The sequence below is a fragment of the Cnephaeus nilssonii genome (genome assembly GCF_951640355.1).
Source record: "Cnephaeus nilssonii genome assembly, chromosome: 6".
Classification (NCBI taxonomy): domain Eukaryota; kingdom Metazoa; phylum Chordata; class Mammalia; order Chiroptera; family Vespertilionidae; genus Cnephaeus; species Cnephaeus nilssonii.
In genome coordinates, this window is record NC_137077.1 from 84302999 (window position 1) to 84591356 (window position 288358).

The window sequence follows — 288358 nt, forward strand, 5'->3', positions numbered from 1 at the left end:
TTTGGTCTCATTAGCAACCTTTCAAAGGCTTTGGGTAGGAGATCTCTCTGAGATGACAACAAAAGCCACCAATGCTCCTCATGGTGATTTATACTGTTGATTACAACCTTTTGCTCACTAAATGCCAAACCACAGCTCATATGACTTCCAATTTCATTTCATTTCAGAAATACCTCTAACTTTACCATAAAATTCTACTGTGATGCCTGCTCTATGTGATTATTTTATTTTATTTTATTTTTTAATCCTCACCTGAGGATATTTTTTCCATTGATTTTTAGGGAGAGTAGAAGAGAGAGGGAAAGACAGAGAGAAAGAAACAGTTGCCTCTTGCATGAGCCCCGACCAGGGCCCGGGCCAGGGAGGAGTTTGCAACCAAGGTACATGCCCTTGACCAGAATTGAACATAGGACCCTTTGGTCCGCAGGCTGACACTATGCACTGAGTCAAACCAACTAGAGCTATTTTTATTTTTTTTATATACAGAAAATTACCAAAAGGCTTTTACTGGAACCCTGACAAACTGTATACAGAATTATTGACCCAAGTTATAATTTAATATAGAGAAATCATTTCATATAGAAGGAAAAAGGGAAGTGAAATAAGATAATTCATGGGTAGTTTTGATTTGGATGTAAACTGAACAGTTTTAATGATGAGAATTATTGAGAATTAATGATAAATGTGATTTATAGAAAATGTTAAAATATTTGTATTAGGTAATTAAAATCCAACCATAATTAGCAGATCTCAATGAAGCAATTACTATATACCAGTAATGAGTATCTTTATCCCCAAGCTTGTCTAGAAAATTGGCAGTAAAATGGTAACAGAGGGGATGCACCAGCCAGGACAGAAGACATGGCTAAGGGGCCAACAGTAGTGGTGAGGGTGACTCCAGCTCTGTGTGCTGTGTAACTCCAAGAACACTTGCAGCCAAGCATAAGCCTCCCTTCATCCCCTCCTCAAGCAAGTATAGGTGAAGGAGTCCCTGGAGCAAACAAAAATGGAACAATCTAAGAGATAGGGGGCGGGGGAGGGGTTAAAAAAGAGAAAACAGTATTTTGGATTAGAAGGAAAATAAAAATAAAGAAAAGGAAGAGTGACAACTGTATTGTCAAATGCTATGGAGATTTAGTGGAACAAAACAGAGGAATGGGGGGTTAATTTACCAGTTAGAAAGTTATTATTAATTTAATTCGTTTTAATGTATTTTTTTTATTGATTTCAGAGAGGAAGGAAGAGGGAGAGAAAGAAACATCAATGATGAGAGAGAATCATCGATTGGCTGCCTCCTGCATGTCCCACACTGGGGATCGAGCCGGCAATGCAGCTGGGTATCGAATCATTACCTCCTGGTTAACACTCAACAACTGAGCCACTCCAGACAGGCCATCATTGATTTTAATAGGAACATTTTTTTCAGTAGAACCGTGTGGCTAGAAGCTGGTAGAGAACAAACAAGCAGAGCTGGAATGTAGTGTGATTCTCTTTTCAAGAAGTTTATGTTAAGAGGATGAGAGAGAAGAGAATTTGTGAGGATTTCAGCTCATTATGGTCTTTATCTTTTTCATATCATAGGGACAAGGTTTTCTGGTGAGAGTAAGGATCACGGAGGTGGGCACAGAAGTCAGAGGATGGTTGAAAACTGACGGAAAGATGTGGGCTGTGCTTTAAGAGGTAAGTAAAGTTTACATCAAGAAGACAGGAGAATTACTTATATCTTAAAAGCAGGATCTGTGGATTCAGAGTGCCTATGCTGCAGTGCATTTTGATGTACTATTTAGTACACTGTAACTAGAAGCAAAAGTTCTTTGTTCCATGCACCACAAAATTTCTGTTCCATTAAAGCTGAATCATCTCCAATATTAATGCAAAAAATCAGATGCACAACTCCCAGACCCTGAGAGCGCACTTGGACAGACACACATGTAATAGAGGGCGGCATTCACTCAATATTATAAAAAATAAATGTACACACCAGCCTCTCCAGAAGGTCACAACACCTTTCAAAGTAAATGCATGGGGTTATAGACACGCTTTTCTTAAATGATCCATTTAAAACAATTTTATTAGACTTGTTTGATCTCAGAACCCTCCTAGAGTAAACGCATTCATCCTTTTGTACCAAGTCCTAAGTTGAGTAACTGTGATGCAGTCCACAGCCCATGAATTGTCTTTAATCTGTCCTTGGAAATGCACCAAAGCACTACAAAGACTCAAACTGAAATTAAATTGTGCTCAAGATGCAGAGCAGACCAAAGCATGAGTAAGAAAATGCCATGTTAATGCAATCTATTCTTTAAATACTATCCTAGAATAGAATTGCGTATCATGGGTTTTTCTTACCATTTAGAATATGATCTCTAGCTATTTAATGTAACTTTAGTCCATGAATAAATACTTTTCTTCCCATATGAGTATATCATGCCATCATTTGGGCTACAAACCTCCGTCAATCAGAGCATTGTACCAGACTGTCTGCCCTTCCACTCTCCCTTGTAAAACTGCCACGGATTATGTCAAGTGCAATTCCCCTCTGCCCAACAGATAATGAGCTGGCACATGGAGGAAAGATCGATGTCAAACAGAAGGGGGAGATAGTTTTGAAGCTATCACTTTCAGTTGCCATTTGATTCTATTTGCAGAAATCAATCTCCTCCTCCTTGTCAACTCTGAATGCGTTATCTCTGCAGCTGTAGTTCACTGGGTAACCAAAAGCTCTCTTTCACTCAGGAGAGCATTTTCCATTGGAGTCAAATGGAAATTGAGTATTTTTGCAGTGGAGGGAAAAGAAGGTGGAACAAACAAGAAATATATTGTGTTGTGAAAATGGGGTATGCACAAGTGTGTATATATGTGACGACAGAGCGGCTATCCATTTGTATGAAAATAACCACAAAGCTGATGCCATCAACATGTACTTCTGATAATCTTCATGTACTTGGAGACTGATTAGCAACTGAAAGTGGGTCACAGCCTACTGTGTAAATGTTCACAGATATACCCATGTGGGTAATGGATGTTAGTCAACTTTTAATACCCTGTGCTAATCCAAGGCACAGAAAAAAAAAATCCAATACCTGTCACATCTGCTTGAATTTATGGTGACATTTTTATATTGTTAGAGGGAAAGTTGCCTGGTGATCTAAAAATGGATAAAGCTCCAAACAAAATAATGAGACCACATGCAAGCCTCTTAACTACTGAACTTGCAGGAGTTGACAACCAAAAAATAGACTTCAATCAAAACTTGAAGGATCGTAATTGTAGAAGCCAAGGCCAAGAGAAGATGGAAAGGATCTGCTTTTGTAGAAGCCCTTGCTTCTGTACACCCATCATAGCACAGGGTGAGACAGTCTGATGTGCCTACTGGAAAGACCCTCAGAAAGGAAAGTATAATTAGAAAAGGGACTAACTCATGCAAAACTGAGAACTTAGACACTGATACAGGTAGAGGATCAAACCCAGATGTGCAATGAAGGGTGATAAAAGCAAGGAGACAGGAAGAAAGCTTGTGCTGTGGATTTATAACATCAAGTTCCAAAAAACACTTAGGGAAGATTAGGATGGTAAAGAAGGCAAATCATTTCTTGTGGTTACATTGAAAATTAGTTGTCATCAACCCACACTTCTTGGAGTAAAGGGATACCCTTCCTGTTCTTAAAGTTCCCTGTTCATGTCCAGAGCAAAGAGCTGTGTGTATGCCAATACCAACTTGTTTTAATCACCTCATGTTTATCCCATTCATGAGGGAGAGATCCCTGCCACAGGGTTATGGCCAAACACACAACACCTGACAGTAGACAGGTGAGATTGGTTGCTTTTTATCAGTTACATTACTCACAGTCCAGGGGAGGAGAATAGCACATGCAATGTAGGAATACCTGGGGGTTGCACTCAGGATCAAAGTGAAAAATCAGGGCCAGTGGGAGGTTTGTAGTATCAAGAGGGTGGGATGACTCTCCAGTCTGTGGGACGATGTGATTGGCTGTTTGAATAGTACCATGGACTGGCAGGGAACTGAAACCCAATACTCAGGCATAAGCAGGAACTTCACTTGGGCCCCTTAAGGAGGGTTGCTTGGCTAGGAGATCATAAGCGTGGATGCAGAATGGGGAGGGGAACTTGTGATTAGGCCATTTGAGGTTCTCCTCATTTCAGCAGCTGTCAAGACAGCAAACAATGTTGGGCCTTAATTTTAGGTCTTAGACCATACACCTAAAGAGAACCAGAATACTGGCAAATGTACCTCTCCTGCTTCCTCCATTTAGAGTTTCCTTATTTCTTAACTCTGTTCTGGAAATATATAACCTGTCCCATGGAGAACATTTACCTACCCAATCACCCATCTTTCCTTCTATAGTCACAATTTGCTGGAGGGTGCAAGAAGCCATTAGACTTTTAGTTTCTAGGAGTTTTCCCACTGCTTTCAATGCTGTATGTGAAGCATAAACAAACAGAGGTAGTTGACAAGAGCACAACACAAAGTTCTTAATTAAGTAGAGTTAGTGCTAACATCAGCAAGCACTTGAAAATAAGATTGGATATACATGTGTTGCCATGAAACTGCCTGGAAGATGTGGGTACTTACTGCTATTTTTAAAAATATACCTTGAAAAATTATCACTTACCTACACAATATTAAATGAGATGGAAAGGAATTTGATGTTCATTGAATTATTCACTGGATAATATCAACCAAAAAAGGTGATAAAATGATTTGGACAAAATGCAACAAGTGTGAAATAGTCTACTTTCAGGGCATGTGGTACATTGATTCTTCTATTTGTCTCTATTTGTATTTGGGAGTAATTCCTCCTGGTGTCTCCCTGAAGATATTAAATTCAGCTTTCAAAGATCTCATGACCATTTACAATATTGTTTTCAGAATTTTTACTCGAGTAATTTGGCATCACATTTGTACTAAAAAGAAAATACTATGCACTTTAAAATTTTAGCAACTCCTTTACTAATTCTCTCAAGTAGAAATGATTGTTCCATCATCTGATATTTAAAGTCTCTGTTCATTCTTTATTAGAGTACTTACCATACTCTATGGTAATGATGTATTTATGTGTCTGTCTCCCCTTCTAGAAGGTGAACTTTTTAAAGTCAGGGATGACCCTACTTCTTACTTATATTAACTTCACTATCATTAGCACAGTTATCTAAAATATAATAATCTCTTAATAAGTTTTTGTGAATTGAGTTAATAAATGCCATCCCTCTAAACTCTGAATTTATATACACAAATGACTATTTGATATTTCCACTAGACTATTAATTATATACTTCAAACTTAAGATATCCAAAAGACATCTCAATTTTCATTCCCTCAAATCTTCTTTCTCAGGACTTCATATCTAAGGAAAAGAGCACCACACACAGTCCCTTAGACCCAAAAATGTGCAAGCCAACTAGAGAGAAATGTTCTCAACTTCTTAATCTAACGCAAAAGCATGTCCTGTCTACTCCCAAAGTGTAGCACATACCTATTCACATATCTCCATTTCTGTTACCACCACCCTAGTCCAAACTACCATCATTTTTTTCCCCCCAGATATCCTCATTTCCACTCTTGTCCCAGTCTGTTCTCCACATAGACAATGGGGTGATATTTTAAAAGTATTAATCCTATGTTACTTTTCTGCATGACACCCTCCATGAAATTCCCACATTTTCCACACTAAAGTGCCTTGGCCTTATGTAGACCTTTCTACTTCTTTTACTTTGTCTTCCACTACAGTTCCTCAGTCTGTTCCAGCCACTGACCTCAGAGATCCTCAGATGGGCCTAGCTCATCCTAGCATATTGTATTCATGAGTTGTTTTCCTTTCATAAATTATTTGTCCTCTAAATGTGTCCTTGACAAGTTCCTGTTTGTCACTGAGAAGTCAGCTTAAATTCTATCTCTTTATTAATACCTTTCTGATCTTTCCATCTAAAACAGCCCCTGAATCATTTTCTTTCACATCATCTGGCTTTATTTTTATCATAATATTCATCATGGTCATCTAAATTTTTTTTTACTTGTTTACTTATGCTGATCTTTTTCACAGCTAAATTTCCAGGGCTCAAATAGTACCTAGCCCATAGAAAACCTTAAGTAAATGGCATTTGGGAATGAATAAGCTCATGAATGCATTAAGAAACTGAATCAATAAATATGCAAATGATTTTATGAATAAATGCATGAATAAATGAATTTTATTCTTTGACATTTATATTATCTTGATTATATCATTGCCAATAAGAAATATTATGTATTACTAATCATGATTTATCCATCTCTATAAACTTTACATGACATATATAAAATAATAAAACCTGATAAGAATCAACCTTATAAATTCAGGTGTATTTAGGTTAAGAAACACCTTGAAAATATTTTTTTCCACACTGCCATAATTCATAAGTAAATTTTAAAAACTTCTTGTTGCAATTAGTTATTTTATTCTTCTTATCTTCTCTTACCTCTATCTTTTACAAATCTCTAATGCTGGAGAATTTTTGTTTTTTAAATTTTCTTCAAAAGCCAGACTATCTGGTGGGCAGTATTATAGAGTAATTGAAACCTTTTCAGATAATCTGAATAGACTATATTTATTGAACAAATTGAATCCAAGTTAAAATTTTACTAAAAAGACTACTCCAGACCATAGTAGCTTCACTGATTAAGTCTACTATACATGTAAGAAAGAAAAAATATAAATTCTATGTAAATTCTGCCAGAAAATTACAGAGGAGAAAAACTTTCCAACTCTTTCTTGAGGAAAGTATTATTCTAATCTCAAAATCAGGCAAAGATGTTATAAGAAAAGAAAACTATGGATTAATATCTCTAGTTACCAAAGATACAGAAATTCCTAATAAAATGTTAGCAAATTGAATTGAAAATATACTAGAAAGATACTACATCATGACAAAGAGGAGTTTATCTCAAAAGTGCAAGGTTAGTTTAATGCTTGAAAACAAATCAAGGTAATTTACTATACCAACAGACTAAAAAAGAAAAAAAATATATATATATGACTATCTCACCTGATATAGAAAAAATCATTTATGAAATTCGACATCTATTCTTTATTAAAACAAAAACAACACCAAAAGATTTCTCAGTCCAGCCAGTGTTGTTCAGTGGTTGGGCATCAACCCATGAACCGGACCACTGTTCGATTCATGGTCAAGGCATATGCCCAGATTGCGGGCTTGATCCCCAGTGTGGGGCATGCAGAAGGCAACCAAACAATGATTCTCTCTCATCATTGATATTTCTATCTCTCTCACCCTCTATGTTCCTTCCTTTCTGAAATCAATAAAAATATATTTTTAAAAAGCCATTAAAGAAAATTGGATTTTATTCTAAAAGATGGAAATATTTATTTAAATGCACACACACACCACAAACAACAAAACACAAAATTCCTCTCAGCAAACTTGAAATAGAAATGTTTTTAATTTAATAAAGGGTATCTATAATAAACTTAAACCTAACATCATTATTGATTGTGAAACATTGAACTTACTTCCCAATATCAGGAACAAGGCAAGGACATCCATTTCTATCAATCCTGTTCAACACTGCACTGGAGATTTTAGCCAGAGCAATAGGTAAGGAAAGAAAATAAAAAGACATAAGGAATAAGATGCTTTAAAGCAGCATGATATTGGCATGAGGTTAGACAAATAACTCAATATGAAAAAAATAGAGTCCAGAAATAGACCCTCACATACATGGTCATTTTAATTTTCAACAAAGGAGAGAAGAATATTCAGTGGGAAAAAATTACCTTTTCAACAGGTGATATTGGACCACTTAGAGCTCCATATGCAATAATAATAATATTTGATCCATACATTAAATAATACACAAAAATTAACTCTACATGGATCATAGACCTAAATGTGAAATCAAAAACTATAAAACCCTAGGAAAAATATTTAAAAATATTTATGACCTTGGGGTAAGTGATTAAGAGTAAAAACATCCCAGCAATTATGGTTCTTACTTTTTAGTGGAGAGTTTAAGATGGGGTCAATAAGTTCTTTTCTAATAAAATAAAGTAACAGATTTTAATAACTCATAAAAGTAAATCATTGAAAATAGTTGGGTTTAGTATTAATAAGGATTCTGCTCTAAAGTTGTTAAATAAGTACTTCCTAATTAAAAAAAAAATTCTGTTAGCATCATTTGACTAAAGTCAGTTATGCCTATATTAAATAAGGGAAAGAAAGATATAGATCCAATTTATTGAGCAAAATAATGTCTATTGTTTTCTAACTGATTTTGTTTACATCATTTTTTTTCATCTCTGCTGTTTACAATCATTGGAAATCCTGGCTATTTCTCTCCTATATCCATGAAAAGGTCCCTTCAGCCTACAGCTTTTCCCAATGGTAACCAGAACAGCTAGGAAACCTGCTGTCCAACAATGTTCCATGGGAAAACACAGAGACACTTGGTTTCCCAAAGCTCCAAGGAAGGCACTATTGAGAGGGACACCAACATCACTGAGAAGCTTGCCATCTGGTGGTAGAAGATGCTGTTACAGGATAGATATCAATGGGAAATAAGATCTCAACATAATAGAGACCAGCTGATGGTATTTAACTCTGAAAAGGCAGGTGGCTACAATTATAGAAATAAGCAACAAAGTTTGAATGGCAGCCAGAAAATTGGGGTGGTGCTGACCTAGAGAGATATGGAGATAGTTATATAGAACACAGTGCCCTAGAAGCAAGATGGATGGACAACCTACAAGGTTTTTGCTCCATCTATACAATCAAAATAATTCAAGGACAGATGGTCAGGAAGCTGAGGACATTCACTCCAATAAAATGTATGGCCCCTTGCTACTAGATTTTAGACCCAGACCCAGTGACTAAGGGAGAGGCCAGGTGCTCAGGAGGAGAACTCTGTAACACCCCATTATAAATATACTTTATAATTATTTAATTGGTCTTTCTCCAAAGAAAGCCATGGTCATTGACGCAGGTAACTACATTGGGAAAAGAAGAATTATTCAGACTACTCAGACATTTGAAAATATCAGACACAGAATCTGAGTTGATACTGGTATTGGGGAGCTTGGAAACATAATGATGCCTCTGTTAGAATGGGGACCAACTAACATAATTCTGGTCTAGGTTTACCTCACCAGTCAGACCATTGAGATCATGGATCCACCCAGTGGTTATTTCCCCAGCCATCTAATGAATAATTAGAATGGACATACTTGCTAGTTGGCAGAACTGACACATTAGTTCCATGGTCTATGAGGTAAGAGCTATCAGAATGGAGAAAGCTAAGAGGAAGACCCTGAAAATCCCCTCCTCAACCTGGCTAAAATACTAAATGCAAAATGATATTGTATCTTGGGCATTGGCAGAGATTGGTACCTTCCTTAAATAAGTAAATGATGCAGAGGTGATAGTGCTAATGTTATCTCCAAAATTAGTCTGGTCCTACAAAAGTACAGATAGATATTAGTGGATTAGAATAGATTACTTCAAAGTCTTCCAAGTAGTTGCTGCTGTTAAAGATGTGGTGAAGGTTACCAAAACAGATTAAAACTCTCTTAGTATATGGTATGTAGCCTTCTATTTGGCAAATGCATCTTTTTTTGTCCTTATTGGGAATCAGGATCAGAAGCAGAAGCAGATTGCCTTCCTATAGATTGCTAACTCTTCTACATTAAAAAATATATATTTTTTAATTTATTTCAGAGAGGAAGAGAAAGGCAGAGAGAGATAGAAGCATCAATGATGAGAGGGAATCATTGATTGGCTGCCTCCTGCATGCCCCCGACTGGGGATCAAGCCTGCAACCCAGGCATATGCCCCACCAGGAATTTGATGGAGTCTTTAGGGTTTTCTATGTGCAATATCGTCATCTGCAAATAATGACAATTTTACTTTCTCCTTTCCAATTTGGATGTCTTTTATTTTTTCTTCTTGTCTGATCACTGTGGCTAAGACTTCAAGTACTATCCTATCTAATAAAAGGGTAATATGCAAATTAACCATCACTCCATCACAAAGATTGTGTCACCCATAGCCACAAGATGGCAGCGCCCAGTCCTCTCAGCCCCACCAGAGTCCCCCAGTCCCGCGGGGGGGGGGGGGGGGGGGGCGTGGCTGCTGAGAGCGGGCGGCGTGAGCAGCCTGGCAGAATGCTTGCTTCATCATCACGGCGAAGAGGCAAGCATTTCGTGCCTGGCTGCGGATGAGCTTCTATCAGCACTCACTTAATTTACCTGAGTGAGTGCTGACAGGAGCATGTCCTCCTCACTTACTCGTTTTAATTGGAGAAAAAGAGGTGTGCAAGCTAGCAGTGCTGGATGCCCAAGGAGACGCACAGAACTCCACTTGGGGAAATCTGAAGACATGGCTCATGCAGGCACAGCCACACTGGGCACTTCACAAATGAATGGGGTGTTTTCTTACCGTTCCTGCTACACTGAGCATGCAAACGCCAGAACCAAGACTGTATAACACAGATGAAATGGATGGGCCTCTGGGCTGCGGATGGGCCTCTGGGCCACAGAGAGCTTCTGGGCAGGGGGCACGGAGCAGCCAGACCCCGCAGAGAGCTACAGGCACACAGATTGGTGCGCAGGGCTACTAGTGTTGTTCCTGTTCTTAGGGAAATGGTTTTAATTTTTGCCTGTTGAGTATGATGTTGGCTACAGGTTCGTCATGTATGGCCTTTATTATGTTGAAGTATGAACCCTCTATTCCCACTTTGTTGAGAGTTATAAAAAATGGATGTTGGATTTTGTCGAATGCCTTTTCTTTGTCTATTGATATGATCAAGTGATTTTGTCTTTCAATTTGTTTATGTGATGTATCACAATTATTGATTTGTAAATATTGTACCAGGCTTGCATCCTCAGAATAATCCCATTTGGTCATGGTGTATGATCTTCTTAATGTATTGCTGGATCTGATTTGCTAATATTTGTTGAGGATTTTAGCAGGGCTTTTGTGTGCTGGGAGTTTTTATTATTATTATTATTATTATTATTACTGCTTCAATTTCATCAGTAGTTCAGGTTTTTTTATTCTTCCTATTCAGGTTTGGAAGATTGTATTTTTCTAGGAATTTGTCCATTTTGTCCAGGTTGTCCCACTTGTTGGGACATAGTTGTTCAAAGTATTTTCTTACAACCTTTGTATTTCTGCATTGTCAGTTGTTACTATATCTGCTTCTTTTCTGATTTTATTTATTTGGGTCCGCTCTCTTTGTTTCTTGATGAGTCCTACTAAAGGTTCATCAATCTTACTTATCTTCTCAAAGAACCAGCTCTTGGTTTCATTGATCTTTTATTTACTTATTTTTTTTACTTATTTTTTATATTTACTTATATTTGTTTGTTTTTAGTGTCTATGTCATTTAGTTCTACTCTGATCTTTATTACTTCATTCTACTTACTCTAGGCCAGTGATGGAGAACCTATGACACGCATGTCAGCACTGACACGCGTAGCCATTTCTGATGACATGCGGCCGCATGCCGAGGATGAAACATTTGCTGCTCCAGAGAATGAAACATTTGTGACTAGAGTCTTGGAGTTAGTTTTTTCCTCAAAGTGACACACTACCCGAGTTATGCTCAGTTTTTTGGCGAAGTTTGACACACCAAGCTCAAAAGGTTGCCCATCACTGATCTAGGCTGTTCTTTTTGTTTTCTTTCAAATTATTTAAATTGTTGGGTTAGATAGTTTATTAGAAAATTTTATTATTTCTTCTGGAGGCCTGCAGTGCTATGAACTTCCCTTTCAGGACTGCTTTTGCTGTGTTCCATAGATTTGGAGTTGTTGTGTGTTAATTTTCAGTTTTTTTCCAGGAAGCATTTTATTTCTTCATTAGGGGCTCAGTGCATGAATTCGTGCATCTTGAAAGGAACTGTGGGCTGTGCGGCTGCAGTGGGCACAGGACCTGGCCTCGGCCCATCCTCTGCGCCCCCGCTCAGCCCCTCCCACCATGGCCCCCAGTCCCCTGTCTGCAGGCAGCCCCACCTTCTCTGCCGCCACTCCCAGATGCTGACAGCGCTGGCCCTGCTTACACCCGCTGACCGCACGGAGTGATTGGGCTGGCACCAGCAGCGGGTGTGAGTGAGGCCAGCACCATCAGCAGGTGCGAGCAGCAGCTGCTGCCCCGATCTTCCCTCAGGAGCAGGGGGAGGTGGAGAAGCCCTGAGGGGTGATCAGGGCTGGCAGCCACCACTTGCACCCGCTGATGGCGCTGAGCAATCGGGGCTGGTGCTGGGCGCTGAGAGTGAGTGCAAGCGGGGCTGGCGCCAGCAGCAGTTGCAAATGCCGGGAGGGACTGCAGCGTGTGGGAGCAAAGAATTTTCAGTAACCACCAGAGGCTCGTCCCAATGACAGTGACTGGTGTCCTGCCTTGGTCCGGCGCCCCCCGCTCACCTGCTCTACCATCCATCGCGGCCGACACCCGCCATGTTCTATGCACGTGCTCTGGTGGTCAGTGCATGACATAGCAACTGGTTGTTCGGTTGTTCCACTGTTCAGTCTATTTGCATATTAGCCTTTTATTATATAGAATGATCTAATTGGTAACTCATTCATTATTTAACAACACGCTATTCAACCTCCAAGTGACTGAATATTTTGGGGTGTTTTATTGAAATTTATCTCTAGTTTCATGCCATTTTGATCAGAAATGATGCTTGATATGATTTTAATCTTCTTGAATTTGTAGAGACTTAGTTTCTGTCCTAACATGTGGTCTATCTTTGAGAATTACCCAGGTGCACTTGAAAAGATGTATATTCTGTGGCTTTGTGGTGAAAAGTTCTGTAAAATATCAATTAAATCCATTTGGTAAAGAGTTTTGTTTAGGACCACTTTTCCTTGTTGATTTTTTTGTCTAAAAGATCTATCTAAGTGATGTCAGTGGGATGTCAAAGTCCCCTACTATGATTGTATTGCTGTCAATCTCTCCCTTTAGTCCTCCAGAAGTTTTTTTTTTTGTTTGTTTGTTTGTTTTTATATTTAGGTGTTCCTATATTGGGTGCATATATGTTTACCAGGGTTATATCCTTTTTCTTTAGTAATCCCTTTAGTATTATGAAGTGACCTACTTATCTCTTGTTATGGCCTTCATTTTGAAGTCTATTTAGTCAGATATTGCTGCCCCAGCTTTTCTTTCATTTTCATTTGCATGAAAAAATTTTCCCTATTCCTGCACCTTCATCCTGTGTGAGTCTTGTTCTGAGGTCAGTCTCCTGTAGACAGCATATAATTGGGTCATGTTTTTTGTTTTTAAATATATTTTATTGGTTTTTTACAGAGAGGAAGCGAGAGGGATAGAGAGTTAGAAACGTTGATGAGAGAGAAACATCGATCAGCTGCCTCCTGCACAATCCCTACTGGGTATGTACATGCCCTTGATCAGAATCGAACCTGGGACCCCTGAGTCCGCAGGCTGACGCTCTATCCACTGAGCCAAACCAGTTAGGGCTGGGTCATGTTTTTGTATCCATTCAGCTATCCTATGTATTTTCATTGGATCATTTAAGCCATTCACATTTAAGTTCATTATTGATAGGTACTTATTTGTTGCCATTTTTATTCTTTACTAGAGTCAGGTGCACGAATTTGTGCACCGTGGGGTAGTCTCAGCCTGGCCCATGGGATAGGGCTGGAACTGGCTCTCTGACATCCCCTGAGGGGTCCCAGATTGCAAGAGGGGGCAGACCACCAGAGGGACCCCACTGGTGCACAATCAGGGCTGGGGAGGGGTGCGGGAGGTTGGCCAGCCAGGGAGGGACCGTGGGAGGGCTTGAGGGTGTGTCTGGCCCATCTTGCTCAGTCCCAATCATCTGGACCTCAGCAGCAAGCTAACCTACCGGTTGGGGCGTCTGTCCCCTGGTGGTCAGTGCACATCATAGCGAGCAGTTGAGTGACCTTAGCATATCATTAGCATATTACGCTTTGATTGGTTGAACAGATGAGCGGACACTTAGCATATTAGGCTTTTATTATATAGGATACCTCTCTCTCTCTCTCTCTCTCTCTCTCTATATATATATATATATATATATATATATATATATATATATATATATTATATATATATAATCTTCTTACAACAGTCCTTTTAGCATTTCTTGCAGTTCTGGTTTGGTGATAATAAACTCCTTTAGTTTTGTATTGTTGTGTTTTTTTTGTCTGTGAAGCTCTTTTTTTCACCTTCAAATTTTAATGATAGCCTTGATAGATGTAGTAGTCTTGGATTCAGTCCCTTGCTTTTCATTACTTTGCATACTTCTTGCAACTCCCTTCTGGCCTGAAATGTTTCTGTTGAGAAATCAGCTGCCAATCTAATGGGAACTCCCTTGCAGGTAATTTTGTATCTCTTTTTTTGCAGCCTTTAAGATTCTTTGTCTTTAACATTCTCCATTTTAATAATGATGTGTCTTGGTGTGAATCTTTTTGGGTTCACCTTCAGTGGATCTCTCTGTATTTTATGCACTTGTGTGACATTTTCCTTTACAAAGTCAGGGAAGTTTTCTGTCATTATTTCTTCAAACATGGTCTCTATTCCTTACTCAAATGCTTCTCCTTCTGGTACCCCTACAATGTGGATGTTGGTATATTTCATGCTGTCCCAAAGCTCCCTTAAACTCTTCTCCTGTTTTTAACATTTTTCCAATTCCTGCTCCAAATGGATATTTTTTCTACCTTGTCTTCCAATTCACTGTTTTGGTCCTTTGGCTTCTTCTAGTCTACTGTTCATTCCCTACAGGGTATTCTCTCTCTCTTTTTTTCTTCTCTTTAATTTATCTTTATTGTTTAAAGTATCACTGATGTCCCACTTGTTATTTTTTTTTCTCCCATTGACCCCCTACACCCTTCACCTGCCCCTCACAGGCCTTCACCATGCTATTGTCTGTGTCCATGGGCTATGCATATATGCATATAAGTTCCCTCACTACTCTCTCCCCACCCAACTCCACCCACCCCTGCCTTTCCTCTGAAATTTGTCAGTCTGTTTCATGCTCTCCAGGCTATTTTTTTGTTCACCTATGTCATTCTTCATTTCCAATTGATTCTTATTAATGATTTCTACCTCTTTTTTATGCTGGTATATTGCCTGGGCAGACCAGCAGACTCTGAATGATGGATGAATGTATCACTCCAACACAACAGTTGCTGTGAAAGAGAGGGCCAAGGGACTGCCTGGATAAAGGAACCAGGCAGCCTCAATTGCCTGTCTCGTTATGCTTTTATTGTAGCAGCAGATTGAGATAAAGTTTAGATACAATCAGTAAAGTAAGTAATCTTGGGAGGACACATGTGTTTGTAGTGTCCTTTAACGCAAAAGATTAAGCATAAGGACTCCAGTAAACACCTGGGGGTCTGCTGGTGCACAGACTTGTTTGGAAAGGTCAAGGAATAATTAGGGGCACCACCTTTGGCACTCCCCTAAGTCTCCCCTAACTTGGAATTCCAATAAACAGGGTAGGTGGTCTTCCACACACTTCCCTTTTCTCAGAATGTTCTCCTTATAAACTTTCCAACCAAGTCTCATGCTTCCCCACAGTGTATTTCTCATTAAGTTCCTTATAGTTCTAATTAAATTGCTTGTGGTACCACAAAGTTGTTGGAGCCCCTTTATAACCATTACTTTGAATTCTTTATCTCACAAATTGCTTACCTACATTTCATTTAGTTCCTTTTCTAGTGATTCCTCCTTTTCTTTCATTTTGGGATGGTTTCTTTGTTTCCCCATTTTATCTGTCTGATATCTGTGGCACTGGGTGAGGCAGGTCGAGTCACAGGGGAAGGCCCATGCATCTGGGAGTGACTAATCTCACCAGGTTTCAACAGTGGGTCCAGTTTTCTAGTGGTGCCAGGTTAGGTGTTCCAGTTTGCAGTAGCAGGTCTGTGCATCTGGGGGCCGAGGGATTTGAGTCATAGTGGCAGGTGTGGGAACACCATATCAAGGCAGTGGGGGGCAGTTGTCCATGGGTGCTGGGTCCATGCCTGGACAGAGTGGCAGGTCTGTGTGTCCAGGCTGGCCACATATCAGCTTGTGGAGGAGGTGGGACTAGACAGGTACTCCACTTGTGAAGAAGGCAGGGCAGGCCAGGCCTTTTCTCTTGTTTTTTTCTCTTTTTTTAAGTGTATTATTCATTTAAAAGTTACAAATATGTTTATACTTTTAAAAATTGGACTTCATTAAAGACTCGTATTTCATATTGATATTTCATATCAATTTTAAAATGTATTCTTATTTATGTCTTTTTCATAGAAAATATAAGCACCTAGCAATGTGTCCTACTCATGCCTCATGTTTGTGCCATATAATTTTAGTTCTGGATCATCATATGTATACATTTTAGGGCATATTTTTTAAAGAAAATATAAAATTCCAATAAATTATTTACTCATCCTTACTTCCTTATATATTGTCACATCCTCCTAGAATACTTACTCTTGTTTTTAATTACATACTTCTGAGATTCCTTTTAAAATGTATCTTCCTTTTGTAAAGCTTCTGAGGTCTTATATGCCTGAGAATAAGCATATGTTACTCTCACATTTTAATGAAGTTAGACAAATAAAAAATCATATGTTACATTTTTTCTTTCAAAGTATTATTTCATTGTATCCTTACTTTAAAAAAAATGAGAAGTCTGATATCAATCTAAGTTTTGTATCTATGAAAGCAATCTATTTTCTTGTAAGCTTTTAGAGCCTCCCCTTCCCCCTTCAAAGAAATTATATTCTTAAAATTTACTTTAATCTTTTTAAGAGTTTTTGTTAGTATTACATTGTTCTATTTATTCATTTTTGTTTGACATTCTACTTCTCTCAAAATAATTTATTTCATTCCTTTAATCTGAAAAAAATTAGGTAAATTATTTCTTAAACTATTTCCTCCCATTTATTCATTGTTTATTTTTTTCACTCTCTTATGGAAAATCCATTATATATCTGCTGAGATTTTTTTCTAGCCTCCATTTGTCTTAACTCTCCATTTTTATTCTCCATCTCTTTATCCCTTATTGATCCCTTTCTCAGACTTCCTTAAGAGCTTCTAGATCTCATCTTTCAATTCATTAATTTCTTATTTGGTCGTGTTGTTTCTGCTGTTTAATCTATTTATTGAGTTATTTGTTCAAATTGTTATATATCTCATACCCAGTATTTTGAATTAGTTCTTTTTTATAACTCCTGTTATACAAATGTCTTTCTTTATATCTTTGAAGATATATTTTTTAAATTCTTTTTCCATCTGGTCAAGAAATTCTGCTTTTTCTCATGCAAGCTGTTGAATGTGTTATCTTTCTTCCAGAGAGATTGTCTTTCCTCAGATAAGTTGTTATGATTTTGGACATATTAGTCACTGGGCTGATGATGAGCATGGGAAGAAGGAGTAAAGCAGCTGAGACCCTACTTAGCAGCCTCCCATAAGTTTTGGAATTGGGAATAACTGTGCCTCAAAGTAAAGAGTCTTCCTCAAAGTAAAGAGTCTTTATAAACTTTCCCACACCAGGAAACTCCTTGAACCTCCACCAATATTATCTTACTGGGATATAATTTTCTCACCTTCAGTTTTAGAAAAAGAAGTGGAAAAAAAGTAATAAGTGGCAGTGGCCAGTCAGTCTACCTACACTTGTTGTTATCTGCAACTCACCTCAGCTAGATGCTATTAGCATACTATTCTGCCTTCTTGCATTAATTTTTAGCTGGGCAATGATCTTCTGAAGGAAATACTGGTGGCAGGCAGGGAGTGGGGTAACATTACAATTAAAAGCCTGTCTTTGTACTTCTCTGCCTCTCATTGCATCTGGTTCTCTTCCACTTTGGGGGACTATTTCTAACTTTATACTAGAATATAACCAGCTTCCATTTCCCCAGATTTATTAAAATAAATTAATACTCCAACCAAGAAATAAAAAGTATTTAGTATTTAATAAGTCTGTTATGCAAATATTCTACCTTAGGTTTGGGCTAGTGAGTTAGGCACAGCTCATGTTAGTTTTTTACCTGTTCATCATTATTTGAACTGTGTCATTTAGATATACTTCTATATCATATTTTTGAAAGCTCTTTCAGTTCCAAAAATACATAAAAACACCCATTTTTATATGTGAGTTTCCTATCTGACAATGACACACATTAATCTATCCACCTTACTTAGTAGAAATAGAAAACAAAACAAAAACTTCAGGTTATTTAAGTATAAAGTACCTCAAGCTTGAGTTTTGGCACTATTTCAATTTTCGCTTTTTGTTTATGATTCATATAATAATTTGCTTTAGACAAATTAATTAGTTGTATGTGTCAAGCTGGTTAAATGCATGCTAAATATTTTCCCAAGAGAACTAAGTTGAAAGTGGGTGCTATTAAAACCTTCAAATGAACAAAATCTGTTTTTAACAAGTCACACATTATTAATTGGAACTGGATAGTGAGGCATATTTTTGGATGCTTGCCAAGAATAATTATAGAATTTCTTTTTTTATTGGAACAAGATGAGTTAATCAAGAAAGCTAACTCAGCTCACTATGACCAAAGCTTGAAAGCATGACCATAAACTACTCACCTTATCAGTTTAGGTTAGGGTTGAAAAGCAAGTGCAGTCCAGGGATAATTCTTGTGCTATAATTGATATCTGAGAGAGATCTTCATCCATTTTTTTTTTCATTTTAAGTAGGTAAGAAATTGGATATCCAGAAAAATAATGTTATTGACCCAAAGTCACACAGCTGGTTGGCAGAGCCAGAATTGTGGAATAAATTTTTATTCCTATCATGGCTAAAAATGACTAAAAATCATGGCTTATTCAGTAAGTTTTATTATACATCATTCTACATTAAATCTAAATGATACTTTACTTTTGAAAAATTGTTATAAAATTTGTATAAAACTTTATATATAAATATGGTTCTAAATAATTGAATCATTGCCAGGAAGGACTCTTTGTCTTCCATGATGGAATTTCTTTCTCATTTGTGCTTGGCTAAGTACTACTTCCTCTCCTTTTTGTACTTTAAGGAATTAGTGTGCCTCCATGATGCAGCCATGGTGGGACTCTTATTCAATACTAGAGGCCCGGTGCACGAAATTCGTGCACGGGTGTGTGTGTCTCAGCCCAACCTGCACCCTCTCCAATCTGGGACCCCTTGGGGGATGTCCGACTGCCTGTTTAGGCCCGATCCTATGGATCGGGCCTAAACAGGCAGTCGGACATCCCCTTCACAATCTAGGACTGCTGGCTCTCAACTACTCACCTGCCTGCCTTCCTGATTGCCCCTAACCGCTATGCCTGACAGCCTGATCACCCCCTAACCACTTCCCTGCCAGCCCCTGATACCCCGATCACCCCCAAATGCCCTCCCTTGCATATACCCTCTTTATTAGATAGGGTTTTTTCTTTAGCATATTGGACAGTCCTAACTGTTTTGGCTCAGCGGATGGATGAAGCATTGGCCTGCAGAATCAAGGGTCCCAGGTTCGATTCTAGTCAAGGGCATGTACCTTGGTTGGGGGCACATACCCAGTGGGGAGTGTGCAGGAGGCAGCTGATCAATGTTTCTCTCTCATAGATGTTTCTAGCTCTCTATCCCTTTCCCTTCCTCTCTGTAAAAAATCAATAAAATATATATAATAAAAAAAAGAAACATTTAAGATTCCTCCATATCTGCCTGGCTGGTGTGACTCAATGGTTGGGACCCCAGGCTGCCACCGCTGGCAGGGGATGGGGCCCTGGCCAGGGTGAGACCCCTGCCCAGGCTGCCATCTCAGCCTGGCTGTGGATAGCCCCGTGGGGGTGTGCGTCTCCAGCCCAGGCTGCCTTCACTGGCCTGAAGATAGCTTGGTGGGGGTACACCACCCTGCAGTTGCTGCTGGCTGGGTGATCATGCAGTTGGGTGCCCGGCCCTGCAGGAATGAGACCCCAGCCCAGGCAGCCGCCTCGGCCAGGGATCATGCGGCTTGGGTGCCAGGCCCTGGCGGTCTGAGACCCCAGCCCAAGCAGCTAGGCTTGGGGGCGAGGCCTGGCTGCCTGAGACCCCAGCCCAGCCTGTGCGGCTTGCCAGGGATCACTCGCGGGGACAGGGGGCATGGCCTGGCGGCCTGAGACCCCAGCCCAAGCCAGTGTGGCTTGCCAGCCATCGCGCGGCTTGGGGACGTGGCCTGGCGGCCTGAGACCCCAGCCCAAACTGACGTGGCTTGAGAGTCATCGTGCTTGGGGGCGAGGCCCTGGCAGCCTGAGACACCCCCAGCCCAAGCTGGCTCGGCTTGCCAGGGATCACTCGCGAGTCTCCGCTCCCAGCTCCTCCTGCCAGCGCGATTGGCACCCCAAGTCCCGCCCCCGCGCCTCCTGCTGGCCCAATCATGGGTGTAGCGGAGTGATGGTTAATTTGCATACTTCCCTTTTATTATGTAGGATGTTCACTCCCTACCCCCTAACCCAACAAGTTCAATCAGATTCTCTCTTTGAAGACTTTAAATCTTGAGAAGCATGCTATAAGGGCAGAAAAAAATGTCAGTTGGAGTATGTTCATTATGAGTAGTTATTGTTATCTAGACCCACTGAAATTCCTCAAGGCTAATCTTTCTAGGAGTTTAATGCTAGCCTAGAATTCTCATCACCCTTCTAATTACCCTGCTTATTGCTCTTCTCATCATCTAGCTAACTGATATCCTTTTTTTCTTTGCATGCATTAGCTAGAATCAGTTTTTGTTGCTTGCAATTACTGGGATCCAACTGATCTAATTTCTATCTCTGTGCCTGAAGTAGGACACAGCCTCAGTCAGATTGTTTGTGTGGCCATGAGTGGCATTGTTCCCAATAAGAATTGATGTGCACTCTTCATTTGCCATATTGTTTCATTTGCTTTATCTTTTGTAAAAAAAAAAAAAATGTTAACAGCCTAAGAGGTGATGAAAACTTTTACTTATTAACAAAAACTACTTATGATTACTAGACATATCTAACCCTAATACATTAACTCAGTCTCCAAATGAAAACAAGCACAGTCCTTTGTTCATGAGGCTCAAGAGAAATACAAACGTCCTAAGGGAACTCTCTAAAGAAAACTCATAAGAATGAAAATCTTAGACGTAGAGAGATTTATTACATTCTGCTTTTACTACTGAATTTGTAAATGTTGGTTTCCATGATATGCATTTGAAGGAAATGGCAAACTGAATACATTTTTACAAGGAGATCCTTATATAAGGCTCAAAGGGTCATTCTGAGCCTACAAAGAGCACTCAGTAATTGTTTTTTAAGTGTTGGGAGTAGCTGGTACAGGAGATATGGGCAGCAACATGCCAGTATTGAGTGAACAAAACTTTTAGAAACTATGACACCCTACTCTTTTCATTCTAATTGAAGAAATTGGATAACAAAGAGAAAAGAAAGAGGGGGTGAAGAGAATAAGAAGAAAAGTAAGAAAGGGAAATTAACATTTATTACGGATATTAAGAACCTTCTATATGTCAGGTACATTCCAGATGATTATATTAATTATCTCACCTATTCTTATCTTGTGAGGTAGATTTTATTATGCTCATTTTATATAAAGAAGTTAGGACTGGAAGAAATTAATTTCCCTAAGATCCCAAAAATTGTGAGTGAAGGTTTTCATAATCAGATATGTCTGATTTAAATTCCATGCTTAGGTATTACTCAACTAGTACTACCACCATTACTATCATTACTCTTAGGGCTTAACTAGAAAGATTTTATGTAAATGAATGAGGACTTTGTTAAAAAAAAAACTTCACTGAAAGGAATTATCTTCCCTTGGTGTGTCTTAGGCACATATTAACTTTTATTCTTGTGCTAAAATATGATATACTCTGATGGAATTCTTGAATATTTTTCTTTCTCCTTTCTCTTCCCACTCTTGATCAATCTAAAAAAAAGTCTCTTTTTATTTAAAATTAGTTGATTATAGACAATTTCTGCAAGGTGATTTTTGCTAACAAACCATAATTTAACCCAGTTGTATGTCTATCTATACATGATCTCTCCTTCATTTTACTGAAACCAACACAGGCAGAACTGAGTCTTAAGAGCAGCACAGGAATGGTGTGGTGTAAAAGTGTCATAACAAATAAAAACTCATGACACTTAATTACATTTATCTCCAGAAAACGTAGTTAAAAGTGGACCCTGACTTACTTAAATTTCCTTCTTTGCAGTATAATGATTAAGAGAGATGGACCAATGTACTTGGTTCAATTCTATTTGATTTTAGACATTAAAAAAAAATCTGTCTATGCCTGTTTTCTCATTTGAAAAATAGGATGCAAAGGATAAAAGAGGTCAATACATGAAAACATATTTGGTGTTGTACTCTTAATAAGTATTAGTTATTATTGCCATTGTGTTAGCAGAGTGAACCATGCTTTTTGTAAGTGTCAGATATCCTGCCCTTTCCATTTTCCATTTTAATTAAAGAGTTAAATGACAAAGAGAAAAGGAGTTTGGGGGTGGAGGAAGAGGAGATTTCTTCTTCCTTTGGGGTACCCAGAGCTAATTCCTAGGAGAGATTAGGAACAACTGGCCTCCACTTTCCTACCTTTTCTGAGTCATTCTGTTTAACTGAGAGTGAAATCTAACTTTTTAGTGGAGCTACACGTTTACTGGGCACCAAAAGATGGTAAACAGAATTAAAATGTGAATGCATGGGACACATTAAAATGAGAGATAATGTTTGAACTAATCTAATAAAAAAAACACACATTTGAGTGAAAGTAATAAAAATAAATTCTGCATCTCCATGGATTAAATTTTAAGTCTTTAAAAATGGTTCCAAACTTTTATCCATTCTCCACATCAGAAGATCTTGAAAGATAAAAGGACACACTAGCAATTTATAAGTATGCTTGGACTGGAAAGCCTTGATGATTCTATTAGCACAGGCTTTGAAGTAGCTTAATATAAAGCACATATACTGTAGATACAGCTTATGGTTGGCAAATATTCTAATAAAATTGATTTTTTTCATACCAAGGGAAATGGCTTAGCGACTGATCAAAAGGCCTTTAAAAGTACAGTAAACCATTTTAGTATCTATATCTGCTTTCACAAACTTCAAAATATCATCCAAAAGAAGTCTGTCTTTGTATAATCAAATCTCTTTATCAAGTGTATCAGTAGAGCTATGATATTTTCAGATATCAAATCAAATAACTCAGACAGAAAAAAATCAATGCAATCCCAACTTCAATTTTCCAAAATTAAAAAAAATATATACTTTTCCTTTTAGTACAAAAAGTCAAATAACAGAAAAGTATCAGTACCAGGGATTGATTAAAATAACAACAATGACTTTTTCCAGGAAAAAAAATGTAGCAGTGTCTGGCAACTATTTGCACTATAATAAAAACCTAACAAATATAAAAAGGAATTGTGATATCCAAGATTACCTAGGGTGTGAGGAAAGAGCCAAAAAGCCATTCTAAGAAACTGTTGGTGAAAAGTAAATAGTAATACCCTTTTGGGAAGAAACTCAACATTTTCAATGTGTCTGCCCTTTAACTTAGCCATTGCATTTCTGGGAATATACTTCTACAGAAGGCACTGGTTCTAGTAATTCAGTGTAGGGTTCTCATGTGAGACTTCCTGAATTCAACCCTGACTCTGTAATTTACAAGTCAGGGGGACCTTCAGGGCCACTGCTGGCCCATAAAATGCTTTGCTGCATATTAGAACAAATTGTTCTCATAAAATGCCTTGGTACATATTAGAACAAATCGTTCCCTCTGGATGAAAGCAACCTAGGGACGTGAAGTTTGGTAACCAGAATGTTTCTTTAGGCATTTTAGAATAAATCTCCCTTCTTTCTCCTAAAATAACTTAGGCCAAGGTTTAGTGAAAGAAGTTCAAGTTGGATATTAGGCCCAAGTTGCCACTTCGACAAGTGCCCAGTGCAAGAAACAATCTGCATAATCTGGGGAGAGTGGGCAGGGAATATCAACTTTACAGGGTTAGTGTGGGATTCAACTCAGATTATCTACATAAAGTACTTAGCACATTGTCTGGCACATAGTAAGCACTCAAAAAGTGGAAGCTATTATTTTATTATCATGTTTTACAGAAAATGGGTGTTCGAAGAAATTTATTGTGATATTCATTGCAGTATTGTTCATTAAACTTAGATTTTGAAATAATCAAAATATTTTAATATAAGATAGTTTAAACAAAATATAGTATATCCTTAAAATTCTATAAACAATTTTTCCAATTCTTTATTATAGTAAAATACACATAGTAATTAACCATTGTTAAGTGTATGGTTCAGTGGTATTAAGTGAATTTATATTGTTGTGTAACCCATCACCTCTTTCCATACTTCATCTTGCAAAACTGAAAACTATAAACTTTAGAAAGAATGAGATGGATTTATAAGTAATAACATAGAAAAATGATCATAATATATTACTAAAGAAAAATTGAAAAGTTGTAGTATAATCTGAATCTGTTTTTCAATGACAAAGAGAATGAATTATTTATGAGATCATCTTTTTTACTGATTTTCTGGAAATTGCCTTTCCTTGCATTCAATGGTTAGTATAGGAATGTCCATGTTAGTACAATGTGACACTGTATAATAATAATAGTTGTTATCTCATTGTTATGTGGATTAAATGAATTAATACTTATATAACAGTAAGATCACTGCTGGACACTTAAGTGACACAGAAATGTTTCTATTCTTGATGCAATGAAAGTTTGAGAAAGATCTTCTCAAGATGTGTCCTCTAAGATAGAAGAGCAATAGCCATTGAGTTAGCTTTTAGTTACCTTGATTTTATAAAACTGCTGCTATTATTACAAAAAATAAAAACAATAACAGCAATAAAAGTAATAGCTAATATTTCTTGCACACACACCTGTGTCAGGCAATGCCCAATGCTTGACCAGCATTATCTTATGTAATCTTTAAAAGGTTCTGAGATAAATACTAAAATGCCCTGTTCCATATGTGAAGAAATGAAAATGCAGGGAGGATAAGTAACTTGTTATAATATCACACAGCTAATAAGTTTTAGAACCAGGTTATAGAGTCACAAATATTCTATTTCCAAAGGGTCTTTTTTAATTACCACAAGGAAGCATGGCGACATAATATACTGTATATCAGTGCACACACATATGTATGTTTACTGTACACATGTGTGTGTGTGTGTATGCATATGTACTTTAGAGTAACAAGAGAATCAGATCAAGGTATAAGCTATGTTTTAGCACGAAATTGTTGACGTTTTTTGAAGGTGTTCTGAAGACATAAAATGTACACTCAGTACTTCTTATTGTATTGCAATTATTTATTTATGTGCAGTCTGTCCTGGACAGGTACGATTCTTTTTTATCTGTATACTAGAGGCCTGTTGCATGAAGATTCATGCAAGAATAGGCCTTCCTTCCCCTGGCTTCACTCCCAGCTGGAGCACAGCTCCTGTAGCTCCTTCCGCTCCCCACCCTCCCCCTCATAGCAGGCATCCCACCCTGCCTGGCTACACCATGCCTGCATATGGAAATTAACCTGCCATCTTTGTTGGGTTAATTTGCATGCTCACTGCTGATTGGCTGATGGGTGTCATGGAGGTATGGTCAATTTGCATATTTCTCTTTTATTAGTGTAGATGTTTCTGACTTAACAAGTAGTGAGTATGTAATAAATTTCACCTAATGTTGAAATAGAATTTATAACTGCTTTAAAATAGCAAATCTTGTAGTCTCCATTTCTGCTTACATTATTAGAGACTTTGTCATTTGGGTTTGCCTCTCAGACTGAACCTGCTCTGTCTGCAAATTCCTCAGGATCACTTCCCTTGTGAATGTTCAGTACTAGTCACCTGTAGGGTTACCTATCTGCCCTGTCCAGTGACCAAACACTGTCTAGATAATTTCTAAGAAATTTCTACTTACTCAACTTACCAATTTGCTTTTCCCAAACTAAGATGTTAGAATTAATTCTTCACCACTAAATAGCTATTTTCAATTTGAGTTGTCCCCCCTTTTAAAATACCACCAACCAAAGCAGAATTTCTTCCAAATAACATTAGGCAGGCAGTCCTCCATTCATATTCCAAATTTGTGTCTTTAGTTTCAAAAGAAACCCTCCATATATTCAGATGTTCAGCTCCAAAGCTTCACTACAGTGTAAGGACACATCTTTGGGGACAACTTTTTTGTATCTTTGTCCTTTCTCTAGAATGACAGTTTCACAATCCTTTTCATGATCAGGAGAAATGCTTCATATTCTCTTGTAATTTCTCTGCTTCCTCTCTGCTGCTTTATCTGCTCTAATATATAGAAAAAATAAAGAAAACAATGATATACATAAATGTGTGATAAGCTTTATTTCTGTAATTCTTTGAATTGCTTTTCCTAATTGAGGAGGAATCTCAAACACCCTTTATAACTCTGTATACACTTTTTGCCTTCCCATTGGATGGCGCGGGAAGGGCTATTTATATTCTGTTGGTTCCCCAAAGAACATATAAATAAACTTTGTTCACACCTTACCATTTTTAAAGATAAAATTTTAAACTTATGATAAAAAAATGCATTCTCAAGTAAAGAGGAAAGTGATTTTATTCAGCAGCAGTAAAGGGAACACTGGCAGTAATCTTCTTCTTCTTCTTTGTCATCATCATCATCTTCATCCATCTCAACTAATTCCAACAACTTGATTAAGTAAATATTATTATCCCTGTTTTATTGCTGATGAAACTGAGGCTCAGAGAGATTAACTATCAAAAGGTCACACAGCTAACTACTTACCAATATATGAACCCAGGCCTCTTTGGCTCTAATGTTTACATTAGCTACTTCTTATGATCTAAGCTTTTAGGTTTAAAAAATATAATATGGTAGTTGTGCAGAAAAGATAAGTAAATTAATAATTTTCAAGATAAAGTTAATCATAAAGCTCATAGAGAATATGCACTTGCATAACATATCAATTGGTACTAAATAATAAATGCTAAAAAGAATTTTACCAGAAGAGGCAAGCTCTATACTTACTTGTAAGGCCAGCATTCACTGTTGTCTGCTCTACTTCCAAGATAAAACACTAATAAACTTACAAGATTTAAAGACCTTACTTGCCTTCCAACCTCATCTGGTTCCATTTTTACCTTCACTTACTTGTCTCTCACCTCTTCACCACAAATGTCTTAATCTTCCCTAATATACCTATCTCAGGAATTTTACTCACTTCACTTCTCCAGTCTTAGATCACTCTCCTACTTCCCTGAATATTTAAACAGTTGACTATTTTTTTAAACTTCCAAGTTTTAATTTAATTGTCACTTTCTCTGAAATGCTATTCCTGGTCAGTCTACCTAAGCAAGTGCCATCTCTTATTCTATCTTTTTTGTATCCCTCAGAAGTTGTAATTTGTTATTTTTTTCCAGTTTTTTATTTTTGTTTTGTTTTTGTTTTCTTTACTTGCTTATTGTCTGCCTGAAAAGCTTACTGGTAGACCTAGTGTCTGTTCCTTAACCATTGTGTATCCAAACTCTAAAGCCTCCTCACTAGTTGTTGGATGAATAAATTATATGTTAAACACAAGCTTATAATATGGAGTGATAACAATAACAACTAGCATTCACCATATACAGTATATGTGATGTCAAAGCAACACCTAAATTTATTATATCTCTGCTTGTGACTTCTCATTTTCCCAATATTTCTTATTATAAATGAGATTTCTTACAATAATGACCAAAACTCATAATCTCACCATGGCAGCAAAGTCCAATTGACATTGACATCACACTAAGCCTGTATGCACTGAGCCAAAGTAATCAGGGGTGATGAAAAAAATAAGAAAAAGTGATTCACACATTGAGAAACTTTTGATCGCATAAAAGCAGGATAAGACCTACTGAATCCATGCGAATCCAATATATAAAACATTTTACATATTGAAGAAAAGGACCAATGAAACATCAAGGAAACTATTTTCAGGACATATATGTTTTGTCTTATTAAGAAAGAGAATGGGTTGACATAATACTAGTAGAAGATTTTGACACAAGCTGCTAGCAACAAAAGAAGTGCCACCCTCACAAAGTTGGACTTGCATTCACTGTCTAGGAACCATTTATGTTGTAAGTTCCAGGCCTTCTTATTTGACTTAATGTTTTCAAATACTCAGAGGGCGTTGGAAATACAGGTTCTTAGTTCTGATGGAGAAATATATTATCATTAATTAATTGATCACATCAATGAGAACTGTATCTCTCCCTCTCCCAAATGTGCATGATGCTGTGTGATGTCCCACTTGCTCCAACACTGTTTTATTATCAGCAAAATTCAATGGCCCTGAGCTAAGGGCCCCAGGCCTTGAGACATAGTGAAAATTGGAACTGGATACAGCCAGCTGCCTTGTGTCTGAGTGTGTGTATGTTCATAAGACTCCATGAAATAAACATTCAAATTGATTAGATTGTGTCCAACATAAATTCTGCCATGCCTGACAGATCTTCTGCTCTTGCTTTCACTACATTTTCTTGGTGGGTACAGTGTCTGATAGGTACACCTAGCAGCTCTCTCCTTTCTGTATGGTTATATTTTCAATTGTTTTTATCTATAGTTTGTTTTTCCTCTGAACTTCAATCTCTTCCAATAATTGCCCATTTAACATTATTCTTTGGATATCTAACATAAAAATAAAGATGTCTAAAATGAACTCAGAATTTCAACATTCCACAAACTTTACCTTCCCCAAGTGTTTTCTACCTCAGTAAGCGCTACAAACCCTAGGTGGCATTTGTGATTTCTACCATCTCTTGCATTCCCGATTTAGTCTGCCATCAAATCACATAGTCTCGATCTTCATGTTGTGTCAAAATCCTCCCAGTTCTCCACCATACATGGTGCAAGCCACCATCCTGTCTCCCCTGCATCAGTGCAAAGTCATTCTGGGTAGAGGAGACAGTGAGCTCAAATGTCCCAAAGAAGGGTACTGGGGCTTCAAGGAGCAGAAAGGGGGAGTACAGCAAACTGGGATTTAAAAACACCAAGGAGGTCAGAGAGATGGGGGTGAGGAGCTGCAAATGATGAAAGTCATGTGTATTGTTGTTAAAACTTTGACTTTTATTTTAAATGGAATGGGAAATTATTGGAAAATTTTAAGCAAATAAAGGCCATTCTCTGACTTCCATTTTGAAAGACATGCTTAGGCAGCTGTGTTGAGAAGAGCTGTGTTGACAAGGGTAGAAGCAAGGACAGCAGGTAGGTAGGTTCCCATGTAATCTAGATACAAGGTGAGGATAATTTTGACGGCAGCACTGGAACTGAGAGCTGGTCAAATTATGAAAGTAGAGTCAAACAAATATGGTGATGGATCACTTTGCATTCGAAGGAAAGAAATGGGTCAAGGGTTACATGAAAGTTACTGGCCTGACAACTAAATAAATGCTGTTTTATTAATTTAAATGAGGGAAGATTGAAGGACAAGTAGAGTGAACAATAGTAATCTCATTAGGTCAGTTTAAGTCATGTTAAATTTGAAATGCCTTTTTGATATCCAAGTAGAGATGCCAAATCAACCATTAGATATATAAGTTTCAAGCTGAGGAATAAAGTCTGTGCTGGAGAAATAACTGTTCAAGATCTAAATGGAAAAGTCATCAGAGTGGATGAGATCACCAAGGTGGTAAACATAGACTGGGAAGAGAAGAGGTCCATGGCCTGATTCCAGGTACTTCTTGCTTTTAGAGAAAAGGGGGATGATAAGGAATCACTAAGAAAGATTTGAGAAGGAGTGTCTATAAAGATAGGGGTAGGTAGGCAGGGAGTCATCACTGTGTCAAAGCTCCGGATAGGTAAGGTAAAACCTACGACATAACCACTGAATCTAACAACATAGAGCTTGTCTTTTGCATAAAAAATGTTATTAATCTATATTACTCTATATCCTATATAATAAAAGGCTAATATGCAAGTAGACCTAACAGTGTAACAACTAAACAACTGGTCACTATGACGTGCGCTGACCACCAGGGCACGCGTGCAGAACATGGTGGGCATCGGCTGTCGCGGGATGGTGGAGGAGGTGAGCAGGGATGCCAGACCAAGGCAGGGCACTGGTCGCCGTCATTGGGGTGAACCTCTGGTGGTTATTGAAAATTCTTTGCTCCTGTGTGCCACGGTCCTGCCCAGTGCTCACACCCGCTGCTGGCACCAGGCACTGGTCCCAATCACTCGGCACCATCAGTGGGTCTGAGCCGTGGCTGCTGGCCCTGATCGCCCCTGAGGGCTTCTCCACCTCCCCTTACTCCTGAGGGGTGATCGGGGCAGTGGCCTCTGCTCACACCCGCTGAAGGTGCCAGCACTGCTTGCACCCGCTGCTGGCGCCAGCCAAAATCACCGTCAGCGTGCAAGCAAGGCCGGCACCATCATCATGTGGGAGCAGTGGTGGTGGGTGCAGGGCTTCCAGCAGACAGGGGACTGAGGGCCGTGGTGGGAGGGGCCAGATGGGGGCACAGAGGATGGGCCAAGACCTGCCCCTGTGCCCACTGCAGCCTTGTGACCCACAGTTCCTTTCAAGGTGCATGAATTCATGCACTGGGCCCCTAGTATTAGTATAAAAATGAATCTCAAAAAATACTTTAGCAAGAGGAATGTAATTATTCACTTGATTTTTATTATGTCTGCTGCTGCCTCAAATGCCTCTACATTAGACTCTGAACATAGAGGTTGGTAGGTTAATATTGGCTCTGACAATTTCATACAAATCACCATCCTTCAAACAAACTAATATTTCTACAACATTTAATGTTTACAGTGACTTAGAAGTACATTATTGAATGTGTAATATACACCATGTAGGGATAGTCAATATTATCTTTATTAATATCATTCTACAGATGTGGAACAAGAGCCTCTACAGGAGGGAGTGGCCAGTTTCACTTTGCGTGTACTGGAAATGCAACTTAAATCCTGTCATCTTACTTTAAGAGCCCATTTATTTTCCTCTTATACTGTACTGCTTTTGGCATAAGGATGAGTACACTGACTCAAAAAAAGTAGAATGTGTATGTGTATGTGTGAATATATGAGTGTAAATTTACATATATACAAATATATATATATATATATATAGTCATTATATATATATATATAATGACTATATATATATATTTTTTGATATATATATATTATATATATATAATGACTATATATATATTTGTATATATGTAAATTTACACTCATATATTCACACATACATATATATATATGTGTATGTGTGAATATATATATATATATATATATATATATATATATATATAGTCATTGTATCTCTGCTTTTTTATTGATCTACTAACATCTTCTTAATCATTTTCTCCATGACCATCAGCAAACACACATCTGAAGAAGAGAGAGATTGCACAATCTCTGTTGTAGCCAGTAGAGCACGTGCTTTGGAACCAGGAGTTAAAGATCCAGCTGTGTGACCTTAGTCTAGTCACATAATTTCTGGCTTCAATTGCTTTACCTGCATACTATAGATTGTCATGTCTACTTTAAAAGATTTTATGCAGTCAAGACGCATAATAAGTAAATTTGTCCACTCAACCTTTCTAAGGCTAGGCTGGTTACCATTAGTGTGTTCTTCCATATCACCCTTCTCAGCATTTAGCACACTCCATTTTAGCTGTGGCCTCTGCGTTAGCATTTTGAAGACAATGACTTTTCCATTTTTCCCATGTTCTTCTAAGAATATCGTAAAATGATAGTTATATAACCAAAGAATGAAGCCCATGGCATATGTTAAGTGTACAATAAATGATAATATTATTAATGCCATTATTATATTATCTAGATTCATGAAAAATCAAACCCATAATTTTAGTCCCAATGACAAGAATGAGGATTAACATTGCCATATCAAGCATTTTGTATCCAGTTTAGACGGTTTATCTATCATATGGCATTGGTAACAAATCACCTCTCAAAGTTAATTGAACAATGCTGCTAGAAAAAATCACTTTTAAACTAATCCCACAGAAGGCCAAACTCAAATTAAAGGTATCCAACTTTAGCTAGATATTCACTTATCCTTAATGTCTTCCAAGCTTCTGTGGCCACCTTTCCTTTTAACGTCTAATGAATTTACACGTCAGCTGATCTTAAAGTAGAACTGAGTACATATTGACTGCTAAACAAATGTTTCATAATAGGATTAAAAAATAAGTGAATGAATAAATACATGTGATAACCATTAGCAAAATCAAAATTTTAAAAATACAAATATTTTTCTAGGTTATCAAATTCTAGAAGAATGTCATTTATGCGTTTGTCTTTCTACAATGAACATAATATTTTTTTTAAACTGCACATGCATACTGTGAAATGTTTTTCTCTTATTAATTTCCTTTCTATACCCGGTTTCTAGACAGCTGAAAATTATGTGTTTACAGAACAAGATGTACTTTTCCATTCTTATTTTATGGCCAAGTACTATGGCATGCACTGTTATGAAAACAATTCTAAACTGTGCTTTATTATACTATATTGTGCAATTTATATTCTAAAGATACAATCAGCACCAGATACTATCTGAACATACAAATTTAATAAGAGACACAGTGTTCCTGTTGTCCTAATAGTTATTAAAATGAAACTCTTACCAGAAGACATTTACAGTGTCTTTTCAAAGATTTTCTGCATACTTTGATGGATCAGTTGGGGCCTCTAGATATAAATAGCAATATCATAGATCTTAGAAAAATACTATACTAAGCTGGAGGGAGCCTTTATAACCATCCAGACTGACTCCTTTATTTTACAAGCAAGACACCGAGGGTAAGAGAGAATAATTGATGCGACCTAAGTCATGTCTAAATTGTGGCTAGAACAGAGGATCGCTGACACCTAATTAAGGAGTCCTTTCACTTTTATTGTTATTAACAATAGTGGTAAGGTGAATAGGGTACATAAGCATTACCATCTAAATTCATGGTGTCCCTAAAACAGCTCCAAACTGCAGATAGAAAATACCTAATTTTCACCTTTTTTTAGAGCAGAAACCACAGTCATAGGGAAAAAGTAATTTATTTACTATCTAGGATTACCTTGGCTATTTTTTTGTTTACTAGAGGCCCGGTGCATGACATTCATGCAGTGGAGGGGGGGGGTCCCTCAGCCTGGCCTGCGCTCTCTCACAGTCTGGGACCCCTTGGGGGATGTCTGCTGAGGGGTCCTTAGCGCTGCTTCGGAGGTGAAAGAGGCTCCTGCCACCACCACTGGGCTCACCAGCTGTGAGCCCAGCTCCTGCATTGAGCGTCTGCCCCCTGGTGCTCAATGTGTATTTTAGCAACTGGTCGTTTCACCATTTGGTCGATTTGCATATTAGCCTTTTATTATATAGGATTATATAGGATGTATTTTTATCTGTCCCTTGATAGACTGTAAGTTTCATGAGAGAAGTAAGTATGCTCATTTGGGATACTGATGAATTCCTTAAGCTTAGAACATGTCTAATACATAGACTTTATTCAATACATATTTGTTAAATAAATGAATATAAATTTATTAGATATGATAGGCTTTACAAAATTTTGTTAAAACTTAGAGGACAAATCTGTAAAAAGTACAGTCAAGAACTACACACACACACACACACACACACACACACACACACACACCCACACACACCGCATAAAGCAGACTATACTAAATGTCACACTGATACCATAAATAACTTCTATGATAATTAAAATAGTCACTTTGACTCTTGCATCAGGGAGTGTGTGGATATTGCTATGTAGCTTTGAAGTTTACGTAAAGTCACAAAGTAAGAAATATGTGAAGGGTACCTCAGAATTTCACGGCAACCTGCAGTTATGCTGACCAACCCTGGTTGCTGGAGGTGAGAAGGATGAGCAGAGTTGATGTAGGGAAGCTGAGCCTGTCTGGAGCCTATAGGGTGAGTAGAAGTCATGATAAATGATGGAAGTATTTGGGAGGGCTAAACAGATGCAGCCCAAGAATGACTAAAGGTTTTAGATAAATAAACCAACTTTTTTTCAGAGACGTAGAGCAAAAGTGGTAGGTAAATATTAAATAAGAGACTACTGATAATAAGAGACTGGATGTGATTCCTGGTCAGGAGTTTGTGAAGGGAAGGTGGAAAGAAGGGAAGAGAGTATAGGAGGAAAGAAGGAAGGAAGGAAGGAAGGAAGGAAGGAAGGAAGGAAGGAAGGAAGGAAGGAAGGAAGGAAGGAAGGAAAGGAGGGAGGGAGGAAGGGAGGGAGGGAGGGAGGAAAGAAGGAAAGAAGGAAAGAAGGAAAGGAAGAAAATAGGAAAGGAAGGAAGACAGGGAAAGAGGGAGTGAGGGAGGGAGCCAGGTTGAGGAGAGGTGGAATAAGGGAAGAAATGAATTATTTAAGGAACATTTATTTTATACCCAACACTGTGTATACAATGTTGCCACACATTTTTACTTAGTCCTTACGATGACCCTCCACTTTTAGATAAGAAAATTAATGCTCAAAGGAATTAAGTAAACCTTCCAAATATCCAGAGGGAAATAGAGACAAGATTCAGTGGGAGTCTATCGGCTCCAAAACCGTTTCACCACACACATTTTCAATTTTCTTCGTACAGATGCTTTACAGTTTTGCTTTAAAAAAAAAACAATTTACACTTCAGTAATCACATTGCATCTTCATCTATTAACCTTATTCTATCTTTTGAATAACCCTTTAGAGGCATATTCTTACCCCTATTTTATTGTTGAAGAAACGAAAGATCAAAGAGGTGGTTTAATTTGTCAGGGGCTCATGCTTACCTATGGCAGACTGGGGATCAAACCCATGTTTCATAACTCTCAGTTGATGATCCTTTCTACCATGATATGTAATGATCCATTATACAATTTATAGCAAGTCCATACCCACAGAGTGCCAGGGATCCTACCAGGACCTTTCTACATTTGGTCTTCACAAAAAAAACTCAGATGATTGTATTTCAGAGATGAAAAAATTGACACAGATCTCTCTACTCATAACTCTTCTATAAAAACAGAAAACAATGTAGAATATATTTTGAAATTCCAAGAGAGAGAGAAAGAGATAGAGAGAAGAAGGAGGAGGAGAGAGATGTTTTCAGTACACAAAGGGCAAAGTTTCACTTATCTAAAAGTGCCACATCATCCTTCATTCTCAAGTTAACTAAGATATTACTTTAAACTTCTCCCCACAACTCATACCATCCTTTAGCTACATTTAATAAGTGATAAAATCTTGAGACATCCCTTTAGAAGGTACACACTCAGAGTCTGTCTGTGTCAGCCTAGGTCTTTCACCAGCTCATTAGATAATGCTGAGATAATTCCTTGGCTTCCTTCTCCCTCCTCATCCAAATGCTACTTGCCGAGTTGCCCAGGAAATACACGGAAGAAGCAGAAAGACTGTGAGACTCTTCATGTACAAGATGTTCTTAGAAGATCTGTATAAATTCCAACATTATGTCAAAATTCTTTCAACAATTTGTTTTTAAAAGTAAACAGCAGTTCATTGTGCAAATTTAGCAGATAAGACTTTTTTAAACACAAAATGAACGCTTTATTGGTACTATATTGGTATCATAAATTTCCATAAATTCACAGACAAATTCATGGTCACAGACATCTGTCTGGAAGTGCCCTTCCCTCCCCTGCCTTCAAACTTCTTTTCTTCCACAGATCCCCAGAGGTAAGCATTTCCCTCGTCAGCCTCCAGGAAACTTTAGATTCCCACCATCATAATATTTAAAGCATATTCTGTATCTATGTGTTGATGAATTTTCTATCTAGATCACAAATTTTTTCAATCAGGATTCAAGTCCTTTCACATGTAGAAAATGTTTAATAAAAGTCAGTTAAATAACTAGATTAACTCCATAATTATTTTATTTGGCAGAAAAGAGTAATGGATTCCATAAAGATCAGCAAGTAGAGGTAGTGAAATTGAATGTTAAACTGGCTATCTTAGTACAAAATGGGAGTGCTTTTAGTTAGCACTGAACGAAAATGTAAGAGCTTTGGTGACAATAATAATACCTAACATATTTAGTACTTGGCAAAGGTCCAAATAGTTGATAAGCAATAACATTTTTTAAAAAGAACTCTATGAGCCAAAACTGGTTTGGCTCAGTGGATAGAGCATCGGTCTGCGGACTGAAGGGTCCCAGGTTTGATTCCCGTCAAGGGCATGTACATTGGTTGTGGGCACATCCCCAGTAGGGGGTGTGCAGGAGGCAGCTGGTCGATGTTTCTCTCTCATCGATGTTTCTAGCTCTCTGTCCCTCTCCCTTCCTCTCTGTAAAAAATCAATAAAATATATTTTAAAAAAATAAAAAATAAAATAAAAAGAACTTTATGATATTATTATTATTAACATATTATTTTAAACTATTTTTATTTTAATAATGCATATATTAATTTATATAATACTATATAATATAATAATTTAAAATTTATATGTTAAATATACTACAAATATGTTCATAGCATTATTATTCTCATTTTATAGATGGGGAAACTGAAGTACAGAGACGTGAAATAGTTTTCCACAACACCCCCGCACAGCTAGAACATGGTTTGAACTGCCCTGGGAAAGTGGGCAAGTGGACAGGCTCTGAGGTTAACTCATGCAGACCTCACCCTGTTCCGTCAGAGACCGGCATGTGGGAAATGGCCTTCAAGTGCCTGAATAATACCCCTCTGAAAACAGAGAATAGTAATCCAGTGAATCAAAAATTTTCTCCGCATATGAACCAGCAGAGTTCTTTAGTAGTTGCTACTCTTTACTTGCAGGTTTAAAAACCATAACGCTGGCAATAGGCTATACTTTATGCAGGTATCTTGAGTACCAAGCCTCTGCGGTCCATCCAGGGGTGAGGTCTGGGAAATGCAGCGCTGAGGGAAAGGCAAACAATACCTGTGCTCACCCCAGCCTACTCATTACTTCAAACCTGGCTGCCCTTACTGCTGGCAAGCCTTGGACCTGAGCCTGTTTGTTCCCACCTTGATAGTGAGATGAAGGGTTGAAAGTGAATGTCTTTATACAATTGCATCTCAGGTATAGAACAGTATTCTATCATTCATTCATTTATTCATGCAGTGTTTTATGTCCATAAAATTGGGGAAGAATATTCATTCATTAATGATTAAGAACATTAATACACTTATGTTCTCTGCTCATTCAGTTGATTAAAATTGTCCATTCATTGTTGATTAAGAGCATTTATTCATTTTGGTAAAGAACATTTATCACTTAGCATTTTGCATCCATACAGTTGCTTAAAAGCACAGGCTCTACTATGAGACAGTTTCTAATTTTGTCTTCACTATTCTCTAGTTGTCTTACCTTGAACAAATTTCTTCCTGTCTCTAAAATTCAGTATCTCACTGTAAAACCAAGGAAAATAATACCTTTTCATAAGATGGTAAAGCAACTAAAAAGAGATGATGCAAGTAAATTCTTAATACTATCTGGAACCTGTTTAGTGCTCAGTACAGTATGCCTATGAATATTAATTATCACCTACTTTTGCAATAATGGTAACAACAGTAAAGCCACTCTATTAGACAAATTAAATGAAAGATAAATTGAGTCTCAGTCCCTAACCAAAAGGAACCTATAGCATAATGCTGTTAGAATCCTAGTGATTTTCAAATCTGGAAAAAATTGGATGGGAGATTACCTATTTAGAGTCCTTAAATGCTAACCCAGCTTGAAAGTATTTGACAACAAAATACAAGATTGCAGATAAATAGAAATAAAATATTTTGACATATGAAGAGATAAACATAGTCATACAACATTTAAAATGTTAATAAAAACTTTTAAAAATTTGTTGATAAAGGTAAAATGGAGTGGTAAAAACACAAAATATATTGTATATTAGATATCATAACTCACATGATTATGAAAAAACACATTCTTCATTAAAAATAAGTCATGTGCATTATCTGTCCACTGATGTGCAATGTCATTTAAGACATTCCATCATTCTCTGCTTGAGCACTCTTCTGTAATCTGATGAGGTGTCCAGGGAAGAGACAATGATAGCCAAAGCATTAAAATGTAATCAAGATATGCAAATTCATATCTGAATGTGATTTGCTGGGAAAAGAAATTAATCTAGGCATGGTCAAATAAACAATGTGTAATATGGATAATTAATCACCAAATTAGCAGCTGCAGTCCCTTGAGGAAATTATGCAAATCGAAAAGGCCCCATCCACTGACACAATTAGACCACTTAATGGCAAGCTCTCAGCAAAATAACCCTGGGGAACATCACAAAACAAATAGCCCAATCACCTCAGTGTCCCAAACTCCACTGGAATATTTAATATTATTTACTATTGTTTCTTCCCTCTTTTAACTTATTTGGAAGGACCCCATCATATTTTACCAGAAAATATTCTAAGATTCCACACATGGATGACTCATTATGTGGTTTCCTTAAAGTTTATTTTTCCTCTCTCAATCAAATACCTTATTAATGAAAACTGAAATCATGCAAATGATAACGTTTCATGAATAAGGAAAGGCCAATTATATATTTCCTCTCAGTAACAACAATATCAAAGTAATATTGATGTATCATGACAATGTGTGCTCTCTGTGGCCTGATGTCACCCATCCTATTTAATAAAGAGGGAATATGCTAATTGACCCTCATGCCATCACAAATATGATGGCTCCTACAGCCAATAAGGAGGGAATATGCTAATTGACTGTCACACCCTCAAAGATGGTGGTGCCCAGAGCCACAAGATGGTGGCACCCAGTCCCCGCAGCCCCACTGGGGCAGCAGATATGCGGCAAGGCCAGGCCCTCCCTCAGGTGGGCCTAGCCACTCTGGAGTCCCCCAGTCCCCTCAGCCGCCCGAGGCTCAGGTAACCAGGGCAGGCCGAGGCTTGAGCTGCTGGCAGTGGCAGCAGCAGAGGTGAGATGGGTCACTTCCCACTCCTGAGGGCTCCTGGACTGTGAGAGGGGGCAGGCTGGGCTGAGGGACCCCCCACCTCCAGTGCATGAATTTTCATGCACCAGGCCTCTAGTTTATTATATCAGAAGAAAAGAAAGGATCACAGTAAAAGTGTTTTGTTTCCAAGAATGTTAGAGAGTGTGGTCCCATGCCTGCCTCTAAAGTGTGTAGCAAGTATTCCTACCTTTGTTCCCTCTACTCCACCTACATAGAAGTAGGTGACAAAGTTACTCCTACAGAACCCTTTGAGATTGGGCCATGAGACTCTACTGCTATATCCCCCAAAAATATATCTTCACCCCCAGAAAAGGGTTTATTAGGCACCTTGTTATTATAATTGTGTTGTTGAAAAGACTTTTTTGCAGACAAGAAATTGTATTAGTACTATGGTTACTGATGACGTAGTTGTACCTATATTTATAGACTAGTCCATGTGCATGGATTCGTGCACATCAAAAGGAAATTAATTAGAAGAAATAGTTTAATATCGCTATTCGCCCTTTCTCTATAATAGAAGTATCAGAGATGAAAGAAAATTAGAAAAATGTAAATGAAAATAATATATAAATTGATTAACATATAAACAATAACAACATGATATAACAACAACAAAGACATGATATAAAAACAAAAAAACATGATATAAAAACAACATTGATAAAAACAATGACTAATAAATTGATTAAACTTATTATAATATCTCCCTGTATACCACATTAAGAGTAAAAACACTTTCAGAGTGCTTGACTAATTTCCCTTGTGATGAAGTATTTACAACTTTAACTTTAACGTCACACACTCGAAAGAAAGCAACATATAACTGACCATGTTCAAAAACGGGTTTAGGTAGGAATATTCCTCCTCTGTCTAGAGTTTCTCCTTTTGATTTATTAATAGTCATCACAAATGTTGCATCACAAGAAACTGTCTTTGAATTAATTTAAATGGGAAGCCAGTGTCTGACGGGGACAAATCAATTCTTAGAATCAGAACAACCTCTCCTTCTGCAGATCCTGTTAATACTTTAGCTTTGATTATGTTAAGTTGCAATCTTTTGATAATAAATCTAGTACCGTTACAAAGATCCCTCCTATATAATAAAAGGCTAATATGCAAATTGTCCCCTTTGACCAGGGGTGGGGCCAGCCAGCCAACCACCCGTGACCCCTCCCTGTAGCTGGCCCCGCCCATGATTGCCCCTCCCACCCCAATTGGAGGCAGGGCTGGCTGGACCCCACCTGTGCATGAATTCATACATTGGGCCTCTAGTTTACTATAAAGATTTCTCAGTAGCATGATGATTGCACCTACTTTCAATTTTAATTTATGACACGACATTCCTGAAGGAGTAATACTATTAATAAATTCAAAAGGAAAATTTTCCTTTTAGACATCATCCATTGAATCAATGGAATCATCACTCAAATAGGTGTGAAAATCTCCATCGAGTATATCCAAAATTTCTTCATTTAATTTATGAACGTGCTCATATTTTGGACAAAGAATCACACGTTTAGATATATTTTTAATATTATCTATAGATATACTATTTCCAAAGGTAGATTCAATAATAGATCTGTTACAAATCATTTCACAGGGGATTTCAATAATATCCATTCCTAAATGAAAACTGCTATCAAGTTTGTCATCTCCAAGTTTTACTAACTATTCGCTATAAGTAGAATCATCTCATCTCATATTTGTTTTAAGAGACAACTGTATGAAACATCTCCAAACACTACATCACTTTAAATTTGTTTGTATTATGGCTGACCGCATAGCATGTGGCACAACAGTGAGACATTTTCAAAAATCCCCTCCGAGAAGGAGAACTTTCCCACCAAATGCAACTTTCAAATTCATAATCTTTCTTAGTAATCTACCTATGTTGTTTATAGCATGACTGGATACCACGGTGCATTAATCAATAATGAGAAGTTGGGTCTTTCTAATGGTTTTAGCAACTTCACTTTTTATACTGAGTCTAGAAATTGAAGTTTAATTTAATGGAATTGGTAATTTATATTGGGAATGAAAGGTTCTTCCACCGAGAGAAACACATGCATGCAATTGGTGCCAGCGAGAGCTTTATATGTATCAGCATGTGCGAGTCAACGTTTATTTTTTAATTGCCAGTGCACATCATATGTACTGGCTGGTCAGTTGGTCAGATGGTTGGACAGATGGACAGATGGTCGGTCACTTAGCCTTTTATATATATAGATACCATTTATATCACTTGACTCCACTCTGATTAATACTGCCACTTATCTCATTTATTCCTCCAACCAACCTAACATGCCCAAGTTTGTCTAGGTCTCCTGACTCTTCATGTGGCATGCTAAATGACAAGCTAACTGCTATATGAAATGATATAGGTCTCCTGACTCTTCACGTGGCATGCTAAATGACAAGCTAACTGCTATATCAAATGATACAACTAAGATACCACAGTTGGGAAATAGCTACTCAGCTTCTCCACATACATACTCGCTGTGACTGCTGGTGCTGCTTTGCTGCTGATGTCCAATTCCTCGGGCTGTCTGGAGGACAGGATTGGGTCTCCTAGAAGACAAAGAATCTTCTGACCCAGAGAAGAGGGAATTATAGCATTGACATATATTTTTTGCCTGTCTCACCCTCATTTCATTTTCATATCCCCAAACTTAAGAGAAGCCCAGTAAAAGCCAGATGGGGATTGCAATCTTCTTCCCTTACAAGTGATCTATTAGAAACCATCAAAAAACTTCATACACTTGAGGAGTGACATACCCCCTTTACTCTCATTAGCAAATGTAAAAGCCTGAAATCTACAACCACAGTCCCTAGTATTTTTAACAGTGGAAGTATGATTAGAAATCATGTAAGCTAGTTGTTTTTAAACAATGCTCTGTAGAGCATGCACGATTCTGATTCTGAAATGTGCCTCAGGGGCCACTGTGGCAGGGAGTGGGAGAAGGCAGGAGTCTGGGCCCCCCACCAAGCTTCAACCGAATTAAGTCCACATACATATCTTTTACAAAATGGGTAACCTGATGTCATATTTTTTGAAAAATAAAAAAGGACTTTACACCTCAAAGTATTATATTTATGCCTTCCCTAGCCCAACGTTCTCTATTTAGCTAAGACTTTTCCCAATAAGTCAACTCCTCAAGGCCACACTTGAGTGACCAGTGATCCAGCACTCTGCCAATGCCTATTGGAATCTTGGCATTAAATTATGTATATGATCCAGTAGTGAATACGAATTCCTTCCCTGAATTACCATTATTACTCTTTTCCTAAGTTTTATGTTTTAGAGTTTTGGGAGTCAGTTCTAGGTCAGACATTGATTTGACAAGTAAATCTGATGACCAAGTTTTTCCTTTCATAGCCCAGAAATTATATAGAAAAACAATATTGTCTATTCTGACTCTGTTCCTTTATATCAACATGATCCATTACTTAACACACTCTCAATTCATAGCCTTCTAACATTTTTCCATGATTACCCAGGATTCTTCTGTTTATCTGAACCATTCTTGTTTTATTACTAGATCACTTTGTCCACTGGCTTCATTGGCCATATATGATCTTACTCTAGGCCTTTGGGTCTCATCTATGTATCTTATTTCTCCAATTTTTGAATCTCAGTTCTTATTCAAGAACTACCCATTACCACCCATATAACCTTGGACTAGCATTATTTAAAATATACTAGATTAGGTGATGTATAATCATAGATAATCTGCTAAAATACTAAGTATTTAAACTCTTTGGATCCTGATTTTATGATTGATAAAATTTGGATAACAACATCTGCACAACTTTTCTTTATTTAGAGTTATTGTAACTATAACATGAGCTGATAAATACATGTGAATGTTCTTTATAAACTGCATTTTATACCAAGGAAATGTATTGTGATTTCTGAACCTGGTCTCACTTACATCATCCCTATATGATAACATAAATCTGCAAGAAGCACCAGGCTATACAAAGTAGCATTACTCAGATGTTTCTTTTAATTTTTTCTAAACTTTATACCTTTGGATTTTCTGTACACTAAGATATAAAGTCCCTGTGCTTTGTGATATTTCTTTGATCATGGAGAAGAAAGTAACACAAGAAATCCTTTCTAAGGAAGGAGTAAAAAACATCAAAGCAGATAAATACAGTATAAGAAATGTTCATACCCAAGCATGTTGACTGAAATTTGTATTGTCACAAAATAGTGATATCAACCACATTCTTCCAGAACAAAGCCTGAAGGTAGGTCTACAAGTCAAGAAAAAACAAGCTGAGCAGAAAAACTAAAACAAAACAAAACAAAAAACGTAATTGGATAGTTTATTGTGCCTAATCTCAATTTTAAATCTTGTTTTGCTTCAGATTCCATACACACTGACATACTAGTGCACACACACACACACACACACACACACACACACATACCCTGAACATCCTCCTATATGCCAAATAAATCTTTATAATAAATATATAACCCTGGATTTGCTTATCTAAACATATAAAATGAATAAGAACCAGACAGCTTACTTAATAGAACAAGTTGTGATGGAGAGAACCTTATTATGCATGTTAATTAGGTCAAGCCTTGATTACAAGAAAGCTTAGCAGAAAAATGTTAAATCAGAGAATGTCTGCTATTTTAGTCACATGATGACAAATAAAATTAAATTTTTCATAAGTTGACTAAAGCTATTAATTTTTTAATATAATGTAAAGAGAGATGATCTGGTAGTTCACTGTTATAGTCAAAATACTGGGAATAGAAAAGTAAAGAAAGACCTAGGGAACCACATGAGTAATTAATAGTAAAATCTTCTCCTTAATTTTTGTTATTTTAGTAGCAGTTTGTTTGTCAGCATGCTTCCTGATGATTCTCCTTTCTTTCTTTCTTTCTTTCTTCTGTGGTTTCCACTCATTTCCTCTCAGCTGTGACTTTTTCATAAATATTATCATCATTATATTATTTCTATTGTTATTATTATTATAGAGGAAGATAAGCAAAAAATCTTTAAGTATACCCAGTGTTGGCCTAGTCTTGATAGAGCACAAGACTCATGGAAGGAAGAGTCTTTAAGGATAGAAATGCACCTGCTTCCTACAATTATTTCTGTATGATAGATATTTTAGATGGAAAGAAGACATAGCATTACCATACTCTGTCAGTAAACAATAGAATAAGTCCATATAGAATGTTTCTTTTTGTTTATTTAATTCCAAATGCTACTTTTACTAGAAGAGAAATAATTGGTAAAGAGGCTTGACTATACCTTAAAAATCTATACTAATGAAAGAGTAATATGCTAATTAGACCAGATGTCTTCCAGACATCCTTCTGGACAAAGCCATGGTGGTGGGGGCTGAGGCAGAGGTGGTTAGGGGCGATCAGGTGGCAGGGGAGGGCAGTTAGGGGCAATCAGGCCAGCAGGCAGGTGAGTGGTTGGGAGCCCGTGGTCCCGGATTATGAGAGGGATGTCCAAGGGGTGGATTGGAGAGGGTGCACGAATTGCATGCACCGCACCTCTAGTATATATATATAAAAGCCTAAGTGACCATCTGACCGTTTGACAATTTGACCGGTAACTATGATGCACACTGACCACCAGGGGGCAGATGCTCAATGCACAGGCATGGAAACATTGAACAGACTATAAATCTCAGAGGGAAGGGCAAAGGGGGGAGGGAAAAAAGAGATTAACCAAAGATCTTATATACATACTAGAGGCCCAGTGCATGGATTTGTGCACCAGTGGGGTCCCTTGGCCTGGCCTGCAGGGATTGGGCTGAAACTGGCCTGGTGCATAGATTCTTGCACTGGTGGGGTTCCTCTGCCTGGCCTGTGGGGACCAGGCAGAAAACAGCAGTTTGACATCTCCCAAGGGGTCCGAGATTGCGAGAGGGCACAGGCCAGGTCAAGGCACCCCACTAGTGTACATGTACCAGGCCTCTAGTGACTACACGATTGCTGGGTCTACTGTGGACATTTGGCTTGTTTAGTCAGTAGCCTGGATCACTTCATGGCTAACATAGACTACATTGTGAAAGTACTTGAGAATCCCTAAGAAAATAGCCAATGTGTACAGGTCATCAGTGTGGGAACAAAAATCAGTAGAAGAGTCAACTAGAACTAAGGCATAAAAAATATTTATTGTTGTTTTGTTTTATTTGTATTTAGGCAAATAACATAGGATTCATCTCCAAATAAAAATTGCTTCAGATGGCCCAAAAGTACAGTGTCTGCTTGGTTTTCTAGATTTGGTACAATTGATTTTCATATCTATTTTTCACTTATCAAAATTCAGCTACCATATTGGATCAACCAACTATTCTAAGTGTGCCTCCCTATTTTCTAGCATCCCCTGCCTCTCCTTCAGAAAGGAGGATTTGAATCACCATTTGATAAAGAAATATGACCAGTTGAGGTGCTTGTTGAAGCCAAAGGAAATGCAGAATGAGTAGTGGAACAAGGCAGTTATAAATACTAACTACAACTACACAACCAGTTACAAAAACAAGGACTGTGATTGTCATGAGTATTTTCTCCTTATTTTGTTTTAAATGTTTGCTATGTGTCTGTATAATTTTAAGAAAATATTTTTATTTTCTTCCCTCCCTTAGTTCCTCATTATGTAACATATGGCATTGATTGATTTTATAAAATATTATTAAGTACTAGAGGCCCAGTGCATGAATTTGTGCACCAGTGGAGTCCTGTGGCCTGGCCTGCGAGATGGGGCTGAAACTGGCTCTCCGACATCCCCCAAGGGGTCCCAGATTGCGAGAGGGCACAAGCCAGCCTGAGGGACCCCACTGGTGCACAATCAGGGCCAGGGAGGAATCCGGGAGTTTGGCCAGCCAGGGAGGGGCCACAGGAAGGCTCCAGGGTGTGTCTGGCCCATCTCGCTCAGTCCTGATTGGCCGAACCCCAGCAGCAAGCTAACCTACCAGTCGGAGCATCTGCCTCATGGTGGTCAGTGCACATCATAGCGACTGGTCGACCAGTTGACTGTCTGCCCCCTGGGGGTCAGTGCATGTCATAGCGAGCGGTTGAGCAGCCTTAGCATATCATTGGCATATTAAGCTTTGATTGGTTGAACGTCTAGACTGGACACTTACTCTATTAGGCTTTTATTATATAGGATTGTAAACTTTATATCATAACTATAAGTTACAGATACCAAGAAGACAAGTAAGCATCCCTCAAGGACTTGAACTCCTCCTCTGAGAAAGTAGTTAGTGCATTTCTATGCAGGATAGTTGTATCATGTTAGGTAGAATGATGACCTTGGTATTGTCTTTATTTGATGATTAAGTATGGGTTAAGGAGATATGTTTGGGTGCCCAAATGACAAGGGGTAAACTTGTGATGGGTCAACTGGATTGGGCCACAAGGTGCCCAGATATTTGGTCAAACATTATTCTAGGTATTTCTGGAAGGGTGTTTTAGATGAGATTAACATTTAAATTGGTAAGTAGACAGATTAAAGCAGATTGCTATCCTTGATGGGGGGGGGGGGGTATCCAATCAGTTGAAGGCTTAAATGGAACAAAAAGGGTGACCCTCCCCTGAGTAAGGAAGAATTTGTTCTGCCTGATTACCTTCAAAATGGGATATCTATTTTTTCCTACCTTTGGAATGGGATTAAACCATTGGCTCTCCTGGGCTCTGGCTTGCTGATTCAGTTTGCAGATTTGGGGACTTTTTCATGTCCATAATCACATGAGTCAATTCCTTATAATAAATCTCTTTAGACAGATAAATAGATCATAGATAAATGATAGATAGATAATAGGTAGATAATCTGTCTATGCATTGATCTATCTATATCTTATTGGTTTTGTTGATTCTGTTTCTCTGGAGAACCCTGACGAATACAGATTTGATAAAGAAGTGGTGTTCCTCCTCTATCCCCGCCTTCTGCTGCAATAAACAGGAAAGTCATGGCCTCCACATTGCATAATTTTGGAAATTTGTGTATAGTCACAACATTGTTGGTTTTCAGCATAGGTAGCGAGAATTGCCTTTTCCATTTTTTAATTTATTTTTAATTTTTGGCTATGTTTTGGCATGTAGGCACCAAAATGGAAGACACCGAACTTACATTAGACTTCACCTGAGTAAGAAACAAATCTTTTCATGGCGTGTCACTGAGACAACTAACACCAAGTATCCTAACACAGTATTTTGGCATCTAGGCTTTATTCTGACTAATATGTCCAGGGCCTTCATATTAACACTAAGAAAGGCTAAAATGTACAACTCCCAAATTCAGACCATATCATCTGTTGGCTACAAATAAAACTACAATGAAACAATAAACCAATACTCCTACAATTGTTCTCATTTATGCATGCAGAACCCCCAGGTTCTTTATGACATCTCACAAGGAATACTACAAGTGTGTTGTAACCCAAACTATCAACCACAATACACATGTGGCACCCATCATGTTCTGCCTCTGCTCTGGATCTCCCTTTGGAAGAACAATGCCCAACAAGTCACTTGAACAGCCTGTTCCTTGCTGCTACCCCTGATTACATTTGCACCAAGAGGGCTGCCTCTCAATGTTATCAAAGCCACAACATTGTTGTTTTCAGCATAGGTAGTGAGAATTGCCTTTTCCAGGTTTTGTTTGGGTTTTTTTGGACTATTTTTTGGAATTTAAGAACCAACACAAAATGTGCTACACAAATTTCCAAAGTTTCCCCTCAGAATAGCTTCTCTAACACTAAGTGATCAAAACAATAATAAAAGAAAAAACTTTGAAGGAAAAAAAAGCTATGTTATTCCCCTCCACTCATTTTCCTCTTTATTCCAACAAAATTGCTTCTATTTTCTTGATTTGCAAAATAAATGAACACATATACTAATGTATGGTACAGATAAATGTAAGAAAAAATAGCTATGAAAAATTATCTTTTACAATGTTAAAGAGTAATGGTATTTTTTAAATTCATATGAGTGGCACAACACATAACTTTTCCCCAATTTTACTAACAATTCTTCATTTGAGAGTATCATTATGATGAGCTTTACTTCTCATTCTTTCTATCAGTGTTCTACAACATATGAGAAGATGTACACTGTTACCTAGTCATATAAATAAAGTAAGCTACCTAAGCATTGAAATAAATGCAAATTTCAAAAACCATCAAGTAAACCAAGCAGCAATATGTAGTGCCCTTGAACATCAGATGACAACACAACTTTAATTATGTCCCTTAAAATTATTGAGAATGGTTCAGCACACAGTAATTTCAAAGGAAAGATAAAATTTACAACAAAGGGAATTGATTCTATATGCAACCTATAACAAATTTTTCCATGATGCAATTACAAGGATTAAATTTTTATCTAATTATTATTTAAAAGATACTATCACCCAGGACTCAGGAGCATTTAATTACTTAAAAGTATTTTTTCAGAAAAATTATTTTAATGAATATAAATTTGCTACATTTTTCTCAAATATTTAAATGATGCCATTATACACTAATACTGTTATATAGAGACCTATTTTTAAAACCAATATATTAAAAAATGATATTAATCCTTACTAGCAGCCATGAATATGAAGCATATTTATAATATTAATATTTTATTTTATGTATTTTAAATGGGTTCCTTGGCCCAATTTGAACTTGTGTATGGAGGCATCCCTACACCAACAAGCAATTCTCAGATACCACCCGAGAGTCCAAAAATTCAGCTCAGTGATGATATATCTACCTGGAGACAGCATCAGATTCCACAGGCAAAGGGCTAAGTTCCCAAGACCGCCCTTCACTTCAGATGCCAGTCACAAGCCCAGGCTGTTAACTGTGCTTCTGACCAACTGGGTACAAACTGAAGGTCCCAACAACCCCTCCAACTCAGGTTGCCAATCCCAAATCCAGATCATTACCTGTACTTCTGATTGAGGTTCCCAAATCCCTAACATCAGGTTAGGTTAACTTGATAGAGCAATTTACAGGAATCAGGAAACCTACTCATGCACTATATACGGGTTTATAAAAGGATATAACTCAGGAACAACCAGATGGAAGAGATTCATAAGGCAAGGTATAGGCAAAGGGCACTGAGCATCTATGCACTCTCCAGGTGCACCACCCCACCTGCATCTCCACACGTTCACCAATCTGGAATCTCACTGAACCCAGTCCTTTCGGGTTTTTATGGAGATTTGATTATATAGGCATGATTGATTAAATCTTTGGCCACTGGGAATTGATTCAACCTCCAACCCCTCTCTTCTCCCTGGGTAGAGGGGTGAGGGGGAGACTGAAAGTTCCAACCCTCTAATCATATGGTTGGTTCTCCTGGCAGCCAGCCCTTATCCCTAGGTGGGATCCAAAAACCATCTCATTAACATAACAAAATACACCTTTATTACTCTGAACATTTAGGGAATTTTAGGGGATTTGTGAACCATGAGCCAGGAACCTTGGAGTAAGACCAAATATATATGAGAAATGTATTTTGGTTATCTGAGTGACCAAATATATATTTGCCTTATAAATCACAATATCACAGTATTGCTTGGCAGTTAATACATAGCAGTGTACAAGAGGGCACAGCAATGTGGAAATAAACATTTCTCAAATGCTGTTCTTCTCAAAAGATTTATCGGATGACAATGTACAATGTCATTTTCTCCTGATTTTCTCTCATTTACTATCAAAAAAGCATCATGCACCAGCACCTGCAGAATAAGATTAGAAATGATAGAATATCTAGGAGATAATTTAACATGAAAGTGCATGGTGACAAGACAAGAATAATTTATTTTTAATGGTGATTGCTTAGTTAGTTATGATTTCTTTAGATGACCTGCCATGTGTAGGGGAACTCACTTATAGATGCAATATGTCTCCAGCAGCAAAGGTGTCTGGGAAATGTTGGGCTCTCTGTTTAATTCTCTGTGACTGTTTAACTCTTTGTGAACTCAGGCTTGGCTATCCAAAAAAAAGAATGCTGCCTGAAGATAAATGTCATGCCCCCAGGAAGGAGGTGAATGAATGTATAGTGTGTGATAACTGCCTGGTGTTATTTGTTGACTGAGGAATGCATTATTCTTTCGGTGGTCTACGTGATTACCCACCATATGGTTTTATTATTAACGCCATATAAAAAGAGACACTAGCTCGGGCAGTGTTGCTATGTGGTTAATTGTCAACCCATAAACCAGGAGGTCTCCGTTGGACTCCTGGTCAGGGCACATGCCCAGGTTCCAGGCTCTCTTCCCAGTAGGGGCTGTGCAGGAGGCAGCTGATCCATGATCCATGATTCTCACTCATTGATGTTTCTATCTCTCTCTTCCTCTCCCTTCCTCTCTAAAATCAATAAAAATAAAAAATATATTAAAAAATAAGAATAAAAAATACCCTGTCCTGGGAGGAATGTGGGTTCTTCCTGACTGGAAGCGGTGGCTTTGCCTGTGTATGTAAGTTTCTCCTATTTAAAGCTCTTATGAATTTGAATAAGGCTACTTGTTAATTCTTTGGAATCCATCCTGAATTTAGACTATTGGGTCTTTTCTCTAACATCATGCTACCATGTTGTCATCCTTCCAGCTCATATCCTTTGCTTTTTAGGAGAGCCGTAGGGCATGAGGGCTGATGCCTGCATTTAAATTCAACTGTGTATTGTGTGGGAATCTGATATTCTAGGAAAATCTGCTTTTTCTGACTGGCTACAGTCACCTACAAGATTCTGTAAGTCAGTAGTTGTTTCACTTAAGTAAATCTTGAGTATTCATTTTTTTTTTTAAATCCCTATACATGTTATTTTTGTGGAATTTCTTTCACTTTTAAAAATTATAAGGTCTCAGAGTAGGCTTTCAGATCACATAAAATATATAATACTTATAATTTCTCTTTACTTGATTTTGCTTTTTTTTCTTCTTATATTCACTGAAACTTAGAACAACCTATACTATATTACTATTTATGTTCTAAACTGATGGTATTAATTTTTATCCTGAACTGTACTAAATGGAATAATTATCTCCATTGGGAAAACTGTTTTTGGGCAAGGTATTCTATGATTTCTCTTAAAATAATTGCTGTGTGATTTTCTTAAGATGTGTTAAAACTTTCATGACAGCAGAGTGTAGTATCTTTAAAATTAAGTGGCAGCGGTTTAAGCACTGGTTTAAGTGGCTATAGAAAAATTGTGGACCACTTTTCAGATGTAGAAAGTGAAATTAGAAATTAACAAAGTGGGCAAATATCTGGAACCCATAAAGTTTTTTTTTTTTTAATCAGTCCTAAGAAAGGAGAATGGACACACATTAATTTCCTTTTCTCAATACACCTTAAGAGAAAATGACACAAAGAGACTTGTTTTTGTTTCCCTTATCAAATGAAAAAATGGTGGTCATAGGTAGTTATTCAAAGAGTTAATGGGAGAACTGAAATCATAAAAATGCTAACTACTTTTTACTTAATCAAGGTTTGCGTACTTATATAAAAGTCAACTCAAAGTAGATAAGCTTTCCAATAACACTAGATTCTGAGCACAATACTGAAAGATTTATGAACTTTAAGAGTAGAAAGCATGATATGAAAATTAATTCTGAAATAATATTAGAAATTTGATTTTATATGCCTACACATCATATCTAATATAGAGGGAATATGCAAATTGACCATCACGCCATCACAAAAGATGGCGGCACCAATAGCCACAAGATGGCGGCACCCAGTCCCCTCAAGCCCGCCGGAGTCCCCCAGTCTTTTCACACCCCCAGGGGGGGTGTCAGGTGCGAGGTGCAGCTGGACCTGCCCTCAGCCCCCCAGCTTCCCAGGGCAGGCCTGAGGCACAGGCAAGCCTTGGATGTCGGCTGCCCAGTCACCCAGGACCGCCCCGAGGCTCAGGTAAGCAGAGCCAGCCGAGGCTTGTGCTGCAGGCAGTGGCAGCAGCAGAGGTGTGATGAGAATGTCACCTTCCCCTGATCACTGGGTCGCCTCCTGCCCCTGAGGGCTCCCGGATTGTGAGAGGGGGCAGGCCAGGCTGAGAGACCCCCCCACCAGTGCATGAATTTTCATGCACCAGGCATCTAGTACATATATAATCATCCTAGATAATAAAGAGGCAATATTCAAATTGACCATCATGCCCTCACACAAGATGGCAGTCCCCATGTGGTCAATGATGGCCACCACAAGATGGCCGGCAGGGGAGGGCAGTTGGGGGTGACCAGGCTGGTAGGGGAGGGCAGTTGAGGGTGACCAGGCCACAGACAAGGGCAGTTGAGCAACCAGGCCAGCAGGGGAGGGCAGTTGGGGCTGACCAGGCTGGCAAGGGAGAGCAGTTGGGGGCAATCAGGCTGGCAGGGGAGCAGTTAGGTATCAATCAGGCTGGCAGGGGAGTGGTTAGGGGGTGATCAGGCTGGCAGGCCGGCAAGTGATTGGGAGCCAGCAGTCCCAGATTGTGAGAGAAATGTCCCAGATTGGAGAGGGTGCAGGCTGGACTGAGGGACACCCCCCCACCAGTGCACTAATTTTGTGCACCGGGCCTCTAGTATATATATAATACACACACACACACACACACACACACACACACACACACGGTGGGGCAAAAGTAAGTTTATAGTTGTGAGTACATGAAACCCAGCTAATTCCTGTATTATTATTTTTTAATTATTGTATTATTTTCCATATGAACAAGTGCAAAACTACTTTTGCCATACCCTGTATGTATGCATATGCCATATACATATGTATGTATATGGTAGAGAGTAGAGTAAATGCACTAATCTGTGATTACCCAATTGTAATTGCTTAAATCTTGCTCCATTTTATCTTTTTTTCCGAGACCTTCCCTTTACAGTTAACTGATCAATATTTATACTAAATATTTTATTTAGAAGTTTTATTTTATGGAAAAGTAAGTATCCTTGATTATGAAAACATTAATTTGCATCTTGTTTCCTAATCTGTGACTAGGCAGATGAATAATAAAATTACAACACTATCCTAAATCCCATATCAAAACATATGAGATGTGGGTTCTCTTTGTGCAGAAAACCATGTGTAACTTGTATTTCAGGCAGAGTTCCAAGAGATCATGATTTGTTTGAAAGATTTCATATATAGATATATAACATAAATTACCCCCTAAATCAAAGACTTATAAAATGTATGTTTGACTAGCTTACAGATGCAGTGAAATAAATACAGCTCCAGCAGCACATCAATGGGATGGCCAATGCAAGGAAAGGTGTGGTAAAAGGAAAGATCCTCAAGAGAAACAACCAATGAATGAGTGGTCAGAAGTTAAGAAGGAGGCAAAAAAAGTTAATATCCTGGGCCAAAGTAAAACTAAATTTTTCATATTGGAAAGACAAAATGAACTAAGAATGAGGCAGTATATATATAAAGTTACAATGTACTTAAGTATTATAGGAAGTTTTGTGCCTGATTAAGCAATAGTGTTTCTCCTTTAATAATGATTAATACAGAGCAATTATAATTACAAAAACTATGCCATTGATAATTTGTTATCTACTGATACAGATGAATCTTTTTTAGGGAAATGTGATTTAGGGGCTTATGAAGTCATGTAAGTTCCATTCTGAGTTTTTGTCCTCTCCAAAAGAGCATTTCACACATTTTGAGAGAACCTCTGTTGGCACAGGAGAAACCCAAGGTTCTTTAGCACACTATCTCGAGACACTGGCCCTATGTGAACTATGTGTCTGCCTATTATGTTTTCACCTGAGGTTTCTTTCAAGACCAGCACCCCACTGCCTCAAGTCCTGTTGCTCTAGAATCAGAGAGAGACAAACAGGGTCAATTTTATGTTCTGATTCTAACCCATACTCCACGCATCAAATGATTTTCCAAAACTATGATGCATTTTCATCGTATTTCAGGAGAGTCTTTATCAAACATATGAGGTTAGATGTGGGTTCTCTCTGTGCAGAAAATCATGTGTAACCTGTATCTCATATGCATGCCAGCCTCTGAAATGAGAATAGGACAAAATATCAGCTATGAAAGATACATGCCCATCAATCGAGAAAACTCTAGCCTCCCTTTAAGTTTTCCCAAGTAGCTCTGGTAAATCCATCTGGACTTATTTTTATTGTAGCACTTATTATAATGAATTATAACTGCCTTTTCTGTTACCCATCCCAGTATACTGTAAGCTCTTTGATGAAGTGGTGTCATACATGAATTCTTTTTTCATTCATAAGAAAGTTCCATCATCTCTGTGTTTAAAAGATATCTGTTCCAACTTATTTTCACCACCTTCACCACTGCAACCCTGCTCCAAGTTCTCATCACCTATTGTTTGAATTTATATAGGAGCTGCCTAAATGATTTCCCTGATTTTGTTTTATCCCTGTACAGAATGGAGCTAGAAAAAAATGTTTCTGAGACTCATATTTAAATCATTGTCTTTAATAAACCACTTAAGTAACTTTTCCCTTACCCACTTACTTCTCTAACATGTTTCTTTTTATTTTTCTCTTAGTTCATACCTTTTAGAGAAAATGACTTTTATTCTCTTTCCTAAACATTCTACACATATTATCAATCAGGGTGTGTGCCCTTCTGCTTAGATTCTCTGCTCCAGGATCTTTGCATGACTGCCTCCTAGTCACTCCAGTCTCAACTCACATGTCATCCTCCAGGGATAGCTGGCCTGACTATTTAGATGAAGTTGTTCACCCTGTCCCAGTCACTCTTTCTCACATTCCCCTACTTTATTTTTATAGCATATTTTTGGTGTTAGAAATGATCATATTTGTTAAGTGTTTATTGTCTATTTCATTATACTTAAAGATAAATTCCTTGAGAACTTTATTCTGCTCATTACTGGATTCTTAGTTCTTGGACCTGTGCCTGGAAAGTAGTGGATGGGTGTGGTTTCTGTATCTGAGAAGGAACGCTGAGGGGAAAGGAAAAAATTGAAGAAGCCAGTTTATATGCACAACATGGAAGGTGACTCTTCCCATCTTGCTTTTTTCTTTATTATGATTATTTTTATTTGAAAATTTAAGAAATCTAGTTCTTTATTTAACTTCAAAGCTAACATCATGTGTTTATTTAACAGAAAAATGGCACCTGCTTTGAATGGGGTGCAGATCTACACCCCCCTTCTTAATAAATATTTTGACGGACTGATAAAATGTTTGTCTTGCTAACCACTCTACCTCCAGTGGCTAGCACAATGCCAGACACATTTAGGTATATAAGAAATATGCATTAATAGAATTATAATTTACCCTGAGAATTAATCTTCTTGAAAATTATGTGGTGATATGGGTTGAAATGCATTCTTCATCAGGATATGTTGAATTCCTAATGCTTTTACTTCTGAAGGTAACCTTATTTGGAAATAAGGTCTTTGCAGACATAATCAAGTTAAAATGAGGTCATTCTCTATTAAGATTGCCCTTAATCCTGACTAGTGTCCTTGTAAGAAAAGCCATAGAAAATACGCAGAGGGAAAACATTGTATGACAACAAAAGGGGAGATTTGAATAATGTGTTTACAAGCCAAAGATTGCTGGCAACACCAGAAGTTAAGCCAAAGGCATGGAAAAGACTCTCCCTCAGAACTCTCCAGAAGAACCAACCTTACTAACATCTTGAGTTTAGATTTCTGTACTCCAGAATAGTGAGAGAATAAATTTCTGTTGTTCAAGCCACCCAGTTTGTGATACTTTGTTAGGGCTGCCCTAGGAAACTAATACATATGGCAAAAAGGAAAAGAAAAGGTTAGGAAGATGAGTAAGGATAAAAATGTGAGGTGCCAATTTATTTTACTATCATTTCCATTATGAGATGCAAGAGACTGTTCCAGTTTATTTATTTTTTATTTACTGGTCATGTGATTTTAGGTAAACATGTTAACCTCTCTGGGCCTGTTTTCTCATTTATGAATCGTGTTTTATAATGTGATTATAAAGTCCATTCTTTAGAGTTCTTGTGATATTAAAATAGTTAACTTAAAGCAATGTGCTTTGAACAGTGTCCAGTATGTAGTGAATATACAATAAATATTAGTCATGATTCTTAGAGGCTGAGAACTGTGACTGTGAGTAAAGACTGGTGCTGTGGCCATTACTTACATACATTTTGTATTTCACTCAACAATTTGTTCCTCCAGAAAACACTTATAATTTCCAAGTATTGCATGTCTCACTTTGTTCCAATGCCAGGTTGAGCTCTTTACGCAGTTTCCTCTGAATCTCCTCTTTGTGAAGATTGAGGAATTTTGAGCCAGATATCAACTTAATACAAGGTTCAACATAGTATAACAAGTTATTTCTATCTAAATGTAGACAGATATTCATTGGGTAATGACTTTCCTGATTCTACACAATCATTCATCAGGAGGAGGTAGATGAGATTCATAAACAGATTTGATAAAGTAGGTCTATCACTATCTGTAGTGAATATTGTAATGTGCTGTCCAAGGCCCCTTTAAGGACCGAGGAACATAATTTTCCAGTGGCTGCAAGTGCTCCTGGATGTCAGTTCATTCTGAAACTTGTTCTTGAAAAGCCAACTCACCTAAAGCCATGTCCTCTTCCAGGGGCCGCCTATATCCAATATTGGCTGTTGTAGGGTTACAGAGACTCAGTTCCTGCTTCCTGACTTGAAGCAACTCTGAAGGATGATCCCACTTTATAGTTCCCCACAGGATCAGCTGAGATTTTTCCTGAGATGGATTAACACCAGTTTTTTCCTCTGCTCAATTCTATTTCTTTGTCTTTCCTCACAGGTGTTAAACCCAAGAGTACTCCCAAATACACTTCTTATATTCAAATCACTGTCTCCAAGTCTTCTTCATTCTTCCTCTTTCTGAAATGAGAAAACTGAACTTCTGAGATATTTCCCTCAAAGTCCAGTAGAAGAGCTATGAATCTACTCTGAGCTTCTACCCAAGAATCTGTTTGTTGCTCATTGACTCTCCCCACATAAAACAATTGAAACTGTAGAGACTACATATTCATTCATGGAATAAATGGAAACAACTAAAAGGTTTTGACTGCATGGACAGATACACATTAGGTGGCACCAACTGAATTCATCAGCACTGAAGGAAGGTAAGGGGAATATTGGAAGGGGATTAATAAAAAGGTTACCTAAGAAGACTTCGTTGTTGCTTCTGATTTACCCAGGAGCTAAAGCTAGCATGTATTTTCAGGTATTTGTGCTACATGTTTTGCCTGCATTATATAAACTTAGTCCAGGAACAATGCTGTTAAGTAGCTGCTAATTAGAAATTTGGAGCCCAGTGCTATAATGAAGGTCAAGCATTATGAAGGGATTGCTTCCAAATTGTGCATCCATGCTTATGAGATCTAGGCAATATGTGAACTCTCTAAACACCAGTTTTCTCTTCTCTGAGAAATGAGTGGATATGTAATTATACCTACTTCATAATGTTATTGTAAAGATCAGGAGAGGTAAACTATGAAAAGTATGTAGCACAAAATGCAACCTCAATAAATGATAATTTTATCCATTTTATAGATGGAAAAATATAAGCACAGAAAGATTGATAACTTGCTCTAGATCATACAGCTTACTAGTGACAATAGATTTTCCAGGCCATCAGATTATCTTTCCCTAATATTGCTTCAGTGACAGAATTTACCATTAGGCCATTTTTCTGACACCTTTCAATAAGACATTGTTGGAACATATAGATGGTGGTCCCTGTGGTCACATTATAATTGGGACTTAGCTCAATGGGAAGTAGCAGATGGCCCCCTCTGCTGTGAATTTCTCCTCCAATTCAGTGAAGAGCCAATATTCTCCAGGGCCACTCTCTCCAAAGATGCCCCAGGATGCTGGTTGGCTGGCAGCCACTGTCTTAAACTATTGATGTCGCAGGTGTATGCTGAGGCCGGGAAAGGCTGGAAGAGAGAAAAGGGAATGTTTCTTTGCAGATTGACAGATGGATTCAAACTCAGGAAATACAGAAATCCAGTTTAGGAGATATTTTATTTCCAATATATTCACTTTCCGAGCACTTTAGCTTTTCATAATAGAAAGGTGGTACTTAGATTAAACAATTTTTAATTATCCAAAATACCACTATTACACTGATTTTAATACATTTTCTATTAACTAGAATGATCTGAACTTCTGAATCCATCATGTAAGACATGAATAGAATTGGACTGCACACTAAAAATGCGCATGCTTCAATGCTGTAGATTTGCCTAGATCACCTTTAAAACAATTAAATGGTGAATGTGTGACTAAATTAATACACTATGTTCTCTGCTTAATTTTAAGGTTGAAGTGCATTTCTATCACAAATGTGGTTAAAACTCTAGAATGCTGGGGGACAGACTAGGAAAGATTGGCTTTCAGTTGTTTTAGTTTTCATATATTTGATAACTTCGTGTCATTTGAATAACTGTAAGCTTTCAGCATGCTAGTAAGATTTACCTACACTATGATTTGCATGAAGTGCTGATTAATTAAAACTTCTCTAAACAAACAAACAAACAACAATAAAACAACAACAATTATTCCATCCTGCATCAACAAAGCTTAAGTTACTACTAGCTGTCTCTATCCCTTTTACTAAGAAATCTCATCAGTAAATTCCTATCAGTCTTTTCCTTTCTATTCTTTTTATACTGACCTAGTCTGCGTTTCTCTCCTTGGTCTATTTTTGCTCACTTCACTTCCAGTCTGATTACTGCACTTTTAACATTTATTTCAGGAAGGGATGTAATAATATGACCATTATTGGGAGGGCATTGTTGATTTTATGGTCACTGATTTACTGGCAGCACTAAGAGTACATATCTCCAAATTCACTTGTGATGAAATACAGAACTAGTTCTAAAAATGGGGTACTTCGTTTTTTTTCTTCTGTCGTGTCTTATAATAAAACTGTGATGGTTAATTTTATGTGTCAACTCATCTGGGTCATGGTGTTCAGATGTGTAGTCAAATGTTATTCTGAATATTTCTGTGATGATGTTTTGAATGAGATTAACATTTAAACCAGTGCACTTTGAATAAAGCAGATTGCCCTCCCTTATGTGGGTGGACCTCATTCAATCAGCTGAAGGCCTGAATAGAAGAAAACACTGACCTCCCCAGAACAAGAGGGAATTCTGTAAAGATGGCCTTTGTACTTGAGTTGAAACATTGGCTACTCTGTGGTTCTCCAGCCTATATCTTTTAGACTATAAGCCTCCATAATAGTCTGAGCCAAGTCTTTAAAATCTCTCTCTCTCTCTCTCTCTCTCTCTCTCTCTCTCTCTCTCTCTCTCTCTCTCGGTTTTCTAGAGAACCCTAATATAAAAGGTAAGCAACAGAGATTGACTGCATCTATTTTACAACTGTCAAGAGAAAAACTAAGGTAGCTTAAATGTCTAGAATGATTTCTTGTAGTAGGTAACAGACATTTCATGTAAAAGGTTTATAGTCAAGTAAGTTTGAGACATTTGGAACTAAACAAAATTAATTATGTTTCTTGACAGTAGGAGTGGCCAGATTATTATGCATTCAGAGATCATAATAATCTGGCCACTCAGTGTATATTACTCAGTGGTCTGAAATCATTGATTAATTTATTTATAAACATTTTACCAACACCATATCAATAAGAGGAATTATTATTGAAGGCTATTCATAAGGTGCTCACATTCAGTAGGTGACAAGGGAAGGGAGCTTGTTAGAACCACTAAAGGCAAAGAGCTCCAAATTCCCTGAGTAAAATTCAGCCAGAAGTAAGGAGAAGCTCAGCAGCAAAATGGAGAGAGGGACAAGTGGGGTACTAAAGAGAGAGGGTAAGTCTGCTGAACAATCCAATCCAGTAAATGGGATGGTTTTAGATTATGCAGACAGGTCCTAGACAATGGTGTTCAGGGTTGCAGTTGAAAGAGGCAACCTGGAGCAGAAGATAAAGTTGTTTACAGCACATATCCAAAGTTCAGTATGTGTAGTGCCATTGGCAGGACAATTTTAAGTAGCATACAGATAGATTTCTTTAAAAATATTAGTTGAGTATTTGCTAATGTGTGCCAGAATGCCTTAACATATAAAGATAATAGTTTTATGATATAATAAATTATAACCATTATAAACTTAAAAGACGTGTCAATTTAACAAAAATAGTTTAGTGTATAATTACAGTTAACATGCAACTGTGTACAAGAATTATTCATGAAGGAAGCAAATAAAAGATGATTTCAAAACATGAGCTTTTTAAAAAATGGAACATATTTTGCCTCCACACACCATTTTCCTCAAAGTTGTCCTTATCTCAACATAAAACAAATTCAAATTCTGGATTCCAAGCAGTGTTGCCTTTTACCTGCAATCTGTGATCCAAATCCTAGCACTTTCCTCTTTTGACTTAAGCTTGGAACAAAGAAAGGAGCCTTGGTCTTAGAAGTATAAACCATGGCTCTGCCACTTAATGGATGCATAGCTTATAGAAAGAGACTTAACTCCTCTGTTTCACAGCCCCCTTACCTGTGGGTGCTGTCTATTGAATCTGATCTCAGCCCGCTGTCTCCCAGCCACCTTCTCTGGCTTGTCACTACTATTTCATTCCTCTACTAATACTTTCCACTGCCTCCTCCCCAGTTGTTCTCAAACTCTGTCTGTCAGAACACCAGGGATCTTGGGAAATGCAGTTTCCTTGGACCATATCCAGAAACTTTGATTTCTGTAGGTCTGTGGTGAGCTTGGATAATCTGCATTCTAACACCCTTGTGTTTCTGAAGCAGAGCTGATATGTTAGGAAATACTCCTCAGCTCACAGTAGCCTATATAATAAAAGCCCAATATGCTAAGTGTCTGGTCGTCCGGTCAGCCATTCAACCAATCAAAGCATAACATGCTAATGATATACTAAGGCTGCTCAACCGCTCGCTATGACGTGCACTGACCACCAGGGAGCAGTCACCAGTAGACCAGTCGTTATGATGTGCACTGACCACCAGGGGGCAAATGCTCCAACTGGTAGGTTAGCTTGCTGCTGGGCTCTGGCTGATCGGGATTGAGAGAGAAAGGCCGGACACACCCTGGAGCCCTCCCTCGGTCCCTCCCCGGCTGGCCAACCTCCCGCATCCCTCCCTGGCCCCTATTGTGCACTGGTGGGATCCCTCAGCCTGGCCTGTGACCTCTCACAATCTGGGCTGAGGGACCCTCCCCCATGCCCCGAGTGCATGAATTTTTGTGCAACAGGCCTCTAGTCAGCTATAAGAAGAAGCACATAATTACACCTTCAACCCTGTGGCTGTCTTTGCCATTCCCTCCAGATTGACAGACCCACAAGAGAAAGGTCATTAATATTTTAAAAGACACATATTTTAAAAGACACACTAGCTACACAGTCCACATCTAACCTCAGGTGAAGAAATAGCAGACATCCCTGAAGCCAAGAGCTCCAGTCTGCAGACTCCTATGTTCCCAGGGTCTGGAGCAAATCTGGTAAGCCCCAGATAATTGTTCAGCTGCCCCTCACAGCTGCTCTCAAAGGCTGTGTGGAGATAATCAGTGATACACTGCCCGAAAAGCTAATAAGGTTAATGTCTACTTTTGGGGGGAAATATAAGGAGAGGAAAGCAGAGAGAAGCCATAATTAGGGGGTTGGGAGGGTCCTCTTTTCTCTCCCCATGACATAATCTAAAACCAATTAGGGACTCCATGACAAGTGTAGGCTGGGATGCTGGATTTTGAACAGTTGTTATAACACAGAACATAAAAATGGACAGAGACAGCTTTCTGTTCCACCTCCCCTTTGTTGAAGCATGTTCTCCTTCCCTAAGTCCTCCCAGAACATCTGAGCACAAGCTCTTTTATGCATGCCTAGCCTGCTGAGGGCTGCAGAGTCACAAAACAACCCAGAAAAACAACACCCAGCACACAATATGCACATTGTTTTGATTGAGACATTGCTGTTTGAAATGCATTTATTTCTGCCTCTCGTAAATACTCCTCCGCAGTAAAAGAAAAAATAACAAATGTGTTGTAAATAGAGGCCCAGACAGCTTACACTTAAATTACAGTCACGTCATCCCAGTCCTATCCGATCTCTTTCAATTATAGTCATTAATTGAGGATGTAACCCAGAAACAATTACATCCATGAAATTCTAATGAGTCTCCCGTAGTTAATATAAAAAGAAAACAATGGGAAATGCATGCTGATGCTGGAGTCTAATCCAATTCTGCCGATTAAAATAAAGAACAGCATTTTTGTAACATGTAAATCTGATTCTTTTTCTTCTACCAAGTTTCATTTCTTAGGGAGTGACAGACTGCCTGCATAGATTTGCTTATCTAACAAGTTTATTGAGCTGCCCTCTCTCAATTAGCTCTTTTCAAGAGCACATCTTGAAAACTCACTAGTGGGAAATATATTTGGTCAGGGATCCATTTTAGAGAGGCTCATATTTCCACATGAAAAGTCCATTCTTTACTTACCTGGCTTAAGTGAGAACGTCTTTCATATTTTCCCTATGACAAAAATAATTATATTAATTATAATTTTGGAAGAACATGGTGGCAGATTAATTCTGAATCATTCTGCTTCTTCTAGAAATAGAGCAGCAAGATAATGAAAAGAACAAAAATCACAAACCCCATTTGCATTTAAAATAGGAAACAAAGAAAAACCCACACACTTCACATTATTATGTGCATCTGCTGACAAAAATAACGAAGACCAGCAGACCAGGCAAGAAGGGCCAGAGTGGCCACGAGGCCACGGCAGAGAAGACTGGGGAGCGCTGACACTACTGAGGCCCACCCAACACCAACAGCCAAATAAGTACCCGCCCTCCAATAGGGCTAACTGCTTTGAACAGCATTGAAAGACAGTTTGGGCACGAGAACTAAAGACAGAAGACTTCAATATTGCTTAGACAAGAGCAGAGGAGAATATATTTTTAAAGTGTCAGTAAACATCCACTTTCTAAAAGTAAGTGGATTACTTTGGAAAGCAGAGGAGATACAGGTCTGGAAGAAAAAGCTCTGCAGGGCCAATTTAGGTTTCGAGAGGCAAAGGAAGAATGCCTACATAGAAGCGCCACAAGATAAGGGAAGGTGTTTGGACCTAGGGCTCATTGGCAACAGAAACTCATTTCTGAATATTTGTGTGTGTTTTTGTCTCTAGATCTTTAATGGTTGTCTGAAATATCTGTTCTCAATTGATCAGCTCCGATACCAGTACCCAAACCATTTGAGCTTGAATTGTGAATCAGGGAAGCTCCTCCTGCCCATTCTATTCCACCTCATACTCACTTCCAGGAACATTTGCTCTCATTTATATATGGGAATCAAGAAAGGAAAAGGTAAAGATAAAGCAAATAAAAATAGTGTTAAAAATGTGAAAAACTATAGAGGAAATTTTCAACAGAAAGGAGCACTCACTAAAATTATCTTACTATATAGCACATAATAATTATAATTCAATATTCCAATAGTTTTTTAAATAACAGTGGATCATTTGCAGCTATAAAGGAAGATCACATTGCATACATGTACCACAGCTTTTTTTAACTTTAATCTACTTGTCTACTGATGGGCACTTGGGTTGCTTCCATATCTTGACTATCTATAATAATAATAGCATAATATGGAAATTAGACTGAACATTCTTCCAGATGACCTTCTGGACAAAGCCCGGGCTGCGAGGGAAGACGGGGTCCCAGGTACCTGCTGGCGGCTGGAGGCAAGCCCAGGTGTCTGGTGCTGGAAGGAAGCCCGAGTCCCGGGTGCCAGAGGGAAGCCGGTGCCGGCAGCCTGGAGAAGGAAGGCCTACTCTTGCACGAATTTTGTGCATCGGACCTCTAGTTGTAAATAATGCTGTAATGAATATAGGGGTACATATATTCTTTTAAAGTAATGTTTTGGGTTTATATCTCTAGGCCATAAAAAAAAATAACATCATTTGTGACAATGTAGATGGACCTAGAGGGTTAGAGAAAGACAAATTCCCTATAATTTCACTTATATGTGGAATCTAAAGAACAAAATAAACAAAATTGACACAGACTCATAAACACATATATATGTGTATATATATGTGTGTGTGTGTGTACTTAGAGGCCCAGTACATGAATTCATGCATGGGTGCGGTCCAGCCAGCCTGGCCAGGGGGAGGGGACATGGGTGGTTGGCCAGCCTGCCTGCTACTCGAACTCCTGGTTGAGGGGACAATTTGCATATTAACTTTTTATTATATAGGATATACACTGAGTGGCCAGATTATTATGCATTCAGAGATCATAATAATCTGGCCACTCAGGGTATATACGTGTGTATATATATTAAAAAATTGAGATTAATGATGATTTCATAGTGTTTGCCAGATCACATTTCAAATTACAGGTTTTAAATTAATTTATTTTCTTATATACTTTTCTTATGTACAAAAATTTTGATTTCTGCAAAACTACCAATGTGTTCAAATTAATGGTAGAACTAACTAAAGAGAAGTCTACTAAATTTGGTCAAATATTTTAAAAATAGGTGTTTATTTTCAGAATAATTTTATTAGGGTTATACAGTAAAAATACTGTAATTAAAATCACATGAAGTAATCATTTTATTTTCTGTACGGTCATTCTACACACTATATAAAATTAAAATAATTCATCTAATTTGTATTCATTTTTAATGATTTTTAAATTTTATTTTTTAAATTTTATAAAACATTAAATGATTTAAAAATAAAAACATAATACACTGCATAGAGAAGTCTTGCTTCCATCCTGTTTCCTGCACCCTTTTTTTTCTCTCCCTGCTTATAAGGAGGCAAGGGAGGGATGAATTTTCTTATTCTTTTTATTTTTTATTTTTTATAACTTAGCTAACTCCTCCAGAGTCACCTTATGTGAGTATACAGAGATCTTCCTTGTTACATTTTTCAGGGGTTTGATACTGTATTGTGTAAACATATTATAATTTATTGAACGCATTCACTGCAGATGAACATATAGGCTGTTTCTAGGCTTTTGTTATCTTAAATATTGTCAGAATCAATATCCTTTTACATACATCATTTGTATTTTTGCAAAGGGGTCTCAGGTAGATTTCTAGAAAAAATTGCTAGATAAAAGAATAGAGATGTATTTTACTAGATATTTTCATATTCCCTCAGCACCACATTTTTCATTTTCACCACCAATAAATTTAAGTGCCTCACTCCCTAGATCCTTGCCCAAACATTTATGGCCAAAGTACTTGATATTATCTTACTGTGGTTTTGACTTGCAAATCTGTCATTGTGAGGGAATTTCAGCATCCTGCTCATATATTTGGAGCTACTTGCATTATTTTTGTTGAGTTGTTGGGTATTAGTATTTTTTCTCCTCATTTTTATAAAACTATATATTTGAGATTTTTACTTTTGTGTTATAAATTGAAGAGTTTTCCAGTTTGTCATTAATAATTGTATTTTGCTTATTGAATTTTTATGCAAAATAGTTTTTTAAACTATTTTTATGGTACATTTTCAAATTCTCAGTACAGTGATGACTTGCAATTGTGAATCTCCCATCTAGGCTTCTATTCTGAACTTCAGATATGTAGATCCAGTTGCCTTACTCAGTGTTCCCACTACTCTAAAAGAGTCCTCCTTCAGCCTTTCTAAATGGTAATGGCAACTCTGTCTTTCCAGGAGCTCCAGATTAAAAAAAAAAAAAAAATTATTGATTTCAGAGAGGAAGGTGGAGGGGGAGGAAGAGAGAGAGGGAGAGAGAGAGAGATACATCACTATGAGAGAAAATCATTGATGGGCTTCCTCCTGAATGCTCACACACACCCACACACCCCACCTCCCGCAGGGGATGGAGCCTGCAACCAGGCATGTGCCCTGACCAGGAATCAAACAGCAATCTCCTGATAGTGCCCGGCTGTCTGTGCTGGAGCTCCAGATTTTTTAAAAAGTGGCTCTCTGTATTTTCCTTCCTCAATCTAATTTGTCAATAAATTTTCTTGACTTTAGTTTCAAAATAGCTTCCGGATTTGGCCACTTTTGACAATCTTCACTGTAACACACCTTGGTCCAAGAATAGATCATCTCTTAATTGAATTTCTGCAAAAGTTTCCTGACTTTAATTCTACCTTTGCCCTCCCTATTGTATATTCTCAAAACAGTAACTAAAATAATCCTGTTAAAACATTGATCACATTATTTCATCCCCTGTTTAAAACCTTCAGTTTACAAATGAAAGCAAAATCATTCCATTGACCAATAGGGCCCTACACAATCCAGTCTACTCTTTCTTATCTACCTCTCTGACTTCTGCTATACTACTCTCCCCCTGGGGAGTTTGCTTGCAAACAAACTGTCCTCCTTGATGCTATTGTAATGCACTAACTAGCTAGTGCTCCTCATCAAGGTTACTCCAATTACTTCTCAGCTCTGTCTGGCTGTCCTTTCCAGAGATACCAGCATAATTCTCTCCCTCATCGTTGTTAGATCTTTATTCTAAATCCACTATATCATTGAAGATCCCCCTGTCTACTCTGGGAAAATTGTAGCACCAAACTTGAAGTTCTCTCTGAGCTATTTCCTCCTTACCATATATTACCAAATGAATTTAATCAACTGTTTATATACTTATTTTGCTTATCATTGTTTTCTATACACACACAAATAATATACAAAGCATACATGGTTCTGAGCACTGTTGAAGTATGACCTTCATTTATTTGCTAACTGCTATCTATAATTGCTGCACCTTGAGCAGTGCCTGTCATAAAGCCAGAGCTCAGTGCATATTGCTGAATAAATGAATGAATGAATGAAGTAGATGAATGGATGAATAGAGGAAATAACCTTTTTCTGTAAAGTCCTATTACATGGAAGGGTTATTTTTCCATCACCACTCCTAGCCCTGAAGTCCTTTTATTTCTCACTAGAGGTCCGGTGCATAAATTCGTACAGCAGTGGGGTCCCTTGGCCTGGCCTGTGGGATCAGACCAAAACCAGCTCTCTGACATCCCCTGAGGGGTCCTGGATTACAAGGGCACAGGCCAGGCCGAAGGACCCCACTGGTGATTGGGGCTGGGGAGGGACATGGGAGGTTGGCCAGCCAGGGAGGCCACGGGAGGGCTCCAGGGCATGTCCAACCCATCTCACTCAATCCCGATCAGCCTGACCCCAGAAGCATGCTAACCTACCAGTCGGAGAGTCAGTGACTGGTCAACCAGTCGACTGTCTGCCCCCCGGTGGTCAGTGCATGTCATAGCAAGCGGTTGAGCGGCCTTAGCATATCATTAGCATATTATGCTTTGATTGGTTGAACAGATGATCGGACAACTGGACACTTAGCATATTAGGCTTTTATTATATAGGATTTGCAACTTAGTTAATGAAATCATATTTTACAGCTCTTAAATGACAATTACTGATTTTTTAAAAACCAATTAAAACAAAAACAAGCAAACATCATTTGGTTCAAGAAAGAAAAAATTGTGTTATACAATGAAAATAACGAGCATTTGTTTTAAGCACTAGATTTTAAAGACCTTCCACTTGTTTTAAAGCTGATAACTATAATCAGAGCTAAAGCCACACTTTTACCCATAAAGTGTGCAACTTTCACTATGTGATTCTTTAAGAAAGCTGAACATTGGGATATGCTTCAGCACTAGATAAATCCATCCATCTAGATATTCATCCAGAGTCTTCATAGATTTACTGACATCTATTATGGCAACAGATTATATGCTTGTCAATGGGAATACAAAAGTGGACAGGACAGACATAATCGTTGCCTTCAGGGAGTTTATCATCCAGGAAGATAATGTTTGGAAGTACTTAGGAAGCTACTAACAGGAAAGTTATTGCATGCATCATCAGAAGATATATATCATGATAGCATATTTTGGTGCTGAAAGTCTTACTCCAATTTATAACTTCCATACAAATTTTAAATTTTTTACATGAATAACTACACTAAAAACATGTTTTGTGCAATATTAATTGCCTTTTTAATACTTACAGATCAAGGACTAACTTTCACAGAGAACCAAACAGTAATTAGGAAACACAACATATTATTTTATTTCTGGTTAAAAAAATTCTCACTGGAAACAACAACAGACTTCTGAGGAATTGCTTTTTCAAGCACTGAGTACATCTATTTTCAGAGCATTTTCACTCATGGAAAATTAGCTGCCTTTCTTGGTAACCTCTGAGAATGGACCTTATAAATATAGTAGACTGACACTTATGATTCCTATGAAAAGAAAAACAAATAAATAATTCCCCTTCAGCTAAGGGACCAGTAAGTAAACAGTTCACATAAATCCATGTGCAATTATAGCTCTTCTGGTATTTTGGAACTCTTCTAAATGTTTATGTTCTTGCCTGGGTCAAGAGTTGAACAGGAATTACATATGCTGTCCTCCTACGTACTCATATAGAGGCGATGTTATTTCTAATACTGCCCTACAGTTTGGTGAAATGTGCAGGCTAACCATCTGTCATCAATAATGATGTCAAGAAGATTTGGAAAGTGTTTGATCGGGTTTTGGCAGCATTTATCTGTTAAAACACTGTTGGAGGCAAGCTTGGGAACTTCTGATGCTTTTAAGGAGACACAAATGTCTCAGCACATGGGCGGCCTAAAACTGGGATGGCGAATGTTTTATTTAATAGAGGCACAGATTTCAGTGCAAGTCAATAAAGAAAAGAGGCATTGCTGTGTTTGTATATTCAAGCATGTACGCTAGGCTCCACAATAGAGCATTTTTCGCGACTCTGAAAAGCTGGCATTGCGAAAGAGCATCTGTTGAACACATGAAGAGAAACTCCTTTTGCTGAAGGAGAAATTGGAGCTTAAGAGAGATTAGGGGAAGGGCCTGGTTGAAAAGTGGACATTAAGGCACAAAATAGGATTCTGCTTATCAGTCAAAGGGAAATGGGTTTGATAAAAGTATGCCATTTCAGACCCCGGCATTAGGTCAGAAGAAAAGACAGAAAAGTTGGGGTAGACTCAGGGTAAAGATAAAAGGCAGGGACATAAAGGATGAAGAATTCAATTAAAGGTAAGACATAGGTCATTTATAAAAGGGCTTGATGAGACAATCAGGGAATGTTTCTCATTGCAGGCTCTGAGAGCACCAGACTAAGCTGACCCTGGATATCAGACTGCTACCTCAGGATCTAGTGGTCTCACTGTCAAAGGCTTTGTGGGTCTGTTTTTTCAAGTCTTCTGGAAGCTGTGAAAATTCACCAGTTAAATATACAGTAGTTAGCAATCTTAATAAATACCCAAGAGCCGAGATTTCAAACCAACCCGATTTTTGCATACAGAAATGCTGACAATGAAGGCCTAAATTAATCTGTAACGGCTATTAAGTTGCATTGGTGGGTTATAACCAGTTTTGTTTTGTTTTTAACCCTCATTAGAGGATATGTTTTACTGATTTTATTTTTGTTGTTGTTTGTTAATCCTCACCTGAGGATATTTTTCCATTGATTTTTAGAGAGAGTGGAAGGGAGGGAGGGAAAGATATAGAGATAGATGATGATGATAGATAGATAGATAGATAGATAGATAGATAGATAGATAGATAGATGATAGAGAAAGGAAAGAGAGAGAGAGAGAGAGAGAGAGAGAGAGAGAGAGAGAGAGAGAGAGATTAGTTGCCTCCTGCATGTGATGGGACTGGGTATGGAACCCACAACCTGGGTTTGTGACCTGACCTGGAATTGAATCCTCTGCCCTTAGAACAATGCTCCAACAAACTGAGCCACACTGGCCAGGGCACCAGTTCTTAAAACAAATAATAAAAAATAAAAGAAGTTTTTTGGTGGAAAAGATAAGGTGTAAGAAAAAAATTATGCCATGTGAGGTTTTTCCTTTGTTCATAATAGTTTTGTAAGAAATAATTTATACTTAAAAAATAACTTGAAATGACAGAAGAACCCTGACATTAAATAAAACGAAAAGTAAAAGCCTTTTTGTCGTTGTTTGGTTGTTAAATCTCTATGGGATATAGGCAAGTCTGTGCCTCATTTTTCTTTTTCTACAAAATGTGGATAACAATTCTGATTTCACAGGACTATAGTGAGGTAGTGAGGTTGTGCTATGAGAAGTCAAAAAGAAGCAAATATTTAATACAAGGTCACATCAACTTAGAACTTAATTTGAATTTTCTTAAATAGCATGTGAGCATATATGTGCATATATAGGTAATGGTTACCCCTTAAATGAGGCATCTTTCTTCCTGAAAATTTGCAAGAAAGAGATAAACACTCATCAATCTGTAGTGATTTAATGAAGCCTGATTGGAAGACAGGAGATGACTTAAATGACTTCAGGAATTTGGCCCCTTCTAGTTTATATTGCTTTATATTTATTTTATTATTTATACTTATATGTCATTTATATAGTTACTAATATATTTAAATCAAGTGTGTTTATGTTTCTTGATCTGCTTGTAATTCAGAAATTATTTTGCCAATGATAAAAAGAATGAAGACTGTTTCATCTACATCTTTCAAGTGCATTTGATTGCCAAATTATTAGTAATGATCTACAGAGGGAACTGTGTGAGAGAAGATGGAAAGTATCTCCATCATCAATCTTTCACATACTCAAAATGGGGGAAAAATGTTTTCTTTCAATACTAGTGAATGCCTTAGGGAAATGATACGATATCAAGAAAGAGCAAGAGGAATTCAATACCATCCGTGAAAAACAGGAAGTAATGATGCAAAAGCAATGTCTTATGGGATTCCTGTTTGAAACACACACACACACACACACACACACACACACACACACTTCTTTTTTCCTCATTGACAACATTATCTTATTTTTTTAAATATTTTTCTATTGATTTTAGAAAGGAAGGGAGAGAGAAAGAGAGATAGAAACATCAATGATAGAGACTCATTGGCTGCCTCCTGCATACCCCCTATTGGGGATTGAGCCCGCAACCTGGGCATGTGCCCTGACCTGGAATCGAACTGTGACTTTCTGCTTCATAGTTTGACACTCAACCACTGAGCCACACCAGCTGGGCATATTCTGCCATTTTTTGACTGCCTACTATGGGTCAAGCATTTTTTTTTTTAATTATGTCTTCAGAAGCTTTCACTCTTTTAAAAAATATATATTTTATTGATTTTTTACAGAGAGGAAGGGAGAGGATAGAGAGTTAGAAACATCCATGAGAGAGAAACATCAATCAGCTGCCTCCTGCACACCTCCTACTGGGGATGTGCTCCCAACCAAGGTACATGCCCTTGACTGGAATCGAACCTGGGACCTTTCAGTCCGCAGGCTGATGCTCTATCCACTGAGCCAAACCAGTTAGGGCTGGGTCAAGCATTTTGCCAGACACTTTATATACATTATCACAATTCCACATGTTAATGCTGTTAAGAATATTATCAATAGCTCTAACACTAGTTGACTCCTCTTATCTACTATCTAAAACATAATTTCATCTTATTAACACAATTCTGAACTTTCTTAAGTAATAAGCAGGAATGTGCTGAAAAATAAAGATTAAATTTAGTCTTGTTTTTTTGTTTGTTTGTTTGTTTTTTTATATGAAGGGTTAAAGCATACTAGTACATGCATACAAATAAATCCACTAATTCTACCCTAAAATATGTGGTACAATTCCAGACCAAAAAAATATATATATTTGAGATTTATTTTCTTGAATTACTGTTTTCTTTCCTAAGTAAGAAAACCGAGATTTGGCTCTAATTGTGTATGCATTTGCATGTGTTATACCTCAACACAGAATTTTAACAACCCCTTGGCAGGGATGAATACTTAGCATACTCAAAAATATTTTTATTCCCTTAAGTAATAACTTAATTAATGCATCTGTCTTGATTATAGTTTTAGTAAATGAAAATATCTTTTACTTTTACCAGTATATTTGAACTTTCCATATTTCTTTCATCCTAAAATCAAAGCAGACAGTTTTGTTTAAACAATAAGCAACCAAAAAAAAATCACCCTGGCAATACATGTATCATATCACTACATCAAGCAACATAAGCCATCCAAGAAAAGTAAAAGTTGCATTTGATAGTAGTGAATACATTATTGTGTGTCAATTTTTAGGCTGCAAGAGCTGAAGACAAACATAATCCTTATTTTTTTCTCAGTAGTAAATTATCAAGAGGAAGTGAGTGAACTGAAGAAATTAGGCAAACAGAAGAGGCTTCATAACCATGACATCCTTTCAGCACTTACTATGTGCCAGGCTCTGTTTTAAGCACATTACACGTTTTTATTAATGTCTTTCTCAAAATAGTAATCATATAAGGTCTATAGGTTAACTTCATTCTAAAACAAAATCACAGAAAGCCAAGAGGCTCAGTAGCTTGACCATAGTCACCCAGCTGCTAGAGCCAGAATTTAAACTCAGACTCAGGGTGACTCCAGGGCTGCTGGGACACACATATGCCTTCATAAATATTTCAAAATCTAAGCTCCTGAATTTTATTTATAACTTTTTTGTGTGTGGTATTCTGTTTTAGAAACTTTTGTGTGGAGAGAACCAAAGAAATGTTTCAGGTGAGAAGTATATATTGACTATTCTATTAGTCAGGGTTCTCCAGAGAAATAGAACCAATAGGAATTGCATACATAAAGAAATATTTATTTTAAGGAATTGGCTCATAAAATTGTGGAGCTGGCAAGTCCAAAATCTTCAGAGTACGCCAGCAGATTAGGGGTTCAGGGAAGAGTTGCAGTGTGTGTCCAAAGGCTGTATCCTGGTAGAATTTCCTCTTCCTCAGGGACAATCTTTTTCTGCTAAGACTTTCACTGAGTGAATGAGGCTCACCCACATTATAAAGAAATAGAGGCCCGGTGCATGAAATTTGTGCACGGTTAGGGTCCCTACGCCTGGCTGGTGATCAGGGCAGATCAGGGCCTTCCTTTCCCTGGCTACCAGCTGCCGACTGCTGTCCAGAGCCTTCCTTTGTTCAGCACAGCCCCCTGGTGGTCAGCACACATCATAGTGAGCGGTCGAACTCTCGGTAGGTCAAACTCCCGAGGGGACAATTTGCATATTAGCCTTTTATGATATAGGGTAACCTGCTTTACTGAAAGTTCACTGATTTAAATATTAATCTCATTTTAAAATATCTTCACCAAGACATCTAGAATAATTTTGAACAGATATCTGAGTATCGTGGTCTTGCCAAGGTGACACATAAATTTAACCATCACAAGTAAACTGTATATAGTTTTGTATATTTATATGTATGGCTGAAAAGTAATTATAAAATTCTTTAATATGAAAATAATAGTTTATTAACTGTGAAGCAACACTACTGAGAAACTTGTTCCTTATGAGACATAATGCTAGACATCAGGGCTATGAATAAAGTCCCAAAGTTCAAGGAAGCAATGCTTGAGCACCAATGAGGAAAAGGAGGACTCCACTGGGAGCAGTAAATTGAAGGACAAATATATGAAAATACAAACATAGATAAGGGTTTAAGGATTTATAGGAAATCCAGAGAAATCAGGGCACTACATTTATGATGGAGAGAGATTGGAAGAACTTTATAAGTCCTAGTAAAATGTTTGGGCTTTATCTTGAAGCTAATAGGAAATTGTTGAAGTTTCCAACTGAGAAAATTACATGATCACTGATGCATTTCCGAAAGATTTTATTAATGGAAAAAAGGAGAAATATAGGGCATTGGAGGCAGGAAACCCATTCATGAGAGGTGGTTTAACTCCTGAACCAGAAAAAGCAAGATTGTGGAGCAAATTGGGAAGAAAAACTAAAAAAAAAAAAAAAAGATTTTTCTAAATTAAAATTAATATATACTTAATTATGTGTAATTTATAAGAGAGAATAAATTTTTTCATTTAACAAACATATGTTAAGTACTTACTATATGTATTTGGCCATCTGCCAAAGAAAAGACTCTAAAGATGAATAAGAAATATAAACAGATAGTTACAGTGTATGGTAATTATAATCTTACCTAATAATAGACAAACATGTAAATTGACCGTACCTTCGTTATACCCATAGCCAATCAGAGTGACTATGCAAATTAACCCCAAAATATAGCGGTTAACTTGCATACATAGGTGCCCAGCGCCTATATCCCAGGAACATCCTGGCACCCAGGTCACTGTGAGGTAAGGCCTGGTGCTGGAGTGGACCCCCTGCAATCGATCGCAGGGAGCTGGGGTTCCGCTCCTGCACAAGGCCGAAAGTGGACCCCCTGTGATTGATGGCAGAGAGCTGGGGCTCTGCTCCTGCCCTAGAGGCTTTAGGCCTGGGCAGGCCTGGGCAGGGGCGAAGCCGGTGATCAGAGGGAGCTGGAGGGCCCCTGCCCAGGCCTAAAGCTTTGGCCAGAGGTTTTAGGCCTGGGCAAGGCCCAGCCCTCCATTGGTGTGAACTACAGAGGAAACACCTTTTCTGACTGCACATTGGCTAAGCTTTCTGTATGCCACTGGTTATATTCTTAGTAACTTGGGTAATAAGAATCGAAAAAGGTGATCTAGGGTTTTTCCACCCCATTTCTGGAGAAAAAAATGAAGGTCCACTGCTGGAGGGCTAAGAAATGTCATATCCTGCCCTAGCCAGTTTGATAATGCCTCGACCTGCCGATAAAAGGGTCTGGGTTCAATTCTGATCAAGGGCATGTACCTAGGTTGCAGGATCCTCCCTGGCCAGGGCCCAGATCAGGGTTCATGCAGGAGGCAACCAATCAAAGTGTTCCTCTCACTTTGATGTTGCTCTCTGTCTTTCCCTTTCTCTTCCACATTCTCTAAAAGTCAATGGAAACATATCCTCAGGTGAGGATAAAATAAAATAAAGAAATGCATATCCTATGAAAGACACATCTTGAAAATGCCTAAAGAAAGTTGTCATTTTTTCTTGGTGAAGGGACTGGAGTCCGTGTTGATAAAAACACCTTGGTGGCTTTGGTGACTGGCAGTGGCTGCAGCAGCAGGGTGATGGGGCTGGTGCCTTCCCCTGATCAGCTTGGTTGCCTCCCACAAAGGGAGGCCAGACTGTGGCTTAGGCCCGCTCCCCATGGGGCACGGGCCTAAGCCGTCAGTAGGACATCCCCTGAGGGCTCCCAGTATGTGAGAGGGGACAGGTTGGGCTGAGGGACCCCCCACCCCCAGTGCACAAATTTTGTGCACCGGGCCCCTAGTAACACAATAAAATGCAAGATATGACCTTGACAGAGGAGAGTCAAGAAGGGCCGCACAGAGGAGATGATGCCTGGACTAGGCCATGATAGATGACTAACAGCATGAGGAAGAAAGGCTGGTAAGGAAATTCCAAGCAGAGAGGAAGAATTCAGAAAGGCACGTAGATGTGAACAGAGCTGGTGCTCAGGGATTACAGGTGGTCAAGAGCACAAGTAGAGGAAGAGAAACCAGGTTGGGAAGAGTCTTATTTGTATTTTATTGAAAGACATTAATCAGAAACATAGTATGGCCTGATAGTTCTGGCAGAAGCAGAGAGAAAACTACTTGGGTGAGTTCTATTAATTTCTTAGAACTGCCCTAACAAATTACCATAAACTTTATGGCTTAAGAAAATTAATCAAGGTGTCAACAGGGCCACACTCCCTCTAAAGGCTCTAGGTCAGGGTCCTTTCTTGCTTCTTCCAGCTTCTGGTGGCCCCTGGCATTTCTTGTAGCAGCATTGCTCCTATCTCTGCCTCCATTTTCACATGTACTTCTTCCCTGTTTATATCTCTGTGTGTCTTTTTCTCTCTCTTATTGGAAATTTCACCCTAATCCAGTATTATCACCTCATTTCAATTCATTTGCAAAGACACATTTCTTGATAAAGGCAAATCCTGAGGTTTAAGGTGGACATGCATTTTTGTAAAACAATATTCAATCTACTACCAGAGACCATTGCAATAACACAGGCAGGCTAGTGAGGACCTGAGAGAAAGCAGGGCAGATGAGATAAAGAGGTAGGCAGGAAGGAGGTCACAGTGACAGGAAGTCATGGTTGGCCAAAGAAGTGACGTTAAGAATCAGGGCAACTCCAATATTTCTGGATGGGGAAGCCAGGGGGATTTCTGTATCAGTGGTTGAGATAGGAAGCATCTGAGTAAGAACAGATTTGAGATGTGCATTCTGAAGTGTGGATGATATAGATAAATTTTACCCAAAGTGAACTATTTGAGTGAGGCTACCCTCAAGGGAAATGAAAGAGTTTAAAATGACTTAGATGGCTGGTTAGGTGGTCATGCCATTAACTTTGATTGGATGAATAATGGGATTTTTTTAAAGAAAATAAGATCAGTTTTGAAAATCTTAAGTTTGTAGGGCATGTGATGTATGTAAGGCAAGAAATAGAGCATGAAGTAGGAAATAAGCCTTTGATGCCTGGAGAAGAACCAACAGTGTTTAGCAGTTTCACAGCAGAAGGCACACATCTCATAGGAGACTAAGACATGTGGAAATGAACAATAAGAGAATAGTGTCAGTGGAGTTAAGAAAGGAGTGTCAATAAGGGAATGTCTGCAGTATTAAAAACTTCAGCAAGGATAAGAACTGGGGATAAACTCATAGCATCATTAGAGATCATTGTCTGCCTTTGACCAAGTGTCTGAATTTACATCTGTGCCCACACCATGCTGCAATAAATGAAGAGTAAGTAAAGACTGAAAGAGCAGAGACACACAATACTGTTAAGTGAGAAAACAAGTTATTAATCAATTAGTATAGCAAGATCCCAAGTAAAAATCTAGTTAAGTATATGTGCCAAGAAAAGACTAAAAATATACACATCAACTATAAAAGCACTAACATTTATTGCTTTATTTACTAGTTCAACTTATTATTAAGTGTCTTATATGTACTTGCATTAATTTTCACAGCAATTATCTGAAGGGATGTTGTTATATATATTGCACAAAATGTAATGAAGGCACAGAGAGGTGAAGTCACTTGGCCAATGACATATATCTGAACCTTGAGTCTAACTCTGGAGGCTACTGATATAGGCCAATAGTATATTGCCTTAGTATTGTTTTTTGGATGGTGGAATTATGAGTGGTGTTTATCTCTCTTCTTATAACTCAAGCATTTTCCAAAAATTTCTATATTCATTTTATGATAAAATATTTAAGTAATATGCTTTTAAAGAAAGTGGAGCTAAGGGTCCCACATTTCAAAGATATGGATGGGAGAGGAAATCATAGTAATTTGATGAGTGAGTAACATTATTAAAGAAAAGCATTGATTTTTTCCCCAATTTTTTTTTTCATGGGGATGAATTTCACCAATTTGAAGGCTAAGACTCAGTGGAGAAAGAGAAACCAAAGATACAAGAAAGAAAATATAAGAGATAACAGGGTGTAGAAGGAAGCAGAATATGGGTTGTATGATTTGATTAATAGTATTCCTTCGGGTCAAATGTGAAAGAATGTTCTAGGCTAGGTGGGAGAGTTCAGAGAGGCACTGGGGTATGAAACAGCCATCTGTGCCCATGGATTCCAAGTAGTCTGGAGCATACACATGAGGGAGAAAATTTGAAAAATGAATAATAATCTTACAAGGAATAAGGATAGCATCAAAGGAAAGGGACTGAAGAAAGTTAGTCTAAAATATAAATTTTGAGGTAGATTAGACAAAAGTTGAGGAAATCCATGATTTTGCATGTATATATATATTTTTAGTGGATAAAATAAGTTATAAGAACTATTGATAAAATTGAGGAAGTAATGGTTTGGTTGAAGGTAAATAAATATGAAATTGGAAAAGCTTTAGATGGAATGGAAAGTGAGGTGCCCAGTGATGGTTGAATATGAATAGCTGAGTGGAAAGAGGGTCAATTTCTACTACTGTAACAGTGATCTGTTCACTTGCAGGTGTGCTCCCCCAAGGTAGGAAGCCTATCTCTTTCACTCGTGTGGCCCAATGATTAACACACAATCTAGAGCCAGGTAATTGTCATTAATTATAAAATCTTAGTGGGTGGAATATCTCCAACCAGTATCAAATTATGGATTAAAGGGGGCATAGAAATGGCGGGGACTCTGACTTCACTGATTCTTGCTCCCACTTGCTAAACAAAACTTTCCAGCCACTCAATGTTCAAGTTGTGGGAGTCATGAAGCAACCCAAGAAACGAGCATGATGCCCACAAAAATATCCAATTATATATGTGTGAAATAGAATGAACCCTGCCCCAACTGTCAGGGCAGAAGCCTGAGTTAGCATTTCTTGGTCCTTTGACAAGCAAATATGTCTGTAAGCCTATCAAACAGGCTGACTGACCTAATTTGATTTTCAACTTCTTTTCCACTATGTGCAATATAATCAGCTTCAAGGAAACTTGTCCACCTCTATCTGATTCCACTGCCACCAACATGTCTCAAAATTGTTAAGAGGGCCAAAATAACATTTTGATGGCAAGGCTGGTTTGACAGGAAGTCAAAACAGATGACAAAATATTTCTATTTGTTTTTCCACACAATGTCAAAGAATTAGTTCAACTGACTATAGCGGGAATTATGTGTGTGTGTGTGTGGTGTGTGTGTGTGGGGGGATGATGGTGCTATCAACCTAACAATTTCATTGTCCTTTTCTTTAATTAAATTGGTGACATTGATGATTAAATCACTGTTGGGTGTTTTAGAAAGCAAGGCTAAGTGGGGGAATGGAAGTCTGTGACTCCTGAACCACGTAGCTTCATTTCTTTAGAAGGCAATTGTGAATATAATAACTAGCTAAACTTTGTAGGACAGTTTTCTGAACAATGTGGAATGCTACATGTAGATTAAGGTTCCTTTTTTTTTTTATTAGCAGATGGCCATAAAAAACTTATTTAACAAAGATTTACTAAATTTAACTTATTTGAATCTGTAGCCAGGGCCTCAATCCCAAACTGTTAGTCTTCAAGGAAAATACTGAAAAATACATTCCAATTAAACATGCCACTTCAAGGAGTCATCAGACTACGCCTCCGGGAGCATATGCTGCTTCTGGTGCTCACGAGGTCCTCGAGATAGTGAGGGCTTCTTCAGCATGCCGTCTCTCCATATCAGTCACACAGGACTTAGTCTCCAAAAAACAATTAACTTTAAAAAGTTACAATTTCCTTTAGGAAAAAAGATAAACATTTTCCATAACAAGGTGCAGAGACCTTGGGCATTGATTTATGCCCTTTTCCTCTCAAAAAGCTGGAGGTGGATGGGGCTCAGAATGGAGGGTTTTACTTGGGAAATATACCCAATTCCCATGTGTCACCTTTGTTTCCTTTTCCATCTGAATTTCTGTGACCGGTCATAAAAGGTGAGGTCAACCTTTCCTAAATAACTAATGCTAGGGACATTTATTATACCTTGCTCCTTAAATTAAGAAAATGGCAAGTACATAAAATTGTCTACGCAAGTGCTTCTGTGATTTACTTAACAAGCATCCTGAGCTAAGTAGGAGCTGAATGAGTTCTACTGCTGGGTTGTACACATCAAAATTTAATTAAGTTTCTGACCTAATGTCCCCCTTGTTTCATCAGTTAGGGAAGTCATGGATAGATCACGTCATTCTCAGAAGGACTGTGCAATTGTGAAATCTGAGCAGTCTATATATAATTTTTTTGCCCGAGTGTTCTTTTCAAGTCTCATTAGATTATCATGAGTGTTACAGCTGTGCTAATCTTTTTGTAAGAAATGAACTTTTAAAATTGCACAATTTTAAAGTGACTTTTAGAGTTACCATGGCAGCTTCATTATAATGCACAGAGACGTACATTATCACAGCTATGCCTGATCTATCCAGGGTTATCAGGAAATGAGAATTCCACATAAAATGCATTCTCCAAGAAGGCTCACAAAATTTGCCAGATCAAGTGCCTAGACTTTCAGTTTAACAATTTTTAATGGAAAGCTTTCTCATATGCCACACACATCTCTGGTTCCTTAAATGTATTCTATTCAGGTTCTCTGTTATCAATAGCTTATTGTACTTAGAGCTGCACACTGTGGTTTGATTTTTTAGTCTCCCTTTTCATCTCAGTTTGTCAGCTGCTTATGATGACTAGGGGCATTAAGATTCATTTCAGCCCTAACCAGTTTGGCTCAGTGGATAGAGCATTGGCCTGCGGACTGAAGGGTCCCAGGTTCAATTCCAGTCAAGGGCATGTATCTTGGTTGAGGGCACATTCCCAATAGGGGGTGTGCAGAAGGCAGTTGATAGATGTTTCTCTCTCATAGATATTTCTAACTCTCTATCCCTCTCCCTTCCTCTCTATAAAAATTCAATAAAATATATATATTTTTAAAAATATTCATTTTAGACCCTGAGAGAGGAAGTTTTTGCTCCCACCTCCCAGCAATAATGGATTTATATAGATACTAGAGGCCCAGTGCACAAAATTTGTGCATGGGGGGAGGGTCCCATAGCTAGGCTTGCACCCTCTCCAATCTAAGACCTGGGACCCCTTGGGGGATGTCCGACTGCTGGGATCAGTCCTAGACTGGCAGTCAGATATCCCTCTCACAATCCGGGATGGCTGGCTCCTAACCACTCACCTGCCTGCCTGCCTGATCACTCCTAACCACCTCTGCCTACCAGCCTGATGCCCCTAACTACTCCCCTGCTGGCCTGATCGCCCTTAACTGCCTCTGCCTCAGCCCCAACCACCGTGGCTTTGTCTGGAAGGACATCCAGAAGATGTCCAGAAGATGTCCCAATTAATTAGCGTATTACCCTTTTATTAGTATAGATGCCACCTAGACAGTTCAGCTTCTTTGATGGGGCTTGGCAGGCAGAAATGGCAGATCTGTATTAATATGCAATGTGGTTGTTTTCTGAAATCTCTTTCTAGAATCAGTATTGCTATTATCCTGGCTTCTCAGCTCTCATGGTCCAAGATAGTCACTTCTAACCCACCCCTTCAATTTACCATGTTCTGATGGGCTACTACTTCTTAACTTCCTGCACTGAGTACCTTAAATATTTCCTTAAAAAGGTTAGACATTCCTCAGAAAAATTTCCTTAAAAGTTTCTAGGGCTCTGAACAAGCGGCTAAGACACACCATTCTTTGTGGAACTTAAGGACACAGATCATACTTAACCCTTCCAGGCCTCAGTTTTCATCTCTAAGATGGAGATGAAATGCAATTATATATTTGGAATACAGCGTACTGTATCTAACTCATAGGAAGAATTAAATCAATGAAAACAATTATATCTATAGAATATGATAATGGTTACACATAAAAAGACTGATAAAATTTATTGTAAATACAATTATTTTAGTACCTTAAAGTTTTATTTTGGTTTAAGTATTGAATTGTCTTAAAATGGTAATTTAGCTGTCTGTGTGGTATCTTTCTGTGTTTCTTGATACTATATGAAGTCTGTAGTAAGAAATTTGTGCAGTCCATTCTATAAGTAAAGTTGCATTAAAATCAGAGGTTACAGGTGTCTAATACAATGCATTAAGCACAAATTGAGGGGGTGGTTTAGTAAAAACTTGTGACTTTGGCTTTAATTCTTGCCTGATTCATGAGCACAGCTCTCTGACCTCAAGGTTGACTCATTACACTCTGCGTTTTTTTATCTCCTTCCTAGATTAGAAAAGCTTTACATATTATAAACACATAATGAAGTCATTGTCATGTTTTTAATTTCTAGATGTAATTACATTTAAAATAAGAATCTCACTTTTGTGCATTAGATTCAACTGTAAAATAAAATCTGAGTTTACTCCTGGCTGAATAAATGGTTCACCAGAAAGAAGCTACACTAATAAAAGAGGAATATGCAAATTGACCATGCTTTTGTGACACCCACCAGCCAATCAGGAGTGAGTATGCAAATTAACCCAACAAAGATAGCTGGTTAATTTGCATACACAGGCACCGAGTGGCAGGGGGCCGGATGCTTGTGTCATTAACATGGCAACAACGCAGGCGTACCAGCTGCTCCGGGCCTCTGGGCAGTGTGGGAAGGCTGAAAGGCAGCTCCAGGCCGGAGCAAAGGTAGTGCCAGCAGCCAGGGGAAGGAAGGCCCATTCTTGCACGAATCTTCATGCATCAGGCCTCTAGTGATAGATAAAATTATAGAGTGAAGTTCTCTACCATTGCTATCACAGAGGATCATGGATCATATTACAAGTGAGGAAAAGAAAACTTTCCTCTCCTGCTCTATCTTAAGTGTAGAAAAATAGTAAATACATGGAAGCAGTTGACATTTATCATCCACTGGCCAAAAGAATTGGGCCTTTCTTTACTTTCTCCTACTTTTCTCACTTCCTTCAAGTGTTACTCAAATGCTACCTTCACAATTGATAGTCCTATTTAAAATTGCAACTCTCTACTCGCTCCCAACCCTGCTTTTTATGACATTTACCACTTCCAACCTATTATACAATTTACCTTTTTAATATATTTATTGCTTATGTTTGCATGCAAGAACATAAGCTCCACAAAATAGACTATTTTTCCGCTAATTATATCTCAAATACCTAAAACAGTTAATTGACACTGAATGATATTTATTGAATATGTGAATAAAGTTTTAATATTTGTTTTCAGATCATCTATTTAGAAAGAAAGACAGCAATAAAATTAGTATTATTATTTTGGGACTAAATTTATAAAAGTTATTAAATATTAATTTTAATTAAAAGGAAATTAAATTAGTAATATAAATGTATAAAGTGAAAATAAAGTGAACCCATTTTTTTATTATTATTTTGAGCCCTTAATTTTTTAATTTATTTTTAATGAAAACTTCTGGTTTTAGTTGAATCATACTCTTGTCCTTATTTGGTCATTATGCATCAATGTCTACTGCACCCATATCTTAGCACAACTTGAATAACTTGGTTGTTCAAAGAGCTTGTATGCATATATGCAAAACCCATGGGCTCAGGCAGGGGGTGGGGATGGGCTAGAAGGAGTCAATGGGGAAAAAAGGGAAAATATGTAATACTTTGAACAATAAAGATTTTTAAAATATGTTAAAAAATAAAATAAATAAAAGAACTTGGTTGTATATTTGACAGTTTGATTAGATTTCCTCAAGGATATTTCTTCTATACCTGTCCTGTTCAGAGAATTAAGGTGGATTGTTGTAATCTTGAGGACCATTAATACGCATGGTAGCTGGCATTAGTCACAAAATGGTGCATTTTTAAGGGATGATTCATTTTGCATCTCGAGGTAGCTTCACAATGGCAGCCTAGATCTGTGTTTCTTCAACTTTAATTATCTGCACATTACCTGGGATTATTCTAAAAACGTCTATCAAGAATGGGTAGATCTCAGATACGGCTCAAGATTCTGCAGTTATAATCAGCTCCCACATGATGTTGACACTATTTTTGCAAAAGACATTTTTTACATAACAAGGGCCCAGTTTAAAAACTTTATTGGTATTGACCTGTTTCCTCCTGACTTGAATTTCAATTTGATTTCTTAAAGGACAGTAGAGAGAGAACTTACGTTTTCTTTTTAGCATAAAATACAAATCTGGTAACATTTTTACTTGATAATATTAATTATTGATTTCAAGTTTGTATACAATAACATTTACTATAAAATAGGACAGTATTAGCTTTTAGGAACAATCTAAGGACAGGTGTAGGTTTTATTCTCTAATAAGGTTCAAATTTAGGATTGTAATGATCCTCACTGAAAGACTAGCAGTAAATGGCAGATTTGTTTTGATAGAGACCAAGAATTTTAAATGTGTTGGCTTCACACTGTCTTTGCAACTCTGTGCTATGAAAACACAGGAGCCAGGAATAAGCCCAGCCAAGAGACTCCACTCTGTAAAGATGTCAAAGTCTGCTCTCTGCAATATCCAAATGTTCCTCTTTCAGAAGCAAATGAGAAAAGGCTTCTGTCATTCATAACTGAGTAAACCAAGAGCACTTTTTTTTTTAATGTTACAGTCACAGTCCTTTAATGAAAAGCATCTTTCCTCCTGAAGGCAGCTGAAACATACATCTCTTATTCTAACTCAGGCTTGTTTTATCTGGAATGAGGAAAGGACTAATTAAACTAATTTTTCTTTGTTCCTTTAAGAAAAATGACCTAACTTAGAGAACAGAAGAATTGGGGTGTGTATGTGGAAAGAGTAACTGATGATGGTATCCGGCACCTGACAAGTTCTTGTTTTGACTCAGAATTATAAAACAGTAATTGCTTTGAGCCAATTGCCCTTGGTGGGCTGGTCTGCGTCCCCCCGTTGGTCACTGGGAGATCAGGTTCTGTGGGCCTATTGACCAACAGTTCTCCTAGCTATTAGTAACTGAATTCACTTGGAATTCTCGTTTATGATTCAGTGCAACATTCATGTTTGCGCTGGGCAAAATTAAAGTTCTTACTTAATCCAATCTGATGCAATCTAACTGGAAACAGACTATGTCTTCCTTTTCTTTAAAAAAACTGATAATATCACTAGAGCAGTTAGGGGAATTTAAGGACGGAAATAAGAAAATTATGGCTTAACTTGGGATTTTAATGTGACTTAGTGTGGGAGTTCTTGTGGCCATACTACAGCATTGGCACCAAACTATTTCTCTTTGACATTGGGTAAACTGAGCTTAAAGTTTCCATGACACAAATTACATGTAATTCTCCTTTCAAGACCATCTGTGTTCTGAAGGAAAGCTGGCAGATCATGTTGCAACTGAAAGTCTAGCTTATTTATGACAAAAATCAACCTCAGTATTTAATGTAACACTTGAAAGCAGGGGTTGTTAATATAGGAGTTATGCCTAGACACCTCTGAAATAATTAGGACATTTATCTAATTTACTGGGAGTGGGTGCATTGACTTTAATTAGATAGTTAATCAGTTCTGTGATTTCTCCTCAAAAGGTGAAGAACCATTTCACTTGTGTCTATCAAAATTTTAAACATTAATGACTATGAGCTAAACATTCCATTTCCAGGAATCTGTCCTACATAAATATTTACCCTAGTGAACAAATTTGATGTATAATAATGTTTATTTCTCAATTATTTGTAATAGAAAGAATTTAAGTATCCATCAATAGAAAATATTTTGAACTACAATAGCACATTTGTATTATGGAATACTCTACTGCCATTAAAACTAGCAAAGCTCATATGGAGAACTATCTAAGATATATTGTTAACTTTAGAGTCTTTTGATCATCTGGTGATCATCTGGTGATCAATTTAACATCTATGTTGTTCTAGATACGTTTTTGGTATTAGGGAGAAAAGTGAAGAAATACTAACCCTCTTCTATTTTTCATTTTACTTGATGTGATCAATATGTAATTATAATATGTGGATAAAAATATAAGTGCTAGTGCTTGCTTGTAAGTGTATATTTGCATAAGTATATTGAAAGGTTGGAAGGATATAAATGAAGAAACAAGATTTTAATATCTGAGACTTGGAAAACAGGAAGTGAGAAGAGATTTTCAATTTCCCCTTTATTTTGTTTGCATTTTAAGACCATATGTTGCTTTTGTAATATTTAAATGTTTTTAATCTTTAAAATTTTCAAAAATCATACTGCATTTAATTTGAGTGTGTTGCTAGTTATTATACTAATATAATAACAAAAAAATGAGGGTTTTAGGTATTCTTTTGTTTAATTTCAATTTTTTAAATTTTTTATTGAATTTATTGGGGTGACATTGATTAATAAAATTATATGTTTCAGGTGTACAATTCGACAATGCATCATCTGTATATTGTATTGCATGTTCGCTACCCCCAATTACATTTCCTTCCATCACCATTTAATCCCCCTTTACCTCTTAAGCTTCTCCTCAGCCTCCTTTCCCTATTGTAATCACCATACTATTGTCTATGTCTATGAGTGTTTTTGTTGTTGTTGTTATTGTTTTTTTTGCTTAATCCCTTCTCCCTTTTCACCCCCCCCCCCCAACTCCTGACATCTGTCAGTCTGTTCTCTGTATCTGTGGGTCTACTTCTGTGGTTTTTTTTAGTTTATTTTGTTCATTAGATGCCACATATAAATGAAATACTATGTGGTATTTGTATTTCTCTGCCTGGCTTATTTCACTTAGCATAATACTCTCCAAGTCCATCCATGCTGTCCCAAAATACAAGATTTTCTTCTTTTTTTGGATGAGTAGTAGTCCATTGTGTAAATGTACCACTGCTTTTTATCTACTCACTTACCGATGAGCACTTGGGCTGCTTCAAAATCTTGGCTATTGTAAATAACACTGCATATATAGGGATGCATATATTCTTTCAAATTAGTGTTTTGAGTTTCATTGGACGTATTTCCAGTTATAAGGCAGTTCCATTTTTATTTTTTGAGGAAACTTCATACTGTTTTCTACAGTGGCTACACCAATCTGCATTCCCGACAACAGTATAGAAGGGTTACCTTTTCTCCACAGCCTTGTTACTATGTTGGGTGCATGAATGCTTACAAGGCTTGTATCTGCTTAGTGGATTGTTCTCTTTATAATTATGTAGTCTCCTTCTTTGTCTCTTACTATAACCTGTGTGGGGATGTGTGTGTGTATATATATATATATATATATATATATATATATATATATATATACACACACACACACATATATATCCTATCTAATAATAGAGTAACATGTAAATTACCATCACTCCGCTACGCCCACGATTGGGCGGCGGGAAGCTGGGGGGCGGGACTCAGGATGGCCCATCCGGCCATTGAGAGGCACGTATCCGCTGCCACTGAGGGGGGCTACCCTGCGGTTGAGAGGCACAGAGGGCGGGACTCCCGCCCCCTGTGCCTCTCAACGGCCAGATCCGTGGCCGCTGAGGGGGCCTGCCGCGAACACCCAGCTGCGCCTCTCAACGTCAGGGTAGCCAGGTGTCCACAGCAGCCCCCCTCAGTGGCCATTGAGAGGCGCAGGGTAGCCCCCCTCAGCGGCCGCGGACCATCAAAAGTGGGGGAGCTGGGTGCCTGTCTGCTCCGGCACCAGGCTCCACCGCAAAAAGCGAAAGCGTGTAGGGGACCCTACACGTGCATGATTCAATCATGCACTGGGCTTCTAGTACATATATATTGATTTCAGAGAGGAAGAGAAAGGGAGAGAGAGAAACAACAATGACATCAATGATGAGAAAGAATCATTGATTGGCTGCCTCCTGCATGCCCCCTACTGGGGATCGAGCCTGCAACTCAGGCATGTGCCCTAAATAGGAATTGAACCGTGACCTCCTGGTTCATATGTTGTTGCTCAATCACTGAGACACACTGGCTGGGCTATAACCTTTGTTTTTAAGTTTATTTTGTCAGATATAAGAATTGCTACCCCAGCTTTTTTCTCTTTCCATTTACATAAAATATCTTTTTTTCTTCCCTTTATTTTTTAGTCTCTGTGTATCTTTTGCTCTGAAGTGTATTATAAATAGCATATACATAGGGGCCTTGTTTTCTTAGCCATTCTGCTACCCTGTCTTTTGATTGGAGCTTAAATTTAAGTAATTTATATTTAAAATTATTATTGACAGGTATGTATTTATTACAATTTTATTCTTTTAACTATGGGCTTCTGTTTTTGTTTTTTCTTATTATTATTCTTAAAGCAGACCCTTTAGCATTTCTTGTAATATTGGTTTGGTTGGTAACAAATTTCTTTAGCTTTTTTCTTTCTGGGAAGCTCTTTTTTTCCTTCCATTGTAAATGCTAGCCTTTCTGGATAAAATAGTCTTTGTTATAGGTCCTTGGTTTTCATTACTGAATATTCCATGCCAATCCCTTCTAGCCTGACATGTTTCTGTTGAGAAATCAGCTGACAATCTTATGAGAGCTCCTTTCTACCTAACTGTCTTTCTTTTGCTGCTTTTAAGAGTCTCTCTTTCCCTTTAACCCTTGCCATTTTAATTATGATGTGTCTTGGTGTAGGCTTCTTTAGGTCCATCTTGTTTGGGACTCTGCACTTCCTGGACTTGTGTGTCTTTCCTTCACCAGGTTAGGGAAGTCTTCAGTCATTATATTTTCAAATAGGTTCTCTATTACTTGTTCTCTTTCTCTTTCTCATGCCCTATGATATGGATGTTATTATGCTTCATGTCATCCCAAAGGTCACTTGAACTATCCTTATTTTTTTAATTCTTTGTTGTTGTTGCTGGTGTTGCTCTAATTGGGTGTTTTTTCTATCTCGTCTTCCAAATCGATGATTTTATCCTCTTCTTTATCAACCTACTGTTTATTCCTCCTAGTGTATTTTTCATTTCAGGTATTGCATTCTTCATTTCTGTTTTGTTTTATTTTATGGTTTCTATGTCCTTTTTCATGCTGCCGTAGTTCTCACTAAATGGTTATCCTTATAACCATTTTTTTGGACTCTATATCCGATAAATGACTTGCCTCCATTTGATTTAGTTCTTTTTTTCTGGAGATTTCTTCTGTCCTTTCATTTGTCTCCCTATTTTGGCACCTTTTTGTTTGTTTCTATGCATTAGGTAGATCTACTATAATTCCCAGTCTTGGTAGTGTGGCCTTCTGTAGTATGTGTCCTGTGGGACCCAGTGGCACCATCTCTTTGAACAGCTGAGCTGGGTTCTCTGAGAATGTCCTTTGTGTGGGTTATATGGGCCCTACTATTATAATTGAGTGTTGATTGCTATTGGCCTGTTTGTGCTTGGTGTTGACACAGGCTGGTTGTCTGTGAGGTTCAATTTTGACCACAGTGCACAAGCTGCTGTGCAGATGCTGAGCACACAAAGCAGAACTCACCTAAGCAGGTTCTGGTCCTGCCCAGATCTCCTTTTGGATATGCCCCTTGTGAAACTAATTGGATCCTGCTCTGATGTCCTCTGAAGCTGACCACTGAGTTTGTCTGCTCTGGAGCCTCTTGGATGGGCCTCTGGTGCAGACCAATGTCAGATGCTGCCTGTGACTGGCCCTGGGCAACCTGTTTATAGCTACAATGTGATCCACAGTTTGTGGCTGCCTTGGGTCTGGATGATTGAGGGAAGGCCAAAGCTGTACACCAAAGCTGGCTGCTGGGGAGTAAGTTTCTCCTTGACTCTGCTCACTGCAGTAATTGTACAGTACTCACTCTTTGAATCCTACTCCACTATGCCAACTGTTGGGTCCCTCTGCCTAGGGCTGGACCTCCTTGGATGCTGTGTATTAGAAGATGGAGAAGACATGAGAAGTTGTGGGTATATAAGAGAGCTTTTATTGCAGCCCCAGTAGCCATTGCTACTAAGGAGCCATTGGACAAAGCATTCCAGTAAAGCAGTCCTTGCTAATATGGTAGCAAACACAAGAGCTGTCCTAGCAAAAACAGCCATCACCAGCTGGTCAGTAACACATCTTCCCCACAATGCAGCCTCCAACATAGGAGCTATACAGGAGCCAGCGAGCCTAAGCAGCCTCACATAATAGAAGCCTCTTACTGGCTAGTCAGTAACATGCTTTATACCCTCTTAGACAAAAGAGGCTTTATGCCAAATAGTGATCTCAATCTTTTGGGTTATAGAAGGGCACACTTGTGCGGTGCATACAGTGAAACTGCTGTGTCCTTGCACTGTGTGTGGCAACTTAGCCTTGAACACCCTGATTAGGATTGCCATGCTCAGAGTGACCTTGAACATCCAGAATACACTGACTGATTAGAGTTCCCACACTGGGCCAAGGGGCAGGTCAGCTAAAGTCCCAAGGTACCTGAGATCCACCTTCACCTGCCTCTGCTTGCCAGCTGCCTATTAGGCTCAGCCACTGAAACAGTCTCTGGCAGTACTTGAGTTACATGAGGTAGGTTCTCAGTGAGATACCAGGTAGGGGTGATTGAAATGCACCAGATTGATACAGATTCAAACTCTGTGCCCGTGCTTGGTCTAAGGCCACTCAGCCAAAGTCCCATGGTATACTAAGTCTAGCCTCCACCCACCGGTTGCTTGCAGACCTTTATGGTGGGGCAGGGGTCTCAGGGATATGTCAGGGTAAGGCCAGCAATGTTTATCAGGCCCAAGCAGACCAAGATTTGGCTGTGTGAAGAGAGAGCTCTGCACCAGTCAGGTGTGCAAGGTAAAATGCCCCCATCCTAGAGCCACACATCTCAGTCTTTCCCAGATTCTGCCAGGAGCCTGATCTCAGCAGGGTAGGGTTGTCTAGAGTCAAGGGGTGGGGCTAGTGGATCTCCAGTGAGGTACCAATAAGTCTTGGGAGAGTTGGGGGTAGTGGCTCCCAGCCCAGAGCCACACAAATCAGTCTATCCTAGATTCTGCCCAGACCTCAGGAGGGCGGAGCCACCAGGAGTTGGGAGAGTGGAGCCATTGGGAGCCCACAGAGTGGGGCTAGAGGATCTACGAAGAGGAGAAAGCACCAGTTAGGTTCACAGGAAAGTGGGGGTAATAGCTCCTGCCCCAAAGTCACAGGACTCAGTTGCTGACATCCCTGAGTCTGCCCAGAACTTTACACTCTGGCCCAGGCAACTGACTCCTCAGCAGGGTGCAAGTTCCACAGGTTGGGGCGAAGGAGTCCAGGGGGTGGGGCTACTGGTTTCCTTTAGGCTGATGCCATATGGAGGAGAGTGCTTTACCCAAGTAAGATGGTGTCTATGGTATTGGAGAGTAACTCAGCATAGGGATCCTGGTGGCTAACCCTTCACCTCTCCTCCCAGAGCCACAAACCCCAGTCTCTCTTCATGAGACTATAGTCTGTTCTGTCTTCCCTCCTCTGGAGTCCAGGGTGAGTGACTACAAACAAAATCTTGTGCAGTGGCCTTTTAAGAGGACGCCTGTATCTCTAGTGGACTACCTTCTCTCCCTGGCAGACAGAATCCTTGCTGATTTTCACAGCTATTTGTTATGTGGCAACCTCTCCCCAGCTCTGGTGCTCTGCCCTTGGGGGTCCAGCTTGGGGTTGAGAGCCCCATGCTTCTTAGGGGGAACCCCTACAGCTGAGATTTTCCACAGGAATTTTAGCCACTACCCATAGAAGCAGGGTCAGCCCTTTTTGAATCTTTACCATTTTTACGTATCTAAATGTGAATCTGTAAATTCTTGGTGAAAAGATTTCTCTTCAGCCAGTCTTCAGTTGGTTATTAAGGTTTCTTGCTCTATATTTTAGTTCTCATTCCTGTTTGGTCCTGGGAGGAGGTGAGTGTCACTATCTTGGATCTCTTCTATAGGTATTTTTCAATTAATTTTTTTGACTGATCTTTAACAGGCAGTTTAACTATTGTTTTGTATTTAAGACAATTTTTAAACTGTCTACCTAATCTCTATTCTTCTCCTGTGCAGCAGTGATTACACAAAAAAAACCCTTCTTCTCCCTCTTCTTTGGATATGTTGCAGACATATCAGATATTTTCCTAATTCACAGTGTTATATGACATACAAAACACTAACCTCAACCCTGCAAGAATTAACAGTTATTTGGGTTAAATCTACAAGTCTTTTGATAAGTATATAACCACCAACCACATGCTCTTGGAGACCTTTTCAGCTATGTATTCAATTTTCTAAACACATTTTTTGAACTCAGGCTTCATTATTTTATATCCTGTTTTACCAATGTAAGTCTTATTGAAGGGATTTTCACTGTCATGGACATTTTACTAATTTAAACTTAAAACAACAACAAAAACAAAACATTTTAAAGTGACTATACAATTTTAAACACCAATAATGAGGTAGTGGTTTAGTAGCTGAGGTGGTAATAAATAATTTTAAAGGAGCTTTTTGAATCTGTATTTGGGTATAAAAACAGAAACCACTAACTTTTAAGCATCCATGTGTTAAAATAAATTGAAACAAAAGGAAGTCTTACTCTTTTAGCAATGACATTTAAACTCTGACACATGCTAGGAAGATGTTCTTGTCCACATTCTTCTCAGTATGATTATTATGAGCTTTCATAATAATCTAAATAGAATGCACTTTGCAGATCAATAAATAATTATCATATACAGAATGTATTTGTACCATTCCCATCACTGAGCTGTCTACAGCCTGTCAACTGCATTGGGGCAGAATTAGAATTTGAATGAATGTAATTGCAAATAGCTTGTCATGACCCACAAGGGTTTTATGAGATGGAAAGTAGGACAGCTCTCTTTTCAGCATCCTGATTACAACAGAAACTGGAATGATCTGGAAGGTAAACAAAAATTTCCAGACCTACTGTAAATTGATTTTTTGTCAAGAAGATGTACAGCTCTTGGAGTGTGTAGCCTGTATTCTTATTTATTTATATATTTACTTATTCATTCATTTTGCAGTGGGGTAGCTTTGGCTGCCAGATAAAAAAAGCTTCTGGAGTAGTAGAACACATTAAAGACTTTAAAATGTGCACCCAATATAGGAAATGTAGTAAAAATCATTATGGTTCCAGTCTATTGTGAACTTTGCATGGAGGTGAACATGGATACCAATAACTTACTGGGGGGGAAAAAAAAGGTGGTTTTGGAAACTAGTCAGGGTGCCACAGTGGGCAAGATACACTATAGATAGGTACTCTGTTGTGAGTCTTGATTGCTAAGAGCCTGATGCCTGCCCAGATCTCCTTTTGGATTTGCCACTTGTGGAACTAAGTGAACATATACCAAGAAATCATATACTGCTACCTAAATCCCATGTAGTCTCTTTCCCTTACATTTTTTTTCTCCTTAAAGAGAAAGAGGAAAGTGGTTATAGCTCCAACTTCTTTGGGGCAGCTAATACATACAGCAATTTAATTCAAGAACTCTAAACATTGGAGATTTATGGTGCATATTATCATAGGAAAAGCTCTGAGAAGTCCTATGGGATGACTCACATTTTCTAAATTTATTTGACTATTTTTATAACATCTATTAATTCTCACAGATTACATGGAAAATAAGGTCCAATTAGCTGTCTAGTCTTATCTCTGACCATTATGTATTTGAAAATATAGGCCAAAGACATATCTCTCAATCTCCACAGCTTTTACACATGCTATTCTTTTTACCTAGATTTTTTTTCTTCCCTCTATCATACTGCCGTTCCAGCTTTAATAAGTTAAAAGTTACCAATACTCTAGGTCACAGCTTACCTCTCACTTTGCTTGGGAAGTTTACCCTAATACCCCAATTACACACAACTGTGATATTTCTCCACTTAATCTGTCATAGCTATAGTTACCTTTCTTTATAACTGTATTAGAGGCCCAGTGCACAAAATTTGTGCACGGGGGTGGGGGAGTCTGTCCCTCAGCCCAGCCTGCACCCTCTCCAATCTCGGACATCCCTCTCACAATCCAGGACTGCTGGCTCCCAACCACTCGCCTGCCTGCCTGCCTGATTGCCCCTATCCACTTCTGCCTGCTAGCCTGATCACCCCTAACCGCTCCCCTGCCAGGCTGATTGACACCTAACTGCTCCCCTGCTGGCCTGATTGCCCCTAACTGCCCTCCCCTGCTGACCTGGTCACCCCCAACTGCTCTCCCCTGCTGGCCTGGTCTCCCCCAATTGTCCTCCCCTGCAGGCCTGGTCACCTCTAACTGTCCTTCCCTACAGGCCTGGTCCCCCCAAACTGCCCTCCCCTGCAGGCCTGGATCCCCCTCAACTGTCCTCCCCTGCCGGCCCGGTCGCCCCTAACTGCCCTCCCTTGCAGGCCTGGTCCCTCCCAACTGTCCTCCCCTGATGGCCTGATCGCCCACAACTGCCATCCCCTGCTGGCCATCTTGTGGCAGCCATCTTGTGTCCACATGGGGGCAACCATCTTTGACCACATGGGGGTGGCCATCTTGTGTGTTGGAGTGATGGTCGATTTGCATATTGCTCTTTTATTAGATCGGATGGTTGATGATCTTGCTTCCCTGTGGGATGAAAAGCCCCATATACCCATTGTCTTCTAAATATTTTAACTCCAGCATATCATATGGTTCTTGGCACATCAGAAGTACTAAATAGACATTTTGTAAATGTAAGTGAATATCTTGAAGCACTGGTTTAGAGAAATGTTCCTGGGCTTTTAGACTAAGAGAGTCACAGATTCTCAGTAAATTATTGTGTTTTTTACCTAAGTTACATTAAGATATATAAATTGCATTATTTTATTTACTTTTATCTTTTTGTTTTACTTTATCTCATTTAGTTTAATTTAATTTTAATCTGTTCCTATAGTGAAGTCATAGTATAGTTTACCAGCTAAAGCTAGAGGTCTCCAAACTTTAGGAGTTACACACTCTGTTCTAGTGGGTGTGATTCCATGATATGCTCTTTTCTCCCTAAAAAGACCACACGATGTTTATTTCACTATATGCACTATAGCTATTATCAAACTACTGAGATGTCCACTGTAAGGCTTCCTTCCAACCATCTAGTAGACTTGAGGCTGGTTCTTAAAACCCAGAAAAACAGTTTTGTTATATCCTAGGTGACTCTCTGAAGACATAGATCCAAGAAGCTTGTAGCATAAGTAGATGAACTAATGTTTCTTAAGTGTGTTAATGGCATGACTACAGAGTGGGATCATGGGTGACATCCTGACCCATCTTTGCTCTTGGAATAGTTTGTTAACTCTGGCATCCTTGAACAGTCTGTAACAGTGCTTCAGTTTCTCTGGACAATGTTTAATACTGAACCTCTGTGCTGGTTAATTTTATGTGTCACCTTGATTGGGCTAAGAGGTACCCAGAGGCTGGTAAAACACTATTTCTGAACGAGACTGTGATGGTGTTCACATAATATATTAGTATGTGAGTTGGTAGACTGAGTAAAGAAGATCACCCTGACCAAGGTGGGTGGCCATCATTCAATGTATTGAGGGCCTGAATAGAATATACAGGTTGAGGAAAGGTGAATGTGCTCTCTTTACTTGAGCCAGGAATCTTCTCTTGCCCTTGAACTCCAGCACTTCTGGATCTTGGATCCTCTGACCCAGACTTGGACTCACACCATTGACTCCTCTGGCTCACAATCCTTGGACTTGGACTGGAACTGCACCACTGGCCATCCTGAGCCTACAGCTTGCAGAGAGCAGATCATGGGACTTTTCCACCTCTATAACCATGTGAACCAATCCCTCATAATGTATTTCCCCCCCTAACTATTATATCTATCTATCTATCTATCTATCTATCTATCTATCTATCTATCTATCTATCATCTATCTATCTATCATCTATCTATCTATAATCTATCTATCATCTATCTATATATCTACCTATATATCTACCTATCATCCATCTGTATCTACCTCCTATTGGTTTTGTGTCTCTGAAGAACACTGACTAATATACCCTCCTCACAAGATAAACTAGTTTATATAGTCAATAAATATTTTTACTAGACACAGTGTGAGGTGTTGCACCTGTAGAGTTAAGGTTGATAATCTGTAAGAAGTATGACTATAGCGTGTGAAAACTGAAAAGCAATAGCTATAAGTGAAAATGGCATGGATGAGAAGAGAGTTACACTTGGCACCAAAAGTTCTTAGATTGCAATTATAAAACAGTTCCTGTCCTTCAGTGAGGGACAAAGCAGAGCATGTATTTGGGAGTCAGTAGAAACTTTTTTTCCTTGGAACTGCCTCATTAATGTTTTCTAGAGGTTATATCTACATGTTTGTCTTTGCGTGGTGAGAAAAATTTTCTATAATATTTTTACTAGTATATGGTTTAGAGAAATAGAAGGTATTATCTGTGGGCTATCTGGAGCCCCAATTTGATGTGAAAATCAAATTGAATTAAAATAAAAATAACAAAAAACTATTTAAAACAATTATATGGTACAATTTAGAAAAATGAAGGAAATACTGGTAAATTGAAAATAGAATGCATGAAATTATTCACAGTGGCTCTCTAGGATAGGTCACTTCTCAGTGCTATCATGAATGTTTTAAATGTTATGTAATGGAATGAACTTATAAAAATTTAAGCTATATTTTATTCATTTTCAATTATAAATTTAAATTTTGCAATATTTTTATAGCTGTATAAAATATATAATACTTTATTGTTGTTTTTCAAGTTAGGATGAATTTTGTAGACTAAATTTAGGATGTCATGCACAATATGAGGCCTTGCCTCTGCATTATCCTTGGAACATGTGCTTTTACATACAGAGCATTAAAGAGTGTATGAATTCCAGCATAAATGTTCTGAGAGCACCTTATAACTGCTGACCCATCCCCACATACCTTATCCCTGCCCCCACCACACACACACACACACACACACCGTCTGCACTCTGTTACATCATAAACACCTCCCTCTCTCAATTATCCTTTCTAGCATCTCCACAGCCTTGCCCATAAAACTACCTTTCTCATCAGAAACATAATTTTCACCCATCATCAAAAAGCACACTGCTATGTTAGCAGTACATTTTTGCACGTACATTATAATCTCTCACTATGAAACAGCCCGTTCAGTCAGACTTAATAATGGAAAATGATTTATCCAGTTTATTCCCAATATTCATATTTTATTTATTATTGTAATTAGCTTGATGCATATCAGAAAGATGGAGTGCCATTTGCATATTCTAAGGAGAGATTTCTGTGTTTTCCCTGTATCTTTCAGATATCCATTAATAAGTTTTAGTAAAATGTAAGAGGAGGCCTGAGTAAAAGGCAGAATCCGCGTACAATTTATGCAACCCTTCTGTAAATATAACATTATTCCAAAATAAACTGTTTTAAAAAATAAGAGATGAAGTGACGGAAAGCCAGAGCAGGAATAGGAGAAAGAAAAGAGCAAGAGAGAAAAAAGCAAAGCATGTGGTTTTAGGGACCAAGGGACAGAAGCCCTTCATACATAATGGTACAATAATTATGCCTGCATTTGTGTGTGTGTGTGTGATGATTTGTGGCAATCAGTTTTTAGTATTGAGGCAGAGTGTTAATTAGGGCTTATGCACCTCCAAGTCAATTAAATTTGGTTTTTTAATGCATAATTCAATATTGTTATGTATAGCAGAACACTTAAAAGGATTTTAAAGTTCTATCTTCTGATGTGGCCTGAAATATTTCAAGGAAACACCCACTATCAAGTCAGTGAAAATGAATAATTATGGAAACCCTAAAACCCCACAGACAAGACAGCTGCTATTATTAAGCACTTCAAATTGAAAGTATGGATTCTATCATTATAAGAACAAAGACTGTGCTGTAATAATTATGGAAACGCTATAGCTTCCATCTTTGCTAATGTTGTTAGTAGAATATTAAAAGCCACAAAGGTTAAGGTAGAGAGCTGTATTTTGGTATCTTGTAACTCATTTAGATGAATGCATTTTTCTGCCATGTGTATTCACAACAGACCTTGCAATCTCTGAGACATCATGATAAGAATGAGCTGACTTGGGTGAGAAATTAAATGATAATAAACATAGTGTAGACTCAGTGGGGGTAATATTGTTTAATGTCAGTGGTGATTGAAACTACCTTCTAGATGACTGAAGCTTTGTTGGCTTCGTCTGCTTATATTAATTTCTCCTTTTCAAAGGCCATTATCTTAAATTGCATGTTATATAACTCGTGCCGCCTCCCTCCAGCCCACAGCACCACTTCTAAAGCAACTTGATTATGCATAGTGTAGGAAAAAAATCTTTCCTAGGCTCAGCATCTAAGGAGATTACAATCTTGAGACTGTAATGGGAATGGATTAAACTTTGTACAATTTCCTTTTGTCACGTGAATTCAATCCCGTTGTGCTATTTTCTATACTCCTTTCAATCTTTGTCACAAAAATGATCTATAAAGGTATTAGCACTGCTTAAGCAACTCTGGCCTGATTTTAACACAGTCAGGATCTTATAGTTTGATTGGTCCTGAATTTTTATTCCCTGAGAAAAACAAAGCAAGAAGACTGGGACAAACCCACTCAACAGATGACAGAACATGGAAGAAGTCATTGTCCTTTGGTTCAGGCAGGCTTAACAAGGACAATCAATGATCTTCATGTTGATTTCAGACCAAAAAAAAAAAAAAAGGAAGAAAAGGGGAAATGTCACAACATAAATCCAATCCTGTGACAGCAATTGCCCTTGTCTGCAAGAGGGGGCCTGAAAGAGTAGAAAGTTCCTTCATTCTCAGCACAGCTACGGGTTTTCAGATTCCAATCGCAGACTGTTCCTCAGATGTCAGCCTTTCCACATTTTCATTAACTGCCATCTCACCTCTGAGGTTAAGACAGAATCATTATAATGTCGACGTTCTCCACAGACTTTGATATTGCCTTGAACTGACCCACACCAACAGAGAAAACAAAAACATGCATATTAACGCAGAGACTAAGAGAATTGCTTCCTCAGAGCTTGATTTTGTTTTGATCTCTAGAGTGTCTTTGATGTCAGGCAAAGCTGCTGCATTCAGTGCTCAGTCTTCTCTACTTTGGTTTCATGCAAATTAAGCTCATTTGGTTAAAGTTTAGAAGTAAAATATTTTTGCTACTTATTTTTATGTCAATTTCAAGTAATTCCATGACCATTGATAAACTAATTTTTCCAAATAAAGTCCATAAAAGTTACCACATTAAAATATTCACAGATAAAGAACTATATGCTTTAATTTAGCTGAAACCAAAAGTTTTTCTATTATATGAACCTATATGAACTGGTCTATTTCACCTGTCTTATTATAGAACTAGAGGACCGGTGCACGGAATTCATGCACTCAGGGGTGTCCCTCGGCCTGGCCTGTGCCCTCTCATAGTCTGGTAGCCCTCTGGGGATGTCCGACTGATGGCCTACAGTTGGACATCCTTAGAGCTGCCATGGAGGCTGGAGAGGCTCCTGCCACCACCCTGCACTCACCAACCATGAGCCCGGCTTCTGGCTGAACAGCACTCCCCCTGTGGGAGCGCACTGACCACCAGGGGGCAGCTCCTGTGTTGAGCGGCTGCACCCTGGTGGTCAGTGCTCATCATAGTGACTGGTCATTCGATTTGCATATTAGCCTTTTATTATATAGGATAATTCATTTGCAGGGACATGTTTTTTCAGGTTGGATATGTTTTTTAAGAAGCTACCTGGAACAAAGGATTTAGGAGTGAGGAAACAAAGCTGGTGGGTGAAAAAATCTTGGATAGGAGAGATATTTTTACCACATGATATCAAAGATCAGCATTATTTATTGGACCAAAGATTTGGTCTCTGCTCCTTTTTCAGGACCAATTCAGCAACAGTTCCTTTAGACTTTAGTCCTATCACAAATCAGCAGAGGGACTGCGGAATCTTTTGGAAAAAAAGATTTACCAACAGAAAGACCACTGTTCATATCCACTCTACCCTGTTTTACACTAATGTGTAGATGCAAAATCTTTAATAGACACAAGTTATCATATGATAGGTACCCCAACCAGAGTGGTCACAGAGTGGCCTGAAGGGTACTCCATTCAGAACTTATCCCTTTTTACCTCCAGGATCCAGGATTTTTTTCTAAAAATAAAAATTGACGGACCTTAAGAGACAGTTAATATTAATTAATACTTACTGAGTGCTCATTTTGTGTTAGGCAGTATCACAGGCACTTTACATGTGAATCTCCTTACAGCTCTATGTCATTTGTGAGGGAGATACTTTTACTACACCATTTTACAGAAAGAAATTGAAGCTCAAACTACATACATAATTTACTCATGTTAGCACAGGTAGGAAGCAGGCAATCTAGATCAAAATGAATGCTTAATAATGTTACTGCCTCTCTACACTACCCTTGCTGTTTATATTATTAACAGCTATCTCATTAACTGACTAATAGGAGTTGCCCAGGGCTTTCTAAAATGTTAGTTGATTTTGACTAAACTTTTATTTTAAAAGACTGTACTGTTGAAAAGGTATTGAGGCATCATGATTGAAGACAGTTGTTATATTTCTTCTGACATTGGGTCATTTTTGTTTATTTCAGGCACCAAAATATCCTATGTGCTGCCACAAAAATGGAAAATACACAGATAGTTTAAATATAGGTAAAGCTACTGATATAAACACAGACATTAGGTCAACCATCTAAACTAAAAGATGGGAAATTACATTTTTGCAACTATAACCAAATCAGAAATTGAAAATAATCTTAACTTAAATGCACATCTCTCAACCTTATAGTTTAAAGTGATCATTATGCTCCATTATTTTAGGTTCGAATGCAAAGCACTGCTTGGGCAAGTGAAATAAGTTTCCTTTTACTAATCTGCCAATGCTATTCCATTGGGAGTGTGTGTGTTCTTAACAACAGAGTTATCTGGAAACTGGACTAGTGCAAATGCATGGGAACTCTCAGTGGAAACCAATGTTTCCATGTAATAATCTTTGCATTTTAAAATTCTTCATAATTTATAATGGTACATCAAGAGTGACACAATTTCCAAAATTCTTATAATAGAGTTTAGCATTTTCTAAAAAAAATAAAATAGTACTTACATTACATTGTTCCTGTGCCTTAAATCTTTGTCAATTTTTCAAATAAAAAACTCTTCAGACATAATTATCTCTTTATTTTGGAGAGTTGGAAATTATTAATAGAATTTTAAAAGATAATAAATATATATGCAACAAATATTTATAGCTAAATTGTTTTATTATAGATTAAACTGTCATTTGGAATTATGGTTTAATTTCCTTTAAGAAAAGGTAAAGTCAATGGTTAGCAATGAGAGTAATTCTAGCTTCTAGGGGGATTTTTAGGATGTTTTGGAGGGCATTTTTTTGTTTATGTCAATGATGAGTGTGCTAAGGCATTGGTGAATGGGAAAGATGTTCTGCAAATGCACAGAGTTGTTGGATTCAACTTCTAAGTATTTTCCCAGTCATTCATGTTCAGAAATCAGCTGGAATCATTTATTTTCTACTCTAGTTGTCCATGTTATTTTAATAAAATTATTTCCTTTTATTTCTTAAAATTATTAAAACCAGGGTATCACATTGATTTTTTTTTTAAATTACATAGTTGGTAGTTTTGTCATCTATTAATTTCATTTTAGAAAAGCAAAGAGTGTATTACAAAATATCCTATATAATAAAAGCCTAATATGCTAAGTGTCTGGTAGTCCAGTCATCCATTCAATCAATCAAATCATAATATGCTAATGATATGCTAAGGCCGCTCAACCACTCGCTATGACATGCACTGACCATCAGGGAGCAGACAGTCAAATGGTCAACCACTCGCTATGATGTGCACTGACCACCAGGGGGCAGATGCTCCAACCAGTAGGTTAGCTTGTTGCCCGGGTCTGGCCGATCAGGACTGAGCAAGACGGGCTGGACACACTCTGGAGCCCTCCTGCGGTCCCTCCTCAGCTGGCCAACCTCCCACGTCCCTCCCTGGTCCTGATTGTGCACCAGTGGGGTCCCTCAGCCTGGCCTTCATCCTCTCGCAATCCAGGACCCCTCAGGGGATGTAGGAGAGCTGGTTTGGGCCCAATTCCACTCAATGCAGGAGCTGCCCCCTGGTGGTCAGTGCGCTCTCACAGGGGGAGCGCTGCTCAGCCAGAAGCTGGGCTCATGGCTGGTGAGCACAGTGGCAGTGGCAGGAGCCTCTCCTGCCTCCACAGCAGCACTAAGGATGTCTAACTGACAGGTTACGTCCACTCCCCCCAGAGGCTCCCGGACTACTAGAGAGTACAGGCTGGGCTGAAGGAACCCCTCCCCCCCAGTGCAGGAATTTTGTGCACCAGGCCTCTTGTTTGTAATAAAAATATGTTTTATCTGATATAGTTGAGATTTCTAATGTAAGAAATAAAGAAGGCATTAAAGTAGAAAAGCATCAGATCAAATCCTAAAAACTCCTAAACTAGAAAATATCCAATAAAGTGCATCGTGACAATTTATGAGGGGTAAAATCTATTGATATCATGTTGTAGTATACAGGTTTGGTTTACTAGCTTGACTTTCTCAGCTCTCTTAATGAATCAGGAAGGCAAATATTGATTTCAGTGACATTTTCAATAGTTTCTACGAGTACCATTTCCAACTGTTCAGGAAAAAGCTTTTCATTAACATCTGTTTATGTCAGGTTTTTATTGTGTGTTGTTGGTGGTAGTGGCAGTCCACCCGAGTTCCTCTTGAGACTTTTTCATGACGCTTCCAATTCCAAATGGAAATTTCTAAAGTTAAAGCAACATCTAAGAAAATCAGTCCAGAAATCCTTGTATTAACAGCTCAAAGTTTGAAGTATTTACATTCCTTTGTATTTTATCCCATCTGGGCCTTATGACTGAAGTCTTGCCCCAAAATGTGACCTTTTACATAAGCTTCAATACTCAGTGGGCCAGTTGCAGCAAATGTCCATGGACATCAAAGAACCATCTCTTTAGAGAATGATCAGGGTGAAGGTATGTATAATCATCCCTAGTGGGATTATGTCAATCTTAATAATTCAATTACCTGAATAATAATAATGCTTAAAATATACCCATCTTTGTATCCCTTTCACTTATTAAACAAACATTGACATTTAACTACATACTACAGAATTATCTTCAAAGAACATATTTTTTATCAGTTTTTTTTCCTCTGAAGCCAAAGGATAATTAAGGCAGATAAGAAATAACTCAAGAGAAAGCATTTCATTAATTAAAATTCCAAATTGAACAACACAATAAAATTGTTTCTAAACAGCATTTCAGATTCTAGAGAATTAACCTAAAACTAACACATGGAAGAGAGATAAAACAACCACAACAAAACCTTAACCCCAATTTAATACAGTGAAAAACAGGCCTGAATTAAGAATCATGATTGATCCTGATGTAAGGCCTCTCAGGATACCAAATTACAGATCAGCTGCCTGATAAAAACAGGCACAATCACATCAGATAATCATTGTAGGTGAATTGCCCTTTCTCCAACGAAAGGACATTTCTATCTAAATAAGTAGGACAGACCTCTACAACAAGGGAGTGCTTTCCTTTAGGTAGTATAGAATAAACACTGAAAATTATTGTTCTTTTTGCATGAAGTCTGCTTTCTCTGAGTAGCAATTGCTTTAGTTACAGTTCAAACCTCAGGATACCATTGCAATCCTATTGGAGTATTTCTTAGGCTTCTCAATCTGCAGACGTCTCTTGACATATATCATTTTTCAAAGGGATCTTCTTTTTTTCTATTCTAGTTTTACATAAACAAAGGGACCCTTTTGTGTGTGTGTATGTGTGTGTGTGTGTGAGAGAGAGAGAGAGAGAGGAAGAAAGAGAGAGAGAGAGAGAGATGAAATACAGCTTGATTACTATAAAAGCCATGCTGTAAACAAAGGTTTAAATAAGAGATCTAGTCAAGAGTCAGGAAGTTGACAGGATCAGAACTCAAGCGCAAGTACAAGTGAACATGTCCCAGGATGTCTGCCCCAATTACTACCAGTATATAAGTTGTCATCTAATGTGCAAACTAGTATGTCAGAAGATGCCAGGCTGGATAACAATACAAGATCATGATGTACCTAGGTGAATACAGCAGAGTGTGGGATGGCCAAGAACCAATCAATTGGAATTATGGGGAAGCAGTCACATACAATTTGTCAAAAATTTGCATTTGGTTGTACGAGTGGTGTACTATACAGGTCTAGGGGGCACTTCACATGTTAATTGGAATATATTCATATATTACTTATAAATTTATGGCAGATAATAACATATCTTTTTGTTGTTGCTAATCCTCACCTGAGGATATTTTTCTATTGACTTTCTTTTTTTATTACAGAGAGTAGAAGGGAAGGGGGAGACAGAGAAAGAGAAACATCGATGTGAGAGACATCAATTGGCTGTCTCTTACACCCACCCTGACTGGGGCCGGGGATTGAGCCTGCAACCAAGGTATGTGCTCCTGACTGGAATTGAACCCATGACCCTTCAGTCTGAGGACTGATGCTCCAACCACTGAGCAAAACTGGCCAGGGCATAAGAACATATCTTGAGGAAGGTGTGCCTTTTTCAAATACACATAAAGTTGTTCTATAGGCTAAAGTGGTACCAACTATCATTGTTGTATAGATAAGATGCAAATGAGATGAAAGGTTATAAAGGTTACTTTAACCTCTGATCAATGTTAACAACTATGCTTTTTCAAGAATGGACAACATATTTGTGGGCATGAAATTGGACATTTCATCTTTTGACCACAATTTATGCAGACCACCAAGTTATCTATCTAATGATAGTAACCAGCCCTTGGTAGCTTATGATTTAGGTTACCATCTGATTCACAAGAGCTAAATTTCTATTCTAATAATAAAGAGAACTTCCTGTCTTAAAATTTTATTCAAAATTCTAAAGAAACCACCTACATTTATTTCATTCTCATCCCATTCCTCTTCTTCCCTCTCTCTCCCCCTCTGCCTCTGCTTCTCCCTTTCCTTGAGGTAAATTGTGAGATTTTAGAATTGCTTTAAAAAAATGTGCTGTATGTGGTAGAGACCAAAGAGAGAAAGAGATCACAACAGAGCAAGCTTTGGTAATTGGGCTTGAGATGTTGAGGAAAGGAGGCAGAGGGTGCCTCTATTAACAGTGCTTTAACAGCACGGTTCCTGCCACCCCTGTTATGGCATTGATTAACCAATGGTTTATTTTACCATTGGAAAGCCCAACTAAAGGTGAAAGAAAACTCCTCTGTCTTGCCAAAAATTCCAGGCTTGGAGATGCATGTTCCCACTAGACGCATGCAGCAGGTGTGAGAGCATGGGGCTATTGTTGTGGCTGTTGATTACTCTCTGTGTAATTTGAAAAGCTTTCTATTCCCACTGCTTTATGTAATATATCAACAGTAATAGATTCATACAATCATGGATTCATAATCATTACCCGGACTACTGGAGGTTTGGCCACTGTGACAGATGTCTTCTCAATTTCATGTTGTGGGCTCTCATTTATTCCACCCACCCTCTAGAAAATATATTACACAAAAATATAGTGTTAACTTATCTGATTTTATACTTACATCCAGTGGTGACATTAATTATCAATCTCTAACTTCAAATGAATAGTTAATTAATCATAATGAGTCAAACACAGCCATACCGACTCAGCATCCTTTATCCCCACTAGAGTTTATGGCTAAGGTTACTAGTTAGTACACAATTAAACTCGAAGGTATACTTTTGTTTTTAATATTTGGAGTAATCCATTTTTTTATTATACTAGTACATTTAAAGGTATTATTTTGTCTTAGATTTTGTGTGTGTGTGTGTGTGTGTGTGTGTGTGTGTGTGTGTGACTTTTGTCTTAGAGATATCCCCTCACTGTACAGAAAATGTAGGGTAATTCTTAAACATCTTCATCAGGCCCAGCAGTAATGTTGCCTGCACCATCTAAGCTAACAACACTCACAAGGGAAATTCCACACATACACAGCACACTCTACATTTTTACCTCTTAACCAGTGCACTTCTGGTGAATATGTAATAAAGGAAAACTATATTTTACTTCTGTTTATTGCTTAGTTTCTTAACAAACTCTTGAGTTTAATACACATATGTTTACTATAAATATTCATAACTAGTTGGGCTTGAAGAAATACCTTCAGATATTCTGATATTACTTTTATCATTGTGATCCTTTAGCTTTGAATAAAAATTGCTATTATTTTTTAAAGTATTTAACACCCAGCTTGTTTCATCTGATTGATGCCTTTGTTTTCATTGTATTTTTGTTGTTGTTATTGTTAATCCTCACCTGAGGATATTTTTTCCATTGATTTTTAGAGAGATTGGAAGGGAGGGGGAGAGACAGTGTGAGAGAGACACATCGATTGGCCATCTCCCGCATGTGCCCCAACCAGGGCTGGGGATTGAGCCTACAATTGAGGTATGTGCCCTTGACCAGTATCAAAGCTGAGATCCTTTCAATTTGCAGGTCAATGCTCTAACCACTGAGCAACCGGCTATGGCCATTTTCATTGTATTTTTAATACAGTGTACTAATTGCTTCTTTTAAATAATTTTAAGACTCTTAGAAACAGGCATAAGTTATATTAATAAATTATATGCCAGAGAGAGAGAAAGAAACTCTCCACAGAAAACAGGCTTTCCGCAGTTTTTGCCTTTTTTCAGTTTATCATTAGATCACCCAGAAAGCGCAGGTTAAAAGTTTTAAAAAATATCTGTTTCCCTCAGTTGAGTTTGGATGCATTTTGAATTACAGTATTTCTTCCCATTTGCATGTTTTCTTATTTCTCTGACAGTAAGTGGGAAGCCAACTGGAAAGAACTGTGAAAAATATATGCTTGATATGGATGTGTCTGAGATTTCCATTCACTAGCATCTGAGATCCATTTTTTTTATAATTGCATTGAATAAACACCTGTTAATGGATCACTCATAAGCTTTAAAACTGCCTATTCTACCAAGTTTATCCCCCATTAGGAAGTATATGTAGTTGTATTAAAACTAATTTATTGAATGACATTAAGAAAGATGCCTAAATATTAAGATTGTCTGTTTGTATGCATCAAAGGTCCTGAGTCTAATTGGAGAGCCAGTGCAACTTTTCTATTAGAAAAATAGAAATAGCCATAGGATAGGGAAGGCACAGGAAGCATTTTTCACCAGCAGATCAAAGGCCCTTTGCTTAGTGGTTAAGACCATGGGCTCCGGCAATAAGATCACCTGGTAGCAAATACCAGTTCTTCTGTTTAAATTCCAAGTGACCTCAGACATTAAAGTATATTGGGTTTCCTCACCTATAAAGTGGGTATATAAGTAATACCTAGCATTACTGTGAAGGTTCAGTGCAAAGTTCTTGAACAGTAAGTACTAAGGACATTAGCTGCAATACAGGATAAGTATACAAAGCATTTAGAAAAGTCGCTTACCCCTGAGACTGAATGAATTGCACTTTCTCAGAGATAGAAGGAGGTTTTTTTTACTTGAAAGACTATTTAAACAATAAAACTGTTCAAAAAATGAAACACAGAGGTCTAGCATCAAAAAGCTTCAATGAAGACTGAGTGTACCTTAATCATGGTTAATGAAGAGATTCTCCCTCAACCAGATCAGCTGTTTTCTAGATGACTAGTCAACCTTTCTAACTGCAAGGCTGATGATTTTCCCCAAGTTTTGAGATTGTTGGAGAGGGCAGCCAAAGGCCTGCTGGGATAAATTGCCTCAGAGGGGCAATTATTTGATAGTAAATTCTTATGGAAGAACTCCAGTTGTTATGTTTCTCTTTCCACTGGGAATCCTCACCAAAAAGAGGAAGTTGATTCTGTGACAACAGGTTTAGAAATGTACACACTATGATTTTGAGTTCTATCATATTTGACAAAATATAGCCATTGTACTACCAGTGATGTGAAGGGTGGTCAGATTCTGTCCATTATCTGAAAGAAATCAATCTTGATCCTCAACATGACCATATAGGTTGCTTTTCAGGCTACAGAGAGTCAGTCTGCAGTTGGATGCCTGGAGTCCCATAGTCTCCTTTTTTTCCCTTTTCTACTCTTTCTTCGGGGTTCAGATTTCATCCTGCTTCAGTACTTTGAAATCAAAGTTCTATCCTAAAAGGAATATGCTAGATCCTCACACTCTTCAAAAAGGATCAGCTACAAAACAAGCAAAAGCTCACTGCTAATACTGAGCGCCCCTTCCAGCAAAATCTTAATGCTTGACTATGATTTTTTTTAATATGACTCTACCTGTTTCCATAGTGAGAATACAAGGAACACAGGTAAGAGAGAACCACATTTCATAGAGAATTGGAAGGAGAGCTCCTCTAAGATCACCTTCAACCCTGATATTGTATGATGCTCCAACTCCTTTCTCCAATACTCATAAATGCAGCCTTGTTTCTGCTAAAGACAAGGTCCTCTATAATCCTACCCAATTTGCCCAGAAATCAGTTGTTAAATAATACATTACTGCTCCAGTCAATTTTAAGTAACTTTTGGGTGACTTGAGTCTAGATTATAAAGAAATAGTGGTAAAGAGAAGAACAGCGGGGAGGAGGAGAATTAAAGAAAAAAAAAAGGGAAACCATAAAATAAAATCTTTGCCCTGAATAATCACAGCATGTTCAAAGAGTGCAGAGAACTAAATTTGCTACATATTAAGGTAATTTTTATATTTTCAAATGATTGAGGTATAGCATTATTTCCCCTTTCTTAAAATTGAATTTCAGTGGTTAATAAAAAAATGGGAGAAAACCTTTATATATATATATATTTTTCCATTTTAGATTAAATAATTCAGTATAGTGCCTTGAAAAGTGAAATCTAATCTCACATGACCTCTAAGGTCTTTTTGATCTCTCCTCGTCAAGATGCTAGGAGTCTATGAAATGCTAAACATGCAACCCAAATCTGCCATGACCAAGTCGATTTTAGGTTTCCATTGTTATCTAGCTTGTGGACTAGGTGGATACGGATTTTGTAGAGTGGTTTATAATTTATCTGGTTGTCTTTCTGTACTTAATCCATCTGTGGGAGTGACAGCTTGGCATAATCACTAGCTTCAAATAAGTAATTCTATTCACTATCAGTTCTTAATTTTATTTCCTCACTTCTTTATTGATGCAGTAAAATGCTGGTTAATCTGCAGAGCCCAGGCAAGCCCAGTGTTGTCAGTATTAATTTCACACTATTGCATCTTCATGTTCAGTCCTACACAGTAATTAAAGTAAATCATTATAAAGTTGAAATTAAGCTGGAAGTATAATCCTTGGTTTTAGTTTGCATGAAACCAATAGATGATTCATTGCAATCTTTATTGTTTTCTTCACATAGCCAAGGTTTCCCTTCTCTGGTAGAATATTTAGTATCATGCATTTCTTGGTCAATGTCTCCTTTCTTTCATATTGTGCAACCTCCCCCCAAAAATCCTATCCTCTAAGCAGATGGGGAGTAATTGTTTTAATTTTGCTAAGATTTAAATTTGCTAAAAACAGTAGTTCTCAAAATGTGGTCCCCAGAGGTGCAGCATTAAAATCCCATGGGGTCTTAGTCAATTCAGACAGTTATAACAAAATACCAAGGATTGGGTGGCATATAAACAACATAAATTTATTTCACATAATTCTGGAGGCGGGAAGTCCAAGATCAGAGTACCAGAAAATTCCGGTTCTGGGTGAGAACCCTATGCAAGGTTGCAGGCTACTGACTTCATGTTTTACCCTCAAACAGCCATGAGAGAGCTCTGGGATTCTTTTATAAGAGTACTAATCCCACTCGTAAGGGCTCCACCCTCATGACCTAATACTTCCCATAGACCCCACCTCCTAACACCATCATATTGGGTTTAGGATTTAAGCATATAAATTTGAACAAGGGGAAGTTGTGAGACACAAACATTCAGTCCATAACAATGGAGTCTTGCTAAAGTGCAAATTATACCAAATCAGAAACTCTGTGGTAGGGCCCAATAATCCATGCTTTAACAAGCCTTCTAAGTGATTCTAACCTATGCTAACATCTGAGAACCACTGATTTAGAGTTTTTAAAGCATTTCACATGCCACATCTACTTTACTCCTGATGACAGCTTACAGAGTGGCACCATTAACCCCATTTTGTAAATGAAGAAAGGGAGGCTCAGAAAACATTAAGTTTGCTTAGTTCATGTACTTGTAAAGTGTAGAGCCAGGATCTGAACCTGAAATTTTACAATGTTTTTTTTTGTTTTTCCTACCACATTCAGAGATTTCAAAAATGTCTCAAAGGAAATATTCTATGAAGGCCTAATGAATAAATTAGATAAAATCAGATTTTTATTTTACATAAATGAAACTATATGGAATTTACAAAGCCATATTCACTCCACTCCACTTCCCACTCCCATCCCCTCATACACACACATTTTTACCTATTCTTAGAGTGGACACTCAGCTATCTTCTGGTGAAGGGGAAAATAAGACATTTTTGGAGGGCTAGCAATCTGAATCTGTGCCAGTAACCTAATGTACATTCTTGATAGCCTATAATTAAGTCACTGCCCCTTTCTCCACAATCTGGTATGGCGGGACCTGTTTTCCTGATTGCTCCCAATTTACAAAGGGGCCATAAACAAAGAATGTTAGCTCCAGGGGAGGGCACTGACACCACCCAGACCAGGCATTTAGATACCATCTAACTCCCCATTCTAACTGACTCAGGAGGGGCTGTGGAAGCCCACCCCAAAGCCTGGTAGTTAGGAAACAGACAGAAAACAAAGAAACCGAAGGGTATAAAGAGAAAGTCTCCTCCATATTGGCTTACTCAGGATTTGGAGAACTGACCCCCTGAGGCACTGTACTAGTACATGTGAACCATCTGAAAATAAACGGGTTTATCCTGGACCTCCAAGTACTCCTGTATGTTTTTCAGTCACCTGGTAAATTCTGTAACACTGGTAAATTCTCTCAAATCGTTAAATACCTTGAACGTCATGAAAAATAATTTGAGCTTCACCTACAAATCAGTGATTCTGCCCTTCTGGACTAAGGATCCTTTGATAGGAAGTGAGGAATGGAATTTTTGCAAGAGGTCTGCCAATCTAAGAAGCACAGCAAACAGTGACTTTAGACAGGATGAATAATAATATTTTTCAAATTGGTAAGACAAATCTTCAAGTGTCTAGTGATTAATACAATATCTATTTATCTAAAGGAACTTTAAAGTCAGAGTAATTTTATGACATCATGGATTTTTTTCAAGCAACAGATACAAAAACTTCAACTTCTAGTACATAGGTATTTGAAGAATTACTGATGCTAAAAGGGAAATGCAGACTCAAAGTTTGGTAATTCTTGCCATATATGCTTCTTCTTAGTTCTCTATAATCTATTCCCAAAACCTCAGGCTCCCATTCAAATCCAGGGCTTAATTTGCCTTGACAGTCAAAATAACTAGCTGACCATATAATTTATCATCCAGACTAGGATTTTTCTAGACTGAAAGAGGTCAATATTCACAATTACACTGGGATAGCTGCAGTAAACTGGGCAGCCCTAAGCCAACAGGAACGTTTGGGGATCCCAGCAAAAACCACTTTCGTCCCTACCTCTGCATCTCCCTTCTCCTACCCAGTGTGCGTATAGTTTGCATAGTTAATACTTAACTCTAGTCACATCACTCCCTTACTCAAAGTTTCCTCATTCTCTGACACAATAAAATGTAGGTTCTTTACACTGACATTTAAGATTCTGCAATATTTCAGGATGTTTACTTTAGTCATTTTCTCCAGTTAGAACTGGCTACATAATTTCAGAGGCACAGCACAAAATAAAACATAGGGTTTCTTGTTCAAGAATTATTATAATTTAAACATGGCAGCAACAGAGCAACAAAGCAAGCTCTGTGGAACTGCACACGTCACACGTTTATGGACCCTGGCCTGGCTCCAGTTAAAAAAGCCCTTGGCATGCCTGGTACTCTCCTGTCTTTCTCAGATCCTCCTCAGAATGCTGTATCCCTAATTTCTGTCATTTGAAACTCAGTTTGTGCTTTAAAGTCCAGCTTAGAAACGATTCCATCCTCCATAAAGTCTATTTAATTCTGCAAATATTTTTCCCTTAAAAGTACCATTTTTATTTTGTTTGCATATTTATCTTAGGTCATGTTATATTACTTTAGTGATCTTCTTATATTACCTTAATCATCCTCACCACCTAGTTTCTAATTCAATTTAATTATATAAACATAAAATGAATTCTAAGAATTTTTATTGAATGAATGCATTGGTAAATTTTTAAAATTCACTTCCTTTCCAAATATGTAGATTATTATTGAAACCTAGGCCAAACTCATACCGCTCCCCACAAGACAGTTGGTAAGTCAATTGACAAGGTTTTGAGGCAAGAAAAAAATGACTTTATTTGGAAGGACAGCAAGCCAAGAAGATGGCAGACTAGTGTTCTAAAGAACCATCTTGAGAAAGCACAGAATTCAGGCTTCTTTTATATTCAGGTAATTGGGAATGAGGAGGGGCAAGAGGTGATTGACAACCACACAGACATCTGGATGCCAGCAGAGGTCTGAGGAAGATTGTGAAACTTCTGTTTTCAGTTGATTGACCCTAGTAGATGTGAGTCTAGCCACAAGGTTCCTACAAATCTTTGATAAACAATTATTATTTTTGTATATACTTCCCTTATCACCTTGGGAAAGGCACTTTCTGAAAAGGAATTGTTTTGTAAAACTCAAGCTGCAGCAGAATTCCTCTAATAATTAGCATGTCTATATGCAAGACCTAGCAGAAGCTGTTAACCTGCAGACCACAGGAACAAAATAGGCTTGGAATCTGAGAGGCTGAGCAATTTACTCTGTTACATTATTTGCTGAAAATAATCCCAATTTCATCATCCATTTTCAACATTGCTTAAGTATGTATTGGTTTTTCCTCACTTGGGGAGAATTCTTTAATACTACCCCAAATTTCCTTTGTTCTTAAACATTGTGGAAAAGGAAAATGCTACTTACTAGGCACACATCAAGTGTCAAATAATGCAATAGAAGCAGTCACAAAATGTATCTAATTTACTGCTTGCAAAACCCATGTATTAATATGCCCATGTTACAGATGGAGAAACTAAAACTCAAGGGGTAAAGTACCTGCCCCAAATCACACAGCCAGTGACAGTCAAGATTTAGAACAATGTCTTCCTATCTCCTGTTTGGGCCGCCACGCCATATAACAGTACTTCTCTAAGAACAGCTCATTATAGGATATGTGGTGACAATCTGTCAATTTCACATTCAGGTTGTGGAAAGACTACAGGCCCAGTGCACGAATTTGTGCACCAGTGGGGTCCCTTGGCCTAGCCTATGGGATCAGGTCGAAACCAGCTCTCCGACATCCCCTGAGGAGTCCCAGATTGCAAGAGGGTGCAGGCCAGGCTGAGGGACCCCACCAGTGCACTATTCAGGCCTGGGAGGGATGCCTGAGGTTGGCCAGCAGGGGAAGAACTACAGGAGGGCTCCAGGGCATGTCTAGCCCATCTCGCTTAGTCTGGATTGGCCAGATCCAGCAGCAAGCTAACATACTAGTAGGAGTGCCTGCCCCCTGGGTGGTCAATGCATATCATAGCGAGCAGTTGAGTGGCCTTAGCATATCATTAGCATATTATGCTTTGATTGGTTGAATGGATGACCGGACACTTAGCATATTAGGCTTTTATTATATAGGATGACAGTAAACAGGTAGTAACCACAATTGAGCATTTCTACAGTGGCATCCCCGTGGCTGCATCTTTCCCCTATATTTTAGATAAGGAGATGAGCTATCCTGAGCTCAGCTCTCCAGAAGCCACTCTATAAAACTAGGTGGCCTGGCAGGGAGTCCAAGAGTACCCACACAACACTGATCTCCTCTTCCTTTTGATTATAACTAAACAATTACAACTTTATGCTGACCCTTATAATGTTCTGCAGCCTCTAACTATTTTTTTGGCTAGAAATGAATAAATGGAGACATTATGAAACTCCTGAATCCCCATAGTTGACTCTAATGAGAAACATACCTCTACTAACAACTCCAGGTGGAAATAAACACTTGGGATCCCACAAGAGTTCACAGAGCTTCTCCACCACCCAAGGCCAGCCTCCCTTGGGGAAGTTCAGTCTCTTTGCAGAGCTCCCAAATCTTGCTTACAACATATCCCTGAGTCTTTGGTGACATTAAAGATCTCGCCTTTGGGCCAGAATCCTGATTTGCCTAATAGTGCAGTTCCAAGAATCACCCTCAGAATAAAAGCATTATCATTTACATTTTACATTTATCAAACAGCTGATGCCTAAAAGAAAAAAAAAATCATTGTTATGAGAAGCTCACTTTTTAGGGCAATTACTTTGGGTGGAAGTGATGGTCTGAGGTCCCTAGGCAATGGGAACAGGTCTGAACTACCAGAAGAAAGGTTATGTTTAATTGACTAATTAGAAACCTCAGTCTCTGAAATGAGGAGACCCTCGTAAACCAAACAGTGCCCTGGGGTGAATGGAGCTTCTAATACATACTTCAGAGAACCATCCTCCCTTTTCTCTTATGTTCCAGGTTATGTCAGAGCATATGGCTTCATTTCTTATTTTTCCTTCAAAATTTTTTATTGGTTACAAAAATAATACATTCTTATTGGAAAATATCCAAACAATAAAAGAATAAATAATAAAATTGAATGTGAGGGTCCTCCACAGTTCTGCTGCCTCCCATGAAGGCAGTTAAACGTTGGGGAATGTTCTTCCAAATAGTTTCAATGAACAGATGAACCTTTTATATAATAAATAAATAAGGCTAAATTATACATGCTATTGTCTCATTGTTTTCATATAAAATACATTTTCAATTCATCATTTCATTCAAGGACATGTAACTCTTTTAGAAGCCATATAGTGTTTTGTTGAGTGGATGCATTAACCATAGTTGATATAAATAATCTGTTCTTAATGAGCATTTGGGTTGTTTCAGTTTTTCATTATTTTGAACAATGCTTTGATTTCATTTTCTGGTCCATATGTTTTTGGTGGACTTATGCTGTGTTTCTAGGGACACATTCTTAGAAATGGATGCACTAGATCAAAGGATATAAACACTTTATAATTGGGTAAAAATTGATTAATTATCTCCATGGAATTCTTCTTAGGTAAACTTCCTCCAAAAGTAAATGAGGGTGGCTGTTTCTTTACAATGGTCCCAATACTGGATACTTTACTTTCAAAGAATTTATCAACCTGATATCCAAAAAATGATATTTTACATTTTTTAACTGAATTTCTCTATGTGTCAGTGAGGTCAAACTCTTCTTTATATTGATTAGTCACAATGCCTGTGATGTGTTATTTGTGCATGTCTTTTGCCTGGGGTGGATTTATTTCTTTTTCCTAAAAAGTATAGTCTCACTTTATCTGTCTTGTAAGTGACATGTCCCTCACTTTGTTGTTCATCTTTTGACTTTGATAATAGTGTATTTTTTCCTGATTGAAGATTGTAAATTTCAAAGTAGTCAAATGAGCTGATTTTTACTTTATGGTATATCTTTTTTCTTTGAAATGCTTGAAAAGAGCTTTTCTATCCCAAAGTTATATTATCCCATTCCTTCTTTTTCCTAGTTCTTGTAGTTTTAGTTTCTACTTCTCTATCGTTGATCCACCTGAAATTTGCCTTAAAGACAATTACCCTCCTTTGCTTCTTCCCTTCTTTAGCAAGTTAGTTCTCCCCATTTCGGCTGATGTTAAAAACTATACTCACAATGTACTAAATGGTCATATGTAGTTGAATCTATTTCTGGACTCTATTATATGGATGTCATCCTATTTATGTACTATATAAGATATACCTTCATAATACATTTTAAATATCTTTTGTTTAAAAATACTTTTTTTTTTCCCACTTAGAGCTATCTACTTGCTGGTGACTCTGGGCAAATGATTTAACTTCTCTGAGCCTCAGATAGCTCCGGTGATGTTCTGCAGCCAATCAGATTTGTATGTGATAGTAGTTGGTTAATAAATCTTGGTTTCCTTCCCTCACCATATTCCTATTATAACCAGTACCATCATTAACACATTTTGAACTTTGCCTTGTAGTAGAGTTTGAATATGCAGAACTTTTGATGCAAACTGCTTTTTAAGAAGGTGGGATGTGAAACCTTGTGTGCTCAGCATACCTTCTGCAGCATATGTTCACTGGATGCCCTTTGCAAAGAATTAAATTATTTTTTATTCATGAAAAGGAAATAAACTTTGCTTCAAAAGGCAAAAAAGATAATTTTAATATAGACAGTTCTCCAAAGAAGATATACAAGTGGCCAAAGATTATATAAAAAGATTTTCAACATCACTAATCATCAGAGAAATGCAAATAAAAACCACAACAAAATCACCTCACACCTGTTAGGATGGCTATTATTTAAAAAAGAAAAGAAGAACAAAAAGTGTTTGCAAGGATGTGGAGAAATTGGAACCTTTTTGCACTGTTTGTGAAAATGTAAAATGGAGAAACCACTATAGTAAACAGTATGGAGGTTCCTTAAAATTTAAAAATAGAACTATCATATGATCCAGCAATCCCACTTCTGGATATTTATTTTAAAAATGGAAACAAAATCTCCAAGAGATATTTGCACTCATTCCAATATTCATTGCATCATCCATTCTAATAGCCAAGAAGTGGAGATAATTCAAATGTCCACTGATGAATGGATAAAGACAAGGTATTATATGCATACCATGAAGTATTACTCAGCTTTAGCAGAAAAAAAGGAACTCTTGGCTTATGCTACATGATGAAACTTGAGGGCATTTATGTTAAGTGAAGTGATATAAGCTAGTCACAGAAGGACTAACACTGTATGAGTTCATTTATTTGAGAAATCTATAGTAATCAAAATCATAAAAACAGATTAGTGGTTGCCAGGGTCTGGGGAGGAAGAAATGGGGAGTTACTGTTTAAATGGGTATAGAGTTTCAGTCAAGCAAGAGGAAAATTTCTAGAGATCTTTGTGCTACTTCATTGTACACTTAAAAATTTAAGAGGGTAGATTTCATGTGTTTTCACCAGAATAAAAAAATAATTACCATTAATAATTAATTGCTAGCATGGATGAATTGTAAATCTTCTTACATTTAGTACTTTTTTCACAAAAAATCTTGAAGGAATGGAAATACTTTGTACCTTGCTACCTTACTACCCTGGGACTGAAGAAAATAAAAATGTAATCTTCTCTGACAAAAACCTGCGTCTAGAATAGTGGTCTTGAGTATTGCAACAGTTCAACCAGGAAGTGTGCCAAGAGTAAAATCATATGTAGTTGAATGGTTAAGAGCTCAAGCTAAAAACGTAAATTCCAATCTCATCTCTTTCTGGCTTTTTCCTTTGAGCAAATTACCTGGGCTTTGGACGCCTTCAATTATTCAGATGTAAAATAAAGATAACAATAATGCTTAACTCATAGTATTATTATAATGTTTAAATGAGATAATGCATCTAAAGCAACTAGCTCAGTTAATATAACTGTTATTGTTAAGAACTCAGATTCAAATGTGTGCATGTAATTGGCTTGTTTTATACTGGTTAAAAGCATGCCCCACTTTTAAAAAATATATATTTTTATTGATTTCAGAGAGGAAGGGAAAAGGAGAGAGAGACAGAAACATCAATGATGAGGGATAATCATTTATTGGCTGCCTCCTGCACATGCCCCACACTGGGGATGGTGCCTGCAACCCAGGCATATGCCCTGACCAAGAATTGAAACTGTTACCTCCTAGTTCATAGGTTAACACTCAACCACTGAGCCACACCAGCCAGATCTCACTTTTTTATTACTCTTTAAATAATTACTTCATAATGTATTTATCTTGTCAAATTCAAATTTATTTTCGAAGTAGGTCACTTGAATTTTTTTTTGTCTATGAATTATGAACTCTTTTAAGACAAATTATATGTGATTTTTTCTCTTCTCACTTCCTCTTCTCATTCTTAACCCAATAAATAATACTGTAGATAGTCTGTTACAAGCTCTCAGTAACATTTTTGAATAAATAAATATTTATAAATTTAATTCTTTGAAAAAGAGTATTGCAAGTAATTCATCAGAAGAGAAGAGAATGTGCTTATTTTTTCTCCAATCATTTTAAATTCAGCATACTTTAACTGCAATATTTATCTAAACATTTACTTTCTGAGGAAGCTATTGATGTTACAGTTTCCATTTTATATAACTGTATAGTCAGGAGGATTCTAAGGGGCTTGACAGTTTATTTATTATGATTTCTAGGTTTATAAAATAGAAAATTAAAATTCAAATTGATCTAGAGGATTGACTTTAGAGGACTCAGGCCATGGTCTTCTAGTTTCTGTATTGGGCTGCATTTAATTAAGATCCCTAGCTTTATTGCAGCCTAAATGATAGCCAATATAACAGCTATCAATGGACCCCAGAGTATTACTGTCAGTGTGCAAAGAAATACATTAGCATTTGCTCCATAATGTCCTCTTAGACACTAAAAGTGTTTGTCCTAAGACTTAGAGTTTCTCCCCATCTTTCTCAAAATCATACTAACACACACACACACACACACACACACACACACACACTCACACTTTTTTACACACTCAACCAAGAAACACTTCCAAAGTTTGTTTGACAACCAGGAGGCTACCGAGAGGATAAACAAGCCTAGAATAAATCTCTGACTAGAATATACCTCTCATTCTGTCAAATAAACAATTGTGCTGATTAACTAGAATATGAAAAATATTGCTACGACTTCAGTTAAGATGGTGGCATAGATAAATCCAGTACTTGCATCCTCCCACAAGCACATGAAAATTACAACTAAACTACAGAACAACCATCATTCAGAACCACCTGAAATCTAGCTGAACAGAAGTCCTACAACTAAGGATGTAAAGAAGAAGCCACATCAGGACTGATAGGAGGGGTGGAGACATGGAATGGTTTGGTTAAACACCTCCATGTGGCAAATGAAAATTGAAAGGGATTGCTTGGCTGTGAAGGTCCCCTCTGAGAAGAGAGGGGTCTCAGCCCCACAACAGGCTACACAACTCAGGGCTCCAGTGTCAGGAAGAGAAGCCACCATAACTTCTGGCTGTGAAAACCAGCAAGGATTGTGGCTGAGTGAGATGGAGGGCTGCTGGAGTCCCAGGCAGTTACTCTTACAGGGTCCATGCACAGACTTACTTGGACTCACTCCCTCTGAGCTCCAGCACTGGGGCAGCAGCTTGAAAGGCATCAGGAACATACAGGGAGGGAGGGATTTCTCCCAGACAGAAGTGCTAACAGAGGCAATTATTTCTTTATCGAGCCCTCACCCAAAAGAGATAGCAGGCAGGTGCCATATCTGCATCTCCTTCAACCTGGCTCACACTGTTCACCTGCCCTGGCGATTCCCTGAGACCTTGCCCCACCAACTTGCAGTTCCACCCAAGCTGTTTCCAGTGACTTTTCATATGAATGGTTTGTCTTGGTTCAGGCTCCTGACTTTCCTAAAATCTCTCCAATAAGCATCATCTGGCCTTGGTGTGCTCCATCCATGTCACTATGTGGCAGCTATCTTTGGTTCCCAGCTTGGTCTCTCCTGGGTACCTCCAAGCCCAGCACAAGTAGCGGCCATCTGCAGATAGCTTTGTAGTTTATGCCAGATGGTCCTGGGCAGACATTTGTCTGCACCTCCTGGAGGTTTTGAATCATTTCTGGCCTCCATCTACTAGATGCCAGTAGCACCCTCTCCCCAAAGTTATGACAGCTAAATATGTTGCCAAACATAGCCAAATGCCCTTGGTTGGTAGGGCTCTTCTTTGTTTGAAAACCACTATTCTAAGAAGACCTTAAGGCATAAATATAGAAAGTTGGAAAAAGAAGAAATCTGCCTGTAGTTTGCATATGAAATATCTAACCCCTCAATACCAGTTGTGGTTTGATATGGCTACAATCTATAACATATCAGAAGAAAATGGATGTAACTTTGTATACATACATTCATCTTTATAATGTCTTCCAATTCTTAATCTCTCCAAATATTTTGTCTCTAATTTTTATTTTTTATTTTTATTTTTTAATCCTCACCTGAGGATGTTTTTCCACTGATTTTTTTTTTGGAGAGAATGGAAGAGAGAGAGGGAAGGAGAGAGAGAGAGAGATGTGAAAGAGACACATAGACTGGTTACCTCCTGTACTCACCCTTACCGGAGCCAGAGGATTGAACATGCAACCTAGGTATGTGCCCTTGACCAGAAATCAAACCACTGAGAACACTGGCCAGGGCTATGTCTCCAATTTTTAATGTCTCTAAATACTTATAATTTTGAAAACTTTTGTTTATAGTGCTTTTCTGTTTATATTAGTCACAAATATTTGTTCTATAAAATGCAAAAAGAACTCAAAGAGGATAAAAATGATCTGTAATCATACCCTTGCTGGAGGCTAATTCTAGCAGGTCATAAATGCAAGAAGTTCATCAAAAGGTTGATGGACCTTGAGCCTTCAGCAAGGGCTGAAGAATACATGTTATTGCCTGTTGGGATGGCCGAGGGCATTTCCCCAAACCTGAAGATCTGCATATATTATTTCCTGTTACCAGACAGCTGAGGGCATTTCAATCTACATGTTATTACCTCCTGCTGGCCAAACACCTGAACAGCCTAAGGCAGTTCCCTCAAAACTGACAATGCCTACTGTATACTAAACCTTACCTTTTGATATGTATATCTGCTTTGCTTAAGGGCAATTTGTGTTAATAAAGAGCAAGGGGTCCGGAGATTCAGAGAACTTGGTTACTGAAGCTAAGCCCTCTTCTGGCTCCCCAAAATGCCTTCCAAATTTATATTTCATGTCTAGTCTTTTTATTATATGCAGCACTTTCTCCAGATTCCTGAACCCTTCTAGATGCTGGATATCACCCCAGCTTTATACCCTATAAACCCAGGTATTATTTATAATTGAATTTTCTCTGTATCTATTTACCTATAATTAAATATAAAGTTATATTATGTAAATACATATAGTGCGCAAAATATGTTGTGTTGTTTGGATCATTATATAATGCACATGACCACATTTATTTAATCTATTTTCCCAAACTATTTCTTTTTGAAATATTTTGAAGTAGATTGTGGACATTACCTTATTTTATGCATAAATAATTAAAATTAATTTCTAAAACCTAAGGGCTTAAAAAATATGTACATAGCAAAACTTAATAATATATCTTATCTAATAAAAGAGTAATATGCAAGCCCTAACTGGTTTTGCTCAGTGGATAGAGCGTCAGCCTGTGGACTGAAAGGTCCCAGGTTTGATTCCGGTTAAGGGCGTGTACCTTGGTTGGGAGCACATCTCTGGTGGGAAGTGTGCAGGAGGCAGCTGATCGATGTTTCTAGCTTTCTATCCCTCTCCCTACCTCTCTGTAAAAATATCAATAAAACATATTAAAAAAATGTGGTGGTTCTATATCACAAATTTTAAAAAATTTAAAAAAGAGAGTAATATGCAAATTGACCATCACTCCAACACACAAGAAATGGCTGCCACAAGATGGCCTGCATGGGAGGGCATTTGGGGGCAACTAGACCTGCAGGGGAGGGCAGTTGGGGGGGACCAGGCCTGCATGGGAGGGCAGTTGGGGGTGACCAGGCCAGCAGGGGAGGGCTTTTAGGGGTGACCAGGCCTGCAGGGGAGGACAGTTAGGGGTGACCAAGCCTGCAGGAGAGGGCAGTTGAGGGCAACCAGGCCTGAAGGGGAGGACAGTTAGAGGGGACCAGGCCTTCAGGGAAGGGCAGTTGGGGGGTGACCAGGCCAGCAGGGGAGGACAGTTAGGGGCGACCAGGCCTGCAGGGGAGGACAGTTAGGGGTGACCAGGCCTGCAGGGGAGGTCAGTTGGGGGCAACCAGGCCTGCAGGGGAGGGCAGTTGGGGGTGACCAGGCCTGCAGGGAAGGACAATTAGGGGAAACCAGGCTGGCAGGGGAGGGCAGTTAGGGGCAATCAGGCCGGCAGGGGAGTGGTTAGGGGTGATCAGGCTGGCAGGCAGAAGCAGTTAGGGGCAATCAGGCAGGCAGGCAGGGGAGTGGTTGGGAGCCAGCAGTCCTGGATTGGGGTCCCAGATTGGAGAGGGTGCAGGCTGGACTGAGGGACACACACCTCAAGCCTCATGCATGAATTTCATGCACCGGGCCTCTAGTTTTAATTATAAAATAGACATTTACTATTGAAGCAAGATGAAAATTTGAATTCAGTTGGTGAATGAACATTTATTGAATTTAAATTCTTGAGCTACACTGTATTTTACTGACAGAATTACTTTTTTGCAACTATAGTACTATCATTGGAACAAAGATTCCAGTTTCTGAAAAGCAGTATTTGTATTTTTTAATCATTTTTTTCTTTGCATTTCTAAATCTTACCAAATTTCTCAACCTTCCAGATATCTATGACATTCTTTTATATTTTTCTCTTTTGGAACTAATCACTTCCACCTTTATTTATTATCAGGGTCATTTTCCTCTGATTTTTTTCCCCTTGCAGGCTAACTAGCAAGAGGATTGCAAAGTCATGTAGTAGCTTCAAGTCATAGCTTCAAGTTCTGGGGATCTCTTACATATCCACGAGTGGAAACATTCCCTATTGAGAATTTGGACCTCTAATTTGGAAGAACCTAAGATTGAGATGATGAGAAATACCAATGCTCAAATGGGTCAGTCATTAAAAATAATGATGAGAAGGATAATGCTATTTCCACTCTTAGGTTCCCAGACTAATATGTTCCATCTATCAGCTCAACATTGTATCAGTCACAGGTTCAATGTACATTCCACACTCTAAAGTGCTATCCCTGAGGACCACTGAAACATTTTCTATAACTATATAACTATCTTCTCAATCTCATATTCCGTTGTGACTCATTTTGCCTCCTAAAAGTTCCTCACACTTGACTCCAATATTACTACCTTATTTCAAGTCTTTATCATTAACTTGGATTTTGCAATGCTTCTTCACACTACTTTTCCTTCTTGACTCTCATTCATTTTCATTGCTGCCAATAATAATGATGCAAATGAAATGCGCTTCATTCTATTTCTGCATCTGCATTTCAACCTACTTATAGTACTTAGTTTTTTACTGCATTACTTATCCCCACCCACAGCTTCAGCTGCCTCTTCAAACTTGATCATTGGCATTGCTTTTGGCTTACTTTAGTGGCATTCTTTTATTTTATTTCAAATCCTTCCTCTGGCTACACTGCCTCAAGCTATCCTGGTCTGGTCTAGACCTAGACAGGACAACTAGGTCTGGTCTGGACTACTGTGGACAGTTCCCTTGCCAAATATGCCCTGGCCAACCAAGAAGGATCTGGACAATTCTTACCCTGAACTGGTTATTTTATGCCATGGATGCTGTGCATTTGTCATTCCCTCTATCTAAATTCTTTCTTCCCTGCTTCCTACTGGCGAGATCACTATTCAGGAATCAGCCCATATATTGTTCTCCCTAGTAAGGCTCCCATAGGCATAATAAAAATATTAAGGCTCTGCTCTAATACTTGACACATATCAGTAATATGATACTTGTCACATTCTATATAATAAAAGGCTAATATGCAAATCGATCAAACAGTGGAATGACCACCAGGGGGCAGACGCTCAATGCATGAGCTGCCCCTTGGTGGTCAGTGAGCTCCCACTGGCGAACGCAGCAGCGGTGGTGGGAAAGTGGTGGGAGCTTCTCCTGCCCCCATGGTAGTGGCTAAGGATGTCTGACTGACGGCTTAGGCCCACTCCCCGCAGGAAGCGAGCCTAAGCCACCAGTCAGACATCACCCAAGGGCTCTCAGACTATGAGAGGGCACAGGCTGAGCTGAGGGACTCCCCCCCACACACACACACACACACACAAGTGCACAAATGTCGTGCACCAGGCCTCTAGTTAATAATAATACAACAAAAACATAATAGTACAAGATTTATTAAATACCTATTACTAGTATATGCTGGTCTCTGTATTAATCACTGGCCTATGTGAATCAGTCAAATTATAGAATTCTTAAAGACAAGAACCTAGTCTTTTATTGTTCAATGTCAAGCATACAGTCCAGTTCAAGCCTTTATGATTTGTGTTCATAAATAATTCCTGGAGTTAAATTGAATTGTTTGTGATATACTCAGTTTACCATCTTTCCTCTACGTGGTTAACAAAACTAATTATTTTGTATTAAGTCACTTAACACTTTAAAATGTCAAGCTTAATTCTTTCCTGAAATTTATTCTTCCAAACAGCTGGTTTCAGTCTTGCATAATAATTCCATTGACCCTGATTGTAGCTTTTTGTCTCAACAGTAACAGCTTCCAGGGCAACGGAAATAACTTTCAAACTTGTTATTCCAATAGGGATTGGTGAAGGTGAGGGCAGAGGAGAGCAGGCTAACGCCCCATCATGTTTGGCACATGAAGTGTTTGCTGTACTTTCTGTTATGTATGCCAGGGCCTCTGTTTAGCTGCATTAAGGATTAAAGTATTGAACAAGCAAAGAATTGCTCAACTCCCTGTGTGGGTGGGTCTCATTCAGTATTTGACAGGTAACTCTGTTATTTGAGTATGATCTGTACTAGGAAAATCTCTGTATGGCCTGTGTACAAAATCTTTTCTGCTCAATAAAGTTGAAAACATTTAGTAGTCTGCTCATGGGAAACTGAGAGTCTGCCTTGCCTCCAGGCATTGAAGCCTGAAATAAATTAAGTTTCCATCTCTCCCTTGGCTATTTGGGTTTTAACAATCTTGAAAGCAGTCTAGTAAACAGGCAGACAAGACTCCACTTGAGTGCAGCCCTATTTATAATCTAAAGCTTAGGACTTTATGGAATTACAGACCAGGCTGGGGCACGTTAGATCTATAGTAAAGAATCAAAGAACTGCAATTTAGAGGTAGGGGTAGGGCAAGGCAGTCTGCTGAATGAAAATGGATGCAATTTTCAACATGTCTTGATGTGAGAATGAGGTCAGAAAAGCTACAGAGTGTTCGGAAAGAGATCTGTGTCACAGTACAGTGGCAACGGGCCTATGTAAATTAGAGATCTAAGCTAATGTGGAAAGCACGTTTTCAACAAGTAAATAGTGCCATTTAAGAAGACTGATTGCTAATGCAGCCTCATTGCCTAATGGGAGCCTAGTCAATCATTCAACAAATATTTACTGTGCCTGGCCTTGGAGCTGGCACTGAAATTAATGTGAAGCAGTAGTGAGCCATCACCTCTGCCCTGGGGTTCCAATACCTGTATAAAGAACACTAACAAAAAACAAATATAAAGAGTTTTTTAAAAATCCAACAATTAGTTAATTAGGGCCTGAAAGAAATTTAAAAAAATGGTTTTTTGTTTCTATTGATAGATACAGTTACTTGGGCAATGCAATATGTGCAAAGACATCTCTATTCCAAGCTATATCTGTAGAGCATTCCTCTCCACAAAAATTCTAACACACACACACACACACACACACACACACACACACACACACACACCAGACCCTAAAACTTGTGACACCTCATTTGAAGTCTGTTCCAACCATTATTTTTTACTGCTTTCGACGTTTCCACCATTCAATATGGAAGACTGGAGGGTCTGGCCTTTGTTTATGAAAGACACAACTACTTATTAAAATATGGCTCTAAGCTTAGAATTCGCAAGTTTAAATTGTCCAGGTCAAGATGATATAAATCACATAAAGTGAATGACTGACCAGTTTTTCTATTTCATTTAGTCCATGTAGCCACAGATTGTGATTGCTTATTATTGGTACTAGTTATAATGTCACCTTCACACAGGTTGCAGTATCTCTGTTAAAGGCTGAAAGAAAAAAACTCTATATAGGATAGAAAGAATTGTAGTGGAGCTGACATAGTTATACAGAGCAAATCATCATTAAAAGATAAAAACCTAATCGTTTCACATGGCAGAACCAATCCCTGCTGAGAGAATGATCCGTACATTATGCTAAAGATATGTCATCTCTCAGAGGAAACATTGCTGCCCATCCTCTCATCCAAAACAAAATCCTAATAAAATCTAGATTTAGAAGAGTCAGGGCCCTAGCTGTGTGCCACATAGCCTGTGATTTTTTTAGTACTTATCCTGATGACATTAGGTTGTAAATCCTCCAACACAAATACCCATTCACATGCTCATTTTGTATATCATAAACATATGCAAATTCATTGTGCCTTTCATTTCTTCACTTAAAAATATTAAACAAATAGAATTAACAATAGCTTTTTAAATTTTTATTTTGCTCTCTTGCTTGATTTAAAACATCCTATGGTATACAGATTTGAATTAATTCATGGGTCATGACACACTAGCAACACCAATCCATGCATGGCCCTCTTTTATATTATTAGTTATTCATTCATTCATTTAAATAACTAATAAACATCTGTGAACCCAACATCCAAGACAAAACCTAGAACAATTAAAATGGCTTACACATACCTCTGTGCTCCTCCTTATCCTGTGTATCTGCTTATGGATCAAACCCAAGTTATCCATCGTTAGCCTTCTGTATTTTTATTTCCTTGTTTGTAAATAATAGTTTTATTCTATATAGCACAGGCTTAAGCAATGCTCTTTACGTTGAACTATGTCACTTTAAAAAAAAAAAGGCTATCATGTTATACAACTTCTGAGATTTTCTTGTCACTCAATCATAGGTGTGATTAATCTATGTTATATATGGTGGTGGTTCATTCATTTTTATACCTGTGTGATACATATTCTCCTTTTGATAGTTACATACATTTTATACCAATTATTTTCTTTTCTTTTTGCTATTATGAACAGTGCTGCTATAAACGTTTTTATAAATGTCTCCTGTTGCACATAAGTGGGTGTCACTTGAATTTTAATATAGGAAAGGGACTGATTAATGAGTCATATGATTTGGGAATGTTTATTTTCACAAAATAATGCCAATTGTTTTCCAACATGGTTGTACCATTTTATTCCTTTACCAACAATGTATGGCACACTATTGATCTACATCTTGCCAACAATCGGTATTACCAAACTTTTAAATGTTTCAATCAAATGGGTGTAAAATTCCATTTCCTTGATGTCATGATTTATAGTAACCTGATTACTAATTAAGTTAGTTATCTCCTCACATGCTTGTTGTCTAGTGGCTTTCCAAGAAGTTCCTTAGACAATTGTACTGAGCAGTTTACTAGAGGGTAATTGATTCTGGGTAGGAAAATGTTTCTAGCCAAACAGTCTCTAATTTAGTTTCTAGAACATTAACCTTTACATAAGCAATGAACTTACAGATGTTCTATCCATGGCATTTGACCTGTGTGGTTGATCTATTTGCCTTTGCTGTGTATTTATAGTTTTACTACCTGATAAATACAAAAATTCCAGAGTGAAAGTTGGTGAATCTCAAAGGCAAGGGATGTTCTCTGAATGCTACTATTCTTTTCATTTATATGTGGAAATTAGTTCCAACTAAATTAAAGGATATATCTCTTAGGTTCCAATCTGGTTTTCTTCTCCTATCATTTACCATTCTGGCACCATTATGTGATAATCTTTGTATCTATTGAAGCAATATAGTATATATGTAAAAGTCACCTTAAAACAACTTGCACTTTAATAGGGAACACTTTAAATGGAAACATATACTCTAATTTGTGGAAATTATTCAATTTACAAAAGGGTTAAATTTCTGTTTATGAATGACAATACACTTATACTAGGAATAATCACAAAAGCTTACATTAGTTAAAATGGAGAAATTAAGATATTCAACTAAATGATACAAACTGACTTACTTTTTGTGTGGCTGTTATAAAATCATACAGTAAAAGATGTAAGAAATATAAGAATTATTTATTGTTCAAACTGACAAAGTAAATTTGTGAAGACACATTATTTGCAACTATAAAATCATTTGTGTTTTTTCCCTGAAAAGCAATCAAATAATTCTATGCTGATTAGTACATAGCAAAATACATTTGAAATTGCTTCCCTCCAAAAAAAAATCTATCTCTAATTTTTGCCAAAAAATCATACAAAATTCTCATTACAAAAAGCAGAAGCTTTTTATTTTGAAAGAGTTTTAATGGTATTCTGACAACATAATTTCTAATTTCCCCCAGTAAGGCCATACTGTCACCCAGGATATGAATATACTAGAGGCCCGGTGCACGAAATTCATGCACAGGGGGGTGGTTGTCCCTCAGCCCAGCCTACACCCTCTCCAATCTGGAACCCCTCAAGAGATGTCCGACTGCCCGTTTAGGCCCGATCCAAGTCGGACATCTCTCTCACAATCCAGGACTGCTGGCTCCCAACTGCTCGCATGCCTGCCTTACTGATTGCCCCTAAATTGCTTCTGCCTGCCAGCCTGATCACCCCCTAACCACTCCCATGCCAGCCTGATTGATGTCTTACTGCTCCCCTGCCAGCCTGTTTGTCCCCAACTTCTCTTTTCTGCCGGCCTGGTCACCCCTAACTGCCATCCCCTGCAGGGTTGATTGCCCAACTGTCCTCCCTTGTAGGCCTTGTGCCTCCCAACTGCCCTCCCCTGCTGGCCATCTTGTGGTGGCCATCTTGTGTCCACATAGGGGCAGGATCTTTGACCACATGGGGACAGCCATATTGTGTGTTGGATTGATGGTCAATCTGCATATTACTCTTTTATTAGATAGGAGGATAGAGGCCTGGTGCACGGGTGGGGGCCAGCTGGTTTGCCCTGAAGGGTGTCCTGGATCAGGGTGGGGTTCCCTTGGGGCATGGAAAGGCCTGAGCAAGTGGCCTGTGGTGGTTTGCAGGCCAGCAAAGCCCCTGGTGATCCAAGCAGAGGCCCTGGTATCTGGAATTTATTTTCCTTCTACAATTGAAACTTTGTAGCCTGGAGCGGAGCCAAGCCTCCTGCTGGATCTGTGGCTGCACACTTGGATTTGTTTACCTTCTATAATTGAAACTTTGTATCCTTGAGTGGAGGCCTGGGCCCGCCAGAGTGTGTGGAAAGCTTAGCTTCTTCTGTTGCCGGGGAAACCCAATGGTAGCCATCTTGGCTGGGGTTAATTTGCATACTCGCCCTGATTGACTGGTGGGCATGGCTTGGCTGGTGGGCGTGGCTTATGTAGCAGAGTGATGGTTAATTTGCATATTACCCTTTTATTAGAGAGGATTATCATTTTACCTAGGGAGGTACCATAGGCTGCTGAGCAAGTTTGCATTCCTAGAATCTGAACTGGAGACAACTTGTCAGTCATGATTCTATGATTCTGACTGCTAAATTCTCTTCTCAACTTCCTGCTCTGCCTTTTCTGATACCTAGCAAAGCTGAGGGACTTTACTGATATTGGACATCCAAGATAAGAAAAAAATCTCCAACATATCAGACCATCCCCTGCAACTCTTTGGACAGAGTGAGAAATAATTCTCATAATGAAGTACATAAAATGAATTTTAAAGGTTTCCTGATACTACCAAGAATGACAATGTCAGTAAAACAGTGATTTATAGCTTCCTAAGGAGTTTCTAGACTACTTGAGTTATGTTAAAAATTATGTCTTCTAGAAATCAAACACATCTCTATATAATGGGGAAAAAATAGAAAATTATATTTTGCAAGGTCTTTAATGTTGATCTATATATTTTAGTGCCCAAAGAAACATAGACAGGGGACTTGGGCATGAAGTCCATGCCATCTTGAAGGGGAGAGCTGCCTCTTCCAGGAACTCATCAGCACATACCATCCAGATAGGACTTGGACACTGCCTGCGACCCGATAGCCACTCCAGCCAAAATCCTGCTGCCCTACTCACAGACCCGTGGACCCTGGGACCTCTACCTCCAAAGGTGCACTGCTCCTGCAGAAGTAAGTGCAACTTCCCCCTCCCCAGCAGCAGACCTCCAGACACCACAGGTGTGTGTTTCCAGCACACAGGCCTCCTGGGCACACCACTCCACCGGCAGCTCTTGGATGCTGCTGTGAGCCCCTGTAGGGTGTGATTTTGCACAGACAAGGGCACGCTGCCCCGCAGTAGAAATTCTGAATCCCCTCTTCCTGAATAACTGCCACAGACACCCCAGCTGTGCAACTTCAGCACCAGGGCCCCTCAGAGTGCATCAGAGCTCCGCACCAGCAAAGGCACTGACTCAGGTGTGCGTTTCCAGCTCACAGCCCCCCTGAGCCCATTGACCCACAGGGCACACTTGGGAGCCTCTGTGAGCCCCTGCTGGGTGTGATCTTGGACAAACAGGGATGCACTCCCCCAGAAGTAGAAATTCTGAATTCACTCATCCTGGATACCTGCCCACAGACACCTAGATTGAGCAACTTCAGTGCCAGGGCCCTTCAGAGTGCATCAGTACACTCTGCAGTCAAATGCACTGCGGGTGCCCCTGTGAGCCACCAGTGGGGGCGTGTGTATTCAACCACGGAGGCAGCAGCAAAAGCTGAGTCTGCCCACCCCATAGCTATAGAACTCTGGACACCACAGTCACGCCTTTCCAGAGTGCAGGCCTCCTGAGCCCCACCACCCCAACAGACATCTCCTGGGTGCCACTGTGAGTCCCCACGAAGCATGCACAATTTCAACCAAGGATGCAAGACAACAAAAATTGGGACACTCCCCTCCACGGCTGCTGACTTTTAGACACCACAGTTGCCTTTCCGGCTCACAGGCCTACATCAAGAGAACCCAAATAGCTCAAGTAGGGAGCTACGCTAGATTACCAAGCCCAGGAGACCTGAGAGACCACATCAGTAACACCATCCCCAAAAGAACCTGAGTAACAAAGCAATTGGATCTACAATTAGAAGGTTATAGCAAAACGTGGAAAGACAAAAAAGAAATCCCTAAAAGAAAGAAAAAGAGGAATCACCAGAAAGGGAGTTAAATGAAATTGAAGCAAGTAACATGTCAGAGAAAGAACTCAGAGTAATGGTTATAAGGATGCTCACACAGCTGGATGATGAATACACATGACTCAATGACAAATACACTGAGTGGCCAGATTATTATGCATTCAGAGACCATAATAATCTGGCCACTCAGTGTACACACAACTCAATGAGAATTATAAGGAGCTGAATGAGAATGTCACCAACATGAAAGGAAACAAAGAGAAAATGAAGAACAACATAGCTACAATAAAGAATACAATGGAAGGCTTAAACAGTAGACTAAGAGAGGCTGAGGACCACATCAGCGACCTAGAAGACAAGGTAGGAAAAAACACACAAACACAGCAGCAACTGGAAAGAAAATTTAAAAAGTAAAAGGAGAGCCTAAGGGAGCTTTGGGACAACACAAAATGAAACAGCATTCACATAATAGGGGTACCAGAAGGAGAGAAAGAGAAACAAGGAATAGCAAACCTGTTTGAAGAAATAATAACAGAAAACTTCCCTTATATTGGCAAGAAAAAAACTACACAAGTCCAAGAAGCACATAGAGTCCCAAACAAGATGAACCCCAAAAGACAGGCACCAAGACACATCATAATTAAATTGGCAAACACCAATGACAAAATAAGAATTTTAAAGGCGCCAGAGAGAGACAGACAGTTATCTACAAGGGATCTCCTATTATAATATCAACTGATTTCTCAACAGAAACACACCAGGCAAGAAGGGAATGGAATGAAATATACAAAGTGATGCAAAGCAAGGGACTGAATTCAAGAATACTATACCCAGCAAGGCTATCATTTAAAATTGAAGGTGGAATCAGGAGCTTCACAGATAAAAAATGGCTAAGAGAGTTTATTACCACCATGCCAGCAATGCAAGAAATGCTAAAGGGACTGCTGTAAAAATATGAAACAGAAAGGCAAGAAGAAATACAAACATTAAGAATAAAAATGACAACAAACAAGTACTTATCAATAATAACATTAAACGTAAATGGATTAAATGCTCCAATCAAAAGATAGGGTAGCTGAATGGATAAGAAAACATGACCCATATATTTGATGTCTGCAAGAGACCCACCTCAGAACAAAAGATTCACACAGACTGAGAGTGAAGGAATGGAAAAAAAATTTTCAGGCAAATGGAAATGAGAAAAAAGCTGGGGTTGCGATACTCATATCTGACAAAATAGACCTCAAAGTAAAGGCCATAACAAAAGATAAGGAAGGCCACTATATAATACTAAAAGGAGCAATTCAACAAAAAGATATAACTCTGGTAAACATATATGCACCCAATATAGGAGCACCCAAATACATAAAACAACTTCTGGAAGATATCAAGGGAGAGATCGATAGCAATACAGTCATAGTAGGGTACTCTGATACCCCATTGACATCACTGGATAAATCCTCTAAACAAAAAAATCACCAAAGAAACAGCAATCCTAAATGATTCACTAGATCAGATGGACTTAATTGATATCTTCAGAATATTTCACCCCAAAGCTACAGAATATGCATTCTTCTCCCATGCACATGGGGACATTTTCAAAGATAGACCACATATTAGGACACAGGCAAAGTCTCTTCAAATTCAAGAGGATAGAAATCCTAACAAGCATCTTCTCAGATCACAATGGCAAAATATTAGAAATAAACCACAATAAAAACAACAAAAAATCAAACACTTGGAGGCTAAATAGCATGCTATGAAGCAATGATTGGGTTACCAAAGAGATCAAAGAATAAATAAAAAGCATCCTGGAAAAAAATGACAATGAAAACACAACAATCTAAAATCTATGGGACACAATGAAAGCAGTCCTGAGATGGAAGTTCATAGCATTACAGGCCTACCTCAAAAAACAAGAAAAACTGGTAATAAATTATCTAAATTTTCAACTTAAAGAATTAGAAAGAGAGCAATAAGAAAAGCCCACAGTATCCAGAAGGAAGGAAATAATAAAGATCAGAGCAGAAATAAATGACATAGAGACAAACAAAACAAAACAAAAAAATAAAACAATACAAAAGATCAATGAAACCAAGAGCTGGTTCTTTAAAAGGATAAACAAGATTGATGAACCTCTAGGCAGGCTTACCAAGAAGCAAAGAGAGAGGACCCAAATAAACAAAATCAGAAATAAAAGAGGTGAAGAAATAACTGACCCCAGTGATATACAAAGGATTGTAAAAAAAAAAATACTATGAATAATTCTAATCCAACAAACTGGACAACCTCGATGAAATGGACACATTCCTAAAAAATACAAGCTTCCAAAACTCAATCAGGAAGAATCAAAAAACCTGAATAGACCAATAACTACTGATGAAATTGAAACGGTAATCAAAAAGCTTCCAGCAAACAAAAGCCCTGGACCAGATGGCTTCACAGGGGAGTTTTACCAAACATTCAGAGAAGAACTAAAACCAATCCTTCTCAGACTATTCCAAAAAAATTCAAGAGGAAGGCACACTTCCAAGCTCTTTTTATGAAGCCAGCATTACCCTAATCCCAAAACCAGATAAAGACACCACAAAGAAAGAGAATTACAGACCAATATCCCTGGTGAACATAGATGCTAAAAGCCTCAACAAAATATTAGCAAATCAGATTCAGCATTACATTAGAAAGATCATACACCATAACCAAGTGGGATTTATTCCAGGGATGAAAGGCTGGTACAATATCTGCAAATCAATAAATGTGATTTGATACATCACATAAACAAGCTGAGAGACAAAAATCACGTAATCATATCAATTGATGCAGAAAAGGCATTTGACAAAGTCCAACACCCTTTTCTGATAAAAACGCTCAGCAAACTGGGAATAGAAGGATCATACCTCAACATAAAAAAAAAGCCTTATATGACAAACCTACAGCCAACATCATACTCAATGGGCAAAAACTAAAACCATTTTCCTTAAGAACAGGAACAAGACAGGTATGCCCGCTTTCACCACTCCTGTTCAACATAGTACTAGAATTGCTAGCCAAAGTGATCAGACAAGAAGAAGAAATAAAAGGCATCCAAATTAGAAAAGAAGTAAAATTGTCATTATTCGCAGATGACATGATACTGTACATAGAAACCCCTAAAGACGCCATCAAAAAATGATTAGACTTAATAAATGAATTCGGCAATGTAGCAGGATACAAAATTAATGCCAAAAAATCTATGGCATTTTTATACATCAATAATGAATTACAGAAAGAGAGATTTTAAAAAAAATTCCCATTACCGTTGCACAAAAAGTAAATAAATAAATAAAATACCTAGGAATAAACTTAACTAAGCAGGTAAAAGACCTATACTCAGAAAATTATAGGACTTTGAAAAAAGAGATAGAGGAAGACATAAAGAGAGGGAAGAACATACCATGTTCATGGATTGGTATAATCGACATCATCATTAAAATGTCCATACTACCCAAAGCAATCTATAGATTCAATGCACTCCCCATTAAAATACCAACAGCATATTTCACAGATCTGGAACAAACCCTCCAAAATTCATCTGGATTTAAAAAAGGCCCCGAATAGCTACAGCGATCCTGAGAAAGAAGAACAAAGTAGGAGGGATCTCAATACTAGATATCAAGATGTATTACAAAGCCACTACTTTCAAAACTGCCTGGTGCTGGCACAAGAATAGACATATAGACAAATGGAATAGAATAGAGAACCCAGAAATGGACCCAATCCACTATGCTCAATTAATATTTGACAAAGGAGGCAAGAACATACAATGGAGTCAGACACATGCAAAAAAAAAAAAAAATGAAACTAGACCACCAACTTACACCATACACAAAAATAAACTCAAAATGGCTCAGACATGTACAATAATAAGGTAGTTTTTAACTCCAGCCTCTTCTAAACGTAGGACATTTAGTCATTTGTGGAATTGTAGGATTATTTTAGATACTCTATCATCAGCACCAGCAGCCATCATACAGTGATTTAAAATTTGCAAACAAAATCAATAGCTGGTGAGGCCATTCCTGCTTATATTGCAGAGCTGTGCCATCTGTTTCAACAGTGCATTTACAGAATTTCTTAGATGACATATTTCAGGATTGTTTCATATGTGGGGTTTATGATAAATCTAGCAGTGACTTTGGTTGAATCAAAATCAGCATCCTCCTATATAATAAAGAGGTAATATGCAAATTGACCATCACTTCAACACACAAGATGGCCGCCCCCATGTGGTCAAAGATGGCCAATCCCATGTGGACACAAGATGGCCGCCACAAGATGGCGAGCAGGGGAGGGCAGTTGTGGACAATCAGGCCAGCAGGGGAGGGCAGTTAGGGGTGACTGGGCCAGCAGAGGAGGGGAGTTGGGGGTGACCAGGCCTGCAGGGGAAGGCAGTTGGGAGGAACCAGGTCTGCAAGGGAGGGCAATTGGGGGCAATCAGGCCAGCAGGGGAGGGCAGTTAGGGGTGACTGGGCCGGCAGAGGATGGGAGTTGGGACGACCAGGCCTGCAGGGGAGGGCAGTTGGGGGTAACCAGGCCAGCAGGGGAGGGCAGTTGGGGGCGACCAGGTCGGCAGGGGAAGGCAGTTAGGGGTGACCTGGCTGGCAGCGGAGGGCAGTTAGGGGCAATCGGGCCAGCAAGGGAGCAGTTAGGCATCGATCAGGCTGGCAGGGAGTGGTTAGGGGGTGATCAGGCTGGCAGGTAGAAGCAGTTAGGGGCAATCAGACAGGCAGGCAGGAAAGCAGTTGGGAGCCAGCAGTCCTGGATTGTGAGAGGGAAGTTGGACATCCCTCCAGGGGTCCCAGATTAGAGAGGGTGCAGGCTGGGCTGAGGGACACACACCCCCAGGGCATGAATTTCATGCACTGGGCCTCTCCTCTAGTTTATTATAATTTTGAAAAAACTCCTATCCAATGATATGATATTTATATGTATATCACAGAAATTAAAAAATAATATCATATAAATATCCACAACATACAGGAGGAATTCTTGATTCTGAGAGCTGTTAAGTAAAAGTGCATAACCAAAGATATTTTAGATATATGGTCTCCAGCCTCAGCTAGGCTGTATTTCCTGTGTTCATCACCAGTTCCCTTTCACTTTTCCCTCAAAAGCTATATTGTAAAATTTCTCTTCTCTTCAAAACCCAAGCATGGTGCCTCCTCCCTCATCCTTTGGACACTGAATTCTCTTTGACCAATAAACCAAGATCACATAACAGCAGTTCTTTCCCCCTTTGTCTCCTAGTGTCTAGTGTTTTTCATCCACCTACATCCTTTCAGCAGGCCTCCCTTTCTAGTGAAAGAGGACTTTTTTCTTTCTATTTAAAGTGCTCTTTCCTGTGAATTTTGATTTTTCCTCAGAGACCTTGTTTCACCAGTTATCCTTCATCTTGCTCTACTTCCCTCTTCTCCCCCCTCCCCTTCCTCTTCTTTTTTCCACTTTTTCTTCTCTTTCTCTTTCCCTCAATTGTCCTCTCCCTCATCCTCTTATTTTTCCTCCTTTCCTCTCTCTGCTGGACATTACCCTAAAACTGATAGACATTTTTATGTACATACGGGGAGTTTTCTTTCCAATCTTGAATTTAAAATTTCTCTCTGTGACCTCATACTCCTCTCTACCTCTACTTTTTTACTATCAAACTCCTTGAATAAACTCCTGCTACTTGCTATCTTTGCTTCTAATAAACAATTTATTCCTCACCCAGTATGATCTGACTTTTGTGGCTTGACTCCATCAAAGTCAAGAAAGGTCATTGAGAACTTTTGTATTTCCAAAGACAATGGATAATTCTCAGTTCTTGTTTGACATAAATGTCTACAGCATTTGACCCATTTGATTAGTCGCTTTCCATTCTGATAACTTTTCTCATCTCTGTGTCTCTGAAACACCAGACTTTTTGGTGCTCTGACAACAGGCCCTCTTGTCTTTCATTTGGCTTGAGTTTGTTTTTTTTCTTCTGGGTATTAGTTTGACTTGTGCCCTGGTAACACAAATATAGAAGAGACACATTAATTCTCTTTTGTACTTGCACAGAGTTGCCAACATATTCAATGTTCTCCTATCAAAACTAATATGGGCATCAAGCCTGCACCTCAGGCATGTGCTCATGACCTCCGAGTTCATAGGTCGATGCTCAACCAGTGAGCCACACTGGCCAGGTGGGTAAACATTGATTTCTTTAGTTACTACTGGATCATGTATAAAAGAGATGTATTAGATTACCTAGATAAAATCCTAGATACACCCAAACTTGTAAAATAGACTTAAGAAGATACCGAAAATATAAATAAATATATAACAAATAAAGAGATAGAATTGGTAATCAAATAACTTCTCACAAATAAAAACTTGGGTCTAAATGGCTTCACAGGTAAACTAAATCAAATATTTAAAAATTAATACCAAAAGCTCTTTCAAAAAACCAAAGAAAAACATCTCAACTCTTTGCATAAGGACAGTCTTATAGTGATATCAAAACCAGATAAACACATTACCAAAAAAAGAAAATTACAGACCAATATTTCTTATGAACATGGATGTAAAAACCCTCAATGAAATACTAGCAAATGAAATCTAGCAACATACAAAATGATTTTAGTCCATGACTAATGGAATTTATCTTGGGAGTAAAAGGCTGGTTTGACATTTTAAAATCCGTCAATGTAATACACCATGCTAGTAGAATAAAAGACAAAAGCCACATGTTCATCTCAAAAGAGGAAGAAAATGCATTTGACAAAATCCAGAACTCTTTTATTTTAATAAAAAAAATTAAAAAATGAACAAACCTAGGACTACAAAGAAATTTCTTAACCTGATAAAAGGCATCTATTAAAAACCCATAGCTAACATATTTAATGATAAAACACCAAATCCTTCCCCTCTAAGATCAGAAACAAGACAAGAATGTTCATTTTTACATTTTTTTATTAAAAATTCTAGCACTAGAATTTATGGTCAGATAAATTAGAAAGAAAATAAATAAGAAGCATACAGATTAGAAAGAATGCAAGTGGCATGGTCATGTATACGATAGTGCAAAAAAGTTCAAAGGAATTCATTTTTTTAAAAAAAATTCATTACAACTAATGAACAAATTTAACATTGTGCCTGGATACAAGTTCAAAATACAAAAATCAATTGTATTTCTAAACACAAGCAATGAATAATCCAAAAATGAAATTAAGAAAACAATCCCACTTATAATAGCAAAATATATAAAATATCTGGGAATAAAAGTTTAAAGTGTAATACTTATACAATAAAAAATATAACTATTACTGAACAATTAAAGTTTTAAATAAATAGTATAACACACCACACTTATGGATGAGAATATTTAACTTTGTGAAGATGTAATACTTTGCAAGTTGAATTACAAATTCAATGCAATCATTATAAGATTTCAGCTGTCTTTCCTGCAGTAAATGACAAAGTACTTCTAAGGTTTATATAGAAATTTAAGGAACTCATAATGAGGCAGAATAGTAAGAAGCTAAGAAAATTTCTTGGCAAGTAAAATGGGGAAACTGAGACAGGTAGTTAAATGGCTGAGCAATTTACAGCCAGATAATAAATCACAAGGCCTTATCTTCCTTAACCAAGGTTACTTAAGAACAAAGGATTTACATAATCCAGACCATGCCAGAGCAGACCTTCCTCATCCTGCTGCCTTTCCAGTGACATTCTTTGAAGGTGACACCGACCACAGAATGACCAGATGATCTCATTTTGATAAATCAGCATATTAAAAGAGATACCTGGAAACCCGATAAATACTCTATTGAGATCCTCCCCTAAGACCTCTCCTAAAATTTCTGCTTTTAGGAAATAGATAAAAACCCTAAGACAAAGGACCCAGTGCACAGTTTCAGAGCCTTGAATATGCCTACACTTTCCCCCCAGACACACTTCTTTCCTCAGGTGTGTATTTTTGCTTTCTTTCTTCTAAGCTCTAAAGGTTCCCAGGAGACTTGCAACCAGATGAGCATTGGACAGCGGCAGCTTGTCCCAGGCTAACCCCCTAAACCTGTCTCTAAGGGCCCTCCTTTTGCCTCTGTAACTTATTTCCTGAGTCCATGCAGCTCAGCTGGCTTATTTCCTCTGTCTCTGTGACTTTTTTTTTCTAAAGGGCCAAGGTTTGACTCTTCCTTATGTTTCCCAATGGCCAAGGCACTCCATCTAAGCTTACTCCTGTTGCTATGCTCTTACTTCTTCTGTCTTAAGTACTTCCTTTGTGTCATTGTCCCCATTTTTAATGAATGTACTCTCAAAATCACCTGGACTCATGTAGCGAATTCTTTCCTGCATGAAGTCAAGAACCCACACATTCCAGACTGTGCCTGGGCAGACCTGCCTCTATCCAGGTCCCTTTCTTATGACAATAGTAGCCCAAACAATCTTGAAAAAGAAGAACAAAATTGGAGGACTTGTCCTTCCCATTTTCAAAACTTACTATAAATGTATAGTAATCAAGATAATAAGGTTTAAATAAATAGAACAACACACCACATTTATGGATGAGAATATTTATCTTTGTGAAGATGTAATACTCTGTAAGTTGAATTACAAATTCAATGCAATCATTATAATGTGGTACTGGCATAAGATTAGACAAAGAGATTAAAGAAATTGAACTGACAGTCCTGAAAAAAAAAATCCTTACATTTATGACCAATTGATTTGTAACAAGAGTATCAAGACAATTCAATGGGCAGAGGACAGTATTTTAAACAAATGGTTCTGGGAAAACTGGAAATCCTTAAGCAAAAGAATGAAGTTGAACCTTCATTTTATACCTTAAGTAAAAAGTAATTATAAATGAATCACAGATCTAAACAGAAGTGCTTAAAACTATCAAACTAGAAGAAAACTTGGGAGTGAATCTCTGTGACTTCAGGGTAGGCAATGGGTTCTTAAATATGACATGAAAAGCACAAGCAACAAGTAAAGCAGATAAATTGGACTTCATTAAACTTAAAAAATATATATAACAAGACCATATAGACTGTGAAAAGATAACCCACAGAATAAGAAAAAGTATTTGCAAAGCATATAAGACAAAGAATTTATAATAAGAAATATATAAATAAGTCATAATTACCTAATAAAAGAGTAACATGCTAATTGACCATACCTTCATGACGCCCACCAGCCAATCGGGAGTGAGTATGCAAATTAACCCAACAACGATGGTGGGTTAATTTGCATACACAGGCTCTGAGTGGGTGGGGGCAGGGTGGGACGCTTGAGACATTGCCATGGCAACGATGCAGGTGTTCTGCACCCCTGGCCTCTCCGGGCCTCTGGGCAGCGTGGGAAGGCAGAAAGGCAGCTCTGGGCTGGAGCGGAAAGGCGGCTCCAGCCAGAGCAAAGGTGGTGCCGGCAACCAGGGAAAGGAAGGCCCGTTCTGGCATGAATTTTTGTGCATCAGGCTTCTTGTTCAATAATAAAAAGGCAAATGACCTTCTATAGACTTAATGTTTGTGCCCCAAATTCATATGTTAAATCCCAATGTGGAGTTAGGCTTTTGAGATATCATTACTTCATACACTGCTCTCAGAAATGGAATTATTTCCTTTATAAAAAAGGCTTCAGAGAGCTTGATGTAAAACAAGAATATAGCCTTCAGTGCGTCAGGAAGCAGGTCCTCTCCAGACGTGGAATCAGCCAGCACCTAGATCGTGTAATTTCCAGTCTCTAGATCTGTGAAAAACAAATTGCTATTGTTTGTAAGTCACCCAGTCTATAGTACTTTTGTTATATTGCCCTAGTGGACTGGGACAGAATTTGCTACCAAGAAGTGAGGTGCTGCTATAGCAAATATCTAAAAATGCAGAAGTTGCTTTGGAGCTGAGTACTGTGTAGAGGCTGGCAGAGTTTTGAGGTGCATTGTAGAAAAAGCCTCAGTTGCTGGGAATGCACTGTTAAGGGTGATAATGATGAGAACTCAGAAAGGCAAGAGGAGAACTGTAGAGAGTATCTCGATCTTCTCAAGGAATACTTATGTCCTATTGAAAAGAAAGATCAGGAAACCAAGATGGCGGCATAAGGTAAACACCTAACTGTTGCCTACCACAACAATTTTGAAACTACAACTGGAAAACAGAGCGCACAACGTCCAGAACCACCGGAAAGCTGGCAGAGTGGAAAACCTACAACTAGAGAAAAAAGAGAGGGGGACGCTGAGCCTCAGGAGCTGTGGAGGTGCGGAGATCCGTGAGCGCGGAAAGGGCGGGCGGCTGAATACGCGGCTGGCTTGCTCGCAGCGCACAGAGAGGGAGGGAGGGCAGAAGACGCTGCGTGGCTAGCTTTCTCATTTGGGAAAAAAACAAAACCTCCCGACTGCACTGAAATCCAGCTGCAGTCGGGGAGAAACTGGTCTGTTAGGCAGCGGACGAGGCTCCAAAGCTGCCTTCTCTCAGAGGCGCGCAGCCATTAATTCAGGCACGGAGAAACCAGCCCTCTTAGGGCGGCGCGGAAGGGAAACCAAAGCTTGTCTGCGCCATTCTGAGACTCCGCCCCATCCAAGCTGAGCACAGAAGCTCTCCCAGCGCAGACACTGCTGATCCTCACAGCCAACTGGCTTGGAGATCAACTCCCGCCAGTGATACCAACAATCCCAACCACTCTGAACTCCAGTTTCTGGGGACACGCGGGGGACCCAGACGCCTACGGGACTCTCAGCCATCGGTTGGAGAGTGAGTGTGACTTTTCTGTCGGTGTGGACGACACCAGATTTCAACCACTCTCATAAAAGACACATTCAAGAGGCAGACTCAGTGAGCACCAAAACCCTACTGTGTCTCCAGCACAGCAATTTTTCCGTTATAGACACAGCAGGCCCTCACAACCAATTGGACCGGAGGTCAATTCCTCCCAGTGTACCAACAGCAATCAGGGCTTTTAACTACACCAAGACTTTCCACTCAGCCCACAAAGGGGAGTACCAAGAGCGACCACCTAGGGTGATTGGGGAAGCTGAGCTACCGGCCCCTATAGGTCACCGACCACACAAAGCCACTCCATCAACACAGGGAGGCAGCCAAAATGTGGAGACATCGAAGTATGTCACAAGTAGGAGAGACAGATGAAAGCAAACTAATGGACGACACAGTGTTCAGAACCATATTTATAAGGTTACTCAAGAATCTTCTAAAAACCGCTGAGAAACTTGAAGAGACCTTCAAGGACCTTAATGAGAATACCAAAAAAATGGAAAAGGACCAGTCAGAAATTATGCATACACTGTCTGAAATAAAGAATATACAGAGTAGACCACCACACCCGAAGAGTCAAACCAAAGATCTGGAATATGAGGAAGAAAAAAACACCCAACCAGAGAGGCGGAAAGCAAGAAGAATCCAAAAGTGTGAGGTAGCATAAGGAGCCTCCGGGATGGCTTTAAGTGTACCAATATCCGAATTTTTGGGGTGCCAGAAGAGAGAGAGCAAGATACTGAAAACCTATTTGAAGAAATAATGACTGAAAACTTCCCCCACCTGGTGAAAGAAATAGACTTACAAGTTCAGGAAGCGCACAGAACCCCAAACAAGAGGAATCCAAAGAGGACCACACCAAGACACATCATAATTAAAATGCCAAGGGCAAAAGACAAAGAGAGAATCTTACAAGCAGCAAGAGAAAAACAGTTAGTTACCTACAAGGGAGCACCCATACGACTGTCAGCTGATTTCTCAACGGAAACTATGCAGGCCAGACGGGAATGGCAAGAAATATTCAAAGTGATGAACAGCAAGAACCTACAACCAAGACTACTCTACCCAGCAAAGTTATCATTCAGAATTGAAGGGCAGATAAAGAGCTTCACAGATAAGAAAAAGCTAAAGGAGTTCATCACCACCAAACCAGTATTATATGAAATTCTGAAAGGTATTCTTTAAAAAGAAGAAAAAGAAGAAAAAAGTAAAGATAAAAATTATGAACAACAAATATCTATCAACAAGTGATTCTAAAAATCAAGTGAATTAAAAATCTGAGGAACAGAATAAACTGGTGAACATAATAGAATCAGGGGCATAGAATGGGAGTGGATTGATAATTCTCAGGGGGAAAGGGGTATCTATGTGGGGGGTATAGGAAGAGACTGGACAAAAATCATACACCTATGGATAAGGACAATGGGGGGGAGGGAACCGGGTGATGGGGAGATATGGGGGGGGAAAAGGAGAAACAATTGTAATAATCTGAACAATAAAGATTTATTTTAAAAAAAGAAAAAGAAAAGAAAGATCATTCTGAATGAGTCTCAGATGGAAATGAGGAATGTGTAATTGGACAATGAAGAATGACCCTAAAGGCAATTTAGAGAGCATCAGTGTTGTCCCTCCCATTACAGGTTCACAGCTGGAAAGGAATTTGTCTCAGAATAAACCATACCTGAATCCCATCCATATCTGATTTAAATGATCTTTATATCAGAACTTGGACTTCAATTTTAAAGCTGATGCTAGGACAAGTTAAGAGCTTTGGGGTTGTGGAATGTAATTAATGTATTTTGCATGGGACAAGGACATACATTTTGAGGGACTAAAGGCAGAATGCTATAGACTGTTTATGCACTGCTTCCCATTCATATGTTAAGCCCTAATATCTGATGTGATGATATTTGGAAGTGGAACTTTTAAGGTAATGAGATCATGAGGATGGAGCCCTAGTGAGTGGAATTAGTGCCCTTATAAAATAGACCCCAGATAGCTCTCTTACTCCTTCTGCTATGTGACGCTCAGCAAGAACACAGCTTTCTATAAACCAGGAGCAGTCTCTCACCAGGTATGGACTATAGTAGCACCTTGATCTTGAACTTCCCAGTCTCCAGAACTGAGAAATAAGTTTCCATTGTGTATAAGCTACCCAATCTATGGTATTTTTACTATAGCAACCTAAATTAATTGAGACATAACCCAATTAAAAAGTTGGCAACAGATTTGAACAGACATTTCTTCAAATAAAATATATAAATAGCCTGGCCAGCATGGTTTAGTGGTTGAGTGTTGACCTATGAACCAGGAGGTCATAGTTCCATTCCCAGACAGGGCACATGCCTGGGTTGCGGACTTGATCTCCAGTGTGGGGTGTGCAGGAGGCCGCCGATCAATGATTCTCTCTCATCATTGATGTTTCTATCTCTCTCCCTCTCCTTCCTCTCTGAAATAAATAAAAATATATTTTAAAAAGCTACATAAATGGCCAATAATGCTCTACATCATTAGTCATTAGAAAAATACAAATCAAAACTATGATGAGTTACTACTTCACACCCATTAGAATGGCTAAAAATAACAGACAATAACAAAAGTTAATGAGAATAGCAAGAAATTGGAACCCTCACGCATTGCTCATTAAGATATAAGATAGTGCATACATTTTGGAAAACTGTTCAGAAATTCCTCAAATGAGTATTCATGGAGTCACCATAAGAACTAACCATTCTGATACTCGATATACCCAAAAGAAATGAAAACATGTTCATGCAAAAACTTATTCATGAATGTTAATAGTAGCATTATTTACAAGGCAGGCAAAAGTAGGTTTACAATTGTGAGTACACAAAACAATTTATTTTTGTATTATTACTTATTAATTATTATATTATTTTCTGAATGAACATCTGTAAACCTACTTTTGCCTCTCCCTATATAATAGTCAAAACTGAAAACAATCTAAATACCCATCAACTGATGAGTCAATAAATAAAATGTGGCATTTTCGTGCAATGAAATATAGTTTAGTGATAAAATGGGAATGAGATCCATGCTATAAAATGAGTTTTGACCACACTATGCTAAGTGAAAGAAGCCAGTCAGAAAAGACCACATATTGTACAATTGCATTTATGTGAAATGTCCTGAACAGTTAAATCCATGGAGAGAGAGTAGAATAGTAGTAGTCTCTCTATGATGGAGAATAGAAATAAAGAGTGATTGCTAATAGATATAGATTTATTATATTTTTGGCATTATATAAATGTTCTAAAATTAGATAGTGGGGATGTTGGTAAAACTGAATATACTAGAAACCACTGAACTTTGAGATAAGCAAATAAGGAGAACTAGTTTGTAATAAGTAATGACAGAAACCATAACAAACTTTTAAAAATTACTGCCAAATACCACACTATTTTAAACAGCTTTAAAAAAAAGCAGAAACTTTATTTCAGGGCATGAAGGGAGAAACCATCTAGTACAGGTCCGAGCACCCAAAAAGTGTCCATAAACTTAAAGTGAAGATTCCAAGTTCCTTGATCTGGCAAGGTCCTCCTGAGATCCTAACATTCATCCCTCTGCACCATAAAATCAAGTCCAGATAAGGGGGCCGTTTTCAGTGCTCTTTCAAAGCCTACAAAAAACACGGTTTCACACCCTGACAGGTTTGGCTCAGTGGATAGAGCGTCAGCCTGCGAACTCAAGGGTCCCAGGTTCGATTCTGGTCAGGGGCATGTACCTCAGTTGTGGGCACATCCCCAGTAGGGGGTGCGCAGGAGGCACCTGATCGATGTTTCTCTCTCATAGATGTTTCTAGTTCTCTAACCCTCTCCCTTCCTCTCTGTAAAAAAAAATCAATAAAAAAATCAATAAAAAAACCACGGTTTCACAACCTCTTTTGGTTATGGTTACTTGATCCCAGTGAAATGCTGAGTGACAGTGACAAGAGTTTCTTCTGAGCCTTTTTAATCATGACATTGAGCACTCTGGTAAGAGATGAGTAGCAGGACAATAGAGGAGGAAGAGTAAATGCCTAGAGGAAAGACTTAAAGGACAGTGAGTGAGATTCAGAAGCAACAAGAAGGAGACAGTAAAGACAACAGCAGGCAAAAGAGCACTGGAACAAGAGACAGTGAGACTAGAATAGTGAGCGAAGAATAAAAGGGTGTCAGAGAAACTGTGATAAGGCTGGAAAGTTTAGAGGAGAGAGAACACAAACAGGAGAAAAGTTAGAAGAAAAAAGAGAACAAAGAATTTTCCTTTTCTTTTCTTTTAGTACTCATATCTTTTTTCCTCCCAAGTATTGATAAATGTAAATTAAAAGATGAAAATTGAACTGACGATTTGCTCTTTGATCCACTAGTAGAAAGAGCACTTTAAAATGCAATGTTCAAAGTGATGGGAAAATATATAGAACTATGTTAGCAATATAGTAGTCCAATCCTCTCTAATAAAGTAACCCTGAAACATGAAAGGTGATTTTTTTTACTATTTCAAGAATCATCTAAAAAATAAAAACAAACTATTTTCTTCTATCAATTTATAATTAATATTAATGATACAGATAATCATACAAAATCAAACAGATATTGCACATAGTAAAATTTGTTATTGACTACAACTTCACAGAAACAAAACTCTTGGATAAAATTTCTCTCTTCAAAATTCGGTTTAAAGTAAATGGACGTGGTAGACATAGTGTCCATAAAACAAAAATTTTAATTGTAGATGCTATAATTATTGGTATGAATAAAAACTTGATTAGCAAAACTCGTTCCCATTGAAAATTTTAGATGGAATATGATCCCTATGAGAATATCTTTAGCAGAATATAAATAAACATTTATTAAAAATTTGGTATGAACTGAGTGCTAGGTAGGAAATTGATTAAGGAATTAAATTGGCTTAATGGGGAAAAAACTCTCAGCAGAGATTTCTTTTGTCAGAGAACATTCTTCACAGGTTCTGGAGACAGTTCTGGATGTGTATACACTGATATGTAATGAGTCCTCTGTATCTATTTCTGAGGAGCCTTGATTTAGTTGCCTTTCTGATAAGCAGTATAAACTCAAGAGGCTGAGCAGCCCATATTCCCTGGCCTGGCCATAAGAATGGAGCAGATGAGCTGATAGGTTTTGTTGCCACTCATTTTTTGACTAATACAGAGGTTCTGTTTGAAAGCACCTGATCTGGCTCCCATTCTGGTTTCACTAAGAACAAATTTGGAACAATGTGTACCCTTTCCCAAGAGCCAGCCCTCAGCACTATCCTAAGGGTAATTTTGAAAAGCATAAGCAAACCAAGAATAGTTCAGTGTCCGTGAAGCTTGCCAAAGGCCTAAAAAAAAAAAATCAAAGCAGCTTAATTAAATTTAGACAGGGGCTGAGGGAAGTCCTTAAGCGTTACCTGTGGACTCTCCCTCGTCCCTGTCTTAACATCTCTCTGTGGTGGGACCACTACTAGCAAAATGGTCCTGTCTTTTGCCAACATCCTCTCTCATTCCTCTTCATGAGATGGGCGAATTGAAAGAAGGAATGGACAGTACGCTTCTTAGCTCCCTCCTCAACTCTCTTTGGAATCCAGTCAACTCTCAAGAAAGAAACAATCTGTGTTTTTGTTGCTATAAAATTTATAGCAGCACACAAGCCTCCTGCCACTGTTTCCATGTCAGGAACAGCATGATTTGCTACCTCTGCCTGGAGACCAAATTGAGAAATCTGTCCCTTTCTGGGGTATAGAATTAGCAAGTCCATTTGCCACACATGTGAGCCAAGGCCTCCCGTGGGCCTCTGTCTGAAATTAAGCTGATACTTTGATGATCATCCTGACTCTCATTCCTTAGTTGGTTCCAGACTCGGGCAAGGAAGAGAGGAGTGTTATTAATTGACGATAAAGTTGCCACATAAGCCCCACTTTTCCCTCTTCTCCTTTTCAGCTCTTTTCTTTCATGAAAACCTGTGGAATTCTTTTTTTATGTGTTGAATGTGTATCTGTTTTGTTCATTTGTTTATTTTTCTCTTTAATTTTAGGCAAAAGAATTAAAAGTAGGAATTTGGGGTGCAGTTAGCATTTTGGAGATCTTGTAGAATTTAAAAGGCCCAAGACTTCTTTAAATTTAGAGGACACAGTATTCTAAGGGCGAAAAAAGAGGGATGTGAGCAATGAAAACAAACTGAAGCAGGTAGGGCAGGGAGACATGACTACTGGGAATAGACTTACGTAGAAAGGACATTTGAATCAAATAGACATATATTAACATGTAATCTGTGGGTAGTATAAAAGAAACAGCATTCTCTTGGCTACATTTTATTTTAAAATCTCATATATTTTTTTGTAAAATTGATCTCAGATTTGGAAAATTGGTTTGAATTTCATGAGATTTAACTTTTAAATAAAAGGGGCAATATAAGTAGTAGTAGTAGTAGTAGTAGTAGTAGTAGTAGTATTTTGCAAACAGATTGGTAGGTTTTTCTATATTCCCAGACCAAATTGGGTTTATTCAATAACATAATGGAAAATATTCTGCAAGGGAAGTGTAGAATACACTGAATTTCTATTTATGCTCATATTTGCCATTAACATCAATAAATATCAAGAGATCTTATGGCAATTTAATGCAGAAACAATAAAAATTACTGAGAAACAAAGAGGGAAACACTGAAATATGAAAGTAAAGAGTGCTTCTCAGGCTACACAGTCACCCCAGAGGAAATTGTGAAGCGGGTGAAGTCTGTCACTTCGCTTCCTCCGGGTTCCTCTCCTTAGGCACTCAAATCTCCTGCTACCCTTTCAGGACTTTGAACTTGGCCTAGCTTGGCTGAGACAAGAGAAGGAAAGCATTCTTACCTGCTTTTCCCCAAACACTCCAGTCCATCTGGCTTACTTCTGCAGGACCTTCAAGATTTAGCTGAAATGTTTCTTCTCTGCGTTATAGAAGCGTCTCTGTTTCTACAATTTTCTATGTTTACCCAAACAGGAAAGACTAGAAAAGATGTCTTAACCCAGAGCTAAATGTCAGATGTAGGAAAAGTCTGGGCAGATAGAGCTTCTCATAACCCCACTGTTACCAGAGATACATTTGCCTACCCTGCTTTTACCCTGGCTAACCTCACTCTGTTATCTCATTCCAAGCTGAGAGAGATTGAGATAGAAGCCCTCTACATGGGTATTCCTCTCTGTAAGAAGAGTGTCTCTATGAAAATTCTTCAATTGTTTTAACCTATATCCAAGTTTCATTGAGATTACTAACAGGTGCAGAATTGATTAACTGATTTGAATTTTGTCATCATCATTAGCATTGTCAACAGACACATAATGAGTGTCCCTAGAGCCCTGTACATTGCACTAGATGCTAAGAGCTCATCTTCTTTCCCCTGGAGGACATTTTAGTCAACAGTGAAATAGCTAAAATCTAGACATAAAAGAGAAATAGCTAGCCCTAGCGGGTATGGCTCAGTGAATAGAGCAAGGGCCTATGGACTGAAGAGTCCTAGGTTTGATTCCCGGTCAAGGTCACATGCCCGGGGTTGTGGGTTCAATCCCCAGTGTGGAGCATGCAGGAGGCAGCCAATCAATGATTCTCTCATCATTGATGTTTCTATCTCTTTCTCCTTCTCCCTTCCTCTCTGAAATCAATCAAAATATATTTTTAAATAAAAAAGGAGAGAAAAAGCTAGAGAAATAAAATGAATTAATAATTGGTCTAGAAGTAAAGAACTGTCTGGACTTCTCTCATTTCTTCTTAATATCACTGATCATAAAGTCATTTAAATGTACATATAACCTGAAGAGAGAGAAAGAGAGAGAGAGAGAGAGAGAGAGAGAGAGAGAGAGAGAGAGAGAGAGAGGATGCAGCATGTTGAAAAGTTAACGCCCAAGCTAACACTATTAGGGAGTTGAGTCTTTTGGAAGTGATTAGGTAATGAGAGCTCTGCACTCATGAATGGAATTAGTGTCCTTATAGTAAGAGACCCCAGAGAATTCCCTCACCATGTCTGCCTTGTGAGAACACATTGAGAAAGTGTTTTCTATGAACCAAAACACAGACCTTTATCAGACATTAAATCTGCTGGTCCCATGATTTTGGGTTTTCCAGCCTCTAAAACTAAGAAATATATATTGTTTATAAGCTACCCAGTCTATGGCAAAATATTCCCACTGTCCAGAAACTGGTTTTATTTTAGTTTTATAATATGTGTGTGTGTGTGTGTGTGTGTGTGTGTGTGTGTGTGTGTGTGTATTATTGTTGATAGTGGCCCGGTGCATGAAATTCATGCACGGGGCCGGGGGGGGGGGGTGACCCTCAGCCCGGCCTGCACCCTCTCCAATCTGGGACCCCTAGAAGGATGTCCTACTGCCGGTTTACAGGGATTGGGCCTCAACCGGCAGTCGGACATCCCTCTCGCAATCCAGGACTACTGGCTCCTAACCACTCACCTGCCTGCTTGCCTGCCTGATTGCCCCTAACCACTCTGCCTGCCGGCCTGCTTGCCCCCAAATGCCACCCCCACCAGCCTGATCACCCCCAACTGCCCCCCGTGCCAGTGTGCTCACCCCCAACTGCCCCCCCCGTGCCAGTGTGCTCACCCCCAACTGCCCCCCTGCTGGCCTGCTCGTCCCCACCTTCCCTCCCCACTGGCCTGCTTGCCCCAACTGACCCCCTACTGGCATGCTCACTCCAAAATGCCCCCGCCCCGCTGTCCTGATCACCTCCAACTGACCCCCACTGATGTCCTGCTCACCCCCCACTGGCCTCCCTGCTGGTCTGCTTACCCCCAACCGCCCCACCCCTCACCAGCCTGATCACTCACAACTGCCATCCCATCCTGGCCTGATCACCCACAACTGCCCTCCCCTCTTAGCCTCTAACCGCCTCTACCTCAGCCCCGCCACCAAGGTTTGTCCAGAAGAATGTCCAGAAGGTCTCCTGGAAGGTCTCCCAGTCTAATTAGCATACTATACTTTTATTAGTATAGAATAGAGGCCTGGTGCATAGGTGGGGTCCAGCTGGTTTGCCCTGAAGGGTGTCCCAGATCAGGGTGGGGGTTCCCTTGGGGCATGGGGTGGCCTGGGTGAGGGGCTGAGGGCCGTTTTCAGGCTGGTCAAGCCCCCAGTGGGGACACTCACCCCATGGGGGTGTGGCCAGCCTGGGTGAGCAGCTGAAGGCTGTTTTCAGGCTGGCCACTCCCCCTGGTGATCCAGGCTTCCAGCCCCTCCTTTTTTCTTTCTTTTTTTTATTCAGCTCCTCCTTAAGTGAGGCCAGGGCCAGCTGGAAGCAGGTATCTGGGATTTATTTATCTTCTATAATTGAAACTTTGTAGCCTTGAGCAGAGGCCAGGGCTGGCCAGGGCGGGCGGGAAGCTTGGCTTCCTCCATTGCCGAGGGCAACCCAAGCCTCCTACTCACTCCATCTCTGTGGCCGCCGCCAGCTTTGTTGGGTTAATTTGCATATTCACTCCTGATTGGCTGGTGGGTGTGGCTGGTGGATGTAGTGGAGGTATGGTTAATTTGCATGTTTCTCTTTTATTAGTGTGTGTGTGTATATATATTGTATTTTCCGGCGTATAAGACAACTGGGCATATAAGATTTTCCGGGGTTAAAAAGTCATCTTATACGCCGGAAAATATGGTATACACACACACACACACACACACACACACACACACACACACATATATATATATATATATATATATATATATATATATGTATGTATATATATAATATATATATACCGTATTTTCCGGCATATAAGACGACTTTTTAACCCAGCAAAATCTTATATGCCCAGTTGTCTTATATGCCGGAAAATACGGTATATATATTATTGTTGATAGTATTACAGATGTCTCCCATTCCACTCCCCTTTAACCCCCTTTGCCTAGCCTCTACCCCTACCACCAGGTCTTCACCACCCTATTGCCTGTGTCCATGTGCTATGCATATAAGTATATAAGTTCTTTGGTTTATCTCTTCTCATTATCCACTCCCACATCAAGGTATGTCAGTTTGTCCCATGCCTCTATGCTTTGGGTCTTATTTTGTGGGTTAATTCATTTTGTTCATTAGATTTTACAAAAAAAGTGAGATTATGTGATATGTCTTTCTCATATTGGCTTATTTCACTTAATGTAATAGTCTCCAGGTCCATCCGTGCTGTTCCAAAGGGTAAAAGATACCTCTTTTTTTATAGCTACATAGCATTCCATTGTGTAAATGTCCCACAGTTTTTTTTTCCATTTATCCACTAATGGGCACTTGGACTGTTACCAAATCTTAGCTGTTATAAATAATTCTGCTATGAACATAGGGGTGCATATATTCTTTCTGATTGGTGTTTCAGAGTTTTTATGATATACTAGAGGCCTGGTGCATGAAAATTCATGCACTGGAAGTGGGGTCCCTCAGCCCAACCTGCCCTCTCTCACAGTCTGGGAGCCCTCAGGGGCAGGGGGAAGGTGACACCCCATCACATCTCTGCTGCTGCCACTGCTGGAAGCACAAGCCTCAGCCGGCCCTGGTTACCTGAGCCTTGGGCAGCCCTGTGCAGCTGGGCAGCCGCCATCTGAGGCTTGCCTGTGCCTCGGGCCAGCCCTGGGTGGCTGGGGGGCTGAGGGGACTGGGGAACTCTGGAGGCAGGTGCGCGGAGCATTCAGGCCCACCTGGCAGTGGGCCCAGCCTTGCCGCGCATCTGCCACCCTGGTAGGGCTGAGGGGATTGGGCGCCCCCATCTTGTGGCTGTGGGTGCCACCATCTTTGAGGGCGGAGCAGTCAATTAGCATATTCCCTCCTTATTGGCTGTGGGCGCCACCATCTTTGAGGGCAGGGCAGTAAATTAGCATATTCCCTCCTTATTGGCTGTTTGTGCTGCCATCTTTGTGACAGCAATTAGCATATCCCCTCTTTATTAGCTAGGATTCCCAGAAGTAGGATCTCTGGGTCAAACGGAAGTTCCATTTTTATTTTTTTATTTTTTTTTTAGGAAATTCCATACTGTTTTCCACAGTGGCTGCACCAGTCTGCATTCCCACAGCAGTAAACTAGTGTTCCCTTTCCTCGACATCCTCACTAGCACTTGTTGTTTGATTTATTGATGAAGCCATTCTGACAGGTATGAGGTGATATTTCATTGTGGTTTTAATTTCCATTTCTCTGATGATTAGAGACTTTGAACCTTTTTTCATATGTCTCTTGTCCATTTGTATTTTCTATTTGGAGAATTGTCTATTCAGGTCCTCTGCCTATTTTTAAATTGGATTATTTGTCTTCCTTCTGTTGAGTTGTATGAGTACTTTATATATTTTGGATATTAACTCCTTATCAGATGTATCTGTGCCAAATTTGTTCTCCCATACACTGGGTTCCCTTTTCATTTTGATGGTGCAAAAGTTTTTTTACATATTTGGGTGCTCCTATATTGGGTGCATATATGTTTACAAGGGTTATATTTTTTTTGGGGGGGGGGTTATATTTTTTATTGAATCAGTCCCTATAGTATTATATAGTGGTCTTCTTATCTCTTGTGATGGCCTTTGTTTTGAAGGTCTCTTGTAGACATTATATATATGTATGTGTGTGTGTGTGTGTGTATATATATATATATGTATGTATATGTGTGTGTATATATATATATATATACACACACACACACACACACACACACACACACACACACACACACTAGAGACTAGAGTAGAGTCCTGGTGCACGAATTCATGCATGGGTGGGGTCTGGCCAGCCTGCCTGATAGGGGCCAATTGGTGTCAGGCCGGCATGAAAGAGGAGATGTGGGAGGTTGGCCAGTCGGCCCCGTCCCAGATCAGGCCAGTTGGTCAGCCACAGTGGGCATTATAGCAACCGGTCATTCCGGTTGGTCCGGTGTTCCAGTTGCTGGCTTTATATATATAAAATGTTTTCTTATTCATTCAGTCACCCTATATCTTTTGACTGGAGCATTTAATCCATTTACATTTAAGGTTATTGTTAAGGTTATTATTGATAGATATTTCTTTATACCTATGATCCTCTCCCTCACTTTTTTTTTTCTTCTTCTTGAAGCCATCCTTTAACATTTCTTGCATTGCTGCTTGCTGCTTTGGTGGTAATGTACTCCCTTAACCTTTTCTTGTCTGGAAAACTTTTTATTTCACTTTCAGGTTTAAATGATAGCCTTGCTGGATACAGTAGTCTTGGAGTTAGACCCTTGTTTCTTATTACTTTGAATACTTCATTCCACCCTCTTCTTGCCTGAAATGTTTTTATTGTCAAGTCAGATGACATTCTAATGGGAACTCATTTGTAGGTAATTTTCTGTCTATCTCTTGTTGCCTTGAAGATTCTTTCTTTGATTTTAATGGTTGCCATTTTAATTATGATGTGTCTAGGTATGGTTCTCTTTGAGTTCATCTTTATTGGAACTCTCTGTGCCTCCTGAACTTGGGTGAATTTTTCCTTCACCAGATTGAGGAAGTTTTCTGGCATTATTTCTTCAAACAGGTTCTCTGGTCCTTGCTCACCTTCTTTCCCTTCTAGTATTCCTATAATGCAAATGTTGTTATGTTTCATTTTGTCCTAGTGCTGCCTCAAGCTAGCTTCCTGCTTTTTAATAATTTTTTTCTATTTACTGCTCTAATTGGGTATTTATTTCTACCTTGTCTTCCAAATTTCTGATTCAATCCTCTGCTTTATCCAATCTATCTTTAACCCTTTGCACTCGCTTGCTTTTTTCTTGATTCCTTTATTCTACTTGGGATTTAATTTTTTAAATACCCCAGATTTTACAAAGTGCAGCAGTAGAATAAAAACTGGAGTTTCTTTTCATACAAACTTATTTACTTGGATTTTTTTTATATTTCAAATTATTGATACATTCAAAGAGTAATTTGCACTCGACATCCGAGTGCAAAAGGTTAATTCCTTCCAGTGTGCTCTTGATGTCAAATATGTTATTCTTTATTTCTGTCTGATTCTGGTTCATGGTTTCTATTACCTTTTCATTCTGCTATAGTTCCCACTGATTTCCTTGATATTTGCACTAAGCTCCTTAAGCATCTTTATAACCATTACTTTAAGTTGCTTCCCTCCATTTCATTTAGTTATTTTTCTGGAGTGTCCTTCTTTTTTCTCATTTGGGGGTTGTTTTTTTGCCTTCCCATTTTAGCTGTCTCTTTGTATTTATTTCTATGTATTAGATAGAACTTGTATGCCTCCCAGTCTTTGTGGGATGGCCTTATGATGTAGAAAGTGTCTTGAGGGGACCAGTGGTGCAGTCTCTTTGATCTTCTAGCTGAATGCTCTAGGAATGCCTCTTATGTGCATTATTTGTGCTCTCCTGTTGTAATTGGAACTTGACTGTTGATGTCCCATTCATGGGAGAGATCTCCCCTACGACTTGCTGACAGTGAGGCTCAACCTTAGCCTTATTATGCCAGCTGTTATACAGGTGCCAACAGAATAGAACAAGACACAACAGGACAAAACCAAAAACACTATGAAAATCAAGCTATGCAAAGCAACAACAACAGAAAAGAGTAAGAAGGAAAAAAAAGAGAAAACAAAGTGAAGCAAAAATGAAAAGAATACTAAAAGACATAACACCAAAGACTTAGAAAGGATATAAAGAAAAAGGTAGAAAGAAGAAGAAATAAAATGGCTATATGAAAGCAAGGAGGAAGTTAAAAGAACTAATATAGGAAGAAAAAAGAAAAGAAAACAGAAAATAAATAAAATAATAATAATGAACTTAAAATATAGTAATAATGGATATATTAAGATATGGATAGGAAAAGTAAAATGAAAAAAATAAGAAAAGAAAAAATAAAATAAGAAAAATTAATAATAATAAGAGACAAAAGGAGAATAAAATCAAAGGAAAGAGAAATTAAAGATATGTAAGAAAAAAGAAATAAAAGGATAAAAAATAAACCACACACACACACACACAAAAAAAAGCCACTTACACACACACCAGAAAACAAAACAGCACACACTCACACACTCAACAACCTTTGGGTCTGCTATTTGTGGAGCTCAGTGGATTTTGCTCTGATGTTGTTGAATCTGGTCCCTTGGTGTTTCTATCCTGGGCCTCCTGGGAGCTTCTCTGGTGCATGCCACTGTCTTTTTCTGGCCCTTGGCAACATGATTTAGGTCCAAGAGGTTGAAGGCCCTACTAGTCAGTGGGCAGGGACTCCTTAACCCAGAGGCTGGGTCTGCCTTGAGTCTCATGCCTTGCTTGTCCCTGTTCTGAGCTGTTCTGCCTCCCCGCCATGGAGCAGGGCTCTGCAGGGATATCCTGGTCTTGGATGAAATGGTTTGATGAGACTTGTGTTGGGGGTGGTGCCAATAACTTGTAGGAGTGGGGGTCGGCCCTTCCTCTCCTTCTAACACCTCACCTCTGCCTACTTTGCTGGCCCCTCCTTTCTGCCACCTGCAGAGGCACGGATTTCCTGCCCCAGGCTTTTTCCCCTGGCCTCAAGGTTGCTGCAGGTTGGGTCCTGCTGTTTTGCCAGAAAGAGGGCACCTCCCCTGTTCCAGATGGGCAGGGATGATCCTCCTTCCTCATCCTACTGTCCATCCCCCTTTCTGCCCACCAGCACAAGTTCCTCCAAGAAATAAAGGGCCCCCAGATTTAAGGTCGGTGTGTCCTTCAGACCCCTCCAGTGTAGGCTGGCCCTGAGCTCCACTGTGTGGCTCTTCCTACTAATTAAAAGGAGCTTCCCAGGCTGCACAATGGTGGGGTGCTAGCACTGCTGCCACAAAGCAGGAGAACTTCCGCCCAGAAGGCCTCAGACCATCCTCCACCCCGTCCTGGACCGTGGGTGCCTCCCCTCCAATGGCCACCACCACCCTCCTCCCGCGTCTGGGTGGGTCTCCCTGCTCCGCATGCTGCCTGCGCCCCACCCCTCGCCTGGCACACCTGCTCCACCCCCCTGTGGTCACCACCCCCTTCTGCATGCAGTTTTCTTTCCTTTTCCATTCCTGTGCCTATCATATCCTATCCTACCACAGGCCTTGTAGCTGCCTGAGCAGAGGGCAGGGTTGAAGCCTGCTGATCCAGTCATGATGTGATGCTGTAATGGACAAATTTGCATATTTCTCTATTATTAGATTAGATAGGAGAAATGGATAATGTTTTTTATTTCATTGATTAAAATTGATTGGGTAGTGTTAGGCTTTTCTTAAAATTTCACTTGCAATTTTTAATTCAAGTGCAGGGATCTTGGATAAAATCTGGACAAGGACAATAAGTTTGACTGAGGAATTGAGTAAAGAAATTTCGAGGTTAAATATAAATAGCTAAGGAAAAATGTTAGCCTAGACCTGTGGTTGGCAAAATGTGGCTCGCGAGCCACATGCGGCTCTTTGGCCCCTTGAGTGTGGCTTTTCCACAAAATACCATGGCCTGGGCAAGTCTATTTTGAAGAAGTGGCATTAGAAGAAGTTTAAGTTTAAAAAATTTGGCTCTCAAAAGAAATTTCAATCGTTGTACTATTGATATTTGGCTCTGTTGACTAAAGAGTTTGCCGACCACTGGCCTAGACCTAATGTAATCTATAAGCCCCAAACTAATATGGGATTAACCTAGTACAAATGAGTTCTCCAAAAGAGCTTTAGCTTTATCTTGAATAATGGGAAGTAAAGCCCAGAACAAGTTAGCAATCTAAACCACTGGTCAATAAAAAAAGTTTTCCCAAGCAGCATGTTAACACTGAGCACATTTTAAATAAAATCAAACACTGACACAGACCACATTCCTGGGATGAAAACCAGTGTTACCTGGATAATACACTAGATAACTGTAAAAGCTCCATACTTAATATGTGATATTCATTTAAGTGGTATACTGTTTTTTTAAAGGTGAGGTCTACTTAAGGATTAGTCTAAAGATAGGGATGTTGCCTAAAGATGGGGGTAGGTCATTGAAGACTTCACAACTTATAAACATTTGAGTTAGTTCTTGAGGAGAAAGAGGTTAAGAGGAAACCTGGAGGGGTACTCAGAATTATTGGAATGAAAAATATTTCAGATAATAGAAATGGAATTAACAGATGCCTTGAGGCAGGAGAAGGCATAGTTTGTTTGAGGAACATAGAAGAGTTAAGAGTGGTTATATTATAGAACACATAAGAGGGTATAGGATTGAAGTCTGAAAAATAATCCATTCCATCCTAAAAAACTAGATTATCTATATGCCTAAGAATCCTATCTTTGGCAATAAAAATCATATTATATTTCTCACCCCCACATTTGTATACTATTTAATGTCTGATATTTTTACCTCTGTTAACAATGGAACATTCATCAAAGTTTTTTAAAATGTATTTTTATTGATTTCAGAGAGGAAGGGAGAGGGAGAGAGGGATAGGGACATCAATGATGAGAGAGAATCATTTATCAGCTGCCTCCTACACCCCCCCCCACCCCCTTACTGGGGATCGAGCTCGCAACCAAGGCATGTGCCCTTGATCAGAATCGAACCTGGGACCCTTTAGTCCGCAGGCTGACACTCTATCCACTGAGCCAAACCAGCTAGGGCTCATCAAAGTTTTAATACTGGTTGGCAAAGAGAACACTGCCTTTGTTCTAAAATTACATAAACAATTTAAATTAGGAAAAAAAATTATATATATATATATATATATATATATATATATATATATATATATATACAAAAATAGGTTTGCCCAAATTCTTTTCTCTGTCTATTAAGCCCTAGGAGTATTCTATCTATCCCACAAAAGAAAGGGGAAAAGATAAATTTCCAGAGATGGTTTTGCACACAAATGACAGACACAGGTTTCTAAAGGATGGTTTCCAACCTGTTAATAGTTTTCAATACACAACAGCTGCAATGCATGAAAGAGATAAATATTCATGGCACGCAGCATTTATATCTATCAAATATATATTCATGAATAAAAGGCTTCCCCTGCCTTTAACGGTGTTTGCTGTGCAGTCAGTGAAGAATGGACCAAGCTCCCCTAGCTGTAATTGCTGAGTCTCTATGGCTACATCTCCTGAATGTCAGTCCTGCAATAATTACAGACAGGGCAATAGCCATGGAAAACACAAAAATCTCCCCATTCATTCCAGATTGGATAGCAGTACCTCCCTGCACCAAATATTAATAGCATGTTTTATATGGCTTATTTTTCAGAGAAAGCATTATATATTAAACCTTGTGAGGTTATCTGTGTACTGTAGTATCCATGGTTAACCCTCCTTTTTCAAATATGCCTGGTCACAGCACTGACCTACCAAAGGGCTTTCCTAAGAATACTGGGAGGGGAATTTGCATTCACTGAATAACATTCTCGGATGATCATCAGCATCTAGTTGTCATGGCCTTGATCAGAGTTCTCTGCAGCATGAAGGCAAAGAATGACAATGCAAGCTGTTCAAGGAAAGTTCTGTTGTTCAGTAAGTTGTGATGGATGGTATGCTCTTTTGAAAACTGGCATATTGGGTTGTATTTTTTCCTTTCTTTATTGAGTTTATTGGGGTGGCACTGGTTAACACAGTAATACAGGTTTTAAGTTTACAATTCCAAAACACATCATCTGTGCACTATATTAGGTGTTCACCACGCCAAGTCAAATCTCCTTCCATCACCGTAAATTTCCCCCATTTCTTCCTCCACCTCCCCACAAAACCTGGTCCCCTAATAATTACCACAATGTTGTCAGTGTTCACAATTTCTTTTTCTCTTTTATTTTCTTTATTGTTCAATCCCTCTACAACCCCACCCAGCCACCCCCAACCAACCCCCCACACACACACACAGCTGTCAGCCTGCTCTCTATCTATAATTCTGTCTTTATTTTGCTTGTTAGTTCACTTTGTTCATTAAATTCCATACATGAGTGAAATCATATGGTACTTGTCTTTCTCTGACTGGCTTATTGTTTGATAAAAGTGTTTGCCCCATTAAATTCTCCAGGAGGGCAGAATGGATACAGCCATTTGAGGAAATGTGCCTTTTGTTGAACAAGAATAAGAGATCATAACAAGGTTTTAGGGCACTGATCAAAGCCCTATTGCTAAAATAAGTAATAATGATGATGATGATGTTAATAATAATAATAATAAAATCACTTAAAAGAGCTGTCAGTTTTGTAGACTGGGCCTGCTTGCCCCCTCTCTCAGTTCTTCTTGGTCATCTTCCTGCCCTATTAAGCGTCACAAGAAAATAATTCTGACCATATTAGACATTCCAACACTTCTATTTCTCTCTTGTGGCATTTGATGTCCACCCACTCTAAGACCATGCTTTGAAGACCATTGTGATAAACTAAAAATATGATTTGATACCATTCCCTTCCATACATTTGTTTCTAATAAAATACTTAGTTGTATCTGAATTTTAGTTTGCCAAGTTAAATTATACCTTCTCCCTCTTGGTAGTTCATGCAATATATTGCATCATATTTTAAGTTGTAATATCCCTTAGAATATGAAAATATTTTAGCTCTTTGTGTTATGAGACTGAGATTGCATAGAATAACCAATGAGGGGGAAGCACCTTGTTGGATATGTCAAGATTCTAGAATTATCATGAATCAAGATTCTAGAATTATTATCAAAGCTATACTTGGCTAGGATGAAATCAAACCTCTCTATAAATGAAATGGCTTCAGTATTTAAAGTATAGCTTTATTATTGAAAAGAAAGCTAATTTTGCTTTTAATTATATTATGAAAAGTAAATCTTTCATAATAAAATGTTTCTGAAATTTCCATATATAGGAGAGGTTTCTAGAGGTTGATGAATCCCTGCAGATCTACTATGAATTCCCTCAATCCCTCCTACTTCTGATGACTCAATTTGAAGCATGTTGCTATCATCTTTTTACCCACCTCAATGAAGTGCTTAGTATATGTGTCAGATTCTTCTGTCAACTTTATACTCTCCTTATTAAGAAGAGCAGTCGATTTCACCATTGAATAGCATACCACAATCATTGGTTACTTTATCAGAAGTAAAAATAATATAAAAGACATAGAAATTGATCTCATCTCATTTGTTAATTTGTTTGAATTACTTCTTCCATGTCTATCATGTTCCAGGACAGTGTCATTTGCTGTAGATACAGAACCTTCTTTCAAGATGTTTTTAGTCTAACAGAGAAACCAGGTGAAGTAGCCATACAGTTAGAACGCAGTCTGCTAAGTGCTCCAGAGGAGGAAGTACAGGGTGTTAAGAAATTTGGGGAGTTCAAAACACTTTCCCAAGTTTACAACCACAACAAGAAAGCAATGAAGCCTAGATTTGAACCCAAATATTCTGGCTCTTAACTCTATAAACACTGCTTATGTGAAGTACCGACTTAGCTTTGTTCAACCTCATGTATAGGAACAGGCACTTGAGAATGGCCATGGGAAATTCTGTTCCCCTGCTCTTTGGTAAGACTGGTTAGAATTACATCACACTGTTGATCTTTGCCACAAAGGAGGCCAAACCTGGGAAGTGAAAGAAAGGAATCTCATGACTCATAGAGTGAGGATTCCATTAGAAAACAGGAATGACAGAAAAGCTCTGAATGCCGCTGTTCCTGTTCCCATTATATTCTTGAATCTCCTTTGGTCTTGGGGCCAGTCTAATTGCTTAGTACAATGGTCGGCAAACTGCGGCTCGCCAGCCGCGGTTTGCCGCTCGGTTGGCTAATGAGTTTGCCGACCACTGGTTTAGCACATAGATTCAGGTTGGAATGGGGCTCCTTCCACCAGTTCACCAAGCCAAAGGAAAACCACTGCCCACTGCTCTCTGTAGTGTGATAGGAAGCTGTTGTCTTAGGGAGGGAGGAGCGGTGGCACAGACCCAGCCTCCCACTTGTTCCATTACTTTGTATTCCCCACCCTCATATCTGTTGGAGTCCATACAGGAACCCCATTATTCCTTTCAGCACCCCCCTCTCTCACAAGTTAGTGGTTACATTCTCAATTAATTTTTAGTCTAGTACCAATCATGATGTCTTAGAGCCGTGGTTCTCAACCTTTCTAATGCCACGACCCTTTAATACAGTTCCTCATGTTGTGGTGACCCCCAACCATAAAATTATTTTCGTTGCTACTTCATAACTGTAATTTTGCTACTGTTAATGAATCGTAATGTAAATATCTGTGTTTTCTGATGGTCTTAAGCTCTATAGCAGCGGTTTTCAAACTGGGGGGTCACCACAACATGAGAAAATGTATTAAAGGGTCGCGGCATTAGAAAGGTTGAGAACCACTGTCTTAGAGTAAAGTTATAAACTAATCAGGGCACAGAAGTAAGCCATAACATCTCACAATGTTTACAACTCTGCCAAGCCTCAGAACCATCTCCTAAAAGCTTGGACGTAAGGAATGACTTCTTCCTATTGTTCAGCATTTCAGAATTAAGAGGAGGTCCAGGAAGGAATGGAAACTAGGATAGGGAGAAAAAAGGGACCAACTATAAGCCAAATGCCTTGATGGGCACTTAAATATCATTGCTGAGGTCACACAGCCAATAAGTGCCAGATCTAAGATTTAAGCTCAGGCATAGGCCCTTTCTACTACTTGTGCTTGCTCCTAAAGACAGATGTGTCCTGGCACTCAAGTTGAAAGAAGAGATGAATCCACCTTCCCATAGGAAATGAAGAGCATCTTGATACATCTTTTCTGTTCCAAATACAGAAAAATGATAGACCGATTTTTTTTTAATATAAGCACAAATGACATAGAACTACTAGTACACTGAAAAACTCCCCATGTACCACAAGGAGTTCAGTTCCACAAAAGCACCAGAACTAATAGAGCTGCAGAGGGTCTGGAACTAGGCTCCTCCTCCCAGTCTCCTGGGAAGACCACTGCCTGCTGTTCCCTGAAGCTAGCAAGAGCTGTTGACTTGGGTCTCATTTTCGGTTCTTATAAGTGTATTTCTAATAGCACATGATCTCACTCATCTAGGGGAAATGATGAACAACAGACTGATGAACAAGAACAGACCCAGAAACAAGGAGGCATGGATCAGACTGTCGGGCCTCAGAGGGAGGGTAGGGGAGGGTGGGGATAAAGGGGAGAGATTAACCAAAGGACTTGTGTGCAAGCATATGAGCCTAACCAGCGGTTAAGGACAACAGGGGGGTGGGGGCATGTGTGGGGAGGGGTGTGGGATGGGAATGGGGAGATGAGGACAAATATGTGATACCTTAATCAATAAAGAAATTTTTAAAAAAGCTGTTGACTTGGGAGAGAAGGGGTGGTGGCTCAGAGGTAGCTGGCTTTGTAACCGAATTTGCACCCCAGCCCAGAACTCCTTTGTAAGTGCTAGTTCTGGACTGAGGGGGGAGGGCGGCATCAGCTAAGGTCTAGATGGGGAGAGGTGGGCACAGGAAGAATGAACAAGAAAAATACTGAAATGTGTGGTTAGTTTCTCTAATTAGTTCAGTGTGATTACCTTATCCTAGGTCCTAGGACATCATGAATTGGTATAGCCAACAGTTGACTTAGAACCTAACCACTAATACATTCTGAGACCTAAAAGTCTACCTCTATAAATGACTATTAGAACTTAACCCTCTTGTTATTTGAGAATTTTACAAGCCTTTTATTTTAGACATACTATATATATTATATATGGGACACATACATATATATGTAATATATGAAATTAACTAGCCTTTGAGAAAGTCTCAAGCGAATTTGCAATTGAGAAGGTATGAAGCTCCTGAAGACCATTCATAGTGGAAAATTGGCCACTATAGTTCTTAGCAATCATCTATAGGTATAAATGAATATAGTTTTTTATTGTTGGGCCAGGAAAAGTTGGCTATTGAATTTAGGTCAATTTTTAAACTGTTAACATCATTACAGTTTCTACACTGATAAATTAAGCCCATGTTCATTGTTCACTTTCTATTGGCCACTATGCAAGCACTAGGAATTCTGTGCAAAATGGGCCTTGATGCCTCTGTGCCGTGGGAACAAAGCTTTCACTTGCCGGGTGTATTAGTCAAGGATCTCCAGAGAAACAGAACCAGTAGGAGATAAGTAGATTTATAGAAAGAGATTAAGTATCAGGAATTCGCTTGGGCTATTATGGAGTGAGAAGTCCCATGGTCTGACATCTGTAAGCTGGAAGCCAAAGCAAGCTGGTGGTGTAGTCCAGACGCAAAGGCCCAAGACCAAGGAGGAGGATGGTGTAAGTCCCAGTCCAAGTCCAAAGGCCCAAGACCCAGGAGTGCCTATGTGCAAGGGCAGGAAGAAGAGGGGTGTCTCAGCTTTGCCCTTTCTCAGCCTTTTTGTTCTATTCAGGCCCTCAACAAATTTGATGGTGCCTATCCGCATTAGTGAGGCCCACCTGCTTTACTCAGTTCAATTCAAATACTAATATCTTCCAGAAATGTCCTCACAGACACACCCAGAAATAATGTTTTACCAACTATCTGGGCATCCCTTAGCCCAATCAAGTTGGTGCATAAAATTAACCATAATGGAAAGAAATTTAAAAATTTTGAATGAAAATCTTTAAATGGCTATAAATTACCCGATTATAGTATATTTACTATAGAGTAATTCCATTTTAAGTGGCCAATGGAATTACTCTGATTCTTTCATGTTAAAAAAATCATCTCCATAGAAACTATCTGCTTTAGGTCACGTAGGCTCAAGCCAAATCAATTTCTCACAGAACCATACCTCTAGCTTGTAAGAACTCTTACTATGGACAGAAAGATTAGCAATTTGATTTTTGTCTTATTGATAGAAGAGAAACTCAATATATATGTGAAAACTGGCCAGAGTGGCTTCAAGCTGACATTTCTTGTTTCCGCACCATAGAATCCAAAAGTAAGAATATAAATATGCTTTTCCCATGTGTTTAAAATCCCGTGAAAGTATACATAAACAAGCAAACAAAGCCAAACATAATGACAAAAATATTAATTAAACATAACGCTGTGATTGTTCTCCAGTCTTGAGCAGGACAGGCAGGTAGGTGCCTTTGGATCAAAAGCTTTCCCGATGAGGGTTGGCATAGCTGTTTGTCCACAATAAATGTGACCATGACTTTTTAGAATTAATGGCTACAAAGGTCCCGAGGGAGCGGATGTCAAGTTCCATATCCAATCTTGTCTCTCCCCTTTTTGAAAATCTATTATTAGAAAGACACAGTAAGCAAAGAATTCTTCCGGCGGACTCATGTCGTGGTAGGAAGACCAGCGGGGCCAGGTGTGTGAAGTAAATCCTCTCAGCTCTATTGGGGAAGCTCCTCCTTCTGTTTTCCAATGGGAGATGCCCCGCCTCTGAGGCAGTCAGGCAGCAGGTGTCAGGGCAAGGGTGTTACACAACAATATTGATCCAGCAAAAGCAGTTTGTTAAGCACATTATGGCTTTTGCATACTCGAGGTGAAGCAAAATAAAACCAGTTAACTATTTCCTGTTTGGTTCTCTAAGACATACAGAAAATTCTCACTCTGTCCATACATTATATAGAATTCACAAAATATGTTAACTTAAGGGGATTTCAATTTAGGATTAAACTCCCTCCCCGGGCCTTCCATTCTTAGATGGGCATGTGTTTCCTTTATGTATCATTTAGGCTTCAACATCAGAAAGCTCTATTTTCATTTATATAAACACACATTTTTACAACAGGATGTTATGGCCGTCTCAAAGCTTCCATTCACCAAGATTTAAAATAGATTTATTCCATTTCAATAAATCCTGTTAGGGAAAAGGCTAGTATGTTGTGTGTTTTTTTGTGGGTTTTTTTTTGTGTGTGTGTATGGTATTTTGTTTTTTGTTGTTGTTTGTTTTTTCGTGAAGGTAGGAACCACTTTGGGGTGGATGAAGCCAAGTTATTCTCAATATATAAATTATAATTATTTAGTCCTTTTTGAAAATCCAGGAGAGAATAATTACTGATGTGTATATACAGGACTTATACTACTAACAGATATTTCACATGATTTAATTTATTCCTCATGTTATTAGTCCCAATTTAATAATATTTAATAATGAAGAAACTAAATCACAAGAACCAAAGTAATGTTACCATCTAGTAAGTGTTGTTCATCTCGAAACTTAAACCCTCTTGATACTAAAACCAATGTTCCTTTCATGATACCATACTGTTCTCTTCCATTCTAACACCTGTGTTTGTTTGTTCTTCTCTCACTTCCCCAGTATCCCACATCCAATATAGGATTAGTCAGACAATGGAGGTGGTATTTTAAAATGGCAAGAAAAGCAAGAAGTGCTGAATAAGAGGCAAGGCCCCAGGATCAAAACGAAGTATAGTTAGTTGGGAAGCCTTGTGAAACAGGAACTAGAATGACAGTGAGGAGAGAAAGGATGAGGAGTAGAAAAAGTGTGATGCTCGAAGCACTGAGGGCTGGTACCAATTTACTTTGAAGTGAAAGTCAATGAGAACTAATACCATTTCTTTTCCAATTTCTTGTAACTCCCTCACTAGCTGTGTTTTTTGCTATCCTAGTCTTGTAGTTACTTGAAGAGAGAAAAAAAAATGTTTTCAAAGATTAAAGGGTTTTGCTGTGGCACTGTTGAGCTGAGGAACAATCGGAAATTGGATTAGGGATATGGAGCGTCTGCCATCTGGAGGAGGCACCTAAATGGAATGGCAGGTAGTAGTAATGGAAAGGGGCAACTTTAATGATCCCTGAGACTCTGGGATAAAAGAAAAAATTACTCTATTTCTCCTTCAATAACATAATAATAGCTGACATGTTTTAGTACTTTCCATGTTCCCCAAACAGTTTTAAACATGTGAAACTTGTTTATTTATTTAATTCTCACGTAATCTTATGGGGTATAGAGTATCACCCCATTTTATAGAAACTGAGCCACAGAGAAATAACTTGCCCTCAGTTACATAAACATTTTTCACTTTTTTTCCCTCTTCTCTGCTGAACTTCTTAAACCATTTCTTAAAGGAGTGACCTGACTTTACTTATCTCCCTCTTACTCTTTGGCTCCCATCCTCTCTACTCACCCCCAACAAAACACACAAACAGACCCTTCAGAAGCACCACAAATGACCTCTTAGTTCCAAGTTCAAATGACCTGCTTTTACTCCTCATCCTACTTCACTTCTCTGAAGCATTTCACAATGTTTTAAATGCATAGGAGCCCCCCGTTCCTGGCTTCGTGCTTATTCTGCTAGCCACTTGCCCTTAGTTCTCTTCATTGTTTCTGCCACTTCTTACATTTCCAGACAACTCCAGCTCTGTCCTGTGTCCTCTTTTCTGATTCTAACAAGTGAGTCTCAATAAGATACAGGACATGTAGGCAGAAGAACATCAGAATTACCCAGGAGACTTTTTAAACTACTCATGCCTCTTCCAATATTCTGGTTGTTCTGATATATCCCACACCTTGTTGGGAAGTAGAGGCAGGGAGAAATATGTCACCCCTACCTTAGTGCCTAGTGAATTTAACCAAATACATAGATATTTGACAAAGAAGAGCTGATTTTTTATTTTTGATAAAGATTATGTCTCCTTCACTCCTACCTCCAAAATGGATATTACTCCCAAAAGTCACTTTGCTTATCTTTCCCTAGATTTTAAAAATATTTTAAATGGCATATATTGAAATAATATTTAAAAAAGGGAACTAGAAGTGGAGAAGAGAAAGAAAAAAGTAGGTAGCCCAGGCATTATGTTTCTGCAGAGCACAACACACACACACACACACACACACACACACGCACACACACACACACACACATATATATTCTTTATATGAAGCTACAGTCTTGGAACCCATGTCTATTCATTATGAGGGAAATGGGCTGACACGTGTAGCCAAGTCCGAGTGGTCTAGGATGTTCTGGTGTACTGTGGCAGAGAGTCACCAAGGGCAGACACAGGCTTGGTGATGCCATATGTTGAGGTGAGAAAAGGGTGTTTGGGGTTGCAGCCTTTGTGTTTACAAGAGATCCCTTCCTTTAATTCTCACCTTTTAAAAATAACAATAAATTACTTACTTGACTGTTTGTGTGTCAAGTGCAGTTCATTAAATAGTCTTAATGAGGAGTAAAACTACTGTGGGCCATTTGCCGGGCCATTTACACTGCTAAGCACTTTATATGTATTGTCTCAATCTTCACAACAAATCTATGAAGATACTGAAATTATAGTTATTTTGTAAAAAAGTCTAGAATCTTGCCTGGCAAGAAGCAGAGCAGAGATTTAAACCAGGGTCAGTCTGACACCAAAGCTCCAAACTGGAAATAGCCCAGGCGTATAAAGAATATAAGAAAAATGGTGTGATATATTTTTAAATGAAATGCTACAGAGGCACAAACTGTTAATACATTCAATGACATGACTGTGTCTTATATATTATGCTGCAAAAAAACAAATCCAACAACAGGAAAACATATACAAAAGAGTAAATGCTCTATTATTTCATTTGTATAAAATTCTAAAATTGGCAAAATTACTTTATGAGTTAAAAATAGGAGCAGTTGCTTCTCTGAGCAGAGTGATAAGGGTTGGCTGGGAAGATATGGGAGTACCTTCTGAGGGGACACAAGTATTTTCTATCTTAATAGGGGTATGAGTTTCATGGATTTATCTATTAGTCAAAATTATACAGTTAAGATTAGCACATTTTAATGTATATAAATCTAACCTTGAAAAAACTATATTAAAAAATAATAATAAAGTAGGGGAATACTATGCTGCCATAAAAAAGGAGGAATTCTTACTATTTGCAGCAACCTGGATGGAACTGGAGAGCATTATGCTAAGTGAAATAAGCCAGTCAATGAAAGAAAAGTACCACATGATCTCACTCATTTGTGGATAATAAAGAACATTATAAACTGATGAACAAAAAGATAGATACAGAGGCAGTAAAGCATCAAACAGACTGTCAAATTACAGCGGGAAGGTTAGGGAGAGGTGGGGGAGATAAGAGATCAACCGAAGGACTTGTATGCATGCATATAAGCATAACCAATGGACGCAAAACAATGGGTGGGGGGGTGAGGGCATGTATGGGAGTGGGGTGGGGGGGCAATGGTAAGATATGTACACATATAATACCTTAATTTAAAAAAATGGAAAAAATAAAATAAGTCAGGAAAACTGATTACTATTAAAATAGTATTAAAAATGTAATTACATAATAAGAATATATTTCTAAAACTAAATAAAAACATAAAGTAGGGGAGGTGAGAAGAGGTATACATGGAACAAGCATAAAATAATGTTGATGCTATTGAAGCCTGTTGATAAGGACATGGGAAATATTATATTATTCTATTTACTTGTATATGTTCTAAATTTTCCATAATAAAAAACTTCTGAAAAATGAATATTAAATTCTTAGTATCTGCAGGGAGAACTAAAATATAAATAACTAGTTGGCTTGAGGCCAGATTTCTAAACATCAGAATCTAGTGGGGGGAAAAAAAAATAAAAAAAAAATCTGATAATTTTTTCTCCTTCTGAGAGACTTTGATGAGTTTCCCATTCCCTGCCCTAGAGAATTGAGTGTGACCTCCTCAGCATGGCCCACAGGATTCCTTACACCAAACATAGATATCCAAAGCCATGTGCAGAGTTCTTTGCAATATATTAGTATGTTTACTATCTCTATGAAGGTTATTTTCCCATTTTATAGGTAGAAAAATGTATATCCATTAAGAGACCTCAAACCAGATGAATAATAAGTTGCAGGACCAAGAGAAAATTCAAGTTTTGACCTCCCTGAGTTCCCCCCACCCCCCTATCATTCATACTACTTCTTCTGTGGTAAGAATTCTAAAACAGCTGACAAGATTTCAACCCCTGCATATGCTCCCTGTTATAATTGCTCCTTTTGAGTGTGGGCAAGGCTAGTGACTATGAAGGAATCTCTAGTTCCTTATTACTTGACTTTGAGTTAATTAAAAGGGAGACTAGGCAAACTGCAGCCAGGGGACCTGAGTTGAGAAGTGGGGCAAAGACAAGCTATTCAAGCCATATGGGATGCGAGCAATGCGGCACATAAGGTCTTTGTTTACTAAAGAAAACAATCTTCTCAAGCCTAAGAACCAAAAGATGTGCTAACCATACATAGACTTAGTGCTGACGTGACAGGAGCCCTACTCTCTCAGTTTTGATGAGCCAGCCATGTGAAATTAATAGCTGGGATGCTGCTAACTTCTGGGAAGTGCTGCAACTAAGAGATCATGGACATCTGCTGGCAAAGATCAAAGAACCCATTGCTGGTGACGTCAAAGGAATGGAAGCATGAGAGATGCCCTTGGTCTCTCCCCTTGAAGTTTCAACCACTTGAACAGCTATAATTCAACAAAGGATTCCCTGCTCAACACGCAAACACAGATGAGAGATTTGCATAATTGATACCTCAGAAAGTGGGCAAGTAGGAGCAACTCGGGAGGCGAGAAGGCAGAAAAGCTGAGAGGAGCCACGAAGGCAGCCCTCTATCTGGGAGCTCAAGGTGGGGCTCAGCCTGGAGAGGGAAGAAATCAGGTGTGGCTGGCACTTCGTTCAGAAGCAGAGATTCAGTGGGGATTCCTTCAGGAATGGGCAGTATGAGCTACAGCTGAGCCCAGTAACCTGGACAGGGATTGCTGCAATTGTCTAGCAATCAGCATTCCAGACAGAGAAACAAAGCCACAGAGCCTGGCTGCCCCTCAACTTCCCAGCGCTTGCTTCCCTTTGCCCTTGGTGTTGGGTCACCAAGCACATTATCTGCAAACTCGAGAACAGGTACTACAGAATCACTTTTTCCCTGAGCAAAGGGCATACTCTTTGGTCTTGGGATTGGGGACTCAGGGGGGACTCCAGGGAGGTTCGAGGTTGCCATTACCAGGAGAACAAAAAAATTTAGAAGGCGGCCAGGTTGCTCCAGCCCACTCCTCTCACACACATCGTGGCTACACAGCATCTGCTGTGGGGGGACAGCACTGGAATTTCACAGATTTGGAGCCCAATTGTCCACTGCATTCCCCTGCAGGGCTGGTTCCCTGGGACTAGAGCATTCATATCACAGGGGGGGCAGCCACCTTTGCATCTTCCACCCCCACACAGAGATCTGAAAAGCCAGAGAAGTGCAGGGAGCTGACAAACGTAATTTAGCATCACTTACTGGAAAACAATAGAAAGACTTCTTTGTATCATCTTTAAAAATGCCATTCATACACAGAGGCCTAGACAGAAAACTACAAAGCATTATTAACCCTTTGCACTCGCTTGCTTTTTTCTCGATTCCTTTATTCTACTCGGGATTTAATTTTTTAAATACCCCAGATTTTACAAAGCACGGCAGTAGAATAAAAAACTTGAGTTTCTTTTCTTTTCTTTTCTTTTCTTTTTTTTAAAATATATTTTATTGATTTTTCACAGAGAGGAAGAGAGAGGGATAGAGAGTTAGAAACATCGATGAGAGAGAAACATCGATCAGCTGCCTCCTGCACACCCCCCACTGGGGATGTGCCCACAACCAAGGCACATGCCCTTGACCGAAATCGAACCTGGGACCCTTGAGTCCGCAGGCCGACGCTCTATCCACTGAGCCAAACCAGCTTCGGCTGAAGTTTCTTTTCATACAAACTTATTTATTTGGATTTTTTTTGTATTTCAAATTATTGATACATTCAAAGAGTATAAAAAGAGCTGCTACCGATGCTGTGTGGAGTCACACTCGACATCCAAGTGCAAAAGGTTAAAAGAGATTGAAAAGCACACAGTAAAATGGATATTCCCTGTTCATTCATTGAAAAAAGATATATAGATAATGGTCATGTTTCCCAAAGCAATAAACAGATTCAATGCAATTCCCATCAAAATGCCAATGCTATTTTAAAAAAATAGAAAAAGAATTGTCAGATTTGTGTGGAACCACAAAAGACCCAAAGAGCCAAAGCAATCCTAAGGAAAAAGAATGAAGCGGGAGGTATCACAGTACCTGAGTTCAAATTATCTACAGAGCTATGATAATCAAAGCAGCATCGCATTGGCAGAAAAAACAGATACACAGACCAAAGGGACACAATTGAGAGCTTAGAAATAAAAGCACATGTATATGGGCAAATGATTTTTGACAAAGGGGCTAAAAAAACCACAATGGAGTAAAGATAGTCTCTTCAATAAATGGTGCTGGGAAAATTAGAAAGCCAAACGCAAAAGGATAAAACTAGATTACAATCTGTCCCATGTACAAAAATTAATTCAAAATGGATCAAAGACCTAAATATAGGATCTGAAACAAAACATAGGTACTCATCTTACAGATCGTGGTCATAGAGAACATTTTATGAATTTGACCCCAAAGGCAAGGGAAATAAAGTCAAAAATAAATAAATGGGACTATATCAGACTAAAATGCTTCTGCGCAGCAAAATAAACCTACAACAAAACAAAAAAAGCAACCAACTGAATGGGAGATGATATTTGCAAACATCAGCCTCAACAAAGGGTTAATATCTAAAATATATAAAGAACTCATACAATTCAACACCAAACAAACAAACAATCCAATTGAAAAATGGGCAGAGCTCTGGCTGGTGTGGCTTAGTTGGTTGGGCATCATCCCATGCACTGAAATGTTGCCAGTTCGGTTCCTGATCCAGGCACATACCTGGGTTGCAGGCTCAATCCCCAGTGGGGGCTGAGCAGGAGGCAGCTGAACAATGTTGTGCTCTCACATTGATGTTTCTCTCTCTCCCTCACCCTTCCTCTCTCTTTAAACATCAAATAATTATTATTTTTTCTTTCTTTTTTTAATTGTTTAAAGTATTACACGTCTCCTTTTTTCCCAATTGACCCCTCCCCACCACTCCCACCCCGAGGGCAAGCCCCCACCGCCCCAGTGTCTGTGTCCATTGGTTATGCTAATATGCATGCATACAAGTCCTTTAGACCACCCCTCCCCCTGCCTTCTCTCTGAGTTTGGATGGTCTGTTCAATGCTACCTTGACTCTGAATCTATTTTTGTTCATCAGTTTATGTTGATCATTATATCCCACATATGAGTGAGATCATGTGATATTTATCTTTCTCCCACTGGCTTATTTCGCTTAGCATAATGCTCTCCAGTTCCATCCATGCTGTTGCAAATGGTAAAAGTTTCTTATTTTTTATAGCAATGTAGTATTCCATTGTGTAAATGTGGCACAGTTTTTTAATTCACTCATCTGCTGATGGGCACTTAGGCTGTTTCCAAAATTTTAGCAATTATAAATTGTGCTGCTATGAACATAGGGGTACATATATCCTTTCTGATTGGTGTTTCTGGTTTCTTGAGATATATTCCTAGAAGTGGGATCACTGGGTCAAATGGGAGTTCCATTTTTAACTTTTTGAGGAAACTCCATACTGTTCTCCACAGTGGCTGCACCAGTCTGCATTCCCACCAGCAGTGCATGAGGGTTCCTTTTTCTCCACATCCTCGCCAGCACTTGTCATCAATTAATTATTTTTAAATTTTTTATGAAAAATGGGCAGAGGAGCTGAACAGACACTTCTCCCAGGAAGACATACAGATTGCCAACAGATACGTGAAAAAATGCCCAACTTCACTAGCTATTCTGGAAATGCAAATAAAAACTACAATAAGATAAATTGACATCAGCAGCTACAGGGAAATTTGCACACTGCCTCACCCTTGTTAGAATGGATATTGTCAATAAAACAAGTAATAACAAGTTTTGGAGAAAAAGAAACCCTTATTCACTGCTGGTGGGAATGTAAACTGGTACAGCCACTACGGAAAACAGTATGGCAGTTCCTCAAAAAATTAATAATAGAGCTACCATATGATCTAACAACCCCTCTTCTTGGTATCTACCTGAAAAACTCTAAAACATGTATTTGCAAAGATATATGCACTCCTATGTTTATTGCAGCATTATTTAAGGTGGCCAAGGCATAAAGCAACCAAAGTGTCCTCTGATAGAGGAATGGATAAAGAAGATGTGATACTACTCAGCCATAAATAAACATAAAATACTGCCATTTATGGCAACATGGATGGACCTTGAGAATATTATGCTCAGTGAAATATGTCAGTCACTAAAAGCTAAGAACCATATGATTTTACTCATATGTGGGATATAAAGCTGAAACTCATAGACACAGACAACAGTAGAGTGGTAACCAGAGGGAAAGGGGTGAAGGGTAAAGGGAGCTGAACATATGGTGACAGAAGATGATTTTGACTTTGGATGATGGGCACACAATGCAATACACAGATCATGTATCATGGAGATGTACACTTGAATCCTATGTGATCTTATTAACCAATGTCGCCCCAATACATTTAATAATAAAAAAGGGAGACTACTCTGAGTGGGCCTGACCTAATTAGGTGAGTGTTTTAAGAGAAGGTGAAATGTCAGGGAGATGTTCTTATGTTGGCCTCACAAATGAAGCAAACCAGCATGCTATGGTAGGGCCTATGTATGGGACTATGTGGCAAAGACCTGGGGTAGATTCCAGGAGCTTCAACTGGTCTCCAGGTGACATCCAACAAGAAAATGTTTCCTCAATCACACAGCCTCAAAGAACTGACTTCTGCCAAAGATGTGAGCTTGGAAGAGTTCCTGAGCCTCAGATGAGATCATAGCCCCAGCCAACTGCAATTTCAGCCTGGTGAGACCCTGAGCAGAGAACCCATTTACCTACAGAAACCTTGAAATAATAAACATGTATTTTAAGCCACTAAGTTTGTGTTATGCAGGATTAGAAAATGAATACAGCCTCCCTTCATCCTTTTCCTCTCAATGCTTCAGTCACTCTGATCTTTTCCTAGTTTCCCAATTAAAACATTACTTCTATGACTGTGGTTTTGTGGAAATATTCACTATGTCTGGACTGTCCTTTTCCTCTTTCCTGCCTGTTAAATACAACTCATCCTTCAAAACCCAGATTGACTCAGCCTCTTCTGGAAGCCTTAACTGATTCTGTACTCCCCCCTCCCCTCCCTGAGTTAGTAGAGAGCAAGAATTTATATTATTCATGCTCATGTCACTTAGAACTAGGACAGGGCTTACAACATAGTAGCCACTCAGTAAACAATTAACGGGGTAATACACCTATTGTTTTCAATCCAAATGCTTTTGAAGTTTATTCAATTTAACAAATATTTATTTTCAGGACCTCTTATAGCTGTCATAAACAATAAAAAGATTAGGAAGTCATATTTTCTGTTCCAAATAAGAGGAATAAGATTTGTACTCCAACAATAATGACAAGAGGTGGAACATTAGCTGTGCTACATAAGAAACTGAAGCTGGTCCTTGGAATGTCAGGGAGGGAGGGATCAGGGTCAACAGGATGAAGGAGAGCATACCTATATCTTCCAGCCTCCTCTGTATATTTTAGGGAGCAACACCTGTCTATCAACCAGGTTGGAACAGGAAGGAAAAAGATGGCTGTCCTTAACTTTCAGGTAGCTGGATGGTGAGCACACCTACCACACCAATTCACATTTTTTGTGAGCAGATTGGAGGATGGCCACTGTGAAAACAATTAGAGGAAAAGGAAGGTCACAGAGAGAGAGAGCATTGTTGAGCGATGTCAGCTTTCCCCTACGATTCTGTGGACAGCAGGGCCATGGGAGACGCTGAGCTGTAGTCTTGCTGATGCTGCTTGTGGTGCTACTCACAGGAGCAGGTTCAGCTGCTGGTTCAGCTGCTGTTGGTGTGAAACCCAAGGAAAATGTCCCTGCAGCTGCTGATGTCAATATGCGCATCATGTGGTCTGTTTGCGGTGTGAGTCAGACACCCACATCCTGTTGCCTTACAATCTTCTTCCTTTAAATAACATATCGAAGAGGATATGTTTTATTTTTATTTTTCCAATAGACGTCTGTTACTTTTCAGCAGAAAGGAGATGTGTGTATGAGTTGTAGAAATCTTCTAAATGAGGGCCAGGCTTATTTCCTCTGTAACGCTCTGAAGTTTGTGCCACACACCAAATGGTAACTCAAGACACTTCATCATGTGGTCTCAATTCAGCACTCCCTTCTTCCAAAAATGTTCATCTACTTAGTTGGCACCATTTCAATAAACTTGCCGAGAATTACATAGAGCCTCTGTAATATTAAAATTCATGTAAACTTAAAACCAATGAAACATATTGGTCCCAGTTATTTCTCTGAGCTTACAAAATATTGTGGATATAAAATCATGATTATGTTTAAAATTGTTCCATGTTTTTGAACCTTACCCATTTAATTAGCCAGGCGGAAATAATCACCAGATTGATTATTGGATCAATGTCGGCATTCATATTGAGCTCTTTATTTTGAAGTAAACATTTTTAGCTCTGGAGGGAACAAGAGAAAGGAAAAAGAGGTCAATATTTATTGAAAATAAACCAAGACTATGAAGAAACTCACCCCCTCCTCTTTTTTTTTTTTAGTTTGCAATATTCCCTCTGTTCAGACTGCTTTGAATCGTTTATGGACTGCATTTGATAGTATCCTGGTCACCTGGGGTAAGAGCCACAGGGAGGCACCTCTCTTTGGCAGCCACCCCACTGTGGGGCTTTCCAACCCTTTCCTCAGTCACTAATGCACTCGGTGTAATGAGGATGACACATGTCTTGGCAAAGTGTCCCTACACTCAGAAGTAGAGCAGCTCCAGTGTCTTTGATTCTATTTTAGACTTGCAATAAAGTTATTTGCCCACCACAGTCTGACTCTTTTAAACCTCATCTAATTTTTTTCAGGCTTAGTTTGGTCAGCCATCCTAATTTCCCAGGATAAAAACACAGTATTGCCTTCTACAGTTGGAGCTAGATATTAAAGACTAAAGTGTTAAGCCATAAATTTCTAAACATGGTGGTCTCACTTAAGTTGGTAGATGCTTATGAGGCTATCATTGGTTTTCTCACAAAATTTTGTGTGAAACATGGTTTATAAAAATGTGCTCATAGCTTAGAGGTATCAAGGAGTACTTTAAAATGTTCTATATTTTGCTTCTGTTAATTAACTGGTTTTAACTTTTCTTTTTGGGCTTTTGTAATGAACCATGGGCTGGCTGAACTAAATTCCAAAAGCCTGAAAAATAATTAGGTATAGGAAGCAGGACAAAGAAATATTATGAAAAGGAGACAATACTTAACTTTCACACGTTAATCTCGCAAAAAATCCCAACAAACTTTCATTGGGTATAAATTAACATCCTTTTGGAAGTATGTACACCAATTGGTAAATGAAGAAACACTGAATTATCCAATGGTGGTACTTGTTCACTTGTCAACAGTTCAGATTTTTTTTTGAGCCTCTGTTTCTATTCTTTTTATTTATTTTTTTCTTTATTGATTAAGGTATTACATATGTGTCCTTATCCCCCCCGCATTGCCCCCCACCCCCACTCATGTCCTCAAGCCCTGGTGTCTGTGTCCATTGGTTAGGCTTATATGCATGCAAAAACACTTACTTTTGTCTATAGATGAGTTTATCACATTCTGTCCCTATTTTTTATGAAATTAATAAAAGGGAGTAAGGGAAAGCAATAATAGTATGAATTATAACTTTGTAAATCCAATATGAATGAAAAGAGATAAAATCATTATGATAAAATAGGGTTGGAGAGTTATTATGCTAAATCACATCAATTATTTATTCAACTGTTAAAATACAGAATTAAAGAATTGCATAATATAATGGAAGTAGATCCCCAAGATTATTATAATAGCAGAAATTTATTTATAAATATAATAATATTTATTTTAATCTCTGAAAATAGACGTGTTATTAAATTTTTATACTTTAGATTATTGTGCTTGTTTTCAGGAGAACATAATATACAAAAAAGGGTATTAACTGTAGTTTTTTAAAAGATGGACTTTGAAATCACATAGATCTGGGGTGAAATTCAAGATCCTATATTTACCTAATGCCAGGAATTACTTATCTTTGCTTCTCAGTTCTCTCATGGAAAAATCAGATGACCACATTTGTTTTTTTAGAGTTTTTTAAAGGGGGGGGGGAAATAATGTATTTTTTTTTTTTTGGTAAAAAATGACAGATCGTGTCACCTGGCATGTAATAGACTTTCATACGATGTTAATTTTATTTAAGAAGTTATAGATCACATATGTACTAACATGGACTAATTTCTAAACACATTCCCAAAATAACCTGGAATGTATTTACTAAATACTAAATAATGTGGCCCATCTTATGCTGGCAAACCAAGGAATAAGTAGTCCTGCATTGGAGAAAAGGAGATTCACTTGCTCTTAGCCACCAGTTCAACACCCTTCAGATAGCCCTTAGAGAACTTCATGCCCACCTGGATCCCATGACCAACTCACCTGAATTAAAAGGAGGAAGTGTCCTGTGTTATTCAGGGTTCTTCAAAGGGAGAGAATCAATAGGATGTGTAGCATATACACTGAGTGACCAGATTATTATGATCTCTGAACGCATAATAATCTGGCCACTCAGTGTATATCCTATATAATAAAAGGCTAATATGCAAATTGTCCCCTCAACCAGGAGTTTGACCAGCAGGCAGGCCGGCCAACTGCCCATGTCCCCTCCCCCTGGCCAGGCTGGCTGGACCCTACCCATGCACAAATTCATGCACCGGGGCCTCTAATATATTGAGATCATAATATATTAGAGATCTCTAATGTATTAGAGATCATAATAATCTGGCCACTCAGTGTATATATATATATATATATATATATATATATATATGGAAAGAGATATTTATTTTCAGGAATTGGCTCACATGACTTGGGAGGCTGGAAAAGTTAAAATCTGTAGAGTGGGCCATCAAGGTGGAGACAGAATTCCTTCTTCAGTTTTTGTTCTATTAAGGCCTTCAACTGATCAGATGAGGCCCACTTACATTATTGAAGGTAATTTTAATTACTCAGTGTCTACTGATTTAAATATTAATCTCATCTAAAAATACTTTCAAAGGAACTTTCTAGAATAATGTTTGACCAAATATCTGGGTACCACAGCCTAGTCAAGTTGACACCCAAAATTAAGCACCACACAGTCCATGAATATCATCCTCCACAGATGCTGATGAGTGCAGTGGTTAAGAGTTTTGGAGTCAGGCAGACATGTATTCAAACTCCAACTCTTCAACTCATTATATATACTTTCTAAAGTTTATCTGTAAAACAGAAACCAAGATGCCCACAGCAAAGGATCATTAGGATTGTTGCAATAAGAAAATTAAATTATGATATCATTGTCGTGTTTAGAATTGTACCTGGCATACACTGTGCATTCAATAACTAATAGCTTCTTTTCTGGTGAAAACAAAACAAGAAGTTTGATTAAAAGAGGACTGGCCCACATTTGTTGATGGCTCTTCCTTGGCTGGCTCCTGACCCATCTCAAATTGTATTTCCTTTAAGTAACACCTTTTTGTGTTGTTAAAGTAAAATAAATAAGACACTCGATTTATACTTTATAAGATGCACTTCCCACCCAGTTTCTCTTTCTGTACCATTTTCCTTCTTGTCTTCTGAACATTTTGTCACAGAAAATTGCCAGATGCAGGTCACAAGATGTCACAGAGATAACAAAGGGAAGGAAGAGCTTTCTTCACTTCCATCCTTGTAAGCACAAAAATCAATCACACTTTCTCAGCAAAGAGGCTAAGTTAGTTGGCCCTACATTTGAACTTGTTCTCCCCAAGTAAATAGTTGAGTTGGGAATGTTGATTAATGGATTTGAACAGAAATGTATTAGTGAAGCTTTTTAAAAAGGACTTCTTCCTCTATTTCCGTACAATTACACCCACGAATCCACACACATCCGCACACTCACAGTTCATATTAGTATGGCAAAATGTCCTAGAAGTGGCACGTTTCACACAAGTGGAGCAGCAGCCTTCACCTGCTTGCTAATCCTCAAGTTAACTTTGCAACCATCCACTCTTCTTCCCAAACCACAGCCTCAGAAAAACTGCAAAGTGTGAGTAACAGAGTAAATAAAAGCTTCAACTTTAGACTTTACCCAAGTTTACTATAATTTTACATGAATATGGACATTGCTCCTACATCAGGTAGGTCAGATAACAAATAATAATTACTCTTAGTAACCATGGAGTGTAGAAGAGCAACAGCTACTATATCAATAGCAAAGTCTCCTAGAAAACTTTATGAAGATTATAAAATCTGGAGCATGAATCACCCATGACTGATTGTGTTGCAAATGTATTATTATGCTTGGGTAACTGAAAGAACCCTGGACTAGGAGACTGAGGAGTGGGTTCTAGTTCTTAAATAAGTCAATTAACCTTCAGTATGGATGCTGGTATCAGGATTCTTATGAAGGTTAATTGAAATATTGTGAGTGAAAGGACATATAGACTGGTAGAAATGGTTAATAATAGTAGCTGATATTTGTTGAACACCAAGCATTGTCATACATTCTGTTAGCGCCAGGTCCTTTTAGCTTGTGTGTGTTGTGTGTGGTGTGTGTGTAAATAGCGTAACTGGACAAGATCACAGCAATAGTAGGTGCTACAAACAGGCTTTGAACCCAGGCATTCCGGCTGCAGGAGTCCAGGGCCTGATTTCTCCAGTCTTTTAGATTAGGACGTGAAAGACATTTACTCAATGTCTACTGACTTAAATGTTAATCTCATCTAAAAATACTTTCATAGAAACATCTAGAATAATGTTTGAGCAAATATCTGGGTAACACTTGGAAAGCCCACAGTGGCTCATTTTGCAGAAGATGATACTGAGGCAAAGTGAATGTGATATTCACACTACAAAATACCAGATACATACAAGATGTTTCTCATACCATCAACGTCAATGCTTTCTTCTCTGAAGGGAAACCATAGCCAGGAGAATAATACTTAGGAAAGTGTTGACCAGAGTTGGCTATCAGACCCATAGGAAGATCAAAGAGAGACTGTGGGGCTGATAGGAAAAAAAAAAAAAAAACACCATGAAAGATATAGGTAAGGAAAGGATATAGAACCTTAGGGAGGAGAAGACTTTATTTCTTGCTTTGCTTTTTCCCTGTGTAATTCTAGAAGGGATAGCAGAAAGCTGGAAAGTTCAATGTGAGTTTTGGAGTCAGGCCTGAGCCCAATCCCTGGTTTATGTGGATCACGAAGCCAGACATAATCAACTTGCAGAATTTCCACTCCATGCTTTGATTAATAAATGGGCTTTTTTTTTCCTGGATATACTCCTATGAGCCCCTTTAACACTTATCTGCCACCACAAGTACAATGAGAAATAATGAAAAAATTAATGAGACAATGCTTTTAAAAATGTTCTGACAAGTTTCAAAAGCACATCTGACTGTAGATGCTTATCTGCGATGAACTATTGAACCCTGAAAGTGTGACTGATTGAACCTTGTGTCTTGTGAACAACAGCTATAGTAAGTAATCCAGGAGTTGATGACTTCCAAGGAAGTCATATGGTTAGGGTAAGTATTAGCCATCATTCAAAAAAAAATAAGTATTAGCCATCATTCAAAAAAAAATCTCTTTTCTATTTTGGCCAATTCATTTTGAAAAGTTCTATATTTTACATGCAGCTCAATAAAATATAACTCAAAAATTCAGAAAAATAAGTACTAGTTTTATATTTTAAAACAGGATGGGACTTTGAGTAGCATAATATATTAAGTATAGAGAAAAATAAACCAGAAGGAATAATTCAATCACTTATAATTTTAAAAATCTACCTTTTCAAATGTTGTTTCAAATGTCACAATCCAGGGAAGAATATAACATTTGTGTTGTGTTATTTATTTATTTTACTTTTAAAATAATGCCTTTCCCAGGTATAGTACAGAAAAAAATATCATTAAATTGTGTAATAGTCAATACTATTACAATTTTACAGGTCAAAATAGCACATAAAAATAGTTTATTAAAAGACTACCATATTAAGTTTCCTTCCTTTGGAAAATACCAAATTTTAAAAGCCACTTAGCATTGGGCCCTGATGACCAGGAACTATGTGTAAGGCACACTGATCCAGGGCTATAATCTTACGGCTGACAGAGAAAAATAAGAGCATAGTAATCATTGAGACTATGTCAGCAAAGGCAGCTCTGGAGCTGTATTTATTACCATCCTAATGGAGACTCATTCCATGAGCAGTGTTGTTTATTTCTTTGCAGCTTAACTCTCTGGGGAAGGAGTTCCACATGATCACATCTGTGCCTCTCTCAAAGTAACAAAAGTCCTATACAGTGCAAAGGCACACTGCTAATGAGAATAACTATTATTTATTAAGCACCTAGTATGGGTCTGTAATTACATACATTTTCTCACTGAATTTCATAATAATATTTATGAGGGCATTATTATTCTTATTATACAGATGGGGAAACGAAGACCTCAAGAACTTATATAACTTGCTTAATGGTGGTATTGATCCTATAACTATTACGTGCAGATCAATGGGTGATCATGCCTATAGTTGTTATTATTAAAAAGTAAAAGGGTTTGATCCTAGAAATGTGTTGTAACATGAAAGCTAGAAGTTCATTGTTCCACATAATGGAACATCTCATTCACTGAAACATTAACATTTATCTGTGATTTTGCAGAAAATGAAAAACAGTTCTGGTAAACCAAGCAGGAATCTTGACGTTTAGCCATTCAGATATATACTTTGATATGTTTCCTGGGAATAGTAAACCTCAAAACTGTGCTTTAAAGAAAGGAGTCCATCCAGGATATAAATGATTGCCTTCAAATATTCACAAATAATCATTGCTCACTGTGCCTAAAAGAGAATCTCCTAAATGAACATGTTTTCCAATCAGAACTGAACAATTGCCCAGGCAGTAGAGTGGTAGGGACTTAACTTTCACACAAGCGCTAAACGGGTAGGTCACCATTGAATAATGGATTCTGTGCCTATGACATAATTTGGCTGTTTAGAGTCTTGTGCTTCAAACCTCCACGCCTTTCCTGGAGATTTGTAAAGAAATGGAATATTTTCTCCTTTTGAGAACCTAAAAAAAAAATAGTAATAATGACCTCATTTGAGCATAAGATTGAAAGCAAAATGATTCCCAGTAAACCATATGCCAGTTTAAAATAATGTCTTTGACCAGTTTGACATGAAATATATAACATGTCACATGTGCTTCTTTCCTAATGACAAGTGCAACATCGTCTACCACGTACTTGAGTCCATTCCCTTTTTCCTCCTCTTGTCTAGCACTTATCTCCTTTGTGTCGAACCTCTTATTGTGCAGAGTTAGTCTCACTAAAGTCATTGGGTACTTACTGTTATTTTTACCACTTAAATAAAGCATTATGAAGGAAAAACATGTTTTCAAAAACTAAGATCATTGATATTCACACACACACACACACACACACACACACAGCAAATGACAAAGAGTTTTATTAAAGCCATTTTGTTTGCTGTATAGATAAGAGACCATCTTGTAATTTTTTCTAATGCTTTTTTAAAAAATATATATTTTATTGATTTTTTACAGAGAGGAAGGGAGAGGGATAGAGAGTTAGAAACATTGATGAGAGAGAGACATCGATCAGCTGCCTCCTGCACACCCCCTACTGGGGATGTGCCTGCAACCAAGGTACATGCCCTTGACCAGAATCGAACCTGGGTCCTTTCAGTCCGCAGGCCGACGCTCTATCCACTGAGCCAAACCGGTTTCGGCTCTAATGCTTTTTATGAAAGCTTTTTAAAAATCTATTCTTTGCCCTAACCGGTTTGGCTCAGTGGATGGAGTGTTGGCCTGCAGACTGAGGGGTCCCAGGTTCGATTCCGGTCAAGGGCATGTGCCTTGGTTGCAGGCACATCCCCAGTGGGAAGTGTGCAGGAGGCAGCTGATCGATGTTTCTCTCTCATTGATGTTTCTAGCTCTCTTTCCCTCTCCCTTCCTCTCTGTAAAAAATCAATAAAATATATAAAAAAATAAAAAAATCCATTCTTCACTAATTTTTTGAAAAACATAACTTAATCTGTTTGAAAGGATAAACTATAGAAACATTTAAATCGTTCTTCTAGAATATATTTAAAACCTAGTTTAAGACTGTTCTATTTAGAATGTGATCCTTGAATGTATGTCTAATATCTCAATTTCTGAAGAGGGAATGTGATATTTAAATCTTAGCAAATCGTTGAGAAATTATTCAGAAATACACTGAGATTTAGAAGTAACATACCCCTTCCCACCAGAGTGTTTCATTGAGTTGACAATATATTTGCAGGAAGAAGGCCCTGTCTGATAGGGCCTCTCTAAATGCTAAGATTCCCATATTATTTTTATTTTAATCAAAACTGAAATTTATCCTGGCAAAGTACAGACCTCAGGCACCCTCCATTGTTCCATGGAGCATAAGTTTTGGAATTTACATGACAGACTGCCTTCATGATAGGTTTCTAGAATGAAGGCTTTAGTCAGTCATACTGGTCATGCCTGTATTGAAACTTTTCACTCATCAAAACAATTTCATTTTTGTACTTATCTCATCTGTCAATCTCATCTTAATAAAAAGTCGTTTTTTTTTTAAACTAGATTATATATCCCTTTTTTCCAAAAAACATTCCTAACATTTGAAGCATTGAGTCATCAAGATTGAACATAAGATTTAATTTTTTTTTTTTAGTTATCATCTCACAAAATAGGCAAATGAGGACATCTGTTCATTGAAATCCACTATAAGACAAACACCTTTGAATAACTGTCAACCCACTCTTTAAACAAGCAAGAGACACAGATGGGTGACCTTTCCCAGGTTCAGGTTCATGGCCGCCATAGGGTATTCATGGCATAAAAGGGGCATGTGTCTATTGTGTGCCCTTAACAAAGTAAGAGGAATCATTCCTGTGTCTGAGCTGATGCCCACCCATCTCCTCACCAGCAAACAATGCAACCCAGATTTCTTGGCCTGGATTGTTGAGGACATTGTTGAGACTTTGGCTCTTTTTCGTAACCATCTGATAATGCTAATGTTTGCTTAGCCTGACCCATGCAGTCCCTGGGTGTGAGGTATTTTTGGAGGCACACTGACTCATTCAGGCACTAAAGTGCCATTTAGGACATTGCAGCACTAATCTACTAAATGCCACCTGGGACTGTGTTTAGCCGAGTAAATATCCCCAGTTCCTGTATTTGATTTCCTTGAACCTGGGAGGGACAGCACACGGCCTTCACAATAAAAAAGGTCTGTATTCAATCTTGTTTGAGAGTTGGAACACAAAATTTTCAAAAGGTTTCTAATACCTAAATTTAACTCCCATTACCCCAGTGGACTCAATTGATTATTTTCTGAATTTGCACAATTCCAAGGAGCAAGCAGATCGTACTGTGCTCTGGAGCTGAGTATAGAAGGAATTAGATCTTCAAAGAAAATTGACAACTTTTTGTTTTGTTTTGTTTTATTAATCCTCACCCAAAGATATTTTGCAAGCACCCCAAACAGGACTGGACCTGGGACCCTTTAGTCTGTGGGCTAATGCTACATCCACTGAGCCAAACTGGCTAGGGCAGGAAATTGGTTACTTTTAACTCTGGTTATAAAACAGCTATCATGAAAACCTGCTTGTATGGAACTGGCATCCTTGAAGTTTTCCCTTATCAGTCCAGACAATAGGCTGCATGTTTGCCTGCTGGCTTCTAAAGTTTTTGTTCTTTTTTTTAAAATATTTGTATTGACTTCAGAGAAGAAGGAAGGAAGGAGAGAGAGAGAGAGAGAGAGAGAGAGAGAGAGAGAGAGAGAGGATGATGATGATGAGAAAGAATCATTGATTGGCTGCCTCCTGCACATCCCACACTGGGGATCAAGCCTGAAACCAAGGCATGTGCCCTGACTGGGAATCAAACCATGACTTCCTGGTTCCTAAGTCAATGCTCAACCACTGAGCGACGCTGGCTGGACTTCTAAAATTTTCTTTAACAAATTTCCACAAATATGCATGTTGTCATATTTGCATAATATCTGAGATTCAGGAAATCAATTGCAAAGAAGGCATAATCCCTGTTTCTTAAAGAGGTGACAATTTAATAGGAGACAATTTAACTCCATGTGACAGCTGTTATCAGAATGGCACTGAAGTTCAGAAATTGTATTTTATGCAACTTAGGGTATTTAAAATGGAAGGGATTTTCAGAGGAATACTTCCCTACTAGTAAAATGATGCCTAATATAACTTTTACTGTATAAAGGATGACTATAAGGAAAAAGTAGTATTTATATCATTCAGGTTAATTACTCAGACACCTGCTTCAGGCTTTACATGGAATTTCTGGTTAGGTAAGCAGTCCATAGCAGCAGATTTCCTATCAGAACCAAACTTTACCTTTGTAAGAAAAGGGATATCTTTAAACAATAAAAATTAATGTTGACTTTCTAATGTATGTGTATAGGAACTCTCTAAAAGAGTTGCTTTGTGAATGAAAAAGAGATAACATATCAAATTCCTTATACCATTAGCACTCTAAATAAATGTTAATTTCCTCTTCAGAAAATCCAGATGAAAATACTCAGAAGAATGTATAATCTCTATTCAAATTTAAGAGATTACCATTATTATTTACAGACTATGCTTAATAACTAAAAATTAGTAACTACAGAGAAGAATGTTCTTTTTTATTTTATTTTTCAATTATAGTCCACATTCAATATTATTCTGTATTAGTTTCAGGTGTACAGCATAGTAGTTAGACAATCATACACTACAAAGTGTTCCCCCTGATATTTCCAGTACCCACCTGGCACCATACATAGTTATTAAAATGTTATTGACTATATTCCCTATGCTGTACTTCACATTCTGGTGACTATTTTGTAACTACCAATTTGTTTTTCTTAATCCCTTCACTTTTCACCCACTCCCCCATACCCACTCCCCTCTGGCAACCACTAGTCTGTTTATTGTACTATTAGTTTGTTTCAATTTTGTTTGTTTATTTTGTTCTTTAGAGTCCACGTGTAAGTGAAATCATATGGCATTTGTCTTTCTCTGACTAACTTATTTCACTTTTCATAATACCCTCCAGGTCCATTCATACTATTGCAAATGGTAAAATGTCATTCTTTTTTTATAGCCAAGTAATATTTCATTATATATATGCACCACCATTTTTTTATACATTTGGCTGATGATGGGCAGTTAGGTTGCTTCCATATCTTGGTTATTGTAATTGACACTGCAATGAACATAAGAGTGCATATATTCTTTCAAATTCATGTACTGCGTTTGTTCAATACCCAGCAGTAGAAGCATGGGTCATAGGCAGTTTCATTTTTAATTTTTTGAAGAACCTCCATACTGTTTTCCATAAGGAGTCCCACCGACAATACACAAGTGTTCTCTTTTCTCCACATCCTCACCAGCACTTTTTGTTTGTCAGAGAAGAATGATCTTAGCCATAAAGTATTTTATAATTTTATGGCTGGAAATATATATTTTAATACCTATCACCATGCTGAGTCACCTGTTTGTTGTCAATTAAGATGTTGTACATTGATTAGTACAGTCATGAGTAATTTTATCTTAGTCTACATTTCAAAAAATGTCAAAATTCCACACCTTACAATTCTCGACAAGAAATCAGCCTCAGATAACATAAATGCCAGCATTATGTGCCTATATTTACAACAAGTTTTTAAATTTTACTTTAAAAATGGTTATCTTAAGCATATATATTTGAACATAATTCTAATTATTAAATGTTACATGTCCTGTTATGAACCATGGTCAGTGTTTGATCTTTCCAGGTAGAGAATTTCATAACATTCTTCTATGCTTTTTTTGGTCCAAATATACATGTGTTATATATTTATGTATACATATATATAAAACAAGACCCTCCTGATATTCCTGATAATTAAATCACTTTATATTAGAATATGTAGAATACTGGATTATAGGCAAGTGTGTCTGTGAGTTTGCAGCATCCAAGACACCCTTAAGATTCCATATTTTTATATAATTTTGATTTATCTTAGGCCAAAATACTTTTGTTCCTAGGTGTTCCAACTCTGTTTTTCTCACCTTCAGCCATTACAGCCCACAAAAGCTCTGAAAAGCTTTCTCTCGTGAAAAGCAAGTAGAAACTACAAGGTGTTAAAGAGTTAATAGTATTTAATAGAGATTTTCCCTCCTCAGTGAATTGAAAGAAAACTCTTAAAAGAAGAAAAAAAAATACATTTGCAATAAATATTGGCAACATTCCCAAGCAGTTTGTAAGAGCAACTGAAGCATACCTAATTTTCTAATTAGGGGGACCCCCAATTATCAACTCTTCAGTATATGGGACAGTATCCTAAGTGCGTCATCTGTCTGCAATCAACTTTATTAAAAACTAGAGGCCTGTTGCATGAAGAGATTCGTGCAATAGGCCTTCCTTCCCTTGGCTTCCAGCACTGGTTTTCCTCCATCACCCGGGACCCAGGCCTTTGCTCAGGCTGGAGTCTGCCATCTTCATCTTCGTTGCAGACTCCAGAGTCTGCAGTCTTTGTCTTCACTGCAGCTGGAATGCTGCTCCTGTCGATCCCTTTGCTCCCTCTCCCTCTCATAGTGGGCGTCCTGCCCTGCCCAGCCACTCCATGCTTGGAGCAGCTGGGAGGCTACCATCTTTGGCCTTCTTATTTGCATATTCCCTCCTGATTGGCTGGTGGGTATAGCAGGGTGATGGTCAATTTGCATGTTTCTCTTTTATTAGTGTAGATAAAATCATTGGTGAGCTTGTTGGATGTGGCTCAGGGAGTACCCAGAATGGAATGAAATTCCAATATCTATCAACTATCTATGAGCAGGTTTCTCTGCTAGGGGCCCTGGACAACACAAAGATGAATAAGCCAAGAAGTCTATGCTCAGGGAGAGCTGGACCTTACCACAATTAACTACTATAACAGGTACAAAGTTGTACTCAATAAATGTTCATTTAATGAATGCACTATTGCCAGTGTTCTGAAAGAAATATAAGCAAAACACTAACGGACTTTAAGAAAAGTGAGATGGATTTACTAGGAGATTGAAGGGGAAGTGGCATCTTGAACTGAGCCTTAGAGAACTAGTAAAATTTTAACCAGAATGATCGACTGGAGGGAAGGAATGCAACAGCAGGAATGTGGGAAGTTCTGTGTCCACAGGAGCCCTTGGAATGGTAGCCTAATATGCACTTTAATTCACAAGCTCCGTGTATCACTTACTCAGGAACAAAAATCTAACCTCTTCTCTGATTGTTAAAATTAAAAAATGATTTGTCTGCTAATTTACTCAAACTTCTTTGACTTCTAGTTTTCTCCTGGGTAAACTAATAATCATAGCCCACATCATGTACATGCCTGTGCATTAACTGTGCTTGTTACAGTCCTGCCACCTCCGAGGTTCCCAGTCAGCTGTAAGTGTAGCAAGTCCAGCAATAACAGCTGTAGATTGTTTGGAATTTTAGATTTGCTTCTGAAGAATAATTGTGGGAATGCCTGAACATAATCAAAGCAACTATTTACTATTTTTTATTTAAAATTCAATCAGCTGTACTTTTCCCTTTTAGATTTCCTCCCAACTTAAGGGAAGCATCCCAAGCTTCACATGTTCAGTTCTGCTCTCAGAGTCTTACATGCTTATTCTAACTTAGATCAACTGACACGCATCTTAAAGATTAAAACATGTCCCCATAATTCATGTAACATTGAAATGTCTTCATCTGGTATTGGTCTATTCACTTGTGGTGTTATATTTCAGAGAACTTATAGTAAAAGGCTTTCGGTTACAAGTTTTTATGGTATCTATAATAATAAAAGCATAATATGCTAATTAGATCAGATAGATGAACTACCTTCCAGATGTCATTCCAGATGTCCTTCTGTATGAAGCCGTGGAGGCGGGAGTCAAGGCAGAGGTGATTAGGGGTGATCAGGCAGGCAGATAGAGTGGTTAGAGGTGATTAGGCAGGCAGGCAGAGGGGTTAGGGGCAATCAGGCAGGTAGTCAGAGGGATTAGGGGTGATCAGGCAGGAAGGCAAGCAGTTAGGGGAATTGGGAAGGCAGGCAGATTGGTTAGGGGTGATCAGGCAGGCAGGAAGAGTGGTTAGGGGTGATCAAGCAGGCAGAGTGGTTAGGGACAATCAGGCAGGCAAGCAGGTGAGCAGTTAGGAGCCAGTGGTCCGGATTGTGAGAGGGATGTCCAACTGCTGGTTTAGGCATGATCCCACAGGGATCCCTGTGATATTGGGCCTAAACCAGCAGTTGGACATCCCCCCAGGGGTCCCGGATTGCGAGAGGGTGCAGGCCGGGTTGATGGACCTCTCGCCCCAGTACACGAATTTTGTGCACAGGGCCTCTAGTCTATAATAATAAAAGCATAATATGCTAATTAGACCAGACAGCTGAACAACCTTCCGGATGTCCTTCTGGACAACCTTCCAGATGAAGCCAGGGCTGAGAGGGCCAAGGCGAGGGCTGAGGCAAGCTGCCGCAGCTGTGAGGGCCGAGCCCCTTGCATGAATTTCATGCATCGGGCCTCTAGTATGTTATAAAATCACATAAAATATGTAGGCTCCAGACTTGGCTAGAATGTTAAAGAATGAAAAATAACATCCTGAAATGGCAAAAATTGGATTGCCAAGGCATTCCCTGATTCATTGTTTAGAACAAAAAAGCACTTTAACTATTAAATGCTTACAAACATAGTAAGTCATATATCAATTGTGTCATATGCATTGAAGTATAAACCCAAATGGATGGTTTTAAAAACTGTTACTTCTCTTTGTCAATAAAAACAGTATTTTATTTCAGCCTCAAAACTAGAAAATATAAATCAAGAGTAGGAAATTTAAACTTAAAAAAATGTAATAGGTAACCATAACTTAAAACTTGTCTTCCTTATTAAAATTTTTCTCTTGAATAAAAAATACCTGAAAATTAACTTATGTGCTCTCAAAGAAAGAAAACTAAGAAGGAGGTGCTCTCAAAGAAAGAAAAATAAGAAGAAAAATAATTTGATGTCATTTGGGGATGATATGAAAGACATTTACAAAGCAGTAGAAAAAAAGCAATAGTTAAGTGTCTGAAATTATCATTATCCTCATAGGTGAGAACAATATGTTTACTATGAGTAAGGCATCTTTACTAAATATGGTAATTTTCTCCATGTTTTTCAATCTTTAACTTCCTCAAATTGGAGATGCTGTTTGCCCTGGAGGTTTTGGTGAAAGGCCAGGAGATTACACAACAAGATATTGGGTGAGACATAAGAAATGAAGGAAAAGCTTATCATGTTTTTTTAAAAATATACTTTTATTATGAAAACAGAAGAGGGAAAGCTTAAAATTGAAGAACTGTAGTCACAAAAGAAAATCATATATAAGATTTAGTTTTCAAAACAAGATTGCCTTTTGTAACTGTAGAGTCTACTAACACACATTACACACAAATATTTCTGTGGATTAACAAGAAAGCAAACCCTATTGTGCTTAGCAGTGTAATTTCTTCCTTTTTCAGAAGTATTTTTCAATAAAAGGTGAAGATAGAGTTGTTCCTTCCCCTGTTGCTGATGCTCACACCTAATGACTTTGGAAGGATTACAGAACAGTGATAATACTAATTAACGTGTCAACAGCTATCATCCATATAGTATTTTACAGTGTTTGCTTCTATTTTATCTCATTTAGTCCCAGAAACCCTGGAGCATAGTTTGAGTAGGTGTTGCTATTTCTAACATGGAAGTGAGGAACCAGAAATGTGAAGAGATTAAGTGATTTACTCAACGTCACCTGCTATAGTGGCCCTGGAACTCAGGACTCTGTACCCGGATCCATCCTCTTCTAAGCCTCCAATGCGCTTCCACATAAAGTATAAACCCCGCCTCCCCACCAAACAACACAAGGTCTGTGGAAAATATTTGAAATGTATGTATTATGGGAATTTCTTTTCTTTTCCAGGAAGTAAGTAATTTTCCTCTCTCATAAAAGCTTATCAAGCTTTCAGGGTACCTCAAGAATTGTTGTCAAAGTTGTTCTCAAGTGGAAAACTTATGGAAAGGTATTCTAACAAAACCAAATTAGGTTTATGGCTCCTATCTATCATCATTCAAACATCAAACACTAAAAGTAATATAAGCCCCGTATTGAAACCACGAAAGCAGATGCTCTAAATTTGCTTTGTCTGATACAGTAGCCACTAACCATATGTGGCTATTAAAGTTTAAATTAGTTTTAATACGTTAAATGACATAAAAATGGCACTTCCTTCAGCACATTAACCATATTTCAAGAGCTTTATAGCCACAAGGGGTTAATGAATATTGTATTGGACACCACAGATATAGAACATTTCCATCATTGCAAAAAGTTCCGTGGGAGGTTGGTCTAAATTCTAGCTGTTGTTATCAGTGTCAGCCTGTATGTTTCTCCACTCTAACTCTATGAAGCTGTCCTCTGGGGTGAGTGGTATCAGGTGTGTGTGTGTGTGTGTGTGTGTGTGTGTGTGTGTGTGTGTGAGAAAAATGAACCGTGATTCTATTCTCTCAGACAATGCTAGGAAAGCCAGAAAGTCACAAATAATCATGAGCTATTTATGTGGCTTCTCTTGGTGTGAAAGAGACCCAAAATCTCTAGGTTAATATCAGGCAATCATAAGACAACTTCAATGATCCACTGTTATATTAACAGCTCTGTGTGATAAAAAGGGGGCTGAACAGAGCATCTCCAGTTCCTGGGGTTTTGTGCATATAGGGAGATAAAAATTAGAGGGATTAGCCTTAGAAGATGGGGTACTTAGGACAGGGACAAGGAGAAGGGATCATTCCCAAGAGAGAGGCCTGTGAGAAAAAGCCAGAGGGTCTAAGGAAGCAGCCAGGGAATATGTTCCATCAGCTCCACTTGGGAATTTTCTTTAAAGGAGATAGTTGGTTGCCTTGGCTGGGAGAGTGGACAAGATGAAAAACTCAGAAGAAAGGACTAAATATAGTTCTTACCGAACTGTCTGCTGCAGATGGCTAGGCATTGCTGCACTTCTAACATAGGTTCATCCGAAGAGGCAGTGGTTCCGGGAACTGGAAAGAATCCAGGCCAGAATCCCCTATCTGCCACTTCCCACCTCTCTAGCTTTCATCATATTTCACCTTTATGAGCCTTAGTTTCAGATCTTGTTCCTTCTACTAAAGGCTAACCATAAAGAGGGCATGGTGCTTAGGGATGAGGGTGACAGAGAACTTACACAAATAGATCATTGTCACACAATCCCGTGAATGCAATGACAGAGAAAGTCTGTGGTGGAAGAAGTGGTGTCTGGGCTAAATCGTTAAGGATGAAGAGCAGTTGAGGGACCGGTAGGTAGTTCATGGAGGGAAGGGAGCATGAATAAAAGAATGGAGGAAATCATATGCACATGAAAAACATTTATATGAAAAAACAGATCCTTCCCCAGTGAAAAAGAAGAGAGACATTTATAAGGCAGGAAAACACTTTCTGCCCAAACAGGTAAAGAGTTAAATTGAGTAGAGAAAAATCATTGCTTGAAAAGGAAAGCAAAAAAGAGTGGCTGGAGATGCCAAATAAATCCTTTCCCACCAAGAATAACCTTTTTTGTCCCCTTTACGTGCTATCTCTGCTTTTACGGTTTATTTGTATCTGCACAAGACAATGTAACAGCTGTGTTCATAAAACACCCTCTCCTTTCTGGTCAGACAGGTTGCACCAGGGAACACCTGATAACAGACACCCCAGGCCGGTAAGCCTCGCAGATCTCAGCTGCAACCAGCACACAGACATCGGGCTTCTCGGTGCCCAGCCTGTTACCACCTTCACCAGCACTAGGATCCCTCTCCCTTTTCTCTCAAAATTAAGGCTGCACAGTGTGTGGCCTCTCTCTGTAGGGCTAGTTCAAATTATTGAGAGAGGAGCTTCCCTTGGTCCCTTAGTTTTAAATACTAACCAGAACCTACAGACACATGATTCACCTCCATGTGATTCTAGATCTCATGAAGCTCCCGTTTTTGGTGCCTGGACATTTGTTATTTGGAAGCCAGGGCCCCTGGGTGATGTTCAGAGAATAGCAACTCACTGTCTGACCCCTAGAGAGACCACCATGTGAGCTATTGGCCCATTCACTGGAGGAACTGTACTTTCTGGAAGCAAGTGTGGAGACAAAGTGCTTTCATGGAGAGCTGTCCCACCTGGTGATCTCCATTTAATATTTTATTAACAACAAAAAACAAAAAAAACAAAAACAAAAATAAAACAAAACAAAACAAACAAACAAACAAAAACTGAAAAGAACTAACTCATTTCTGACATTATTTGCTCTTGGTTATTTTTGACACTTGAATAACAACCCGTAAGTTAAGGCTCCTAAGACTGTTAATAAGTTTGTGGATTAAAGGGAAGATTTGTATGTTCTCTTGGGACTGTAGTGGATAGGGAGTTATAGACACAGAGGAGATTTTTATTTGTCATCACAAGTCTCCCCACTGTCCCCACTACCGCTGCCACACAGAAGCAGTAGGGACAGATCAGTGTCCCATTCACTTGGGTTTATGGGTAATGTCAGCAAACTTTGGCCTGCTGGCCAAACCCAGCCCCTCACCAGTTTTTGTAAATAAAGTTTTATACAACACGGCCATACTCACTTGTTTGCATATTGCTTATGGCTGCTATCATGCTGGTAAAACTTGAAACAATTGCAACAAGGACCATACAGTCTACAGAGCCTAACATCTGGCCCTTTACAAAAAAAGTTTGACTTGAGCCCAGCCGGTGTGGCTCAGTGGTTGATCATCGAGCTATGAACCAGGAGGTCACAGTTCGATTCTGGGTCAGGGCACATTCCCTGGGTGTTGGGCTCACTCCCCAGTGAGGATGTGCCGGAGACAGCAAATCAATGATTCTCATCATTGATGTTTCTATCTCTCTCTCTTTCTCCCTTTCTGAAATCAATAAAACTATATTAAAAAAAGAAAAGGGAAAGCAGACTTGATCCAAGGGAAAGCAGAGACTTGCATAGGAAACAGTTTGGTCAATATTTATCATGTTTTAGTTCATTTGACAAATAGTTGTGGAGCACTTCCAGGGTTCTAGGCTCTAAGGCCACAACCAGGAACAGAACTGATACCGTTGTAATAACCTGCTTATTATTTAACAAAAAAAGGAATGAAAGGAAAGACTAGATATAGGCATGCCATTTATACAGTTTTGCCAAAAAGCTACATTTAACATTCTCCAAGTCTATTCCCCTCTGAATGATGGGGGAAGGGACTAGACAAAGATAGTTTAGAGGCATGGCCAGAAGGGTCTGAGAGAGGTGGGAAGCTAATTGCCCATCAATCACACCTGAAAATTAGTCAGTGACCAGGATGGGTGTGGCCACTGCAAACACACAAAATCTAAATGTATAAACTTCCAAACAAAGGAAGTTCACTCTGTCTTGGCCCCAGGGTGCTGGGCCCTCTTGGGACTCCTCTGCAGGGGGCTGCGCTCCCCTGTGCTCGCCTGGCGCTCGGCCATGTTGGACTCCACACATGAACTGGTGGACTTGAATCTGGCCTGAATGCTGAACGACACCCGGCTGCAACATGGAACAGAAGCTCTGGACACTGACCCTGTTTCTGACTTTGCTGAACTCCCAGCTGCACCTTCTCCAGGACTGGCTTAAGGGGGAGGAGACTTTGGAACCCAAGAGATGTAACTTTACGCAAATCAAGTCTCCTTCCACATTCCATCCTCCCTGTGAGTCTTAGAAAATTCATTTTCTGAAGATATCACAAGGACCTCATGGGAAGACTGGCCTATTAATTCCTCAGGCAACAGAACCAATATAGTTCTTTGCTTCCAAAAGCTTATAATTTCCTCAGGCTTTATTACAATGGTCCCTATTCAACTCTTTTCTATGTTTGTTGCAGGGCACAGACAAGTATCATAATACAGTAATAGGCATAGAATAGAGTTACCAAGTAAAACACAGGGTGCCCAGTTAATTCAGAAAATATGTACTAAGTTTAAATAGCAACTATGAATGAAGCCAAGGGCTGTGAAATTATTCTCTCTCTAAATGGTGCATCAAGAAAAGGCCAAAGAGAACTGTTCAATGGATTTAGAGTGTTTTAATCCCATTATCAAGGCAACACAAGGTAGTGGCTGATAGAGGTGATGGACTTGAAGCAGTAGGACAAAGCCATCTCTGGTGTGAAATTGTATGTCAAGCTGTCTAAAAATAATGCTAACAGACAATTCATTTTTAAAATAATAATAATAAGGGGAGATATAAAAAAGAAGCAGAGGAAGCTCTTCTTTCAGGTGGAAGAGAGAAAGGGAGAATCTGTACATAGTACACAGAGGGAAAAACCAAGTTGAATAATTCACGAGTGTTAAGAAATGTGACGAGCGCTCTGTATACAAGTATGTATCTCCTACCAACAATGCCTGGATTCACAAATCCAGGCTCTTAGCCTTGTGATGATAAGAAGCGAGAATGAGAGGGAGGAAATCTGGTGGTGGCTGACCCTGTGTAAGACCGGGACCAGAGTGTCACCTAGGCAGAATGAAAACCCCTCTAGCAGCATAACAGTGAGTCCTGCACACCCCATCCCTGGAGCCAGAGAGACAAGCAAAAGTAGGCATGGTGTTCCCTGTCTAAGACAGATGAAAGCAGTAAGCCTTCTCATCACACTGGTGTTTGTATTTATGAGCAGCCGCAGTTATTTAGCTCACACAGAGTTGATGGATAATACCAAACACAGAGCCAGCGCTCATTGTGGGTGTCTTAAAACCAAGCCTGGACTATATAAGCTAAATCTTAAGCAATCCCTAAATTTAAAATACAAATGAGCAATGGCTTGTTTTCAGGTCACCCCCGAGGAACCGTCACTGGGCCTTCAGTTTGTCACAGTAGCAGACTGCAGATTTCGCCTCCCAAGCATTTCCCAGAAAGGATTTTCTGATTTGTCACACGTGTTCCCATTCACTGGTCCAGTGCCCTGGCAGAACCAGAGATTCTAAACTTGTCCGGAAAAGGGTTTCATAATTCATCATGCATACCACTGCTTGGTGCCAAGAGCAGTGGCCTGATCCAAGTGCACACTCTTGGACATTTATGGTTGACTAAAGGGACCAGATTTGTGTCCTACTAATGTAGGACAAAGGGAAAGAGCCAGATAGCACAGGCCCTGTGGTTGAGATGAAGGAGGGAGAAAGAGAGAGAGAAGGAATGAGGATGCAGGGGTGGGAGGCTCCCCTTAATGGTGTCCCATTAGACTAATGTGTGAGTGCATCCCTGAGGAAGGTTGCTCCTTGCAGCAAGGCAGTAGGGGTGAGGGTGGGGAGAGGAACAGCTAGAAGAATGGTGAGAGGCTTGGAAGGATGAGAGAGGGGAGGACAGGGAAAAGGAAAGCCTGGTGAGAGAGCAAATGTTCTAGGACAGATCATTTTGGTAAACATGGTGCCTGCCAGCAAGCCCAGGAAGTTCAGATTGAGGGCCATGCTCAATATAGGGCATTCATTAACCTTGGCTTTGACAAGGCCGGGGAAGGGGAAAGGCAGGTAATGGGAATGCATGAGGCCCGCATCATGCGGATAACCTCTGACAGTGTCAATTTGTCTACAGAGGTAAAATATTCTGAAAAGTTTTTCATTTTCATTGTGTTCATAATGATTTCAGCAGTAAGCCATCTGAATTCAAAATTAAAATTCACTTTGTTTGAAATGTTTCACCTTAGAAAGATGGAACAGAATTATAAGAAAGAATATGTTTAACTATTGTTAAATCTAAGTATTCAGCCTTCTCCTGCTGAATATTCAAATTGGAAAGCCACAGAGGACAAAGAAAAATAAATGCATTTCTGATTAGAAAATGCAAATTAATGCCTGCATTCTGCCTAAATTCCTCCAATATATTCTTTCAGTTGTTTTCTTTTATTACCATCTCACTAGATAACTTATGTAATTTCTTTTGGTAGGTAGGTAAGTGGGAGTCTCTTTGTAAGTTTTCTTATTTTAAAAAATGCACTGACAATTAAAGAAATGCAAATTAAAAATGGAATATAAAAAAGGTGAAGCTCCAAAACATTGATATTTTTTCCCCCAGGTTGGTTAGTTGTGACAAAACAGAAACTCCAAACAGTGTTGATGGCTTTATTAATTGATATCACAATTTGAAAGGACAGTTTGGAAACTTATTTACATTTTAAAACCTTTTGTCAATAATTTTACACCATCTATAATAATGAAAGCGTAATATGCTCATCAGACCAGACGTCCTTCTGGACATCCTTCCGTCCTTCCAGACAAAGCCGGGGCTGTGAGGGAAGCCTGGGTCCCGGGTACCTGCCAGCAGCCGGAGGGAAGGAAGCCTGGGTCCTGGGTGCCAGAGGGAAGCCGGTGCTGGCAGCCGGGGGAAGGAAGGCCTTCTCTTGCACGAATTTCATGTGTTGGGCCTCCAGTTGGATATACTTTGCAGAGACAGTTGTCCAATTGATCAAATACATGAACAAGGATGTTCACTACTGGATACTGCATAGGTGCAGAGAACTAGAAACAATTAAAATATCTGACTTATTAAGTTATGGTACAAAGATCCAGAACAGCCTTTAAAGGAATAAGCTACATTTATTTTACACCATTGTAGGTTATTGAATGAAGCCAAGTGCTTCATTCAATAAATGTGAAATTTATTTAATTTTTACATGGTTTAGCATAAACCATATGTCCTTTCAATATATTAATTGAGGGGGAAAAGAGTCACAGAATAGCATTATGATATGATAATTCTAATCTTATTTTTTAAAAAAAATAAATTGATGGATTTCATGAATATTTTATAGGACTGTTATGCAAAAGAAAGTTCTGCAAGGATTCACAGGAAAGTGTGAGCATTGACTGTTTCTGGAAAGCAGCAGTTTGAGTTTGGCAAAGATGGGAAACTTACTTTCTCTTCTGACTACCATGTATTTTTTTCCTTGTTTTTACAGGCCTGCATTTTTTGATAATTAAAAAAAAATGTCAACCCTAACCGGTTTGGCTCAGTGGATAGACTGTCGGCTTGTGGACTCAAGGGTCCCAGGTTCGATTCCAGTCAGAGGCATGTACCTCAGGGGCACATACCCAGTGGGGAGTGTGCAGGAGGCAGCTGATTGATGTTTCTCTCTCGTTGATGTTTCTAGCTCTCTATCCCTCTCCTTTCCTCTCTGTAAAAAATCAATAAAATGTAAACAAAAAAAATGTCCGTGTATTTACTCAGATATTTTAGTTCACTTATTTTTAGGAAAACCCTAGGATTAGCAGATTCTTCCAGTTAAGTGTAAGGCTTACCATTCAGTACTGATCCTGCCATTTTCTTCAATGACTTTTACTCTAGGTTCCCCAAAGTCCCTGGAATCCACAGCAGCCTCTCAAGTCAGCTCTCCCATCCCTCTTTTTTTCTTCACCATAGATCTACCAACGGCACACACAAGACTTAGAGATTCTCATACAGAAAGCAAGCTGAAATTCTAATCTTCACTTCCAAACTCTTACCATGGCAAACCTCTGCAAATTTCATCTCCAATAATAAAGATTGATGATCAACAATTATATAGGAAACATTGTTGAATCTAGAAGCTAGAAGTATAACATTACCCAGTTGGGTGATCTCAACATTCACTGCACAATAGAATCACCTGTGGAGCTTTGAGAGCATTGAGATGCTCGGGCTGTCCTCAGACCAGCTGAAAACAAGTCTACTTTGAATGCATAGCAACCACTGAGAACCTTGTCTAATCCTTTATCAGAAAGACAAGGACACTCAGTAACAGAGAGGATGAATGACTTGCCAAAGGTCATTCATGTGCAAGTTGGAAGATGTTATTGACAGGATTTTAATTGCTTGTCTAGGCTGCATGGTGATGAATAACCCAGAGAGTGGAATTAAGCATAAATTTGTTATTAAAATTAGAATATAAGAAGTTTTTTTTTTTTCATTTCAAGATACATATTGCTTGAAAAGTACCATAATTGATAACACTTGTCCAATATTAGGAAAATACTGATAGATCTCATGCTGCCTTCATTGTAAGTAAATAATTCCTAGGAACATTGTGTCTAGAAAACCTTAATTGCTTTAATTGCTTGCATCATAACTCATCAACTGGTCAAAAGCACTGATAGAAAGGCTCAACTGCAGATTTAATTTTTTAATAAAATAATATTATAACATCCTGTGTTATCTCTGGTTATAGCTCAGTATAAATTAAGTCAGAAGAGTAATTTTTAAAATCATCTTTATGTTAAAATTTAGGAAACTGTCTAAAATGGATCAAATTCCCATAGGGATTAACATACAATTCTTAAATTGTTCTGCAAATAAATCCCAGGGTAAGCCTAATTATTATGAATGTTTTTAAGAAGCCATTTTACTCTCAGAAATTATATTTGTATTTTAACCTTATAATCAATGAAGTGCTTGAATGCACTTCAAGTTCTCATGCCAAAGGTAAAGGCACTCCTCCCAGCCATATGTACAAACATCATTGTTGCACAGGTCAGATATAGTTGTTCAGCTTTCCCGTAAAGGAGTTTGGGAGTTAGACAATGCAATTGACTGTTTTCAGGCAAAAATTCTAAGTTTTCCGCTGTAGTAATCTCAGCTTCAACATTTTAGATACCTCTATCATGAAGCCTGTGCCACAAGCATACTCCCAGTTAACTAATGAGAGAATCCTATATAATAAAATAGTAATATGCAAATTGAGCATCACTCCAACACACAAGATGGCTGCCCCCATGTGGTCAAAGATGGCTGCCCCATGTGGACACAAGATGGCCGCCACAAGATGGCCAGCAGGGGAGGGCAGTTGGGAGGGACCAGGACTGCAAAGGGCAATTGGGGGTGATCAAGCCTGCAGGGGAGGGCAGTTAGGGGTGACCAGGCCGGCAGAGGAGGGAAGTTGGGGGCGACCGAGCCTGCAGGGAAGGGCAGTTGGGGGGGACCCAGGCCTGCAGGGGAGAACAGTTGGGGGGGACCAGGACTGCAGGGGGGGGCAGTTTTGGGGGACCAGGCCTGCAGGAGAGGGCAGTCGTGGGGGAACTCAGGCCTGCAGGGGAGAGCACTTGAGGGGGACCAGGCCTGCAGGGGAGGGCAATTGGGGGGGACCAGGACTGCAGGGGAGGGCAGTTTTGGGGGAACCCAGGCCTGCAGGGGAAGGCAGTTGTGGGGGGGACCAGACCAGCAGGGAAGAGCAGTTAGGGGCGATGAGGCTGGCAGGGGAGGGCAGTTAGGGGCAATCAGGCTGGCAGCGGAGCAGTTAGGCATCAATCAGGCTGGCAGGGGAATGGTTAGGGGGTGATCAGGCTGGCAGTCAGAATTGGTTAGGGGCAATCATAAAGGCAGGCAGGTGAGCAGTTGGGAGCCAGCAGTCCTGGATTGTGAGAGGGATGTTTGACTGCCCATTTAGGCCTGATCCTAAATGGGCAGTTGGACATCCCTTAAGGGGTCCCAGATTGGAGAGGGTGCAGGCTGGGCTGAGGAACACACACCCCCACCCTGTGCATGAATTTCATGCACTGGGCCTCTAGTTGTAGAATAAATTCTATAATTTTAGAATAAATTCTAACTTTTTGGGATATCTTCCATCAAATATGTCTTAATCTAATCATGGCTCTTTTATCTGGTAGACGAGGAGAACTTTGTTCTTGTCTTCTTGAGGGAAAGATTTCAATCAAGAGACAAAGTGTAGAAAAACAAGCAAGAATTTATTGACTGCAGCAAAAACATACTTAGGACAGTGAAACACAGACCATTGCTCCTCTGGTTGCAAGTCTCCTGGGGTCCCTTAGAGGTTAGGGGATATGTGCCTGTGGGGGAAGGAGAGGTTCAAGGGAATGGCATGGACATGCTCTCTGGAGAGAGGGCATGCTGGGACTTTCATTTTCAGGGGCTTTAAAGGCTGGGCATTTAGGGGAGGTCTTGGGGCAGCTCAATAGTATATTCATCAGCTTTATGCTGATGTACCAAAATGAGATTTATTCTCTTAATTTCTCTGTTCTTGAGTGTGGCTGGCAAATGACACTAATTGGATTGTTGTTATATGTCTCTCTGAGTAGGGTGATTTAAGCTATTTACCCTCCGGTTGGGGAGGAGAAGTGCTTGGTTTAAGGAAGGTAAGATTTACTAGGTGGCTGCAAACTACTGTTTAACTATTTCTCTTAGTTTCTCTATTCTACTTGTCCTGGAATTTTCCGAGCTTCTTACTATTCTATAACAGCTCAAGCTAGGACAAAAGGTAATAATAACACCAGAAAAGATGAAACTGTGGTAGAATTATAACACACTTAGAATTATAACACACAGCATTTTAATACACTTGGACAGGATATACCTTTGATCTGCTACTTTTTTTTCCAGGAAAAACATAAATTCTAATTAACTTTCTAAAATTCTCCACAAACAAAATAAATAAACCTAATTCCAGCTTTAAGCAGTAAGTACTTTTAGTTTCCCCCTCTTTGAATGGGGACACTTCAGTCACTGCCTAGGAGAACCTATTATCTTGCTGTTGTTTCATTTTACAAAGTCTTTGTTTTATTTATCTTTGTTTGGTTTTGTTGGTTGTTTTCCCATATGAGAAAATAGTTCATTTAAAAATGAGCTTCTATTGGTATATATGGGGCAGCCTCATTAAATCTTTCAGAACATTAAATTCTTCATCTTTATTTTCCTTTCAATAATATAGTAAATCCGATGGTTTTTTTTTTTTGCCTGAGCTGGACAGTGTGGCATTTATTTATTCAAAAACACTTCCCAAGAACCACTAAAGAAATTATAAAATCCTTAATAATATTATCCTAATACACATGTTGTTGGCTATTTTCATTGTCATTTCATTGGAAAGTTTATGATAAATGGAAGTGAAAGGATTTTCTTACACTACCTTTTTTCACAAGACTCGCTTTCTTACTATAACATTAGAGGTGGTTTCCTCCCGAGACCTGTCAGTTGGTCTCAACATTTTGAAGAGACGTGGGGCTGCCCTGGTAGCCTGTTGATCGTGTATACTAATCTCTGTCCTCCTCTTCTTGGCTCCCCTCCCACGATGACTCCCTGAAGAGCATCTCCTTAGGGGGTGGAAGGGAGATGATCCTGAGATATCCCATTCAGCCACGAGCACAGGGCTCCAGACTCGGTCATACCCAAAGTTTCTATCAGTCATTGAATTTGTAGTTCTTTTGTCACCTCTTTCCTAGTACCTTATGACTTTAACTTGGCCCGTCCAAACTTCCCAGAGCACATCTACCAACAGCTAAAGATCATTACTGTTACAGGCTGAGTCATGTCCCTCTAAAATGTCTACGTTGAAGTCCTATTTTTCAGTACCTCAGAATGTGGCTGCACTTAAAGAAAAGGTCTTTAAAGGTAATTAAGGTAAAATAAAATCATATGGGTAAGCCCTAAGCTTCTATGACTGGGGTCTTTATAAGAAGAGTAGATTAGGACACAAACTTGCATAGAGGGAAGACCATGTGAAGAGAGACAAAAGATGACCATCCACAAGCCAAGGAGAGAGGCCTCAGAAGAAATCCTGCCTTCACCCGATCTCAGACTTCTAGATTCCAGAACTGTGAAAAAATAAATTTCTGTTGGTGAAGCCTCTCAGTCTATGGTGTTTGTTACAGCAATTCTAGCAAATTAATACAAGTATTTTTCTCTAATTTAACTTGGAGAACTGATTAGAGACCATGGGTAAATATGACAAGAAGTAAGACTGGAGAGAAAGACTGAGTCATGATCCTGTATAGTCTTAAAAGTATGAGAAGGAATTATAATTTCATTCTAATGGATGTAAAGGGGCAATGGAATTCAATAGTAAGGACAAATACTTTGAGAAGGTAAGATTTGAGCAGTTTTCATAGAGAGGGAGTGATATAAACCAGACATTCAGTGGATTAAAAACTAAATGGTTAGAAAGAACATGGACTCAGGGAATGTGGGTGATATAACTACCTATGTCTTCCCTCTAACAATAACCCAAGTAATAATAGCTGGTATATAATATGGGAAATTAAATGCAAGTTTAATGTCTTGAGCTAATACAAATGGTTCTGCTTCTTCACTGGAAAAGAAACAGCAGTGCCCTGACAAATGATTTATACCTATTACCTAAAAATGCATGTTCTTTTCTCTTGTGAAGTTGACTATTTATAAAACAAATTATAATTTCTCCACATCTTACACTTAGGATAATTGAAAAGTATGTTTCCCTTGGAGACTGATATTTATGGACTTGCACCATTATGTTATACAAACAAAGAAAATTAGAAAACAGTATGTCAGGAGATTTTTTTCTTTTGCCATCAGGCTTTATGAAAAACTAAAAGTGATATTTATACTACTTTGTGATTTTTCTTTCTCATATCAAAATTCTCCAGTAATTATATGAAACCTTAAGTAGATCATAATAATGGCTAGAGATTATCATCTGCTTGCCAGTGCAATGTTGGGAGATAGCACTACATTTTATAAATAGGAACTTCCGTTTTAGCTCACCTCAGTAAGAGGAGTCATAATACAATTGGGATTTCACTTGAAAATTTGCAGTGGTAGCCAGAATCAAGTCTCCAAGATTTCCTGAAATGTTGTCAGATAATATTAAATGTTCACCATTGTTTTACTATGTGGTTCATTAGTTGTGGTTTAGACTTCTAATTAAAATTCAGTGAGAAAAAAAGTACACAAAAACACTAAACACAATGTTTAATAGACATTCAAAATATGTGATATAATGAATGAGTAAATGAACATGTCATAGGGCAAAAATGCAACTGGTTATCAAGGAGATGAGAACTATGTTCTAGAAAGTTTTCAAGGACTCAAACCATATCCTTTCTCTGCCTTCATTTCTGTTTCTTTGTTCTCCTTTACTAACTGGCTTTCTCTGCTGCTCTCTTGCATTGGGTGCCCCAGTGCTTCTGAGTTTAAATCTTTTTAACATGTCAATATATTATTATTTATCCATCCCTCAGAGACTATCTTTTGTTCCCAGTTCTAAATCTCTGGGATGATCTGATTTGTTCAGCTTAAATCAAGTGTTCACCCAAGGTCCAATTGGCTTTTGCCAGAACAGCTTTTCACAAAAAAAGTATGGCTCCTAAGTAAATTCTCTAAGTAAATGGAAGGACAGCAATTTCCAGAGGAAAATGAATTGTTGTAAGTTGGACAGATAACGCAAAGGTGTTTTATGATGACTGATGGTAAAGATGGGAGTGAAATTTTACTGAATAATGAATAAATTAAAGGGCATCAGTTCAAAATACATGGAAAGATGAGAAAATTATGACTTGGAATCAAAATAGAAAAGAGATTTGGAGTCAGTATCACAGAAGGATCATTCAAAATTTAGTGGTACTGGTCCCAATGGACTTTAAGTTTTTCTAAATGTTTCAAATTATAGCAATTGTATTTTGAATATTTTATTATATTATTCTCATTAAGATATTTCAATAAATTTATACAAATAGTATATACTTAAATAAGGATTAGAAAACATGTAAGTTTAAACTATGAATATTTTCACATTTTTGTTACTTCTTGTATATTTATAAATCAAGAGTAATACAAAATCCACTTCAGAATACATTTTTTTTTTGCATTCTTTCATCATTGAATGGAAAGTAGCTTATATTGTTTTTAAAATCAGTTCAACTTGGGTTTCTGCTGAAGCAGCTATGTATTCAAGATGCTCTAGGCTATAAGCTAAAGTTTGGAAAAAATTCAACCTGCTGACTTTTATCCTCTCTTTTGGACAAGATGACTGTGGGTAATTTGGGCTCCTGGCTATGAAACACGAACCTGTCTATCTGCATTATTAATGGATGCTTGATGGGATGAGCTAACAGTGGCTTTTGTTTCATTGCAAAAAATGCCAAATAAAATTTCTTGCGATGGAAAAAGTCAAATGGACAGAGATATGTTGATAAAAACAACTAACATTTATAGATTGCTTAAGATATGGTAAGCATTGTGTTAAGTATTTTAAATGATTTAATACAATTAACCTATGGCATGGATACAATTATTACCTCATTTTAAAGATTAAAAAACCAAAGTTTGAAAACATTAAGTAACTATTCAAGGTCACCGCAGCTAGAAATACGGTGCAACTGAAATTTCATCCTGTGTAATATAACTGTAGGACCATTATTCTCCTATAGATTATAATTTATAATTTATTGTATCCTTCATGTTGAGGATTAATTTCTAGCCAAAGCTGAAGTCATGGAAGTAATGGGCCTGAAATTCCTCTCTTTGTACTAAACCATTCTTTCATTTTGTTATTGTTGTTAATCCTCATCCAAGGATATTTTTCCATTGATTTTTAGAGAGCGTGGAAGGGAGGGGGAGAGACAGAGGGAGAAAGAAATATCGATGTGAGAGAGACACATTGATTGGTTGCCTCTTGCACGCGCCCCGGTTGGATTGAGCCTGCAACCAAGGTACGTAATCTTGACCAGAATCGAACCTGGGACCCTTCAGTCCATGGGCCGACATTCTATCCATTGAGACAAACCAGCTAGGCCCATTCTTTCATTTTTAAAGCATGAGATGAAGAAAGAGACATAGGAAAAATGATGATGGATATAGATAGAATTAAAACCACTATATAAAGTCCACAAAACAAAAAAGTTGGAAATGTTTTATAGTGTGTGCATTTATTCCCTGGTTAACATAATGCACAAACAGCATTTACTTCTTTTTTTCTTTCTTTCTTTTTATTGTTAGCATTTAGATATTAGTTGCATTTCAGCTCTTTTCAATGGTTCTGGGACCGAAAGCTGGATAATCTCATTCATGGATGGGGAAAGAAGCAGAAGGAGACGTTGATAGAGGGGCTATGCCAAGACCGGAATTAGTTCTCTGCAGGAAACACCAAGGAACTACTCCATAAAAGGGAAAGACATTTCTGACCTTCCTTTTTCTGTTACTTCATAAGAGGGGAAGAGTGTTCGAGGTAGATTGTAAACCCAGATGGAAATTTACTTACAACCTCCAAACATTTTTCCTAAAATCCAACTATGACTTCTACCTATGGTGAAATCATATTATAATTTTCTTTGTTTATTTGTTTGTCTTTTGGATAGAAATGGCATATTCCTTCTTAATCTATGTACATAAATATTGCTATCTCTATATATAAAACCTTAATATGCAAATAGACTGAACAGTGGAATAACCGAACAACCAGTCGCTATGATGTGTGCTGACCACCAGGTGGCGTGCTAGAAACATGGAGGGCGTGGGCAGCAGGTGGCAGAGCACAGAAGATGGCGGGCATTGGCCATGGTGGGATGGTGGTGCAGGTGAGTGGGGGGCATCAGACCAAGGCAGGGCACCAGTCACTGTCATCGGGGCGAGCCTCAGGTGGTTACTGAAAATTCTTTGCTCCCATGTGCCGAGGTCCTGCTGGGCACTTGCACCTGCTGCCGGCACCGGCCCCATTCACACCTGCACCTGGCACTGGAGCCGCCGCTTGCTGCCAGCTCCCGGTGCTGGTCCCAATCGCTCAGCGCCGTCAGTGGGTGCAAGCAGCAGATGCCGGCCCAATCACTCCTAAGGGCTTCTCTACCTCCCCCTGCTCCTCAGGGGCGATCGGGGAAGCAGCCACCACTTGCACCCACTGATGGTGCTGGCCCCACTCTCATCCACTGCTGGCACCAGCCCCAATTGCTCCACACCATCAGCGGGTGCGAGCAGGGCTGGGGCCGTGAGCGTGTGGAAGCAGCAGCAGTGGGAGTGGGGCTGCCAGCAGACAGGGGACCAGGGGCTGCAGTGGAGGAGATGGGCCGGGGCACAGAGGATGGGCTGAGACCTGCCCCTGTGCCCACTGCAGCCTCATGGCCCACAGTTTCTTTCAAGGTACACGAATTCGTGCACTGGGCCCCTAGTGATTATATAAAGATACAAAAATACAGAAAGAAAGAAATTTGCATATTTTTATTATTCTTAAATGAGATAGGCATATATCTTACAGGTGAGATCTCTGTAACCTTGATTGCCATACCTTGCTTAAAATATTGGGCATAATTTATTATTTCATCTATTCTTAGGAGAAAAAAACAACTATTGCATGAGTGTTCTAGGAATTTCAGGCTCACTTGTTTACTTTCCCTGTGATATCCATATACCTCCCTTCACAAGCTTCCAGATTTGCTTCTAGTGTATAAATGACAATAAAGGGGAGCAGAAACCTTTTCCCAGGGGCACTCTAAATATGGGACAAGGGAAATAAGGTCAAAGAGATTTTCATGGGAAAGAGCAGATGGTTTTGAATTCAGCAGTTGAAACCAAAATCCTGAACCACAGAGTCTTTTAACCCTATCACAGAAGTCTTCATCAAGAATTCTATGGTCTTGCCCTGGCTGCTTTTGCTCAGTGGATAGGGTGTCAGCCTGTGGGCTGAAGGGTCCTAGGTTCAATTCTAGTCAAGGGTAGTCAAGCGCATATACTTAGGTTGCAGGCTCAGTCCCCCATGTGGGAGATGACCAATTGCTGTGTCTCTCTCATCTCAATGTTTCTCTGTCTCTTCCTCTCCCTTCCACTCTCTTTAAAAATCAATGGAAAAAATATCCTTGGGTGAGGATTAACCAAAAATAAAAAAATAATAATAATAAATAAATAAATAAATAAATAAATAAATAAATGTATTGTTTAAAAAGAATACTCTGGTCTTAAATCTAAGTAAACAGTACTCATCCTGACTTCTTCTAATGCCTATTTTTTCTATGATAATATATAGATTCAGAATTATAAAACAACTAGAGGCCCAATGCATGAAATTTGTGCACAGGTAGGGTCCCTAGGCTTGGCTGGTGATCAAAGCCAATCGAAACCTTCTGGCTACTGGCCAGTGCCTTCCTTCCAGCTGCTGGCCGGGGCCTTTCTTCATTCCACACCACCCCCTGGTGGTCAGAACACATCATAGCAAGCGCTAGAACTCCTGGTTTCTGGTCGAACTCCCACGGGGACACTTTGCATATTAGCCTTATATATAGAGAGAGTAAAGTATACTGAATGAAATATTTTCAAGTATTTCACAATCCAAATTTGAAGATAATTTGAATGTGTTTATTGGCTTCTCAGCTATGCTTCTTTGCATTAATTTTTAGTGATTACTTTGAATTACATGTACACTTTTCCCACTGGAGATCCAGCCCACAACCTAGGCATGTACCCTGACCGGAGATTGAACCGTGACCTCCTGGTTTATGGGTCAATGCTCAATCACTGAGCTATATGCTGGCCGGGCATAAGTTTTCAGTCTTCTTAGAGTTAATATTGTGTTACTCTACATAAAATACAGAAATTTTCAAGCATAAAGGCCCATTTACACTTTCCCCCTATCTTTTATGTTGTAATTGTCAATTCATTACATTTTCATCTTTTAAACAGTCATACATATTTTAAAGACATTAAGAATAAAAAATAGTCTTTATATTTTTCTAGACCTTTTCTAATGCTCTTAATTCCTTCCTGAATATCTGAGATTGTATGTGCTATTATTTCCCCTAGTTCTGAAGAATTTCCTTTAGTATTTTTTGTAGCACAGGTCTGCTGGTAATTGATTCTCTTCATTTTCTTTTCTGAGATTATGTCTTGATTTTGCTCCATTTCTTGAGGGATATTTGGATACTTTTTCTGCATATAGAATTCTGCATTAAAGTTTTATTATTTTAACACTGTAAGATTGTTGTTACACTGTATTCTGACCTTCATAGTTTTCACTGAGAAATTAGTGGAGTTTGATCATTGTTCTACTATGTGTAATGTGTCCTTTTTCTGTAGTTGCTTTTAAGCTAATTTTTCTTCTCAATTTTGATTTTCTAGCAGATTGACTATTATGTGCATAGGTGTGGTTTTCTTTGCATGTGCCCATTTTAGATTCACTGAGCTTCTTACATCTGAAAATTTATGTCTTTCATCAAATTGGTGAAACTTTTGTCCATTATTTCTTAAAATATACTTACTACCCATTTCCTCTACTCTCCTTTTAGAACTTCAATTACACATAGCCACATCTTTTTATGTTGTCCCATAGGTCCCTGGGACTCTGTTCTTTTTTTTAAAAAAATTGTTCCTAAGGTTGAATAATGTATATTTCTCTATATTAAAGTTTACTAATTCATTTTCTGTCATCTCTACTCTCCTGTTAGACTATCCACCATATTTTGATTTCATATTTAAAGTTTTCAATTATATAATTTACAGATATGGTTCTTTAATATAATTTCAATTCCTCTGCTTAGTTTTCTATTTTTATTTCTTCTGAGTATATTTTCCCTTACTTTATTGTACATAGTTATAATAGATGCTTTAAAATCCTTAGTCTGCTGGTTTCAACATCCATTAATTTCTTAGTTTTGTCTTAAATGTGTGGTCTTTCCTCTTGAGACAGGCCCATACTTTCCCAAATCTAAGTATGTCAAGTAATTCTAAATTGTGTTCTCAACACAATGATTGATCCAAGAATGATTTGTATTGTTCTTATTTTAGCAAGTAAATAATTTTGTTACTGTCAAACTGAAAATTCTGTCTTTTGAGTGGTGACTGAAATATTAGTTTTATCCTTTATCCTCAATGGGTCTGCTTTACGTCTGTCCCACCAACGTGTGGCTCAGGAGTTAGTCTAAGATTTGGGCAGAATTTATATACAAAATTTGGAGCTTCTTGTCTCTGGTTCTCTCCTTGCTTGGGTTTCCTCTTCACTTTCTCAGCAGCTTTCATTTCTTGGATCTATGTGCTCTTATTTTTCAGGCCAGGAAGACTGGTGCCACCTGTAAAAATGGGACATTCAACCATGTCATTCCATTTACCTAAGTGTCAACTTCCACCCACAATTTGCCCAATTTTCTTTAGTCTCAGTGTGTGAAACCTATTTTTTTAAATTTTGTACAGAGTTTTGATTATTATCTTTAGGAGGGTTGGTCCAGTAAGGGATTGCTTGGCCATAACAGAAATTAAACTTGATGTTATAAAATGTAGACTCTGATTGCTTTTGTTATGTCTTTCTCCTTTTCTTCTTTTTTTTTTTTAACTGTAAGAGAACATTTATTGGGTAAATTACAGAGGCAGAAAAAGTAATTCCTGGAATAAATGGACTTAAGAAACAAGTTATAGAGGTAAAAGAAGGGCCCTTGGAGCTTGGGAGTATTGAAGCTAATGGTAATGGGCCTGGTAGAGGGGGGAAGGGAAGAGAAAGGTACTGGCTCTCCCTCTTCTCAGGAGGGAGAGCACCTCCTTCTTTTCCTTCTCTTTCATTTCATTTCATATATTTCTTCCCTTTTCTTTTAACTGTAGAAATAAACATTGAAGAACATAGTTACGTAGTTTGAAGATTTTTTGTTTTTGTTGTTTTAGTTTTTTCATCTCTTTTTTATGAAATGGGTAGCTTCTCTTCTCAAACTTATGAGGCAAATTTACTAAGATAATTGGGGTATCTGATGAGATTTTAATCAAAGAAAAGAAAACTCCATGACAGAGTAGAGTAGGAGTTAATTTTGAATAAGTTGATAGAGAAGTGATGGATGTAGAAAAAAAGAACCAAGGAGAACTTAACCAGAACTCAAAACCCAGGTTAAATTACTCTAAGGCCCATGCTCTTGACCACCATTCTATACTGAGGAAGAATATTGAAAAGAAAAAAGAAAAAACAGCCGAAACCGGTTTGGCTCAATGGATAGAGCATCGGTCTGCGGACTGAAAGGTCCCAGGTTCGATTCTGGTCAAGGGCATTTACATTGGCTGCGGGCACATCCCTGGTAGGGGGTGTGCAGGAGGCAGCTGGCCGATGATTCTCTCCCATCGATGTTTCTAGCTCTCTATCCCTCTCCCTTCCTCTCTGTAAAAAATCAATAAAATATATTTTTAAAAAAAAAGGAAAAACACCATTTAACATGGAGAAGAGAGGGGAAAACAGGGTAGAATTTTTTTCCAAAGGACATGAGAAAATTAGTAAGAATTGTTATTTTAGAAAATAACAGAAGCCCATTTAAAAGGGAATTTCTGAATTCTAAAATTAAACTGAAATTCTCTTTACATAGAATTCAGCAAGGATCTTGAATATTGTACAGAAGGAATAATGGGATTGATTAAGTATACTTAAAAAGTATTATTTCTCTGATATGTCCTCTCTATTGTTCTTTATTATGACTTGCTATTATTATAGGAAATAAGGTAAAGTATTTTGACCATCTACAAGAGCCTAAGGAATTTTGAGTCCCAAAGTTAGTTACAGCAATTTCTTTAGGAATACCTATTACTTTATCAACAGAAAAGCAGTTTCTGACCACCTGTGTACATACATACTCTGCTATTGAGTCACTGACACAATAAAGACCACATTGATATAGGCTGACAGAAACAACCTAGTGATCAACCTGAACAAGTATTTGTATTAACTAATAATTTATACTGTACATAAGCAAAGGTAAGTGCACTCACTGTGGGGTGGCAGACAGAGACTAGCAATTCCTTGTTTAGACAGAAAGGCTTGACAAGGAAGAGCTCATTAGGGTCTCTGGAGAGTGGCTGACAGTTGAATAGCTGTCAACTCTGTCAAAAGACCTTTGAAAATAATTCTTGTTTTTGAATCAGAATTTTCTGAATCACCAGCAGGATGCCAGAAGCACATTGTTTGATTCCTTGACTATTTTCTCACCCTTCAGTGTTATCAGAATTTGCCCAAAGCCTTAGCTGCCTTAGAAACTTTTTTGCTTTGGCATTATGCCCACAGACAAATCTGGAATTTGTTTTCTCATAAATCCCTTTATTTTCCCCTGCTTCTATTCCAGCTAACTAATGCCAGGCTTTGCTTTGAAATAGGCAGTTGCTGTCAATATGTCATTGTGTGTGATCTTGATATTGTATCTCTAAGATGAACAAAATGAAAATGTCAGGAATAGAGTGCTGGGCTTGCAAAAGGAGAACTTGGTCAAATGTTTGTTTTTCAAAAAATAATAAAAATTGAAAATTGCTGAAGACAGATCCATTCTAAGGTCCATAATCTTGACCACCATTCTATATTGAGGAAGAATATTAAAACTAAAAATGGAAAACACCATTTAACAGGGAGGAGAGAGGGGAAAGCAGGGTAGATTTGTTTTAAAAAAACATGAGAAAATTAGTAAGAAAGGTTATTTTAGAAAATAAAATGTTTTAATGGTCTGCCTCTGATTTCTTCTGCTCAGGCACAGCAGATTCTAATTTTCTATCCTGGAAGTGAGATCTTATTCTAGACACACACCACCATGCTAGACTTCATGCCTATTCAACTTTGATGTATTCTCTGCCCATGCATCTCCTTCCGTGCCACAGACATGCGCACTCTCAGTATTCCCCTCACAGCAGTGTTACCCGCAGCTCCAACTCTGCAGCTTTGTATTTCCTGACAACCTATACTAGCGCTTGGCTAAAGTAGGAAGGACCATGATCATATATATGTTTATGTATTTTTATGTGTGAAAAAAGCTTTAATAACAATTACTATAAAAGGTATAGGAATAGTTATCCCCATTTGACAGTTGACAGCACTGAGGAATGTTCATCGCTAATCAAGGGTATATTGTCAATAAGAGACAAAGTCTGGGTTCCTACTCAGACATGACTTTTAAACCTTTGTTTTGTCTTAACCACTTTATTAGACTGTCACCCCTGAAGCAAGTTTCCCTATCCTTGGTTGGTGGCTGTGCTTTTCTGAACTTACAGTATATATGGAAACTTGTCTCCAAGAGTCTGAATAGTTCAATACTTCTTAGGTACTCCTACCATCACTGGATGAATTTCTTTAATGAATTCATAAAGCCTCTATCTCATCTTTGGAGTGCGGTGTCCTTGATTTTTTCTTCACTATCTGACAACTTCAGAGGTGTGGTAGGGGTTGAGCTACTGGTCAACCTGAAACAGGTATAATCATTATTTCCATTTTATAAATGAAAAAATTGAGGCTTAGTAGAGTCATGTGCAGCCAGGTCATGTCAACAAAACTACTGGTGAATTGAAACCTCATCTATTCAGCATTCTGGTCCACACCCAACATAGCTATTGACTTGAAATGCCCTAAATAACTACTTTCAGTGAAATCTCTGTCCTGTGCCAATTCACTCATGCTGAGAAGAAACCCCTCTGTGTTCCAACACTTTCTGCCCTCTCTTAAAATCTTTTTTTTTCTTCTTTTTAAAAAAAATATTTTTTATTGATTTCAGTGAGAAAGGGAGAGGACGAGAGATAGAAACATCAATGATGAGAGAATCATTGATTGGCTGCCTCCTGCACCACCACCCCCACTGGGAATCAAGCAAATAAGCCAAACATATACCCCCAACTGGGAATCAAACCATTACCTCCTGGTTCAGTGGTTGGCAAACTGCGGCTCGCAAGCCACATGCGGCTCTTTGGCCCCTTGAGTGTGGCTCTTCCACAAAATACCACGGCCTGGGTGAGTCTATTTTGAAAAAGTGGCGTTAGAAGAAGTTTAAGTTTAAAAAATTTGGCTCTCAAAAGAAATTTTAATCGTTGTACTGTTGATATTTGGCTCTGTTGACTGATGAGGTTGCCGACCACTGTCCTGGATGATAGGTTGACACTCAACCACTAAGCCATGCCAGCTGGGGTCTTAAAATCTTTTTATTTTATTTCCTTCTGTATCAGTCAAACAAAGTCTCTATAAGAAAAGATAACAGGTTTTAGATTTTTATAAAATTATTATTTTTCAGTGATGTGAGTAGGGTTAAGAGTGCAAGGCTAGCTCTAGTTGGTTTAACTCAGTTGATAGAGTGTCAGCCTGCGGATTGAAGGATCCTGGTTCGATTCCAGTCAAAGGCACATGCCCAGGTTGCAGGCTCGATCCCCAGTGTGGAATGTGCAGGAGGCAGTCGATAAATGATTCTCTTTCATCATTGATGTTTCTATCTCTCTCTCCCTCTCTCTACCTCTCTGAAATAAATAAAAATATATATTTTCTTTTAAAAAGAGCACAAGGCTAGATAGTAAAGAATCACTCAGGGACTAACAACAGCAGTTATCACTCGGTGAGACTAAAGAAGCAATGAAGAAGGATGGTGTTAGTACAACCAAGTGGAAGAGGGGCTGTCTGACAGGAGCTGTAGCTGGAGAAGAATGGAGCCCCTCTTTATGATGGTGAAGCAGGGAGACAACAGAAGAGATAAGTACTGTGATCTTACTCTCTCCCTCTGTCTCTGTTTCTATCTCCCCATTCTTCAATCAACTGCTGGGCCTTCCATCTGCTGAATCAACCTGGTTCCAATCAAGGGAACCAGGATGATTTGGGGCACACAGTAAGAAAGAGAAAAACAGAGAATTGATTCAGAGGGCAAACATAGAAGCACCAGTACACCTCCCGTCAAGACTACCCTCTTAGTAGTAACAGTTTGGGCATTTCATACTAAAACTAAGCATATGCATACCCTGTGATCCAGGAGTTCCACTTTCACTCCTTGAGATATATATATATATATATATATATATATATATATATATATATATGAAAAAATGCTTATGCCCACTGAGCTATATGTATGAAAATGTTCATAGCAATTTAATTAAATTAATCAAATGCCAGAAACAACCCAAATGTCTACTAACATTAAATGGATAAATTGTGGTATATTTATAGAATATTACACAGCAATGAAAAAGAACAAGCCACTAGTAAATGCAACATGAATAGGTCTCACTGACATAATGTGATATTGAAAAAGTCAGACGCCAAGGAGTACATACTGAATGATTCTATTTATAAAAAGGTCTAAAATAGGCATAACCAAGCTGTGGTGATAGAAGTCAGAATAGTGTTTACCTTTTGGTGTGTGTTGGAGGGGAGACAGAGCTGGATGTTGACTGGAAAGAGACAGGAAGGAACATCTGGGTAGTGGTTACTTGGGTATATGCACATGTAAAAATTTATGGAGCTGGTGAGGGGGTGTTAGAGGGAGTGGGTATTGAGCAAAAAAGAAAAAAGAAGAGAAAACTCATGGACATGGACAGCAGTGTGGTGATTGCAGGAGAGGAGGGTGGTAGGTGGAGGTGGAAGAGGGCATGGAGGGGATAAATGGTGATAGAAAAATTAAGTCAAATTAAATTAAATTTTAAAAAATTGATTGAGCTGAACACTGAACACTGTTCAGTTCATTCAAGTTGTATCTAAGTTCAAGCAGCAACATCAACCATCACTATTATGCCTACTACTCTCCCATGTGCCTACATCACTTAGAATCAGATTGTTTGCCTGGTAACAACAGCAAGTAAAAGATTTAATTGGAAAACACTCTCTTCTTCTTTGTAAACTGGACATTCCTCACAGATAACAAGAAAATAAACAGATTATTAAAAAGGAAATGACAAAGATGAAAAAGCTTTCAACTACAGAAAACATTTGGGAAGTGAATCCAGCTTTTAGAGACAATAGGAGGCAGTGGTTCCATTTACTATTTTGGGGTGGGCACCCTGGAGCCCCTCTAATCATGCCTGCTGGCTAATGCTTGTGTTAGTCTGGCTCAGAGCACCATCCTAAAATGTTATTATGTCACACTCGATTAAAGCTTTCAAGAACTATGACAGATAATCCATTTTATGACAATTATCCAGAAATATTACATGACTGATTTTCAAACATAATTTTTTTTTTGCCTGCTAAATTGGATAGAACATAGAATTGAGTGAGATGATCCAAACCTCCCTGGCTTGCTGTTTTCTCATTTACTACAAGGTTGATTTCAATGCAATAGTTAATATTTCTAAACAGGTGTCCAATTACATGGCATATCATGGCCTACAGATAAGAATTAAACAGATATCTTTACTATGCTGCTATCGTAATGGTCCTGCTCCTATAGTGGAAAATACCACACCCTGAGAGTAAATTGTTCACTGTAAGAGTGGAATTAATGTTTCTAAGCACTATGGCTACATTTTGTAAATTGCTTCTCCATGGTATGTTACTGGGCAACCAACGAGATGTATATAGACTTGAAACACAAGAGAAACTACAACTGGTGTTGGTACTATATGAAAGCAAAGATTTTATGGATGCTCTCAAGACCCGAAGGGGAACCTGGGCTATTATTTATGTGATATTTGCACGATCCATAAACCCAGAGCTACAGTAGCTTGTAGACTCAGAATACACAACATTTTCCTGAACTATTCCCACCATATCTGTGACAGCTTCATCCAAATCCCTCTCAATTTCAGAGGTGACTCCCCAGAAGTCTCCCCATGAACAAACCCACAAAGCTACTATGTGTCCCTCCTTCCCACCCAGCTGACTCGAGTCCCGTCTCCTGCTGCCCCACGCAGTTCTCTGGAGCACTGATGTCTGTGCTGAGGGCACTGTCCTTACCTTAGGAGTCAGAGTTGTGAGCAGTGTTGCTGCTGATGTCTTAGTGTTCTCCCAATGTCACAGAGATTTAGTGAAACCTTGGTAGCTTTTCTTTAGCTTCTCATAAAATATAAGGTGTCCCAAAAAATGTATACCCACTGTCTGTAGATTTTATTACATTTTGAAAATGAAATGTATTTTAACAAACACTGCCTTTATAATTATTCAAAGTGTGTACACATTTTAAGGATGCCCTGTATATGATTCATACAAAGTAGTATCACATATAAGTATTCTTAAATACTACTACTAATGAATAAAAAATAAACCTCCTATACCCACCACTCATCTTAAGAAATAAAGCTGTCCCACAGCTTCAAAGCCTCCTCTCCATCCCTAAGCCCTTTTCTCTGCTCTCAGTGTTCACAAGCTTTACCCAGGACTTACTCTTTGAGGAATTGTCCATCTTTTAAGTGAAAGGGAGATCTTTGTCACTTCTCCCCAAAAAGAGATTAGCTAGGGCAAAGCCAGAGGGGAGCTCAGGTTGGAGCAGTTGGGAGGTGGCCGGGCAGCCTGCCCTAAGCAGACCCCCAGGACCATCAGGATGCTCTGGGCCAGCGCACGGGTGGGGAAGCCAAGTCTGGTGCTGAGCAAGCTGAATGGCCCCACGTCAATGGTGTCTCCTGGATACTGGTGAAAACAGATACAGAAATAGAAACAAACCCTCTCTGGAAGAAAGATACCCTAGTTTAGGTGCATGGACATCACACAATTAAAATCAAGCTGTGAGTTCAGTTCCTATGAGTCAGCATCAACAGAAATAATAAACAATAGTTATAGGCACCTCCCCCTTTAAGGAGTATCGATACAGGAATTATTAGGTACAGAATATAAAACAAGTACATGTGAAATTTAAAGAAATCTAGGACATAAAAACCAAACTAAGCAAACAGCAAGTATTATCTTTTTTTTTTCTTTTAAGATCTGAACCTAGAGCTTTTAACCCTTTTGTGGGTAAAAATATTTTTAACTACTATTTCAATTTCATTGCTTCTTTCACAGTATTAACTTTCTTTATATTTCTGTGTCAGCTTTAATAATTTTATTATTCTCTGAGATGCTTGTTTTACCTAAGTTTCCAAACTTATTGACAAAAGTTGTTCACATTTTTATTGCAATTCTTATCTTTGCTGCATCTGTAGTTACACTGTTTTCACTTGTAATATTGTTCCTTCTCTCTCCTATTTTTTCACTCAAACTTGCCAGAGTTTTATTTTATTTATTTTTCTCATAGAACCAAAATTTCATGGTATTGGTCCTTTCCATCAAATGTTCATATCCTATTTTAGACATTTCTGTTCTTCCCTTTGTTATTCCTATCCTCTACTTTCTTTTGACTTATTCTGTTGCTATTTTCCAAACTTTTCCCATTGAATAATGTTCTGGGTATTGCTTCAAATCCACTTTCCTGTGCTCTGCTTTGTGATGACAGTTCTGCAAACAACAAGTTCTCTGTTATCAGAAGGCCTACTATTAGTTTCAATAAATAGGAGGAACCTCAGGAAAGAATGCCTGGCAGAAGAGAGGAGGAGCTTGATTGTTTACACTTGTGTATTTTTCCTATCAGGTACTCTACTGTGGCCTTTTATCCTAGTGGCAGAAGAATATAAGCCTATAGCTTACTGGAGCACTCCCACTACCCACCTCATTGTGCCCCTGCACAGCACCAGGTAGACAGTGCCTACTCCTGATGTGTCTGAGTCACAAAACATAGGAAGAACCTCTCTGGATCTTCTGAAATAATAGCACTAACTGGGCAGCATTCCCTACCTGGAAATTATCACCCCAATCTATGAGTCCCTCCTCCAAGCCCCTATGATACCAGCAGCAGCCAGATAGGTGGCAACATTCCTGAAATTCTGAATCCTAATTCTGTAGGCCCCCATCATGAACTTCTAGATTCCAATCATCTCAGCCTCTTCTTTTTATTCCTCTCCACCTATGCATGGTAGCAGTTTTTTTCCAAGGATCCCTTTTAATTATCTCCTTTTACTTTTTTTCAGTCCTCCAGTGCTTGATTAATGAATTCCCTATATGAAATCCTCCCTATTGAAATAACTGCTGTGATTTGGTTTCCTGAATGAACCCAAACAATTTAACTGTTCAGCTTATTACTTTCATACTTTTTCCTATTATAAAGATTACACTAGATTTTCTGTCACCACTCCTTCCTAGCCACAACTGCATAACAGAGGAGAATCTGGGAACTATGTTCCCCAGAATAATCTTCTCCTTATGTTCTGTGTTTGAATGTGAACTAGAATGTCCTTCCCCAAGAAAGGAAGAGAGGCTGCTACTAGAAGCTTGGGCATATGCCTGATACAAAATTCACAATAGTTTTTTGGTGAATTTCCCTGTTTCAGTGATTCAAATAACTATAGTTCTCAATAGAAGCTTTTTATAAGGTGTTTGAGATTCTTAGGGACTTCTGGGAAAGTGCCTGAGAGCAAACTGGAATTCCTTATATTCATCTTTAAATGTTTATTTTATTATTGGACATTTAGAATGCATGCTATATATATATATATATATATATATATATATATATATATATAAGCTCATTCTTCAAGATTACACATGAAAATTAAAATACACAAGTAGGCTGCCTATGTATTAGCTTACAAATGCTTAAGCAGTGGCGCTAAACTGAAACTGATCATCAGAATCACCATAGGATATTTTTCATGGATTCCTGAGTCTTATTCTTGGAAATGCTGCCTGAAGTTTGGATCGGGTACCTATATATATTTAAAGCTCTTCAGGTGAATTCAGATGATCAGCCTTGTTTTGGAACAACTGCTTTGTTTTATCTTGTAAATAATATTGTGATATCATTGGCCTTAGTATTGAAATATATTTTATGAAGTCACCTGTAAGCTAGTGCTTTAGGAGGTAGGAGCTAAAACACACACACACACACACACACACACACACACACACACACACACACACAGCAACTCCTTCTGACTGACATCATCTTCCAAAACAGAGATCCCTTATTTTATACATGATGTCCTTGACTCTGCTTATTTCAGAATGAATGATAATGATAGCTTGTGAAATCCACATGTTGGACTATGTATTCCTCTTTTATAAATGCAGAGAAAGTCAGGAATGCCAAAAGGCAATGTCTCAATCCTTCTGTTTCTGCCAACTTATTTGCCTTATGGACTCAAATCTGTTGTTCACAAAGCAGATGGCTCTCCCTACTCCTCCAGGTTATTACATAAGAAGGCGAGGTACAGTGGATTGAGTACACAGACTTCCAGGAAGACTAGCATGAGGCATGTGACAGGCCCCAGGTGAGGGGAAGGAACGGAGCTTCAGAGCCAGACATGCCTGGATTTAAATCCTGGCTCAGCCTCTTTCTGATCATGAGTACTTCAGCAACAAGCCCATTTGGCCTCCATTTTCTCTCCTGGAACAATGGAAATAATATCTCCTTTGTGTGCTCATGGGAAATTTGTGTGATAAGTATATAAGGCACCTGACACTTCGAAGATACACAATGAGAGATTTGCATTTTTAGAATTTTTATGTGAAAAACAGAGTTTCTCTTATGCTTCCTTTCAAATGGGATTTGTTCTGAAATGAAGTGGTCATTGGATATGTTTTAATGTAAGTGCAGGTCATTAATCCTTTTGTAGAAACCTGTCACAACCGTTACAACTTGAAACACAAACAGAATGAAAACCCAGTCTTTAAAGGATGATGCTTATGTGAGTTTGATCTCTCATAGCACTGAATCTTGACTCTGGTAGTCTATCTGAGTTCAACCTTCCAATTATCTAAAAAAATCTATATGTATATATATATATATATCTTGTGTGTGAGTATGTTGTGGTGGGAGAGACTTAGGACTTTAAAAGAATCCCAACAAAATTTGACAAAAATTACTGAACCCATTCAATGGAATCCTATATAATAAAGAGCTAATATGCTAATTAGACTGGACAGCAGAATGACCTTCCGGAACTATCAGTGGGCAGGGCTGCGGGGCCGCGGGGCCATGAGGCAGCCGGGGCAATGAGGGCCAAGCCCCTTGCATGAGTTTTGTGCATCGGGCCTCTATTAAGAACTATCTATAGCCGAAACTGGTTTGGCTCAGTGGATAGAGCATCAGCCTGCGGACTGAAAGGTCCCAGGTTTGATTCCGGTCAAGGGCATGTACCTTGGTTGCGGGCACATCCCCAGTAGTGGTTGTGCAAGAGGCAGCTGATCGATGTTTCTCTATCATCGATGTTTCTAACTCTCTATCCCTCTCTCTTCCTCTCTGTAAAAAAATCAATAAAATATATTTTTTTAAAAAAAGAACTATCTACACTAATAAAAGAGAAATATGCAAATTGACCATACCTCTGCAATACCCACTAGCCAATCAGGAGTGAGTATGCATATTAACCCAACAAAAATGGTGGGTTAATTTGCATGCACAGGCATGGAGCGGCCAGGCGGGGCAGGATGCCTACTATGAGGGGGAGGGCGGGGGGGCGGAGGGAGCTACAGGATGGTGCTCTGGTGGGAGCGGAGAAGACTGAAGGCTCCTGCCAGAGAGAAGTCTCCACCTGGAGCAAAGATGGAAAGCGGTGGCCATAGCGAAGGCCTGGGTCCTGAGTGCTGGAGGAAAACCGGTGCCGGCAGCCAGGGGAAGGAAGGCCTATTGCACAAATCTTCGTGCAACAGGCCTCTAGTATAAGAATATTTAAACAATTCATTTAAATACACTAACATAAAACAAATGACAAATAATTAATGGGGAATTCAGAGTCATTTCCACTTTCACTCCTGAACAGGAATTAATAAATCTGTGACAATAATCAAGGAACTGATTCAATTAAAATGTATTGTTTCAAACTCTTGGGCACAGACAACAGTATGGTGATTGCCAGAGGGAAGGTAGAAGAAGGCAAAGGGGGGATAAATGATCATGGAAGGAGATTTGACATGGGGTGGTAAACACACAATACAATATACAGGTGATGTGTTATGGAATGGTATATCTGAAACCTGTATAATTTTATTAACCAATGTCACCCCAATAAATTCAATTAAAAAACGTCTTCTTTCATGTTCGTTCTGCTCAGTATTTTGTATGTTTTGAACCTCTGTCCTACACAAGCAGGATTGTGTTTTTTGAATTAGAGCTATTGTTTTCAAAAATTTATCTTGGATTAAACAAATTTTTAAAATGATATTTGAATTAAGTATTTCTTGAGATGTACCTCAAAATCTTTTACTTCCTCCATGGCTGCCACAGTCAACCTCAGGCAGGTCTAACTCTGCCTCAGCTGCACCCAGTTCTCCCTGCTTTCTGCCTCAGACTTCACTGACACCTGGCATCGCATGCCTATAGAAACCTGATCAGTTCTAACGCCCGCATAAATCTGGATGATTGGTTTCCTATGGAGTAACCTTGGTCAATGCACAGTTGGAGGCCATGGTAAATGCCCCTCCCGATGGCAAGAAGTGGATTCTACATGACCCCTCAGGGCCACAGTGGGACCAGGCCTCAGGTGCCCACTGAAATGTGGAGTCACAACTCTTTCAATGTAATAACCCACCTCTATTCTGGTAGAATTAGCTCTGAGACATTCCTGTTTCACCTCTTCACCCACAATATAATTTAAACATATCCCCTCAGACTTACAGTCCCCAAATCTACCTCTTACATCTTCTTTCACCACCCCCTCCCCATAAACAAGAATATTTCCTCCCCAAACTTTTACTCAGCATGGTTTTTCTGTCAGCTGGACAATATCACCAAACACTCAGAAATAGAAAACGATGGCACCATGTGGCACCTTCTTGGCAAAATGCTCCTTTATACTTCCGCTTTCCTGTTGGAGTACTTTCCAAGACCTGCTGTCCCCCCGTCTGCCTGGAGCCAGGGAGCACTGTCTGCCGCTCATGCGGTCACGTGTTACGGCAGCTGCTATGCTTTCCCCGGGTGTATCTCTCGGGCGCGGGTCAGGAGAGTCCATCTGCAGAAGAGTAGAGACACCCATCCTCTGTATTTAGTTCTGGCCTTGAAGAGATGCCTGCAGATTGGACTTCTCTCACTCTGAGCTCTATTATCCCCCCAAATATATCCTGTCCTCTAGTAAGGCCATCTTTTCTTCCTCCTTTTAATGAGCCACATGTTTATACCGGTTTTATTTTGTTTTCTCCACAGATAGTTTTTCTCCGCCTTCTTCCAAAAGACTGAAAAATTTTCCCCCTGACGGTTTTGTTTATCTTACTCTGTCTCCCAGTCTGACTCCCTTGTTTAGTATTTCTTTTCTTTACTTCGGCACACAGAAGCACAGAAAAGTGAACTTTGGAGGCAAGAACTTTGGCTTGGGTCCTAATCAGAGCTCTCTCATGTACTATCTGTGTGACTATGAGCAGGTGTTTCTACTTCTGACCCTGAGTGTCTTTTCTTGTAAAATAAAGATAACCATGTATAACACAGAACCACAGAATGTTTGCAAAGACTAAATAATGTACAGGGTAAATGCTCAGAAAATGACTGTTCCTTTACCTCTCTCTGTTAGTAGCCATATTTTACTTGAACATATAGCAATTATGCCTCCCACTAGTTATCCATTATAGCGAAATCTGCTTTTCCCAGCCAAGTCTGCTACCCTTCAGTCTGTTTAGACTACCCCTTGATCAGTCTTTGGTGAATGCCTTTGGCCTCTTACAAAATGTTGTATATGTTATCATAGGAGTTCTTCATTGCTGACTAACCATAAACATGTAATACTTCATATAGTTCCTGAGGGCTAGGAAGTCAGGAGCATCTTAGCTGGTTAGCTCTAGTCCAGGGTGTCTCACCCTCAAGGCTCTACAGGGTCTGGAGAACATGAAACATGGCATCTTCCATAAAATCCATCCAGCAATTAAGCAAACTGTGTCATCCCAAATTGTGATCATCATAACACACATTGATTTTCTCATTGTGGCTTACAATCAAGCTCTTCCCATCTAGACAAGGAATACCTGCATTTGGATCAAATTGTTCTTCTAATATGGGCACTTAATGGTTTGAAGTTCTCAAAACCTAACAGTATTTTTGCCTGGTGAAGGTTGACCATGCCTCCACAAAGAAATAACCTGCAGACAAGCCAGGATTTTCCTCATTGAGCCACTTTGCAGGCATTCCAACTGCTGAAAATATGTCTAGTGGTTCCAGAGTTATGTACCATCTAGTTGAGCAGAGATGGTCTGGGCTTGCAATGTATTTAAAATTGATTTTAACAGTTCCCTCACTGGCAATGGGAAACCCTCCATAACTATGATGCTGACTGCCTTTGTTTGCTCTTTCAAATACACTCTTCAGTGTCCTATGTCTGAAAGACTGACCCATTGTCCTATGTCTGAAAGACTGACCTTCATGGACTTCGCCAGTAGGCTCCTTTGACCTCAGGCTTCTCAGCTAGGGTCCGGTCAATTAGAAGAACTGGGAGGTGGTTAAAAGAGCAAGAAGAGAGTGAGGTTGAGATATTTATCCCCCAGATCTCAGCATTATCTATGTCTCCATACCAAAGGTCTCAGCCCCAGGCAGGAGGTTCTCTCTGCACAGCTGTCTACATCAGGTTTCTGAAGCCACCCTTCCCCTGCCCATTCAGGCTTAGAAATGATAACAATTCTATGACATTTACTCTGGGTGCTTCATTTTCATATTTCCCCCCTAATCCTCGCCTACAACATTGTAAACAGTCCTTTATTAAACGCTTCTCCATACCCGGTTTGAATGTGTCATCTCTTTCCTGCCAGGACCCTAACTGATAGCTACTGTGAAGTGGCTGATTTTAACAGCTTGGCCTCCCGGGCTTCCTGCAGGTGTACATAAACCGTAAAGTATAGTCATGAGTAATTAAAAACATTTGACTATTGAATTACTTAGTAGTTATTTGAATGAAACTTAATGACTGGCAGCCGTTTTCATTTCTAGAAAATCTATGTGAACAATCATTGCCAAAAGGTATAAGAACTGAATATTAATTAATTATGGATCACCCATGTTAAATCCAGCAAAATGTTTTATGATTTAAAATAATAGGTAACTTGTATTAAGTGCTGTATAACAAGCATTACATCAAATAATTTACAGTTTAAAAAATCCTTACAATTTTATTTTTACAAATTTTAAGTTTCTTTATGCTCAAATTATTCTGTGAGGCATATTATTTTTTAATTAATTGTTATTGCTGAAAGTATTATATATGTCCCCTTTTTTCCCCATTGACCCCTTCTAGCCTGTCCCACCCCTCGCCCCAGGCCTCTGCATTTGACAGGTGTAAAAATTGAAGCTTAGAGGGAAGTACCTTGCCCAACACCACATAGGCAGCCATTGCTGGAGCTGGTATTCAAACCCTGGAATCCAGAGCCTACACACTTCTCAATTTTCTCTTTAGTTAATGAGAAAATGACTTAAAAAATGACAAAAATATATATTTGCTTAAATGGAAATCAATTGCTAATTTCTGTATGGTATAAATAGGCTGTTTAGAATTATAAATCATACTGCTACTTCTAATAATTTTATTTATTCCGAGCTTGTTAGTTAATTTTGTGTAATAAAAGGAGCCAGAGCTATTATGAATTTCAAGTGTGACCCACAAATACAAATAGTTCTGACTTTACCAAACACACACACACACACACACACACACACACACATACACACACACACACACTCACCCACTCCTAATGCTACTAACTTTGATGCTAGTTCGTCAACTGGGAAGCTGTTAGTCTTGGGTCTTTTTATAAATCTCCTTATAAATAATGGCTGTGTTTACCCAGCCTGGAAATACTGGATTTTTTCTTGAATGAGTCATTGTTTTGGGATAATGTAAACAGGGCCAGTGTTAAGGAAAAGGATTTCTTTTTCTAGTGAAGCTCGGAACTTTTAAACAGCTGCTTAGTTTCACTCCAGAGGTGTTTGCATTTCATTGACAGACAAGAGTAATTTCCAAATGGTTTTCAATCAATAGGTACTAGGCAAATAATTGAGAATTATCTCTGAGAGGAGGGGGGTAGGACAGAAAAAAGGCAATTTAACCATGGTGTCTTATTTATTATTTTTAGAATCTGTTACTAAATAACCATCACAAAAACTACATGTTGGGATGTGAAATTCTATGCAATGGTCTGTATTTAAAGTAGTTTATTTTCATGCCATAGTTTTTGTTTGTATGTCCATGTAATTTTATTTTCTTAAAGAGAAAGTACTGTGTCTAAAGCATAGTTTTACCCAAAGTTATGCCCATGTTACTCTTTACTTTGGCTTCTCTAAGAGGTGTCAAATTATTAAATGTTACATATAATTCATATATTATCAATATTTCCAGACATTTTAAAATAAAATCCAAAAGGCATTACTATTGCCATTTTATATTGCTGATGTTCATTTATATTTACATGGATATTAGCCACATTATTTGTTCTTCATTCCTGCTTGCATTTATCTCAGAACCTTTTCTTTTTGCCCAAAATATATCCTCTTAAAATTAATATACTTAGTGAGAGGCAGCTGGGGGCAAATTTTATTTTTCTTTTTTCTGTTTTTGCCTGAAAATGTTTCTATTTCATATTTATTCATGAAGTGTGTTGGATGGATATAGAATAGCTTGGCAATTACTTTCTCAGCATATTTCTGGTATTATCCCACTGTCTCTGGCTTCTGTTTGGCTATCGATAAGTCAGTTGTCAGCCTCACTGCTTTGAGCTACAGCAGACTCTGTTCTGTGCTGACAGAATCCCTTTTGGAGACTGAAGGGATTTCACCCTCAGATGCTGAGAATGCTGCCACCGGCTGACAATCCATGGCTGTCAACCAAATTCATGTCCCATTTCTGGAAACTGGCTATATCTGAATACTTCTCTGGCCCACAAATCAGGTGACAGGAAAGACTGTCAGCTTTGAGTGAGGGCCAGAGCAGGAAATGGCCAGGATGCGAGGGATCTTGCCATTTGGGCCATTTGACTCAGCAGAACCTAATAAGTGATTAAGTGTATCAGAGGTAAGAAATTGTATAGGATGGAATTTAAGGCAAACCGCAATAAAAGATTCACCTTTAGAGTTCTGAAACAAGGTCATGCTATCTACAGCATAAAATTATATACCTTGTCAAAAACTGCTTACGTGTTACTTGTTCCTGAGGAAGACTAAGTGCTTGACCATGAAACACAAAGTGACCACGTACATAAAAGTTTCAAACAGAAGCAGGGCTCCGCCAGGCACACCAAATTGGACACGCCCAGAAACAATAGATTATAACTGGAAGTGAAATATTAGGATCAAAGCCAAGGCATGGCCATAGGAATGGATGTAAGACACAAGAAGGTAGGCCCATGTCACCCATCATGATCCCATTAGTGCCTCTTCCAATGGCAAGCTGATAAAGGAGAGAGTCAAGCTGGGTTCATGGATGGGCTATCTCATGACCCTATTGGGTAGTAGCTAAAAATGGACTTTGGCTACACTGCATCCTATTCACTTTGAAGGTGAGTTCTATGAGATGAAATTCCCCTGAAGCAGATAGTTAGGCAACATATCTTTTTTTATGTCGAAAGAGAGATACCCTGTGCATGGGAAACAAATAGCTTAGCTGGTTAGTCAGAAGCCTGGGAAAAGAAATATTAAGAGATCAGGGACAAGAAGGTCTAGAAGTAAAAGTATGTGGATAGACCTTTGGTTTTGAATAAAGACTTTTGCATCTGCCTTGCATTGTTACTACTCTCATAGACTATCCTCCAAGGAAGAGGCATTAAACAACAAGGCGGAGAGAATGACTTGGCCAGCCAACATCAGTGAGCTCATCAGTCATCAGCTATCCCAGTGCTGGGACAATGGACTTGTAAACATAGAAGCATGGAGGCAGGGAAAGAGACTGTGCATGGGCCACAATAATGACTTTCTACTCACCCAGGCTGCTGGTGACAGTCCAGCCTGCCAGCAATACTGACTAACGTTGATTCCCTGATACAGGAATGTCCTGCAAGGACATCAACAGTCCACTTAGCAGTATGAGTTTCCTTCATTAGGTCCCTTCTATCCTGGAAGGAATAAAGATTTAGTTTTACTAGCCAAGACATATTCTGTATACGGTATAATTTCTTATAAACAGAGCCTCACATGACACCATTATTTGAGGACTTACAGAGTTCAAATCACCCAAATGGGGTTCCCACATAACATTGCCTCAGATCAATGAATCCACTTTATAAAAACATACTATGGTATGATAGGCCAATACCCTAAGATCCACTGGATTTAAAACCTATCACCCTCAGGCTCCAGACCTGAGTGATATAAATGCTCAAGTGGTCTGAGGGACTGGAGGAGACCTGGATTTGAGAAAGAAGTTCCAGGGGTCCTCATCTTGTTACCATAGGGCACTAGTAAAGTAATATCAGTAGAAAATTCTGACATATTCCCAGAGGCTTGGCTAGTGCAGTTCAAGTACAAGATTTAAACCAAAAAAAAAAAAAAAAAGAACAAGCAGAGGTTGTAGGGAACATACCTCTCCCAATGTCATGATGTTTGTAACTTCCTAGGATGGAGAGAATCACTAAAGAGAGCCAAGCCCAGAACAGCCCAAAAAGGCAGTTTGACCTTTGAATTAATGAGTTTAAATCCTCAGTGGAATTAGCAAGTTTTAATTACTTGTACTATTTAAATCAGAAGAGACCATATTACTTTTCAGTGGCAAGATTAGGAGAAATGATGGCACCAGAGCTAAATCAAGCTCAATGATTGAAAATGTAAAGTTACGTTTCTGTTCAGCTAAGTTGTGACTATTTCAAAACACTACACATGAAATCAATCTTGTTGCATGTGTGTAACCTGACAAGCACTTTCAGAACTTCCTGAGGTCTGACTCAAAATTAGCCATCCTGATTCATTCTCATCCTGGGGGTGGAGGGAGAATTTAATCAAAGAGGAGAAGATAAATCCATCTAATTTTAAAGTGAATCTGTTTTCTTTTGCTACTGTCCAAAAGTCATTGAATGATTCACTTATAGGTGCAGACACCTTTACAAAATTCTCTGAAACTCAAAAACAACAACCTTTATACACTGAGTGGCCAGATTATTATGATCTCTGAATGCATAATAATCTGGCCACTCAGTGTATATCCTATATAATAAAAGGCTAATATGCAAATTGTCCCCTTGACCAGGATTTCGACCAGCAGACAGGCCGGCCAACCACCCATGTCCCCTCCCTCTGGCCTGGCTGGCCGGCCTCCACCCATGCACGAATTCATGCATCGGGCCTCATATATATATATATATATATATATATATATATATATATATATATATATACTGAGTGGCCAGATGATTATGCATTCATAGATCATAATAATCTGGCCACTCAGTGTATATTACATTACTTATTGAAATGTAAAATTGTCCAACCACTGTGGAAGATGTTTTGGTGGTTTCTCATAGAATTACCAAGTTTAACATAGAATCACCATACGATTCAGAATTACCATCATTCTACTCATAGGTAATTGTCCCCTGAGAATTAAAAACAAGTACACAAATATTATAGCAGCATTATTCACAATAGCCTAAAGCTGGAAACCACATAAATGTCCACTAAAAAAAGAATGGGTAAATAAAATGTGGCATGTACTATATATTGGAATATCATTCAGTCGTAAAAAGCAATGTGGTACTGATAGGTGCTACAACACAGATGAAGCTTGAAAACATGCTAAGTGAAAGAAGCCAGACACAAAAGGTCACATATTACATGATTCCATTTATTTTAAATGTAGATAAATAGGTGGAGACAGAAAGCAGATTGGTGTCTTCCAAGTGCTGTGGGGTTGGGGGATTGGTGACTCCTAATGGGTATAGGGTTTATTTTGGGTGGATGAGAGTGTTCTTGAATTAGATAGCGGTGATGGTCTCACAACATCATGGATGCACTTAATGCCACTGAATTGTATACATAAAATGATAACAATAGTAATTTTATATATAGAGAGAGAGACAATAAAAACATTCTCCAAAACTCAATAATACTTTCCTTGTACCCCCAAACCATTTTAGTTTTCAAGGAAAGTTTCCTGCAGTAGCAACTAAAATGGGTCAACAGTTTTTCCTTGTGGGAGGCAAACCAAGCCTCTGACTTCACTGAGTGAAGTTGGTCAGCTGTTTTATAAGGAAAACACCTGGCAGCAGATCCTGAGCTCTTTAAAGAACTGCTAGCTAAGCCTCTTCCCCAGGGTAAATTCAGGGAAATGCACTATGAGTTCGAGCTTGCCAGCTTGGTGTGGGACACACCCAGCAGTTAATAGGTTGTTCCGAACTCCACTTGCCCCATCTCAATAACTAGTTTTCTTCTCAGTTTGTAGGTTCCCATAATCATGTGGCTACTCAAATGAGAACAGTGAAAACCACTAACAATTTGGAGATGAGACGCAGTCCAGAAAAGGAAGAAAAGTCATGAAAATATAAATTTAGCTCGAGGTGTTCCATGAACACAAGGCAGAGACCTAGAATTAGGGCTTGTTCTAAATTTCAAAATTGGCAAAAGAGTGGCTTCTCTGAAAGCAGAGTCATTGGTTAAGGAAACTTCTCAAGCTGGCATCTGCATGAATATGAGGCAATGGATCAAAGAATGCAAAACTTTTGGAATTCAAAACAAAAGTTTTACTCTTTGGTTCATCTGGTGACAATTGGTCAGAATAGTTTGCCATACTATAAACCTGAGAACACTGGTCTGCAAGTAGTAAAGAAAACTATAGCTTTCTCTACCCCATAATGATAGTTAAGACTACTAGCCTTTAAGTTAGAACCAGCCAGCAGTCAGCAGGAAGAAAAAGAAAAGAAAAGAAAAGAAAAGAAAAGAAAAGAAAAGAAAAGAAAAGAAAAGAAAAGAAAAGAAAAGAAAAGGGGAGAGGGGAGGGGAGGGGAAGGGAGGGGAGGGGAGGAGAGGAGAGGAGAGGAGAGGAGAGGAGAGGAGAGGAGAGGAGAGGAGAGGAGAGGAGAGGAGAGGAGAGGAGAGGAGAGGAGAGGAGAGGAGAGGAGAGAGAGGTTGGCAGGAGCCAGATAATTTAACACCTTGAAATCTGGAATTTCTTCTACGTCCAATAAAAAGATCTTGCAGAGCTTTGAGCAGAAAAAATGACATCCTATAATTTACATAAATAAAAGATCAGCTCTCTCTGGTTGCAATGTGGAGAATGGGCAGATTGCAGGAACCTGAAAGCAGAAGGAAGAATAATTCCTAGGACGATAGATGGATTTGGAAGGTTTGAGGAGAAGAGTCCATAGGGCATGTTGATGGAATAGAATGTGTGGAAGGTGAGTAGACAGGGAGGAGTCAAGAATGACTTATAAACAAAAACAGACCCGGAGACAGGGAAGCATCGATCAGACTCTTAAACCTCAGAGGGAGGGTTGGGGAGGGTGGGGGAAAGGGGGAGAGATCAACCAAAGGACTTGTATGCATGCATATAAGCCTAACCAGTGGTCACGGACAACAGGGTGTGGGGGCATACGTGGGGAGGGGTTTGGGGTGGGAATGGGGGATAAGGACAATTATGTGATACCATAATCAATAAAAAAATCAAATTAAAAAAAAAAGAAAAAGAATGACTTGTAGGTCAATAAAAAGGCTGTAGCACCTGGACTTTTTGTTGCAATAGGCAAAGCCAGTGCCCAACCTGTAGAAAACCTAGCATGCATTTGCCCCTTCATTCCTACATGGCTGGGCTATGGGAGATAAAAATGGTACCTCATTATACTTTTTAAATTAATAGTGAGGTAAAGCACTTTTCATATATTTGTGGGCCATTTTGTGCTTCCTATGTTTGTTAATTGTGTGTTCTGTTTTCTTACTGGTGTGTGAGACCACCAATCTGTTGGAAGCCTTTTGTCTCCCTTGCCTTTCTTGGCACTGTCCTCCTCTTACCTCTCTGACAAAATTCCTGATCAGTCTGCTTTCTGTCCTCTGTTAACTTAATACTCTCCCTGGCTCCATTCTACCTGGTCAAGCATCTGCTCCCAGCCTTCTTCTTTCTATAAGTGCCCCTAGATGTTATCTCCTGTTCACAAAATTCAACTATGTTCTCGCATTCATCATCCTAAAATATCTATATCCAACCATAACCTCTTTCCAGATGTTCAAACCAATGGCTTCAATTGTATATTCTGACTTTTCATCTCTACATTCAGCTACACATTTATTAAAACATGTGTAAAATAAAATCTCACCCACTCATTTTTTCTAGCTAACTTCTCCTTATATTGTATTTCCATCAACATACCAAACTTAGCAGAATTTCTCAGACTATCACTTTCTTCATTTGTTTATTCACTTTTTCAACAAACATTTATCAAGTATCTGCTATGTACCAGGTACTGTGCCGGACCCTACATTTTTTACTCCTTAATCCCTCCCTTGTATTAATTATATTACTAAATCTTTTCCTTTGTGATAACCTTTCAGATTCATTATCTCCTTTTCATTCCTGTTGCCATCATATTAAATTCTAGTGTCTCCAGCAGGTCTTTTACATCTCCTTCATAGCTTCATCACATTCCCTAATCCTCTTACATGAGCAGGAGAATAACCCCAGAACATAGCTTTGATCATATCACGTCCTTTCTTAAAATCCATCTTTGACAGCACAGTTATAAATTTAAAAAATTTCCAACTTTTCAACTAACATTAATGGTTCTTCAAACCATGTCTCTCACTAATCTCTGCTCTCAATCCTATTTGCCATGAATGCACTTGCATATTTGGCTTTCGTCCTTTTTGTATCTTATTATTTTATTTACTATATCTTTTTTATGAAGGCATATTTTGTATACATTAAAATGAAGAGAGTCATACTATTAATGACTTTTAACAAGTTTATACACTCATAAAACTCATACTCAAATCAAGATACAGAATATTTCCAGTACCCAAAAAGTTATCTTGTGCTCTTTTCCAATCAATCTCAACCCCAGCCGCAGGCAAATACTGTTTTGCCTTTTTCTTAAATTCCATATAAACAGAATCATATATAATGTGACTTTTTATTGCTGAGTAATATACCATTATATATTATATATATATATATATATATATACACACACACACACACACACACACACACACACACACACACACACTAGAGGCCCAGCGTGCGATATTGTGTGAGACCCAGACTGACTCCCTCCGCGCTGAGCAGGACACGGGACCCAGACTCAAGTCCCAGCCCACCTTGCCATGCATGCAGCCTTGCCCACCCGTGTGCACCTCACCATGCATGCAACCTCCTGGTGACCAGTCTTTGGTCGTTCTGCCATTATGGCATCACAACCACAGGCCTTTTATGATATATACTAGAGGCCCAGTGCATGATTGAATCATGCACGTGTAGGGTCCCCTACACGCTTTCGCATTCGATCACGGGGGAGCTGGGTACCTGTCCGCTGGTGCACCAGGCCTTTCAGAAGCCTCCGGGGGGGCGAAGGCTTCTGAAAGGCCTGGTGCCTGAGCGGACAGGCACCCAGCTCCCCCGCTTTTGATGGTCCACGGTGGGACGTTAGCTCACTGCCCCAGAGGCCCCTTCTGTGCCGCAGCACAGCCATGGCACAGACGCTGAGCTCGAGCCACCACTGGCCCAATCGGCCACTCTGGCCACCCCGAGTCCCGCCCCCCCGCGCCTCCTGGCCAATCGCGGGCATAGCGAAGGTACGGTCAATTTGCATATTTGTCTATTATTAGGTAGGTAAATAGAGGCCTGGTGCATGAAATTCGTGCACAAAGTGGGGGGGAGGTCCCTCAGCCCGGCTTGCATCCTCTCCAATCCAGGGCCCTTCAGGGGATGTCCGACTGCTGGTTTAGGCTCCTAACCACTCGCCTGACTGCCTGATCACCCTAACTGCCTCTGCTTGCCAGCCTAGTTGCTTCCTAACTGCCCCTGCCAGCCTAGCCGCCCCCTAACTGCCCCCCTGCCAGCCTGCTCCCCACCTGCTATTTTTCTGCTGGCCTGGTCACCCCCTAACTGTCCTGAAGGAAGTCAGATGTCCAGAAGATGTCCGGTCGACCCAATCTAATTAGCATATTACCCTTTTATTAGTGTGTGTGTATACACACACACACACACACGCACACACACACACACACATATATATACACACACACATCCTATATAATAAAAGCTTAATATGCTAACTGTCCAGTCATCTGGTTGTCCATTCAACCAATCAAAGCATAATATGCTAATGATATGCTAAGGCCACTCAACCACTCTATATATATAATCTCCCATAATTTGTTTATTCAGTTTCCTATTGATGAACATTCAGACTATTTCTAGTTTGAGGCTATTATGAATAAAGTTGCTATGAATATTTACATACAAGTCTCTTTGTGGTCACATCTTTTCATTCCTTTTGGATAAAAACTTAGGAATAAAATTTTGGAGTTCTATGGTATGAATATGTTTGGCTTTATAAGATATTATTATACAGTGTTCCAAAATGGTTTTACCATTTTATACTTCCTCTATCAATGTATGAGAAACATCAATATGAGAGAAACAAAAATTGATTGGTTGCCTCCTGCGTGCAACCCAACCAGAGCTGGGAATCAAGCCTGAAACCAAGGTACTTGTCCTTGATGGGAATTGAAACTGAGACCCTTCAGTCTGCTGGCTGATGCTCTATCCACTGAGCCAAACTAGCTATGGCTGTAGTTTCTCCTTATATATCTGGATAAAAATTATTTATCAGATATATGTATTGCAAATATTTTTTCCACCTGCACCCTACTTATGATTAGAAAAGTTTTTCATTAGATGAAGTCTAATTTATTATATATTTTTCTTTTAATGTTAGTGTTCTATGGAGTCTCTCTGCAAAAATTTTGCCTAAGTAGGTAAACCTTCTCATGATCTTTATTTTTTATAGAAATCAACAGGTTGATTCTAAAAGTTATATGAAAATGGAAAAGATTTAGATTATTCATAAATGTTCTTAAAAATGAAAAGCAAATTTGGAGAAGAGGAGCTATATAATTTCAAGATTTTCTACTAACCAACAGTCATCCAGACAGTGGTGTAAGAATAGACCAATAAGTCAATGGAAAAATTAGAGTCCATAAATAGATCCACACATATAAAGTCAGTTGGTTTTTGACAAGGGAGTCAAGATAATTCAATGGATACAGGAAAGACTATTCAACAAGTTGCTCTAGAATGGCTAGATACATATATGGAAAAAATAAATATTAACTTTTAGTGTAGACCACACACAAAAGTTTGTGATGGACTAGAGCTAAAGATGAAAACTAAAACTATAAAGCTAGAAAAATAATCTTATTATTTTTACCTAGATTTTTCTCTTCCCTATTTTTTCCTTTTGACAGATTATTTAATACTTCAAGGTTGAGCTCAAATACAATCTTTATGAAGCCTTTTATGACTATTCCTATCAGAAGTAAGCACTATCTTACCCAACTCTCACAGCACTCTCCTTACCTCATGGTTAACATTGTATTATGCTCAAGTGTGTACGTGTGTATATGTGGACACTTCAGAACCATCTCCTACATGGTGTGTTCCCCTGAACCATGCAGCAAAGTATTCATCCATAGTAAAACATCAATAAACAATTGATCTCAAAATGTAATTCCATACCAAAGTATTTAGGAAAAAAGGAAGAAGAGGAGAAAAGAACACTTTGGTGTTTGCTTATAGGGTAGGGAAGGGGCTATGGAACAGAGGTAAAGAAAGATCAAACGCAAATGAATTTTTATGTGTCAATATACATTTACACAACTACTAATAACTCTAGCAAGAACATACCTGCGAAACTGGACAGGACCTTTCATGAGCAATTACAAAGCCTTTATCAGAAAATAATATAAGTTTTACCAGTTTTTCTTTTGATAAAAAAAATTCAAAAGTAATGCTACCTGGAGACATCAATTGGCAGTAAACGTGATCTTTCCCTAAACAATTTCCTATATAGTTTTATTTACGGCAGGCATCTCTGAGATTAGAATTGCGAATAATTTTATCATTGCTATTGTTGAATATTTTGCTCAGACTATTTTTGTATATAGGTAACTTACCAGTTTACTAAAGAAAATCGCATTGTCTCAAACAAAATTCAGTCAAGAATGTATTCAGCTTTATGTATCGCCCTAACTCAGAAGAGGGTATGACACGGCAAAAGAAGAATTCTAATGTACAAGACGTGACAGGGTGAAAATAATGATAGGAGATTTAACGAACTGCTCAGATTTTTAATTTCAGTTGAACAATGTAATAAAGCCCATTAAAATCTGAACTTACTTTTGAGACTCCATTTATACCTGTTTCAATAGAGCCCCATTTATTCTCTGAAATCATACCATTGTTTCATAGACTGAATCATTCCAGTTACATCAGTATCTTAGAATTCTCTTTCTTTTCATATAAAGCTATATTTGTTTGTAAGGTATTTTTAAATAGCTAAGTAAAAATAGACTAAGAATGGTTGCTGCTTTATTGCCACGGTATATTTATTTTAAAACACATATGGTCCACAACGTACTTAAAAGAATAAAGCAATTACTATCCTGTTATTGTTATTATCATCACTGCTGTTAATAGATTCTGTAGAATCACTGAAACAGAGGGAATGCATCATTGATACTCTTTTTTTTTAAAATATATTTTATTGATTTTTTACAGAGAGGAAGAGAGCGGGATAGAGAGTTAGAAACATCGATGAGAGAGAAACATCGATCAGCTGCCTCCTGCACACCCCCCACTGGGGATGTGCCCGCAACCAAGGTACATGCCCTTGACCGGAATCGAACCTGGGACCCTTGAGTCCGCAGGCCAACGCTCTATCCACTGAGCCAAACCGGTTTCGGCAACATCATTGATACTCTTAATGTGATTTGACAGCCCTTGGTCACCTGCCTGGTCATTCCTCTTCTGCCCCCACACCTGGTTTCTCCTTAATTTTCAGCACATCCAGATGTCAGCAGGAAGAGGGAGGCGGGTTAACTGCAGCCTTCAGGAGCCAGTCTGTGTAACTAGTCTGTGTCCTTTTCCAGGGAAGCCTTTGAATATTTGAAACATGTCTCTCTCTTTCTAGTCCTCTCTTTCTCAGGACAAAATTTCCAGTTCCTTTAACTACTCTTCATCTGACAAGATATTTAGAATTAAATCCTCCTGGCTTTTTATCTATACACAATGTAACATCTTTTGAAGCAAAATTTACCATGCCTTTTATTTACTTTGCATGTTATACATTAATACATTTTATTTCCATAAAAGTCAGTTTAATTTTTATAACTATTATTTAGGGAACCAAATAGATTGAGCATCACCCCCAAAAAAACTTTTATTTATCCTTCATATTCTTATATAGGGCTTTCATCCGTGTTTTGTTCTAATCCTAGTAAACAATGAAGAACAATTTTTTAACATTTACATAAAAAAGAGAAAATTCAAAATTTAGAATAGAATTAATTTCCAAGAGCATCACTTTTAAATAAAGAACACCCACATAATGAATCACAATGTAATTCCTTTTTTACATATAAATATAGCTTGGTTGTGTTATCTGAGAAACTTTTGTTATAAAAAGCAAAGCCTATTGTAAATTGTGCTGCTATGAACAAAGGGGTGCATATATCCTTTCTAATTGGTGTTTCTAGTTTCTTGGGATATATTCCTAGAAGTGGGATCACTGAGTCAAATGGGAATTCCATTTTTAGTTTTTTGAGGAAACTCCATACTGTTCTCCACAGTGGCTGCACCAGTCTGCATTCCCACCAGCAGTGCACGAGGGTTCCTTTTTCTCCACATCCTCACCAGCACTTGTAATTTGTTGACTTGTTGATGATAGCCATTCTGACAGGTGTGAGATGGTACCTCATTGTTGTTTTGATTTGCATCTTTCAGATGATTAGTGACTTTGAGCATGTTTTCATATGTCTCTTGGCCTTCTGTATGTCCTCTTTCGAAAAGTATCTATTTAGGTCCGTTACAATAGCTAATATTTGGAAACAGCCTAAGTGCCCATCAGCAGATGAGTGGATTAAAAAACTGTGGTACATCTACACAATGGAATACTACACTGCTTTAAAAAGGAAGGAACTCCTTCCATTTGCAACAGCATAGATGGACCTGGAGAGCATTATGCTAAGCGAAATAAGTCAGTCAGAGAAAGATAAATATCACATGATCTCACTCATTTGTGGAATATAATGAACAACATAAACTGATGAACAAAAACAGATCCAGAGACAGAGAAGCATGGATCATACCGTCAAATCTCTGAGGGAAGGTAGGGGAGGGGAGGAGTAAGGGGGAGGGATCAACCAAAGGACTTGTATGCATGCATATAAGCCTAACCAATGGACACAGACACCAGGGGAGTAAGGGCATGAGCGGGGGTGGGGAAACCAAGGGGGGATAAGGACACATATGTAATAACTTAATCAATCAATCAATGAAGAGCTATAACAAAAAAAAAAAAAAAAAAAGCAAAGCCTGCTCTGTGCTACTCTTAATAAAAGCAGAATCATGTTTTCTTCTGAAACAGTCATTCTAACTTTGGGGTAGAACATCTCTCTAGATAACTTTCTGGGTCTTAGGTATTTATTTGTGCAAAGTACCTTTTAACTACTGAAGATGTGTACTCTGAATATGTATACAATGGGAATAAATGTGTCTACTACATTGTTTAATGTCTGCTGTGTCATGTGACTATGTAAGGTTTGAGGGCTGCATGAGAGAGGAGGGATGGAGGTATACATGAAAATCGTATAAGTATTTCTTAATAACATGAATATGGAAAAAAGCTTTAGAATCTTCATTTGTTAAAATTCATGTGGTTTTAAAGCACAAGCCTGGATCTACTGTCAGTCTCAATGCTTATTTAAATGTTTTCTACATCTCACATCACAAGTTACAACAATATACTTTGAAAAGTCATTCAGAAGTCACATGACTGAAATAGCTAATTATTTCATACCTCATTGTTTACATATAATTTTAAATTATTATTTTATTTTAATGACAAAAAAGGAAACCTCTAGGGAGCTGGATGAATCAGGCCAAAACTGGGGACATTATGATTTACTCATCTATCCCTAATTCAACATTCAGTTAATTATTTTACTTAAGTGATAATGAGAATCTTAGTCCAGCCTGAATACTTCAATAGGACCAGATACTAGATATACAGTCAATCATAAGACATTATTTTTTAGTCTATCTCCACCCCAATTTAATGTTACAGTTCCCAAAACCTCAATGTGTCTTATTTCTGAATGCTGAAAATATCTTTAGCCTAATCTTGTATTTTTGCCTGAGTTAGATAATTTATTCGTAAGTATGACATGCTTCCTCAAGTTGCACAAGAAAATATTTTCAAAAGTAAGTATAGCAAAAAGAGAGAAAAAAATTCCACATATCTACAAGTGAGTCATGGCTATGAATCTCCCAAGTGCTAAACTAGCTACCTGCTTGGGCATGCAAAGATCTAATTTTTATCACTCATCGTATAATTAGTCACGTTCAATGACTTTCAGCACTATGTCAGACTATATGTTATGCAAGGAGAGTTTAAAATTTATTCAAGTTTGCTTCTAGAAAATAGTGTACCTTATAAGTAAAAAAGAATGATTTTATATAATAACTAGGGGCCCAGCGCACGAATTTGTGCACTTTGAAAGGAACTGTGGGCCACAAGGCTGCAGTAGGCACAGGGGCGGGTCTCGGTCCCTCCTGCCATGGCCCCGATCCCCTGTCTGCTGGCAGTCCCACTCCAGCAGCCACTGCCCCCATGTGCTAATGGTGCCAGCCCCACTAGCACCCACTGACAACATGGAGCGATTGAGGCCAGTGCCAACAGTGGGTGCAAGTGGCGGCTGCTGCCCTGATCACCCCTCAGGAGCAGGGGGAGGTGGAGAAGCTCTCAGGGGCAATCATGACTGGCAGCCGCCGCTCACACCTGCTGATGGCGCCCAGTGATCAGGACCGGTGCCGGGCACCAGCAGTGGGTGCAAGCGGTGGCTCTGGTGCCAGCTGTGGGTGCAAGCAGGGCCAGCACTGGCAGTGGGTGCTAACAGTGGCTCTGGCGCCAACAGCATTTGCGAGCGGGGCCCACACCGGCAGCAGGTGCAAGCATGGGGCAGGACCATGGCACGTGGGAGCAAAGAATTTTCAGTAACCACCAGAGGCTCACCCCGATGACAGCGACTAGTGCCCCACCTTGGTCTGGTGTCCCCACTCACCTGCTCCACCATCCCCTCAGCCAACGCCTGCCATGTTCTGCACACGCCCTCTGGTAGTCAGCGCACGTCATAGCGACCTGTTGTTCAGTTGTTCTGTCGTTCAGTCTATTTGCATATTAGTCTTTTATTATGTAGGATAATGAGAGCCAGAAATGAACAAGGTACTCTGCTAGACCCAGAGTAACCAACACATGGCCATTTTTCCCAAGGAGGTTACAGTCCAGTGGCAGAATGGGAATTAATATAAATCATTATAATACAAAGCATAGTCCATGTGGCAAAAGCCATGTCTTATATATTGATTAATTTTGACAGTGGTGGGGGTTGAGAAAAACTTCCCAGAAGGAACTCACATTAAATTTGGCCTCAGAGGATCAATTAAGCTAAGCAGAGAGAAGGAAAAAATCCTGAATACTGGGATTCATAATTTTAACAAAGATACAGAGTCAGGAAAAAAGTAAAGAATATTTAGGGAGCAATATTGTGTATTCTGGGTAAAATGCATGGTGATTTGAAGTCTATAAGGCCTAACATTAGAGGAGAAAGGGGTTGAGATGAGAGGTTGAAAGGAATTGAGGGACAGAGAGAGGACTGTCAACTCTGTTCCATAATCAATGCCCTAAGAGGGAAACGGCACAGCCAGTTTTGGTTTGGCAAAGAGAGTTCCAGCAGCAGTGTCTATGGCAGTTAGAATGAAGACAGATCAGAAGCAGGCAAACCAGGGAGGACTCAGTTGCCATTGCATGGGAAAGAGGCAATGAGGTAAAGTGGGCTTCAACAGAGGAAATGGCAATGAGAACAGAAGAGAGTAGATGATTTCAGAGACTGTAAAAGTGTTACCAATAAAATGTGGTGACATGTCATAAGAGTGAGGGAGAGGAGGGGTCAAAGATAATCTGCAGGGGTACTCATCCCACTAATTTGGTGCACAAAGGTCAGACACATTGACACCACTGTGATTCTGTCAAGCCCTTCATTCACCCTGAACTATTCATTTTCCATTTACTTCCTATAGATACTCCAGACCTCCTTCAAAGCTTGGGCCACATTCTACTTTCTGCATTACAGTTACTCAGATTCCCTGACCCACACCCAGAATTCATCACTTCTATTATAATTGCACAAAATGTTATCTTTACTTCTGCTTTTTCTGTCATAAGTGATTACTTACATGCCTGTTTCCCCATGGGTATGTAAGAAACTTGAAAAATCATACTCCATTTGTTTTGTATTTTTCATAATATCCAGTATGGTGATGTTCAACAAATAAACTATGGCTATTTAATATGTGACATTTCTGGATATTGTCCATGATTAAGGTGTCCCAAAGAGAGGCAATATTGAGTAATGACTCTCAAAATGTGATAAGTATATGCTTGGGAAGTATGGAAAATAATTTAGAGAAGTGAAGATTTTTTAATGGTTCCCATTTTATACTTGCAAAATGGAATAATGCCCAAAAGTAAAAATATAATGAACTAGTGATACAAGTAAACAATGTAGATGAATCCCAAAAGTATTGTGTTGAAGAAAGAAGCCAAACATAAAAGACTACATACCATATGATTGAATTTTTATGAAATTCACAAACAGGAAAAGTTCATCTATGTTATGGGAATCAGAACATTGGTTGCCTAGAGAAGTGGAATTTGGCTAGAAGGGTGTGCAAGATACATTTCTAGGGTTATGGAAATATTCTATATTTTTATTAGGGTATTGTTTTACAGGTATGCATATTTTTTCAAAATATTGGTGTATTTCATTCTAAGCAAACTTTATGTCAATTAAGGGAAAAATAATTTAAAGAAATTTGAATGTTATCTTTGTATTTGTTGATACCAAGAAATTATTCTTACTAATTTTATTAGATTATGATAATAGCATTATGTAAGAGCATGTCCATAACTGAAGTATATATGTGTGAAATGATATGATGTCTAGATTTCTTTAAAATAATTCATTAAATACAAAAAAGGGATTCAAAAAGAGATAAAGCAAATATGTCAAAATATTGATGTGTAGAATCTGGGTGAAGGGTATATAGAAGTTCATTTTACTATTCTCTCTAATTATGTGTATATTTAAATTCTTAAAATAAAACTAAATTTTATAAGAAACACTTTGTAAAACACAAATCACCACATGGATAACATCAACCTCCTAATCAATCCAATAGCAAATTCAGTTGCCTCCAATTTGAAAATATATCCAGAAGACAGCAATTCTTACCATCTCCACTGCTACCTTCCTAAATTAAGCTACATTCATCTCTCAACTGAAATATTACAGTAGCCTCCTAACCACTTTCCCATGTCCACAATTTCCCCATGGTGTCTCTATTCCATGCTAAGTTCAGAACCACCTTTTTAATGAGCAAGTCAAGACATGTTATTCTACTCCTCAAAATTCTCTGATTTCCCATCTCTCACAAAGTAAAATTCAAATTCTTTGGCTTTTGAGGATTGAAATTAACTCGTTTTCTGCTTTGCCTCTGAATTTATCTCCTGCATTTCCCCTTTCACTTCCTCTGCTCCAGATACACTGGTCTCCCTGTATCTCTAAAAAAATAAAAATAAAAAGAAGAAGAAGAAGAAGAAGAAGAAGAAGAAGAAGAAGAAGAAGAAGAAGAAGAAGAAGAAGAAGAAAGTCAAGCATGAGCCTGCCTCAAAAGCCTTTGAACTTGTTCTCTCCTCTTACCCCCAGTAATAAGCCTCACTTCCTCACTCTCTGCTCAGAGGCACGTGATCAGAGGCTTTCCCTGACCGCTCCATATGAACTAGACCATCCCGCCCACTCTGTGTGCCATCTACTCTCCTTCACCTGATTTATTTTTTCCTGTCCTCCATCACTGTCTGTCATGCTATGTGCATTTTTGTTTCTTTGTCTCCTCTGAGTAGAATGCAAGTTCCTCGGGGCCAGGCCACTGCCAGTCTTGTTCATTGCGGAATTCCCAGCACCTAGGATAAATAGCATATGGTACATGGCAGGTACTTAATAAATGTTCATCATTGAAAGATTTCATTGGGGATTTAAAAATTCAGATTCGATTTCATTGGGAATTTGAAAAGTCAGCTTAGAATCCTGAACAAAAACAATTCTATATTTCTCTCACTCTAAAAGAGTGTTGCCCACCCAGGGGCAGGATGAAGCCATGGCTAACTAATTCACCTATTGCATGGCAACAAGATTAGGATACAGAACAGACAAGACCTCAAACTAAAGAAGGACAAGTCCCAGGGGACTCTCCATTGAGGTCAGCCATCCTCCAGACATGATTCACTCCTCCCCGGGTAAGGAGGAGTGAAGCTGGGGTTAGGTGGTTGTAGAGGGAAACACCCATGTTATCTTCCTAATACAGTCAAGAAAGCCCAGTTCCTATTTGTGGGCCAAGTGAGAAATACTAAAAAAGGGATAGAACATTTTCTACCTATAGGGAAAGTAATGATAACTGTAATAAAGAAGATAATGATGGGCTTTTTTCCATCCCCAATTTCCTTTGATTACAGGAAGATGGACAGAGATCACAATTTTTTTTGTTTTATTTTTTGCTTCTCCACCCACCAGAGGTTCCATCATTTGTACTCTAAGCCCAGGAACTCTGCCCACCCACCTTCAGATATGCACACAAAGAAAATTGGTTATATTGTATTGAAGGACATGATGATCCTTTTTAAGGAGAATATAGATGTATGTTAGATAGAACAGTGATGATTAGAATTTGAGGCAATGAGTATGTAATTGAGAATTTTCTTGAAGCCAGATCAGACTTACAAAATTATGAACTGTATAACCTTACGCAAATGATTTAACCTCCTGTGATTCAGTGTCTTATATGTAAAACAGATAAATAATAATACCTCCTTTATGAAGTTGTTCTAAGAAAGAAATATGTGAATTTACATGTATAAAACACTTAGAAAAGTGCCTGGCACATGTAAAGACTCAATAACTGTTAATTATTAGTATTTAGTTTTCTGTAATCAACATTAAAATCATGTTTTATGAGATCCCAGAAGATGTGGTTATATGTTTATAGAGACAAATAATGAACCATTTTTCTTGGAGCAATGTTAAATAGAAAATTGCTTTGTAATTATTAATACAAGGGCTCTGGTGTAACTAATGGGGAGTGGCAATATTCTTATATTTATCATTAAAAAATAAAATGTATTTAACTAATTTAACCCCTAATTCTTTGGCTGTTCAATAATGAAAGAATTAGATTGATGCTGTAACACAAAGTTTTATAAAAGATTAACTTTCCATTGTCTTTTAATAAAGACATTAGGTAAAATATTTGTGAGGGAGGAGATATGACAATAGCTAGAATCCGATGCATAAGTTCCATCTGCAACTGAGCTATTTGGCAAAGATGACTTCATTTTGGCAATTTATGGGAAAAAAAATGAGACATTACATGTTAGGATGTCACCCTCCAGCTCTAGAACTTTTCCATAGAATCTGTCCTATTCAACATTTTCTGTTAGTGATTTGGATAGAGACTAAAGTGGCATGCATATTTAATCTGCCAATATCAAAAAGCACAGCAAGATAATGAATAACATTGATGGTCAACTGGAAAATTAAAAAGAACAGGACAGCCTGGTGTGTTGTGCTAACATAAACTAAGTATAATAAAAGATAAATGTAAAATGATATAAAAAATGTAGAATCATGCATATAACAAAAATTATCTGCAGTGGTTAATCCTTCATCCAAGTCTGTTGCCAAGAGATACAGATACAAAAATTTAAAAATATTTCATTTCCTTACAATATTCAGTCCAATTGAGGAAAGAGAACCATTAAAAAAAAAAGTACAGTGATTGGCATAGTCACACAAGTACAGAGAAGTAGCATCAAACTCACTATAAGATCCACTGATTGAGAGTTTGCAACGCATCTTCCCAGGTACTATCTCATTTAATCCTTACCACATCTCTGTGACGGGGGTGGGTTTTATTATTTCAGTTACTCAGGAGCGGAAGGGAAGAAATAATGAGCTTTTTAACACTCAAACTCATACTATAGATTTTAACTGTCAAAAATGAGGCAGGAATTTGGTTCTTATATTGTCAGACTCCATCTTTTCCCTTTACCCCATAGCTATTTGGTGTAAAGTTGATGACCTCTATCAGCCAGAATCCAATGAAAACAAGTAGTCAATGGCACATGACTAATTCCAGCCAGGTGGGTACTGGAAATGTCAGAAGGAACAGTTTGTAAAGGATATGATTGTCTAACCACTGAAACTAACACAAAAATAACTGAACACAAACTGAAACTGCACAACTGAAACTAACACAAAATAATGTTAACTATAAACTGTAATTGAAAAACATTTTTTTAGTTAAAAAAAAGAAGAAAATGTTGTTGTGCTCATTAACAACCAGCGCTGTTATATTTTTATTAGAGGCCCGATACATGAAATTTGTGCACGGAGGGCGGGGGAGTGGCCTCCACTCAGCCCAGCCTGCACCCTCTCCAATCCAGGACCCCTTGAGGGATGTCTGACTGCCAATTTAGGCCTGACCCCTTTGGAATCGGGCCTAAACCAGCAGTCGGACATCCCTCTCACAATCTGGGACCACTGGCTCCTAACTGCTCACCTGCCTGCCTGCCTGATCACCCCTAACTGCCCCCCCCCAATGGCATGGTCACCCCCAACTGTCCCCCCACTGGCCTGGTCACCCCTATCTCCCTCCCTACCAGCTGGGTTGCCAACAACTGATCCCCCCCTCTGCCGGCCTGGTTGCCCATCACTGCCCCCCTGCCAGCCTGGTCACCCCTAACTGCCTCCCCTGGTGGCCTGGTTGCCCCACGCAGCCTGCTGTTCGGTCATTTGGTTGACCCTCACTGCTCTCCCTGCTGGCCTGTTCATCCCACACATCCCGCTGCTCAGTTGTTTGGCTGTTCCTCACTAACCCCTTGCCGGCCTGATCATGCCACACAGCCTGTTCGATCATCCGTTCAGTTGTTTCAGTTGTGACAGTCACTTAGGCATATATATATATATATATATATATATATATATATATATATAGACTAGATGACTGATGCACTTGTGCACCAGTGGGGTCCCTTGGCCTGGCCTGTGAGGATCAGGCTGAAACCGGCTCTCCGACATCCCCTGAGGGGTCCTGGATTGTGAGAGGTGACACACAGTTCTCAGGTGACACACCCTGGAATTGGGCTCCCTCCTCTCTTGTTCCAGGTGCTTCACCTGAGAACCACAGCTGCCAAGTCACCACAGCTTGGAAGCTCCTGCATTGAGCATCTACCCCCTGGTGGTCATTGCATGTCATAGCTAACGGTTGGATGGTTGAATAGTCAGATGGTTGCTTAGGCTTTTATATATATAAACTAGTGGCCCGGTGCACGAAATTCATGCATGGGGGTGGGGGGAAGAGTTGTCCCTCAGCCCGGCCTGCACCCTCTTCAATCTGGGACCCCTTAGAGGATGTCTTATTCGCAATCCAGGATGGCTGGCTCCTAACCGCTCACCTGCCTGCCTGCCTGATTGCCCCTAACCACTCTGCCTGCTGGCCTTCTCGCCTCCAACTGCCCCCCCCCTTGCCAGCCTGCTCACCCCCAACTGTCCCCCCTGCTGGCCTACTCACCCCTAACTGCCCTCCCCTCCTTGCCTGCTCACCCCCAACTGCCCCCCCTTCCAGCCTGATCGCCCCCAACTGCCCTCCCTGCTGGCCTGATCACCCCCAACTGCATCCCACTGCTGGCCTGCTCACCCCCAACTGCCTTCCCTTCCTGGCCTGATCGCCCCTAACCGCCTCTGCCTCAGCCCCACCACCATGGCTTTGTCCAGAAGGACATCTGGAAGGTCTCCCAGAAGGTCTCCCAGTCTAATTAGCATATTACCCTTTTATTAGTATAGATATTGTCAAGAGTAAAACTCAAAACTCATTGCTTATTTGTTTAGTGCACTTACATATCAGAATTCAAATGTTAAAGGCTGAAAGAAAGTGGTGGTGGGACAGCTGCATGAGAAACTAATTAAATTTTCTGGGTTATGCTGGCTTTTTTCTTTCTTTCTTTCTTTCTTTCTTTCTTTCTTTCTTTCTTTCTTTTTTTTTTTTTTTTGGCTTTTTCTTTTCCACTCCTTTTTACCTGTGCCTTGTACTATCAACCATAATTACATTGAAACATTAAAATTACCCTCATGAAAGCAAGTTTCCGTGTGTAAGTTTTCTTTGTTAAACCAACTTGTTTATTCTGTTTGTTTGTAAATTTCAGCAAGCCATTATTAAAAAAAGGTCAAGCTATTCAGGCTATTTTGCCAGACTATTTTCAAACTAAAGATCAGGTCCACTTTTCAGTAATTTATATAAAACAACACTACATATTTTAATTTTATAACCACAAAATTTTACAATAAAAAACATCCTGGTTCTGAAATTGTACATTGTTTGTAAAAGGATGGGGTTGGGTAAGAAGAGATGATGGAGGGGTCTGTAAATTTTAATTTTTAGAGTGTCAGCTTTCAGCTTCAATATTTTTTTAAATTTGAAAATAATGTAACAAAAGATATAACTGTTATCCGGAAGCTCTTATATAAACAAATATAATGTTTAAGTGAAAGTATAAAGTAGCAAGGATAAAGGAGGAAACTTTATCTGATCCCTGAAAGCTACTAGAGAGAAAAGGCAGATGGCTCACATGAAATGACAATTTGATAGACATCAGCTTTATCACTGGCAACAGCCAGAGTCTCCCCCACAGCTAAAGCCTCATTTACTATAGGAATGAAAGCAAAAATAAAGAGTTTCTCAGATGCTAAAAATACAAACAACTTTACTACTCAGAGGCTCTCATAAAAGAATGAGTGAAGGATACACATTGGCAAGAAAGAAAATGAACCCCATGAGTAAAGGGAACAAGAAGCAATTATGAACAAAAAAATCAATCTAAAGAAATATGGTAACATTTAACATTATTCAGGTGTTTATGATATACTAGAGGCCCGGTGCATGAAAATCTGTGCACTTCGGGGGGGTCCCTCAGCCCAGCCTGCGCCCTCTCACAGTCCAGGAGCCCTCACGGGGTGTCCGACTGACAGCTTAGGCCCGCTCCCCATGCCCCACCCCACTGTCGCTGCCCCCCCATTTCCATCCCCTCCCTCTGCCCGCTGGCACCCGCCTTGGCTGGCCTGGCGCCACCTGCTCACCAGCCCCTCCCCCCCCCAACAAATCGTTCTGCCATTTGGTCTATTTGCATATTAGGCTGTTATTAGATAGGACAGTAATATAGCAGTTTCTGTGCTTTTCTGTAATGTAATGATATTTACCAGTTTGGTTTTTTTTCAAAAGCAATAATAATAAGTTAGTATTTATAGGTGCCTGCCATGTTCCAGGCACTACTGAGACTTTTTATGGATTATCTCACTTATTCCTCAAAACAATTTTCTAAGACTTGCTATTCCCATTTTATAGATGACAAAAGTGAGAATTAGAGTAATAACTTTTCCAAGGTTACACAATGGAAATGGATTAGTGCAACCGAGGGAATTCCATTTAATGTTAAAGTGTCAAAAACCCAATGAAGGTATAGATATTTGTTCAGATCATATTACAAAATGAAGTAATACTAATCTGTGTTAAAGTACATTAAAAATTGTAAAGTATTCTACAATTTGAAATTATAATACAAATAAAGTAGAATATGGGTGCCAAAATTTATAAAAGGAATTTAGCCACCCATTCAAAATAAAATTTTAACATGGCTTCAGTAACTAAATATAATTTGGAAATTATGAAGTATGAGTGTTCCATTTATTTATTTGATTGCTTGCTTATTTCTAACCTACCTGTTCCAGAAAAGATTTTCAGGCAGCTAACAAGGACATACAAAAAAAAATTGATATAAAATAGTTGATTTTTTATTTTAAAAACATACCTTAGATTTAATTTCTAAATATACACACACTTTGCAAAAGCAACTTGTGGTTAATTTAAAATATAACTCCACTTCACTTATCCTCTATTGCCACTTCCACCACAACATACACATATAAAACAAACTTAAGCAGCAGGAAAAGTTCATATTGTCTCTTTTAAAAAATGAAAATTGCTAATTTTCATACTGCTTTGGCATGGTTCGAGTTAATAATGTGCTAATGTGATATTAAAGTAGTAACTCCTGCAGTTATAACAGCTGAATTGTGTGGCTGACATCACAACAGTATTACTAAAGTGTTGGATTTTACTCGATTTCCATAAGTAAATGGAATTTGAGACTCATTGCAGTTAATCACTGCAGTTTAGTAGGTCTCTTATTTATTTTGGACAAGCATTTCATTCGCAAATAAAGAATTAAGTGAGAAAATGGGCCAGAATTCGATTGAGACACTGGTGAGTAGCCATTTATTTTGGCTTGCATAATAAAGAGAGAATTTTTAAGCCTATAGAAAATGGGAACAGATGTGGATAATAACACAATTTGTTATTTATGAATGCAAGCCTTTTATAAAGATTTAGGAATTAGCTTGAGAACTATTAATTGAACCTCAAAAAATCAATAAATATTAATATCAGAACACAAATGTTTGCACTATAATTTGAAACATAGAGAATATTTACCCATTATGCCTTCGAAAAATCTAGGATGCCCTGAATACTTATGAACTATGTGTCATTGCATGATTCAGAGAGCTTCTCTGAACTACTTAGAATTCTGAGGCAGAACAGTGAGAACACATTTTCAATAAAGAAAAGTCTGTGCATTGTTCTTTCTGAATTTTTACTGGCTCTTAAAATGGCTTAGTATAAAGAGGACTGGATGTGAAATCAAGAAATGCAAACTCAAATATTGGCCTTGCCACTTAGCCAATGTGATTTCAGATAAGTTCCTTAAAGATGAGTTACATTTTCCACAACTATAAAATGACATTAATGACACCTCCTATAAAGGGTTCTTTGAAGATAAAATGAGAACAGAGCCTAGTATACAGTTAATTAAATCTGACTTAGAAATGAGAATATTTCATAAAACTTTAACCTTATTCACTTTGCAAATTCTATTTTGACCTGTATGAAGTTGATGACCCCTTTCTGATGGAAATGAAGTGATGGAATACCAGTATATACACTAAAGTGTTATGGCATAGTGATTCAATCTTTAATGAGTTCTGAGCAATGGATTGGATCACTAAATTTATTTAATGGTTAAAATGGATTATGTCAGCCTATTGCTATTGTTATAAAGACTACTGCTTGGGCACATTCTGAGACACAATAAACAATTGGTTTAATAGAAAATCATCTTGTTGATAAACTGTACAATCATCAATAGAGCAGAAAGATTCCTTCCAAAGCATCTTGGCAATTATCTATTGCTGTGCTCTGCTGAGTCCATAACATCATAGGAGGTGCCTCAAACAGCATGGGAGGCAGTGAGAGGGGAGGTGGATGGGTTCAACCCCACCAGCTCTGCTTTATCATTTTCAAACACTAACCTTTTGTCTAAGATTTCATTTACACAAAGGGTTGGGTTGCTATAAGAATGCTTAAATAGCTGAACTATTCCAACTTCCTTATTTTAGAGATAAGAAAATGGAAGGTCAGAAAGATTGCACAAATAATCTAAGATCCCACAGAAGTCAGTCCTCCAATCAGAATCAGAGAAACTGTTATCCCAACTCTTGATCAATAGTTCTTTCCACCATTTTGTTCTCTTGATGATAAGATAAATCCCCATTAATGAACTGAATGCTGAATACCATGCAAATTATCCTACATGTAATTACTGACTCCAGCAAATTCTCTAAATAGCTTTCTTTTTTGAAGATGAGGTTCAAGAATATTAAGCAACTTAGACAAGCCTACATTCAAATCCAGTCTAACTCCAAATCCTGTACATGTATTTGCCAAGGTCAGTTAAACTTGAATATTTCCTATCTGCCATCAAAACCATAGACCATCATAACATGATCCAGAAGAACAAATAAATAAATGTTAGATACTTAATTGCCAAACTTTTAATCTACCCTTATGTCTATTTTATTAAGTTGAGGCTCAATGAATATGAGTGTGGAATGGCCAAAGTGCATAGTCCGTAAAAATCTCTACAATATGAAACTATTGCAGACAGATCTATAAGATCTATAAAAGGGAAAGTCATCTATAAATGAAAATCAAATGAAAATGCAGAATGACAAAAAGTTTATACTGAATAGAATGAGGTGAACAGAAAGAGGATATCTCTGACTTATTATTTTTTTGTTTTGATAAATGTTATTTGGAATTATTTTAGATTAACTGATTGCCCCTAACCGCTTCTGCCTGCCAGCTTGATCACTCCCTAAGTGTTTTGTTTTTAAGAACACCACAGAAATTAGTACTCTTCTAAACACATCCAATCAGCAGCATATGATATCCATATGTATTACTGGTGATGTTTATATTTTTATTAAAGTATAGTTGACATATAATACTGTAAAAATTTCAGGTGTACAACAGAGTAATTCAACATTTATATACCTTACAAAGTGGTCACTGCAATAAATCTAGTAACTATCTGTCACTGTACAAAATTATTATAGTACTATTGACTATATTATTGTACATTACATCCAATGATTTACTTATTTTATAACTGAACATCTGTATGTCTTGTTCCTTTTACCCATTTCACCTATTTCCTCTGATTCCCTTCACTTTGATAACCATTCATTTGTTCTTTGTATCTTTGAGTCTGTTTCTGTTTTGTTCTGACCTAATTATTATTTATATTTCTTCTTAAAAGTTCTTTAGTAGTTGTTCTAGGTTTTAAAATATTATTCTTTAATTAATTAGAATTGACTTTCAAATAATACAGTAACACTTACTTATAGTGTAAGCATCTACTAACAGTAAATCACCAATCTTTCCCTCTCATTCTTTGTGCTAATATTATCATACTAGAGGCCAGGTACACAAAATTCATGCAAAGAAGGGGTGTCCCTCAGCCCAGCCTGCACCCTCTCCAATCTGGGACCCCTCAAGAGATGTCTGACTGACCCCTCAAGGGATGTCAGACATCCCTCTCACAATCAGGGACTGATGGCTCCCGACCGCTCGCCTGCCTGCCTGCTTGATTGCCCCTAACCGCTTCTGCCTGCCAGCTTGATCACTCCCTAACTGCTCCCCTGCTGGCCTGCTTGACCCCCAACTGCCTTCCCCTGCAGGCCTGATTGCCCAGAACTGCCTTCCCCTGCCGACCTGATGGCCCCCAGCTGCCCTCCTCTACAGGCCTGGTCACCCCCAACTGCCCCCCCCCCACCAGCCTGGTCTTGCCCCCAACTGCCCTCCCCTGCTGGCCTGTTTGCCCACAACTGCCCTCCCCTGCTGGCCATCTTGTGGCGGCCATCTTGTGGCAGCCATCTTGGGATGACATGGGGGTATCACACGAGGGCATGAGGGCCACCTAGCCTTTTATTAGTATAGATATTTCACTTGTACAAACCCAGAATCAATTGCCACTCTTTTTGCTTTAGATGAATAATGGTGGTGAAAATAATGAAAAATAATACTTATATTTAACCTTCATTTTCACAATGTTTAGCACTCTTCACCTCTCTGAAAATACACATTTATACGTGGTATCATAGTTTCTCTGTTTGAATAACTTCCTTAACATTTCTTATAATATAGTTGTCCTGGAAATATATTCAGTTTCTGTTTGTCTGCAAAAGTCCTTAATTCTCCTTTTTTTTTAAGGATATTTTGCTGGTAAAGAATTCTAGACTGACTTTTTTTTTTTCAATAGCACTTTAAATATGTCACCATCCTTTTCTGAATTATATAATTTCTAATGAAGTTCTTACTCTTCAAGTTTTTTTCTTCCACATTTTCCTTCTTTCTCCTATATTTTCATTACATATGTATTAGACCATTTTAAATTGTCCCACAGCTCTTAGATGTTATATTTGTTTTTCTTTAATTTTTTTCTTCTCTATTTGTGTTTCACTTTAAATAATTTCTATTGACCTATCTTCAAGCTCAATAATTATTTTCTTGTCTATGTCTAGTCTACTGATAACCCAAAGGCAATCATTAACTCTCTTATCATAATTTTCCCTATGATTTTGATTTATTTCTTAGAGTTTTCATCTCTCTGATGAAACTCTCCAGCTGTTTATGATTTTTATTAGCCTTTTTACTAGAAATATTCACATAATAATCATAGTAATTCTAAATTTCCTGTCTGATATTTCCAACATCTGAATCATACTTGAGTTCTGTAGCTACTTTGCCTCTTGACAATGAGCATGGATTTTTTTCTTGATTTTCTGTGTCTCTTAAAATATTCTTAAATTATTAGTTAAAAATAGGACATTGTTTGTAGGACAGGAGTAATAGAGGTAAATATTATTTATATCTGCAAATTATCAAGGCTTTTCTTTTGAACATGCATATTCTTAGAAGCTTTATTCATTACTGTCAAAACTTGGAAGCAACCAAGAGGTCCTTCAGTACTTGAATGGATAAATATAAATATTCCAGACACTAAAATATTATTTAACACTAAAAGGAAATGAGCAATCAAGCCTTGAAATGACATGGAAAAAACTTAAGGGCATATTACTAAATGAAAGAGGCCAATATGTAAAGACTACATACTATATGATTCTGATTATGGTACATTCTGGAAATGGCAAAACCATGGAAACAGTAAAAAGTTTAGGGGTTGGCAGAGATCAGGAAAGAGGGAAGAAGAAATAAGTAGAGCACATAGAATGTTTAAGACAGTGGAACTATTCTGCATGAAAATATAATGGTAGATATATGCCATTATACATTTATCCAAACCCATAGAATGTTCAACATCAAGAGTGAACTTTAATGTAAACCATGGACTATTTGTAATAATGATTTGTCAGTGTAGCTTTATCAATTGTAACAAATGTACTACTTTGATGAGGAATAGTGATAGTGGGAAAGACTGTGTGCATGCATGGGAGTAAGGGCTATATGGGACCTCTGTATTTTTCTGTGAACCTAAAACTGCCCTGATAAACAAAGTTTTTTTAAAAGGGAAGATGCCCGGCTGGTGTTGCTCAGTGGTTGAGTGTCAACCCGTGAACCAAGAGGTCACGCCCAGGTTGTGTGCTCCATCCCCAGTAGGGGATGTGCAGAAGGCAGCCAATCAATGTTTCTCTCTCATTGATATTTCTCTATATATATACCTCTCCATTCCTCTCTCTCTAAAAAAATCAATAAAAACATATTTGAACAACAAAAAATATCTAAACAAACTTTATGACAACCCTTATATCTTCCTAAAATCTATCTAATACTAATAAAAGGGTAATATGCTAATTAGACCAGAAGTCTTCCGGATGTCCTTCTGGACAAAGCCATGGTGGCGGGGGCCTAGGCAGAGGCACTTAGGGATCATCAGGCTGTCAGGGGAGAGTGGTTAGGGGTGATCACGCTGGCAGGGGAGAGTGGTTAGGAGCAATCTGGCAGGCAGACAGAGGCAGTTAGGGGCAATCAGGCAAGCAGGCAGAGTGCTCATGAGTGATCAGGCAGGCAGGCAGAGTGGTTAGGGGCTATCAAGGCACGCAGGCAGGTGAGCGGTTAGGAGCTAGCAGTCCTGGATTGCGAGAGGGATGTCTGACTGCCGGTTTAGGCCCTATCCCGCAATCAGACATCCCCTGAGGTGTCCTGGATTGCAGAGTGTGCAGGCCAGGCTGAGGGACCCCTTCCCTGTGCTTGAATTTTGTGCACCAGTCCACAAGTCCTAATATATAAAAAGTCAGGGGCTATCGTGGCCTAAACGACCAGATGGACGACCAAACAGCAGGTTGCGTGGGGCGACCAGGCCAGCAGGGGGGTTAGTGAGGGAAGACCAAACAACTGGACAGCAGGCTTCATGGGGTTACCAGGTCAGCAGGGGGGCAGTTGGGGGCAACCAGGCTGGCAGGAGGGCAGTTGGGGGTGACCAGCCCACAGGAGGGGCAGTGAGGGGTGACCAGGCCAGCAGGGGGGCGGGCAGTTGGGGTCAATCAGGCAGGCATGCAGGTGAGCATTTAGGAGCCAGCAGTCCTGAGTGTAAGAGGGATGTCCGGCTGCCGGTTTAGGCCCAATTCCCAGGATCAGGCCTAAACTGGCAGTCGGACATCCCCTGAGGGGTCCCGGATTGGAGACGGTGCAGGCTGGGCTGAGGGGACGCCCCCATGCACGAATTTCGTGCACCGGACCTCTAGTATATATATAAAAACCTAAGCAACTGTTACGACCAAATGACCAGAATGACCGGAATGGCCAGTGGACCAGTCACTATGACACGCACTGACCACCAGGGGGCAGATGCTCAACTCATGAGCTGCCCCCTGGTGGTCAGTGCACTACCACAGCCAACCTTCCACAGCCCCTCCCCCTGGCCGGCCGGCCTCCCCTCCCAGATTGGCCCCAATAGGGGGGCCAGCGGGCCAAACTCCCGAGGTCCCTACTCCCATCTTGCCAGCCCCCCAATAGGCTTCAATCGCCAGCCAGGCTGAGGGACCACACCCGTGCACAAATTTGTGCACTGGCCCTCTAGTACATTATAAAAATGGAAAATAAAAATTTGGGAAAACTGATAATTACCTGAACAAAAATCATGAAGCCAGGAAAATGTAAAATATTCTTGGAGAGTGTTAAGTAGGCAGTAAGTGAAAACATCTCACCTTCCAGGAATGTTGGAAACAATGCCAGAAAAGCAGGCAAATTAGACCAGATGTATGCAGTTACCAATCCACTATGGGAATGTCTAATATCAGTCAGCTAAGGAGATAAAATTCAGAGGCCATCTTACCTAATAATAGACAAACATGTAAATTGACTGTATCTCCTCTACACCCACAGCCAATCAGGAGTGAGTATGCAAATTAACCCAACAAAGATGGTGGGTTAATTTGCATATGCAGGTGTGGAGCAGGCAGGAGGGGCAGGACGCCTGCTGTGAGGGTGAGCCGGGGCAGCAGAGGGAGCTACAGGAGTGGTGCTCCGGCCTGGAGTGAGGACTTGCAGGCTTCTGGCGGCCCAGGAGCGAAGCCAGAGGAAGGAAGGCCTATTCTTGCATGAATATCGTGCAACGGGCCTCTAGTAAAAAATAAAAATGCTGTGTAGGAGAGTGATATGCAGAAGGTGGTTCTTTAAAAGGATGTGTCTAGGGATTTGTTTGGGACAAATTGTAGGTAAGAGAAACCAGAAACAAGGAAATAAAAGATAAATTACTAGAAGCCCAGTGCACAACATTCGTGCACTGGGGTTGGGGGTTCCCTCAGCCTGGCCTGCACCCTCTCGCAATCCAGGAGCCCTTGGGGGATGTCTGACTGATGGCTTAGGCTCCCGCCACTGCCGCTGCACTCGCCAACCCTGAGCCCGGCATCTGGCTGAGCGGCACTCCCCCTGTGGGAGTACACTGACCACCAGGGGTCAGCTCCTGCATTGAGCATCTGGCCCCTGGTGGTCAGTGCACATCATAGCGACTGGTCATTCTGCCATTTGGTCGATTTGTATATTACCCTTTTATTATATAAGACTAGTAGCCCAGTGCATGAAATTTGTGAAGGAGGGGGTTCCCTCAGCCAAGCCTACACCCTCTCCAATAGGAGACCCTCGGACATCCCTCTCACAATCTGGGACCACAGGCTCCTAACTGCTCACATGCCTGCCTGCCTGATAGCCCCTAACTGCCTCTGCCTGCCTGCCTGATTGCCCCTAACACCTCTTCCTGCCTGCCTGATTGCCCCTAACCTCTCTGCCTGCCTGCCTGATTGCCCCTAACTGCCTTTGCCTTCCTGCCTGATCACCCCTAACTGCACTCCCCTGCTACCTGATCTCGCCACCAACTGCCCTCCTCTGCTGGCCTGATCTCGCCCCCAACTGCCATCTCCTGTCAGCCTGATCTTACCCCGCAACTGCCCTCCCCTGCCAGCCTGATCTCACCCCCAACTGCTCTCCCCTGCTGGCCCGATCTCACCCCCAACTGCCTCTGCCTTCCTGTTCACCCCTAACTGACCTCCCCTGCAGGCCTGATCTCACCCCCAACTGCCCTCCTCTGGCAGCCTGATCTCGCCCCCAACTGCTCTTTCCTGCCAGCCTAATTGCCCCTAACTGCCTCTGGCTGCCTGATCGCCCCCAACTGCCCTCCCCTGCTGGCCTGATCTTGCCCCCAACTGCCCTCCCCTGCTGGCCTGATCACGCCCCAAACTGCCCTCCTCTGCCGGCCTGATCGCCCCTAGCGGCATCTGCCTCAGCCCCCACCACCATGGCTTTGTCCGGAAGGAAGTCAAACGTCTGGAAGATGGTCCATCGACCTGGTCTAATTAGCATATTACCCTTTTAGTAGTATAGATAGATTATATAGGATAGGATTGCTTAAATGGGGGGAAAGCCTTTTTCATCAGGAAGAGATGCTCTTGGCAGACAAAAATATATAATCCTTATATCTGGACTGATGGCCAGCCATATGTATTATACTGCCAAACCAGTCATTTAAAAATTGAACCGCTTTCTTACACCTTACACGAAACAGCTGTTTCCCTTAAAACCCCATTCTCAGCCCCCACCTGAGGTTCTGCCTTTGCAGTTCACCCAGATATGGTTCTGATTGGTGGGTTTTTATTCCAGTCAGCGGCTCCAAGCCTATCAATGGGCCTGATCAGAGAGGCGGGGCTGATCAGCAGCCCCAGCGGAGGCCCAAGAGAGAGAGAGGCACACCTCCTGGCCTGGCCCGGAGCGAAAGACAGAGGCAAGTGCTGATCAATAGCTGCCACGGAGGCTACAAACCCTGCTTCTCTCTCCCCGGGCCTCTCTCCTAGCTTGATCCACAACCCCCTCAGAAGTCAGTGCTGGGTTGGGGTGTCCAAACCAGCAGCAGTCTGTGCTGGTTTGCCACGGCAACCCAGCACTGACTTCCAGTTGGTCGAGCCTTCAGTCATTTTGGATGTTACGGACCATGGGTTTTTATATATTAGGATTATAATAGTCTATGACTAAGGATGTCAAGGCCTAAATTAATATGCTAGCAATAAAAACAGGGGAGGGGGATGGGAACAAGTTAAAAAAAACGTTGTAGAGAAAAACTGTATAAAAGGAGTTGACAGATTTGATGAGAATGAAGAAGGAAAAGGAAAAATTGAATATGCAAGGGTTCAAGCTGTGATAATAGTAGCTCAATTTTTCTCACCAGTATCTTCAATCCCTCCCTTTTCAAGAGCTTTCTCCTCTCTGCTTTTAAACTTGCCCAGGCTTGAATTAGCATAAATGTTTGGAAAAGGTAAAAAATCATTTATCCTCAAAATGTTCTTGAGGTCAACCATTTCTGAAATATGAACCTGTTCACCAGCCAAAACTCAATTTGTATTCAAACTGTGGTTTTACACACTCAGTCCAAACATGACAGATGTTGGAATCAATTGGTTTTCAAGTCTTGTGTGTTATTTTTTTGTCATCTTTAATGAACAAAATATTCTTAAATTATCTTCTATTAAATACATTTACCACATCCTTGCAATGCATATAGACCTTTATAAAGTTAATCAAAAATTAAATTCTTGGGTTTCACGAGCTAAAAATAAAAAGTAATATTTTTTTAAAAAGAGGATTGGGAAGACTTTAAAAAACACAAAAGAGTATACCAAAAAAATAAACAAACAAAACAAAAACCCCTCTCCCCCCCCCCCCCCACACACACACACAAGAAAAGAATTTTGTTTCAGTCCCTCTAAAATTATTTCCTAACATTATTGCCTAAGGTTCCAACATTTTTTTAAGGTTTTAATCCTAAAATTTTATTAGATTCTTATAAATTACATAGAAAAGTTTGACTTTTTATAATATTCTAATTCAATAATTTGAAATATCTTTTTATTTGTTCACATTATTTCTAATATGCTAGAATGGTAAAGGTAATACTGTATACATGAAATGAGTCTAAAACTATTCTTATGTATTATCATAAGTAATAAATATTTATTGACTCCTTGATAAAAGTAATGAGAATAAAAACAGGCCAAATTCAATGAATACAAAGGGAATTGAGAAATAAAACTCAGTCCCAAGGCCACCTGGCCTTTTTCTGTCTATTGACTCATCTATGAACTAGGGCTCTTCATAGAACTTAGTTTATAGGTTTATGGGGATTAAATGAAATAATGTGTGCAAAGTACATAGCATGGTATCTAGCACATAGTAAATGCTCAAGAAATATTATTACATTATCACATCCCTTTAATTTATTATCTAGTTATATTTATAAATATGTCTTCATGTTTAGAATCTTAGCATTTTATTCAGATTTACTTTTATTTGTGTATTCAAATATTAATCCTTGCTATATTTACTGCAAATACATTTTCAACTTTTTTTGGCTTTTCAACATAAGAATTTTTTTTTATTGACTCTCTTAATATTTTCTTGATATTTACCATTGCTTTGAAAATGTAGAAAATTTTCTCTTTTCAGAAATACATAGTAACGTGTATTTGATGTTTCTTTTTTTTGTGGTAATAGCTCAGCATTTTATATTTAACTCTTTAGTAGAGCTGGAATTGAGGGAGGAGGATGAAGTGGGGAATGAAATGTAATTTTTCATCAAACATTTCTAACAATGCAAGGCCCACATATTGAACAATCTTTTCCTTTATTATTGATTGATATCATAGGTTCAGATTGAGCTTGGCTCATTGGCCTTACAAGATCCAGCAGCTCGAACCCTAACTATAAATACTAGTAGCTAGGTTCTCCTCCCACTCTCCACTCTGAGCCTGCTTCCTCTGGCCAGGGCACTTGGTCTAGCCCAGCGCTTCACACATTGATTTCCTTCTCTCCCCACAATGAGCACTTTGATGTTTAACTTGATGCATTCTAGGTCTCTGACTTTATTTAGCTTCTCCTGACCCATCTGCCCAACATCACATGTGGTGGTGACCAGGTCTGGTGTGTTAGCACTACTACATTTACTATGAATTTGGCAAATTTGGGTAGGCTCTGAACTTGCACTCCTTTGTTTTTTGTACTGAGCCCTCCAAGCTCACAGCTGTGTTTGACCGCTTAATTTAAACTACATTGGCAAATGCCCTCAAGGCCAAAGCAGTGATCTGCTCACCTCTCTAAATTCTAGGTCTTAAATATTCCTTTGCTATTGCATGCCAGATCTTCAGTGCTCTTATGAAAGAATTTTTGTGTTTTATTTAATTTTAGTTGTTTTTAGACTTCCCTTCCTAGAAATAGGCTTGCTCTGCATTACAATATATCTTTTCAATTAAATGCATGCATGTTGATTCCCCGTCTAAATTATATGTTTATTTAATGTAAAATCATTTTAGGGACCTAAAGCAGTGCTTAACATATTGTAAACACTCAAGGAATATGTGATGGTAATGCTGACAATATCAGACAATCAGAACGCTTCAGATTTCAAAAGTGGCCAAAACCTATAAAAACTCTGAAATATGGAGTCTTAAAAAAGGGCATTTCTTACTATAGACTATTTTGAAACAGTCATGATTGTAACATGATTGGAAAACAAATAGTAAATCTAGATTATATCTATAATATGCCTCCAGGGTCGGAGAGTGAGAAGAGGAGGCATCATCACAAATAAGATTTTTCTATTCTCCAGCAGGAGTCTAGGAATAAATTGCTTTACATCTTTGATTTTATTAAAAGCATGGAGAACTCCTTGTTCTTCTATACTAGTATGTTCCAAATGTTTGTGAAAACATGTGGTTATATTTTTACTTCCTATATGTCTACATTCTTTGCTAGACCGTAAGCCCACAAGGAAAGGGGTGGCTGATTTGTTCATGACTGTATTCACAGTACTGTGCTCATTGCTTAGTACATAATAGGTGCTATATTAATGTTTATTAAATGAATAAGTGGATTTGGTATGTCCTGAGGTATAAGAAATGGCTCTGCCTCAGGGAAATCTCCACATGGCGAAAAAGATGAGGGACTACAAGTTCTTTAACATTCGCTGCATGCTCATTTTCATACATTAGATCACTTATTACTTGCAAGAACCTTATGACTCAGCTATTATTACCTTAATTTATGATCACTACTATCTGCTTTTTAAGATGAAGAAATTGAGACCTAGAGAGGAGTTGGGACTTAGCACAGAGTCACATTATTTTTGGAGTTAAAGTCAGTATTTGTCTGAAGTCGGTGTTCATATTTTTTCTTATATGCCATAATACCTCCCTACAAATGAAGCACAAGTGATAAAACAGCATATAATTAATTTTTCAAATGTTCAGGAGTGACTATAAATGATCTAGAAACTCAAACAATGAGAAGAGTGAAAAATAGAACAGGCTCATGGGGAGTAGGGATTTGAGTTGACTCCTCAAGTCTCTAGATATAAAGCAGAAGTCCTTTCAGGAAAAGCTATTTCAGAACTCCCATCAGGGCTCTTTAAAGTCAATAAATATTTTTAATGGTATTGGTTGATTATCACTATAAATAATGTGGATGCAATAACGGGTTTACTCACAAGCCACATAATATAGTATAAACATTATATGGGCATGTGAAGAATGAGATTGATACAGTCTTGGCGTTTGTTTCATAAGACTATACTAAAAATAATCGAATGGGAAATGCTTAGGATATTCACATAATACTTTACTAATCTAAATGATAATGCTCAATATCTGAGTTCTTGTTATGCTTAATGATGACTGCATAGAAAGCATGAAGAGCCAATAATATGTTCTCACTTCTGCAAAAGCTAACATGGCAATTTCACCACTTGATGAGAAGGGGGATGCTAATTGTCCAGTGCAAATTGGGCACTGACCTCTATAATGCTTTGAAATGACTGGGCTCTCTAGATTAAAATAAAATGTAGATAAGATATCTTATTAGCTAAGTATTTCTTTTTTTCAAAGCAATGCTTACTGGCATTATGCTGATTCAAGAAACCCCATTCTGACTGTTAATAAAAACTTAATGGAGCTGACATAAGTAAGATGATCTTAAGCCTGCCTCACTCTGTAAATTGCTTTTTTTGTTGCCTTCTGGAAAGTTGCTGGGTCATTGAACACTGATGTCATGCCAGGGTGTGAAAGAACAACTGATAAACAGCATTGAGGAGACTGAGGTCCAGAATACTGCCCGGCAGTCCTTAGGGCTGCATAAAAAACAAAGATTTGGGAACCAAGAAATTAGAGCAAGGGCCAGAAAATTAATAACTTAGAAGTGATCAGTGAAGATCCAATTTTGCTTCTCTATTCTATCATTTAATAGCTTGTTTACTTGGGAAAGTTACTTCACTTTTCTGAGCTTCAGGTTTTGTTGTGTATTTTTTTTTGTTTCTTTTATCACTAATACAGATTATAAAAATAGCATCAACTGAAAATGGTATTGTAAGGATTGAATGAGAAAATTTAGTAAAACACTTAGCATTGTGCCTGACACATAATTTCTCAAAAAAAATAAATAAAAAAAAAGAGAGAGAGAGAGAGAGAGAGAGAGAGAGAGAGAGATTTATCTCACCACCATCATCACTGACACTAACAGGAACAATATAAATGTATAAAAATTAAGATATGCAAAAGCAAAAGAAAGAATGGTACCTCAAGACAGGAAGGGTCAGAGTCTAGCACAGCAGGTCTTAGAGTCCCAAAACATTGGAAGGGAATTCAGAAACCATCTATTCAAACACCTTTGTTTTATAATTGAGCAACCCAACAGTAAGAAATATCTCATGGCACAACTCCTTTTGAAAACATTTTGACAGTTGTATATAAAGCTCAATGTAGATGTATTATGTTTACATAGACAACCTAGTAATTCCATTTCTTAGTATTCACCCAAGAGAAATAAAAACTATGTTCACACAAAGACTTGCACATAAATGTTGACAGCAGCTTCTTTCATAACAGCTCAAACTGAAACAATCAAATGTCCTTCAAGAAGAGGCTAGATAAAAATTTCATACCATGAAATGATTCAACAATAAAAAAGAATAAATTAGTAGTATACACAACAGCATGGATGAATCTCAAAAATACTATGCTGAGCAGAAAAAGCAGTACAAAATAGTATATGCTGCCTGATTCTGATTATATGAAGTTCTAAAATATACAAAATAATCTACAGAGATCCAAAGCAGATCAGTAATTGTCTGGGGCTTGAGGTGGAGGGAAGCAAGGATTTGACTATGAAAAGACACAAGGGAATTTTTAGGGATGACAGAAATATTTTATATCTTGATTGTGTTGGTGGTCAAACTCATTAAAACTGTACACTTGCAATGAGTATTTTCATTGTATGTTAACTTATACCCAAGTAAAAATAATTTTAAGAGAAAGAAAGATAACTTGATGCCTTGTTCTTTTCAGGAATAGAACTATAATTTAAAGCCAGGTCTTTGCTAGTTAGTTAACTGAACTAGCACTTATTGATCTTTACACTGAGCTTTGCTCAGTAATTAGTGTAACCTCTTGCCATGCTTGCTCTTATTCTGAGAGCTAGCTTGGTGTATTAGCATAGCCTTGGTTTTGGAGTCACAAGGATGTAGTTTGAGGTCATGACTCCCCATCTTACTAGGTGTGTGGCCTTGGCCAGGTTGTTAAACCTTTCTGAACTACCTTTTACTCATCTCTAAATTGGAGATTAAACTGCTATCATAGGATTCCTATAAAGATAAAATGAAATTCAGTTATTTGTGCTGTGGGTGATGACATATGCAATGTACCTACCATTCAGAATGTTAAACTTTATCTCTCCATAATTTGTACTTGGATTGTCCACATAGACAGAAATCTGCATATCAAATTATATCGCTATTATCATGCTTAGCTGATGGCTTTGGTGGCAGTGGAAGTACCTACTTACTGTGTACACTTTGGAAATAGAAATCAGTTGCCTCTTTGTCTAAGAGAGATGTAAATCCACTTACTCAGGGTGAGAAGGAGCAGCTGAATTCTTAGTTGCCACCAGCATGAGGAATAATGTTTTCTGTTCCCATCATTCACTTGGTAGTAGGGAAGAAGCTGAAGGGAGTGGAAAATGCAAGTGCAAAGCTTTACCACTCTCATTTTTATTTTCTACTGTGTCTAAAGAATGGAAAACACAGCATCCAAAAACACTCTAAAATAGTGCTTAAGTTAACTCAGGCCTTCTCTGTTGATCTAGGTCCACAAAGTCAGGTTCAGTGAAGCAAGCCCAGTACTGGACTTGGATATGCAGAAGGTAAAAGTGGAGGCTGAGGTCAATCATGGGTATTGGCTTCCTTTAATTAATAAATGACACTAAGACTTGAACAAAGTCCTAATGGCAACCAGTGCCTTCTCTTACACCTGCTAGTCATCCAAGGTTTTCTTCCAAGAGAAATCTAGAGGACCAAGACTGGCACTGTTTCCTTATCTTCTGGTGCCAGTACAACCCACTTGGAATGCTGTAGTACTCTTTGTCCACATACTGGGATGCAGTAGAATGTAATCCCAAGAATCTTCAGGGATCATTCCTGGGGAGCACCAATCAAAAGTCAGTCAGGTAATGACCCAGTGCAGTTAAGAAGTGCAGGTAGGGGGTTAACAGGCAAACCACAAACATCACAAGAAACAAATGTTGGCATTAGTGGCAAAGATGGGAGTAAAGTCAAGATCCATCAGCAAAACAATGAAGACACAGGTGAGGATTCAAAAGAGCAGTCCTCCTTAGTTCTCAGGAAAGAATAATTTCAGTGAGAATCCTTTTAAAGGACTGAGAAAGCTTCTTCTCAATTCTATTGCTTTGCACCTTAAAGTAACTTTCCACAGCTAATCTCATGTACTTTGGTGACCTGCACCTAAGTTCTGCTTTCATTAGTACAGTGAAAGCCAGTTGTATTAACAAGTATTCCCAAGAAACAATAAAAAAGTGTACAATGAGAAAGAGTACAGCTAGGGGTTTAGTTTTCCTGTGGAAGGATCTTGAGTGTTTACTCAATTCAGCCCACTAGCATAGACTAAACATTAAATAAACGATTGCAGTTTATTTGGCGATTGCTAAACCACAAAAGCACAAAGTTGAAATCCAAATTTAATTTTAGACAAGCATGACGACATGACACTGCTTAGTTTCCTGAAGTTCACCCAATGCTGTCTATAACTGTCCCACACGTGGGCCAACCAGTGATGGCCACAGTGCTTCCCACAACTGTAGATAAAGGTCTCATATAAGCTCTGCTGAATCTGCATTGATTCATATATAAAGTTATCCGGAAAATTCAGAGGAAATTGGAATATTATTAAGCATTACCTAGGTTCAATTATATTGTTTCTATGAGAAATGCAAAAAAAAAAACCTGCATTTACAATTTTAATTCAAAATTGAAAATGAATGTTCATGACAACATTGATGGATAGGAATAGATACTATATGTTTTACATTTTTATAAATATTTCACATACCGTTTATCAAAAATAGCCCATATTTGTCAGTATATTATTATTTCAAAGTGTTGCTAGAGAAGTTCGATAATTTAATCCTCATATAAACCCTGAAAGGTAAATATTATTACCATGATAGCCACTTCTCTGAAGAAACCAAGACTTTGGTCTGGTACATTATTTTCCTAAATTTCTAACAGGCATACCAAGATTCCCACAAAAGGCCCTTCATCCCCATATCCTTTTCAGCTTTTCCATTCTGCTTTTCTTCAGTAACACTTCAAAACAATTTCACACAAATAGAACTGGTAAGTGAAGACCTTCCACATATGCAAGTCATATTTCCTGGTCATATATATTAAATATGATTGTTTATTTTATGTGTGTGCATGTGAGAGAAAGAGAGAAACCGAAGGAAAGAGAAAGAGAGGGCATCACAGGGGAGAAGAGAACTGTTTGATTTAGTCCTCTTGCCTTTCTCTGCACCTTCTCCCCACCCACACGCACTCTTCCTTTTATTTTTTTAACCACGTTTGTATCTTAGAGCTACCCATTGCCCTTGCAGAACTCCAAAGCTTGTTAGTTGGCATTTTCTGAAATCCATGAAATGGTAGCCCTCAACATGGAAGAGTTTTGCTGATATCTATTTTAAAACATGGGTGTCTGGTGTAAATTAAATGGTATATTATAGAACTGGTTCACCTAAGCAATGATAATTATGCAGTCATATTTAACTATGCAGACTTAATGTTTTTATTAATTTTAAAAATATTATTTTTAAGGTGTATCATGCATGTAGGACAACATGAGAGAGCACCCTGTAGTTAGATGTACACTGAGTGGCCTGATTATTATGATCTCTGAACACATAATAATCTGGCCACCCAGTGTATATCCTATATAATAAAATGCTAATAGGCAAATTGTCCCCTCGACCAGGAGTTCGACTAGCAGGCAGGCCAGCCAACTACCTATGTCCCCTACCCCTGGCCAGGCTGGCCGGATCCCACCCATGCACGAATTCATGCACCGGGCCTCTAATATATATATATATATATATATATATATATATATATATATATATATATATACTGAGTGGCCAGATTATTATGCATTCAGAGATCATAATAATCTGGCCACTCAGTGTATAGTAGTAAGGTAAAATAAAGTGCCATGTAATACAAAGATGGTAAGGAGGCTTCCATTACAATCCTACTTCAGCCAATTGGCAGTTGCCACCTGGAGCACTGTTCTGTAAGTTATTCTGAGGTCAAGAGCAAGGCCTAGGGAAGGGAGTACAGAGATTGATAAGCAATATCTGTCGTGGCTTCAGGAGTGCGGAGTAACACATCTCATCCTGAAGGTATTATATATTGCCAGACTAAGGAATAAAATATTAAAATGTCTTTCATTAAAAGGCAAATTCATAATTTACATGTCAGTCTATAAAGAGAACCACATACTTATTTCGAACTCCTTGAGGTAGACATGTGGATGGGCTTCGAGTGATGGTTTTAATCAATGGCCCGCTGGATAATTTTAGAGCCTGAGACAGCCCCAGTCTAGCTTCTGACTGGGTGTATTTTGGTATGTGGGGCAATGAAGCAGAGATGTTGGGAAAGAGAAAAAGGAAGATAAAATATTTTAATTCAAGACTGATCAGGATATTTGTGTACTGGCTAAATATTGGCACCATCTTACATGGATGCTGCCACACCAAAGTTCAACCCATGTGGCCAGTCCAAGTGTTTAGCTTATCACGCCTTCATTCCTACCTTTATCCCTGTAACTGGACTCTCTCTAATTCTTTTGTGACTCTGTTTGAATTTACAGAGGTTCTGCAGGAAGTTCATACTTTAATATTTAAATGCAAACCAGTTTAATTAAATGAAAATTGCAAATAACTTTTTTTTTTTTTTACCTCATGTCATTTCATTAGGTCCCATCTTGATTTGCTTTTCTGAAATTGCCTACATTTGCAGAGTTAGCTTCTAGCTTGCTTATTGGTTTGGATAGAGAGTTGCTTATTTGTTTGTAATATCTTAACATCTAGGAGACAAAGAATTTGAATGAAAAGCTGAAAGAATAACCAAGGCCTTACTTCCATTCCAATTATCAAGAAATGGCAAGACCCTTTATTTACCCCTTATTTGGCATTCAGAAGTTGGTGTAAGATGATCTGTTTTGTTCACTATTGTATTCTTACGGCTAAGAGATTTCTTGCTTGCAATGAATAGAATGAATGGATGCATGAGCTTCAGACAGCTTAAATAGTCGTTAAAATGGGTTCTGAAGTCAGATGTCTGGGTTTGAATTTTGCTTAAGCAGGTTACTTTGGGAGAATTAAAAATTAGCTAAAGTCTCAGATTTTATCTGTTACATGAAGGTAACAATAAAACTTAGCTCATACATTGATTGTGCTTGTTGTGTAATTAGCATTCAATGAATATCAGGTATTAGTATTACAAAAGAGGCTTGTCCAGAACACAAGGAAGCACAAAGTCAGGGGACATTCCAGCTGTGTCTTAAAGAGAGGGATGGGTACAACCTGCAGAGGAGGCAGCATAGACAAAAGAATATGAAACAATTCAACACTTTTAGAGGGTGATTGAATGTAGAACCTGAAGCAGCAATACAATGTGCCCAATCATCTAGAGGTGCCCAGGAGCAGTATCAGAGCCTTGTAACACACTATCATCAATCACAAAAAGAAAATTCTCTCTTTTCTCTTCAACAATATACAACAGATTGGGAAGTTCTCCTAAAGAGAAAGAACCTGAGCCTGTCCCACTGGCCACAGGACCTTTAGACTTACTTAAGCCTCCCCTCCCATGCACCACATTGAAAAATGTGAGTTACAAACAGCAATGATAGTAGAGAGAGTCGTCTCAAACTCCCTTTTACCCATTCTTGACTTCTTTTCCCTCTAATCGGCCTTCCACTAACTCTGAGTTCTCCCTATGTAATTTAGTCTCAATCCCTACCTCTTGTTTCTCTGACCCTGCAGTCTAATAAACCACCACTGGGGTTTGGGCCTCCTCTGTTTTAAGGTGAAGTTGGCTTAATCCTGTGGCTCCCAGGATCCTTTACTATGTTGAGCAGAAGCATCTCACTGGAGCCACAGGCCTCATACTCCAGACCCTACCTCCATCCATGCAGTTTATAACCAAACAACTGGCTCCAGCCATTATCTTCCCACCTCATCTGCAATGAAGAATATGGTGTGAGAAGACATGAGTTCAATTCAGTTATACCTCATAATTATATTCCAAGACTGAAATGGGCTTTCCCTGGTTAAGGACTACCCAACAGGCAATGCAAGAGAGAGCAAGACCTGCAACCACTCTCTCCATTGGAGTGTGACCAGGCAGGCACTGAGGCCCAAGAAGGGGAATTCTAATTGCCTGCATTTAAAAGAAGTCCAGTTGGGCAGGTAGAATATGGTAGCCTGAGGAACTGCAGCAATGAGCAGGTAAAGGCTAATACAGCAGTTGTTGTTAGGGGACTTCAACACACAGGAGTCCTGCTAGGTTGGAGAGCCTGAGAAACACAGTACTGCTCAGATTATGGGACAAGCAAGCTGGAGATATAGAAACATGGATTAGTAGATAATAGACTTCCAGCTTCCTGGTGACATAAAAGATCTAGTTGTTGTTGTTGTTTTTTTTCCTTGTGGGATTGGATGAAGCATTGTAAGGCATTTCTTCCAGGCCTCGTGTTACCAAGGAAAGGACTCCAGCACAGGGGGCAGAGTTAAAGTTTACTTGCAGGATTGGAGCATGTGGTTGACGCATAGAGATGGTAACTTTGATCTTCCCAGGTCACCTGCTCCACCTCTTGGCTGTGGTTTCTAACTTCTCTGTTTCCATTTCCTTATTTATAAAATAGACTCAAAATATTTTTCATCCTACTGAGTTTGGCAGGTTTAAATTATATTCAGGTAAAAGAATTATAACAGTGCCTGGATTATATAAGTATTTGATAAATGTTTACTCTGACTATTAGTTTATATTATTAGTTCTATAAGATATATATCATTAATTAATATTTAATTTTTACCAGCCACTTTTCTGAATGCTTTATACAAATCCTATATAATAAAAACCTAATATGCAAATTGACCATCACTCCAACACACAAGATGGCTGCCCCCATGTGGTCAAAGATGGCCACCCCCATGTGGACACAAGATGGCCACCACAAGATGGCCAGCAGGGGAGGGCAGTTGTGGGCGATCAGGCCAGCAGGGGAGGGCAGTTGGGAGGGACCAGGCCTGCAGGGGAGGGCAGTTAGAGGGGACCAGGCCAGCAGAGGAGGGCAGTTAGCAGTGACCAGGCCTGCAGGGGAGGGCAGTTGGGGGTGACCAGGACTGTAGGAGAGGGCAGTTGGGGGGACCAGGCTGGCAGGGGAGGGCAGTTAGGGGCAATCATGCTGGCAGGGGAGCAGTTAGGCATCAATCAGGCTGGCAGGGGAGTGGTTAGGGCATGATCACGCTGACAGGCAGAAGCAGTTAGGGGCAATCAGGCAAGCAGGCAGGCGAGCAGTTGGGAGCCAGCAGTCCTGGATTGTGAGAGGGATGTCTGACTACCCTCGAGGGGTCCCAGATTGGAGAGGGTGCAGGCTGGGCTGAGGGATACCCCCTCCCATACACAAATTTCGTTCACCGGGTCTCTAGTTACTTTATAATTTTTTTTAATATATTTTTATTGATTTCAGAGAGGAAGGAAGAGGGAGAGAGAGATAGAAACATCTATGATGACAGAGAATCATGGATTGGCTGCCTCCTGCACTAGGGATCGAGCCCACAACCCGGGCATGTACCCTTTTCGGGAATCAAACTGTGATCTCCTAGTTCCTAGGTCAATGCTCAACCACTGAGCCACACCGTCTGGGCTACTTTATAAATTCTGTAACAATTCTGTAAAGTCTATACTATTATCATCTCCAGTGTGTCCATAAAGGTACATCAAATGAAAGCCACTAATCTCAGTTCACACTGTTAGCAAAAGGCAAGCAAGGATGCAAGCCCAGGCAACCTAATTTTAGAGCCTCAGCTCTAAACTCTCTGCTTACTCTGCTGCCTCTTTGGATAAGGAGTATAGAATTACCCTCTGAGAGTTAAGCTATACAATCAGCACAGAGATATGCAGAACCGCTCCAAGGAGTCAGAATGGCCATCTAAACTCACTGGCGTTATTGACCAACTCATCTTTTAAGATCATCACACTTCCCTGTAAACTCACTAGAGTTATTAATGTGATGATCTTAAAAGGCGAGTTGGTCAACCATGGAACACAGAAAAATGAGGGTCCCAGAGACAAACACTAGCAGTGTGTCTACAACCCTAACCAGGGATGAGGAGCCTTTGGTCACCAGACAAAAACATTATAGCAAGCTGAGTGATGCTCCTATAGAAGAAAAGGACTCCCAGGAATTGTAATTGAGATACATTTCTGTTTTTTATCCTCACCCAAGGGTATGTTTTTTGTTATTGATTTGAGAGAGAGAGAGAGAGAGAGAGAGAGAGAGAGAGAGAGAGAGAGAGAGAAAGAGAGAGAAATATTGATGTGACATTGAGCGGTTGCCTCCCCTATGTGCCCTGACCAGGAATCGAACCAGCAACCTGGTATATGCCCTGACTGGGAATCAAACCCACAACCATTTGGTGCATGGGATCACACTCCAACCAACTGAGCAAACTGGCCAGTGCGAGGTGTATTTCTTATAATCAACCAACTCCCTTTGCTCTGATGTTATGCACACCAAGCAAATGTTTGATTAGTTAGCCTGTAAGGAGAAAATGTGTCACTCTGGGGATTCAAGTATTTTGTGCAACTTTAAAAAGTAGGATTTTAGCTTAAACACCAGTCTTTTCTGTGATTATTTAGTGTATTCTTCCCCTGAAAACCTCCTCTACTCTCAGACAAGACAAAATCAGGTCTTTGAAGTAGAAGGTCAGACATCTACAATAACACAGAGAACCCACTAAGGTAAAGACCACCTCACAAGGACTCCTACACCCAGATGGTCAACCTTCCCTGTGAAATGACTTAATTCCCATCAACCATCTTTGCAACTTCATCATGGCTCAAAGTAGGGCCAAGCCAACCACAAAACCATTAAGGCCGAATCCTGGTGTTAGCCTACGGTGTTGTAAACCCCTAAAATACTTTGTCCTAAGATTAGGATTGGTAAGACTGAGCCTACACTTGGGTACTTGTGGCTTCAAAAATTAGCTGTGCCTGCAAATAGGGAGGCAGAAATGGAAATCAGGGAGGAGCTGGTCCCTACTAACTTGAGTGGCACTGGGCAGGTCTTTTAACTGCTCTGAACCTCAATCTTCTCATAGGCAGCATTTTAGATGAAAGGTCTGCTTCACTCAGTTACATGGCCTCTATCAGTATCAAAGTCTATGTGAAATTGTATGTAGCTACATAAAGCCCAATTTGTTAATTGCATGTAACTACATAAAGCTAAAAATTGCTAATGTGGACTTTGAGCATATGGTGTCTCTCATTTATATAGCACTTATTACCTGCCAGGTACTGTTCCAGGCATATTTCATATATTAATTTATTTCATGCTCACAATAACGTTATAGTAAATGCTGTGATGTATCACCTAGAAACTGCCTGCAGGACAGACAGGCAAGCAAGACACTCATTCCCCAGGTTCCAAGACAGTGTTGGCAACTGACTGCTCAGAGACAAATTGACCTCAAGAATTTGCTTCCAGCCAAAGGACCTGCTTCACCAAAGGTTATGACCCCTCACTTGGGGAAGCCCACTTTCAATGACTAGATTTTTGGTGAGAGGGGGCAAAAGCTCAGCCCCTTGCCTTTGTTTAAGAACACTCCAGAGGACCCTCCAGCTCCACAGCTCCCCATGAAAGGGCTGATTCCCCAGCTGCATCACAGGGCAACTTCTCTCTCTGCCCCATCCTGCCCCTCTCACTCCCTCCCAGTGCTATTCCTGAGAGCCTTGCCCAATGCACCATCTGTACACAAACATCTGTCTCAGAGCTTGTTTGGGGGTGGGGGTGGGGGGCGAGCACTAAACTAAAGGCAGGCATTATGAAGTATTGTTATTATTATCCTTATTTCAGAGAGGTAAACTAACTCACGCAAGTTCACATACCTACTCAGTAACAGCCAAGATTTGAAAGTAGGCCATCTATAAAATGTTTTTACTGTAACATCTGGCTCAGGAATTTCTTTAAGTGAATGGGCTGTTTGTGCTTAACATGTACTTTGATTAATGGTTGGGCTAGAAGCTGAGCCCCAGGACCTAGATGTTGGTTGTTGCCACAACTTCAAAGAAAGAGAAAAGCTACTCTGAAAAAATAGTGAGACAAATTTAAAGCTAGGAATTTAGAGACTAACCCAGGATGGGGGGATATGAGAAGGAGGCCAAGAAAACAGAAATCCATGTCCCAGTTTTGGAGGCTAGATGCGTGAGACCCAGGTGTCAGCGGGGTTGGTTCCTCCTGAGTGCAGTAAAGGAAAGACATGCTCCCCTCCTCTTTCCTAACTTGTGGCAGTTTGCTGGCAACCTTTGGTGTTCCTGATGTGTAGAAGCATCACCCTGATCTCTGCTTTTATTTTCACAAAGTGTTCTCTTTGTGTCTGTATCTGTCCAATTTTCCTCTTTTTATAAGGTCATACTGGATTAGGAACCCACCCATCCCTGTATGACCTCATCTTAATTTGACTACATTTGCAACAATTCAATTCTATTTTCAAATAAGGTCACATTCAGAGGTATTGGAAGTTAAAACTTCAACATATGAATTTTTTTTCATTACACAATTCAACTCATTACTGGTATGGATTGGCTTTCTCACGGAAATCTGTGAAGGGTTTGACTTCTACATCTAGGTTTACATAAAAGTACATGGAAACTATGAGATGTGGACAATAAGACTGTGAGAAAAAATTTTGGAGTGGACTCCTGCTTTCCCATTTTTATTTTTATTTTTTGTTAATCCTCACCTGAGGATATTTTCCCATTGATTTTTTTTTAGAGAGATGTTGGAAGGGAGAGGGAAAGACAGAGAGAGAGAAACATCAATGTGAGAGAGACACATCAATTGGTTGCCTCCCGCACTTGCCCCTGGTGATCAAGCCTGCAACCAAGGTATGTTCCCTTGACCGGAATCCAACCTAGGACCCTTCAGTCCACAGGCCAATGTTCTATCCACTGAGCTAAACTGTCTAGGGCTGCTTTCTCATTTTGAGGCACTGAGGTTAGTGGCAAGCTGGCCCCTTGTCTCAAGGACTGGCAGACCCAGTTGAAATCTGGATGTCAGTGTCTTGAAATGAAGTAATTTCAAGGGCTACTATCAATTGCCTTTCCACTATGACCTTCAGACCTTATTGAACCAACCTATTCTCCCAACCCTCCAAAAAGATCACCTACTTCTATAAATCTTGAGGTCCATTAAGAGGGTGTATTTGTTCCACTTCTTTTACATCGTCAGCATGTCTAGCACACAGGGAAACATAATTCTAGAGACTGATTACTAGAAGATTTCTGTGGGGGACTTTATAGTATTTAGACTGCTTGTGAACATATACAATTTTTATTGATGTAGCACTGCTGTGGCCAGACTGATACATATCATTTTTCTTGATGTCTGACTTAAAGAAAAGCTTATAATACAAGAAATATAGCAATGTATAATATAGCATAGGAATTTCCTACTCAAATGACTTGAACTAAAAATCCAGCCATGTCACCTACTAGTTGTATGACTTTGGGCAATTTACTTAATCTTTCTGTGCTTCAGTTGTCTTGTCTATAAAATGGGGATAATAACAGATCCCATCTCAATGGGCTGTTGTGAGGATTAACCTTTTGCACTGGGATGTCGAGTGTGACTCGACACGGTTAGCATTAGAATAAAGGAATCGAGAAAAAAAGCAAGTGAGTGCAAAGGGTTAAAGGAGTTAAGCCAAGTAAAACACAAAGTGTTGGCTCTCACATAGTAAGCTTTCAATAAATGGCAGCTGTTATAATGCCACAATAGCAACAGTCTTTCATAAGATCAAAATGTGATACAACTGGAACAATTATAAGATATGATTGAAATAAGTATAGCACTTACAATTAAGTAGAACTGAATGTTCTGCTTTGTAAGACTCATTATAACCATTGGTGAAGCTTTAATCATTTGTCAGGGGCCAGGCACCATTCACCATATACTTAGGCATCGTATTTATTTCAGATAGAATCTGCCTGAGCCCAGTACCTACATTATCAGCCAAGACAACTACAAAATAAAAAATAAAAATTCATGGCTCAACGTCTGATGATAATAATTTAATTATATATTTAGTCCATTAACATCATCAAATAGACAATTGGATGGTTAAAATATAACTACTAGGCCAATATGCAATTTTAGTGTAACCATGACCTTTTCCTCATGTCAAATGTGTCTTGGGTGCATAGGAACATGGAACATACTATTGAATCTCAGAGGGAAGGCAGGGTGGGTGGGTGGGTGGGTGGATAGATGGGAGGGAAGAGATCAACCAAAGAACTTGTATGCATATGTGCATAACCCATGGACACAAACAACAGGGTGGTGAAAGCCTGGGGCAGAAGGTGGGGGCTGGCTATAAGGGGTCAATATGGGGAAGAAGGGGGCATATGTAATACTTCCAACAATAAAAAGTAATAAAAATAAAAAATGTTTTGGGGGAAAATGAGAATGGCATCTTGTAGACAATAGCTGCTATGAAAAAAAAAAGCAATGCTGGGTGAGGTTTCTACTAGATAATAAAAGAGAAAGATCTGATTTATTTACCAAGTTTGACACTTTCAAAAAACTCCAGGAAGGTGGCCATCCCAGCAGGTCAGCCCATAGTGCTTGTGCTGCGACTGCAGTGATGGTCCCCAACATTCCAAGTGTCTGTGGAATTTTTCAAGAGCTTTTTGCCATTGGCTGGGCTTTTGGAAAGTGATTTAAGAATAACAAGAAAACTGAGGCTTATAAAAATAACCTGTTAAATGGCAGCTTCCAGCCAGGATCAAACACAAATACCAATACACATAGAAAAACCAACTTTAGAAAAACAAATGATTTTTGAACTACTAGTGCCTGTCAGGGAACTGGACCACTTCTTAAGGCTCTTCTGTCTAGCTCTACCATCTATGATACAACCTACTGTGTCAGAAGGTCATCTTCTTATGGGCTGTGTGTGTTGGAGAATACTGTTGTGCTTTAAGTACAATGTACATTTTAAAAATGTTTTAGAATTGAGAAGGATTCTAAGGTAGTGACAGCTGTGACATAATTTCTTAATCTCTCCAAATCCCTACATAACAACAAGTAGAACCATTAGGTAGCAAAACCAAAAACACAATAATATTTCCAGAAAACCCAAAATACAAACAAATAACAAGCTATAAAAATCCAAAAGACCTGCTATTTGTGTGTGAGAAGGCAATAGAGTCTCTGATAAACCTGAGGAGACAGTAGAAAACATAGCCAACGGATATTAGATGGGAGCAACTAGAACTGTTTAATCCCAATGAATTCATGAAACTGACCAGCCAGGCCTCCCTTTCAGAATAAAGCCTGACCAGACTTTTGAGAGTGGATTTGGAATTGATCAGGATAAAGACAATAGAGACAAAGGGAAGAGAAGATCCACAGCCAGGAAATCTCAGAAAGCCAGCAGTTAAATTTTTTAACACTTCATGGAAACAAAAGGAGCTGTGTGAAGTTATCAAAACTACCCTGAACCATGCCTCTTTCTAAAGTTCAGAAAAACTGAGGGGGAAAGAAGATGGCTGCCAACAGGAAGGCAGACTGCAAGATAGTGTGTGAGTGAGAAAACAAAGGGAAAGTGTGTGGTCGCACGGGGAGTGTTTATTGGTGAGTTGAGGGACAGCTATACTCCAGGAGACAGTGGGGAACTGCTAGACGGGGCTCCCCTGACCAGGCAGCCCCCACTGCTGCTGGGATCCCTCCCAGAGCAACCGGCTTGGATGCAAAGACCACGCCATCTTGAAGGGGAAAGTGGATGTTATCGGGAGCCTGAAAAGCCCAGGGAATCTACAGCTATGGCACCCATCGAACAGCTGTGAACCCAAGAACATCGGTCCCTGAGTGGAGCAAGCATGCAGATTCAGATCCACCATGGAGAGGAGAGAGAGAACTACATAACCAGACACCTGGAGAAGAGAGATCATGGGGAGACAAAGAAACAGCCCACATATGAAAGAAAAGCAGACATCACCAGAAAATGAAGTAAACGAAATGGAGGCAAGCAACCTGTCAGAGAAAGAATTCAGAGAAATGGTCATAAGGTGGATGAAAAGAATGGAAGACAAATTCGACAATATGTGTAATAACCAGAGGAAATGAAGAAGAACCAAGAAGAAATGAAAAATGACATTGCTGCTGTAAAGAACTCAATAGAAAGCATCAAGAGTAGACGAGAAGAAGCAGAGGACCTAGGAGACAAGGTAGGAAAAAATACCCAAATAGAGCAGCTTCTAGAAAAAAAAGAGCTAGAAGACAAGGTAGAAAAAAATACCCAAATAGAGCGTCTTCTAGAAAAAAAAAATTAAAAAGCAGGAGGAGAGCCTAAGGGAACTTTGGGACAACAACAACAACAAAAACATCTGCATAATAGGGTTCCCAGAAGGAGAGGAAACTGAGCAAGGAATAGAAAACCTGTTTGAAGAAATAATGACAGAAAACTTCTGTGATATAGGGAAGAAAAAACCCACACAAATCCAAGAATCTCACAGAGTCCCAAGCAAAATGAACCCCAAAAGACCGACACCAAGGCACATTATAATTAAATTGGCAAACACCAACGACAAAGTAAGAATATTAAAAGTGACCAGAGAGAGACAGAAAGTTACCTTCAAAGGAACCCCCATCAGACTAGGGACTGATTTCTCAACAGAAACACATCAGTCCAGAAGGGAATGGAATGAAATATACAAAGTCATGCAAAGTCTGAATCCAAGAATACTGTAACCAGCAAGGCTATCAATCAAAATTGAAGGTGAAATCAGGAGGTTCACAGACAAAAAAGGACTAAGGGAATTTATTACCACCAAACCAGCAATGGAAGAAATGCCAAAGGGTCTGCTGTAAAAAAAAAAAAAAAAAAAAAAAACAGAAATAAGAAACGAAGAAGGAACACAGGGGTAAAGAATAAAAATGGCGATAAATAAGTACCTATCAATAATAACTTTAAATGTAAATGGATTAAATGCCCCAATCAAAAGACTTAGGGTAAGGGATTGGATAAGAAAAGATGACCCATATATCTGCTGTCTATAAGAAACCCACCTCAGAAAAAAGACGCACACAGACTGAGGGTGAAGGGATGGAAAAAGGTGTTTCAGGCAAATGGAAATAAAAAACAGCTGGGGTAGCAATACTTATATCTGACAAATTAGATCTCAAAATGAAGGACATAAAAAGAAATAAGGAAGGCCACTTCATAATACTAAAGGGAGCAATCCAACAAGAAGAAATAACTCTGGTAAACATATATACACCCAATACAGGAGCACCCAAATACATACTCCTGGAGCATATCAAGGGAGAGATTAACAGCAATACAATCAGAGTAGGAGACTTTAATACCCCACTATCACCATTGGACAAATCCTCTAAACAAAAAATTGGCAAAGAAATATCAATCCTAAATGACTCACTAGACCAGATGGAATTAATTGACATCTTCAGAACATTTCACCCCAACGCCACAGAATATACATTCTTCTCAAGTGCACATGGGTCATTTTCAAAGATAGACCATATATTGGGTCACAGGCAAAGTCTCTTCAAATTCAAGAAGATAGAAATCATATCAAGCATCTTCTCAGATCACAGTGGCATAAAACTGGAAATCAACTACAATAAAAACAATCCAAAAACGTCAAACACATGGAGACTAAGTAGCATGCTATTAAACAATGACTAGGTTACCAGAGAGATCAAAGAAGAAATAAAAATCATCATGGCAACAAATGACAATAAAAACACAACAATCCAAAATCTATGGGACACAGCGAAAGCAGTCTTGAGAGGGAAGTACATAGCTCTACAAGGCTACTGCAAAAAAACAAGAAACAATGGTAATAAATTACCTAACCCTACAACTGAAAGAGTTAGAAAGAGAGCAACAAGAAAAGCCCAGTGTAAGCAGAAGGAAGGAAATAATAAAGATCAGAGTGGAGATAAACGACATAGAGACCAAAAAGACAATACAAAAGATCAACAAAACCAAGAGCTGGTTCTTTGAAAGGATAAACAAGATTGATGAACCTCTAGTCAGGCTCACCAAGAAGCAAAGAGAGAGGACCCAAATAAACAAATTCAGAAATGAAAGAGGAGAAATAACAACAGACCGCACCAAAATACAAAGGATTGTTAAAAAATACTATGAACAACTCTATTCCAACAAACTGCACAACCTGGAGGAAATGGACATATTCCTAGAAAAATACAACCTTCCAAAACTCAATCAGGAAGAATCTAAACACCTCAATAGGCCAATAACTATGTAAGAAATTGAAGCAGTCATCAAAAAGCTTTCAGCAAACAAAAGCCTGGGCCAGCCGGCTTTTCAAGGGAGTTTTACCAAACATTCAAGGAAGAACTAAAACCTATCCTCCTCAGTCTATTCTAAACAATTCAAGAGGAAGGAACACTTCCAAGCTCCTTCTATGAAGCCAGCATCACCCTAATACCAAAACCAGATAAAGACAACACAAAGAAAGATAATTACAGGCCAATATCCCTCATGAACATAGATGCCAAAATCCTCAACAAAATTCTACCAAATCAGATCCAGTAGTACATCAGAAAGATCATCCATGACCAAGTAGGATTTATCCCAGGGATGCAAGAATGGTACAATATCCACAAATCAATAAATGTGATACATCACATAAATAAATAGCGAAAAAAATCACATAGTCCTATCAATTGATGCAGAAAAAGCATTTGACAAAATCCAACACCTTTTCTTGATAAAAACTCTCAGCAAGGTGGGATTAGAGGGATCATACCTCAACATAATAAGAGCCATATATGATAAACCCACAGCCAACATCATACTCAATGGGCAAAAACTAAAAGCATTTCCCCTAAGAACAGGAACAATACAGGGATGCCCACTCTCACCACTCCTGTTTGACATAGTACTGGAAGTATTAGCCATTGTGATCAGACAAGAAGATGAAATAAAAGGCATCCAAATTGGAAAAGAAGAAGTAAAGCTGTCCTTATTTGCAGAAGACATGATATTGTACATAAAAAACCCGAAAGACTCCATCAAAAAACTAATAGACTTAATAAATGAATTCAGCAATGAAGCAGGATACAAAATTGATGCCAAGAAATCTATGGCATTTCTATACACCAATAGTGAACTTACAGAAAGAGACACTAAAAAAGCAATCCCATTTACCATTGCACCAAAAAAATTAAGATACCTAGGAATAAACTTAACTAAGGAGGTAAAAGACCTATACACAGAAAACTATAGGACACTGAAAAAAAGAGATAGAGGAATACAAAATCAGATGGAAGAACATACCATCCATGTTCATGGATTGGTAGAATCAACATCATTAAAATGTCCATACTACCCAAAGCAATCTATAGATTCAATGCACTCCCCATTAAAATACCAATGGCATATTTCACAGACCTAGAAAGAACTCTCCAAAAATTCATCTGGAATAAAAAAAGACCCCGAATAGCCACAGCAATCCTGAGAAAGAAGAACAAAGTAGGTGGGATCTCAATACCAGATTTCAAGCTGTATTACAAAGCCACTGTTCTTAAAACAGCCTGGTACTGGCACAAGAACAGGCATATAGACCAATGGAATAGAATAGGGAACCCAGATATCAACCCAAACCACTGCGCTCAATTAATATTTGACAAAGGAGACATGAACATACAATGGAGTCAAGACAGTCTCTTCAATAAATGGTGTTGGGAAAATTGGACAGATACATGCAAAAAAATGAAACTAGACCATCAACTTACACCATACACAAAAATAAACTCAAAATGGATACAGGACTTAAACATAAGATGGGAAACCATAAAAATACTAGAGGAGAGAGAAACCAAGATGGCGGCATAAGGTATACACCTGTACATGCTGCCTCTCACAACCACACCAAAACTACAACTAAAAGACAAAATGTCTATCACCCAGAACCACGGGAAAGCTGGCTGAGTAGAAGTTCTACAACTAGAAGGAAAGAGAAAAGAACATTGAGATGTGCACAAGCACAGAAAAGCTGAGGTACGGGAGGCAGGCGAATTGTGCAAATCAGGCTGGCAGCTCGCGGCTGGGTGCACTGTTTTTTTTCAATCAGAAGGGAGACACAAGCTCCCGATTACTCTGAACTCCAGTTTCTGGCGAGACTCTGGGGACCCAAACTCCTACAGGGAGAAGCTAGACTGTCTGCCATCGGGTCGGAAAGTGAGGGTGGCTTTCTTGCAGAGGTGTGCGCAGGAATCATTGTTTACTGCGCTGGGGCGCGGGGCGCCGGGACGAGGAAACTCGGAGAAGCAGAGACAGCTGACTGGCAGCCATCGCTGTTTGCCACGCCCTAGCCTAGTAATTCCCTGAGACCCCACCCCACACAATTTACAAACCCATCCAAGCCCTGCGCAGTGGCTTTTGCATATAAATGGCCTGCCCTATCGCAGCTTAACCTAACAAATTGCAGCTCTGGCCAGACAGCTCCAAAACCTCCAAGCAAAGAGGATAAATCTGCAGATCATGCTGTAGCTCCTCCTGGGTGGCCTCAGACAGTAGCTGACCTGCACCCCATTGGAGATCCAGAAGCCAGTGGATCAATAAACGTGATACATCACATAAACAAATAAAGAAAAAAATCACATAGTCCTATCAATTGATGCAGAAAAAGCATCAATGTGAGACGACACCAGATTTCAACTACTTACATCCATAAGTGACACATTCAAGAGGCAGACTCAGTGAGCACCAAAGCCCCACTGAAACGAGTCCTGCCCCATAAGCGTGTCTCCAGCACAGCAGTTCTTCCATTATAGACACAGCGGGTCCTCACAGCCAATTGGCCTGGAGGTCATTCCTCCCAGTGTACCAACAGCAATCAAGGCTTAACTACAACAAGACTTTGCACTCAGCCCACAAAGGGGTGCACCAAGAGTGTCCAACTCAGGTGATAGGGGAGGCTGAGCCACTGGGCCTTATAGGACACCTACCACAGAAACCACTCCATCAACACAGGGAAGCAGTAAAATGCAGAGACAAAGAAACATGTCACAAATGAAAGAAATGGAGGAGAGCAAACTACTGGACATAGAGTTCAAAACTACATTTATAAGGTTACTCAAGAATCTTCTAAAAACCTCTGAGGAACATAGTGAGACCTTTAAGGATCTTAATGAGAATGCAAAAAAAAAAATGAAAAAGGGCCAGTCAGAAATTAAGCATACACTGTCTGAAATAAAGAATATACAGAAATTCAACAGTAGATCAAAGGACCCCAAGAATCAAACCACAGGTCTGAAATATAAGGAAACAAAAAACGCCCCAGCAGAAAAACAAAAAGAAAAAAGAATCCAAAAATATGAAGATAGTGTAATGAGCCTCTGGGACAACTTTAAGCATACCAACATCTGAATTATTGGGGTGCCAGAAGAAGAGAGAGAGCAAAATATTGAAAACCTATTAGAAGAAATAATGACAGAAAACTTTCCCTACCTGGTGAAAGAAATAGACTTACAAGTCCAGGAAGCGCAGAGAACCCCAAACAAGAGGAATCCAAAGAGGACCACACCAAGACACATCATAATTAAAATGCCAAGGGCAAAAGACAAAGAAAGAATCTTGAAAGCAGCAAGAGAAAAACAGTTAGTTACCCACAAGGGAGTACCCATATGACTGTCAGCTGATTTCTCAACAGAAACTATGCAGGCCAGAAGGAGTGGCAAGAAATATTCAAAGTGATGAACAGCAAGAACCTACAACCAAGATTACTCTACCCAGCAAAGCTATCATTCAGAATTGAAGGTCAGATAAAGAGCTTCACAGATAAGAAAAAGCTAAAGGAGTTCATCACCACCAAACCAGGATTATATGAAATGCTGAAGGGTATTCTTTAAGAAGAGGAAGAAGAAGAAAAAAAGATAAAAATTATGAACAACAAAATGACAACAAATACATACCTATCAACAAGTGAATCTAAAAATCAAGTGAATAAAAAATCTGATGAACAGAATAAACTGATGAATATAATAGAATCAGGGACATAGAAAGGGAGTGGACTGACAATTCTCGGGGGAAGGGGGTGTGAGGGGTGCGGTAAGAGATTGGACAAAAATCTTACACCTATGGATGAAGACAGAGGTGGGGGGTAAGGGCATGGGGTGGGGTGGGGAATCAGGTGGAGGGGAGCTATGGGGGGAAAAAGAGGCACATCTGTAATAATCTGAACAATAAAGATTTATTTTAAAAAAACACAACAACAAAAAAAATAAAATAAAATAAAAATTAAAAAACACAACAATTTAATTTACCAAAAATATTTTTAAAAAAATACTAGAGGAATCCACAGGCAGAGAAATCTCAGACATATGCCAAAGCAATTTCTTCACCGATACCGCTCCTAGGTCAATGGAAACTAAAGAGAAAATAAACAAATGGGACTACATCAAAATAAAAAGCTTTTGCACAGCAAAAGAAACCATCAACAAAACAACAAGAAAGCTCACTGTATGGGAGAATATATTTGCAAATGTTATCACTGATAAAGGTTTAATCTTCAACATCTACAGGGAACTCATACAACTTAATAAAAGGAAGATAAATGATCCAATAAAAAAATGGGCAAGGGACCTAAATAGAATCTTTTCGAAAGAAGACAGAAGGAAGGCCAAGAGACATATGAAAACATGCTCAAAGTCACTAATTATCCGAGAGATGCAAATCAAAACGACAATGCAGTACCATCTCAGATTCAATGCACTCCCCATTAATGGCAGAATGGCAATCATCAACAAATCAACAAACGACAAGTGCTGGCGAGGATGCGGAGAAAAAGCAACCTTCGTGCACTGCTGGTGGGAATGCAGACTGGTGCAGCCACTGTGGAGAACGGTATGGAGTTTCCTCAAAAAACTAAAAATGGAACTCCCATTTGACCCAGAAATCCCACTTCTAGGAATATATCCCAAGAAATGAGAACCACCAATCAGAAAGGATATATGCACCCCTATGTTCATAGCAGCACAATTCACCATAGCTAAGATTTCAAAACAGCCTAAGTGCCCATCAGCAGATGAGTGGATTAGAAAACTATGGTACATCTACACAATGGAATACTATGCTGCTATAAAAAAGAAGGAATTCTTACCATTTGCAGCAGCATGGATGGACCTGGAGAGCATTATGTTAAGTGAAATAAGCCAGGCAATGAAAGAAAAATACCACATGATCTCACTCATTTATGGAAAATAAAGAACATTATAACCTGATGAACAAAAAGATAGATACAGCCGAAACCGGTTTGGCTCAATGGATAGAGCGTCGGTCTGCGGACTGAAAGGTCCCAGGTTCAATTCTGGTCAAGTGCATGTACATTGGCTGCGGGCACATCCCTGGTAGGGGGTGTGCAGGAGGCAGCTGGTCGATGATTCTCTCTCATCGATGTTTCTAGCTCTCTATCCCTCTCCCTTCCTCTCTGTAAAAAAAATCAATAAAATATATTTTAAAAAAAAGATAGATACAGAGGCAGTAAAGCACCAAACAGACTGTCAAATTACAGCGGGAAACCTGGGGAGTGTTGGGGAGGGAGGGAAAAGAGATCAACCAAAGGACTTGTATGCATGCATATAAGCACACCAATGGACACAAGACACTGGGGGGGGTGGGATGAGGGCATGCGACAGTGGATAGGGGAGGCTGGGGGAAAGTCAATGGGGTAATAAAGGAGATATATGTACTACTATATGTAATATTTTAAACAATAAAAATAGAGAAAAAAATAATAAAAATAAAATAAAAATTCAGAAAAACTCCTTTCACATAAAAATAAACAACAAATCAGTTACTACATGAAAAAAAGAAAATAAGGAGTAGAATGACACCACAGACATTGAAAACACATCAAAAACGTGTGTTCACAGAATGCATTCAGGTCAATGCCTTTAATTTCAAAATAATCTAAAATGTACTAAGAAAAATAATCCAAAGATATTAAAACAAAAAATATCAAATTTTATGTTAAACTCAGAAATGAGATGATAGAACTCAGAGCATTAAATATACAAGAAAAAAATCATTTCAGAAATGAAGTCTTAACTAGAAAGAATACAAAAGAATAAACATACAAATAATAGCTCAAAAGAAATGAAGTTAATAAGAATAAGAATTTTTAAAATGAAAAGAAGTTAAAAGAGATAGAAGCAATTCAAGTAAACTGACAACTTAAAAGCAGAGAAGATCCAACATATAGTTTATAGGAAGTCCCTCAAAATAAAATTAAAGTGAAGGAACAAAACATATACTTAAAAAAAAACATAACTGAAGAATATTGTTCTAAAATTTAAAAAAATTTAGATTATATATTGAAAGAGTACAACATGTATCTAAGAATATCCATTCATAACAACCAATACCAAGACATAATTTAGTAAAATTATTGAAGTTTAAAGAAAAAGGAGTAAAAATCATGCAAGCATCTAGGTAGCAGGAACATGCAATTTATAAAACAAGCACAATTAGATTATTACTAGACTTGTCAACACTTTACAACAGACAGAAATGGAGAAACATAGTTAAGGCACTCATAGGAAACAAATGTGAACCAAGAATTTTATATTCAGCAAAACTGACCTTCAAGTATAAAAAGCACAGATGAATGTTTATCAATATGTAAGAACTCAGGGAACACTGTTCTCATTTTGCCTCTGAGGAGTCTACTAGAGAACAAGCTTTAGACAGTCAAACTGCCTGAGGAGACATTGACATAAGGTCTGCTCATGACCATTAAACAATTACATGTAGGATTAAAACTAAATAATGACTCAAAGGGAGAGTATGGTATGGAATGGCTATTTGACAATGTGAATACAGTGACTCTATTAAAACTGGGGAGGAAATGGGGAAAGAATATGTGAGAAAAATGTTTAGTTGTTCTAAGTTAAGTGTATTTGTACTCTTCTGAGCCTATGATGTACATAATGTGGGATAAAGTAAATAGCAATTATAAGATATTTGAATTCTATTTTACCCTCTGTCCTTGAGAACTAGGATTTTCCAGTGGGAAGCAAAATATGGAAGGGGTTAAATAAATAAATAAAAAACTATAGTCCTGAATTTAAATGGAAAATATCAATTATTAACTTAGAGGTATTTATGTTTAAAAGGTATGTTTTCCTGTATAATTTTTCCTTCCTTTTACTTTAAATATTAAGGTGATAAGAACACTTGAAATTATGTAGATTCACTCACTCATAGTAAAATTGAGGTTAAAAAGCTAATCACTTGGTTTAAAAACACAGGCCAGAACTCAGAGCCCATGACTCCCAGCCCAGCCACCCATATGTTACTCGACACATTGCAACTCAGAGTATAATCTTGTTCTACCAGCATCAGAATCCCCTGGGAGCTTGATAGGCATTCATGTTCTCAAACCCTATCCCAGACCTACTAAATCAAAATCTGGCTGTTCACAAGATCCCAGTTAATTCATTTGTGTATTAAAGTTGGAGAAGCTCTAGGCTTCCTAATAAATACTTAATGTATGAAAACCTAAAATAACTTCAATTAGGAGAAGCTTCCTTTAGATATCTTAGCACTGAAAATGAATTAGTGAGAGGTATGTAGAAAGGAAAAAAAAAATGATTTCAGTGCTAAGATATCCTAAGGTCAACTGGAAACGCCAAGAGCGGGTCCTCGCCCTCCTCGAGCTCACACTCCAAAAGGGAGTCAAAGGCCCTTCCTCTCTTCCCACGTCCTCTTTCCTTCCTCTGTGTCCTCTCTCTGCTCTTTGCTTTTCCAACCTCCTCCCACTCCCTTCGTAATGATTTCATGACTAAAATCTAATTTCGGAAGTTGTTGGTTTAACAGCAAAGTATTTTATTCATTTGAAATTCCAATTTTAGAATAGTGATTTAATATGTTAGAAACATTTTATTTGGCTCATTTCCAAGCAGCTTACATTATAATGTCAACATGAACCTAAAACTGTGTATAAAAAAAGACCAAAGCACTATGAACATTTAGGGAAGAAGTTCTATATGAATATGGTACAGGTGAGTCAAACGCTTTATTTTTTGCTTTTGTTTTTTTTTCTAATGTTGTCTTTTTCTAAGAAGATAAGAGGCTGAGAAACTGAGATACCAACACAAGAAAATAAGATTGTATTTTTCTTCCTCAAATATTTAGAGCCAGGTTATCTACACCTATAATAAAACCTTTATTTTTTTCATTGAGAAAGAAAAAAATTTCAATATCAACAGATTAATTTCATTGAAGAACTTATTATGAAACAGAGACAAACAGAAATCCATTACATTAACTATTTTCTGATGAGTAATATGTAGGATGGAGTTTTTTACATTAAATGATTGGATCACATGTAATGATTATACAATGCTACTCAATTTCTTTGAGACTTATATGCCTGGCATTTTAAGTTCCACTGATTGAAAGTATTAAATTTTCTCTCTCACTCTTTTTTTACACTCCCTCATAGATCTGAAAAGCTCTGAGCTCATTTCATTCTTCTTTCCTTCCATTATATTCTCTCTTCAAAGATATTCCATAATGATTCTGCTTTTCAAAATCAAGACTGCTTGAACTTTAGCTGAGAGTAAAGAAATTTCAATCTTTCATACAATGGCAACTACATCCTCTTTTTGCTCTCTTGGTGTAGTCACAATAGCACCTGCCCAGCGTGAACAATAGGACTACTTTCAGTTCTAAGGGATTGGCAGCTGCTGAACAGCAGTGCGTAGAAAGAATCCTTGGCAATCCCATGGGTGACATTTCTCATTCCTTATCGCCCATGCTGCACACAGCCGGAACTTGATAAGACACCCAGAAAGAAGATAATGGCTGCTATCAAGCTGTCTAGGTAGAAATAATAATAATAATAATCTGTTTATGGAAAAGCAGCTGTTCTATTGTTTTGGATTTCATGAAATCTCAGACTCAGATCCTCTCTCCCATGCCAGCCCCAACCCCATTTCCCATGCCATTCCAGTCACTTTAGGGGTTTAATGATGGGCTTTATTTTTTCATGATCTTTTGATACACTAGACAAGGATGCATGTAAATATCCCATAATCATATTCAACTATAGGATGTATTTAAAGACTAGAGCAGAGGCATTTTATAGGAAGATTTTGAGGCTGGGAGGACTTTACAACAAATGTAAGAAAGCCAAGTATCCCCTTTAAAAATATGCACAAAACACAGAATTACTGTAAGTGAACAGTCAGATATCATTCCATTCTGAAATCTTATCTAGCCCCCCGCCCCCACCAAATTTCCAAGACAGACCTCAATTCTTCAAAGTGACATTTCAAAGGAATGTGATGTTGTAGTTGCCAACAATGTGGGTCATTGCACCTATGTTCACTGCTTGTCATTTTTTCTAAACAGAACAGCCCAAGACTCAGAAGGCTGGTGGCTGCAATGTCATTGTTCCTTCCCTTTGAGCCAGAGTGCTCCACACTGAGCCAAATTGCTGACTGGGACTAGATAGGTGTCACTTTCTTCCCTAGTGTTCTTCTAGAGCATTGCCTCCATCACAGTCATCTTCATGTAGGGATGTCTGTGGGTGCAGATGCTACTTTTCTTTCTTTATCGTCCCCTGCGGGCCCCCCCTCCCCAATATATGGTGAAAGAAGTAGGCAGCCATGCCCTTCAAGATGAAACAATACAATTGAAGAGAACCAAGTATATCACATGATACTAAAACATGGCAAAGCTTGCATTTCACTTCCAGGACTGGTAGATACCTTCATCCCACCATAACTGTGAGCAGAGGGGCGAGGTTGTTTTTGTCCCTCCTTCCTGTGGTTCCCATTACAGTATCATCATCTGTGGTTCACCCAGGCTGAACTAACTTTCTCCCTGTGTCCTCTTTTAATAAGGCATAGTAATGCCATGGAGAACAAAGGACAAAGATATGGACAAGGTAAGTGAAGAAGCAACCTTGAAGAATTTCCCACGACCAAGCTTCTCTTTTCTGTATCATAGAATTACTCTGGAACTCTGGAAGCCAGAGTAATAAGACCAGGTCTCAGGTCTCTTCTTATATGAGTATACACAACTGAATATCTCTTTCCCCCTCCTCTCTCTCCTGAATAGCATAAGTACTGCTTTCTCTATGGGGCCTTCCTCTACCCTCTCCCATCTTCTCCTACTTTCCAACAGAATTAATTAATCATGGTATTTTAGACATAGCTATGCTTTATAGCCTTTTTCATTCTGTATCAAATACTGTTCCCACCAACTAGAATGTGAATTCCAATAAATTAAATAAATACC